Genomic DNA, 288,358 nt, shown 5'->3' on the forward strand with positions numbered 1-288,358 from the left:
CATTCTCACACTACCAGAGTAGATCACACAACACCCCGTCTGTCAATGTAGATAAAAACGTGCTTAAACAAAACCTGTGCACGGCCGTAAGTTGAACAGTAAGAGTTCTGCAGAACATTCCTATGTGACGAGCTGGCATCTGAACTCCGGACATTGTCCCGAAACTTTGCCGAAGTGAGAACACAAACGAGTTATTCCTCCCAACTGTCGAGTAAAACATCTAGAAAATGTCCAACTGAGCCCATGTGATAATACAACAGGATAATGTCCGGATTATTCAGTAGGTGTGTTCACGACGATTCCCACACAAGGCTAATCTCTCAAGATGAAGAACAGACGCCAAACACTAGAAGACGAATATTTCAACTTAGAATGACGAGAGTTTTCGGTGATAAGGGCCAATGCTGTCGATGGGCTTTAACCAAAACATGTAATTTATATAAGAAATCCAATTTTATGTAGTTTAAATCTAAAATTCTCTTGTTAGTGTATTATTCCAACATTTTTCTTGATCTGGAAACCTAAGGGAAAATAATATCTTTTTCAGATTTCATCGTGCGAGTCCTGAATGTGAAATTAGCAACAGGAAGTCTTTCTTCCCCGCTGCCATATCTGATAGCAAAAGGAATGCATGTATCTCTGCTCGGCTCCCTTTTTTTCCCCGGTGCTGTCTCGAACTGAAAGAGGGTGAGAGACCAAGTAAAAAAGTTATAAGTGCGCCATGCAGGAAAAGAGAGCTGGGAGACGGAGTGACAGGCGCGCACAACGACAGAAACACAATAACACAAAGAAAAGTGGAGGGGAGTGAGAGTTTCCCATCTGGGTGAAACTTTTAACAGGGTCAAGTGTGAAAACAGCTCGGGATAATTCCTATTTCAAATGTGCCATTCACACACACACACAAACACACCGAGCTCCCGCAGGATCACAAGCCAACTACTCTTACCTCCGAGGACTGCGTGCAGCTCTTTTAGAGGGCCCGGCTTTAAAGGAAACTACCGCAGCATGCCAAAACATGGCAGATGGGAGCAGTTTTCCACTCATCAACTGACAAAGCCTCACATAACATGAGCAGATTTGGTGGATTGATATAAGTGTGATGTACTCCCGCCTCTCGGAGGTCAAAAAGAGTGCACTGCAACGTCCACGTCAGCGAGGGGCACTAAAAATATCGGTTCCCCGGCACTCCCTCGGAGAAAAGAGAAAGGTAACACAAATCCCTCGTGTAACGCAACGGCCCCAAATAAACTATGACTCATTCGTCACTCGGTGTCACGTTTGTGGGCTGAGCGACCTTCTTCTTCCCGAGCGCCGCCGCCAAAACTTCTTCGATTACTCCACCCGGTAATCCGTTTACGGCGGCGTTCTCTCCAAGTCCCGTAAATCTGCCCCGCTCCTCTAATCTTCCATTCATCACACGTTTCTTAATCACGCTCCCAAAATAACAAACCTGGAATTTACTTGCTCTCTTCTTCCTCACAGCAAAGAGCGGAGCCAAATGCAAGCTATCAAATGTTTATGGTGTGCGTATGAATCACTAAAGACTAACAAACTACCCGGTTTGTCTTGTTATATTGTAAAATAGAAGAAAAAAAACGGCACCTTAGTCCTAATTTGAGCTCCAAATAATTTGAAATGGATCTGCAATAATGTAATAGTGCTTTCTTGGCAAAGTCAGGCTTGTAAAACCAGATCTTAAATCTTCAAAAGGGACAAACCCGGATAAATAAAGGTTAAACCTATAAAACAGGCCGGGCATTCAGCATTAAACCTTGTCTCTCCTCCCAGCCGGCCGGCTTCCAGAGGCAGTGACAGCCGAGCTGTTGCTGCAGATGAGGTAAGACGCCATTTGCCACAACAGGGCCCTCTTCTCTCGCAGCGCCACCAAGAGAGCAGCCGAGCGAGGCGGGAGGTGCCAATGAATTAGTTCACTGTTTTCACTCATTACGCCGGACTGACTGCCTCACTTTTTCTCTGTCTTTATTTACACCCTTTTCTTCATCTCCGACTTCTCTGGCACCACACACATACACACACACACAAACACACACACACACACAGAGTCAACAAAGACCCCGCTCATAATGAGAGTTCGGTGGTGTCTGAGTGTGTGTTGTGTTTTGTGTAATTTGGGTGTGTATGTGTGTGTGTGTGTGTGTGTGGATGGAGGGGGATTATGGCAGTTCCTAAGCCGTGAATAGGGGCCAGGCTGGGCCTCGGCCCTGGCTGAATTAATTACTCTAATTAGCTTCTTAATTGCATATATTAAACCAGTGGTTAGCAGGGCTGGAGCCATGGTTGGGGCCCGGATCTAAAGCTGGAGCTGGGGGTGGGTACCGGCGGACAAAAGGCCATTGCACACAAACATGCAAGCACACACACACACACACACACACACGCACACACACACACACACACAGAGACACACACACAGAGGTGGCAAACCCGCTTCACCTCCCCCCGCCCACTTGAGGTGGTCTGAAGTGGAGAAACGAGACCGAGCACTCCCCTCCACGAGGTGGGTTTTCAATTATATACCAAACCCCAGCCCCCCCCACCCCATCAATATATAATCAGCGTGTACAGCGGCAGCCCGATGTGTGGTACTAATGTGGACGATAAGCCCCCCCAGAGGGAAAAGAGAGGATTAATATTTGAACTACGGGGACTACTCGAAGCCGTCTTCAGCCGAAACTCTTCACTGTATCACTCACTCAATGCGCCGCTCCCCGTGACATTCAACACGCTAAACCCTGCCGCCGGATCGAGACCGCCAGGCCTCGCCCCCCCGTCTGGCCCCGGAGCGCCTCCACACAGACTTACTGGGACCGTGACAACATCAGGATCATTAGTTCCACCCGCTCGTTCCACTTCCCAGCTTTTTTGGCCTGAGCGTCCGCCGCATTCTAAATGATTATCAAACCCTTGGTCTCTCCCGAGTGGACAACATGCATCAGATTAAGCTTTTTTGGCCCCGAGTTGAGCCGAGAGCTAAAATAAGCCAGGGTAAGAGAGTGTAGGTAGGGTGGGGTGTGCGTGTGTGTGTGGAAGGGAAGGATTATGGCTCTGACAGCGAGAGGCGGGGGGGTGAAAAACTGTGTTGTATTTGTGAAATGCACCCAAAGTATCTCCCAACAGTGACGATTAGTCGAGAACAAGTAAACAGCCAGTCCGCTAATGAATCACTCTTCAATAAACAAGTGGAGCGCACGTGCACGCGCGGACACAACAGGCACGTGCACGAGCGCCGAGTGATAATGACGTTCTTTGTGCAGTTTTTTTGCGGTAATTAGGGCTGCTTAAATGGTGGTTAGAAAGGATTTGCAGCCGATTGTTTGTCCTTGTATCTTTGAGCCGTGGGCCCTCGCGCTCCGCCGAGTGTCAACACTGTCTTCTTCTGCTGTCTCCCCACAGCTCGGCACCGCCAACCCTTCCTCCTCCGTTTCTCTCCTGCGTGCTCAAGTTATTCTAGCTCATCTCTTTCCTTGTAATTTACTTCATCCGCTCGCCCGCTTCATTTCCATATCCTGCTGCAAAGCCACATCATCGTCTTGTGAGAAATAGAGAACCTCACTTGGACAAGTTTCAGAAAATGCCAGGAGGAACCGACTCAGACATTTACCTCCCCAATTTACCTCCCCAACTTTCCCTTTGGGAAAGTTGCATGAAAATGTCCGGAGTTCAGTGCATGATTGAAAGCGAGCTGCTAGTCCCTGCTTCCAGTCTCCAATCATCTCACTTTCTGGAAGATGCATTGTGTAAAAGAAAAGTTTAGGCCGGAACCTTTTTTTCAGTTTGCCTTCGTTTACAGTCTTTACACTAAGCTAGGCTAACCGTGTTTTTAAAATTCTAGTCCCACAAGGAATACGCGTATATAACCTAAATCGTTGAAACATTCAATTAACTGAAAAAGGGCAGAACAGATGGAAAACTTTCAACAAAAAGTTAGTGTGTGTATACAAACACACACACATGCCTGTGTAGGGCTACGCAGATGTGACCACGTTGGCTCTGTTGATCAGGGGTCATGTTTGCTTGAACCCGGGCACTAAATCAAGGCTATATTAGCAGGCTAATGCGTTCTACTGATGGCAGAGGTCAGCTGAGAGGTGCGCTTGTTTTGAACTCCCCCCATGTCTGACTGTCAGGGAGACACATCCCTCTGCAGAAGGTTCCTCGGCAGAGGCACAATGACGCTTTTGTGTGTCAAGCTGCGATGGGGGGCGGACGAGAAAAGTTGTGTATCCGTGTGTGCCAGTGTGTGAGACAGACAGACAGTGTAGGAAGGTTAAATGAATCATACAATGTTAACCAGGCCCAATCCAATTAGGGAGGGATTCTTCTTGTCTGACCTTTAACAGGAGAGACGTATTCACACTGGCTCACGCAACCAACCCCCACCCTGCAAACACAACTACAAACACAAACTCTCGCAGACTAGGCGGCCCGCCTTCCAAACAGACCCACACACCCACACACACACACACACACAAACGTGACACGCAATGGCACACAAACACCCACAAATGCACCGACCGCCCACACACAAACACACAGTGTGCATAAGCAGTCAACCAAAATCACGCACATATCAAAAGACACACACACACACAAACACAGACACACACAACCAATCTCGCAGACAGTAGTGCGGCTGATTGCTGACCTAAATCGGCCGGGCGATCTGTCACTTTCTCTTACTCACACCCAGCACACATCTTTTTTTTTCACTGTACCCTCCTCTTTCTCTTCTCTCTCTCCTGTTTTTTTCCCCTTGCCAAAATATCCCTCGCTCTCTCCCAGTGTCACTTTATATCAGCTCACTCTCGTCCCTCTCCTCTCCCCTATTATCTTTGCCAGAAATGCCTTGACCTCATTTGTATCCCACAATAAAGATGTTCAATATACAGCATGTTGCACGTTTGTTCCGGCGTCTACGGTATGTAAGTCCGGGTGTTTAATGAAGATACATACGGTGGACGGCAAAGCTCAGGGGGGGGGATCTCAGGCTTAATCATTTCAAAAAACACTTCAGTTGAGTTCTATTCTTTTAAATAGAGTCATCTTCCCCACTGTTCTCATTGAGAGTCACAGATGTGCTTTATCTCCAGTGGGGAAATTAGTTGGATCCATTGCACCAAACCCCTGCTGACCTATTCTATTCCATTTTTCCACTTTTGCACTTTATTTGAGGCTGTTTTCACGCATGAGGGTTTAACTGAGGCCGTTTGCCCAAGGAATGTGATGTGTTTGGTGGAGTGTGAAAAATGTGTTGTGGGAAGAAGAAGCAGTCTCAGGTCCGGCTCAAAATAGTTGTCAGGGGTTGGCTTGGGGCGAACTCGAGGCACGTCCCGTGAGGGCCACAACAGATGTGAAAAGCCTTTGGAAGTTGAGAGATGTGTAACAACTTCTCTTGTGCGTTGATGCTTACAGGCAGGGTGATAAAGAGGGAGCAGCTCTGTGTAGAGAGACGTTTGCATTCTCACATTCAGCCCCTCTGGAGAGGGTCTGGAGGTTTTCGGGAGTTCAGTCCAAGACTGAAACCGAATCATTGTGGTCAGGATAAGCGGGAGCTGGTCTATAGCTGTTTTGAAATTAGTAATGGAGAATATCAGCAGTTTAAAAAGCTCATCAGTTCTTAGAGGTAGGTGGGTAGAGACCAAATTCCCAAAACCTCTCTTCATGCAGTAGCAGTGTTTCATATCCTTCAACTTTTGGACGTTTGTTCCTCTTGTCCACAAGCAAACAGCGTTTAAGTCACCCAAAGACATTTTCACGAATTCCTTCCAAAGCACAGATTTTCAAAATCTCTGTTTCTGTGCATCTATGCGTACATGGAGTTAACAATGACATCACCGCTTAATTCGCACATGCCAACACAGCCACAACTACGCCAAAGGAGAATAAGCTCACTGAGCAAGCTCACAATGCTTCTTTGGTGTTTGACAGAACATTGATGTCGACTTTATCACCACCTACTGGCCCGGCGTGCTGGTTTGAGTGTTTGTAGTGGTTCTTGTGTTCTCGATATTTTGTGAAACGAATGTGGTGCTGACAGATTGTTTTTTAAACAAAGGGATAAAATATCGATTCAAAAAACATCTCAACGCCTCAGGTTTTGGCTGTTTAGTTTTTTCAGCATGCCTTGGAATAAGTTTGACTTATTTAACTCTCACGTGACCATTTATATACCACTAAAGAAACAGAAATTATTGTGTTTTTGTTTATGTTTGTTTGGGTTAGGGTTTTAACGCAAAAACTGTTGAAAACTCCCCCTGTTTGCTCGAGCACTTTCCCTACAGGTATTCAAGGTTATCTCTTTATCTATGCCCAAAGTAAGGAGGAGATATATAGTGCCACACAAGCATTTCCATTTCAGAGGGATTATTCTGTGGAAAACAAACCACGGGCCTAGCCTTAATCCCCTCACTGTGGTCATCTTGTTTCTCCCTCTCTTCCATCCCCTTCCTGCGGCTCTTCCTCTTCTCTCCTCTCCCCTGTGCCTGTGGTTTCTTCAGAGCCTGGCAGGAGGCTCAAATCAGAGGGCTTAAACTTGATCAAATATTCAGCAGATATAGATTTCTCTGAGTCCCTGGATTCCCCCCATCTCTTCCACCCAGCTGCTTTCTATTCCTCCATCCCTTCCTCGAGTCTCACACTTTGGCACAAACAAAGTTGTGTGCCGCGCGCCGTGCACGTATGTACACGAGGATTCGGGGGTGGGGGGGTGGGGGGGGAATCACAGACTAACGCAGAGTGGCGGAGAGGTGCAGCTCATTTAGGCTGCAGTGCAGTGCTTCTCTCCGCTTCCTCTCCTTCATTGTCTCTTCTCTCTCCTCTATTTCAGTCTGCATTTCACTTTTGTTCCCCATCCTTCTCTCTCTTCTTCTCCCCCCCCCTCTCCTCCCCTTCTTCTGTCCTTCCCTCCGCCCTCAACTGGATTCTGTGCCATTTATTTCAGCTTAACCCTGATAAATAAACCAGTGAGTACCCCTGCATTATTGAACACATTGATGTCTGCACGCGCTGCACAGGCCCCCCCCCGTGATGTCCGACAATTAGACCAAAGGGTGATACACAATAATCAAATAAACATACATCTAAATACATTCACACAAAACGACACACAGTGCAACGACACACCATCAACATTTCCGCACAACCCGATAACCTTACCCAAAGACACAAACATGCAAGCACGTGCAGGCACACAGAGTTATTTTTCTAGGTGTGCAGACTCCACTCAGCTCGTCTATTATTCATTTTAGTGAGGGCTCGGCAGGGGCGGGGGGGCGGTTGTTTATCTCTGTCATTGTGCGACGGCGAGCGCCGGGCTCTCCGCAAAGCCCCCGGGGGCCTGCTGCTCCCTAAACACACCACTGGGAGCCATTCATCCGCACTCGCAAACACGGCCCCCCCTTCGTGTCCTTCCTACATATCCATGCACGCCGGGGCCGCACACAAAATAACTGCACACTTTCCTGTACCTGTATCCGCCCCACAGGTACTCGCACACAAACAACACCGCCATCTGTCTCAGGGAGCGACAACAACAACGCTGCAGTCCCACGGCGACCGACCCGCTCACCGCTACAGAACTGACCAATCTTTGTGTGAGCGGATTTTTGGGCCAATGTGTGCGTCTGCTATTTTGAGACAATTTTGTGCATGTTTACAACCACAGGCTGCTTTGAACGCCAGTGTCTGTGTGAGTGCATATTTTATGAGAAAGCCCCAGCGTATGGCGATGTGAGCACGCATATGTTAGTGTGAGCACCAGGGAGGGTTACCGCCATGTGAATGTCCGTGTGTGCAAGTGTGTGTGTCTGTGTGTGTGTGTGTGTGTGTGTGTGTGTTAGAAAGAGGGAGGGGAAGGAATCACTCATGTATGAGGTCATATGTGTGTTGACTGTGAGCATGCAATCATTCGCTTCCGCAAGGTGGTGTGTGTTCAAACATGTGGGTCTAGGTATGTGCATGCATTCATTCGTGTGTGTGTGTGTGTGTGTGTGTGTGTGTGTGTGTGTGTGTGTGTGTGTGTGTGTGTCCTCCTCCCCTGACAGCGGCCGCCTTGATTGAAAGTGACCGCGTTGTTTCAGTGTCACCCTTCAGATGAGATGTTGTGTCTGTGTCTCAACTGACACACACATCCCATTCACATGAGTACACACAACCTGCCGCTGTCCCCGTTGTCATCCTCCTTTATTCTGTCTCTTTCCGTATCCCTCCATCTCCTTCCTTCCATAACTATACATGCTTTTTTTCCCTTTTCTCTCTCCACACACCCCACCCTCCCCCCTCCCCCCGCTGTGACTCAGCTTCACTGCAGATTTCACTTCCATTATTCAATCTCCAAAGAAAGAGTCACATGTTTGACTGCAAGCCATTACTTGATATGTATTTTATCCCATTTTTGCACAATGTGTTTGTGTGCTTTCAACTTCGGGCAATAAAGTAAACAGGATTAGTATTTCAGAATGAACAGGACAGCATTAAATGCCCTGTAATGACACTTTGATGCTACCTTCATGTGAAATGTTTCCGCTCTCTACATTTTGTGATTCTCAGTCTCCCTCGTCCTGCTCTGCACGTGTAGTTTTACATAGTGTTGCTTTGTAAACAAATAGGAAAAAACATGACTGCCCCTTGTGCATGAGAATTAATCTCCGAAACGCCGCAGGGACATGTTCACAAAAATTACATAAATATAATAACTAGATAATCCGCACTACATGTTTTCATCAGATCTTACATGGACGAATTCATGGGTGTATTGTCTGAAATAGCTGGAGACAAATCTGAAAAACCAAAGTAAAACCATCTACACAGCTGGATCGCTCCGGGATCGAGTGAGAAATTATGATTTTTTTGTTATGTCAGTGAACTCACCCTTTACGAGCAACTTATCCAGGGGCCGGTTTTAACAGCAGCTCCTCTGTTCTCCTCATGTGTGCGCTGTCTTTTAAGCTGCAGGCCCAATCAGCTGCAAGGAGACAGTTTCCTCCTGCAGTTCTCATTAATAAGAGACACGCCATCAAGACCGCACTCCGATTGGGAACGTGAGTGTGTGTGTGTGTGTGTGTATGAGTAAGTGTTCTTATACATGCATGCAAAGAGTGTGTGTTACACAAGGCCCTGGCGCCTGCTTTCAAAGGATTCATTAAGAGCAGTGAAAGGCTTGATCTGCGGTTTGGGTTGATGTACTGAGCATGTCTCTCTCTCTCTCTCTCTGAGTGTGCGAGTGTGTGAGTGTGTGGCAGTGGAATTTGAGTGGTACAAGAGATGAGGAGAAAATAAAAAGGAGCGAGAGAGACTTGGGGAGAGAGACATAGACCAAACCGAGGGGGAGAGAGAGCGAGAGAGAGCGAGTGTGTGACAGAGAAATGGGTTTACACGAACTCTGACCTCATGTTATGAATGAAAACATCAATCAATGAGTGTAACTAATCAATCCTCCCCACCCTGTCTCTCCTCTCCCCAGGACGCGGAAACTTTGAATTACATTTAACGGGATTCGAGTAATCAGATTACCAAACAGTGGCATCTGTGGCGCATTAGCCGGGCCCAGGAAAAAAAAAGGGAAACTTGGAGGTTTTTGTTTGGATTACTTGATTTTCCCAAGAAACAAAGATTATTTCCTCTCGCAGTGATCTACGATACCACTTGTTGATCACAAACGTGAAAATCAAATTATAAAAGATTTTGTGTGGCGGAAACTGATTACGTGGTGGACTTAAAGCGAGTTACTGGCGATCTGTAATGGGTTTAATATCGAAATTAACCTCTGCTGCTTTGTTTCCTGCTGCTCTGCCCTCCGACCACTCCACACCGCCACCCCCCCACTCCCCGCATGTTGCCCGGCCTGCGCTGTGTGCAAATTGAATCCCACTATGCTATAGTTTAATTAAACCAAGATTTCCCTGAGGCTTCTGCATACATCGCTGCCCTCAACGCACGCAGGCAGGATGATACATATACAGGGATTGCATTCTGGGACACACTATAGGCCACAGTGTTAAGTGCGGAAGATATCCTGCCTGCAGGGGCCAGTGGAGCTCACACAAGCTGCAGCAGATATGTGGCTTTGAATGAGCGGCAGGATTAACAGGTATTAATTATCTCCAGGCCTCATTAAGTACACACAAGACTCAATGCAGTTCTTCATTAAGGACACACGATCAGAGACACGCTGCCTCACTATAGACAAAGCTATCTGGTGTCTTTATCGATAAGTTATCAGCACCTGATGCTCTCGGCGATCGGCTACTCTGCATCCTCCTCACCTCTGCACCCATCCCTTTCATCAAATGTGTGAGTAAACCTGTGTGTGTGTGTGTGTGTGCGTGTTTGTGTGTTTGTGTGACCTTGCCGCTGTCATTGATTGGGCTGGAGCTGTCAATCGATCAGTCTGGCCTGTGTGTGGAGATAAAGGTGTTTCTATCTCTGGCCGCTGTTTGCCAAGTGGGAGTAGGGAGAGAGAGAGAGAGAGAGATGGGCAGAACAGAGGCTTTGGACGGCGTCTGGCTCCGCTCCCTGTTTTCGGTCCTGCGAGTGTTTTCGAGAGCGTATTTACTTTTCTGCAAGGCAGCAAAGTCCAGATGTTGAAAACAGACTTGTTAACTGACGGACATTCTACAATGAGCACTGGCCGTGCGCATGATAAGCAGTCGTAATGATCCACTGGGCGTGTGATCACTATGTGCGAGATTAGAACTTTGAACCCTGGTCACTTGGGGGATGCCTGAGTAGAAAGCAAACAGGGTCGGCCCCATGACACTACAGAGTCGGGACCTGAATATACCTGAATATGCCCATCTCAGTCCATGACTGCCAATAAGAACATCTCTGGATGATATAACCAGCTTCAAACCTGCTGTGTTATTACTAATGTATGGGTGCCCAGTAGTCTTTTTTTTTTTTTTTTTTGTGAATTCTTAATATGGACAACATGAAACATCTGGCAACCTTGCGAACTTTAAAAGTCCATGTGGTGGAGAGTGGTGCTGAACTCTATAAAAGGGGGAGATTCAGGAATTGTGCATATTGGGCATTTTATGAACTTCAGTGTACGGTAGATAGATGCAAGTTAATGTTCTCCAGTGATCCATAATGTGCCAAACAAGCATTAGAGTGGGATAATCTCACAGCATTGACAAATACTCACAGAAATCCAAACTGTCAGCATATGTGCATGCCATAAAATGGATTTCAAACCATGAAATGGTTTAATTTAGCTATCGGGCGTCTGTTTTAAAGCGTCCCACAGGTGTCGGAGTCTCGTGGACGTATTTGATGGCTCCTCTCGTTCTGCTGCTCAACATCTGTCAGTCACCGAATCGGGTATCAGCAGGTATCAGGTGGCATGAAGTTTTCCTTGCGGCTTATCGGGCCGAAATTCCTGTCTCAGTGGGTCGCTGGGTGCACGGTCAATACACGCGCACACACACACGCAAAGACACACACCAGGCAAAGTATAGTAAATGGCTCTCTCACCTCCTCATATCTAATCGGAGAGAAATACTTGTGCGCTGATAATGATAGAGGAGAAATATGCCCAGCGCCTCACCTCTCTTCACAAACACGCAGGGTATGAGAGGACTGATACTGGGAAAAAACAAGCGCACCTGAAAAGGGGCGAACAAATATAGACAACAAACAGGCACGGGGGACTTCACAAACTTCCAGAGATCTCATATTCTCTTTGTCTCTTTTCTGTCTGTCTGTCTCCCCATCTTTGTCCCGGCTTCCTCCTCCTCCTCCTCTTCCTCCTCCTGGCTCTACCCGTTCCCTCGTTTTTAGATTTTTGTTTTTTTTCCCACTCGCAGATGAAAAGAAATGAAAAGAGCATTTGCACACCTGAGTGAATACAGCTCGCAGGTGCGTGGGAGGAGAGCTGTGGGAATCAAACAGGGTCTCTCTCTCTCTCTCTTTGTCTATCCTGCTCATTCTCTCACTCCTGAGGTGTTTTTTAAGCTGCTCGTGTTTGCACTGGAAACTTGTGTGCATGTGAGTGTGTGAGTCTCTGTGTGTGTGTGTGTGTGTGTGCTTTCCTCCAGTTGTGCATGCTGAACGCTGTCGGCTCTCCGTCTGAATTTAAAAACAGCCCGCAGGTTTCGGTTGACGCGACCTTTCCTCGCAGATTGCTCCGTCCGATACCAACGCTTTGGCCCGGCCCGCTTTGATGACCTCATCGGGTCTTGACACAGCCCAACTCCAAACAAACCCCCTGAATAAACCACAACAAACTCTGCCGAGCTATTTGCGGTCACTGCGAGGATGGCGGTAACAATAAACAGGCCCCGGGGCCGGCGCGGCAGCCGAGCGGGACAGGGCAACAGCGATAACATGCACATGCAACCATGTTTCTAGACAAAAGGAGCAAAGGACATATAGTGGTACACTTCAACAAATGAAAATAAAGTCCAGTGGTATTATCTTTGGTTTACCAGGGGATTTCATTTAAGTGTGTTTTTCAAATAATACCCTCAAACGTTGTGAAAAGTCCAAGTCGATGTCATTGCAATCAACATTTTGTCGCAGTCCATGTCCCATACTGTATCCACCCATGGACCGGATCACACACACACACACACACAATCCTCAAACCTAATTATTCTGAACACACCCGCCCAATCATCACCGCCATCAGTGAAATAAACAAACACACTCAGGCACAATCAGAAATCAGTCATGCAATCATAACAACCCCCTCATCACCTCCCACACACTGCAATAAAGCACAGTTCACGCTCATAAACACACACACACACACACACACACGTCATCCCACGACAAATAATCTCCAGTGCTCTGCTTCTGCTTCCCCAAACTCACCGATGATGAAGTAGTCGTGCAAGGTCTTGAACTCGTGGCCCCAGAGGTTGGGCGAGAACTCCTGGAACTTGATGGTGAAGCGGCGCTCGCGGGTGGGCTCGTCGCACGTGAGCACGATGTTGGGGGGGCCCATGACCTCGCAGCGGTCCGCCTGCTCCCGCTTCGCCACCAGGTAGAGCTTGTAGAACTCGTACTCCGGCGTGGACCGGGCGGTGTCCAGCGGCGGGCAGATGAGGTCCAGCCGATCCCCGATCTGAGGGTACAGGATGTAGCCCTTGTCGTCCCTGAACCTGGAGGGAGGCAGGAAAGAAAAGGAGGCAGGTTAATAAAGAGAAAGAAAGAAAGGAATCGGGGGAGAAGGAAAGACAAGAGAATCATTCATCAAAGTCGTGTGCTGCCTTCAACAAGCAGTATAAACCAGTTCAGAGCCACATGCTGCTGAATGAGCAGCAGATGGATACTGTACCGCTCCTATTTCTACTACTTCATTATTATTTTCTCTCCTTCGTGGGAAACAGGTGCTTTACAGAGGAACTGCGCAAATAAATGTTCACCTCACAAGCTCATGCAATCCCCTGTTGACCCCATGAAGTGGAAAGAGGGGGGAAAAAAGGGAAGGGAACATAACCACCAGTTGACGATCCGCATGAGGAAAATAACCACCAGTCTGAAGCCAAAAGGAAAAGCATTAAATCGTGTTTTTCCTGTGAGCCGGCCCACAAAAAGCTCCCTCTGTGAGTGATCCTGTACATTTCGAGACTAACGTCTACTTTATATGAATGCAAAGTGAAAATAAAAGCCTGGGGTTCATTTGAGGCGACGCAGAATCCAAAACAAGACAATAAAAACCCCGAAAACAAACGGGAAGTGATTAAGTCAACGGAACGACCGTGTAATGAATGTGAAAATGTGAACGTATGCATGGAAAAATGAGAGTGAAATATCGGCAAACAACAACAGAGCTACTTTTTCCCCTTTGCAATACAGATTTTCTCGCTGAAAAGTCAGAAGCTGAGAAGTGAGGCACGTCCACAGAGGAGAGCGCAGACGGCTATCGCTGCCGATCAGCCGAACCAAGCTGCCAATGCACATCTCAGGTAGACGCACGGTTAATTACTTTGCTAATTAGCTGCCTTGATATCAGCGTGTCATCCTCTTCCGATATGAGGGAGGTGCCGCTCGATCGTCTGGAGCCCGACTCATGATGCGACGCCTGTCATCTGTGACAGAGCTGCAGCCGCCAGTGATTCTAATGCAACGGTTTTATTCAATTTAACTGTGCTCGAGTACGGTTGATTTTTTGCCATCATAATATATTACAACGCCCGGCTTTGAGTGAACAGCTTTGATGCTACAAGGTCTCAATCTCGTTAAATTGCTTCCAGAGAAGTAAACACATTGAAGGTTTTACTGGAAATACATGATTTTCCAAGATCGGACGAACCCCCGGCAGCTGGAGGCGTACATGGAGTCGGGTCGCTGGGCTCACCGTGGCCCACGCCGCTTCCAGAGGTCTCTCCGGACCAGGGAACATGAAGTATGGCCGTCAGAGCGGCATCAACTCGACAAATGACTCCCACACCCTGTCAGTCCCCTCACAGCACAGGGCCGTCTCTTGCTGATAAGGCCAAATGCTCTGAGTTATCAACTTGCCTGCCGAGACTGACGATGACTTTAACTTTGACCTGCTGTTAGCATGCTTGGCTAACAGTGGGGAAACAGAAAGCAGCCCATGCACACAGTTGGAATAAAGTAGTGCAGGGCCCAGTGTTTGGGATGGGCTGTTTTCTTGCCCTGTGTTAAAGGATGTTTAACTTTCGTGTTCTTAACTTTTTATAAACAGTCTATGGTGCACGGTGAAGTTACAATAATAATGTTCATCCTACCTGGTTTATCTGCATTGCAGCCTTTATAATGTTTGTCAATGTTTTTTCATGAAATGGTGTGGCTTACTCTAATTTTATATATTCAAATTTTATCGATAATGAACGAATCGAGTGTCCAAGTCGAACCAAATTCCTCACTTCACTTCCATTGGCCCTTACCAACACACAGGCAAAGGCTGAAATAAGGTGTTTAAAGCAGTAAAAGATCAAATGCTCTGATGTGAAAGGGAGACAAAGTGAATGCCTGTGATGTGGAGAAACCCGTTTTCTGTTACGTCTGACTCAAAACGCTGTTTCTGTGAACATCAAATCCACACGAACACCCGAGAGTCGCCACGCTCAAACCTGATTAATTATTCCCTGTGTTCTGCTGTCAGGCAACTGATTGACCATTAAAAAATAAACGACACAGGAGCACAAAGCACGAGCAGACTGGGAGTTTTGTTGCCTAATTGTACAGTTTAAAAAATAAAAAAAGACAAACCCTACTCATGCATCAATTTCATTTGTCCCTTAAATAATTCTGTCCACTTTTCAGCTTCAAATAGATTTCAGGCCTCCCCTGAAAGAAAGAATTCAAATGAATCTTTCTTTCTCTTAATCTTCCTTCTAAAACATTAGAAAACAAAAACAGGCAAAGAAAACTGTTTTTGTTTGTTATAGGATTTGCTAAAAATTAATATTGTATTTCAATAAAGCTGTGAACTTGCAAGAAACAGATATAAAAGATAAGTTACGATTGAAAGACAAAGAGATTGACGTTGAGGCCCCAGTGTGGGTATAGCTCTAAAAACACCCCATCCTACAATACCTATAATGCAGCCGTGCAGTATTTTTGTTAGACCCTCGCGGACAGTTAAAGGTAACTGCCCACAGCCATAAAACTCCACTCCCTCAGTTTTCTAACACAGACGTTCCACTAACTCAAACTCTTAGCTGAGATAACCCTGATGACATCACAGGGACGTTTTCTCAGATGCGTGGCTCTAGAGATAAACGAGCTGTGACGTACAAAACGTGCATCACGTGTCTCATGTTGAACGTTGGACAGCTGTCCCATTCTTTACCCATAGGCCTCCTGTGGCCTCTTCTCGGAAGGAGGATTTGTGGTTATCAATAACTTCAGGATTAACTCCGGGACTTAATTCATGGTTCTAACGGGCTCGATCATAATTAACGACTTCGACTCTTCTAGATGAATGCTCTCGTATGGCTGGATGAGCAAAACCAGGATTAACTGAGACGGCTGATGAGCTGGGTGGTACAGGCCCACAAGGTGGGTCGATGTTTGGTTTAGTCAAGTCGGATAACGCAAAGATATCCTCCTGGGTATGTTGGATTCCCTTTGCGGTACAGGTCCCGGAGCTGCAAGCACCACTGAGACCACGGGATCAATGGCGTTGGCTCTATGGCACCAATTTGAGGCATAGCATCTCAATCATCTTGACCAAGTTCACTGTCATACACCTCTTTTACACAAAAGTGAGTGGTATACGCGGGAAAAACTGCAAACTGCCCGGTCTCTGGTTCGTCTCTGGTTCGTCTCCACGGAGAAACAACAAAAAGACGAACCTGGATTGATCTGTCCAAAAATCCAAGAGGATTCTCCCTATCCTGTCTAGTGCCCCTGAGCAAGGCACCTTACTCCCCCAACATCTGCTCCCCGTGAGCCGTACATGGCTGCTGACTGCTCTGTGTGTCCTGCACTAGATGGGTTTAAAGCAGAGGTTAAATTTCCCTACCTGCATGAGTGTGCCTGTGCATGTCTGTGCATGCGTTTGGGACAAATAAATGCATCCTAATCTTCTACAGACCAAGTCATTATGGATCCACAAAGGTTAGTAGAGCGGTAAATTATGTTCAAGATAAAAGAGACTTCAGTGCAGTAATACAAAGAGGGTGAGGGATTTTGTGAGTCTCTTGTTGGACCTGCATCTTCTGACCACATCCTTTGCCTCCATGCAGGCTCCATCTACCTCCTAGCCCTGTGTGCGCTAACTGCCTCACAGCTGCAGTAAACTGAGATGTGAGCTTTATCTTGTTGGCGTGTTTGGCCGGCGGCGCACACCGATGGGAACCGGAGAACGCAGACTGAGCGGTGGAAGAGCGTCGGCTGAGGCGGGCCCAGAGGCCTGCTGGGAAGCCACTGTTCCACTTCTCATTACCTAGGTCACCCGGGGTTATCAGACCGTACTCAGACTGGAGAGGTAGGCACTCAGCGTCACTCAACACACACACACACACACACACATTTCACCTTCCTGTCTGCCTCACACAGGCGAGCACTCACACCATTTATAGAGTATGAACTGTAAACATGCTGTGCGGTGGTTCCTGCGGCAAAGCCTAAACAGAAAGATCTTTTCAAAACACACACACACACAGACACACAGGCATACTCACACACGGTCCCATACAAAATGGTCTCCTGCTAAACACAAAAGGTTTGCCCAAACACATCCACCCACATCCAAACAGACAGGTTTAGCTTTTCCCTAAACATGAACACTGAAACCCCGGCGCACACACACAGACACACAAACACACACACACACACACACACACACACAGACACTTACAAAAACAAGCACCTTTTCCTTCCTGCATGACGCATTCTGTGAGTGGTATCTGATGGTACCCTGAGTCACAGTCGAGCTGCATTGCAGAATGGCAGAGCAAACACAAGCACAGACAGAAGGAGAGAGAGAGAGAGAGAGAGAGGGGCGATGGTGTGAGTGTTTAGGTAAAGTGCCACTGGGCAGGTGCACCGCTCGAAAGAGACAGACAGAAAGAAAGAGAGGGAGGTGGGAGAGAGGGAGGAGGGGTGAGAGTGTGTGTGGAAAAAAAAAGGTATTGAACATGTCAGGCGAGGTATGTGGCGACCACAAAAGAAAAGTGGTGAACAAGCAGAAAGGAAACACCACGGCAAAGAGAGGGCTCCACGGAAAGGATTAAAATGTAACAGGGAGGATGAGGAGGCGAGGAGTGAAAACAAATTAGAGAAAGGAAGAAGAGAAAGTGAGAGTGAATTTCAGCACATTCCTGCGACAGAACTCAATTTGCTGATAGGTCCCATGCTCGGGGTGTCAGCTTTGTGGCGTTAACCCGGGTTAACCTACGGAGTGAAGGATGGTGTGTGTGTGTGTGTGATCTGAGAATAGGATCACATGGTAGGGGCAAGAAAAATAGTGTTTATTTATCTCGGAATGGACAGTCTCCCTCTCCTCTGTGTCAGCAAACCTCATTCAGACACACGCTCTGTATCTGATGCATTAAACGCACCTTCAGAGTTTGGTCCGAAAGTGAATCCAACTCCCCTGGCAGACGGGTGCAGACGGGAGGAGGGAGAGAGGGAGAGAGGGACGAGGGAAGTGAAGTGAACTCACAACTTTATGTAGAGTTCATCTGTGACCACATTTAAATAAATCATCCCATTCAGACACAGCCCTGAGCCACATTACGTTTTTTGCCTCGGCTCCGCATTTCGCTCCAAGAGACATTCACTCTGTTTTGTTTTTTTCTTTCTTTCTCCTCCTCTCCCTCACCCATGTAGCTGTCCACTCTCTCTCTCGCTCTCTCCTTTTTCTTTTTCTCAGCCGTTAACAATAGGGCCATTCATGTGGCCACACTTTGAAACATGGCGAGGGGGGTTTGAGGGGGCCAGAGGTGACACCGAGGGGGGAGAGGAGAGAGGGCAGGAGGAGGAAGAGAGGGAGATGAGGGGGGGGGGGGGGGGGGTACTCTCTCTTCTTTCTCCGCAGCTCTTTTATGAAAGCAGAAACATCATTTTCTCAACCCGAGCAGCGCCCCGGCGTGACCCCCGAGCCGCGCTGAGAAGACTCGAGTGTCACTCTCCGTGACCTCCCCCGCAGACCTTTCACACCCCCTGCTTCTCTGCCCCCCCCGCCCCCTTCACTCATCCCCCGTGTACCCTTCCGCTCCTCTCAACTGCACTCTTTCAATGTGGCGTATAATGGATTTTACATTTAAAACGCTGTAAAATAGTTTGTTTTCAAGATCCAAATCCCAATAATATTTAAGTTTAAAGTATTAAATTTGAGATCATGCACACAAGCATAGGCTCAGACTGCGTGCGCTCCTGTGTGACCTGCATGTGTGTCTCCTTTCTCCTGTCCATCTGCGTGTTGTCTAGCGCTGTACCTGCTCTGGGCGGCGTACCGGACAGGCTCTAACATTTCCCAGATTCCACAGGGGCAACCCGAGCCGTGTCCGGACCAATGGCGGGCACACAGGTGCAGCAACGGGGCGGGTTGGGTGGGGGGGGGCAGACAAGGGAGGGTGTTTGTGTGCAAGTGTGCACGTCTGCGCGAGCATGAGAATACTGAGCGGAGGGAGGGCAGACGAGTGCGGGCGCCGAGTCCGCGAGAGGCAAAATCGAAAAAAGGTGGAGAGAGAGCGAAGGCGAGAGACGGAAGGGAAACAAAAAAGGCGGGGGAAGAGGTGGGATTCCGAGATATGGAGCATCTAAAAAAGAAAAGGTAGGGCAAGAACTCGGACAGGAGAGAGAATGAACAGGAAGGACACTGGAAGCTGGCTCAGAGTACAAACTAAACTACACCGAAATCAGTGTGAAAGATTTCGCACTCCCAACTGTGCTAAGCTTTGACCTCCTCCCTCCTCTAAGGGGGGGGGGGGGGGTCCTTGAGCTAACCACGACCTGGTGTGAGCGGGAAGGCCAGGAGAGAGACGCCACAGCACCGATCTATTAGGGAATAATAAACGACGGTGATATTCGACTCGGTGGCGGGGGGGAGATTTATCGCGGGCCTTGTGCATAAAGCTGTCTGCACTAATCTCATGGTATACACAGCGTAATCACACAGACAGGGGCCCGACCCCCCCCCCCCCCCCCCCCCTCCAACCCGGCCCTGCCCCACCCGCCTCTTTTTTAATGTACACACACTGTCAGACGCACGGCAGGGGAGCACGCACACTAAACAGTGTGCAAACCAATCGGCTACGGGAGCAATACACACTCCGTATGGTACAAGCGTGCACACACACTCAGACAGACACACACACACACACACACACACACACACACACACACCCGCTGAGCTGCAACACCTGCAGGCCATCTAGTAGCTGTCTAAAGTAAATCCGCTGGGTCTCATTTGCTGGAGAGGTGCTTTCCAAAGAATGCCACAATGAGCAAAGACACACACACACGTGTACTTGGCGGAAAAACCTTGATTCATTCAAGCCCACATGGAATCTTTAAACAAAAAGCAACAAATATAAATTCCAGCTAAATCTCTTCACCATAAATATCTTTGTTCCGAATGCATTTTGTGCGATTAAGTCTCCAAAGAATAAAAAAAAGAAGGAAAAAGCTTCTTTATTGTGAAGAAAATCTAAAGATTTGGAAAATGTAGAATTATCTCATCCCGCCCGCTGACAGACTGTTTTACCTACTTTAAGGAAAATGTTATTTCAAGCTGCGGTGCTGGATTAAATCACTTGCTATGATGAATGGTTTTGTTTTTTTTCTTCTTCTGTGGAGCAATCAGCACCCCTGTATGCTGCGTGGCCCAGAAACACCCAACTGGATGTAATGGGAAACACATGTTCAGAAGTTTATAAAACATCAAGTCCACCCCCGGCTCGAAGCATTCGACAGAGCAGCGGCTTCATCCCGTTGACCTGTTGCGCTTTGCAAGTCTCTCTCACATCTTCATAGGGCCGCTCCATCTGACTGAATTTAAGAATAAAAGATTCAGGAGCTTTTAAATTTGACTCCCGCTGTGTTCTTCTCATCTTGACCCTATCTTTGATCAGCTCTGTAATCGAATAGGACTTCTTCAATGCTGCTACAAGCCTGTCTGAAGCTCATTTAGCAGGTTAAACTTGAGGTCCTGAGAGAAATAAAAACCTTTTACTATGAAATATTACTGAATCAATACTTTATTCCCCTTTTTGGGTTTAATATTTTAATTTCCATCACTTTATATCCGTGAGACAGTCACGTTTCAGGGAAATTATGTAATTCCTGTACTATCTTTGGCAGAATAATTGTCATCTTAAACTGTACTAGGAATTAATAACCAATGATCATTAGTTAATAGAATCCCAGCATTATCTTTGCATGCTCCCGTCACTGCAAAGGGCAGACAGACCGTTTTAAAATACCCATAACCATTATTAGTCTTCATTAAAGAACCATACACCCTGGAGAAGAGCTGCAGAAAGTGGTCTTTGACAGGGTCCATAGAGCCGGAGAGAGAGAGGTACATTTGTGTGGGACGGAGGGAGAGCGAGAATGGTGAGGAGGAGACGGAGAGGGAGCATATGGACGGAGCCGTAATGTGAATTGATGAGAGTTTGAGTCTCTCTGGAAGGCGCGGATACCCAGATACGGCCGAACATCTTTATTATGGATGGAATGGTGAGATGGATGAGAGTTTGATGAGGACATGGAAGAAGAGGAGAGAGGGAGAAAGCTGGAAAACCTTTGTTTGGTAAATTAGCGTTAGTTAGGCAGAACAGAACACCAGCTGACATCTGGCTTCTGTCTGTAATGGTAATGGATTGCCCAAACACTCCCATGTCAAAAGACTCTGCAGAATGTTCCTTTAACAGAAACGGGAAAACCGGTGCGCTCCTGAAAAAACTGAAATCCTCCGCTGCCAATGGAAAAGGAGTTAATCACCTTTTTTCTAGCAGGTTAACTGACACTAAAAAAAAACTGCATAAATCCAATACCTTGTGAGAAAGAGGTACTTTGTTCTATGGTACCATGCAAATAAGTTTAACATCCTCAACTCCTCTGATTCATTTGGTTTAAGGCTAAAACGCACTATTGTTTCAGTGAAGAGATATTTTACGATACCGTCATAAAAGTTTATCGATTTCTTTTATTCTTATCCAAAACTTAAGTGCACAAATCAATACTTTTTGGTGTTTTTGAGGCTTGTGCTTCACTGAAGACTGTGTCGGCACGTTCAGCTGAGCAGCCGCTCACAGGAAACAAGAGAGAGGCTCCGTCTCTGTCTGGATTTGGAGATTCAATTATTTTTCCAGCAGCAGCCGCTGCCATTCATCAAACACTTGTCCACACTGTGCATTCACCTGTTGAAAGGCAACAAGGGTCGGCTCGCTGCTAGATTTCTTTATTCAGCTTTAGTTTTTTTTTAAGTCTGTTGTTAATCTGATCTTTTTGTGTCCTGGAGCCTCTCAATTGGACTTTTTGTGTTCTCACGTTGAGCCCCTCCAGAGAGCGTCAGGAGATTATCCGGTGTCTGAAAGCGGCAGCCCCATCCTGAAAACCTTCATGCTATGGAAATGAGGGCGGGGGTGAACAGCTTCTCAGCAGTCAGGTGGAAACCTCCTCGCTTTAGAACGGAACTGAATTGAGCAGATTCAGCTTCGGGCCCGACTTTGGCCAGAGGACCGAACAGGACTTCAGATCGATGCTAATGTGGCTCCGTCTTGGCTGAATAAGGTAATTTGCAACTCACGGACATAACAATCAGGTGATGATACTGTATGTCAGGGTTTTCAAATAGTTTTGTTGGCACCGAGGAGCCAGAGATCAATTAGTCCGCTTTAAAGCTACATATGTGAAATTGAATGGGGGGGGGGGGGGGGTAAGCCAACTATGAAGAGCGGCGTGAACAAGGAGAGAGGAGCAGAAGGTTGATGTAAAGTCAGTGAAACACTGGAAAGCCCTCAGGAATGTCGGCGGTGGGAAACGACAACAGCGGGTAATGGTTTCCATATGATGAGAGAGGGAGGGAGGGAGGGAGGGAGGGAGGGAGGGAGAGGTGGGGATGAGAGACAAAGGAGGTGTCGGGGAGGATGGTGGAGAGACACTTGTGAGACTGAGGAGGCAGAATAAGAGAGAGAGAGAGAGAGACGGGAGGGGAGGGGAGGGGGGAGTCAGCAGGTAGGGATGCTGCAGAGCCCTGTTTGAATAGTTAGTTGGCATCATGGGACTTTGAAGGTAACTCTGTCCTTGTCATCACACACGCACACACACACAGAGACAGACACACACAGACACACAGACACACACAGACACACACTCCTGTCCGGAGGCGGTCCAGAATGCTGCAGCGTCAGTGTCACATCCTGTAGATATCACACCCGGCGTAACCACAGAGACACGGGATGGAGGCACGCTACATTGGCATTGACAAAGAGCGCACAGACACACACACACACACACACACACACATAGAAAGATCGTACACGCTCCTGCTGTGCTCAATACATTCCATACGATACAATGCAGCGGAGGAGCGTATCGCATCGAGCTGAAACTTGTAGCTGCGCCGTGAAGAGGAACGAGAGCTAACTCACCAGCTCCACTCCTCTTTGAACCAAGCTGAATGACGCAGCCACATTCAGGTCAACAGAAACTTTTCTCACGCAAACATCTCCCTCTCTCTCTCTCTCTCTTTCTCTCTCTCTTTCCTCCCCGCCATCTTTCTCATTTGCATCCTTGTTCCTGTTTTTTTTTATGTGTGTGTGTGTGTCATGTCTCTTCTCCTGCATCTCCAGCTCAGTACTTTTGTTTGCACGTTCTTTCGACTCCTCCAAACATTCGCTGTGTTGAAGCGACTTCTCCGTTTCTCCGTTCTGCACCTCTTCCTGCCTTCCGTTGTTATCATCCTTGTTTTCTCTCCAGCAGAGCAAATGTCAGCTCCTCAAAAGCACTTCAGGTGCACAAAAATCGAATAACGCACAAACAAGCAGATAAAACTACTCGCCATGAAAAATTTTATATAATCCATTTTAAAATGAACTTCCTGTCGTACTTTTAGAAACGTTATTTATATAAAATTATGATTTATATTAAATGTTTTTCCCACTATACCATGTTTTGTATTATAGTTACATATATCCATGTGTGAATAAAAGCACAGCCCTGTTTGCAGTTTAGTTCATTTTATTATCTCACATTTATATATTCACGTCGAATCCAAACCTCACATTTGTGGTTTTAAGACTAATCACAAAATCAAAACCTTTTTCGATGTCCGCAGCTATTAGTGATTTTCATTATTGATTAAATCATTGATCATTTTAGTCTTGTAAGTCAATAACGTGCCAGACAGTAGTAACCAGCGCCATCCAAACAGCTTTGTATGATTAACAGGTCAAAGTCCAAAGACAAAGGATTTCACAATGATGTCCAGGAGGAAAAAACCTCACATTTAACACATAAGCTTCAAGAAGCAAATGTGAGCGAACATAGGAAACAATCGCTGACATTGTTGTCTGGATTGTTTCCCTTGTCTGAGACCGTCTGAAGGCTGAATCGTGAAACTCTGGAAATGAACTTGATGACCTGCACTGAGCAGCAGCCGTAAAGCCACAGAGGAGACCTTTTCTGGATGAGTTGTTCCACAGAGCAACCCAAGCCATTCCTCTGGGTGATCATATGAAGCCAGAATCATACATTTGACTTCCTCCCTTGTGGCTAGTCCCTAGTTCTTTCCCTGTCCTCGCTCCTAAGCCGTCTAGAACCATTATTTCTTCTTGCTCCTGTGTCTCTTTTCCTCTCACCTGACCCCCCCCCCCCCCCCCCGCCTCCACTCCCCGTCTTCCCCTGTTTTCAGCGTGTACTCTGGATGATTTGCAGCGCTCTAGATTGGTCCCATTACGGTGGCCTGGTGGAGGTGTGTGGTGATAGAGCACCACGGGCCCTGACAGCTCTCTCTCTGCCTCTGTGTGTGTGTGTGTGTGTGTGTGTGTGTGTGTGTGTGTGTGTGTGTGTATGTTTGTGTGTGTAAGAGAGCGGGAGAGGAGATGAGAGCCCCCTGCCCCAGGTCCAAAAACCCTTGACACACACACTAACATACACACATGTTAAAACTCCCCCTTTAACTCCCAGTAAGGTCTACATGTATTTTAGATAGAAGTAGCTTCCAATGGCACACACACACACACACACACACACATACATATAAACACACATATACATGTAAATAATGGCAGCTGGTGTTTATGCAGGAAAACTATTTGAGCTTCAACTTCACTCCAACTTCCTCACTTATTTAATTAGGTCACCCAGAACTCTGGAGGAATGAAGGTTATAATGCATGCAGTCTCATTCTTTATGCCACACACACACACACACAGAGAACCATCCAAGAGCTGTCCCTCTGGGAGTGAAGGTGTGAGGTGAGACACTGACCTGCCACAGTGTGGGTCACCTATTTCCAAAGCTCCCTTTATGTGTGTGTGTGTGTTTGACTGCATCCACATGCGTTCATGCATGTAGACGCACTCCCGAGGGTCTGCCCTCCCCATCTGTGACCTGTGAGGGCCTGTGCCTGTGTGTGTGTGTGTGTGTGTGTGTGTGTGTGTGTGTGTGTGTGTGTGTGTGTGTGTGTGTGTGTGTTCGGGCTTTGCTCTGGAGGGGCCACAGGGTGCAGGGAGTCTGAAACTCTAGCTAAAGGTGACTCAACTTAAGCTCAGTCAGGCCACGGTGTCAGGAGAGCAGTGTAATCCATAGGGGGCCCCTAGGGGCCACCAGGTATGCAGCACTCCAGGGACATAGATGCTTTTACCAAACTGCTGAGTGGGTGAGAACAAGAGCTTTGAAGTAATTCTAACATGTTTATAAGTGTGTTCGATCCACTTTAAACTTAAACGAATAAGACTCTTAGAAGAAACTGTTCTCTTTGCCTAGGTGCTAAGATAAAGCTCCTTTTCCATTGGTCGAAAATCCAAAGGTCTGGCTATTGTCTGCAATGGGATTGGATACAATCAGTATTCACTCCCGGGTCAAATGATGCAGCCGTAGACACTGTACGGTATTTATCGTCTTTAGTTCCAATCGACAGTGATGGAAACATGACGCTCGACGAACACACTCACTTCTCTTTATTTTGGCAGCCTGGACGCTGATGCTGCACCTTTTTTTCTGACGAGACGCTAGGACGGGAATTGAACTTCCAGGCGTCGGGACGTAAACAGCCATGAATGTTTGTGTACTTATTGTTTTTTTACATATTGAGAATGATGTGCAACACAATTTTGCAACACTGTCAAGACGGTGAGGTGAGCGGGTCCCGTTTGTCACGTGAAACATGAGTGGGTTTACTCGAGTTGAAAAAAAAGCTGCGACATTCGTACCACCAATGTTTAATTCTCTTATCCAACTCTCAGCCAGAAAAGGAAATAATTTTTCCAAAAATATTCCACGAGTTGAGGTTGTTTACGTTGTTATTCCAGTGCAGTGCTAGTTTTTTACATTGTTCATGCTTAGGTCATTCTGAAGAAATTGCTACAGTATTTGTTTAAGTTAATGTTGAGGTTCATTTATGTTAAAGGAAATATTATACCCTAAAGAAGGTCTTCATCTGGATGTCAGTCCAACAATGTGTGTGTGTGTGAGTGTGTGTTGATGTGTGTGTGTCGATGTGTGTGTGTGTATCCCAATAGGGGCCTTGTGTATCCGTAGCAGTGCTTAATCCACCGTTGGAAATGGGAACCTGGCTTCCATTCGGTTTCCCCACAGGCTCTGAGCGGCGCTACCCGACTCCCAGACTCTCGGCTACTCCGGCTCCAGTGGAACGCATCTTGAAGCGATTTGGGGGCTCAAACCCTTTGCTGCTCCCTCTCAACCCCCCCCCCCCCCCACTCCCCCCTTTGGCTCCCTAACCCACCCACCCCCACCCATCCCGTTTTCAGCTGAGGGAAGCTTTAAGGGCTTAGGGGAAAGCGCTGGAGCGGCAGTCCCGGCTCGACCCAGGGGTTGTGCAGCCCAGCGGTAAAATCAACAGTTAGCCGCCAGAGGAGGTAAGTCCGACCAGCCGGAGGGGGGGTCTGCGTCCATGAAAGTAGGACAGACTGGGTGTTGGGCGAGCTGATGTCTGCCTCAATTGCAAATAGACACACATAAATGCAATCACACACACACACACACACACACACACACACACACACACACACACACACACACACACACACACACACACACACACACACACACACACACACACACACACACACACACACACACACACACACACACACACACACACACACAAGCCCCCCCAGGTCATCAAAAATCCTATTTACTCCCGTCAGGATATTGAAGTGTGTCATGCCAATATTTCAGTGCTGATAGCTTTGCCAGCATGTGTGTGTGTGTGTGTGTGTGTGTGTGTGTGTGTGTGTGTGAGCGGGCGAAGAGAGAATGTGAGAGTGCGTGGCGGCGCGTGGGTGTGTGCTTGAGCACGGCCGCGCGTGTGCACCTCGCCACTTCTCTCCCACTTTATTTTCTAAAGAGCGGCTTTTTCAAAAGTCACCCGGGTGCTGTCGAGGGGCCCGTCTAATTCATGCAGGTGAAGTGTTCTAAAGTTCCATTCCTCCGTTTTACATGCGGGGCCTGGGGGACACACAGCAGAGGTGTTGAAATAACACCTGCCCACCCTCCCTCCTCCCCCCCTTCACTTTTAACACAACTTCTATCCTTTTGTCCTTCACTTTCCTCCTGTCCCCCCCCACACCTGTCTCCTCCTGCTGCTGCTGCTGCTGCACTCCTCTTTCTTATCCCTCGTTCCCTCCCCGCCTCCCTCCTGCTCTCTTTTGACTTCATCCATCCCTCATCCTCCCTCTCTGTCTCTCTCTCTGTCTCTCATACTGTTTGAAGCAGAGTGTTTGTCTCTAGGGCTGGATGATTGACAGCTGAGAGAGAGCCAGGCAGCTCTCTGGTGACAGATAAGGACTTTGGCTCTATTACTCACTGGGTCCCACACACACACGCATACAAATACACACAAACACACACACACAAATATATATATATAAACTTCCACACATCCTCCCACATGCACACGGATTCACTAGCTCACTTGCAGACACACACACACACACACACAGAGAAACACACGCTCGGGGTCCCATGCTGCTCCCACAGTTCAGCGGGGAGCAGACAAACCTATTTGCATTAGGAAGCAGCGTGTGAAATAAATAAAGAATTGTATGAATCGAGGAATAAATAGACAGGAGGCACGGCTGGGGATGAGTATGACTGATTTGCAAAGAGTGTGTGTGTGTGTGTGTGTGCGTGTGTGTGTGTGTGTGTGCATGCTCTCTTTTTCAACCTCTGGGCCCCCGAGTGGGGAGAGCGGCAGTGCAGCAAAAGTAACACCCTGCACACCCTGTTGAACACACACAAACACACTCAAATATACATGAAAAGAGCTACAAAGACCGAATTATTATGGTAATGAAAAATGAAAGGAATCTAAAAATACTGCTTTATTCCTCCCTTTGTTTCGGAACTCCGGAGAGACAGCTGGCTGACAATAAGAGAGGGAAAGAGAGAGAGACGGAGGAAAGAAAAATTGCTTTTCACGGCCGTCTGCTTCACCGTGAGCATCCCCCTCTTTAGCCACCCAAATCTGTGGGTTGTGTCCCGCTCTCCTTTAAAGACAGAAGCTGGACTCAGTGCAACTGGTTCAAATTGGGTGTATGTTTATGTTCAGGTGCAACGTCAAAAAAACGAAAAGAGAAAGAGCGGAGCAAGAACGGGAAGAGAGAGAAAACACGGATTTAGAGTTAGGTCCTCATGCAAGTTTGCGCAAAGGTGAAAACAATGCCGCAAAAACAGGAGAAAAGTTAAATGCATAGCTGGTCATAAAAGAGAAGGAGCCATGGATGAAAGAGGGCAAGATGTCTAGCGGTGTTACAGGTGTGTGTCAGGGAGACACGGGGAGAAGAAACGGTGGGAGGGACAGAGCAAAGATCCGTGAGGAATAATTAGGCCGCAGAGGAGTGTGGCGGGTGAGAGGACGAACGGAGGAAAAGCAAAAGAGAAAGATGGATGGATGGACGGCGAGGTGAGCCGAGGCAAGGGGAGATGAAGGAGGGCAGGAGCGGAGGCAAGGACGTGGTGACATAGCGAGGGGGAAAGGGAAAAAGAGAGAGAAGGCCAAGGCATCGCTAAAGCGATGGCAGGCTCAGCGTGAGGGAAGGAAGGAAGAAAGGAGCGGAGGGCATCCTGGAGGACAGAGGAGAGAAAGAGGGGGTGGTGGAGGAGGAGGAGGAGGAGGTGACAGAGATAGACGCAGAGCATGAAAATGGCCTTTGTCATCCCTTCTCAAACACAGTGCCGGCAGACAAAGGGAGCGTGAGCGCGAGCTGCTTTTTCCAGCATCTCTTAGATGACAATAGCCATTTGTCTCCTCATCAGAGAGAGAGAGAGGAGAGAAGAAAGTACAGAACACATTGTTCTCCACCTCTCTTCTCTGCTTCTCAGACTCACTTTTGTCCCTAGACTCCTCCTCTCTCCATCCATACAGTATATGTATATATATGTGGGTTAGGGTTAGGGTTAACCCCTAACCATATACACACAGCTTCTCTCCCTCTGCAAGCCATGCACCCAATCACCTCTCACTCTCCGGCTGGACATGGGGGTGGGACCTCTGTACCCTGTATTTGAGGTCAGAGGTTAAGGGTCACGCTTGATTGCTGACGCTGCATCCAGCCAGACAAAGCAGATTAGCACGAACGCACACACTGGGTGAGCGGTGGTATGTCACCCCCCTCTCACCCTCCCTCCCAGCGTGCTCCACAAGCCTCCGACTCATTGGGCGAGATGGTATCATATGTTGCGGCTTGGACCAATGGGAGGTCAAGGCCTCGGTTGTGCGTGCGGTCAATGGTCAAACCGCCTCTTGCCACGGGCGGGGATGTCACCAGCGAGTTGGTATTCATTGGGGACTAATTGAAGATAAACATGGCCGTCGTTTACGGTTGTGGCTCGAGTCTCGTTTTGTTCTGGACATTCTTCTTCACCTCAGACTATTACGTATAACTCTATAGTCTGTGTTTTTATACAATATGCAACCAGATATTTTTATATTAAAAACAATGTTATAATTTAAATATTTTCTTTAAAAAGTTGACTATCTGTCTATATCTCTATAGTTATCTATATCTCTCTATGTATCTATCCATACAACGTAGTGCAGCTGGAGCTGACCCCTGGCTGGTGCCGTGCTCCACTCACTGATCTTCAGTTCAATCTCTAAACTGGAGAAATGTGTTCTCTAGTCAGGGTTTAACTCTCACTTTATATCATTTGCTCATCTAATATGAACAAACTGTGAAAGTAAATACATAAATAAGACTAAACAATGCTTAATAGGCAAACTCAGTTTATGCGAACAGCTTCAATCATTTAATATCTTATATCTCCTTAGTGGGAAATGATTCGATGGAGTTGCAGCCCTGGGACCACAGGGACTCACTGCTGTTAAAGACATTTCAAAGTATTATATACAGTTGCCATGGAGGTTAATTTACAGTACACTGCTGAATAACCCTTCTGTTGCTTTTCTGATTTACTATTTATATATACTATAAATTACACATTCTCATCAAATTTCCTCAGAGCAGCGAGGATATGTCCACATATTTTATCGTTCTGTCCCTGAAAACCTTACAAAATATTACATTTAAAATGTCAAATCAACACAAGAGTCAGATACGGTGAGCAGAGCTTTTTGCTAAACCTCCATCAGACCAATGCTACAATCTCATTGGACAGAAACGTCTCACCAAAGGTCCATTTAGTAGTCTTCAGCATATTGTGATTACCCGAGCATTACATTTTAAGGACTTAAACTGAATTTGACATTTTTTTTAGACTGCAAAAATGTTTAATTCAATATAAGTATTTTTTAAATATATATATAATTTTCTATCAATTAGTTAGAGTGTCTTAGATCTTATCCTTGAGTCAAAAAAAGCTACTTCATTTTGGAAAATAAGTTTAACAGTGAATTGCTGCACTGGCAGATTGTATCTGACTGTGTGGCCTTGATTAAGATAACAGAAATCTCTTCATAAGGACATTTCAAACCCAGAGAAATGCGTCTTGTGAAAGAATGCAGAACAATGACAGACCAACTCTGACGTCCGTCATTACACTGTTGATCGGTGTGTGAGGTCCTCCTTCTGATCTGGCATCAGTGGGCCGCTCTGCCAGTGTGTTTAGAAGTGTTAAATGCCCCCCTGACCTGCTGCAGTCTGTTATTAGGCCTACTGAATGCCAGGTCTGCTAACTCACACTGCTGTCACCGCCCACGCCTGGCAACACACACGCACAACGGTTAGATACACATGCCCACATGTGCAAACACTTACAGGCAAACACGCTGTACACACACACACACACACACACACACACACACACACACACACACACACACACACACACACACACACGCACCCGACGGGCACTCAGCAGAGGGTGAATAGCCAGTGATCCTTCTCATCCTTCCGCCTTATCAGAGAGACGCGTTCCGCCTTAGCCGTGCGTACTGTATAGTCATTAATCATGATTCTCATTAATTATCTATGCACCCGGCTGGCTAATTAACACATCAGCTCAAGCAGAACTAATGCTGCATGCTAGTTCACCTCCCACTCACGCCCAACACTGGCCAACCCACACACACCCATGCGAACCAATCGGAAACCAAACCTCCGCTCCAGTCGGCGACGAGGAGGAAACTGATTTTCTGAGGCAAGGACAATTTGATTGGAGGAGAGCCTCAAGACCAACCGCCGGCTGCAGATTAAATGGAAGCTCTGCCGTGAGGTATCTGTGATGTGTTAATGTCTCGTGCTGCAGCGGTACATGTTTGGTGAACCCATTTTCCGGCTCCTTGTCGTGTCAACACGAGTCAGTGCTTTGTTCCAGTCCATCTCCCGGAATGTATTTTCAACTGCCACTAATGAACGGCCATAAAACAGGATGTATGCGCAGGTGGGGTTCGCAGCAGTGTCGGTATTACAGAGCTGAATGCATAGGGTTTAGGTCTTTGTCATGCAAATATGTGAGGAGTTTTGTACATATTCATATTTGCCTATCTAAATAAAGTTTACTGTAAACTGTTAACAGTTAGAAAGCTGTTCTTATCATTTGTCTCTTTTTTCTTTTTAAGTAAAGTATCATTTCAGAGACCTGGTTCTGTTGTGAAAGTATCGATTGAGCACTTGTACCATTTTAAAACTAGCTTCTTAGGACCTGTATTGTTCCAAAATATAGATTCTCCACTGCTATCCGGAGAGAAAACAGAGCCCTACCCAGCCCTGGCTGTTAGCTACTTTGCAAGAATGCACTTTGCCTTTTCGACTCCAGTGAGGCAAGGGGCAGAGAAAAATAAATATCTCATTGTGACTGCTGCTAGGAGTTATTTTCAGTACTGATCGACTCATCAATTATTGAGATGAATCTTTTAGCTTACAAAATGCAGGTGATGTCTTTCTCTTTCCTATCTTTATTTAAGAGTTAGGTCTTTAAGTTTGAGAGCAGAAGTTATTGATTTCCCATTCAGATTGTGTAATGCACGCTCTCTCAAAAGCCCTCTGCTGAAAAAAACCCTAGAACACTTTAATACACGATGCTACCCTTACATCATTCGGGTGTTTTCTTTACCCTTCTGCAAAATCTAAAACCGCTCTATATTTTTGGCCCTTTTACATACGTTGACTTATTCTCACATCTGATCATAATTGGATGAGATATTCACGCCACATGTACACTAACATACCAAGAGCGGTCCGCTTGTGATTGGATCATCCCGGGCGGACGTCAAGGCCAGGTTTGACCCGGACGACGAGCAGCGAGATGGATTCAAACCGACTCCGTGGCCACATCCTGCTGGGATATCTGGCCACTCCACCTACTTTATATGCTGGTCCAGCTTCCGCAGTATTTATTCCCCTTAATCTCCCATAAAGGCCTTGGGCAAGAGTGAGATATGTGCCTGGGGGTAAAACGGAGGGTAATTCACACCCAGACATGGAATTATAATGTTTCCAAGCATGAAGCATCTGAATAATTTACTGCATTCAATGGCTTAACATCACTCATCCTGCGAATCCACACATACACACACACACACACACACACGGGTCTGGAACAGCCCAGGCTGTGGTGCAGATTTAGTCATCACCTTCACCTCACCAATCTCTCAGTGGTGCATCTCTAAATACAACCACCCTCATCTCACTCTTTCTGACAGGCGGTGCGGCATATAATTATGTCCCCCCTGAAACCGGGGCAGTAATCTCACACACTTGTCTGGCCATTATTACGGCGGCTCTGGCTTCTCTCTTCCCACACCCTCTCTGCCTTCCCCTCGACCTCTCTCGCCCGCCACTTGTCCTCTCAGCCGAGCTCTGACTTCTCTACCTCGGCTTCTTTATCTCGCTCTCTTTCTCCCTGTGTTGGCCAAAATCCTGAATGAGGGAGAGAATGAGAGAGAGAAAGAGCGGCGCTGACATTAACGAGATTGCTCGTTAAGAAAGGAGCGAGGGGGAGGGAAGGAGAGCGGGGAAGGTAGGTGGAAAATGGAGTAGCTTTAATTGGGAGGTTTTTGAAAAGGAGCGGAAGAAGAGACAGAATTAGGTTTCCATCTAGGGCCTGTCTGAAAGTGTGTGCGTGTGTGTGTGTGTGTAGCAGACACAGAAGGGACTAAATATAAGGTGAGAAAATGACTTTGTTGGATTACTCATTAGGTGCAAAGGGTCAAACACACCTATCACCTATTGCTGATTGGGTCTTTAGAATCCCGATGTAGCCTTTCGCTAATTCGTCAGGATCCCAAGACATGACCCCGGCATTGGCTTCAGCTCCCAGAACGCAACATGAATGATCAACTATCAAGCGTTGCTGACCTTGTGGTCTTTGCTTACTTTTTCGCGATTGCCGAAATAGCCGTGTGGACAGAGATTGTTCAGAGATTCGTTCAAACGAAAAAACTTAGCAGTATGAACGGAGCCCGAAACAAAGGGCTGGGTCTGACTACCTCCACCTTCCTCCCCTCTGCTCTTCCAGCTCCCTGCACCTCTCCTCTGAGACAAAGAAACACTTTACGGTAACAGGCTTCAGGAGACCGTTTCCTCCCGGCTGCTTGGAGCTGCTGCACTGTCAGCAGGCCCATTATAGAAATGCATTTCATTGGCATTTCACTTCTGGTTGGGCGGGGAGGCTCGAATGCTGCTTCAGAAACCCACCAGACACATCCTGCTGAGACAGCTCGGTTTATAGCAACGTAAAGAGGAGTCGACTTCTTTCTGCGTGCGGACAGAAACATATTTACCCTTTCTCCAACATATTAAGCCTCGAGCGGAGAGACGGGGTGTGCGTTTCCAAGCGTTTATTTTCTGTGTGAGTGACTGGGCCCTCTCTCGAAACTTTTTCAGCTCATAATACTTGTTAATAAATTGAGAGAAAACTGATATCCTGGTGTCTGAATGAGCGAGCCACCCCAAATAAGCCCGTGTGTGGCTGGAAAGCATGGGGCTTTGCATTTCTTAATGTGCAACTATGTGCCAATAAATGTGTGTGTGTGTGTGTGTGTGTGTGTGTGTAAATCGGTGTAATCCCTCGCTATGGGACGCCCTTCCTTCTTCCTGTGCCAGATGAGTAGATATTCTGCCAAATTTGACGGGCAAGTGAGCTGCCAACCACTAACATACACTCTCAACCACGCACCCAAGTCACACGCTGGCACTGCGATGCATACATATAGGACACCAAAAAGCTGTGTGTGTGTGTGTGCAGGAACACATATACACACACACACATACACGCACACACGCACACACACACTTGGCCGCATGTGATGTGGGCAGGTTTATTCTAGTCTATAGGTCTGGAAAAAATGTTGGGGGGATTAGGGAGAGAGCCCACAGAGAGGTAGATGGAGGAGCTACGGGAGGGATGGGAGGATGGAGATGAAGACGGCGGTAGGAGGGCTGGAAGAAGAAAAAAAAAGATGGAGTAAATGAAAGCGAGGGATGGAGGGAAATTAGATCAAGAGGCAGGATGACGGAGGAATAAAAGCAGGCCAGGCCGATATGAAACAGTTAACTCCACGGTTTATACAGCAGGATGGATTATCTCTACCTCTCTGTTTCCCCCCCCTCCTCCTGCGCCAATCTCTCCATTGTGTGCCACTATAGAACACTGTGGAAGCAGCGGTGTGGGGGGGTGGGTTTGAAAGACATTCCTTCTTTTTCTTTTTCTCCGGCTAAATTAATAATATGAAGCTCTCTATCCCTCTCAGTCTGCTTTATCCTTTTATTCCCCCACTTCTCCGCTTTATCTCAGAGTATTCCTTGATTCTATTATTCCCTTGGCTGTATGCTGGAGTTATAGCTGTATATGCTGGTGTGTGTGTGTGTGTGTGTGTGTGTGTGTGTGTGTGTGTGTGTGTGTGTGTGTGTGTGTGTGTGTGTGTGTATTCAAAGATAGCTTGACAGGCTGCACACCAAACTGAGAATGAGAAGTTTTTTTTTGCTGGTGAGAGACTGCAGGGTATGATGGAGAGAATGAGTGAGAAAGAAACAGAGAGGTAGATACAAGTGCGACAGAGGGAAGCGGATGGTGAGAGGGAGAGAATTGGAGAGAGTGGGAGAGAGAGTAGCAGGGAGGAAACAGGGGAGGGGGGGGGGGGGGGGGTAGGGAAAGAAAGGTGCGTTCTCTGGCAGAGGTGTGAGATGAGACCAAACAGATCAGAGTCACAGTTTCTAATAAGCGCTATGACACGTTTTCATCTCCCTCCTTATTTTTTTAATATTTGTAACCCTCTCTCCTCCCTCCTCCTTTGTTCGCTCCCTCTCTTTCCCCCACCAGCACTTGAGATGGAGTTACAAAGCTGCCGCTACTCGTATCACGGAGCTTTCGTGGCAACAAAACATGCACAAGACTTGAGAGCAGGAATCTAGCCTCTCTTTATCAACTAAAAACCTTTATCACTTAAATGGCACATTTATGCGTTTAACGCGCAGTAGTTGTGACGATCTTTGTGCGTCCTGCGAAATCCTGTCCTTTCCCTGTAATATAAAAATGATTCAATTAAAAAAAAAAAAAATTATGCAATTTATTTTGGCGACAAGTACTACACTGCTTCTTCCCCAAAGCTGCTTCACAATAAAAGCCTCCTGTCGGTTTGCTGGGGGAATAGGTTTCACGTGGAGTGGCAGCAGAAGGAAACGCTCAGTTTGAATAAGCAAGGCAGCTCTGATCATCAATAAACTGTAAAGGAAGCTAAACCCCAAACCACAGAGATTCAATAAGAAGCTATGTAAGTAACACGTGCTATTCTCTCCAGTTACCAGCTCAGCCACTTGTGTTTTGAGGCAGCAGTTTAGTGCCACACAGGTCGGTGCTAATCTTTCGATAAAAACAGGTCTACATACCAACATGGGGACTACTTAGTTGCCAGATTCTTTCGAGGAAGTGTCGCTATCGACCAACAGGTTCTACAGCACCTTCTGTCAACCAGCACAGCTCCTGTCCTCCAGGTGAACTCTCTCGTCCTTTGTTATTCCGTGAAGGGGAGAAATATTCAAACGGTGGCAGCGTGGCCTGACTTTCCACACCCATAAACAAAACACATTAGAATAACTGCAGTGACTAAACCCATCCATTGCGATGTTTTCAGACACTCTGGGTTGGACGCGTTCACAGCAACAGGAAAATGTCCGGAACATCCAGATTAGGGGTAGCGCCTGGGTAGAGCCTTCAGGAGGCAGGACGTGACCTATATATTCCTATGCGTCTTTCCAAGTTGGCAAATTTGATGGCGTCATCATCATCATAGTGAGATGTTCGTTTTGTTTTTAGTTTTGTCACTGACTCTGACATTTGCGTCCTCACGTACTGCCCCTTTTAAAGCTTTGGGGAACATAGTACTTCAGTGGATATCGGAACGCATCTTTTTACCGAACTCTCTAAAAGTGGGTGACAGCTCCCCACTACCCTACTTCTTCCCTTCTCTCCCTGCCCCCTCGTCCCTGCATCTCTGCCAGTGGATGTTCTCCAATCAGAGCGTCAATCAGAGTGCGACGCATGCAAGAGAATGACTCTTAATCCAATACGAGATACACAAGATAATGCAGCTGTTAAAACCATCAGCCGCCTGGGAGATAACAGCCCTGTCACCCACGTTACGTCTCTCTCTTCCCCCTCTCCCTCACTTTCACTCGGCGTCTAATCTCGTTCGCTTAATGGTGAAATGAGTGGTTGTTAAAACTCTGCATCTCTCTAACTCTCTGCTTTGTTTTGTTTTTCTTTCAAGTTGAAGTATCGTTGCATCATAGCCTCCTTCAGGGTTATATTGTTAACAAGGAGTCTACATCCAGTCATGAAAAACACTTGTGGATAGAATCAAATGAGAATAATGATTGGAATAAAAGTGACTGAAATCTGCCTGTAACAAAATTCAATAAACCAAATAAAATCTCTATTTTCTTAGCAGAATAGAGAAAACACTCAAATTATTTATCTTAAAAAGGTGCTCAGGTCTGTGGACTTTTTTTTTTTACATAAAGAAAGGAACAGAAAAACTGATCTAAAAATGTCAAACACTCAATCACAAACTGCAATAAAGCAGAACTTTGATTAAAAGTGGTGTGGATCTGCAAAAACCTTGACCCTTAAATCTCCCCATCACAACCAACAAAGACAAATCATTATTTATTTCGTCCTCCTTCTAAAGCACTTTGATTATTCAAAGGATTGAGGCAGATTAACCAGTTGACGTCCTGCAACGTACCGTGACCTGCCGGCCAAACTGGTCGGACTATCGGGGGGCGGAGAGAGTGTGGCGCATGCAAAGTGGAGAGAGCGAGAGCGAGAGAATTATAAAAACAAAAGGAGACAGCGATAGATAAGACGGGACCACAGGTGGGCCAACCTGTTAGGCGGAGGTGGAGAGTGAAAGCTCGTCCGAGCGCTGACAGACGTTTAAGCTAAACAGACGTTTAACAGACAGATAGATGGAGAGATTGTCGGCGGGGGAAAAACGGGAAATTAATGGAGGGTGACGGCGGGAGGAGGTGTTGCTGTCACCACCTGCGAGAGCCGACGGAAGCAGCGGTTGGGTTTAAGGACGCAGAGATAAGATAGGACTTCAGGCTGTGCATCACATTTAGAGGAGAGGTGACATTTAGCCGGTCGGCAGCTTGGTGTGTTTTGAGAGTGCAAAGGTCACAATGGAGAGAATTGTTTGGGGGTGCAATTTAAGATCTTTTGGATTTGCCTTATAGTTTGAGGACACCTGTCACCACGCACAGAGACATCGAGATACACACAGAAACACCTGTGCCTTGTCTAGGTGAGAAATAACACACGGGTGGGATGGAGAGATAGAGAAAGAGCAAGACTGGCTTTAGAGAGAGGGAGAGAGAGAGACGGAGGGAGAGAAACAGGGCTTACAGAGGACAGAGGGAGGACGGATGGAAAGCTGAAGATAAACTAAGCCTCATACAGCAAAGCGAGGAAGAAAAAGTGTCGGGAGACAGACGCACTTTGTCGTGAGTGGACAGCAGGAGTGACGGGCAGGTTCTGAAGGGGGAAGAACTAGGGACGGGACAAGAGAGATGGCCTGGGAGAAAGAGAGGGACGGCTGAATGGGGAAAAGGACGAGAGACAGAGGGAGAGAGAGAAGGGGAAAAGGCATTCGGAGGAGAAAAGGAGAGGGGTGAGGCGGCGGAGGGAGGGTCCACGGGTTCATAATCCCCTTACAGACAGCTTTGTTGAGTGATTGACAGCCCAGCGCGCCACGTTAGAGCCCGAGCAAAGGGAGGAGGGGAGGGGGGCAGCCACGACTGGAGGGATTATCTCTCCCCTGGCTTATAACCCCCCCCACACACACACACACACCTCAACACACTGCCTCATCATCACCAACGCCAACCCCCCCGCCCACTCGACAGGGTCAAGAGGTACGGGCCAGCTTTGCGTTGTTTTCGCCGCTCTCTTTTCATGCTCGCACAGGAACCTGGCTTTGTCTCCAGCATGATTGTGTTGTTTTGCAAATAATGTTTAATGCGGCGGTGGAGGGGTGGTGGTGGTGGTGAGCAGCAGGGTGGAGGGCTGTGGTGGGGTGGGGGGTGTATACAAACCCACGCAGGGCATGGACACAAGCGCATGCACCCACGCATGACGCATGCCTGACATCCACACAATCACACTTGCACGCAAAGAGGCGCACACACACACAAAACTCACTCTACTCAGCGTGCAAGGGCATCGGGGGGGGGGTACAGGAGCACTTAAACGAGACCTTGAGTGAATTCTTTTGTCCTAGCTAAGTACCGCCATAATAGAGTTAGCTCGCCCATCACAAGAGCGATTAAATTTAAGAGGAAACATAAGGAGAAAAGCAAAAAGAGATAACTTCTAAAAAAAATACAGCTGATTTGCGGCGCCCGGGCGTGAAGATAGCGCCGTTACTTGGCGGCCGCATCGAGGCGTTTGAGAAATCAGATAATTGTGCATGATTTTTCCAAGTGCCAGAGTAAACACACCTTAGAAACTGGACATGTTGCAACGCTCAGCTGTGTACACACACGCAACACACACACACACACACACACCGGCCACCCAGGACTCAGGCTCCAGATGGGCTAGGCCTGAGTGGGACCGGTGGCTTTGCCGAAGCACACAAAATAGGGAAGTAAACACAAACACCAACGCTGCTGTGTGTGTGTGTGTGTGTGTGTGTGTGTGTGTGTGTGTTAGAGCTTGGGACAGACACACACTGTCTTCAAAACCCAAAGACCACACAGCCAGAGGGGGATATCAGCGCCACGTAACGGAAGTAAGCATCACACACAAATATGCATTCTCGCATATCCAACAACAAGGTGCGCGGCACAGTGACCCACAGCCGTGCCACCCATCCATCAACTGAAAACCAAAGAACACAAGAGGGGGACTGTCTACAAAGGGAGGCTTTTGTCCCCCGCCAGCACCCACCCCCACCGCCTGCCTCCCTGCACACCAGCATTCTTCTGGGCTTGATTTTCTTTGTGGGGAAGGAGAGGGAGAGAGGGCGAGAGAGAGAGAGAGAGAGAGAGAGAGAGAGAGAGAGAGAGAGAGAGAGAGAGAGGAAAGAAAGGAAGGATGTAAGAAAGGAAGGATGAAAGAAAGGAAGAAAGAAAGGAGGGCGCTCCATCTGTTTTTCCCCCTCCTGTGGCTGGGGACCTGCAATACAGCTGCACTCCATTGGAGAGCAAGACTGATAAAGAAAAGAAAGACAGAGAGAAAGAGATTTCTGGAAGGGAGGATAGAAGACGGGGCAGCTAATGAGGAAAGACTTCTCGATTTGCAGGGAATTTAGAGGGAGTGGTACATCTGCTAATGCAAACCTGTGTGTGTGTGTGTGTGTGTGTGTGTGTGTGTGTTAGTGTGTGCTCTGGTTCACAGGCACTCCCAAATTACTTTGACACGGCAGTGATAGGCAATCATGATTATTCATCCTGTCGTCACTACAGAGGACCTATTTACTGCAGGACGCTGATGAGTGAACGAGGAGAAACCAGAGACACTGCACATCAAAAACCACCCACAACGCAGAGGAGAGACAAAAGAGGCTGTTGATGAGAAAGAGAAGAGTAAAAAGAGGAGAGCAATTTAAAAAAAAAGAAGAAGAAGAGGGAATCATTTTTACTGCCTGCCAACTAGCTGTAACATGATAACAGCTCGGATATGTAGGGAAGGAAATTTACACTGGTGGTAAGCCAGGCAAAGAGGGAGTGAGTGAAAGAAAAGACAAATGAAATGAAGGGGGGGATTAGAGCGGAGAAGTGGACTGGTTTTTTTGCAGACGACGAGAGGGGTAAGAGTGCGTGTGGGAGAGCGCGAAGCCAGCGAGCCGAGTGAGTGCGAGGGCTTTCAGTGGCAGCGCTGGGAAGGTGTTGTGGGGGGGCGGGGGGGGGGGGGGGGGGGGCTTTTGTTCGCAGGGAGCAGAGGGAGGAGGACGAAGTTACGGGAGGGAGGGCGAGGAAGGAGGGGAAGGGCAAGGAGCGAGGGATACGCTACCGACGGGGAGTGAGAACGAGAGGGAGTGGGGAGGGAAGAGAAACTCTACCCCTCCGCTTGGACTTGTTCCAGCACTGGGAGCAATAACATTTTTCATCTGTGCATGCATGTGTATGTGTGTGTGTATATACAAGCTCTCCACTGTGTCCATGCAGGCCTGGATGTGTGTGTCTGCCAGTGTATGGGAGCGCTGGTGTGTGTTAGTGTTGACTGCAAGACACGAGCACAAAAGGCAAGGGCGACAGTGGAAAGCCAGAAAGCCGCGGAGTGTTGTTGTGTAGTGTGTAGTGTTTAGTGTGTAGTGTGTAGTGTGTAGAGTCCTACGGCCAGCATGGGGTATCAGACGGTGGCATGTGGAGAGGGCAACAACAGTCCACTTCAGCCGCTCTACACAAGATTGATCTCGTTTGAGTCACTTGTCCTAGACAACAAAGCACCGCGCCGAAATCCATAAGCTGCACCAAAAAAAAAAAGAGTTTAATTTGTCGTCGTTCCTCGAGGTTGGTAAGTTGTTTCTGAAACACGTCTGATCTTAAGCCCCTTTACCACGGATACTAAACTAACACCGGCTAACGTGTGGTGCTTTGTCTGCAGTCGGAATGGGTTCCATTGGTTTTCACCCCCAAATTAAATGAACGTTTATTTAAATGCTATATTTTATATTAAGCTATATTATAGGGTTATGTTTGCAAGATATTGCACATAGGGGAAAGAAGGCGGGGGTCTCTGAGTGATAGAAAAGCGACCCTGGGCTCAAGCATCGATCGGTATTGATGGAAACGTGGTTTACGAGCCAATTTGGCAAGACAGCGAGGAGAGAGAGGGCCTCAGGTGTCGGTGCGTCTGTGACGTAGGACATGACGCAGCGGGGGGGGGAAAGAAAGGCAAGGTCCTCAGGGCTTACACGGCTGAAGCCACGAGCTAGTAAGCGATTCTCAGAAAAGTTGGCTTCTAGAAGCTGTCAGGCAGGAGGTAGTAGACTCCCGGCAGAAGGGGTTGGCTGTATTGGTTCTATTTTTTCAAAGCCTGCTCTTGCTTGCTTTTCCAAAAGCTTCCAATCATCACTTCAGGTTCAAAATCTTTTATCGGTTGGAGCTGCGTTTTTTAGGAAAGTGGAATAAACAGCCTTGTTTCAGTTTGACAACCAGGCATTTTTTTAGCCTAACCACTGAACCTTTGAAAGCTTCATGAACCCGGGAGGCTGCATACTTTCCTCCGTCCAAGAGGAGAATGCAACTCTTCAGCTGAAGTCAAAGTGACATGTTGAAACTTTGAAAAGAAAGAGACATTTTTCTCGACAAGCAATAATATGAGCCCTGCGCTACACTCCTGGCTTTTGTTGCAACAGCCTGTCTTGATTTGCTATGACCATTAGTTAGCCAATGTAAGCCAACTTAAATACATATAACTGGCCCAGTTGGCTGACTTTATGATGCTAACTTTCAACTTTATGTCGCTGCTCTGCTTCTGTTACTTACACTTACGATTATCCTTTAATTGCCACTTGTGGGCACAGTAAATGCTAAGTGGACCGCATTTACATTGTGCCTTTCTTGTCTTTAACGACCATTCAGAGAGCTTGACACTACCAGTCGCATTCATACAGAGCCTCTATATATATATGTATAGATGCATTCCTAAAACACACATAGGGCACAGCCATCAGGGGGTTCCACGTCTTGACTAAGGGCATTTTGAAATGGGTACTGGAATCAAACCATTATCGTCCGATTAACAGATGACCTGCTTGACGCACTGCTGGGTGGTGTTGAGGAGGAGATGTGAAAATCATCAGTGTAGTGGCAATAATTACGTAGCCAAGCAGCCTAGTTGTTTGTCCTAGTTGTTGATATTTCCGTTTAGGTGCAGGATGTGTGTTAACTGTCTTTTCAGGGCGATTTTTGATCTTTGCAGAGAGCCAGGCTATCAGTTTCCCTTTGATTCCAGTCTTCATGCTAAGCTCAGAGATGATCACCTGCTGGCTCCATTTCCACTGCAGAAATCACATGTCTTTTTCATAGCGCGTGGACACTGGCGTCGGCCGATAATGTCAAAAGCCCTTGAATTGAATTGTCTTTGCAAGTTGACATATTTCTACATGTATGGCTGCTCTAAGTGTTTTCTTTTGGGGGGGGGGGGGGGGGGGGGGGGGGGGGTTCTTTTCAGTTTTGTATCCGTCACGTGGTAGAAACATTTTCCCGCTGTGTTCTCACATGGGCTCATTTGGATATTTTACTCTGACATTTGCGTCTTTTCATATTTTCAGGAAATGTCAGCTTTGATTAGAGAGTGAAGGTGTTGGTTCAAAATGTTGAACTTTGCCTCTGAGGGTGAACGAATAAATTAATAACTAATTATCTGTATGCACCCAATTATAAACATAAACGTCCTTTGATGGACGGACAGACTGACTCGGGGGGGGGGGGGGGGGGGCACACTCTGAGGCTGAGCAATTGTACTTGAGGCTATAACCTATGAACAATTTACTTCAGTTTATCAGTATTCCGTCTATTTTTCCCCCATGTTAATCTTGCATGTCGATCCTGCTTAAATTATATTTAATGCAGGACCCAGGAAATGGAGCATGATTTTTCCCCCGCGCCGTTAGCCAAGGTCAGTTTCCCCATAGACCGAAACAACGACGGCTAATGCCAAAGCCAGATGGACTGTTTTTCGCTGTACAGTCTTTTAACTCCTAATTAGAACGATGCATACGTGCGAGCCCACGCACGCACACACATCTGAGGAGACGAAAGCGAGAAGCCTGGAAAAAGAATCAAGGTGGCGAGAGCTGGGCACCGAGAATATTACAAAGGATCTGAGGTAGAGACGCGGGCCCGTGTGCTCAGATGGGGTAATAAGTGTGTTCGTTTATTAATAAGCCAAGTTTGGAGATGACTGGCTGTTACTGCAGCGTGGGCAGGGCAGGGACAGGGTTCCCCGCCAAAGCCTCTTAGCATAAGGATCATCTCTGACCAATTGTAAGTCAACGGGTAAAGATTATCTTAGAGCTAAGATGCTTTGGAGTAACAGGTCTCCCTATCTCCCACACAAGAGACCAAACATCCACGGCAACAGCCAGAGGATCCGCCCCCCCCCCCGCCCCCCCTCCCGCAACTCCCACCGCACAAATAAAAGTCATGTATCTCCTTTGTAGCCGAGCAGTGAATAGTTGGCTCCGCTTTGTTGCCAGGCTCCTTGCAGGCAGGGTGATTCATGTATGCTTACTTTAGCGGCTCTGAGTGTTTCTGCAAATCTCTGGATAAAAGCTTCTCATGCCAAAAATATAAATGTAATATGAGATATTTAAAGAAAACTCAGAGACAACTCAAACGCTTATTGCTTGCAGATGCAGCTACGGGGCTGTGGGTCTCGTATTTACGAGTCCATTTTTGTTGTTTGACGATGTATTTTGGTTATTTCTGCCGTGACGTAGCGAGACTAAATTCCTCCTCGGCTACGATGGCACAGGAGAGAAGCAGCACACTGGGATTTGGAGTGTGTGTCACAGGGCAGATGACATTTGAGCTCAAAACACCGAATCGCAAGCAGACCCTTAAAAAACAAGAAAAGACACAAAAAACACTATCCTCACTCTTTTCATATTCTTTTTTTGGAAACAAATCCGTCCTTTCATTCTTCCAGGCCCAACCTGCCTCAGGATTCATTGTGCTTCAGTATTATTATTATTATTATTATAAGTTTGCATGATTTGGGCCGCCGTAAGGCCTCCATCCTTGTGTCCCAGGTTTAATCACTCTGTGTTTGCAGCATCTCATCTTATTATAGTGAGTGCAGCAAGCAGGGAGAGGGGAAACAGCTGCCAGTCTCCTAACTACTCTGCGCTAAGTTGATCAAAGAGCTCACTCTGCCCAAAGAGTCTATGCATTCCTTTAAAGCTTACCAGGTTTCACGCTGGACTTCACAGGGATAAATATTATGGGACGTGTCAGTAATGAGGAATGAGGGGCCGGCCCGGTTGTGTGTGAGCAGGAAGCAGCTAGTCACGGCGGTGACCTACAGGTCATCAGTCACTCTCTCTGACTGGGCCGCGTCACATCGGCCAGTGCCACTGTCAAGCCCGGCCGTGCTCCTGAAAACCATCCATCTCTCTTTTAGCTCGCCATTCTTCCTGCTTTTTGTTTCCCTCTCTCGCCGGCCTCCTGCTCATATCTGGGGAAGATGTTTGCCAAAAACGTCAGCTTTGACGAGGCACAGCTGTCCGTCAGCGAAGCCTCTCATTTGTCTCTCTTGTGAAGACACACACTCTCTCCCCCCCTCACTCTAACATCAAGTCAGGCCTGTGTCCCATCAAAGCAGTCTGTTGACGTCCAGTGGCATGGACAGGGATTCAACGCTGATCAAAGTGTCAGGACTTACAGGCTGAACACTGATGATTTCTGGCTACCGGGGGATGTTACTGGGAGATAAGAAGACACAATATTTGACTTTTGTTTTGCATGTGACAAGTTCTGCATAACCGTGCGAGTGTGCTATGCAAACGAGGACTCCACCTTGACGTTGCTTGAGGTAAATTGAGGTGTGAACTCGACACACACACTGCTTCAAATTCTATTTTCATCCTTTTCTGTACCCGGAATCCTTATTTTTGTACAAAACGTGAACAATTTTGAATTTTTGTAACTTGTTCCCACTTGAAATCTGGTGGCATATATTGTGGCCCATTTGTTTTGAGAAACTAAGACTTTAGGACTTAATTACACCCAAAAAACTGTTTGGTTTGACGGATTTGTTTTTCACTTGACATACTCAGAGCGGCTTAGAGCTGGGAGATCCTGACACACCGTTTAGTATTCAAGGCACAGACACACACATACCAGCGCATCCTCTGTCACAAACCAGAATCCACACACTCGCATACACACCCGGGAAATGACAGCGGCGTCAACTCCCTCCTACTGCTATCCCAGTATGCAGTATGAGCCCAACCCAACGTTGTGAAGATGTGCCGAGCGGTGGTGGTGGTGGAGCGGGGAGTCTCTTGATGCAGGGCAAAGAGACTGGAGGGCGAGTAAAAGAAAGGATGGAGGAGGTGATGAACAGCGTGGCAGAGGTTGCTCCTCCATTGCACACTCCTAAGGCCAAAAGAGTCCACATCCACTTTTACACTACGCCAGTCTGCCTCTCTGTGTCACCCGGGGGAGGAGGATTGACCTGGCCCAGTCCAAATGCTGCCAGGAGGATTGGATGATCCTGCTTAGGCAGGGTGTGCTGTGAAGCAAGCTAATGAGAGGCCTGTGTGTGTGTATGTGTGTGTATGTGTGTGTCTGTGTGTGTGTGTGTTGGCTGGCTTTGCTAAGGGGCTCTGGGTTCAGCCACCTAGGGCAATCTGCCCAGTGATGCTGGGACACATGTGACCCCCTTCAGCCCCACGGCCTGGATTACTGTTACCACCACTACCACTGTGGATTGTGTGTGTGTGTGTGTGTGTGTGTGTGTGTGTGTGTGTGTGTGTGTGTGTCTGCGTTGGCTGTTTCCAGGGAAGAGAGTTGCTTGTTGCTGCATGTGTTCCAACACTCGGAAACCAGCCGCACACTTTTTAATCTCCTTCATCCTAATCATCTGCACTTTTAACCATTACCAAAATCCCAAAGTCACTTCTAAAGCCCAGGGGACTAGGGAAGCAAATTAGTTCTTTAGCCAACCCCAGCATATTTACAACACCGCTTTATAGCTGTTATGATGCTGATGAATGTGCACTGCCCCTGCCAAATAAACTTATAATCGAGTGATAAAATAATGAATGAATTCCGAGTGGAACAACAGTCCGTGACGCCTGCCAATTTCCTCACCTCTCCCGTGTGTGTCAATTTGTGTGTGTAGCGCACACATCTGCCCTCCCCTGTTTACTGTCTCGTGGTAGCAGTGTGCGTTTAACGCTCACTTGCACATGCGACGCAGGAGATACATTAGGGCCCACACACTCACACACACATGTCAGACAGAGATGGGAGGGCAGGTCAAGCCCCTCGAGGCCCATTCATGTGCGCAGACATCTGTTGAGAACGTGCGGCTGCTGGAATAGACCTGTCTGTTCGCATGTCTGTATTTTCACAGTCCAGCTGCATACCTGTGTCCATGTGCAGGAAAGAAAGGAAGAGAAAGGAAGACAAAAGAAAAGAGAAGAATGCAGCCGCTAGCCGGCTTGGATCCCCTCTCCTTCCACTGGCCTTTGTATTCTGCCACGTCAGCTGGAACCTCTTTTTCACAGCTCCTGTTGCTCTCAGCTCATAAACTTACACACACAGGCGAGGGGAGGAAGAAAAAGAGGGGGAGACAGACGGGTGGGAGTGAGGGTGGGTGAGGGGCCCCTTGCTTTAACAGGCGGCCCAAACAAGCAATATATGGTTCATATTCATCCCTTCTCTTCCTCCTCCTCTTGTTCCTGCACGCCCCTCGTCCCTAAAAATACACATTTAAAATAAAACTACCCGGTGGATGTTCTCTAATCATTTGCCCGGGGGATGCATGAAGAGCTTAGCAGGTTCCCGCTCTCTTGTCCACACGGCCCGGAAAAGGCTTCGCGTGCACTATTCGTGTAGGTGGCGGGGCCGGGCTGGACGGAGGATACCTACGTGAAACTGGTGAAACCGGCCGTGGAGTTTCAAACAGACAAACAACCAATAAACGGGTTGTAAAATGCTGCTCCTTTGGTATATGGCACCCCGTTTGACCTACTAACACTCACTCCACTCTCCAGGCCCAGAATGCCCTCACCAAGAACATTTTCAATGATTTCTCTTTTTTTTGTAGTCGAAACACTTAGCCTAGTTAGCTAGTCTTTTATCCGGCGCCAATTAGCCGGGCGATTAATGAATTATTGAGAAACGGGAAGGGGGGGGATTAAATTTTAATGTGGATCTTAGGGGGAATAGTTGTATTACAAGTCACCGCGAGCGCCGAGCGCGGAGACGCCCACCCTCGGCAGCCGTTTACAATAATCTACAGCCGTTTACTGAAGTATGGAAAAGAGAGGAAGAGCGGAAGAGCAGAGGAGAGGAGGAGAGGAAGAGAGGGGGCGGGGGGGGGGGGGTGAATGGGAGGCTTTGGCCTTAAGAACAGACGCTGCAATCGAGCTTGCAAAAGGGCCAAAACCTACAAAACTCCATATGCTGCGATCCGAAAAAAGTGACCCGGGGCCAACGTTCACTGAATCCACTCTCTGTGCGTGGGAGTGCGTGTTTGTGCACCGGTGCGACTCGCAGTGTGAACCCAGGTGTGTGGGTCACCTGCCACCCCCCTCCACCCCCACCTTCACCCCCCCACAGACTCTTGAGCGGTAATGCAAGATTCGATCTTTCATTAGGGCGGCCATGTAAGGCCAATAATAGCAGATGCTGAGATAAGGATAATGTAATTCTTCTGGGAGGATGGGGGGGGGGGGCTGGGTGTCGCTCTCCCCAAGGTGACTGTTCTGGTTCAGGTCTCTCTTCCTCAAGCAGAACCTGTATTGGCACTTGAGTCTTAACTGATATTGATTTACGTAGGGTTAGGACAGCCTCCCACCCCCTCCTCCCCAATCCTGTTTCTCTTTCACCTCCTGCCACCTCTCTTTGTTTATGTTCCCTTTCTTTAGGGGCCACAGTGATTTCAGCTGATGGAGCAGTCAATAAAAGGGTGGGGGCAGCCTTTGGAAAGGCTCTTAAAAATAGAATTTTTACTGTAACTTACATCAGCCGGATCATTTTATCTGGGAGAGGTCGGCGTTCTCCACTACACCCATGGGTGCCTGCTATTCCTCCTCACCTCTGCACATCTCCGGGTGCACCAGTGGCTGCTGTAGTGCCATAATTAGTGGCTGGATGTGACACATGTTTCCAATTTGCTACGTCTGTTCACCGCACGGGTGGGGGGGCGGGTGCGGGGAGACGGACCGAGGCGGAGATGGAGGCAGACGGAAGGTGACGCGAGGGATGAGAGGGATGGGAGTGGAGGGGGAGGAGAGAGCAGAAAGGGGGAGGGGGAGGTGAGAGGAAGGTGCGAAGGGGTGAAGAGTTGAGGGAGCGGGGAGATTGCTCACGGAGGCGGAGGGAGCGATGGGAGGAGGAGGTGGAGGGGCGGCTGCAGGTGGACGGTCTGCACTTCAAAGCAGCCCATGCAGCGGGAGGTCTGGAGGTTAACAACGTGACAGTCCATTCGCTACACAGACGAAACATGCGCTCGGCCCCTGATTGATTCAGACAAGCGCTTCTGCAAACTTTTCACCTCATTTCAGAAGAACAAACCAGATGTGGGTGGGCTCTGGACAGCGTCCATGGAGGACGTGCAGGATTTGAAACAAGCGTGGGGTCGTATTTCAGCCTGGGGCCCAAACCTACTTTGCCCTGAGGCCGCTTAGGCTCTAATTTTGTAGAGAGCAAGCGAAAACGAGGACATGGAAGTGTGTAAAAAGGGCCAAGAAAATGAACTGGAGGAATGACTAAGCTGATTAACTATGAATAAGCCTGGTAGTATACAATAAGGCTTTGTATTCTCTAGATACGAGTGAGGGAATCTGAGAAAATGACGACAGGCCCTGGCGTCAAAGCCACCACCCCTCTAATTGCCAGCCAGGCCCATTCACTAAGCCCCGACACCCACCTAACACCAAACTCCATTAGGAGACAATGGCGTGGATTCACCTGTAAGGCCTCAAAAGCCCCGGCTGTTAGCTTCTCAGTGAAAATTACCCTCCCGTGTCCTGCTCCCTGTTGGGTGAATCCACCCACTGCTGACAATAAGCCCTCATTAAGGGCTCCATGCCTGGCTCCACAGCGGGGGGGCCAGGCGCAGTCACATCTGTGGAGAGGGGAGCAACCGGGCCGGCCGTAGCCTCCAGCCGCACACGGACACATTAACAACCTGTTGGTCTCTGGTTAGGCTGGTGGGGTGGGTGTGACCCCGGTGCGGGAGGTGCAACAAGTGACTTTACTCTATTTTTTTTTTGTTTTAAATCAACAAAGAGTGTGAAAGGAACGGTGTAAGCCCTTTGACAAGAAAGCTGAAAAGATCTCTATTCGCCACAAACTGCATTCAGGGTTTGTCACTTTAATATTCCCTTTCTCTGGCACACAAGCCCCCTGCTCTTCTCCCACTGCCACCAGCAGGCCATTCAGACACAGGGGGAAAAAAGAAGAAAAAAAATTGGCAGAGGTGTGAGAAAAGTGGTGAACGGCCGAGAGGTGTTTAAAATGACATTTCCTCGGCTAATGCCTGACACCTTCTCCAGAGGACAGAGGGAGGGAGATGCTAATGAGTCGTGGCCAAGTGGGCGCACAGGGTGTTGGGAGAGGCCTGCAGGGGGGGGGGGGGGGGGATTTCAATCAAGGTCATCCAGCTAAGGCAAATTTAGAGCATCACACACGTCTTTATTACCACACGCACACACGCGCACATTTTGGCCTGCAAGGCAGTTTGACGGGACTTTACCATTAAGAAGAGGTGAGGCTGGACTATCCACAGTGATCGATGCGAGTGGGGCGAACTCACAGCAGCAGTGTAGCACATCAAGGTGTGTGTGTGTGTTTGTGTGTGTGTGTGTGTGTTTTTTTGTGTGTGTGTGTGTGTGTGTGTAAGCCAGGTGTGTGTGTGTGTGTGTGTGTGAAGCAGATCACACTGGCTTTAATTTATATACTTAATAATGGTGGGGAGGAGAAATTGTCCAACTAGAAACATTGATCCTAATAATAAATGATTCCGGGGCTGCGTGTCTTGCAGGCCTCTCGAACTTTGTTGTGTTCTCCATTTCACGTTGCATCGCTAAAAGTCCCTCAGAGTAACGCGCGCGCATCTAAACCCCATCCTCTGCTGCACAAGTTGCGTGTCTCACCGTGCACGTGCACTTAACCCCAATTATTCCGGCTCCCTTCCCTCGCCTCGAGTTCAAACCTGCAGATGAGGCAACCAGGGGAAAAAAATAAGAAAAAAAAATAAAAAAAAGATAGAGGCTGCTCTTACCTTTCGTTCAGGGAATTCCAGTAGATGGGCTCCATGTTGCTGGCCGCCGACCCAAGTAAATCCAGTAAGAAAACCAGCAGGATCCCAAAACCATTCCCTCGATTTGCCATCTCACCCCCGAAGCCCAGCTTGTGTAGCCGCATTTAAAAAGGAAACAACCGGGAGGGACCAGATGCGGAGGGTTCTGTTTCTGTTCTCTGCTGCGGGGAGACTCTGAGACGCAGCGGGCACAGCCGAGCGAGGCTTGTCGGTCGAGTCAGTCAGAGAGCGGAGGCTGCCGTGCATCCACGATTCATCGAAATGCACAAAAACACGCTCGGAAATGTGCAGAAGAAACTTCGTCCAATCCGTGCGTCCGCGTCTCCGGAAAAACAACTATTTCAGTGCCATGACTTTCCCAGCAATCAATAGTCCCTTTTGTTGTTGTTGTTTTTTATATGTTCAAATATATCTCCACTGGACTGGATTCTTTTCCGAGAGGTACCGCCACCCAGCAGGCGCTATTCCTGCTGCCTCTCCGTGCGCCCTGATTGTCTCCCTCCGAACAATGTTCCCTTGTTCTCTGCGCCGACTCTGCGCGATTTCTCTCCCATTACCTTGTTCACTCGCAAGATGATCCACGTCTCGGCATAAGCGGAGTGGAGGTTTATTGTCCCGTGTGTGTCACGATCGGCGCAGAAACCCCCCCAGCCAAAAAAAACCAACCAAACAGCGGAGGTGAACAGGTTTTTAAAAAGGAAAGGATGTCACTCGTGTCCACAGCTCCATCCTCCAATACGTGTTGATGCTCGGTGGGGCTTCAGTACGTGCGCATTTTTATCCTTCTTCGCTCGGGGGGTAGGTAAATCCTGCAAATCCCTCTTGTTGAGAATTAAACCAAAAACAAAAAGCGAACAAATAAAGGTCCGAATTCAAACCGACGATACATCCAAGGGATCGTTGCGCGCAAAAAGGGAGAACTGAGAGAGAGAGAGAGGAGCGAACCAAAGCGCTAGAGAAGCATCTCCACTCCGACGGTGCCGCACAAAGGCCGACGGGAAACTTGGAAAGAAACCCAAAGATTGTGCGCATCGGTCTGTGGTTGTGGTGGTGGTGGTGGTGGTGGTTGGTGTCGCGCGACGTCCGGAGAGCTGGAATGGTGTTCGCAGTAACGAGAAGGAAAGAAGAAGAAAAAAAAAAGCAAGCGCGTTATCTCATCCGTGTGCGCGCCTCGCACAGTCCCGCAGGTCTGACTGGTCCTGACGCTCGCAGCGCGTTGACACAGCGACTGGCTCGTTGGAGAGAGGGAGGAGGCGGAGGAGGAGGAGGGGGAAAGGGGGGACGTGGATGAATGGAGAGAGGGGAGGGGAGGGGGGGCTCCATCCTCAGACTGGCAGGCAACGGAGCGCAGTTCTTCCTTTTTTTTTTTATTGTGCATGTGTGTATGTGTCTGTGTGGGGGGGGGGGGGGGGGCAGTGTGTGGAGCCCCTCCATGCACCTCCTCTCTCCTCCTCCTCCTCCTCCTCTCCGGGGTTCACAGACTCGGACCTCTGGACTCCCCGGAGGTCTGTTCTGCCTCCTTTTAAAACGGCGAAGAAGAAGCACACACGCACGCGCTCGACTCCACGACGGAAGAGCAAGAGCGCCCCCAATGGATATACTGGGTATTACACGTGACACTGGAAAAGTATTGGATAGATGGATAGATGGACAGACAGACAGACAGACAGACAGACAGACAGACAGACAGACAGACAGACAATACAAGAAATACAGTATATAATACACACAATACAACAGTGCAATGGACAGGTATAAATAGCTCACTAACACCAGAGAGCAGATCGAACCCTACACTAAATGTCCCTGATGCATTATTCTTTGTCCAGTTTGGCACTGGGAATAAGAGACGTTCCTGCTGGGCCGTGACGTGGGACCCTGAACCAGACGACCCGACCAACTCAAACTCTGAGTGCATTGGCTCTGAGGTATCTGCACTTATCTGTTCAGCTTTTCCTGTTTACAGCACTGTCAAACTAAGAGGGACCTCTTGTTGGACTTTCAGAACACAAAATGTCACAGTGAAGTACCTTAAATACCTCCCTTAAGTACCTTAGCCCTATGAGGTTATTTAAGGTGTGGGTAGGAGTGTATGACATCACCTCTCAATGTAGAAACTTAAGGAATATTGTGGTTTTATTTATAAAGTGCAGTTACACAGTCATGGGAGTACCTGTAGCATATTTCAAGAACATGTTGGAAACCATAGTATGGAGGAAAAAAGACCAAGAGGAGAATCCTGGTGACACCCATGATCATTGGACTGGAGTCACCTCATACGTCTGAAGCCCAGTCTAAACAAAAAGATTCCCCTTTCTGGGTGAGTGTGTGTGTGTGTGTGTGTCTGTCTGTGTGTGTCTGTGTGTGTGTGTGTGTGTGTGTGTGTGTGGGAGAGTTCCAGCATCCAGCCCCAGCACTTCAAAGTGGGCCAATCCGCTTGATGATGTGCAGGAGGAGCCGGGTGACAGGCCCCTGCTGAGGGCCACACACACACACACCAGTGTTTACGCTGGGCCCCCGGGAACACTAACACTAATTTATCCACCCAACTAGTTTTCCCACACACACCCTCACACACACACACAGAAAAAGAGAGAGAATCATGTATGAAATTTGAGTTTAGAAGACTACAAATACTGTGGGTGTACTGCCCCCATGTGGTAGACAGTGTGCATGATCCAGACTACTATACATGTAGAAAAGCCTGATAGACCAGGTAGACTGTGAGACTCTTTCACACTTGAATAACAACTTTTCTAGCTCTGGAGGAAGGTTTCAAACTAAAATGAACTACAGAAAAACCCTTATCACGTCAGGCTAAGGAGAAGGGAATGATGGGAAATATGGGAGCTAGCATTATTGGAGCTTTACCCACAGTGGAGACTAAAAGTGTTTTCAGACAATAAGACTGGGAAATTCCAGTTCTGTCTAAGCAGAGCAGGCAGGCGTGTCGTATAAACTCTGCTCTGGAAAACACTGTTTTTGTTCCACTCTTTATTTTTCCATATCTGATTCTCGACAGCCGCCCAACCTTACGGAGGAGCAGTGCTAAATCATTACTGACATAAACTGACACCAGACATCCTATTCTATTGAATTTTGTGATTTAAATGTTCAAACAGTGTGACTCATTCTTGGCGAAGGCCTCTGTCCTTCCATGGCTTCCACCGCCACATGCAATAACCTTGGTGCAGCAATCTGCCACTTGCCCCAAAGTCTACACAGCTACGGCGGTGAACCGAGCGAGACAAACAAAGAGAGGAGGAGCACTGTAATATCTTTCATTGAAAATATTTCCCATAAAAACAACAGAGCGGAGGGGGAAAAAATACCTGATGCACCAAACACCTCCTGCTGTTCCTGCACAGCCAGGGAGGGAGGGGAAATAAATGAAAGTGAGGCAGGGGAAGCAGAGAGAGCTAGGACACTAAAACACATTACAGGAAAGTTGTGTCTACAAGAGGAGCAGAAGTGCAGCTGGCACGGACTCAGTGTCTTGCTGAAGGGCACCTCAGCAGCCCAGGTGAGTGAATTGACCAGGGCTAAACCCAGGGTCGTCGGGCTGGAGGATCTTCTGCAAGTATTACAACAAAAAGTTTACAGACGTTTCCTCTGCTTTTGCAAAATTACAGCATGCCTCTAACAAGAATCCTAATTGCAGGTTAGAAAATCCAAACGAGAAGCAAATATGGCGGAGAGATTTTATGGAGCTGGGCAGGGAGAGAGAAAGGAAGAAAGGCACAAAAAAAAAGGGAGACAGAGAGCAGAGATGGAGGTGGTTGTTGTACGCTGACCTCTGGAGACCTTGGCAGGGCACATGACAGAGCTAAATGTGGTGGAGGAAGGCAGACTGGTTCAGAGACAGCAGCGGTGCAGAGGTGGAGCTGGCACGAAAAAACTAAACCTCTCGCTCTGTCTGGGAATCTGTGTGTGTGTGTAAGTGTGTGTAAGTGTGTGTGTGTGTGTGTGTGTGGGACGGCTTGTGCTGGAGATGACTCAGTTTTGAAGTGCAGAGCTATAAGGTAACACCTACATCAGACAGATAGATAAATAGAAAGACAGACAGACAGATAAATAGACAGAAGAAACGATAGACAGATAGATAGATAGATAGATAGATAGATAGATAGATAGATAGATAATATACACCCTTGGCTGGTATGTCTGTGTTTATTAGTCCTCATTTATTCAGGCTGACCTCATTTACTGCGCCGACCTTCAACTCTTTTTCATAACTGCATCTTCTCCCTGGTGACTCCCACTGCAGTCTGCTCCAGCTGCCTGCCTGCCAGACACACACACACACACACACACACACACACACACACACACACACACACACACACACACACACACACACACACACACACACACACACACACACACACACACACACACACACACACACACACACAGTACTATAGATAGACACATACACTGACACAAAAAACAAACATGCACATCACTTTCACACTGAATGTACACAGTAGATGCAAACACAAGCAATTATAGTAAGTGCATAGTTGACATCATGTATGTAGCTTGAGGGTTAAGTGTACAATACACACACAGACGCACACACACAGACCAGCACAGGCACATGCAATTGAAAGACCTAAGAGAAGAAAAACATGCACCCTGATGGGAATGAAATTCACACCGAGGGTGGTACAGTGTGTGTGTGTGTGTGTGTGTGTGTGTGTGTGTGTGTGTGTGTGTGTGTGTGTGTGTGTGTGTGTGTGTGTGGGGGCTGGTGTCAGAGCATAACACCCTTGCCCGCCTCACAGGTGATAGATCTCAGCTGCACATCTTTATCCTAGCATCTGTCTGTCTGCCTGTCTGTCCTCCTCCTCCTCCTCACACACACACACACTCATATCTTCTGACGACATAGACAGGCGCGGGGGTGGGTTAAATGAGGAGAGGTGCAGATCACACGTATGGAGCATTCAGTGACGGCGAATGAGGAAATCATTTGTACCTGACAGTTGATCTCTGTCACACGTCGACTCGCGATTTGCATTTTCGTGTTCATGCCCCTTCAGCTGCGCTCATGAGGACTTCTCTCGATGCCAGCACGTCTCCTATCTAACCTCAATCTAGTTTAAATTTCATCCCTAAAACTTAACCTGAGAATAACTTTAACCGTCAGGCTGCACAACACGTGAAGGGTGTTTCCCGTGGTTTGACGTTGAGTATTCTGGATTTCTCCTTGAGAAGTTAAATCTTTCTAAAATCGTGTTCCGAGAGAATGATATGGTACCTTTGCACTTTTTGGGGAATATAAATGAGAATCTATTTGGCGCTCAGACCCCTTGTGATGTCATCAAGCCTGAAAGGGGGCGTGGTTGAATAGTACAGGAAACAGGAAGGGGTTGTTGATAGGGTCAAGAGAATGTTGAGGACCTGAATGAGATGAGTGGACACTGGAGGGGATTGGGGAGGAGGAGGGTCTCAGCTGACTCTGAGAGGGTGGAGACAATCCTAAACTTGACAGAAGAAATGTGATTGGCTGATTGAGATCATGGCAAAATCTGATTGGGTTGGCATTAAAACCCAACGGTCTGGATTGGAAGAGCCGGGGAGTCCTCCAAACGTCTTGGTTTGTGTGGGAGGCCCGAAGAACAAAAGTAAAACAGAGAAAATAAGACAGATAAGATATATATTTTTACCATCCAACTGATCATTTCCCCACCTGTCATTTATCTTCTTGGGGGGGGTCCCAACGCCCCTGGCTAATAAGCGTTACCATATTCTTTTTGAACATGGAATGAAATAAGGACAGTGCACTGATTCGCTTTGTACAAAACCTCTATAGGAATACATGATTTAAAGTGATTTTCTATATTTCTATTATAGTCAAAAAGTAATCCCAGATAGTATTACCCTCATCTCAAAAGTCTGATATGTTATTGCTTTTTCAAGTTATAAGATTTACTGTATTTTCTGGTCCCAAAAAACTTTAAACATGCAAAAGTGCCAGGCTGTTGCAGTGGGTGAGATGTTCCTTCATGACCGTGTGGTAAATCAATCCCACTGTCCTGCTGCCTAAAATACTCAGGACTGCACCAGATGTGAAGAAGTCTGTCACCGACAGTCCAAAGCAAAGTACAGTACTCGGATGTTGGCTTTTATCCCCTCCATGTGTCTCTGTGTCCTCCTGCTCTGCCTCCCCTCTCATTTTATCACCGGGGCGCCTCCTCGCTCCGGCTAATCTCCTCCTCCATCTGTCTCCTCGTCGCCCGCCGCTCCACCTGCTCCCCCTGACACACCTCGCCCTCCGGCCTTCCCCGCAACTGCCGACTCCTCCGTAAGCCTCCCCTGCAGCCACGGCAGAGGCGAGTGAGGGAGGGAGGCGGGGGAAAGGTGTAGAGAGTGGACAGATGCTGGGGGGGGAGGAGAGGGGGCCATGCAGCCAGAGGGCAGGTGGGAGGATGAATTTAGGCCTTGCTGCTCCACCTTTCCCCGAGAGAGCAATTACACAGGCAATTACTCTCCCTGGGCATCGGTTACCCTGCTAAACCGCCAAAATCAAACCCAATCTGTCGGGGGCCGGCTGGGATACTGGATGCTTAATGTACATCAGTGGGTTCACCCTCATGGTAACTCGCTGTGGAAATCGCCAGAGGGGAAAAGTGTGTGGAGAACAGGAAGAGGAGGGAGGGGGTGAGATGAGATGACGAAGAGTAGAATGATGGTAGGGTCACAGATTCTGGCATGTGTCGTCTATGCTACGTTGATATTCTATTCGGGACGTGGGGTTTTTGCATCAGTGGGAGAAATATCAGTGCACCGCTACGTGTCACTGGCAGCAGAATATGATGATGTGACGTATCTTTACCGCGTGTTAATCTTCCCGGCTATTCTTGATAGATATCCGTGTGCGTGTGTGCCCTCCCCATCTGGAGCGAATGAGCCGGGATCAGACTCCCGAGTGAAACGAAACCTCCGCCGCTGTGCTGCTGCTCCCTGGTTTCAGAACACGTGCAGGGATACAGGTGCCAATTATTTCCACATCTAATGTAAACCAGAGAACAAGGACGCGTCAATCACCCCCGCTGCCCTTTTTGGAATGGGAATGGAAATGGGAGGTGGGGGGGGGGTATTCATAGGAACGCGGCTATTTTGGCAGCTGATGAAATGGTTTGGTCGGGGCCTACAGAAATATTCCTGCAGATTCTGGCTCTGAGAGGAAAAACCTCAAGTCATCGGAGCTGCAGACTCGGTGGATAATGAGTCGAAAATGTGGTGATGGGAAAATGACATTCCCCTAGCGCCTGTGAACGTTTTCGATGCATGCTCACGAAGACGTATTATTAGGGGATTTCGCTCCTATACACTAATGTTACCAGGAGAAGCCATTGATCATCGGCAAACAGTTACGTGACACTGAAGAAGTCCAAAGAACAACATGGTATTAAAACAAGACGGTCTGTAGCCATGCTGGTACCTCAGCGAGCTAAATGTCGTGAACGCCAACATGCTGGTGTTGAGAACGATCTTCTTTGTTCACCATGGTTTAGCATTTTAGCAAAATCATTTGCTAATCGAACACAAGGAACGTCACTCATTTTTCAGGTCATAAGAAAAAAGACATGGGACAAACGGAAATTCAGACTTCATCAGAGCTTCTGATGAAAAGTTAAAGGGATGCCAAGTTATTATAATAAATTATTCATATTGCAAATTTTGTGCCAAAGATACATTTGACTCAAAATCAGAATCCAACAGTCCCTAAAGATGGACGACATGAGAGGGATGGGACACGGACCAAAATAAAAAGTACATATTCAATACATTTTCTCAAAGATGAGAGATTTCTGTCATTTGGGGTTTAGGGGCTCATTTTTCTAATAAGTTTGGTTTGAATTAGTTTGGAGCGAGTGTGTGGGCGGGGCCTGGCCGCCACAGCTTCATCCCCTGATATTTTGGCTTCATTTCTGTACACTGGGAGGAAGAGGATACGCATCGTCCATCTTTATTTACGGTTTGTGGTGTGAGATGATATCACTGACAGATGAATGCGTACATCCGCCAGTTTTATTACCTGGGGCTCCACATGGGGCAGCAGGTATTTGTCACTAGTACAATCCAATCTGGGACGAATAGATTCACCAAGATCACATCGCACAGAAAGCCTCACGTTTTTCTAAAGCCTGAGCTGTAAGCCGAGACACGAGCCATCACAGTGGCTGCTGTGCATATGCAGCAGATCATCTATTAGCTCTAACAACTCTACGACAGCGGGGGTGTCAGAGCCCGGGGGTCAGAGAGGGGCCCTGTGCCACGCGGCTGACAAACCCATTAAAAGTCTCCGGGAGATAAAGGAGGCCTCCCTTTTGACATTTTCAGAAATGCCACGTATGACGAGCTCTAGAAGCTTCGGGAAATCTGTTCCCTCTGCCCCGTGTTGTAAAAAGCCTCTTTTGTGTTTCAAAGGCGGAATGAGAGCGACAAACCAGAGTGCGGGCGACAAATCCCCCCCCCCCCCCTCCCCCTTTCCATGCTAATGCAGGGGGGTCACAGCACCGAGTGTTTGCTTGAGTGCTTCACCGTGAGTTTAGAAGATCCAACAGGCAGACGGCCATTTGAATAATTGTTTTCAAATGTCTTCCTTAATATCAAGATCCCATCACTTACCATTCTGCACACTTTCCTGCCACAAGTGCCGGGGCCTGATAAGTGTGTGTGAGTGTAAGTTGAAGAGAAGGTACTTATGCACGGCCATGGCGGACGCAGCATCAATGGAAAGCACAGGAACACTTGATGTGGAATCGGCTCATTAGCTGCACAAGTGGGAAGACGCCACCGCGGCCACCTTGGGATGAAGATAATGGCTCAGCTGTCATCTGTGTGACGGCACTGTGGGTTTCCACAACATGGTTTTAGGGAGGCAGCACAGACATAACGTTGTCTGTACGCAACACTTCACTTTGCAGCCTCTATTAAATAAAAAGGGGCGGATGTTAAATATTGAAATCAATATCCATCCTCGCAATTTGTGGTTTTGGGCCCGGGGGTGGAATGGTTTTGACAAGGGAAACACAAGCTTAATTTAACATTTAGGAATAGTTGTACATCTCAGCGGCGCACGGTAATGGATTTACCGAGCGTTGCCTGGTGTGGAAATAACTGGACTGTAAAATAGTTGTTAGCCTTCAGGCGAAGAATTGGATGGGAACAAATGCTGTGCCGTGATGTTACAGCTGAGCAGCACTGGTTCACCGAGTGGCCGGAGGACAACAGACACATTCTGGTATCAATCTCCATCCTGCATCCCAGAATATGACAAAACTGTTTTTCACTTCAGAGCAAAACTCTCTCCCATTCTGCAGGTAACTGACTCCAGAGCTGATACTATTCTATCTACTACGAATCTACTATTAACTTCTGCTGCTGTCCTAATAACATCATTGACTCTTTAAGAATCACTCTTATTTTCTAGCAAATGAGCTGCAGGATCTTACACTACTTAATAAGTATCAACATGACTGGTGCTGAATTGAAAACCATCCTTAGAACAACGTCCACTAAACAAGGCACTGTTTCATAATGACACGTCCAAAAAGAGGTGAGTTTCACTGGCTCTTCTTCCAGCTCTGGTATGGAGGGATATACACTGCAGAGCTTTTTACATACAAGTGTGATAAACTACCATGAAGTTGGCTAACCAAAAGATGCACATGATGTGTGGGGCTGAGGGGGAAAGGTGACCCCCAAAAATCCAGTGACATCCTATTTCGTGCATTTCCTCTGACACATTTCCCTCCAAGTTCTACTTCATAGATATGAGGAGAATCTCATGTGCGTCTGTAAAATGTCTCATTTTACATGAATGAACATAAATTGTCACGCCCAAGTCATTACCACACCCCGTCCCTAATGGCCAATAGCAGGCACCCGAGATATTAACAGCCGGCATATCCGCTCATCACCCCCCCCCCCCCCCCCACACACACACACACACACAGACACACAACTCTGGGAGGGCTGTGATTTCAATGAGTCCAGAGCATCAGACAAACAAGTAGCAATCACTACACTGCTGGATTATTTATTGCGCTGGTTTGGCCTCCTCCTCCTCCTCCCCCCCCCCCCCCCCCCCCCCCCGTCTCTGGCCCCAATCTTCCTCCTCCTCGTCTTCCACCTATACTTTCCTCTCCCGAGGCGGACGCGGTCGCTAGGCAACCCGCACATCACAACAGCTCTCCAGCTCTGTGCTCAGGGCGCCCCTGTGGTTCGCAGACAATCAAATACACGAGTGTGCGTGCATTCACACGGCGCGTGTGTGAGGGAAAAGGTGAAAGCAATGAATAGTTTCCAAGTGACAGCCAATAGTCCCTTCAGATTTTTTGAAGAGCCGCCTCTTGACTGGAGCCGAACAGCACTTTGCATTCGTCGAGGATTTATTACAGGGCGTCCAACTCTGAACTGTCTTCTACATAAGGGGACAAAAACATATATATAAAAAAAAAAAAAAAAAAAAAGAGCATGAATCTGGGATTAGATATGCTCTTAATTCACTGCTGCTTGAATAAAACCACCTGTTGCAGACACAGCCATCTATCTAGAGACGTGTGGCATCATCCAGGCATAATACCCACTGGTAGAGCATACGTGAAACCTGAATCAGCAGGGGCATCAGAGTTAATCGATTTATTTAAAAAATATCAGGCTTTGGTTGGAGCGTGCCGAGCCTCTGACCAGCCTGCAGAGAAACCCCACAGCAAGTCACACCCCCACTGATGGCAACATAAGCGTGCAGCAAATCATTGTCGTACATTAATACAATTTGTTCTGAGCTGCCGCATCCCCACTCACACACAGGTACAAATACAATCTGAGAAGAACATCCTGTGGAGAAAAAGAAGTAGAAGTAACGACGCTCATTTTCCACGTGACGGCATCTTCACCGATTGTGATGAGGTCTCGTGATCACGCCAGCTGCTTACGGAGTTTGACATCGGAAATCATAATCAACATCAAGGCTTTACAAAAATATACATTTTGTGACGAGTGAAGAGTTAAAAAAAAAGAAAAGAGGGGCAACCCATCGGTTTACAAAAGCAAAGCTCAAGGACAAATGGCACTTACTGTGAGTATAAAGCATTTAAGAATCTTCGTGGCAGCGTTAGAGCCACAAACACACAAATACTAATGAAAATCAGAGGTGTGACCAGTATGTCGACAGACTCGACTCTGTCTGAACAATTCAAAAAGTATAAAAAAACACAGGTAACCATCCTCTTAAAAATTCTCACAAATTCAATAACTAATTAGAGAAATATCAATCTGCAGTCCACTTCTTATGCAACCCACTTCTTGTCATTGACCATCGTCGATGCACATAGCTCCAATTCATATTTACCAAACTGGAATTGGAGCAAAGAAAATCTCAAAACACAGAGATCTGAAAATCTGTTATGTCTCATAATCATTTAATTTAAATTCTACGATGTTACTGCTTGTGAACTTGCAAGATTTAATTTCAATGCTGTATTTGAACTGCGAGGGGGGAGACCCAGTCAATGTGGCCCACGTCAGGCCTCCATGTTGCTTATAGAGAAAAGGATTTAACTGACCCATAATTCCTTTTGTCCAGATCAAAAATCCCCAAAATAAACTTCACATTAGCAGGTGTAACTCAGTTTGTGTCTTTTGGCTGAACTCAAGAGATCCTCAGGTCTCTGCTGCCGTGTTCGGCTCCTGGTCCCCCTCTGCGGCGGGGCCGAGTGGGCCGGCCCACCACAGAGACAGGGTGTTGTCTTGTCGGATCTCCTGCGGGGGGGTCATCACAGCTTCAGCTCCCTCGCCGCCAGATTCACCATCGCTGTCGCTGGGCGACGGGAACTGCCGCTGGCCACTGGAGGTCGCCAACAACGGCATGAACGGATGAATACTGTGGGTCAGGAAGAAAATACGGGATGGGGGAAAGTTAATGCAGAAAATTAAAGATGACAATTTGGATATTTTGCCCTGCAGCAGTTAATTTGATCATTGCACAACTTTTAAAAAATCTGAATCAATCGTCACTAAAAACTTAAGATTGGATGCATCAATGTCGGTCATAATGTATCTTCATACTCTTGAATGAGATAAAAGTGTGACCAGTCAATGTGATGGTTTAATCCTTTTGATAATCATACCTGACGCCATTGGTGCAATCCCAGTGGGCCTGGAACCTCAGCTGGGATTGCAGTAGCTCCTCATTACCATCAGGAGGAGCTGTTTGGGTGTCCCACACTGACACGACTCCCTCTGTGTCACCACTCAGCAGGTACCTGCCTGACCTATTTACACAAACACACACAGACACAAACACTAACATGGTCAGGCCCCATCACCAACCAGGTAGCAAACTGCACTGGATAAATGTCCCTTATCTCAGACTGTATTTACTGTAATATGTGGATTTAGGGCAGCATCACTACTTTATCACAATCCAAGCTCACACACACATCCGAGTATACAGCTCTAATTATTCTGCTTTCAGACATGCACTGAACTCCTGAAATAATACTTCGGGCGGTATGCACCAGGGCAACTGTGTGAAATCAGTTGCTCCAGACAATATCTGGAGTTTGTCCGAAAAGAGCAGGAAAATATCAGGAAAATGCACGGCGGGCGAGTTGCTGATGCTTCTTACATGCAACAGATTAAAGACTAACAAAAAAACGATCACACAAAGACAGTAGAAACATCTCAGGGTGAACATGAGAGCTTTTGATAAAGGTCGAGGAGGTGTTTTACATCACTTCCTGCCTCCTGAATGCTCTACCCACATTATAATCTCCTGCTGCATTGTTATTAGGTGAAAGGAAAAGTCTGCACATTTTCCACACATTTTCCAGAGTGACTGAAGACAACTTTCGTGAAGTAAACTTACTGGTCCAGGTCAAAGTAGATGCGCTGGTTAGTGGCGACGTTCCTCTTCAGTGAAAACACAACGTTTCCAGGCTCTCTTATATCCCAGCACAGGATTTCTGGATCCTACAGAGACACACACAGGCACATTCATTGTTTGTCAGAATAAGTAACGAATGCAATACACAATGATTCCAAAAATGACAAATATAGGCATATAGCTTACATGCTGAATAAAATAGATATGGTTACAGTCCTGTGACGGCCACAGACATCAGCATCCAACCGTTTTTTCCTTGTTATCAGACAACTATATTTATTGATGCTATCGAGATGTGAGGAGGATTTCAACAAATAAGATAAAAAGTGTTTTCAAAAAGACCTCACTGTAAGTTTTCAAATTTTATTTAGCTTATGTGAGTTAGTACAGGGTCAACAGTACAATGGAAGTGAAGGACAGGTCAGCTCTTACCAATAAGCTTTGCCTGTGTAAACCACTTCATGAAAAACAACTGACAAAAGCTACCTACTTGACACACACAACCTAATGATGGTGTTTGTGTGTGCTCATTGAAACAAGTACTTGCTGGCATTTGCAGGTGCATGCATGTGCGTGTGTGTGTGTGTGTGTGTGTGTGTGTGTGTGTGTGTGTGTCTTAACCTTGCGCCCGCCGGTGTACAGGTAGTTGCCGTCAGGGGAGAAGAGCAGATGGGTGATGCCTCCGTGGTGGCGGGTCGGCAGCAGAGCCAGCAGGGTGCCGTCCTGGCAGGAGTAGAGGCCGGCGCAGCGGGAGTAAGAGCCACAGGCGTAAACAGACTGGCAGGGGCTGAAGCCAAAGCAGGAGATGATGCCACATTGGCCCTGCTTCTTCACTGCAGTGATGACAAGAGAGCGACAGTTTGCATAGCTGTCAGAATAATACAAAAAATTAAATAAAAACAGGGTTCACTAGACACAACTCCCAAACACTTTTAATCCCGAGATCAAGTTGATGTTTTTTTGGCGACTCCTGCGTACATCTGTCAAAGCAAAAAGGTTCAACGGTCACATCTTGGATCATCTGTTTCTTTTTACGGTTCACTCCTTTCCAAATAATCCTCTTTCTTACTTTTCGGAGGAGACACATTTTTGGCCCGTAGAAGCAGAGGCAATGGTCTGGCAGGGCCCTCATGTGTATCACATAACCTGCTTTTGAGACTCAACATACATTTCTGCATAATTTGCAGTTATTAGTTATCAAGCGGAGACGAAGGAGCCAAACACACAAGAAACCAAAGACTAAGAATCCACCAGAGCAGTGTTGAGTTGCCAGCGCATCGGGGCTGGAGATTACTCATGACCTAAAAATAAAGACAACTATTTCATGCATGTGTTACCATATTTGTTTCTTGCCACCTGAAGTCTCCTTTCTTCGCCTTTATCTAAATACATCAGCCCATTAACTACAAGAAACTGGTGAAATGAAACCTGTTACAGAGAAAAATAATTCTTCACAGTTTGGACAGAAGTGCATAATAAAAACCTGAGTGATGTTATATTATCCTTTTCACAATGTCTAATTTTAATTATAATTTCTCTTGTGCGCTGGATTTTCCAAAAACACAGCCTGTGAAAGCAATTCTTTTTGTAAATTCTTTTTGACTCTAGGAGTTGTAGCATCCTGGAACAGGGAGAAATCACAGATCCCATCTCACTATATCCACAAACGTCTGCCTGTCAGGGGAATACTTATCTCAAGAGCTATTTGTCTTAATGGCTTGGCATGTTGTTAATGACCCAGGGAAGTGGGGTATGTTCAATATAAACTGTTGTGCAATAGTAGGGGGACTCGACGTTGGCTAATTATCAATAATCATGGAATATGATTATTGAAACAATAAAGATTATTTATTAAACAAAATAATTAGATTATTAATTGAAGATGATCAGTAATCAAATAACAATAAAACCATTAATGAGTAAATAAGGAAGTTCAACAATTAAGAATTATTAAATCACTAATTTGAGAATGATAAAGTTTATTGATTAAGAATAATTAAATAATTAATGTAAACTTTAAGAATAATCAATCAATGAATAACAACTACTAATGAAAAACAAGTAATTATCAATTTAGAAAGTACAAGCTATCAATTAATAATGATAAGGTTATCAACCAAGAATAATGAAATAATTAGTCACAACAATAAAATCGTCAATTTAAGAATGCTACTATCTATATTAATACTCGAGAAGGGGCACCACCCTGGTTACAGGGACCAACGAATAAGTCTATAAGTATCAGTCTCATCTGATAAAGTTAAATTAATAATCTCAATAGTTAATATTAGGGATTATATAATAAACGATGAAGGGTTTGAGTTCAAGCACTGGCTATCGTTATCCAACTGTGTTCACATAAATATGCACCAATAATCACAAGATTCGAATACTTTAAGTATAAAAGGGGTTTATTAAAAAGATATAAAAGTCAAAGTTGTTCCAAATGATTCTTCATTTAACACAATCCGCTATATCCAATACAGTCGCAGCACATTTAGCACAATTGATCACACTGCCATCCTTCTGATAGGGCTGTGTGTGTGTTCGTGTGTGTGTGTGTGTGAGTCGGGGGAAGTGTATGTGTGTGTGAGAGAGAGAGGGAAAAAGGGGGGTCGATGACTCACGAAGTTTAAGAGGGCCGGCTTAACCCTGGGGGTTTGACTACAAAATTGGTGATGTAATATACACCAGGACTACAACTCAAAATGGCGGAGTCGCCTAAGGAATTTAGAGTCCGAATGGAGGGCGGGCCTCGATGTGTATTGCAATCAATGGTCGAAGGACCACGTAACTTAGAGTCAAGATGGTCAAAGATGGCCGACTTAAACACACGTGGGACAAAGGTCGAGGGAGGACAAAGGGATTCTTTGTCTTAGCTTAGCTTTAGCGCCGAATGGCGTCGAGGTGCGTTCAGGCCCTCCTTGATATCAGAATGACTATATGTAATGCGACTATGTGTGGGTGCGTGGGCGAGGATGTGTATGTCGGCGGATGTGAGAGAATACAATAGAGAGAAAGAGAGAAACATATAGTAACACAGATCGGAGATGATCTTAAAAACGCCGTCAGAGGCGATCACACAGTGAGGCCGGCAATCCAGCTACGTAAGAGGTGTCTTTTAACAGATGCACGTCTTCTGTGAGATCGGCCTGACGGAAACACGAATCAAACAGGAAGCGCCAGATCGTCACCGCGCGCTTTTCACAATAAGATCGACACGGCGGTCTTTCTATAAAAGTACAATCATATACAAAAACACGCTAATTATTAAACTAGACTCTGCCCAGACATATGTCTCTTACTTCGTGTTGCTTCGCGGGGTTTCGTGCACGACCGGAGTAGCGCGAATCCCGGAAGGAGGAAGTGGATGATGTCCTGGCCTCGGGCCGCTGATCGCGGAGCCGCTGGGGGCGACGGCGAGATTGCGCTGGGCCGAATCGGAGAGGATTCTTCTCGTTCTCCTTGGCAAGGTCTTTGCCCGTCTCGGAGAGAATGCTTCTCGTTCTCCTTGGCAAGGTCTTTGCCCGTCTGCAGGAAGGAACAACCGTCGCCGGATTGTCCGTGGATAGCGGGGAAAGTGTCTCTGTTCTCGGCCAGCGAGTGAGGGGGAGTTTCTGCCGCGCGCTATTCAGATTAAAAGCTTTAAGTAAAAATAGGAAAAATAAGCTTACGATGTACTAAAAAAGGATAAGTTAAGCTTAAACTGGATTAGAAAAAGTAGCTTTAAACTAAAAGTGAAACTACGAAAAGATAAGTTTAAAATAAACTTATGAAAAATCAAACAGCTGTTAAGTTTGTTTCCTTTGTGTCCTGTGAATCACTGAGAACTAAACTGGAGATGCTAGCTCTAATGTGAGTGGAACTGGAAAGAACTATTTTCGGTGTGTTTGTCCTTAAATAGCACCTTAGAGGTAACTCCCGCCTTCTAGCAGGGTTAAGGGTCTTAGGCCAATAGGAGGGTCAGAGTTCAAAATCTGAGGCGCGGCTAGAGACACAGCAGGGGTCATTGACAGTTCCAACTGTAGCCTGCTCCCCCCCCGTACTTTAGGCTGGAGTGGAATCTTCCACCAGTCCTCATTTTATGGTTCTCTGTGGCTGTAGGTCCCAACATCCCCCCTTTGGTCTGGAGAGTGGGACGTTAGTCGCGGTTTTCAGAGAAAACAAGGGTCAACAGTCCAATTATAATCCATGGGATAATCCTTGAGTGAAGTGGGAAGAGTGAAAAGTCAGTTCATTTTACATGAGGTGTGTGTCCTCGGCAGAGAGAGAGCATATATGTCTGGGCAGACGGAGGCATAATCTTGACAGAGTGAGACATTTATGTCTGGGCAGACAGAGGCAAAATCTAGGCAGAGAGACGATCTACTATTCCTAAAAACACAGCACACGATTTCAGTTTCACACACTCTTCTCGGCAGTAATTGTAACATACCTATGAATTGATACGAAAGGTGAAATGAAAAGAAAGGAAAGGAAAAACGGCGCAAGAGAGACAGACAGAAATTTCTTAAATTAGTGGGATGTCTTGGGTAGCCCGGGGAGCTATCTTAGCCTTTCTTTTGGGAATGAAAAGGAGTGAGTCCAATTTCGCTTGGAGTTTCTGAATGTATCTGTGCAGAAAGAAATTTGAAACAAATAAACCCTAGTTAATACTGAAAATGGAATGAAGATTTATATTAATGCATGCTGGTGGGTTGAATTTTACGCATGCGACTATTGATGCTGTGAGTGGTTCAGTGGTTTCCATCTAGGAGTTGGGCTGCCTCCCCCCTTTCTGACGTGGGGTAGGCCTCTGCTCCTGAGATTGGGGAAGGATGGTATGGCTTAATCTGGTTTGAATGGACCCATTTGTACGTGGGGGGTCTTCTCTGTTTCGGGATCCTGATTCGGTATGCTACCGGTGAGAGTTTCCCCACGATCTCAAAGGGACCTATCCAGCTGGGGAGGAATTTCTTGGAGACCCCCACTGGTCTTATGAACTTGAAATAGAAAACCTTGTCACCCACTTCGTATTCATGGTGGGAGGTTTTCTTGTCATAGTAGGCTTTTGAAGCTTTCACACTGGCCTCCAGAGTTTCTTGTGCCAGTGCAAAGGTCGTCTTCAGATGGTCACGTAGCTCTGCCACGTACTGATGTGCAGTGTATGCGGTCACAACGCTGAGGTCTTCCGCATGGTACAACAGATGCAGGGGGAGAGTCATTTGTCTTCCTGTCATCATCTCAAAGGGGGTGACACCTGTGGAGCGGTGCGGGGTGGACCTGATTGCCATCAGCACCAGGGGAAGTTTTACGTCCCAGTCCTTTCCATTGCTTCCTACGTACTTCTTCAGCATGTGGATAATGGTCCGGTTGGCACGTTCTACTTGGCCTGACGATTGGGGGTGATGGGAGATGTGGAATCTGACTTCAACTCCAAGTATGTCGCAGAGGGAGGTCATGACGTGAGATGTGAAATGGGTTCCCCGGTCCGAATCAATTGAAAGTGGTAGGCCCCAGCGACTGAACACATGATTTAGCAGTAGGACTGCTGTGATGACGGCTGTGTCATTGGACGCTGGGAGGCATTCCACCCATTTGGTGAAGGCACAAGTAACGGTGAGCAGGTACTTGTTGCCTCGTGATGACTTTGGGACCGGTCCAATCCAATCGATCTGAAGGTGGGACCATGGAAATGAGACCCCCCTTCCTTGAAGTGGGGCGCGACTCAGTGGTGATGACGGTTGGAACTGGCAACAGGTAAGGCACCCTCGGACGTATGATTGGGTGTCATGGGCCATTGATGGCCAGTACCCGACTTGCTGCAGGGTGCTTAGAGTAGCCTTGTAACCTCTATGGCCACCGACAAGGGAATCGTGAGCGTGGGACAACATTACCCCCCGGTGGTTGGTCGGAACGACCCACCGGTTTGGTCCTTGGCCATTACGGGTGTAGATGAGCAGATCCTTTTCCATCTTCAGGTGGGGTAGTGCCGTTTGATATGCCCGTACCTCCTTGGGTTGGTCAGTGAATGGTTGGGAGTCTTGCGGGGGAGGTGTCGCGACTATCTGGCGGATGGCACTGATGACGGGATCCTGTTCCTGCATTGCAACCAAGTCTGTATCTTCAGGTTTACGACCCAGATGCAGGATCTGGTCGCAGGCTTGGGGGTTCTCTTGTCGCTCCCTTGCCTGTCGTCGGGTGATCGCGTTCACTACGCAGTTTTGGGGACTTTGAAGTCCATCGCCCTGTAGTTCCCAGTGCACGCCTTCGTCTGCTCCTAGCTTGGCTAGTCGGTCTGCTTCGTCGTTGCCGTCTTTGTCTGGTCCAGCTAGTTGGGAGTGACCTTTGACTTTCTTCCAGTAAACTATCAGCCCTTGGTCTGTTACCAACTGATCACAGGTCAGGAAGAGTTCTGAGTGCTTGACTTCCTTGTTCCTGGCATTTTTCATTCCTTTTTCCTTCCATAAGGGAAAATGGGAGATGAAACTGTGACGGGCATAGTTTGAATCTGAACAGATCACCAACTGCGTTATAGCCAGCTTGACTGCTTGTTGAAGGACGATGAGTATAGCAGCGATCTCTGCGTACTGGCTGGTCTTGGGCCCTAGCTTGTAGTGAGTTGGTTCGCTGCTGCTGTAGTTGGCCCAGGCAATGCCAGCTCCTGCCCGGAGCTGGCTCTCGTGGTGGAACGAGCAGCCATCAACATAGACCTTGGGAAGATCTTCGCAGACGTTTTCTTCATAATAACGGTGGTTGGAAGGCAGTGATGGAGTGGTTGTTGGGAGAGAGATGGGGTCTGATTGTTCATTTTCATCACAATGGTGGCACTCCGCCAAGCCTTTACCCAGGGCCATCTTGTTGTTTTGGGCGTATTTCACTTCGATGTCGTAGCCTTGCAGTGCCATCATCCATGTGGCTATGCGGCTGTTTGTGACCCGTCCTTCTCTCAGTCTTTGGCTGTTCAGGAAGGCTACGGGTTGGTGGCACGTCTCTATGATGACCTTCTGTCCTCCGATGTAGCTGCGGAAGTGTTCTACAGCCCAGACTGTGGACAGGAGTGCTTTCTCACAGTCTGAAAATTTGATTTCCACACCGCTAAGGGGTCGACTGGCGTAGTCCACAACACGCTTGTCGGTGTCGTACTTCTGTGCCAGGGCCGCACTGAGACAGTGGGAGGAGAAGCTCGCCTCGAGGTGGAACTCTTTGTCTTTGTCTGGGTAGGCCAGACAGGGTGCCGAACAGAGTTTTTCTTTCATCTGATGGAAAGATTGTTCTTGGGATTCTTCCCACTCGAAGGGCTTGTCTTTGCGCAGGAGTTCGGTGAGAGGTCTGGCTATCTCTGCGTAGTCTTCAATGAACTGGCGGGAGTAGTTACAGACCCCGAGGAAACTTCTGAGTTCTGTTAGGCGACTGGGGGCCTTGATGTCTTTGATGGCTTGTATCCGCCCTGCTTGGGGTTCGATGCCATCAGCGCCGACTATCAGGCCAACATATTTCACCTTGGTGCGACACCACTGGCCTTTGGTGAGAGCCAGCTTGGCTCCTGCATTGGACAGTTGCTTGAGGACATGTCGGATCTCAGTTATGTGTTCCTCAAAGGTTTGGCTCCTCATGAGGATGTCATCCACATAAATGAGATTTCCACGTGTTGCGGCGTCACTCATGGCTTTGTGGAGAAAGATGTTGAACTCGGATGGAGAGTTTGAATATCCGAAAGGACACCGGTTCCAGGTGTACTGGCTACCTCCGAAAGAGAAAGCTAGTTTATACTGGTCGGCTTGGTCTACCTTCATAGTCCAGAATCCATTTGCCACGTCTACGGTGGAGAAGAACGTGGCTCCTTTTACTTTGGCTAGCTCTTGATCAAGGTGAATCATGGGCCAGCGGGACAGGGGGACTTGTTTGTTCAGAGGACGGTAATCGATGGTGAGACGCCATTTTCCGGTTGGTTTTAGCACTGGCCAAATGGGTGAATTGTAAGTTGAATTACATTCCCTGATTATACGTTTCTCTAACAGGGTGTCGAGGATGTCTTGAATGGACTCGTAGGCTGCCAATGGGATTTTGTACTGACGTACGAAGGTCGGAGGTGCGTTTGGATCCGTGGGGATACGCACCATGTGGAGGTCAGTGACTCCACAATCGGTAGAGTCTTTGGAGAAAATTGACTGGAAGTCAAGGAACAGATCCCGGAGCACTTTCCTCTGTGCGTCTGTTGTCAGGGCATCTGCTTTCTCTAGTTGTTGTCTGATCTCAGCCTCGAACCCGGGATATAGTTCTGCAGCCTGTGCATCCCCTGGGCTGTCCTGCCCTGGTTGAGTTGCTAGAGCATACACCATCATGTCCCCTTCTGTCGTCAGGGAGGCTCCACAAATGGCTTCATCTTGCAGTGACTCATGACGCATAACCGTGATCATGTTGGTTGGGAATGTGTGAAGGACTTGATCCACGGCGTCGTCTTTGGCTAGAGAAGGGGGAAGTTCCCCAATGACCGGTATCGTCAGCTCGAAATCGTGGAATGAGCTGTCAATCAACATTCCTATCACTTGGTGTGCTTTCAATTGAACGGGGCAGTGCGTGAGGTTTTTCACAAGCACATACGTCGTTCGGTGGTTCACTTCCAGCAGTGGCGTGCCACAGACTGCCAGGTTGAGTTCCTGGAAGGAGGGCAGCGGTTGGAAGAAGGCCTGCGGACCCGGTAACCTTTGTCCCTTGAGGATTTCAAGTCGGATCGGGGCCCCGGCGGTTCGTGGAGGAATGACCATGTCAACCTCACTGGCGACCTGGCAGGCTTGGGGAATCGTTTGTCCAGAGAGCATCTGGACTGGGTCGTTGGACAGGCAGTATCTCTCGGCGTTGACTTGTGACCACAAAACTTGGTTTATGGTGTCCACTTGTGTTCCGAGTCTGATGAGGAGATCTGCTCCTACCAAGAATGAGAAGGGAAGTTGGGCTACTACGCTCACGAAGTGCCAGATCTGTCGTTTTCCGATTCGCACGGAGATAGCGCACACTCCAGTCGCTTTGATAGGGGTCTGTGGTATCTCTGCTGAGAGAAGTCGGTGGCAGCGTCGCACAAAAAGAGGTGGGGGTTCCAGTCTGCACAGATCAGTGTACGTTTCCATACTGATTGCGGATTTCTCGGACCAGAGTGCTACTAGGGTTTTGGAGGTCAGGATGCCGTTTAGGAAAACGTCTTCTTTGATGCGGGGAACGTATAATGACGGGTTCTCATTGTTTAAGGAACATAGGAATGAATCATGGGTTCTGAAAGTGTTTCCTGAATCATGTGGTGGCCCGGGCCCACTTGCCGTGGTCCTGATGGGATTCGGGCTGGAGTCCGTTTCTGGAAGGGGCAGGTACATCGGGGAGATTCTGCTGGGTGTCTGGATGGCAGTGACTTGAATAGGAGGACTGGCGTTAGGCTCGAGAGGTTTTGGGTTATCGACTTGAGCCCAAATGCGTCCCTGATGACAGTCGATGAGCGGGGCCAATCGATCCAGCAGGTCCTGACCGATGAGCAGTGGTTCTGTGTCGATGGAACAGATGTAGATGGGATGTGCCAGACTCATCTCTTGGAAGGTGATATCGATCCAGGCACGTTTTGTGATGGGTGACTGGTCCTGAGTGTAGCTGGTGATATTAATGTTGCAGGTTTCAATTTGCAGGGGTTTTCCAAGGGATAACATGGTTGTTTCGACTTGGGAGAAAGTGTTAGCACACATCAGGCTGATTTCCGAGCCTGAATCAAGTAGGGCCAGGGAGCTGAAGCAGCCTCCTATTACCACTGAGGTATATATGCGCTGTGCGTTGCCTTTCCGGACAAGGTCGCCCAAGAAAGTTAAGAAGGGAGCAGTGTCTGTAGTGAAGATTTCAGGGTGTGGTCTAGTGGTGCTTGAGTTTCCCCAACCGACAGAGAAGTACACTCTGGAGGTGGGGATGGCGGACACCTGTTCTAGTCACATTGATGGGGGACCACCGTCTGGATTCTTTGGGGGACCCGGCGGTGCAGTGGGGATCTTAGAGGCATCTTGTTTCCCTACTGCCTCTGACACCCATCGGCGTATCAGATCTTCCATTTGTGGATGCATCTGTTGATGCCTTTGTGGAGGGAGCTCCTGTTGATTCCAGCGTTCCTGTTGATTCATGGGTCCCTGTCTCCTCCCATGTTCTTGTTTCTTCCAATTATCCTGCGGATTCCATGGGTCCTGTTTCTTCCAATTATCCTGCGGATTCCATGGGTCCTGTTTCTTCCCATGTTCTTGTGACCTCCCTTGTTTGGGATATTTGTTGTCATACTTCTCGTGGCGTCCTCGCTCAGCCCAATCCCTGCCTCTCTGTTGAGAGGTTGTTAGGTGCTGTGACCTCTGGTTGCGGGGCTGGGTTGACCCCTCCCTTTCTTGGTTCCTTCTAGGATCCTGTTGGACGGGTCGACGTTCACGATCCTCTCTCCTGTGGTGTGTTTTGGCCAGAGGTATCTCGTTACCCTCCAGCGCCAGATCCATGTGGGGTTGAGCTTGGATCCCCAGAACCCTGACGTCCTGTTCTTGTCCTTTGTTTTGGCGTGTTCGCGTCTCCCAGGCTAGTTGAGAGTACCTTCTCATCTCTTGCATCGAGTGGTCACCAGCTCTGCAGTGCATGGTAACATCATATCGCACACTATCGTGGAGATTGTGCAGGAACAAGGATTTGAAAGCTGTGTCGTTTTCCAGCCCGGGGGCGTTACGCCCTTGGAAGTACGCCGTTCTCAGACGTCTGTAATATTCCCTCGGAGATTCATTCTTCCTCTGCAGGACAGCGAAGGCACCGAGGGTTGCGGAGGCCTGGTCGGTGAAGAGTGAGTACTCTTCGCGCAGGGCCTGACATAGGTCGAAATAATTGTCTCTGACCTTATGTGACAGAGTTTCCATGAAGGCGTGGACGTTTCTGGCTGTCGTCTTCCAGACTAGCTTCAGCTTTTCTCTGGATGAGGGGTTGGTTATGTCCAAGAGGCAGCGTTCTACCTCACGAAGATAATCGTCTACGTTGGACCCTCGGACGTCGGGATCGAACCGATCGATGTCTTTAGACAGGGACTCGATCTGTCGGGTGCGAATTCCCTGTACCACTGGTGCTTCATGGTGCTCAGAGTCATCCGAATCCGGTTCTTCCTGGTGCTGGTCATAGAAACCATCTTCTTGGCGTGCCTTCGGATTGGTGGACCAGTTCGGATGTGACCCAGAACCAGATCGTGCAGCCGCCTGCGTGGTAGGTGGAGGATGGTTGTTAGACGGGTTCCTCCCTGATTGTGAATATCCTTCAGCCATCCAGGGCGGCGTTCTTCCGTCGTCCTGATATGGAGCAGGTAAGTTTCGTACAGGGGGAGCCCTTTCTAAGGTGAGTTGATTTCCAACGTCAGCTGGACGGGCGTTCGGTGTTGCCTGATGGTCAAGAGTCACTGTGCTCCTAGGGGTTTCTGCTGGCTCCGTCCTCGCGTTGGCCGGGGTGGATCTCTGATCGACGTTATTGATAAGCCAGGGTGAATCAGTTTCGGCCACCTGACGTTGGCGTGGCCGTGCTTGCAGTTGCTCTTCTGGTGTCTCTACTTCACTGGCTTCTCCGGATAAGGTGTCAATTCTTGACCTTGTTTCCATTCCAGAGGGCCACAGACCGTTTCCTATATATCTTGCCTCTCTTTCACTCTGACGTTTGACCTGCTCGCGCAGGTTTTCGCACTCCTGCAGTGTCTGGTCCCATTCTTCACGGGACCTATCAACTTCCTGTTGTAAAGAGGAATTCCTCCCTTGCAAATGGGACTTTTCATTAAGCTCTGCCTGATGTACTGCTTCCATGGCACTGATCTCGTCAGAGTGTTGTTTGGCTTTCATCTGGGATCGGCGGTCGTACAGGATGGCCAGTTGGCCCAGAAGTTTGGTTACTGAGCGTTGGGGGCCAAAAGGGTCTTCCATGTACGTGACTATTTCCTTTATCTTGTCATCGCAGGCACTGACATCGTAACCACTGAACTCACTCACCTCATCAACCGACAGCTTCACCAGATCTGCGACCAAATGTGGCATGTCGTCTGGCCTTGAAGAGGCCTGCGCCCCACTTTGGTCAGAGTTACTCATTGTCTAAGTATTATAAGACAATCAGTGGATTACTTAAGCTCGCTGGGATACCAGCGGGTAACAATCTTAAATTGCACTATACGATCAGAAACACGGGTGAGCTCTACCCTGTGTCTATCACGTAACTTTAGGCAGGATAGCTCGGCGGCTCAATCCTCTAGACCTAGTAAGCAACAATTAATCTCAAAATCAAAACTAACATGCAGAAAATCTCCAATCAAAGTTACTAACAACTGAAAATGCGGTCAGCAACCAACCACGGTTACGCAAAGCCCTAATATACCTGCTTGGCAAAGGTTTAAGGGAATCAAAAATAAAATTTTGAAAAGAAAAATAAATCTCTTGAATATTTTTTTTTTTAACAATCAATTATGATCAATTTTGAAATTTCGGAGAAAGAAGAAAAAATAAAAATTATTAATTTTGGAAGAAGAAAAAAAATTAATAAAATTTAAATTTAATAAAAAAAAATTAAGTTTATCGAAAAATAAATCTATCGAAAATTAAATTTATTGAAAAATTTAACTATTGAAAAATTAATTTATTGAAAAATTAATTTATTAAAAAAAATCAACTTATTGAAAAATCAATTTATCGAAAAACTAAATTTATTGAAAAAAAATAATTTATTGAAAAAAAAATCAATTTATCGAAAATTAAATTTATTAAAAAATTTAACTATTGAAAAATTAATTTATTGAAAAATTAATTTATTGAAAAATTAACTTATTGAAAAATCAATTTATTGAAAAATTAAATTTATTGAAAAATTAATTTATTGAAAAATCAATTTATCGAAAAAATTAAATTCATTGAAAGGTTAATTTATTGAAAAATCAATTTATCGAAAAATTAAACTTATTGAAAAGTTAATTTATTGAAAAATCTATTTATTGAAACAAATTACTCTATTGAAAATCAACTTATTGAAAAATCAATTTATTGAAAACTAAGTTGGATTATTGTACATAGATATTATGACACAGTTGGAATAAGATCAATTAATATCAATTAATAATGATAAGGTTATCAACCAAGAATAATGAAATAATTAGTCACAACAATAAAATCGTCAATTTAAGAATGCTACTATCTATATTAATACTCGAGAAGGGGCACCACCCTGGTTACAGGGACCAACGAATAAGTCTATAAGTATCAGTCTCATCTGATAAAGTTAAATTAATAATCTCAATAGTTAATATTAGGGATTATATAATAAACGATGAAGGGTTTGAGTTCAAGCACTGGCTATCGTTATCCAACTGTGTTCACATAAATATGCACCAATAATCACAAGATTCGAATACTTTAAGTATAAAAGGGGTTTATTAAAAAGATATAAAAGTCAAAGTTGTTCCAAATGATTCTTCATTTAACACAATCCGCTATATCCAATACAGTCGCAGCACATTTAGCACAATTGATCACACTGCCATCCTTCTGATAGGGCTGTGTGTGTGTTCGTGTGTGTGTGTGTGTGAGTCGGGGGAAGTGTATGTGTGTGTGAGAGAGAGAGGGAAAAAGGGGGGTCGATGACTCACGAAGTTTAAGAGGGCCGGCTTAACCCTGGGGGTTTGACTACAAAATTGGTGATGTAATATACACCAGGACTACAACTCAAAATGGCGGAGTCGCCTAAGGAATTTAGAGTCCGAATGGAGGGCGGGCCTCGATGTGTATTGCAATCAATGGTCGAAGGACCACGTAACTTAGAGTCAAGATGGTCAAAGATGGCCGACTTAAACACACGTGGGACAAAGGTCGAGGGAGGACAAAGGGATTCTTTGTCTTAGCTTAGCTTTAGCGCCGAATGGCGTCGAGGTGCGTTCAGGCCCTCCTTGATATCAGAATGACTATATGTAATGCGACTATGTGTGGGTGCGTGGGCGAGGATGTGTATGTCGGCGGATGTGAGAGAATACAATAGAGAGAAAGAGAGAAACATATAGTAACACAGATCGGAGATGATCTTAAAAACGCCGTCAGAGGCGATCACACAGTGAGGCCGGCAATCCAGCTACGTAAGAGGTGTCTTTTAACAGATGCACGTCTTCTGTGAGATCGGCCTGACGGAAACACGAATCAAACAGGAAGCGCCGGATCGTCACCGCGCGCTTTTCACAATAAGATCGACACGGCGGTCTTTCTATAAAAGTACAATCATATACAAAAACACGCTAATTATTAAACTAGACTCTGCCCAGACATATGTCTCTTACTTCGTGTTGCTTCGCGGGGTTTCGTGCACGACCGGAGTAGCGCGAATCCCGGAAGGAGGAAGTGGATGATGTCCTGGCCTCGGGCCGCTGATCGCGGAGCCGCTGGGGGCGACGGCGAGATTGCGCTGGGCCGAATCGGAGAGGATTCTTCTCGTTCTCCTTGGCAAGGTCTTTGCCCGTCTCGGAGAGAATGCTTCTCGTTCTCCTTGGCAAGGTCTTTGCCCGTCTGCAGGAAGGAACAACCGTCGCCGGATTGTCCGTGGATAGCGGGGAAAGTGTCTCTGTTCTCGGCCAGCGAGTGAGGGGGAGTTTCTGCCGCGCGCTATTCAGATTAAAAGCTTTAAGTAAAAATAGGAAAAATAAGCTTACGATGTACTAAAAAAGGATAAGTTAAGCTTAAACTGGATTAGAAAAAGTAGCTTTAAACTAAAAGTGAAACTACGAAAAGATAAGTTTAAAATAAACTTATGAAAAATCAAACAGCTGTTAAGTTTGTTTCCTTTGTGTCCTGTGAATCACTGAGAACTAAACTGGAGATGCTAGCTCTAATGTGAGTGGAACTGGAAAGAACTATTTTCGGTGTGTTTGTCCTTAAATAGCACCTTAGAGGTAACTCCCGCCTTCTAGCAGGGTTAAGGGTCTTAGGCCAATAGGAGGGTCAGAGTTCAAAATCTGAGGCGCGGCTAGAGACACAGCAGGGGTCATTGACAGTTCCAACTGTAGCCTGCTCCCCCCCCCGTACTTTAGGCTGGAGTGGAATCTTCCACCAGTCCTCATTTTATGGTTCTCTGTGGCTGTAGGTCCCAACAAAACTATAGTTGAATGAACAAGCGACCAGCTCTTTAAGACACAGTCTGCGGATCGCGATAAAAATGTCTTCTTCTATGTCCTCAAACTCCAGCAGTGTCGACAACCGGGTCGAACCACAGGTCAAAAACTTCATGTCAACAGCATTCATTGAATCACTTCCTGTTTGGCAATAGGTCTACGAACTAAAAGCACAGCGGCTGTTTCAATGCAGTAAAGCTTTACATCGAGGTGAATTACAAAGCTTTTATTTTGATAAAGTTGAAGTTCTAGGAGTTCTGAACTTAGGTCTGACGACTATTTTGATAGTTTAACAGACCTCTGAAATGGCCAACATGAAAACACCATTATGTTGCTTTATATGGAAACTTTGGAGGAGGAGTTGATGACTGACCATTGGTGGGCCGCTCCTCACAGTCTCTGCCTGGACGATCGGTGTAGAAGACCCGGACGGTTTTGTCGAAGCCGCAGTAGAGCTGCGTGCCGTCCGGCGTGAAGCAGAGGGAGTGAGCCGCCGTCAGCTCATCCAGGTGATTGTAGGGTCGGAAACTGGCTCGCACATCCCCGTGAAAAGCATCCCATATGTGGACTGGGTTGTCACGGCTGCTGCTTGCTAGGCTGCGGAAGATGGGTGACGAGAAGAAAAGAAGGGCAAACGTGAGCTATGGGGAAAGCACAGAGACAACAGGGAATAGAGTGAATGAGGCATGTTATGCAAAAAGGCTGAATAAAAGCTGAGAAAACCTAATTGGGTTACTCTTTATTGGCTCTGGGATTGTTTGGCCTTTACAATGATAAACAGATGACTCATTTTAGAGTTTCAAACCCAAGGAACATATTTAGTGTACTAAAAACTGTGTTTGTACACAAAGTCACTAGTGAAATAAAACTGTTATAACTGTAAAATGACATCTCAGAGGATAAGAAACAGATTCAAATGAGATAGGCTGCTGAGATTCTTTTGAGATATACATTATGTATGACCAAACGCATCTTGATTCATTCTCCAGTTCCATCCTCTGCTGCACCGCCTCCACCTCGGTGTATCAATACATCAAAACAAATACACACTATTGTGCGATGCCTCATTATGGAGACAAGACCACAGCACGCCCTTATTGATTCAAATCAGGAGCAAAGACTGCACCGCTCCTTTTAAACTCTAATTATTGGGCACTGAAAAAAGGCCCAAACATCACTGCTCAATTAGACAAAGGAAATTAGCCCCTACCGACGCTGCCGTGTTTCGTTATAGCCCCTCTGCGCCGCAGCTTTATTCCAGAGCAGGGAAATGCCCAATTATAATGCTAGACTGCTGCTACCTTGGAGCAAAGCCTAGAACTCAGTGCAACTTAACCGAGTCATAACAGGGGCCCTTATTCCCTCTCTACAGGAGGGGCATCCACAACAAATGGCTTCTGGCAGACGGAGAGTTCAAGGAGTGCTCGGGGGGGCAAGAGGAGGAGGGGGAGGAGGGAGGGAGAGAGACAGAAAAGGTACAAGCAAGACAAGCTTGCTGTAGATGTGTTAAAGCATCACAGGTCTAACCTTTCATCTGTCTGCCTCAGCCTTTAACAACCCAATCGGAGCTTGTCCGACCACACGGCGGTGCTCTGCAGGAGCTCCTATCTGATACGTGGCGCTGATCTAAAGAAGATGAAGAGTATCTGCTGTCAGCTCCTCCTGGCATCCTCCTGACAGGCAGCTCTTTGTTCGGCTCTGGCAGATACACACAGGGCCCCTGAAGTGGTTCACTGTCCACACTAACCATTTGTTGATGTTTTTGCGGTTTACACAACTCTCTTCTCGGGACATTCGGATCCTGACCCCCCCCGCCACCCCTCCTCTTACTCTGTAAAGACCGTCTGATGTTGGCCGTGGAGCGCTGCCAACACTGGGTCTCGATGAAAGGGAGGAGGCTACAACTGGCCCTACCTCTCTCGCCACGGTGACGGCGGGGAGTCACAGCGCACGCACAAACACACAAGGATGTGATAATTGCCAATGTAAAAGTCTGCTGTGGCGCGCGCCTGCACACACTTGAAGAACAACACAAATGAGAATTCCCGGAGTCAGGGGATCACGAGGCCCCTTAGGTGTTGTCTGGGCTCTGGAGTGCTGTTAGTGGGCTGAATCCTGCTGCAATGCACCGTGGGTCTCAAACGGCCCGCGCTGCTTGCGACCGAGGCAGACAAGACAAAGGCCTGCTCTCTACTCCTAATGAGAGACATCAGAAAGCTTTTACAGCTTCTCCCCACGCTGGCAGCCGGCTCCCACAACGAGTGCATATACCACAGGGATCAAAGAATGAGTCGCAAGCGGACAAAAATATCTTCAGTATTCAGGTAGCCTATTAGACATGGTCACGCTTCAAGAAATTCTTACTCTCACACATGAGAGCACAGTGTCCTGAACTAACTATCCATGATCTAGATTAAAAACAATTAAACCAAGACAATATAGCACGTTTTCTGTGCATATAGTCTTAACCTTATCTGGCAAGTTGACCTTTAAAGTCTTTAATGTCTCATCCATCTGTTAAATGCAATGTGGAACGTATTGATTTCAGGCTCAGTTTTTGTAATGATCTCACTCAAGACCCTGTTTGCACTCAAATATACCCTGCTTGTGCTTTGATTTCCTGCGCTCCAGCTTCAGCTCCTCTCCATGTGTTCACGCTTCTGTGTGAAACGTCTACTCTCTGATTTCTCTTCTGCTCTTGGACTCATTGTGCAACAAGTCATCAAAACTCCCCAACCAATCGAATGCCAGGTGTTGTGATGACGAATGAAAGTGTCCCGTCCTGGAATTAAGTAACGGCCCATGTGGAGACAATTTCATTCGTCATCACTACACCGTGTTACAGAATCGGCTCGCGACTAGCAGGACTCTTTGATTTCCCGTTAATCAAGACACTGAAGAGTAGTTCAGCAAAGATCAGGTTCAACTCACAAGCACGTGTCTGCATCCAGCGAGCTCATCTTGGGGTACCAGCAGTAGTCGTAGATGGTGTCTCCCTCTGCCATCCTCAGCACCGGACTCTGCCACAGAATGATGGGCAGAGAAGACCACAGTCAGCTGACCACTGGGATCTATTAGTGCTGATGTTGGCTACAATACTAAGTCACACGTTTTTTTCTTGGTGGTAAGATTTATTTTCAAAAGTCATTGGTGGGATTTCTCCGCTGGCCTCTCCCTCAGCCTTTTAACGTTCTCTTGCGGAGAAAGCCTCTAGAATATCCGGAGTTCAGAGCATGTCTGAGAGCGTCTATGGAGGGTGATCTGTGTGCTCACCATCTCTGGAAGCAAGTCCCAATTGTAGCTGTAGATCTCTGGAGGGACGTTGTACACACGGAGCACATTGTCTGCACTGTTGGTCATGATACAGGAACCATCAGGGGCCCTTGGTTAGGAGAGGAGAGAATATTTTAAATGGCATGAAATTTAGCCTTTTATTACTATGCACCATGTATCCAGCAGAACATCTCGGGCGAATCTCACACGCTGCTTCTCTGGAGATTCAAGGTTCACTCAGCTTCTGTTTTGTTTACGAGCTTGGTTCACAGTAAAACTCAGTGAAAGTTATGACAAATCTAGCAACAGTACAACTTTGACATGAGTTGCATGTCTATATTTATGTCACAGAGAAGTTAAAACATCAGCTGAAGAGCAGTTTTTTCTAGGGAGCAATCTCTTCCTGTGTGTGTGTGTGTGTGTGGGGGGGGAGCACTTGTCTGTGTTGGAGCTGTTGCTATTTATTTCAAGTCGAAACCTTCGACTACCTTGTGAGGGAACATTTTTGCTCGACCTGTAATGACCCGTTCGTTTTCAAAATATACAGTCTAGTCTGGAAATAGCACTGACTGCTTACTTTGCTCAAAATAGGTCTTTTATCATATAAACAGGCACAGGCGGACATGTTAATATACTAAAAAACAACAGAGCGGGGGACTTGAAGAAATTCTCTCAAGGCTTGACAGAGAGAATAGATGATACATGCAGACAAACAGAAAACTAAATGCCCCCGATCACGGCTTTTGCAAGCGCAGAGGTATAAAAACAAAAAAACAAAAAACAGGAACAAATACATTTCTCACTCACAATGACACCACTGGGGCCATGTAGAGACAATGCAGTGGACTTGCATTAAAGCTAATATTTATAGCAAGTATAAATACTGTGGTGTACACACAAGATACTGATCTATCTTAACAACCAGATCACGATACCTGGAGGCCACGGGATACAGTCTTACTCTATAACTGCTGCAGTGTTAGTGTTCCCACTCTCAACTGACTAAGAAAGATAAACATCGTGGAAGTGCTGCCTTCACTTCATTTGGACAAGATGTTTAACAAAACAAATCACTAGCAGACCTTGATATCTTCCACAGGGTAAACATGTAAAATACATGTGTCTTTGTCTTATTTATTATGGTAATCCAAAAACCTTTTATACTTCACACATTTAAAACCTCATCTGTGGTGTATTTTGTGTGGTGTTTATATGAGAGGAGATTACCATTTACAGCCTTTGAGGTAATTCTCTGGGATGCTCGAGTACTCAGTCCAGGAACCAGTCAGCATCTGGGGGCTCTGGGTAAATTCTAAGCCAAGTCTGGAAGCAGGACAGAGAGAAGGACAGGTCCTTGGTCAAATAATTTCAAAGTTAGAGCAAATGAATCAAACAACAAAAGCATCCATTATATTGTGTTGGTGTCGAGGATTAGATGTTTTTTTTAATAAATTCAACATAAAACATATTGTGGTTTAAGAAACGTTCACCACCTGGAACAAAGCTGCTGCTACAGTGCCAACTTGCACAAAACCCAAAAGAAAATCATATTGGTTCTGAGCTGGAAGGGAGGGGATGTTAATTACATTTCACTCTCCTACAGGTTAATCTATCTCGCACAACTTACACTCATGAGTCGTTTACACATGTGCAAATAGCTGCAAATATGAACATATTCAGGACTGTAATTCTGAAGTTTCAGGGGTATTCTTATTCCCACTGTCAGTCAAAGATCGCTTTGAATTTGTACTGAGGGAGAATTGTAAATAGAGGGACAAGTATTATGTTGAACAAATGAGAAGAAATAACAGGGATGATTCCTACTGTGTATTGTGGTGACCTCAAACTTAGGGCACATAGAACGCATATGATCAAGGAGCACTGGTATGAGTACTGCATTTTGGTCAGCAGTTCATCAACTACTCTATCAACTTGCCTTTATTGAAAACCTTTTGCTCTGCAGTGCTCACAATTTTTTTTTTTTCTCCGTTCCACACACGCCTGTAACTCATCCTCAGTCACTGCATAACGTCACCACCTGCCACAAGGTCCCGCTCCAAATAGATCACTTGATGGTCTCTCTCTTTACTCAAAGTTATGTAGAGCCTGAGGTTAAAAATAAACAGGACTTCTTCCTCCACTTACTGCTGTACTTCACTGGGGCTGTCTGCAGATCCATGAGCGTCGCACTCCTCCCCTGCTTTTGTCTCTTCTTCTAAGGCAGCATCATGCCCTCCATCTCCATTCTGGTGGCTATCTTCTTCTTCACCTCCCAGACTGACAGGCACCTCTATCACTCCTTGACCTTTTTCCTCACATTGTGGTAGTTCTCCTGTGTCTAGCATCAAAGAGTACATTTGAAAAGTTATTCCTGAATCATTATCTCAGACAGACATCCAAAAGTCAGCGCTTGAATTAATTCATTTTCTTCTTGCATTTGATTTCATACCTGCAGTTTCACTATAACAAGCACCTTGTGCTGGTGGGGCTGGGTGTTCCAGCAGCAAGCCAGCCTGTGCTGATGTTTCTCCATGGATCTCGACGGGCTCTGCAACCTGTTCTGGAGACTGGCTCATCCTGAGCCGCTTGGCATCTTGAGTGGGTCCTTCCTCTGAGGTCTCCCCGACCTCCAAATCATCACCTTCAAGTAGAGGTGGGGCCTGTTGGGGGGGCTCATTGTCCGCCTCTGCATCCTGCCCTGTGCCTACCACACCGCTGTCCCCACCTCCGGCCGTGTCGGACATCTCTCTGTGTCTTTCAATCTCTTCTGTCAAGTCCTTAACCGAGGGTCGGAGTACCTTGTGCTGGTGGTCACACGTGGGTGAGATAGGTGCTACTGGGATAGTGCTTCTTCCTGCAGTGTGGGTGTTTGAGTCGGTTGAGGGTCGCGGACATCACAGCACCCACTAGCCTGGAAGAGTAGTGATGAAGATGGAAGACAGACGTCAGAACAATGTTACAGTATGGGCTTGTGTCTGACTTAATGTGATGCATGCTGGGCAGAACAGTTCCTCTTACAGTTTGGTATAGTTTAATTCCTTTCTTTCTATTAGTTAAGACTATTCTCAAGTATACGATTCTCAAAGGAACAGAAATAACTATGTTCTTACTCTATGTTCCTCTAGCAGACATTACATGCATGTCTTTTTCCCAGATTTACCCGAACCCATCATCATGCATGTTTCCATGAGACAGTACTTGTATTTAACTGAGATGTAGAAAAGACTTGAGATCGATCATTAGCAGAAGTAGATGTTAATGTTTTTTATACATCAACCTTGCAGATCTTATTTAACTCCAAGGTCTCTTGTCGGTAAAACCAAACAACATCAGTGAGCTGATGTTCGGATGTGGAGGAAATAAAGTCTACAAACACAAATGTCCCCTTGTGACCTGGCTGAAGACTGATGCTGCTGTGAAGTGAGGGTTCGATGTGGGGGAGTTGGATCAGGACGGACCACTTTCTGAGCAGCACTTTTCTCCACACTGGTCATCTCCATCAACAACACACACTTCCTGCTTCTCACTCTCACGTGTCTCAACTAACCAATAAGAAGCCAGAGAGCCCTCAAAATCAGGTTAATGTAAAGGAATTACAGAGGCAGATTCAACACGTTTCTCTTGTTTCCATGACGCTAATGTAAAGATTTAAATATGTAAATAATCAATGTGTAGACGATAACTTGACTCTAAACATTATAAACACTTTTATAGTAAACAAACACACAAATGACAATATGGCTCTTTCTGCAACACTGAACAAAGCCACAATGAAACCTCTGTCTCGCAGGTTCTCATGAATAACTGACAGGAGGTTCATGGCAGATTGAACAGAAAGTACAAACAGCCATTGTTTAAATAAAGGAGGTAAACGTGACGTCTCTTGTTTAAAGGGGAGAAAATAACAGACACCTGTAGCTAGAGACGTGCCAACCACTCCAAACTGGCGCTAATGTTGCCCCTGCCCAGTTCAAGCGAGCCAGCTCGTCCTACCATCACCACACCTCACGTCTCCCTCCATGCGTGTCCTGCTCCCGCTGTAAAAGAAACAACAGACGACCCAACAGACGAAGGAACCGCGCTTCAGCTCCTTAAACCCGTCCGTCAGCGACAGACACCGCCAATAGCTGCATTAGCCGGAGCTAGCCGCCCGATGCTACATGCCTGTGTTGTGGCTGGTTGCTCGTCCCTTTGCTTCCGCTCGCAGTTCGGCCCACGCACACGCTTCTCCTCCTCGCCGCGGTCGAAGCTTCAGCTGCAGCCGGAGAGTGCGAGGGGGGGTGAAGGGAACCACGCGACGTCCTTCCACTTCACGACTTGGTTTCCCCGCAGCGGCTCGTTGCGAGTTGTAAACACCGTGAGCGGCCATGCGACTTGGAGTATCGCGAGAATTGGGCTGATGACGTCTGCGGGCACATGGCTGGTTTGTGTTCAGCTCAGCCGTGGACGTGTGAAAGAATACACATCATTTGAGGGAAATAAGAAACACAAGAGTCAGTCGCTGCTAAATGCTATTTATTCAGGATTCAGGATTTATTTTGTTCTTCAAACAAACAAAAGCCAAACTATTTACACATCTTTCAATTGTTCTTTTCCAAAACGGTTTCATTAAATGTATGCTGTTATTTTACATTCAAAAATACTTATTAAGCGGGAGGAGCTGAGGCGGACTGGGACACAACTTCCACGAGGTCTTCTAGGCCGATATTGCTGGGGCTACAGTCTCCAGAGCTACGGTGAACCAGAGGATCAACTTCAGAGGACGGGATCTTTTCTAAAGACAACAATCAAACATCCAGGGCTCCTCGACGACAATTCTGCAGTTTCCCTAATCATAAAAGCCTTTGTAGTTTAGTAAAATAAACTGCAGACAAATACAGTTTACTCCTTTAAGACAGACCCACACAGTAGTGGCTTTTAAAATGGTCCAACATTTGGTATTTAATTCAGTATCAATTCAACAGTTTTGACAAACTGGAGCCGACTATGGCAGCTAACAATCTACCAGAACCTCAGCTAATCAAAATCTACAAGTCTGAGCGGATAGTATTTGGTGAATATCTGTAGCCATGTCGATTTAAAAACTGCATATTTTTTAGTAATCAAAGACACTAAAAGGGAAAACTACTCGTCGACTAAAAGCGCTTTTCGTCCCGCACCTCCAATCTGATATACATGCACAAGACACCATCCACATTTACGTGAAGTTGCGCTCAGATAACACACAAGCGACCGGCCGAGTCCTTCTCTATTCAGTGTCAGCCGAGGTGGACCCAGGCACGACCAGGGCGACCCGAGGCCGCCTGGACCATGAAGCCACCCACTTCAAGGTTTAGTGTCAAAACCAACAAATAGTTTTTTCTTATACAAGCCTGAATCGCCATCTCCAAACTGTAAAAAAAAAGTACCTCATCGTCTAAATGATTCAAGTCCTTGGAGTGTAGACAAATAAACAACCAAAAAGCGCCAACTTGTTATCGGATGACCTGCCACTCTGGTTCAGTTTAGCCTAGAGCAGTGTCCCCGACAATAGTCACCGGACAGCCACACGTTAGTGCATCCCACCCAGTCAGCTCAGCTCCTCACAGTACAGATTTCAGCCTGCACTTTTAGCAATAACCTACAAAGAAAATCGAAACAAACCAACTCTTAATTTTTTAAGGAAACCAAAAGGGCAACTTAAGCCAACCACCAGCAAAATCAGATTAATCAAAGATCACGTTGCTGCATGTTACTGTAGCGAACTCGGAACTTTCATGGTGATCAGATGTACATTTTATCAATACAATACAGAATAGACAGTTCTGTTAGCCGAAAGAAAACAGTGTCGACGAAAGCTCTTCTTTCTTTAACTCTAGAGGAGAGCTGACATGGTGGTTTCCAACTCAAACTCATCTTTTCGAGAACATTTCAGTTTGCTGTTCTGGACTGAACTATACAATTTAAGGCATGTTGAACAGAGAAATAAAGCAAAACCTATCGAGGAAAATCAAAAACACAAACGTTTACATTATTTACAAAGCTCAGCGTTTATAGTGATGAGCGTCGATGCTTGTGAGTCTGCATTTGTCTTGTGTGATTTGCTATCCGTGTAGCCCTGTCATGTGTGCAGACGTGCTTCCAGAGGAGAACCAATGTAACTGAGTGTACGTTGCTTTCGCTCCAAGTGTGCGTGTAGTGTCTGCCACTCCTTTGGACTCTTGAATCTATGTGACATGTAGCTACGTGTTTGTTTTGTCATGTTTCAAAGTCATTATTTTTTTTTTTTGTACAATTCATTCAGTTCATCCAGTTCCACAGCTGCAGGGATTTACAGTGGCTTAGATGTAATCCAGCCACAGCAGCCGAACCCCGACCCAGCTCTCCCGTCTGTGACGTCTTGGCAGGAGGGCAGCTCCTCTGGCCGCTCTGGTTAAAAGACCTCCACCAATCCGCCTGAGAGTTTCACGCCGAGGTGGATGATGACATCTGGGCAACTTGTGTTTCATTTATACTCTTGCCAAAGAGCGCTTGATCAAATGCCCATCCTAACTTCCAACACAGATGAAATCCATGGTTGATAAACTTCATCTGGCTGCTGTCAAACTGATAATGCCAATGGCCTGCCCAGTCCAAGGTCAAGACAGAGAAGTTTCTTAGGGTTTAAGTTCAAAGGCCAGGTTTAGGGTTGACTGGTTTCTTGGCTTGGCTGTAGATCAGATCCTCCTTGTAGAGGGCAGCAAACAAAGCACAGCCAGAAGCCTGCGAGGAGACAAACAGAAGAGCACACAACCGTCATACCCCACAACAATCCTGTTAGAAGCAAAGTTCCAAAAGCTTATCTGGATCACATGAAGTCCTGAAAACATGGCACACGACAAGCAAAGAAGAAATAAGGCAAACGTATCTCACCAATGTCAAGAATTGTTCCTCCTGCAGTCATGCTACAGCTCTCAAGGCAGTCACCGGGTCAGGAGATGAAGTGGAAGCATCCTCATCCAAAGCTCTTCGGGGTGCCTCGGCGAACACTCGTTGGGAGCTTTGCAACCACAGCAACATCAACTTCCAAAAGCAACCACCAGTGAGTCTTGGAGACACTGCAGCATGTCCAGCACCTCAGTCCGTGCGGTTTTCCCTTCCATCCCTGGTTATTTCAGGGTTACTGGCAAACTATGGGAAATTCACAGCAAAGACTCAGTCTTTCTTAAACCATTTTCAAAGAAAAAAAAATATATAAAAGATTGGTTTTCTTGAAGAACATTCACTCCATGTAATCAAATGTCTCATGAATTTTCCTTCATCCATTTGTAAATTCTTTCTACTCTGAAAGGTAATACAAAAATATGACTATGTACAGGAGGTGAGAGAAGAGGAGCTTCTCTAGTCTCTTATTTCAGTTTGGGAATATCTTTTCAGTGACTCTGTCAAAGTCGCAGCAATCCTCCTGTTGTAATTGTGCTCCCATCCCCGAAATGGTACCTCACAGCTTGAATGAACAAAAGTGCATAGGTGAGTTGTTGAGGGCAGGGTCTGAGTGCTTGAGGGTTGAGGTGAAGACAAGTGCACAAACCAGGTGTACTCATGTCGCCCTCGCAGTTCCCTCTAGGGTTACGCGGCCCTGCACTCCGTTCGCCACATAACAGAGGCAATCCTTGATTTGTCCACCTCTGCTCCGCGGTTGATCATCGAGTTTCAGGGTCCACGACCACACGCTACGGTCCGGTTTGAGGATCGTGTCCGTGTTGTTGCTGTGATGCCTGCTACTCTTCCTCAAAAAAATCCAAAGCCACTCAATGTCCATATGGCAGAAGCGCACTTGCAAACCCCACCCGTCTCATTTTAACCAAAAAAAAACAACAAACAAACATTGAAACAAAAAACAAACTGCACCCACAGATATCCATGTGGTTTGTAAACAACCAAAGCTCCAGTATGGAATAGAAAGGGTCCTTTCTTTGAATTCTTAGTCACTATTTGTACGACCAGGATTGTAGAGGCAGTGTGTTCAACTGTTTCCATCCCAAGTTTTTTTTTCTTCTCTACTATGAAAATAATAAAAAAAGACCTCGCTGAACTCTGAAGCTTTTTTGTTATTGTTTCCATTTTTGAAATCTTCTGAGGAAAAACAATAATATCTGGTATCAGCACGGGTTTCTTGTCATTTTTTTGGAATACATTCAATATTTTCTTAAGAAAGAAATAATACACACTTCACATGGCAATAATGAAACAAAAAAAATTAAGGAAAAAAAAAATTTAAAACAACAAAAATAGCAGCCCCAAGTGCTCATTATCTTAGTCCAAATACTTTTTAAACTTTGTATATAATGTATATATTCATATATATTTTTCGTTAAAAAAAGAAAACTCGTTATCAAATTGCAACAACGAATAAGTAACACAATATGCTAACATTTCATGCACCGTTCTGTGCACTTGCACATTAAGATGCTTTTTTCAGAGTCAGAAACTCAACACCTTTCATTCACAAGTTCGAGAGCTGACGAAAGGCAATGTGATCACACCCCAGGAAAACAGACTGGACTAACCTTCCGATGGATCACCCCTAGACTGAACTAGAATTATTTACGATACAAACTTTCATACTTTACATACACTGTGCTGAGCACTGACACACGTCACACCTGCTCTCAAAAAAGAGTTAATGTCTCAATGGCCATGCACCCTATCCAAGTTCTTAGGCACAAATGTGCATTCATACACATACAAAAAAAGCACATGTATTCAAAATGAGTACCTGTAGTCTCAACTCATTTCTATGAACAATAAATGAACATGCACTCTCTCTCTCACACGCACGTCTCATTAAGATGCACACACAGTAATGTCCCTCATGATTCGCCCTGTCTACCAGTCCTCACAGGTCCAGAGACAGCTCCCAATGGGGAGACGCTAAGGGAAATAAACTAGTGGTGGTCATCAGGTTATGAGCGCGAAAGCTGACATTTACAAATGTATGCGTTTTTCGAATTTCGTCTAACTGGGGAAGAAGAGCTGGTGAGAGAAAGGATGTGTTGTGCAATTGCCCTCTCTCTGTCTCTCTCTCGCATTCATACTCACTCAAAACATGGAGATCAAGTCCCTGTTTGGAGAAGGGACACGCACGCACGCACATACATACATGCTCTTAACATGAGAATACAAAATTACCATTTAAACAAAACAAAACAAAAAAAAAGACAAAAAATGGCCTCTTATGTTTCATACATCTTGGTAAGCAACAAAAGAAAAAGAAACATTGTGCAGACTGGTATATTACTGACACAAACCAACCATCTCACATCACTCACTCACTCTGTCATTCATACACATTCATAAAAAAATATTCACTTCTATAACTAACCCCATTTGTTTGATTTTTTTTGTTGTTTTGTTATTTCTTTTTTAGGCAAGTGCAAATCTTCAAGTTTTTTTATAATCCATTTTTCAATAGCTTTACTTTTTATATAAACGTAAAAAAATGCTAAACAAGAGAAATATCAACAGTGTTTGTCTTTTGAGAAAGGATTTGCTCTCTGATAAGGTTTCAACTAAAGGTCCCCCTGACTTTGAAAACCTAACAGCCCGACCATTCACCCCACCGACTGTTTCACCGCCCCCTTCCAGTTCTGATGCACATGCACACAGATGTTGTGTATGAACACACATCCCGTATGCGCACTGATTCCAAACGCTCTCACATTCACACACATGAAAAAAAAAAATAACTATTCAAATCCCATCTCAATAAAGTGCATTAGTTCAGTATAAGGTGCTTAATCTTTTGAGTGCCAGAGGATACCCATCTTCCTTTTAACCTCACCCCCCTTCTCCCCTGCTCAAGTGATCAACTGGTGCAGCAGGGAGCCCTTTGCGTCTTTTCCAGAGAGAAGGAACGAGTGGGAGGCGCAGATCCAGGCACCTCCACCCTACACCTCCCCTCACGCTCGCTCCCTCCCTACCCCCACCCCTTGTTTCCCCCAGCAGTGCACATTCGTCATCAGGTTTGTCTGATTAAAAGACAGAAGGCCTCAGGTAGCTATTGCTGCGTCACATCAGTAATCCTCCACCATCTCCATCTCATTCAGGCTCAGACACTCGCCCGCGTTGTGGTAAGAGTACCCTGCAGAGAGAGCAGAGTGAGGTCAGAGGCAGGCGGGATATGGGGGAGTTTGAAGCACTGGCTGATACAGTGTAGGCAGGATGGGATCATCTCCATTTAAAATTCTGTAGTAAGCCATGAAGACGTAAATTGGCTCTAAAAGTGAGATGCATGCAAACGTCCCAGCCAGTCTTAATTTAACATCTAAAACAAGAACAACATCACAAATTAAAAATAAGCCCCTATAAAAAAGAATCTGGATTGTTAAATTTAAGTGAGGTCACATACCTAAGATGCTGGGGTCAGAGTGCAGCATCATGGGCTGTTTCTTTTTCATCTTCCCCCCCTGGTTGTCGTAGAGACCAGCCTTGCCCATGTGGTTGGTTTGAAACATTGACTGCAGGGTGCTTGGGTTCATTCCTCGCATTGAGTCCTAAAAGAAAAGAGCACAGGGAACGACAAATTAACCCAACAATGCTAAAGATAATTGTGAAATTAAAACTAACTTAGTTCCCTTCCCTGATTACAATTTAATAGTTTATGCTATCAAGATGAGACTTGTTAAAAATTATGGGTAATGCAACTGCGAATAATAAAAAAAAAAAAAAAAAAACGGACTTGTATATCTGAGTAAAGTGCAAGCGGAAACAATAATTTCTTTATCGGCAGGACACCAAACGTCAAATAATAATATGCAAAATTCATTATGTCATGAGTTGGAGACAACAAACCCGACGACATCACTTCCTCCTACAAACAACTCCCAACCCATCAGTTTGTGTGTACAGTCGTGTTTTGTTTACCTGCAGAGGGAAGTTCATGTTCAATCCAGCCACTTCCTTTGATAACTGGGATTGTAAAGAAGAGGAGAGGATGAATTTATTAAGGTCACACTCAGAAGGTTTCTATCAGTCATTTGCAGCTCATCGCTAGTTTCTTCAGTCACATTTCGGCCATGTCAATATTCACAAATACCTAAACTTCTTTTGCACACATTAAAAACCGCATCCAGTCTTAATGTGTAAATCAAAACACACAGGTACAAAGAACTTCAGCCAGTCTGTTATATAAAAGGTTTTAACCCTCTGAAAACAGACGTCCCCTTGGCCACGGGAGATTGTTGTTTAAATCATTCTCAAGTAAAATCTTCAATAGCTAGAACATTCATTATTTTTGTCTCATCGTGACATTTCGTTGTGTGGTGCAGAATGTGAGTTAGTGGCGGGAGAGGAGCAGAGAAAAAGAGCGCGTCTCAAAAATGTTTTGCGGCTGTTACTTCTGTGGTAGATCTCAATCTGTGCAGCACATTGTGTTTACACCTGGAATGAAATGTGCTAATTTATGGTAAAGCATGTCTGCTTAATGTATTTTTCAAGTATTTTTTTCTGTTTTATTATAGTTTATTAACTTACATAACCTTTTATCTTAGGTTGCACTGATTGTAGAGATACGAGTTAATTGATGATAACCCCACAAATGACATCACAGTAAGCAAAAATGCCCATTCAGCCCTGGCAGATCATTTCTATAGCGGAGTTCAAAAGTTGAAGTGCATGTTTCAGGAAAACAGCTGCTTAATGAATACCTTGTGTGTTTGGGGCAGTGAATGGGTAAATTGAAAGTCTGAAGCTACAGCGAATACAGGCACAGGCTCAAATGTAGAGAGTAACCTGGTTTGCTGCGTTCGTTTCCTCCTGAAAATGTGTAATTTGTAAATCTACAGTTTGGGCATTTTTTAACACTTTCCCCTGTAGCAAGTCAAATTTGTCATGAAAATTCTGAAAAACGAATTCAGCGCAAGACTTGCAGATAGAGCGATGGCCATTTGATCACTCTATACTGGGGGGATAATAACTTTATAAGGTGAGGCCTACCTGCTGCTGCTGCTGTCTCTGTTGGTTGGCTTTCTGTTTGGCACGTCGCTCCAGAAACTGTTTGGCGAACTCTTTGGCTTCCACTGTGTCCCCTAGGTAGGACCGGATGAAGTCCAGCACTGCATAGGGTGACTCCACCTCCTTCAGGTACGCCACAATTGTGGCAACTAGATGGAGACAAACAATTTAAATCTTTATTGATGCTGAAACTAAGGGGACAGAGGTTGAAGTCAATTCCCTCTCGACTTATACACTCATACATATAGTAATCTATGTATGTAAATAAAATTCAACCATCTATGATGAGGATGAGCTTTCCTCACCCGTTGCCACTGCTAAAGATATAAAAGCTGAGCAGCCTACCATCCAAAGAGGAGGTGGAGTTGTTGGCAGAGGTGTTGAGAGCATGCAGCATCTGCTCACACCAGGTGGTGAAGCCATCCTGGGGCTTCATGCCCTGCAGCAGCTTCAGCAGCTTATCCTCCTCCTCTGTCCGCTTACGGCGCATCATGTACTGATCACTGCAGAGGACATAAAAGCAACAACAATAGTGAGCAACTGAAAGACATTAACAATATAGATACAAGCATAGATTCATTCTGCAATGCCATTTGCATTGGTTGGTGTATGGCAAATGGGATCTTTGGCCAAAGTTGCATAGCCGTCAGATTGCTGTGTAGTTTTCAAACTCCAATCTTTCACCAGGAGAAACCTGACAAGTATGTCTGGTCCCCAAACTACATTCCATCACGAAAAGACACTGCAAGACCTCCTCCTGTTCTTCTGTGTCATCATGCTCAGAATATCAAACTGGAGGAAAGGCTTCTTTGGAAATCACATTTGTAAAGAAAAGAGAGCAGCTTGGGCCACATTTTTTTTGTCTGAACCTTTGCAAGAGAGTGTCTCATCAAGAGGATTAGGGTTAAATCAAGCTAAAAATGATGTAGTAAGAACTAGGCTTCAGTTAGTTTAATCTGATGGTACATACCTGAGTGATGGGCTGCTGCGGCTGTTCTTCAAGCCCATGTTGTTGTTACTGTTGCCACGCAGGCTGGCCTGGTTCTTCACAGCCTCGTCCCACATGCCCATGCTGCCTGAAGAGCTTCCACTGCTGCTTTTACCCTCCATACCTCCAGGCCCACCCCACATGCCAACACCATCAGCCCACTGACCTCCCATGGAGGAGCTCCCCATTGACATGCCGGAGTGCTGGAAATGGAGAGATACACAAGGCTGATTATGGCGACTAAAATGTTTTGACTTTCTGTTTCCAATTCCTCAAACATAATGACATTTATATATGAAACCTCAGAAAAGGGAAACTCACGCGCTCTCTCTGCTGCTGGGCTCTCTGCTGCTGCTGCTGCTTCAGAAGCCTCTCTGCCTCCTGCTGCATTTCCATCAGAGCCATAGTTGGGGTTTTAACTGCTTTGGTGAGGCCCGAGGAGGGACCCCCACTCCAGCCCGAGCTGCTTGCCCCTGGACCCTGCTGCTGGGGCGTCTGCTGCAGCAACTTCATGATCAGTTCCTGCTGCTGACGACACTACAGGAAGAAACGATAGATGTCAACGCTGAGTAGCTGTAGTCCTTTAATAAATCGGAGATGAACATGAATGAGGATTCAAAGCCATCTGACAAATTTACAGGCCAGGCAATAGCTCAGTACTCATGTTAATCTCTAAATCAACAACAAAGGATGTTCAGATATGGTGTTATTATCTGTCCTGAGAGAGCCAATAATAAGTGGTCATTACTAAGTACATGTGTTCACACCTGGCATTAAAAGGAATGTCTCATGTGACCATTTCTGATCGGAACTCACTTTCCAGCTCAATATGTAACTATTAAAGACTGCCATTTGTGTTCCAGAAGACAACATATAATTGTTTTTACCCAGTTTGACTTTACTGATGTGTCTGATGACAAGGTATGTGTGTGTCTGCGCGAGTGAGTCCAAGAGTGAAGTCAGGAGGGACTGAATGAACGAATGCTTGCAGCCAGGAAGAAACATTTGACCAATTTAAGCAAACCATGATGATCGAATGGTTACCAAGAAAAAATCCGTTAATTTGAAATTGTAAAAGGTCTGTAGAAAACAGCAGAGTAGGTCCTTCATATGTAGCCCGGGGCCACATCGTTGTTCACACAGCAATAATAATGTGGCCTAACAAGGAATGGTGGATGTTAATACCAGGTCGGACAGAGTCTACACAAACTCAACAACAGATTAGCATTTAATATAGCTAAGCTTTCTAACTTCTTGATATTCATTTTCAATGATTTACCAATTTTGGTAAAGTAACTGGACACACTGAGTTTTTAGGGTATTATTTTCTGCAATATAAAAATCAATGGGATAAAGATAATTTTCCTTCATCTCACCTGCTTGCGTCTGAATAGCTCCTCTTCCTCCCTCCTCTTCTGTTCCTCTTGTAGCCTCCTCTTCTCTTCTCTCCTCTTACGCTGCTCCTCCTCCTCACGCTTCACCCTGAGTTCAGCGTCTCGCCTCTCTTGCTGGAGCTTAAATCAAAACAAAAAGTCAAGCAACAGACATAAAAGCAACAACAATAGTGAGCAACTAAAAGACATTAACAATATAGATACAAGCGTAGATTCATTCTGCAATGCCAATTACCCAATTCTTTACAATTTTTAAGAAAAATATGGTAAGTGCTATATTGATTGGGCAGCACACACAATTTCATCATTTTGTCTAGCCAGCTTTTCCAGCTATAATGTTTCTGCTGAGGGTTAAATCCAATGAAACTGACACGAACAACGGTGTGAAATGTAACTAACGCACACAATAAATACATAGAGGACGTATATGTGGGAAGTTTCCAAACGTACATGTAGAACTAGTGTTCAAAGTTTTAAATGCCCATGACTTTACCCACCTTTTGAAGCTGTTCGAGAGTTGGACCCTGAGTAGTAGGATTCATTGTTATGTCCCAAAGACTGGCTTCACCGCCTGCAGGGAAATGAAATTGGATCATATTAGTCACACATCACCATCTGAGTTTTTACTCCATATGTAGGCAGGTGCTTGTGTATGAGTATCAAGCTGTAGTCGAAAAAGTACCGGATGGCTGTGAAGCTGAGGTATGCATGTCCCACATGGACCCTGTATCTGGCACTGACATCGATCTGTTCATCGAAGGCATCATACCCTGCTCACTGCACCTAGAGAAAACGCAGGCATGCACCCACAGAATTAAAGTTAAAAAAAGTCGCAACTTCCTCTGATGCAAATGACAGAAACTAGGGCACAAAGCTGAAACCGCCACACTCCCCTATGAACACACCTGTTAATGAGCTGGAATAGCTGCTGCTGTTGGAGCTGCTGATATAGAGCTGCTGCCGCCAGCTCCTGTTGCTTCTTCAGGCGCTCCTGGTCTCCCTGAAAAGGGAGGGAGAGAGAGGGAGAGAGAGAGATCTCCAGTAAGTATACTGGATCGGATAGTACTGAGGACATGCATCTATACATAATCCTCCTGGTTCCAACTTTTTCCACTGGCATCCATGCATACCATTCAACTGGGAATACAGGCTAATGTTGAAAACTTACAATCAAATGATGTACACCATGCTGTCATAGCTGCACAATCAATTACAACTTTTTCCACTAACATTACAGCCAGAGACTATTACCGGATGATATTAACACTTTTCATTTTAATAAATGATGTTTAATTATTGAATGTTTCTTTCTTCTGCTTTCCAGCTCACAGACTATAGATACAGATGGGAATCAATTACGTGTAAGAGTTACAATGACAGCAGTGGTGTAATGGGGGGATTAAAAAAACAAAGCCCCTCACGTTGTCTATATTTGAACTATTTTGTATATATCTACTAACATAACATGTCTATTAATCTTCCGTCCCCTCCACATCCCGCCCTCCCCACACTTTATGTTTGCTGAGTTGTGACTCACAGTCCCAGCGGTCCCCCGGGTGGTCTGCGAGCGCTGCGTTGGTGGTGGCTGTCTCACCAACAGGGGCGGCGGGGAGGGCCCTGGGGCGAAGGGTACACGGCCCCACATTTTGATCACGTCCCCCAGGGGCTGAAAGCCCTCATCACAGCCCCGCTTCACCAGCAGGGTCATGGTGAAGTAGCCAGCCTGGAACCACTCACACATCTCCACCGTGGTGAAAGGACCTGGTAGAGGGTGGAAGGGACAGATGAGTTTACAGTGCAAACCCTGTAATTACAATAAATTGCTGTAATCCACCGAAGCCATAATTATGAACTAATATGCAATGCTACCATATATGATTCGATACAAGATAATACATTTCAAAGTTTGAGGGTACCCTGGATTTCTCCCTGTGGGTCCTTGTAGAACCACTTCATAGCGGCTTCATGAGATAGTGGTAGTGCGGCTGCAGTGTTCCTGCTCTCGTGCTGCTGCAGAGCCTGGGTGAAACACTCCTCCTCCAAAGAGGTGTCCTGTAGTGATGCCACCATCTTCTCTGCCTCCTACACAAACAATCCACAGCTTCATTGTACATTCAACATAATGACCTGAGAATATACTGGGGGAAAATAATCACTAGCTGTAAAAACGATTGTTCAACAGTGTAAAATTCAGTTTTCTTTATGGGACAGTAGGTTGAAACATGCCTCCCGTTGTTCTTACCTGCTGCAGGTGCTTCATGCCCTCATCATCCTCATTGTCTCCTCCAGATGGAGGGTGGAGAGGAGCAGCAGAGGAAGGGGGTGGGGGAGGCAGAATGTGGGAGGTGGTGCTGGAGCTCATCCGGGCCTTGGAAAATCCTACCGGAGCAAAGTCTGACAAAAAAAACAGAGAGAACAAACATAAGGAAAACAATTTTTAATATGGCTATTAATGAGATGGGGATGATGTCGGATGTGGAGGGGTAGAGCCACCTACTGGTTCTCTATCGGATAGAGCAGGAACAGCCAATTCAGTAAACAAGATATTAAATGACTGGGGCTAAACATATTGTATATCAAAACTAAAATATCAACATGACTGAATATCCAGTCTATTGCGCTTACACACACACACACAGTCCCTGTGCAGAGTCTAACGGTTTGTGTAGTTTGCAACAGTCAATGAAGACATAGGCCCCTATTTTTTGGACCAAGGTGCACCGTGCAAGGTGCAGTTTAATGTCCAGTGCATGGGGAGCGTGACTATGCATTGACACGATTCCCCTGGCACATCAGAAATCGGTGAGAGATTGAGATGTACTGGGTGTCTTAGCAGCGGGAAAACCAGACATCAATTATAACATCCAATACTTCCCCTTAAATAGGTTTATCCAATGAAATTAAAAAAATTGTAACAGGAGATAGATAGTTTACAGCTTTACCTTGTGACAACAAACTAAAGCCTATTATAGAGGCTACATCATGTGATTAAGTGAAACGTTTCATCGGCCATCCAAGAGGCTTCTTCGGTTCTTCAGGCTTGCACCTCACGCGCGTATTGGTTCAGATTACACAGGGTTGTGGTCCAAGGGTTGTGATTGGATTGGAGTGTGATTGAACATATACGCACACATGCAACAGGCTTCACCTGCTGCTTTGGCAGTGGGAGGGATTAGGCAGAGAGAAGTGTTGTGGTTCTGTCTTTGTGCATCATGAACTGAACCCGTGGACGTCTGGACCACATATTTGGTTTGAGAATCGTTACAGCCCGTATACATATTAATTCAGCATTTCTTATCTAAAGACCAACTCTAAGTGTGAGTGATTAGAAAAGAGCAGAGGAGCATAATCTCTTGTTTACCAAGCGTAGAAATGCACCTGATGGCAAGGGGGGCCACCCTAATACAGTAAAGGCTGAAGATGTAGCACACAAGTCTAATCAATGTGGAAGGCACTGACCATTGTCAAAGACTGACTTTTGTAGTCAAAACATTACTTTGTAAATTGCAGCACACTGACAGTAACAGTCTGAAATACTTTTTTAGAACTCAAATCGCGAGGCTTGTGAAGACGAACACTCCTTTAGTCACGAAGTGATAAAACAATTCATGTATTGAAATAAAATTATTTTAAGAATCAATAATCATTTATAATAAAATCATAGCCTTGTGAGTCAGAATAGAACAGTGAGGTGCCTAGAGATTCCCATCCCTAACAGGAAGATTGAGAATTTGATGTACCTTCACGATGCGTCCTGTTGGTCTTGACAGGGTGGCTGTTGCTCAGCTGAGTGTTATCCACAACTGTGCATGCGTTGCTGGGCTGAGGCTCAAGGGATGGAGGGGTACAGTGTGTTGGAGGAGAAGAGGAGGGTGATGCTGGTTTTGCCTCACCATCAACCACAGCAGAGCCAGTTTCTTTACTCTCTGTGGGGTTACAGTGGAGGATAGGAATGAAATATAAAATGAAATAAAAGGCCAATGTTATAATTAATTCTGGGCCAATTATCAACACACTATCTCGATGAAACAGGGTGCAAACACATTCTGGTATCAGAGAAATATTTCCTCACCGTTTTGTCCTTCAGGGCTGTTCCTCTCGGTTTCAGTGAAACGCTCCTCCTCCTCTTCTTCCTCTTCCTCTTCCTCTTCCTCTATCCCCTTAAAGTCAAACTCATCGTCCAGGAATATGTCCTTGCCACCCTTCTGAAAATGAAGTAAGACAAATGCTTATATACATTGATGAGGGCAAGCAATAAAATAATATATGTTACTGATCAAAATACAAGATAAACCTGTTTTTTTTTAAACAAATAAATAAACAGTATACACACCTTCAAAGGCATGAAGGCTCCAGAGGAGTCAAACGTGCCCATCTCCCCATCTTCCTCATCTGTGCACCACTCTGGCAGGCCGTCCCTGTCGTCCTCTAGTCCCTCACTGCCCGCACGCCGGCGACCACCACCACCACCACGACCGTCAGATTCCCGGAAGTCGAAATCAAACTTCCGACGACGACTCTCGCCTGGCCCGGGGTGTTCCCGCCAGCCTGCTGAGCGAGGACAGCCATCTGACAGAACAGATACTGATGATACTATGAAATAAGAAGTGACAGAACTCATCAATATATAGATAAAACAGAGTAGGTGCAAACTGACAAGAAATGTACAAAACCAGGTTAACCAAGGAATGACCATTAGTCAGGCAGACGCGTGGTTAAGTCTTGGGATTTGTTTGATCTCATTTACCAAGCTATGGTAAATAAGTTAGATCATGATGTTTGAAGAAGGTCGTGTAGTCCCTAAAACTAATATATCAAACCTTTCAGATGTTTGATGTTTCAAGAGCAACTCTAACTTTTGTATGATGCAAATGCAGTTACACTAATTTCAGTGGTCACATCTGGATTTAAACTTCCTGAAAGCCACAGTATTGCTGATCACATGGAGAAACAAAAAGGACAGTGTACAGGCTATTCAATTCCTGGTCAAATGTAGGATTGTGGTTTACAATAAAAGCAATTTGTGGTTCTCAAATTTAGTTTTTCATGTTTCCATCTGCTTCTGAGGCCGAAAACGTAAAATTTTTGTGACCGGCGTTTTTTACCTCTGGATCACAGAGATATTGGCTCTTCCTCTTCAAAATCCTCATCATTCAATTCCCATCTAAAATCAACTAAGAATATATCCATATGGATGTAACCTCAGTCAATGCCGTTGATGTTTCATAATCATGAATGCTTTACTGGTCCCCCCTCACACAGATTGTAACCTATTATCGATATTCCACCTCCCATAACATGTTTCACCTTGCAAACATTATTTTCCGCAACTCACTATGCATTTATTAGTCTTAAAAAACATCACATATAATGTGTGCCCATCTCCTTCTGGTCTTTAAATGGAGATATGCAGCCTACGCTGCATCCAGTTTTAATGGGTTTCACCAAAATGAATCATCAGGCCCTTGTTGTGTGCATAGTTTTGGTTTTCCACACAAACAAGAGTCTGAAGCAGTACAACACTAAATAAATATTTGTATTTATCATACCATCTCTGCGGGATAGCGCAAGTCTCCAGTTGGTGCCTGGCTCCGCCCCTGCCACCGCCCCTTCCTCCTCCTCCTGCTCCTCCCGGAGGGTGCGCCAGTTATCGCTGTCAGCCCTTGTGAAGTCCTTCCTCCCTGGAACCACGGGGACTACGACCTCTTCAAAGCCAGGACGCCCCACTTCCCGCCGTAGCGGCTTCTCAAAACGACGCTCACCCCTGGGGAAAGAGGGAAATGGCAGGAAGTTGTATAAGTTCAGTGATAAACAGAGGAAAACAACACCAAAACATGAACTACTTTTTTTGCGAGACAGACATCCACTTAAAACTTGAATCTTGACGAATAAGATACCAAATCCAAAGTTCAGTCCATGCTGATTGTATGAGAAGATTAGTTATTACATGGGACCAAGAACCAACTATAACACCAGAGCGGATTATCAAGTTTATTACACTAGATGACAGCTCATTTTACTAATGGAGATATACACCTTTCACTATCTAGTTATTGGATGCATCATTTGTCTAAAAATTCTAAGGAGACTTCTTAAAGTTCTGTTGTGTTTGCAGGAGCATTTTCTTACCTGTCATCCCAGCTCTGGCTGCGGTGTATCTCTCGCCCAGGGTGGCCAAAACCCACCTCCACTTCCTCAATACTTCTTTGGTAGAATGCACCTTCACCACGACCTCGTCCTGATCACACACACAAACCCAGAGTGCGTGTTCATATACAATCATCATCTGAATGAAAGAATTCCTAATTGACTCTCTTCAGTATAATCCGTTCAAGTTCTCTATTCATCTGATTTAAAATAATACAAACAACACTTCACATCCTCCCTTACATCCCCTTCAAGCTGCAGACAACCACACACACCAACACAGTTGTTTCCTTGGCTGTCCAGAACCGGACAGGCTCGTGTTTATGTTGGCTTTTGACATATGTGGAGCAATAATCATGCACAAGGTGGGTTCATAAGCTCAGAGGTTTTAGACAGGTGTGGCTGGATAAAAAGGAGGACTATTTAGACAGGCCGAGAGGAAGTGTGCTGCATCAAGATGGTGGAGGAAAGGGGGGAAATAAACCCTTGAGTGGTTGGCTTGAATAAACAGTTTTAGTTTCCCTGGATTAGAGCCATTGTAGTTTCAGGGTTTTAGGGTTTGGACAGCATCTCTGTTGCTGTTGGACTCATTTTAGTTTCAATGCAAGTGGTGGTGGAATTATGAGTACACTCAGGCTGAATCTATGTACTTGTTTCTTCGCTATCCCCCCCCAAATTCTAATGGTTGTGCGAGATTCATTTGTCTTTTTTACCTCGACCGCCTCGTGCGGTCCCTCGTCCTCGGACCACTCCAGCTGGGGCAGCTGCGCTGACCCCTTTTCCCATGAGCCTCAGCACTGCCACACTGTTCACAGACATGGAGAAGTTCCTCTGCGACGAGAGAATGGAAAGAGCAAAAGGGAGGAATGTGAGGCATGTGAGCTAACAGCCACATTTGTCAAGCAACAGCAGCTCGGAAGCGGAGGTTGTATTGTAAATACCATGCAAGGGACTAAAAACATTCTACATTAGCAGGTATCAGTGCAGTTGTGAGAGTTGTTTGTGGCAGACCTGCTCCTCCTCAGTGAGAGGCACCAGTGCCAGTGGCTGCATGGGTTCATCCTGCAGAATAGCAGCAAACTCCTTATCCTGCAAGTCCTCTGGGACCTAAGATGAGCAACAACAAAAGTTGTTGGGCATCAAAATTATCCAGAAATCAGATCATCCTTATAGCTTTTAGTATTGCATAAAACAAACAACCATCCTCGGTAGAGGTCATCAATTATGGAGACAGGGAAGTAAATGGAAGAGATGTAAAGCCCTTATTGCCACTGGTCAAAAACCCCACTAACACCCACTAACATCTGGTCTTTGCCTGCGATGAGTATGGCTACAATCAGCATTCACTCCCTGGTTAAATGACTTTTACAGCTCCCATGTAAACAGCAGTGATGGAAGAGTGTATAACAACATTTGAGAAAACCTGTGTATTCTTGCTAAATTTGCTTTAAAAGAGATAGAACAAGAAGAGTATGTATATTTCTTATGTGATCAATGGGGTCCTAAGGGAAGCCCACTTACCTTGTTGTCTTTGATATAAAGTGCTAACATCTCCTCTCGGCCGTAGCGGTAATCGGCCAGCTTGTACTTTGGCATGGCGGGGGAAGGAGGGGGGGACGTCACACTCCCCCCACTGGACAGTGCACGGAGCCTGTGTGAGGAAGAGCGAAAAGGAATTAGGGTAATGCATTTTTCACATCAACGTTTCTTGAATGGATCTCAAACAGACAGAAGTTATGACTTAGGTGGACTGGTTTGAGTCCAATGTAGAAAATGCTAGTGTGTATAAATAATAAACAGTATCAACGCTTGAGGAATTTAATAGGTGCAACTGAAGGTTTAAACTTGAAAGCCACATGTTTGCAGCACTTCTCCCTGACGACTGACTTCACATATACAGGAGAAATATCACTTATTAATAACTTTCTGCAAATTCCCTGTTAGCACGTAGAACCAAAAAAAAGTGAGAGCACTATTGTGTAATAATAAAGCAATTTTCATCTGAACTGGAGAAAAAACATTTTATATAAATAAAACAGCACACATCTTGCAGCTGGGGAAAAAAAGGAATTTACTAAATGTCCTGTAACAAATCACCTATCCTCCTACGCAGGTGCCCCTGAATAGACTTGGCTGAACAAAGCTTTCCAATCTCCAGAATTCATTTAAAAAAGCTATTACTAGCAGGCCGGATTCCAAACCCCTGCTGTTTAACAATGGCTCCATTCACATGCCTCTACAAAGTGTGTCATTGACTCACAGTCCCACATCAAAACCATATGCAAGTCAGAGATGTGGAGGTGGGTGTAAGCTGTAAAAGGTAAAGGAAAGCATCACCAAAGACTAGTTGGTGGCATGTGCCATATCAAAGAGGATAAAATAAGTGGAGCAGCAACTCAAATTCATAATATGAGGTAAGATGCCAGTAATAGAAAATAAATATTTTTGCATATTGGTATCGACTTCACTTGCTCTACCTGGGCTATATTTAGCTTCTATACCAAATTAAACAATCATTAAATCTAGGATTATCTGTAAGTTCATGGCCCTCATCTTAATGAGTGGCAGATTCTTTTCACTTTGAATTTGATCACGATCACCAACTATACTCGCAGACTCTAGTGCCAACAAAACCTCTTATGGTGGACACAACTTTGAAACGCCCACAGGCTTTAGAAGATGTGTAAACATGCTGGCCAGAGGGCTGTATGTGCTGTGCTCTGTAGCTATGTTACAAGGGCATGAGGATAACCGTGAGCTGGAAGGACCGTCAGCTGCAGATGTGTAAAGAGAGAAATATTCTGGCTGGCACTGCACCAAGAATGCACACAGCAGTCACAGGCCGTTAGAGATGGAGAGCTACCAACTCCCTCCGCCCACCGAATTAAGCGCTACACAAACATTGACTGAGGAAGAGGAGAAACAACAGGGGGACAGAAAGCAGGGAACAGGAAGTGGCTGTGACCAAACCTACATTCTGACTTCAGAAGCCTGTACTATGAAGTATCCATACAAATGTTTTCTTTATCCTAACATCCCTATAACCTACACCACCATGTTGGGTTACCAGGTTTTCTTAAATTGCTTTCAGACATGCACTGAACTGTGGATAATCTGCAGATTTTCTCAGAGTCTTCGGGCCAGGCAAACTCTGAGAATATAATTTTGGTCAGTTAATAGTTGAAAGGTGTAAACAAAAAAAGAAGTCCTCAAATAGCTAATGCCGGTAGTTTTCATCTGGAGGGGAGGTTCATGTGAAAGAGTCTGATGAGTCGTCATGACCAAAAAGACCAAATCAGCAAGCGGTGGAGAATGTCTCCATTATCTTTTCAAAACAATACAATAGGATCAGCAGCGTTTCCAAACTTCTCTGTTTTAGCTGCTTTAATACTGAGTCATATTGTGGACACCAGACTTATTTGTAGCAGGGTTGAATTGTTTTCAAACCAATTAGTAGTACGGTGGATGTAGCCTAAGAATGAACAGAATAATGGAAACTGTGAAACTTGTTTACTATTAACTTCTTAAACTGTTCTTCAGGAAATACTTCTCCGTGTGCTCAGTTGAACTTTTCAAACCGTGTCAAAATAATGCAAAGAAATTAGATAAATTACCATTCTGGGCCGAAGTTAAGAGTCTCAGCAGTCATATTCCTCACGTCGACACAGAACTGAGTATCTGAGGAGAAACCAATGATTAGTTAGTTTTAGGGTTAATAATAAAAAAAGGAAACACTTGTGAAATAAATGCGCCTCTGACTGCCTTACCCTGTCCAAGTGATCGGAGCAGGCTGGACTGGGCTGGACCAGGCTAGAGCTGGCTGGCTTTAGTTAGGCTTAGGTGACAAGAAGGCTGAGTGGTGCTTAAGCTGTGGTCACAGAGCTCCCCAAACACACAGACACAAAGAGAATAGCTGCCAGTTTCAGGTGCTTGAGGAATACCAGGTTATCAGGTCCTAACTAAGTAAGGAAGGGGTTTCGACTATAGTTTGGAGAATGGAAGCTCCTGCTACTCACAGCCGAAAAGGGTTGTTAAACATAAAAAAAGAAACAAAAAAGAACCTCGGAAAACAATGATGGAACAAAATAAAAACACTTGCTATTAATAATATTTTCCGTCTTCCTTTTTTGTTTTACTACAGCAGTTATATCTCACATTAAAGTTAAAAATATGAACTGATTCATCGAAAATGAAATATCAGCCGAAAGGATGAAACAGGCTGCTGGAACAGCTGCCAAGAGCAGACGCGACACGCACTCCTCTTCTGCTTTCTCTCTCTCCCGCCGTGCCCTTTTCTCTCACTCCAACTGAAATGTGGATTAACGGACACCCTCCAGGTAACTCCGTTATTTGCTGTCCTCCTCCCTTTGCACCACTGGGGGAGAAAAAGAGAGGAAAAATGGGATCAGAGAAATCAGACAATTAAAACAAACATGGGCAATTAACTGAAAATGCATCGAAAACCAACATTTATAACCTCTGACCGACCAAGTTTTGCTCATGTCGGTTAAAACTTTTCCAAATGTGTGCATTCCCAAACTGTCGGGTTTCCTTTACGTTCTGTGCTGTATACCCCCATGTCCTCCCTCCTCCGTTCACACTCTGCACGCTGCAAGGTATATCATAATATATATCATTAATCGTTACCGAGGTAAAAGTTTGAAATAATTGTGATATTGATTTGAAGTCATATTGGCCATTAGAGGTGTACACTTAATAAATTAGCCGATGGTAAGATACATTTTCACAGCTTGGCAGTGGGCCTCTCTTGTTATAGGAAAGGAAATGTAATTTGATTTTGTGTTGTGTGGCCTTGACATACTATATTCGAGCCAGCGTACCTTGGAATCACTGAATGGCACCGGACAGATTTGATCAATCCGTTACAGCACACTGAGCTGGGAGAGAAAACACAGCGGTTTTCCCTCACTGAATAAATGAAACGGCAAACTAATTTGAGTTTAGTGTTCCACCATGGGCGAGTGTTCCTGTCGCTCACAGGAGATTTTCCATCCAGAAATGTAAGGAGTCCATTTCAGTGATGTTGTGAAGCAGCTGCTTGTAAATGCATGCAGCTGGTTGGGGATGGTTATCGAAAATGTCATGGCAACTAAACCAATAACCTGGGAACTGCATTTCAACAGATAATTGTGACTCATGCAAGCAGTGCTACTGTGATATTGAAAAAAAAAAAAAAATATTCCATCCTTATGTTCATACTGAAAAACACAGTAGGTTTTGTTTGATGGAAAATTGTGGCCATAGCTTATTTTAACCATCATGTAAATCACTTCTCAACTAGCTGAGTACAAGATGGGACTTTTCAGGGATCGGGGAAATGTCATCATATGCAGTGGCATTAATATTATTCCCAGGAATTGCTAGTATTATCTTCATTTTTTTGCCATTTTTCAGAAGCTCTGGTGAATTGCCCATTTTGTAATGCTGACGGAAGTTTAGTTACACTTTTTATACCCTATATAGTGGACTCGTTGTACCCCACAGTGCATTGTGAGAACTAGTGTGCAACCGATGCTCACTAACCGAGCAATATATACCATCATGCATTGCGCTCAGATTTGACAGGAAGAAAAATGGCATAGGGACGAGACGAGAGATTGCAGCACGTGTCAGAGTTCTCTCTCTAGCAATTCTACTCCTGCTTATTCCAATCAAACAATCTGAATCATCATGATAAAGACAGACGGGTTTATATTAGCAGTCAGCTTTGGCGTATATCCCAATACCATGCATATAACATGCTTTTACCTTAAAGTTTTAATAATAAAGGGTAAAATAACTGAGGTTAATTACAGGATCTTCCATTGGCCGATATGTGTTGCTCGTCGTGATCCTACAACAATGACACAATTACCGGTGCAGGAAAAATGTACTGAGTAATCCGAAGCAGTTTTTTTCCTTTCTCCTGGCTCACTATATCGTGCTCTACACCCTAAATAGTGAGTAGTGGTTAAAAAAATGATTGGGTGATTTTTTTTCTTCTAAAAAAAGTCTCAATTATTATTGTATCACAGAACTAGCAGACATGTATTTGAACTTTAATGTTTAAATGATTACAGTATCAGGGGATTTAGGTAGATTAACAAACACATTTCTAACTAATTAAAGCAATTACAAACACTTTTGTTATTTCCCCGGCTCTGTGCAATCTTATAATGTAGCGGGACTCTGTTGATATGCTGAACGAAACTTTGATACAGGCGAGTCAGAAAACAATCATCACTCAATGATGGCATTCATATCAACTACTTCTTTCACAAGTCTTAGCCATTGGCACAGTCAACTTTTTTACAAATTTGGATGAAATAACTACCACAGTCTGCTGAAAGAAATCCTTAAGGAACCGAGGCTAGTTAAGAGAGAGGTGCAGGATTTAAGGGGATTGTCACAAAGGATTTCATACAGTCAAAATGAACAACTTCTATTTTAAGACGAGAATATTTCAGCTTTTAGTAGATTTTAATCAGGATGTTCTGTTTTAAAGGGTTCGATAACTTTCCTGCCTCCAACCTCAGCAGTGGCGTAATAGAAGATCCAAACACTTGCATGTCAGTACCATGTTTAATTCGATTCAGCTTTCTAATCATAAATACCTGTCACATTTATGCAACTGGTGACTGGCAGAAAAGTTCAACCTTGGCCAGTGTAAAGCAAGAATTCAGAAGTTCTTTCAGATGTAAATACACTTTATAAATCCAAGTGCTAAAAGCTGGAGTTGGTTGAGTTTCTTGAAGACGTTTCAACTTCTTCAGTTCTAACTGACTGCAGAGTGCCAAGTATTAAGATGAGGTGAAACCGTCTTCAAGGAACTCCACTCGTTTTTTAGCACTTGGATATACATAAACATAAATCAAACTATTGTATTTCAGAAATGTCTTGGAAACTTATGTCAGTCTTAGTAACTTTGACTGATAAAACATGGTTTTCTAGGTGGTTTTCGGCGAGCACTGAAACTCACGTGACTAATTATATCCTCCCTTCAACTGTCAAGACTTCAATTTAAGAAACTGGAGATGGTGTTGTTTGTGTGAGTTTTTTCATTGTGGTGTACAACTGGGGAAATGAGGCCACAGGGTTTGAAAAGTGAGATCACACACCTCCTCAGACCTGCTTAACACAATTAAGTCCTCTAGGCTACTGGTGGAGTTGTCTCATGCACATATGGGAATTATGTTGATATTGGCAATCAAAAATGGCAAGCAATGATAATTCGGTGACAACAGCGACTTTAAAGTAAGGACACATTTGACACTATATTTCAATTACAGCACAGATTATTGTTCACACACGCTTTAGCAAAAATCACAATAATGGGGGAACCAGATTTGATGATTTGACAGAGGGGAGGGAGAATTCGGAACATACAACTTTAACCGAGACGTTTTCAGGCCGCTGTATTAGTTTGTAAGTTGACTCCAGAATTGTGGCCACAAGTGAACACGAATTTGCGTATTGAGTTGTGTAGTGACCACTTGGCACTGAGCTAACTGAGGAATGAACCTGTGTTGTGTGTGTGGATGTTTGTGCATTTCAAAACGTGGCGGGACGGCGTGATCACGGGCTGGGGGGGTAGCAGATTGAGAAGCTATGCTAACGCTAACTCTTCACGCAAATCCCTGTCTAACTTCCAACAAACTGGTAGCAGCTAATGGTTTGGTTGTGCGATCTTAAAGAGAAAACAGCCCGAGTTGATGTTAGTGGATGTTAGCCACATTAGCTCAAGCACTCTAACATCTTTAGAGCCAATTAGCATATATCTGTGTATAGGGGCAAAGGGAGGTAAAAACTGTTTCTACCGTGTAGCATTTGGCTAAAAAATATAGTAGTCACGATGTGCAACACAGATGGAGCGTACTAGTTTGCTACATAACCTAACACAAGGTATGCGCTACTCGTCAAGGCCTTGGCTTGCAGGTTCAAATGACACCAGATATGATGGCGGAGGGGGGCGGAGTGTTGGGCTCGGACTCCCCGGCCTGCAACGCCAGTGTTCGGGCGAACACCTCCGCTGCGCTGTCGGGGCTCAGCCAAGGCACCGACAGCGACGCGAGCGAACAAACACAACGACGGAAAGACAACAGGGCGTCGGTTTGTTTCTCGCCGAGACACAACACGGCGGAGACGTCCTCCTCGCAAGCCCGTGACGCGAGGTTAGCACGTTAGCTCGCGTTAGCCTGCTAGCTAAAAGACAAGCTGCAGAGAGGCTTACCTTCACTGTGTGTAGCTACCAGACTGCTGGTCTGCGCGGCGCGGCTACAGCCAATATGTCGCCTGCATTGGTCTCTTTAAACACTGTAAACGTATTCATTCGACAGAATCGCACTTCCACAAAGTCGTGCTCCGCGTTGTGTTCACTATTTCCCCCCGCTCCTCCGACGGTCGCTGCTGCGTATCAGTGTGTGTCTGCTGGCTCCCAGTCGCTGCTCCTCTTGTTGTTTGTGTTTCGGAAACATGGCCGTCCGTGTGACACCACGTGACTGGACACTGACAAGCGGCTAGCCCAATGCCAGAGCGGGGCGAGCGCACACCGACCCGAGCAGCCCGGACACCGATCGCGTCTACTTTGCACTTTGCAGCGACATTTTCTGTCTTACACGGAGGGCGGTGGATACCAAGGGAGCTGCGGGAGCGAGCCAACTCCAGCATGGGGCTATAGAGGAGGCAGACATCGGCCAAAACAGCGTGTTCTGTTCACACACACAGAAACTTTACCTCCTGCAAAGTTGTTTACTGAAAGTGTGCAGGCGGGGTGCTTGGTGTATTTTCGAGCGAATACTTTCGGAGGAGAAGTGATTGATGAGCAGGGCATGTCATGGGTTTGTGGGAGGCTGTAGCAGGGTTCGATCGGCAGCGGGCGCTGTTGAACTACAGTGGAACTGAATGCACAGAGGAGTGTTGTCCCAATCGGGGACATAACTGCAAGCACGAAATTATAATAGTTTAAAATAGGGGTTTTCAACCAGGGGTCCGCGGCCCCCTGGTGGTCCGCGACGGCATTGCAGGGGGTCCGCGAAAATTCGCTTTGATATTTCAACACATTTCCAGATTACTCTTGACTATCGTGAAAAATATTTCAAACTAGAAAATGATGTCTAAAATAATATAAAGGTGATTAGGGGAACCTTAAAACCGGCTTGGGGCTAGAAACTGCCAATAGTTTTCCCCTGTGCATGTGTGTTAAAGGTAGATGTAGAAGAGCGGTTGAGCTAGGTAGAAAAACTCTCAGGAGGTCTTGGAGATGTAATTTGTATGATGGGAATTTGTATTCTCCCAAAAAGAAGGCCCAAAAGGGCAGAATTAGTAATGAAAATATTAAATAAAACAAAAGAGCGGAAAAAAATAGTTTGTAAAAAGAAAAATAAATTGGCATAATAGCCAAAACAATTAATTGCAATAACAGTCGACTTTACCACGTTCGCTGGTTGAGAAACAATTTCTTAGGAGAGCTCTAGACACACACACACACAGCAGTACTACTCGCGCAGTAGGTGGGATTTGCTGCTGGTGCTCATGAGGTTAAACTTAAGTAGGCCTCAATTGCTTCTGTGATATTGTATGATTATCATTTGTGACAAATCATTACTTTGTCATCTTCAGTTATAGCCCCAGTTTATGTTGATTGTTATTGATCACCGTTACTTAAACGTTCTCTCAACATGTCAGCTACATGTCTGTACATTTAATTCATGAACGTTATATATTGACGTACATATGGTTCTGAGAGGCCGTACAACTACAAACTGCATTTTAATTTTGTTTTCAATTCTTAAGCACTGAAAATCAACCTTTTTTGTTGTTTTTTACACATCTTTGTAGATTTGTTTGAGGTTTTTAAATAAAACCGACATAGAAAGCCAAATGTTAAAACTTCCTTCTATCCACATGCACGCGCGCGCTTAGGGACATCAGTGGGCCGCGGATTACTTTCTAGTCAGAATGGTGGTCCCTGGGACAAAACCGGTCGAAAACCCCTGGTTTAGAACATCCTGGATTATAAACAACACAACCAGAACAACGTCAGTAAAGGCAGTCATATTTTATCAAGTTGCAGAGTCACAAGTGAAATACTGCGAGATGAACCTTGAACTTGTGATCTGATCAAATGTGTCATTACTTACAACCTTAAAGCTTTCGATTATATTTGGGAATCTTTCATCCACTTCATGGAAGATAAGATATAGCTCTATTTCTATTATATGTCTGCTTATATATTTCCGGTTTTGTTTCCTACTGTTTAAAACCAATAAACAAACTGCAAAAAATAAAGATTAAAGCATTAAAGCCTTTGGATTCAACATTACTGCTCCCATCTGCAATTTCAACTGCTTTCATTGAATAACATGTAACATGTCCGTCAACCAGGGAGTGATCACTAATGAGGAAATGAAAGAAGGGTTTTAATTTGTGTAGATATTTAAAGTTAGTTTGATAGGACATGCATTCTGAAAATTGGTCAATTATGATGGTTAAAAAGATGGTATGATCACCTGCAGGTTCAAATGTGACCTGCAGGTGATCAAACCAGTAAAGGGACCCAACTGGGCACCACACTGTCCATGCAAAGCTATGACAATGAACTAAAAATCTGTTTAATTTATAATTGCACTGGTGCACAGGATCACCCAACTGAACTGAGAACCTTAAGCTGCAAAGGGATCCTGTGTCAAAATGCACCCTGTCATTTTATTTTATAACGTTCCATACTGTGTTTAAAATGACTTTTCTTATATAATTGACACAGCCCTTATAATGTGCAGTGTCAGTGGCCAATTCAGCCCTGGATGTGCTTCTAACATATGTTTCAAAAATAGTCTTAAATAAGTAAATTACAGTGGAGGCAGTGACTTTATGTGATAAGTGAGAACGTGGACACAGCTTGTGCAGATATGCAAGGCCACACCAACATTGTAGAACCAGATAAGTCCATGATCCAGCCAATGGTTTCGCTCTGAGCTGCTGCTGCTGCTTTGCATTCTCATCCTCTGTCCAACAGCCCTTAGAACGAATATGAAGGCAGCACCAATGCAAGACGATACCTGAAACGGAAAATGTAGAATTTCCTCCTTCATACAGCTGTGTGGCAGCACATGTCCAACCCAGACATGCAGGTGATATAACTTGTTTCTCCATCCACTCCCATTGAGTGAGGATGCGTCTGTTCCCCACCTGGGCCCTGTCCTTCTCCCTGCTGACGGCCTTCCACCCGGCGAGTGCCACCGTGTCAAACAGCTTCAGAGACTGCAGCCATTTTTTCTACATGGAGACTCCACCTGCAGGGGTCGGAGGGCACAGCCTGAGGAGGATCTGCCAGATGTACGCAGACAAAGCGCGCTATGCCACATTGTACGACAGCAGCCGCCGTCTACCCCTCTACTCGGCCTACATCTTTCAGAAGTCCGATGGGAAGAGCAGGATGGACACACCCTGGATGTTTGAGCCTCAGGTACAGAGAGTGAATTAATCCATAGCATTTCATTTGTATAGCCCATATTCACAAATCACAAATTGGCTGGTAGGGCTTAACAAGGTGGAACATTCTCTGCCCTCAACCTTCAGAAACTACCCCCAAAAAAACATTTAGCAAGAAAATAAATTCAGAAACCTCAGAGAGAGTCACTGTCCAGGCAGACAGAAGTGTAATAGATGCAACAGAGCACATCAACAAAAAAATAACAATATTCAAAACATTAAAGATAACAGACATAAATGAGTTGTGCATTACTGTGTATAAACAAAATAAGTTTATATTCCCTTAAATATTCCCCCAAACACTCTAATTATACAGGGATGGAAATAAGCTACTGAGATCATAACTAGTGCAAAAATGCAGGTGCATATTTCACCTGTGGTACTGCATACCAGAGTTGTTCCATGCTACAGCCATTTCCAAAAATAGACAATGCCTCATTTTGTATTACTTCCCTACAGCTGCTCTCTGCAGATGAAAGTGCACAAATGAGAGCCCTCCCCCTCACTGACGACTCCCCCCCTCTGATTGAGGGCAGCCAGGCCGTGCTGGAGGACTACACAGACGCCGTCGGGTACAGACGTGGCCCGCTGAATCCTGACTTGCACCAAGCAGAGCCAGATGACAAATCCTCCACCTACACCCTGACCAACGTAGCGCCATTAATCACAGACTTCCTGGATACCTCCTGGAATCCATACTTGGACACCGTCCGCCGGCGCCTCAATAACTTCTGCCAAGGCAAGTCTTTCATGGTGGCAGGGGTGACGGTTTCAGGGGCGACTATCCAGCGAGATAACAGGGACCGCCTAGCGATCCCGAAACACTTGTGGCTGGCGTACTGCTGCCCCTGGTTCGACCGCAACTCCCCATATGAGGTGAGGTTTATGTTCCCCAGTTACGGGGGCTATGCACTGAATGGACAGACTGGCCACAGTGTGGTGGAGGTGCCTGTGAAGTCTCTGGAGGACTTCCTGAGGAGCCAGACAGACATCTTTAGGGACATGACTATTTTCTATAAAGGCTGTGTGTCAGAAAATCCCCTCGAGGCGAATAGAGACATGGCCTGAGGAAACAGAACCTAACTAAGACTATAAACTTCGATAGAGACCTTGTTGCATATTGTTCTGGCGTAATGTGTTTTGAAACCTAGCTACTAATTCCACAAACATCTGTCTGCCTGTACGTGCAATACGTTAACTATTAATAAAATATGAGTATGGCTGAACTGCAGCAGTGGTCCGCAACTGTGTCACACCGTCTTCAGAACATTTTGATTATCAGATTATTTCAGTTTGACCTATAACCATTGCCTATAAATTCTTCATTGCAGATAATCCAGGTAGGATGAACACAAAGTTTTCTAACTTCAATCTGCAAATAAAAAATATACAAAGCTCTGCACATCAACACAAAGAATAAAAAAGTGAATTGTAGATCTGTGTGAGGAGGACCCACTAATGACAAAGGACAACATTCTGAAGTGGCTCTGGAGTATTTACACAAGACAAGAAAACAGCCCGTTCAAAACAGGCAGGTTTAGAGTGAACATTGTAGCTCTAAATTTCAACAGATTATCCATCAGTATCAGTGAGGATGAGTGGGCCGTAGAAGAGTTTGCCAACACATCCTGCCATTATGTTCCCTGCTGGGATCTTAGCTAATGAACTGTACATTTGTCATTCTATGGTTTTTCTTGTTTTATCTTTTGCATGTCATGATTTGTATAAGAAACATTTTCACTAAACCATCACAAAATAGTGAAACGGGTTAGAGTGCTTGATTCTGAATGGATTATGCACTTTTTAGTTTGGCTTTTTTTAAGCTAATTGTACTAACATGATTCTTGCTGGTCTGGGTTTGTACCTTCATGGTTAAATAATAAGTAATGTCATGTAATGTACTGTAATAGATTATGACCGTAAAGTTAAATCCCTATTTAATATAGTTTCTATTGCAAGTTGCCACCGATGTATTTGCACCAACCCTGGACACTCACTTTTTGTCCTGTTAATAGTCTTAAAGAATGTTCTGACTTTTTATACAAACACGTCTTGCTAAACTCAAACAGAAAATGCTACTATATAATTCTTTAAATTCCTCTAAGAGATGCTGCTATTTAAACCAATCGAAACGACTTGGAATTCAGCAAGGCACAGGCTACAGGTAAACTTTGAAATCTCTATGACTGTGTCCTATAACTGTCCCTCTGGCTGTGGGTGGATCGGAGGTGTAAGAGGTGCAGTGTTTTGCATACTGAGCTCAGATAAGAGAACAGTGTGAAACCTGTGTCACTCCGCTCCACTGGCAGATACTTAATTCAAAGAAGGATACCTGACATCGGTCGCCTCCTGGCCATGGCATTTTGGGCGCAGAAGGGCGTCCTGCTCGTCTCCTTGTTGACATCAGCGGTGAGTGGGAGAGTGGAGAAAGAGCTGTCTCCAGAGTGCAGGGAATTCCTCTACATGGGGACACCACCGACAGGTCTGGGGCACCACGCCCTGCAGTTCATTTGTCAACGTTACAACAAGAGGGCACGCTACGTGACGCTGTACAACACCGTGGACCGTATACCTGTCTACTCGGCCTACACCTTCAAACGCTCCGAGGGCGAGAGGTGCCTTGATGTGCCTTGGATGTATGAACCTCAGGTAAAGAAAAATAAAAGGTTGGACACAAGGTGGGAAGAAGGTCTTGTCTTTGCCGAGATCACGTGAGCACTGTTGTCTGTTGTAATATGCTCATCAAGGGCGGCTGTGGCTGAGGGGTAGAGTGGCCGTCCTCCAACCTGAAGGTAGGCAGTTCGATCCCCAGTCTGACCCATCTGCATTCCGAAGCGTCCTTGGGCGAGATGCTGAACCTTGAATGCCCCCCCCGTAGAAAAACAAAGTGCTGCGAATAGATGCACTGTATGAATGTGTGTGTGAATGGGTGAATGACAAACTGTACTGTAAAGCGGTTTGAGTGGTCAGCTAGACTAGAAAAGCGCAATATAAATACAAAACCATTTACCAAAACCATTTCATCCCGGCCCTGTCTTCACAGCTATCCACATCCTCTGACACCGATGAGATGCAGCCCTTCCCGCGTGGTTACATCCACAAGAATTTTGAAGATGCCCAAGCCGTCCTGGACGACTACTCGAACGCCGTCCTCTACGAACGTGGCAGCCTCAACCCCGACGAGCATCAGGGCGAGCCCGACGACAAGGCCTCCACCTACACCCTGACCAACGTGGTACCCATGGTGCCCGACTTCCACAAAACAGTCTGGAGCAAACGGGAGCATGTCGTCCGCAAACGGCTAAACAACTACTGCCGTGGCCGAGCTTACGTCGTCACGGGGGTCACCACGTCGGGGAAAATGATCCGCCGGGAAAACATCAACCGCATCGCAGTGCCAACGTACCTGTGGTCGGCTTACTGCTGTGTTGACTTCGACCACAACGCTCCTTATGCGGAGCGCTACAAGTTCCCGTCTTTTGCCCACTACGGCCTGAACGAGGAGAACAACGAGGTGGTGGAAATGTCCGTCCAGAAGCTGAAGGAGTTCCTCCAGAGGACCACCTTCGTAGACCAGAACTTTCAGATCTTTGTCGGTGACTGTGACCCGTCTGCACAGGTTAAGCTGTAAGGCTGGTGTTTGGCCTAATTATCTTTATTAACCCAATGTTGACCAGAACCTTCTTTGTCTGATTATCAATAATAAACCTTAGCAAAGTCTCACTGAACAGTGTGTGAAGCATTTATGTGATGTCACTCACCTTTAGTTGTGTTTTCATGGAACAGTCACATTCCTTTACAGCACCAGCAGTTGTACAGTAATTGCATTAACGCTAACAAAGCTTTTCATAAGCTTTTTTACCTGAGACATATAAACTCTTGAGCATTGGTATCTATACTGGGGAGAGCGCACTGGGAATGGTAGTTAGAAAAACTTGACGCAAAACCTAACGACATCTCCAAGTGCACACGTCTCAATTATTATTTCTTCCCTCTGCGGTTTCACACAGTGATAAAAATGCTCTCGCTGATAGATTTCGTTCTGGGCTCGTGAATTGCTGACAATCGTGGCACTTTGAATACATGCAAAAGACTTCACAATGGGAGGCCTGTTGGCTCGAGGCACAGATGAGGTGAGAAGGGAAATGCTGGGTCTGATAGAGCCGGAACAGAGGCTGCATTTATTCGACAATAGCAGAGTACCAGTGGTGCATTACAGGTGAGAGAGAGACACATCGGAAGAGGGAGAAGAGACGTCTAAAAGGACCTAAAAGGTGAGAGATGGAGGGAAATGCCATGATTATGCGTCCACCTGCAGCCATGATTATGCGTCCACCTGCAAACGGTGCGATCATGGCCGTGCTGGCCTGTGTGCTGCTCCAGGGGGCTCGAGCCGGGGTGGTGGAGGACTTCAACCATGTGGAACGCTGTAAGGAATCACTCTACATGGGCACTCCACCCCGGGGCTACCTGGGCAACTCCTTTAAGAAGATCTGCCAGAGGTACGAGGACATACCGCGCTACGTCACCCTGTACGACCCCCGCAAACACATTCCCATCTATTCTGCCTACACGTTCAAGAAGTCGGATGGGGAGAAGAAGGTGGACTTCCCTTGGATGTTTGAGCCCCAGGTGAGAGCTATTTCTAAGTCTATCTGCGTTGATATGATTAGTTTGAATATTTTAGGCACATTTTCATCTAAATTCAAGGTAGACTTTGCTTTTCCTGTTTTTTTTTTACAATTATATTCACTTAAAATGCAGTTGGACAGCTGGCGCAACAACACCACTGTGGCTACAAGTTAGTTATGAACTGTTTTCCCCCAATGCTCCACTGTGTAGGACAAATGCTGGTAACATGGTAAAATGTCTGATTATGATTAATGATGTAAATTATCATTTTCTAAAGTAGTAAAACTGTCAACTGCATTTCAAGCAATACTGCACTGGTTCTCCTCTGTCTCCCCCTACAGTTGGCCTCAGAGAAAAGCAGCAGCAACATGGAGCCCTTCCCACAATCCGCAAGCATGCATATGAACTTTGAGGACACCCAAGCCGTCCTCGAGGATTACGCCGATGTTGTTAAATACGAGCGAGGCCAACTGAACCCCGACGAGCATCAGGCGGACCCCCTGGACAAAGCCTCCACCTACAGCTTGACGAACGTGGTACCTCAGACCCGGGAGTTCAACCTGGGCCCCTGGGCAGAGCACGAGGAGGTGATTCGCAAGCGCCTCAACAACTACTGCCGCGGCAAGGCCTTCGTGGTCACCGGGGTGACGACCTCCGGGCACACGATCCGCCGCAACAACCTGGACCGGGTGATGGTGCCAGAATACATGTGGTCGGCCTACTGCTGCACCGAGTTTGACCAAAATGCACCGTACTTTGTGCGCTACAAGTTCCCCGCGTTCGGAGCTTACGGGCTGAACGACCACGTCAACAACCACCTGGTGGAGGTTCCTCTCAAGAACCTGGAGAAGTTCCTCAAAGGGAGGATGGATGTGGACCGGAACTTCCAGATTTTCTACAAGGACTGTGTGCCGGATAATTAAAATCAAATGGCTGCCATGTCTCTTGAAATGGAAGATTAGAGAATGTTAGAAATTTAGAATTTTGGGATTAGAGAAAGGTTTGTTGTTCTTGAGGGTCAATAACACATTGTGAGCAATAAATAAGGATTGGTTAAATCTGTCTCCTTAAGTCTCAATTTCTATGATTTTTTTCATTACTGATTACTGAAAATAATTCAGTAGATTTTGATTTTTGGGGTTTGTAAAATATTTTATTATAAAATCACATCCATTGCAATGTCCCGGAAAGCAAAGGTGATGTATACAAAATGTGGATTTTAATTTATTTATGAAAAGGCCTAAAATCCTCATATTTGTGAAGCTGGAACAATTGAATCTTTAGTACTTTTTGCAATTAACTGATGGTCAAAAGTTAAATTAAATGTACAATAAAAGCCAGTGTTTCGAATATAGCACAAGATGATGAATGTCCCACAACGTACAAGGGACATCCACCATCGTGTCCTATATTTTAAATCAGTCTATAATAATAAATACAGTCACAAAAGATTTTTTTCCTACGTTTACAATGACTGAAGTAAATACTGATGGCATCTAGTCCATTTTTAATCATCTGGCTCCTCAACTTCAAACTTACAAAATGGAAAGAATTTGAAGTAATGAAAATCAACCCAGAAATGTATTTAGTTTTGATACAAAAGGAAAAACCAGTGAGGGAGACACTGTATATGTATCGAAGAAGATCTGGGATTCAACGTGATATTATATTTTGAAAAATAAATTGATCACCACACCAAAACATGCTCAAACTTTATCCACAGGGTGGCGCTGCAGCTCCTTGTCAACATACATACTGACAACACATAAACTGTCTTGACACTTTCTATGGCACCTAGATGATAAAATCCCCGGATTTGTTGTCGTTCATCCACACAAATAACAACTACTTTGTTTGTGTCATAGGTCTGCCATCCAGTTTACGTTAGTTTTCTGGCAGTCTGAGGCAAGCACAGATTATAAAAAGAATTCTGGTCCAAAGAGGACACCCTTCTCCACACCACCCACCCTCGTCTCTGCAGCTCTGTCTTCTCCAGCTGACGTCCATAGTAGTGAGGGTCAACGACTAGCAAGTGACTCCCCGTGTCCCCGGTGCACACCCCCACTACACATTTAGAGGAATTGTCCCTGTCCCCGCCCATCATGACCGGAGACCCATGCTTCTCAAAGTGCTGATGGAGCTCCTCCGTTGCGACATGCTCCAGCTGTGCCTCTCCACCCCTGATGTGCACCAACTTACAGGGGACGTCATAGAAATAGTCCAGAACCAGGGAGGCCTCGAAAGTTCCGATCCACTCCCTGGAGCCCGAGAAGGAGCCCGGCTTGTCCCCCATGGTCACCAAGGCCTGCTGGACCTCTGGGAGGCTGGGTGGGGGTCTGCTCTGGTGCTTCGGTGGAGACAAGTTGTGGCAGATCCAGGAGGCCATCGTCTGGACGGTGCGGTAGCCACATCCCCAGCCTCTGTCATCTTGTCCATCGCAGCCATAATGGAAGTAGAGATAGTCCCCTTTGATCAGTGTGCATTTCACAGGACAGGAGAGGGGCAGAGGAAGATCAGTGTGGACACTCTTTGATAAGGGTTTGTCCCGATCAGACATGTCCTCTTCAGCTCCACTCCCTCCCCAGTCAATCCCCTGCGCGGCCGCGACCCTCTCATCCATCTTCGACCTTTATATCACGGTGCACACCCACCCACTGCTAACACGTGCATAAACCGGTATAAACAGTGGCGCCATGTTGTTGTCATACCCGTGCGCGTTCAGGTGTTCCTCGGAGGATCCCATTTCCCCGAGTTATTGAGGCGGTGTGTGGACAAAAAAAACAACAACAAAAATAAACATCGACAAACTGTGTAGTATTTTATGTGTTTAGTGAATTTAAACAACACATTGAAAGCTCATTGTAGTGTTGCATGATATTGAAGAGCAAAGAAAAAGAATGTGTGACATGTCCGTACAAATATAGATTTGATGTAATTTTGCAAGACAAGAGACAAGATATTGTCTTACCAATAACAAGAAACAATAGTAATAGACACCGATAATAATGCATATTATGGTAAAAACATGTATTAATTCTGGGTGTAACCATTATGGAAAAAACATATTCATTCGTGTTTAAGTGACTCCGCCAACAAACGCCACAAGAAAAAGAAGAAGAAGAACCGTTTTTCCGATTATTTCGATACCACGTGAACTCATCGTAAACTTCCGGCGCACGGAGGCGACAAACATCCGCTCGGCAAAAGCAGCAGCTAAAGCAGCAGCTAGGTGGAAGGCACGCACCACCCTGAACTGTGCGAGGACAGAGAAGGCAGCTCGGTCCCCGGACTCCTTCCTCCTGAAGGTGAGCGACCTCTGCACATACACGAACCAGCCCCAGCGCTGACGCTTCATCGGAATAAAACAAAAACAAAACACACACGGCTAGTTGGCTTAGCCACTGCTAGCGCTAGCTAACGTCAGAATGCTAGCCCGTCTGTCCACAGGCAAAGCGTCTGTATCAGTCTCCTCATATTTTTTAATCTTAAACTCCCATATTTTATGCATTTCTTCCATATTCTGTCAACTGGGGGGGGGGGCAATGACTGCAGGCTCACCAGGATTAAAAGGTGCATCTCAAAAGTTATCCTCAGTTATATACACATACAAACAAATGTTTCAAGCTTTTATCTAATCTCATTAAAATAGTGCTGACTTTGAAACTTCGACTTTTTTAATTAGATTATGAAAAAACCCCACAATATTTTAATTTATGAGATGCAGCTGTGGAACTGAGAACATTTGTTGATTTGATTTAAATATAAAGTGAAATTGTAGCTATTTATAATTATAATTTCTCTGTTCCCCCAGCTTCATCAATAGGCGGCAGCCGCTGCCGTAACTGACGCAAACAAACATGGCGGATCCACGCAATCCAGGGACGTCCTCCATCCCGCAGGCGGCCCCAGCACACACAGACTCCACTTCGCCGGCTGTGGACATGGACCCTGTGGAGTATACCCTTAGGAAGCGCCTCCCCCGCAAACTCCCGAAGAGACGCAACGACGTCTATGTCAACATGAAGACGGATTTCCGTGCTCAGCTGGCTCGCTGTCAGAAGCTTCTGGAAGGCGGGGGTCACAGGGAGATCTGTGTCCACGGCCTGGGCCTCGCCATCAACCGGGCCATCAATATTGCCCTTCAGCTGCAGGCCACCAGCCAGGGGGCGCTGCAGCTGGCGGCCAACACCTCTACGGTGGAGCTGGTGGATGACCTGGAACCTGAGGATCCCGACGAGGCTGGGGAGCCCATGACGCGTACACGCAACAACTCGGCTATTCATATCAAGGTTTTCTACCCGGACCCTCAGTGACATGAATGAGGTTGGCCCAGCGTGTGGCAGAGTGGCAGCGTTCCTCAGGAGACCAGCTATCATGGTTGGTCGGTGGGGGCTGTTATTCTGGTGACATTTAATGGCAGAGCACTGCAGAATGGAGCAGACAAGCTTACAGTGTGTGATTGTATCACTCAACCATGTGGGCACGGACAGTCATACTTGTGTGAATATATAGTGCTGTTACTTTTGTCATGTGTTGTGTCCTGCCCTTTTAAGTTGGCATGTGTTGAAGCAGCAGCAGTGGTGTTGTTAAGGTGAAACCTCAATGTCATTTAATTGTGTTCAGTTCATGCACTTTTACATGTGAAATGTAAACGTAAGAGTTTCTTTAATTTTAACACCCAAAGGTCTGCGCAAGGATTTAGTTTCTTGTTTTGACAAATACAAATCAGTGAAAAACTGAGAAACCATAAGTTAATGTTTCCAGCAGGTGTTGTCAGTATCCACTAGATGTCAGTAGTGAGGCTCGCAGGATGTTATCCCTCTGCAAACTAATATCACAGTCTTTTCCTTAACCTGGTTAATAACATGGGTTCAGCTGAGGGTCAAGGAATCTGATTCCTATATTTGGCTTTGTGTCGTTGAACTGCTGTTGTTCCCTTTGGTTAGAATGGATGTCGTTGACCGTTATCTAGAACACGATGAAATAAAATCAAATTTGCTTGTGAGTTATGTTTCTCTATCACTATCACTTCTTTATAAAAGGCAGGAAAATCAGAGCAGGATGTGTTGAAGAGCAGCGAGGTCTGAGAAAGCAGCTTGTATTTAGCTTATTGCCTCCACTGACCTGAAAAGACAAACGTAAATAATGAAATGGAGAGACTTCCCCTCGTTGTTTTTCCGTCTATCCTCTCTTTATCCAAGAATATTATTTTTTTATTTAAATAGCAAATTATACAGTTATGGGACAAACCAGCGGGGTGAAAAATAACAGGAAAGAAAACATGTACAAACATCCTTAAAAACATCTTGCACTTGCACAACATGATATAACAATACGGAAGAAAACAAGGAAGACCACTTAACTAGTCTGAAACAGTTGAGCTTCCATTTGATAGAAAACCCCCAAGTTCCCAGGACTAACTGATTGCCTGTCTGCCGTTTGATGACGAACAACGGAGGCTCTAGCGTCACGTTCTGGGAAACTATTTGCAATTAGAGCCTCACAGGATGTTAAATGTAAGAGCTGGAACCTTTTTTTTTTTTTCCAGACTCCGACTGTCTCGCCATCAGTGTGTTGATTGGGAAACGGCGTCGCGGCTCTCATGTGACCCTCCTCCTCACTGAAGCTCACTGCCTCCGAGTGTCAATGTTCTAGTCTTTGGCTGTGACTTTTGAAGGAAGAAACTGTAACAGCAAGCGGGGTCCACCGCGTCTATAAAAAGGAAGATGGCAGCGTGCCAGTGCAAACGGTGTCAAAGCCCTTTGTGAATGTATTCAGTGTCACACAAGTGAACAAGGCAAGGAGAGCCCGACACCAACAATACGTCTTGAGCTTTAAAAGTAGAAAATCTGTATAAATAGTTATTACACAACCGTTAAAAAATATATTAAAATATTCTGTGAACAAACAAGAATCTCAGAAGACGAGTGTTTCTGTGGGGTGAAGTTAAAGGGCTGTGGGGGGAGGCCTTGTGAATATTTGGGACTTTTTGCAGTGCTACTGGGTATGGATGCTCTGTGGTGACCTCAGGGTCTGACAATTATATTTGCGGGGGGTTTCACTCTGAAGAGAAGAGTGCGAGGGGTCAATCTCACTGGAAACAAACCGATTCAACCTCCACAAGTACATCCACACACACATAAGTGCAAGAGAGTGCCAGTAGAACAGCTTTTGGAGCAGTGCTTCCCAAAGGCCTCTTTTTTTCTTTTTGGTCATTTGGTTCTTCACCGTGTTCCTGGGTCACATCTACATTCCAAGGTGCTATCGTCTCCCCGTTCATCCGCAGCCTGGATCGGACTGTCCTTTCCCCTCTTCCGCTCACGTGAGGACGGCCGGGTCCACCGTCCAAGGGTGCATGTCAACAGTGTCAAGTCCCTCCTCTTTTGCCTTTGGAAACACAAATTGGCTTCGCCCGGAGTAGGGAGGGCAGCCGATCAGCTGCCATCCGGCCGACAAGCCTGTGTGCCCGAAAGGAGGAGTTGCACTTTGCCCCGCAAGAAAATGATATAGTTTTGTAGCACATCCGCTGCCGAGGACACCGTCCATGTATCCTTGAGCTCGGCTGTACTTGCTGGTGTGGTATATTCCTAAAAGGGAAGACAAAGAAGCATGTTGGTCTTGTATTCATTTGAAAAACCTTTTTATTCTGAGGGTTTCCTCCACTTTATGATGAAATCTCAAAACCTTTCTTCATCAAGTGACATCTAATCTAATCTAGAAAACACCTATAACACCCTGACATTGATCATCTTGTTAGTGACACAATAAGTAGCCCTGCCAGGTTTGTTTCATTTTATTCAACATTCCTCTTAGTTTTCCCTGATGTGCCCGTTACCAGCTTGAAAATAACTTTCTTAAAAAATTATTTCCAAGAACCCTGAGCCTGGACACAGACGGCTCATTGATATTTAATTTGTCTGTTCACAAGGCCTCGGCCTGGACTAGCACATCATTTCAAAGGCTGTGTTGTCATAACTGCAGCAAACTAAGAAGCTCGCGCAGCAGCTCCAGTGCCCACAGCCTCGTCCTGAAAGGCTGTGAGAATGTCCCATGACACCCCTCAGTTTCCCTATCACCAGAGATACCACTATTATTTCAGTTCAAGAAACTCAACTGGAGTTCAAGTATGACTCCTGTGTCTTAAATAGAACGGGGAAAAAATATTCAGAGCTTTATATTCGGAAGCAACCAAACGAAAAATCTGTATTTCCTTCACCAAACTTCCTGTGCACAAATCCATCCGCTTGCATCATTCACGAGCTAAACAAGATTTTATTTAAGCTGAGAGAGATGAAGCACCTGACTGAAAAGAGTATACATATCTCAAGAGAAGCACGAGTCATATATATACGTGCAGTGGTTAGCATTGTTGCCACTGAAGGTTCCCGGTTTGAATCCCGTTTTGGCCGGGTTCTTTCTTCAGCTTCTCCTGTTCCTCCCAGGGTCCAAAGACATGTATGAGTGGGGTTAGGTCAGATACCCACTAATGTCTGTGAAAGGCTCATATCGGCCAGTCTAATCTAAAGAATTGGAAAGAGCGTGAGCTTGACAAACTTCCCTCTCTCAAAGTGATTTCAATTTTTTTTTCACTATTCCTTCAAAACAAAGTGCATTTTAGAGCCAGCGTATTAAATTGATACTGTTTGGCTCTTTTCACACTTTGGGGCTGACGGTGCTGGACTCACCTGGATGTTGTGACGGCGCAGCAGATTTTTGATGCTGAGCAGGTTGCTGAGGGAGTTGTCTATGTGGCCGTGCAGCGCCGTGTTGGTGACAGAGGTTCTTAGGAAGCTGAAGGCCTGTTGTAGAAGCCACAGGCCGGACTGCACCTCCTCGATTTGCTCCAGTGCCTTGTCGAAAAAATGAATACAGGACAACAGTTGAAAAGTCTCATCGTGGGAGAGAGGGGGAGCAAGATGATAAGACAGATGTGGCCCTCTTGGCAAGGTGTTAGCTGGATGTGATGCTAAAGCGGCTCAGGTGGCAAGATGATAAATATGGACCAAATAGGACCAAACAAATTTTGGCCACTTTGGCACTTGACATGTGGTACTGCAACGGCTTACTTGTGGTCAAGATCTGGCAAACAGTTTAATCGGCTCTCCCACAGAGTTGTGAAGAACTAACCCCCCCAAAAAACACCAAATCTCGCAGAAACTTGCAAATAGCAAATCTATATCTGTTGTACTGTTTACTTACACTTTTCTTCTCCCAGTCATCGAAGTTGACTTTGGTTTGGGGAACCGTGACATCGGTGGACAGGCCACAACCTTCTCTACATGACCTCTAAAAAGAAACAAGACAGGTATAACATTGATGAAAGCGTCCAGTGTGGGTAACTCAAGGGACTTTCAGTGCAGGCATACGTTTTCCTCTCACCATGGCAGCATGTGCGTCCTGCGCCTCCGTAATGAAAGGGTTCAGGACCCTCCCGTCACAGATGGGTCTCAGAGGGGACGGTCGGCCTGGCCGGGTCAACTCCAGCACCACCAAGAGCAAGGCAAGCAGTCCTGCACATCCCAGACACATAGATGCAGTGGTTTAAGGTCAAAGTCGAAAATGAGGGCAAACGAGCTCAGTAAGCAGCGGCTGAGAGGACAACATGTGAGACAACAACAGACTGACATTCCCAATCGGACATGAGGAAGCAAGACCCAAGTTCCTGCTCTGAACATGCAATGTCCTAATTTAAACTTCTGTCTCCTTTGTCCATTTAGTGCCATCAGTAGCGTCACATTTATTTTTGTATATCCAATTTCACGCATTCAGCTCTTACTTAATAACGCTATAATTGTTTACATTTGAAATGCCCGTAAGCCTCATGACCTTAAGAACAACCGATTCTCTCATCTCATGTATGGAATTCCTTCTGGTGATGCTTCCTTTGGTCTTAAGCACAGTCTGCCAAGAACTTAACTCGTCTTCTGTCTTCGAATGCATTTGTCGATGAATACTTAATTCCCCGAAATGCTTCCCTATACTGTTTACAACCAGTTTGTACAATAACGTTAAATTTATTATGAGAGCAAAAGCTGATTATTGATCTTCTTAACAAAGCTACATTTCATTGAATTTATAACAATATTAATGCCGAACCTCCAGACTGACAGATGGCATTTAAGGCTGTGTGATGTAGTAGCATGATTCAGCAGTATCTGATTCAATTTCTCTCAACCACGCAGCCACACACATGACATGGCCAGAATTAGCGTATCTGTGTGCGACCATGATTTACATTCCGGCTTTTCCATAACTGAAGGGTGAGTTGGCTGATTTGGAAATCTTGATGTTAAAAGTTAGCACACCCTGAACTCCGGGGTATTCTTGAGAATCAGAGTGGCTCTACTGTTCACGTGATGTCATGTGGGCATCTGGCCTTGTTCCTCCGTGCCACAAGCTGAATGCAGCCTTTCACAGCCGCCTGGATGTGTGACGCAAAAGGACGAAGGAAAATACAGACGGCATTCCGAGGCAGACCGGTCAGACCAAGGCTAGATTAAACCCAGAGACTCCCAGTAACTAGCACAAATCGAGCGCAAATAAAACACAACCAAAACCCTAATATAATATAGGAATTATATCACAGGTTTGATAAGAAGAGATTCTTTCAAGAATTATAACACCGCTACTAGTAGTACATTACAAGTGATGCTTTAAGAGGTCAACAGTTGAATCGATTTAAACTCCAAGTCCCCTCTTCTGCAATATAGAGCTGTAAACACGGCAGGTAATGAATACTGAATGGGACTAATAACAACGCCTTTCACACAGAGACTCCTCTGCACTGCACTGCGCCTGCTTCCATCCTGATGACTGTTAAGTGGCTGCCACACTTAAGTTTGTCACCGGTAAACATTTACTGGCCGACTTCAGCGCGTGTCCACGGCAGAGCAAATCACAAACTCCCTTTCAGACCTCCTATGACACCGTAAGTTTACGCAAAGCCTCGGAGGTCTGTCCTCATTATCGCTCAAGAGCAGGGCAAAACTGTGGTCTTGTGTACGCTCGTCAACCTCGCTCACTTAAATCGACTCCCTGACATAGGTTAAATGTCCATGGAGGCTTCACAGGCAGAGTGACCCTTGCGCAGACGGAACCTAATGACATTTGTCACTTTGCTCAATGAGCGTGTGACTCAGCTTGAGGATTATCAGTGACCTTTTCACCTCCGCCATTGCCTACGTGAGAATGCATCTATCTAAACTGCGTGTGCACACACACACACAAAAACACACTTTACCCCCCCCCCCCCCCATCCCTCTCTACATTCTCACCCCATGGTGGTGGAATTTGCAGTCCAGGACTGTGGCCAAACTGAAAAGTTAACAGCTTTATCTGCTAACCTTAGCTGCCGCAACCATGTTGCCATTGGAAGCAGTCGCTCCCAAGGGCTAGTGCTTCAAATGTTGGCAAGCGCGAATCCAGACATGTGACGGATGCTTTGGAAAGGTGAGCGGATGCTAACGTGAGAGGATGCCTTTTGACATGTGCCATTTTTAACGGACACGTGTCCAGCAGGTGCAACGGTAGAAGAATCTAGCTGGTGTGGTTCCATAGTGGCTCAATGGCACAAGGGGCTGATGAGGTGACAGCTGAGTTCTTGAGCAGGTCTTCCCCATGACAAAGTACAAGGCTGGAAATAAGCAGCTCTCAGATGACACCGGTGGGACATAATTTCCCTCATCACCTCTGCCGGAATCCCTTATAGCCGTCAGCCTTCAATAACCTTGTCCACTTTTTCAGCTGACACGAGTATGTGACGGCCGTGCCAAAAACTGCACATTCAGCATTCGCCTTCCTGCCTTGCCGCTCTGCTGTGTCATGCTACAGGAGAACGACTAGAGACCTAGTTTCCCAGGGAGCGAGACAGTAAAACAAACTCATCAATTCTCAGGGACCATTTTATCTTCAGCGGTTTACAGGAAATACTACATCTGAGTGTGTGTGTGTGTGTGTGTGTGTGTGTGTGTGTGTGTGTGTGTGTGTGTGTGTGTGAGGGAATTACCGCTCTGCTGTGTCATGCTACAGGAGAACGGCCAGAGACCTAGTTTCCCAGGGAGCGAGACAGTAAAACAAACTCATCAATTCTCAGGGACCATTTTATCTTCAGTGGTTTACAGGAAATACTACATCTGAGTGTGTGTGTGTTTGTGTGTGTGTGTGTCTGTGTGAGGGAATATCCCCTGCAACTCCAAAAGATTTAGTGCCTTGCTCTGCACAACATGGCACCTTGCATCAATCTCTGTAGCAGCTTTAAAATAAGTATTTTTGAGACTGAAGTTCATCCATGACTAAATTGGTTCAAAGTCTTCATTTATAGGGACTTGAATGATTAATGCATACAGAGGAGATTACAGATTAGCAGTGTAACCCTCTGTACAGCAGTTTTCTAGGAACCAGCGTTACGCACACTATTTCCATTATCTGTGTGAAACAAACACAACGCGGTGGTGCGCAGAGAACAGCTCTCACAACAAGAGGAGCGTGGAGTCTGGCAAACAAACCAGGGGACCACAATCCCAAGGAGCTCCAGAGACGCCTCCAGGGAGGTCGAGATCGGGTGCTCACCCGCACACATACGAACATACTGACAATCCACCTAAACATCCTCTGAAACGCTGAACACCCAGACGGACGCAGCCACACAACTTTACGCACGACACTGGATGATGTGACGAGCGCTCTTACCTCGAGCCGTGTTCTGCAACATCTACAAACAGCTTGCGCATCTTTTAGACACATCGTGAGAGAATTAAACGCAAAGCGGTCGAACCCGGAGAGTCCAGCGTGCGAAGCCAAGTGCGCGGGACCCGGCGCCGCAGTCCGACCGGCGTGGAGGTCCGCGTCAGTGGGAGCAGTCACCCACCAGACTGTGCATCCCTCCTGCGCTTTTGGCAAAAGCCTTTTATTTAACCTCCCCTCAGGATAGAGCGATAACGTGATGGTAGCTCGCCAAGGAAGAGGGCGCACCGCAGGGAGAGATTAAACATCAACCCACGCGTGCAGTCGACCTTTTGCCCAGAGCCTGAAAATATTGAATCTGAAAAAAAAAAGTCATGAAGGCATGTCCATAACTCACTGGGAAACTCCATAGCGTCTCCGCATAGCCCGTCACAGGCTCCTCGTGGTTTGGCCCATAGGTCCGTCTATTGCCCGTTAATTGGAAACGAAGCTCTTTTGTGGATCTCTTGCACTTATCCGGTAGGTGTTTCTAAATGCTGATCCCGTTTGATTTCTTCATTTGATGACTTTGAAAATAATGTCGCATTGTTTCTGTGATGACAATCTAAACTACCTCCCCCCCCTTAAGGCAAACAAAAAGTTTTCTTTCATTGTTATCCAAATAATAGGCCATCCCTGTTTACAAAACATTTGGCCTAAAAAGTAAATAATGTCTGGAAAAAGGAGACTTCCCTTCCATTGTTCGGATGCTTTCCAGAGACAGTCATTACGGTGGTATATTTAAAAAAAGGAAAACAACTGAATATGATCAAATGACTAATTTAGTCTTGATTGTCAAAATCACCATTTCTATTCAGCACTGTGACTGGAATATGTCACGTGCTGCGTTCAGGGAGTTCAGTAGTCAGGCATTTTCTATGAGCTGAGATTTCTTTATTTACAGATGCTGTGCAGATCATTGTGGATGTTAAGTTGTAGTCTTGAACTGATGACGTGCCACCTTGCCAATCCGGACACTACAGTATACCACAGGATTAAAGATCCCCTCCACCCCTTTTCACAAGGTGACACACAACCTCAAACAGGATGGGCAGCTGTGTCAAGGTCAATAAGGCACTGCAAGGGCAAGAGGGTACATTTTTTTTTGTTAAACGTCAAAAATAACGACAAAATTAGGATAAGGAAATCTGAGTGCCACTCAACTAGTTTTAAGAATGAACAACAATATCAAATTTTCTTTGTATTGCCGAAATTACACAACAATATTCACAACATTTATGAGGAAATGTGGCCAGGCAAAGTGTATATCTGAAATAATGTAGTTGTAATCGTAATCCACAATCCACGATGTGGCCGCATCTCCAATAAAATAGATCTCAGGTGGTTTATGGCAGCAGATAAACAAACATAGTAGTTCCACAAGAGAAAAGAGGCATGCCAGAGGAGAAGTGCATTCCTAAAGGCATCGTCCACCATGCTGGACCACAGTGTTGCTATTAACTGTTGACAGTGGGATGAGAAGATGTTGGTGACATCATGTGCAACATTAATAATCGTTCATTCTGTCATCAGGAGGCCTCCTGTATGTGCGAGGCTCTGATTATGCTACTTGGAATTCCGGAAGTAAATTTCCCATTCATTTGCTCCACTGACATTCCAGAAAATCCAGATGAAAATAGTTTTAAGCCCTGGAACCAGGCCAACCAGCTACGAGATGACTTGAGACCATAAACCATTTGATTGCAGAAACATTGCACGTTCAGCATCAAACTTAATTTACTCAACAACGATATCACAACACCACCTCCACCCACATGATCCCACGTGATCCCACATTCTGCGGCACAGAAAACATACAGCACCTTCAAAGTAGTTTCTTTTCCCCTTTTAATCCATCACCTGTCTTTATACTTCTCATATAAATGTGCTTCTTCTGTACTCTGCGCTGTGTCCTTTCTTTTTTCTAGATGGAGGCTGATGGAGATGGAGGAGATGTGTTCCCATCCTGACCTTTGATGCCAGCACGAAGGCAATGTATTGAAATTTCCTGGAAGTCTAGGCGTGTGTGTCATGGTGGGGGTAGGGGCATATGGGGATGGGAGGGGGTCTTCCAGGAGCTACAGGAGGCTTTTCCAATCGGACAGGAAGTACAAATATGTTTGCATATGCATTATCAGGGGCCTACATGGTAAACACTCCTATGACACACATATTTGGAAATGCTGATAAAAGCTTACACATTACCACTCTTACTAAGTAATACGCCTGCGTGAAGTGCACGTGCAGGGCGCATGTACACATGCATGTGCTTAAACAAGTGCACACACGAACCAAAGGAGATCATTGAAAACATCTGAAATGCTGACATTAACATTATAGTGTGACTAATGTCCTATATATATAATATTACCTTTTAACTAAAGGAGTCTCTTATGGATGTGAAAAATGTGATACTATAAGTCAAGGACTAATGAGCTTTTAAAAGGCACTGTCATATTCTTCTTGTAAGTAAGGGTCATTTGTTATACTTTCTTTTTCAAGTCTTCATATCTATTCTTCTTCTGATATGAGTCAGCTTTAACACCATATTGTTACCGCTGTTCTATGCGTAGGACAATGTTGACAGATTGTTGCACTGTTGGCTCAAAGGGCTGTTTGCTTATGTCTGAGCCAACATGAGCGAGAGAGAGACAGGAGAGAGGGAGACAAGGTACGTGCTGCGAGCCATGCTCCGTGACCAGGGCAGGGGTTTGGGGGAGGTCAGGGATGTGTGGGGAGTGCGGGGGCAGGGGAGTCCAGTCTCAGTGACTCCTTGGTTGGACTGGGACACAGTTATTGAGGTGATTTAAAAGCGGACGGGTGATGTAAAGTCGGGGATGAACCCAAATGCTCTCTGTGTGTACCGCACTAGTACAAAACCCCAAAACCCACGGGTGATGCAGAGAACCTACTGAGGAAGAGGCTTTAATTTACTATAGAAGGCAGCGAAAGTGCCCTGCTGTTTACACCAGAGTGTGTGTTCTCCTGTGTGTGCTTTCCTTTCTCTCAAGGATTTGGGCCGGCTGCCAGCGCGGTCTACCTCTCTGGCGCGACCATAGACTGTATATAAAAAGGGCGCGACACGAGACAGGAAGCTGACATAAAAGAATGAGGGACCGACTGTAAGAGACACAGGAGCCGACGCAGGAGCCAAGACAGTAGCCACTGACGACGTCGGAAGTGTTTGTTTCAGCCTGCAGGCATCCACGGTGACGAGAGTCTTATCACTCTGTTGAACTTACGGTGATCCCATAGTGATGGCCACGAGTGCGGAGAGCATTCCAGGACAGTGGAGTTGATAGTTGAATTGTGTAACTGTAAAGAACACTCCTCTTATAGGCCAATGTAAGGACATACAGTTTCAACTTTTCTGGCTACAATTGGATTAACACGACTTAAGGAAGAGTTTATCCCAGTGTTTAAACTGGGCTTGACCCGTCGTGAGTTAGTCTCAGCCGTCAAACATGACATTACACCTCGTTCTTTATTGCATCAATAACTTATTAGGAAACTTAGCACTTAAACAAACATCAGATCAGTGTGATAAGAGCTGCCTAAAATGAAACAGTCTATGGTTTTGCCACAATACGCCCATGCAAACAATGAAAATGCCAACACATTGGTTTTGAGTGGATATATTAGCCACCATAGTAATGATATTAGCTTAGTATTACCATGATGGCAATAATTAGTATAAGTACACAAAGGGTCATGGGTATGTTGTTCATTTTGCAGGCAAAAACTATAGAACCTGTGGCGCAGGAGGAAATGTTAAGGGATGACAAATCCACCCAAATAGGATTTTCACTCACGACCCTATATGTTAACCTGCAGGCAGTACCAGAGTCAAAGTCAAGGCAATCTCTGAATTCACTTCATAACAAGGTCTAAGGCCAAAACGTCATATGGAACATCATATTAGGAATCATTTCCTGGGCACGAATGATAGCTGCAATCCACGCAATAGTCAACACATACACATTTTAGAAGACAACAGAGGCGACCTCCTCTACTGGTGATGAGAAAGGAGCAAATGGCCTTTTGGTTAGTGGGTTTACCTACATTTTAGACTCTGCGTACACCCGCTCATTCTGGTGAAAAAGAGGTATAACTGACATCGACACCAATAGAGCCACAGCAGGAGAGGCACAAAACGTATAAAATCATTTCCCCGCTCAGTAGGTGTCTTACACTGTCTTGCAAGACCTACAAGTAATCTCTTTTTATCGAGGGTACAACCCTTACACACATTTCTGGCTCATTTACAAGGCATTGCTGTTGAAAAGGACCGAATCATACCTGCCTTAAAAACGGACATTTAGCCCTCTACACATTATCTTTACCCAGCTATATGTTCCACCCTTTTTCCCTCTTTGCCACCCAACTAGGGCGGCTGTGGCTCAGGGGTTAGAGTGGTTGTCCTCTAAGCAGAAAGTTGGCAATGCAATCCCAGTCTTCCCATTTCTGCTTGCCCAAGTGTCCTTGGGCAAGATACAGAAACACCCAAATTGTCCCTTCACATAGAGAAAAGTGCTGTGGTGAATGGAAGACTGTACTGTAAAGAGTGTTGAGTGGTCATAAGGACGAGAAAAGCTCTAAATGAATACAGACCATTTACTTATGTCTTCTCTCTTCATGTGATTCTCTTCAGTTCTTTTTCCTGTGGCCAAGCTGCCTTGTGTGGTTATATTTTCCTGCCTTGTCTCACACCTTCTGTCATCACTTGTCATTTCCACTTGACCCCCACCTCTCACTCACTCACTCACACACACACAAACACACACTGCAGGTTTTATAATCCAACTCAGCCTTTCAACTCCATTTGTATTCCAGCAGAAATGTTAAATTGACAGCCTCTCTCCTCAAATGTGCAAGCGTTAACTTTCTAAGTTCTAAATTGGGTTATTTACACTTTCATGTTCCAGTAAAACAAATACAGAAGCCCACTGGACCACATGTCGCCTGCCAGACAGTTTGATCTGGCCCCAAATCTGAGAAATACAAAATCAATAAAACTCCTAACAGAAATAAAATAAAATAGTAAAACAGTCCCTTCAGCATATATAGCAGTGATTTGAAAAAGGCAAATCTTAATTTCCAATGCAGTTGAAAATATGCAGCTAAACTGAATCAGTAGCAGATCAGTGATCATTGTGAAAACACAAGATGTCCATGAAACAGACATGTCCAATCCGGCCCAACTTGCCTTTTGGGTGCGACTAACACAAAGGACCCCTCTGCAGTCTCTCTCTGCATGTCCTGAGAATTGAAGTGACCCTTGAAGGAAAAAAGGTTCACCACCCCTGTTCCAACGTGACCTCAGCGTGTGGACTACCCCCTGTGTCTTGTTTTGCATCCAACGAAAACTCCTGTCACTTTCTTATCTAATCCACCTTGGGGATTTTTTTGTCTCCTTCACAGCATAATCTTCTCACAACTTCCTGGCTGCGCTGAAAAAGCACATACACTACACTGGGTATGTTATCAACAAAACCGTTTGGGACTCCTGCCCAGAATGGGGGGGGGGGGGGGGGGGGGGGAGAACACACAAACACACTACCTTTAAAATAAGACAGGCCAAGTTAGTCATTAGAATCACACAAGGCAACGTGGGAATGGGTCCTAACCTTTCTGAGAACCACCATCAGAATATCAGAACCGCATTATAAGATGGCATAACCAGGTGGACCGACAATACATGAGTGGGGGACTCCCATGTTGCAACAATTGCAGTGTCTTGTACATTGACTGTACTTAAATGGACGGCATCTCTACTTCCTCCCACTATCCAGAAACGAAGTCAGGCTTCACTTCACTTCACCTTATTTGGTTTTTGTCTCGGTTATGGAGGGACGTATATATATTTACTGCACAGTAGTAGTAGGTTTATGGCGAGGTGGATTTGCAACTGTGGGACTTTGACATCGGAGAAAGGGGTTCACATCCTCAGTGTAGCATGCTGTTGGATTTAGACAACAAAACTAATTTGGTAAAAGCTATAGGCAAATATCCTGCTACTGTTAAATGATCATAAACACTGGTCTCATGCTTCAAGTCACATTTGACTGATTATGGTTTTCCCCAAAGCATATCCATGAAAATATTAAATCACATTTGCGCCACTATGTGCAAATATTCTATCACAGAGAGGATATTGTAGGGGGAAATGATTTAAATAGGTTTTCGATGGTACAGAGATTTATTCAACATTTTGGCATGAACCAGCTATGATGAACTGTGTTAAAAATTACATAAATAAATAAACATGATCCAGATGATATCCTATTGGCAGCGGAGGGGTTGAGCTCATAAAGATTGCCCACTGGAAGTGGTTACTGATAAATATTTAAAAAAAATAACCTCAATAATCTAAGCAGGCTTTGGTTTTAATTCATCTCTCTGTCTACATTGAAAAGAGACAACTAAGGAAGTCATCATATCACAAATAAACCATTTTCTGATGGGTCATGCATCACACGCTCCAGTGGAATACATTAGCACATTTGATGCAACAGCACAGTAAAAACATTAACCACACTAACACAATGGAGGTTAGGGAAAAGCATGCTTAATGTGATAAGGGTTCTGTGTGTAGAATTATATTGACATCTAGTGGCGAAGATTCATGTTGCAGCTGAATAACCCTGAGCTCACCCTCCCCTTCCAAACATGAGAGAGAACCTGTGGTAGTTGTCATAACAATTCAAAAGGTGTTCAGTTTGTCCAGTTTGGACTACTGTAAAAAAAAAGTAAATATTTTGTATTCAGTTTCTGTCAAAAGATCCCTTTCACCGTGCTTGTGCCACGTCAAATACTTAAGAGTAACTCCGACTTAAATATTAAAACAGAACCATCCGATATCTCTCCATTGCACAGATAGGAATTCTCCTGACAGGTGAAACCACAAAGCCAAACACCAAAGGCCTAAATGTAACTGCTCAGTTTCCACTCTTCCATTCACAAAATTTCTGACCAACAAGTGATGAGGGAAAGGTCAGCATGTTCCAGAACCAGTAAGATCCTCTATGAAATACAACTGCTAATTACACCAATACAGTGGATTGTTCTCAGAGATAAAGATCAAGAATAACTGACATCTTGATGTCATGGAATAAGACACTGCGCCATTAAAATCCACCAGGTTTCCCATTTGGTCTGTCACATTTCCTCTCACGGGACTAGATAAGGGTTTCTACTGCAGACAGTGAAGTGGGGGGTGAGGAGCAAAGTTTGATGCTCAAACACTGAACCCTTAGGACCTTTTTAAGTGTGATTTTTTATTCATCATGTTGACATGTTCCCTTTGTGCCTATTTATTCAATAAATCAGACATTAGGAGTGAAACAAGCCGTCAACCTGATTCTTTCCACCTTTACAGAGCAGTAAACAGATGTTTGTCTGAAAAAAAACACTGATTCAAACAGCTGAGTGTTGAGATGTTGCAAACCTAAGAACTCAGTCCTGTTAACGTGTGAGTGGGGCTTAGCAGCTGCAATCCAAAATTACACAAGACACTTTCACAAAATCGATGAAGTAGAGAATTGACTTTCTTAGTCTATATTTGTGTATAACATTGTGTGATTCCTGCTTGGTCTACATTGATTTCCTCACAAATTAATTCTGAAACACAGGGAACAGAAACACCCTAAGACAGCTGAGGTTTTATCAACTACCATATTTTTCATTTCCTGGAAACTTCTCTTTTTCTTATTCTGGGAAATCACATGATCAAACCAAAAGTGAAAGTGTTTTGAGCAACAGAATAAAAGGAGGGTGTCTGCTAGCACAGGTCTGTATTGGCATATGCAGCAAAGTGTGATGTTATATCTACAGCAACAGGACAACTACGAATCCTGGATGAAAGCCTGTGGCATATCTCTACAAAGGTGAGTTATTTTGTCAGAGAACAACCATTATTATTAGGACAAGCGAAGCATTGTGTCCTGTTACTGCCGATACAAACTTGGCATGTGGCAAATTGAGTCTTCAAGCAGGAAATGTGTATCTGTTTAACAAGTTAAGTGGATGTTATTATCGTCCTACAATATTACACCACCGATTAAAGGGTGTCTCTTTCGAACTGTCGAACTTCAGTACAGTCAACCTTTATTAAGCCCTTGACTAACAAGCTATTCTGAATTCCCATGCTAAGCTCTCAAAACTCAAGCACCTAACTCCTGTGCATGGACAACAAATATCATAGTCGTCCCAGATGTATCATGTTATTCATTTCTGAAGCTCTAATTTTGAAACTTCCAAACTAACTCACGTCTCGTTTTCTCTCATTTTAAATCAGTTGTCTACATTATGTGATGTATTATCTAGTGTAACTGGAATTAACCGCAAAATAAAGGACATTTAACATTTATTCAATTTGTTGACAATTTATTTTGTCCTTCCCAGTTAAAGTGCAATATAATACAGTTAATTATTTACTTTATTATCAATTGGTTAAGCATTAAAGGGACCACACCTAGCATTTTGTTATACAACTCTATGTTGCCTAATGATGAATAAATGAACCTTGTACTATAGAAGTTAATGCACTCTCACAGCGGTGAATTGCACCCATTGGCAGTTTTTGGTTAGCAGCGCCCCCTGGTGTTTGCAGTGTTACCTTTAGATTTCCCTCATGAATGAACCAATGTTGGCAGAACTGGTTCCACGGAACAGGTTCCACTTAAAATGGAGTTGACAGCAAATTGCCCTCGAACTTGAATCCCACATTTCCCTTGGAGATTCAAAGCTTTGTGATAGGGTTTTATTTTGATTCATGTTTTTGTCTTCTCCCTGTTTCTTCATTTTTTTGTTTTGTTTGACTGTTCTTGTGATATATTTGTGTTATTTCGTTTCAACTAGATATCCTAAAGGTTAAGTAATTAAATAACCAGATAAATATTTACATTCAAGGTAGAAAAAAGAACTAAAGAATAATGACTTCCCTTAAGTTCCTTGTGTTTTACTGTTAAAGCTGGACTCTTTACTCAACTTCATTTGCAGGACAGCTCTCGCTATTATTTTACTGTTGTAGATTTGACATTCAAACCATGATTGGCTTATAAAATATGATGCATTGTAATAGATTTTAAGGATAAAACTTTTCAATGAAATTAACTCCAGCTCCAACCAACTATAGCAGTATCACGTCTCTTATACATCACTACTTCAATCAATTCAATCATTTTAATATGTAAAATACTTTAAATATGATAATAGTGTAAATTCATGAAGCAACAGGCCAATGAATTAAGGACTTGAACTTGCAACATAGTATTTTGCTTTGTTGTATTATGAAAAACTGGATTAATTTGTCCATCATGTTTCAGGGCCTCTACCCATCAGGCACTCTGCTCAGAGATTTGCTCTTTGACTTTTCTTGGCCTTTAACTAAACATGCAACTTGTTTCTGATTACTTTAATAGAGAAGCAGATTTAATAATCTGGACCGAGTGAGACACGACTGACACTGGACCCAGAATGGATAGCTCAGGGGAGGAAGAGGTAAACAGCTGCTTTTTATAGTTACAATTTTACCATTAGCGATTGTGAACAGGATTATGAGTCGATTAATTACATTTTAAACTGCTTTTTGTTTTTTTCTCAATTATCAAGGAGTTCTTTGACACCAACGATACGTTCCCTGAGCCTGACAGTGAGGAGACGTATCCCTCAACAACACAGTCTAACTGTAAGTGTGTCAGTCCAGTGAACAGAAGAACATGGTGTGATCTGGAGGTACTGAGAGGTATTTCTTTCTCTTCTCTTATGACAGATGTTTCTCCACCAGAAGAAGAAACACCTCTCAGTTCAGACACGAGGACTGTTTCAGATCCCTGCAGTGACCCACTCAGAGGCAGTGGGACCATGGAGGACTCCAGCACTGTAGATGTTCAGGGCAGGAGTGGAACAGGAAGCCCTTCAATTGGAACATCTGCCAATACACGTAAGTGAAAATTTGATCTCAAAACAAAAAATGCATTCAATGCAATGCTTCACCAATGCATGATGCAGTCTTAAATACTCAATATGTGCAACATTTCTTTTTTTTCATGCTACTCGTTCATGAAATTAATATAACTTTACAGCATGCCAATGTAAATTTAAACTGTAAGACCCACCACCATTTATTTATAATTCTGGTTATATGTGTGATGTATCTATTAATATCAAAACTACAGTAGAGCATATTTAAGGATGTAGCTTTTGATTGATCACAAAGATAAATACAGATCTATGATATTTCTTGAATAATTTTTTTAGATTACCAATTTGACACCAAAGCAAGTCAAATAACAAACAAACAGTACAGGAAACACAAGCCTCCTCTCTTAAAAGGTCCAGTGTTTAAGATTCAGGTGAAAGGGATATATTGGCAGAAATTAATCATCCTTCATGTTTTCAATACTGTGTATAAATTATTGTTTTCTTTACCATAGAAATGGCCATTTATATTTACGGAGGCCACCATGTTTTTACAGTAGCCCAGACAGGACAAACTAAACACCGTTTGAGTTTTTTATAACAACTGAATCTACCACAGGTTCTCTTTTATGTTTGGAAAGTGAGGGTGAGAGGTGTTCAGTTACAGCATGGAACTGCACCATTAGATATCACTAAAGCTTACACGCTGAAACTTTAAGTTAACATGAATGCACCAAAGGTCAACTTCTAACAAAGACGTTGGTTACATATTAACTCCATCCAGTGGCCAGAGAGCCCATCAACAAATCAGGTAGCAGGAGATCCTCTGCTTTGACAAGTTCACAACATCACAGAAATCTCCGGAGCGTTCAGATGAAGGGTGGTGCAGCAGGCAGAGGCAGGATGCAACATAAACTCTGCTGTGGAGATCTATAGTTTTTCTTTACATTACATCAACACCTGCGTCGACTCTCACCACTGAAAGCTCTCTTGACACCTTTTTTGATGTCTTCTATACGTGTAAGGCAAGGCCTTTTCATCAGGAGATATTTTTTTATTCCATTTATGAGTCTGTTGCTCGAGGAGAGTTGGACAGGAAGGGCATCAACCCAGCAGCAGGACCAGTATCTGCTCCTTTATGCGAGGAGGAATTCAATTGGCTTCAGGGTTTCAAGGAGACAGTTGGGCCTTGTCGGGCAAATGCACTCTCTGGAGTGACATTCTAGTTTTGAAATGTTAATTATTCAGACAGCTTTATTAGAGAGTCAAATATGACTTTATTACTCTAGTCTGCAGTTGGAGGAATTCATTTTAAAGTCCACTACTACAATGACAAAGTCGCTACCAAAAAAAGACCAACTGCACCTAAACATTAACAAGCACCAACAAAAACATAACAGAAACAAATAATTCAGCTGCTTTTTATGAGTAGTCAAGTTAGACAGCGTAAAATAAGAGTCATATTTATTTAATGAATGTGAACAGGGATTGTAGATTTGACCATCTTAGAATCTTATTCACACATAAACGCACAGTGAAAAAAAGGAGACGTAGCTACAGGGGACACTAATATGATATGATCAAACAGCAACTAAGATATATGGCCTAAATATATGTTTGTTTCTTTATTAGTTTGCAGGATTACACAAAAAATACTGCATGAATTACAACAAAGCTGAAACTATTGGTAGGATGCTGTGTGGGTCAGAAAAGAACTCATTACATTGGGATGGATATGGATGAGGCGGCGGATGCAGGATTTTAACATTGCGCTATAAGCAGTTTATTTGACTTTTTCACTGGTTTCCCAGGAAATAATCCACGTATCTTGTTGGAAAAGATCAGACAAAAAAGAGAACTGATATCTTTAAGTGTGTGAAATTAATTCTAGCTTGAAATGTAAGAGGATCATTTGGCCTTAGTTGGAGTTTAACCTCTATACTGAAAGACATCAAGTTTGTTTGTCTGTTGGTTTGCACCAATTCACAAACACTACTGATCATATTAGAAGGAGACTTGGTGGAAGAATGGGACATGGAACAGGGAGGAACCCATTCAATTTAAGTGCAGGTATATGGCATCAGGGGAAGGTTTTCACTCTCTCTTTAACATGCTGAGATAGACCTTGGATCTTGGCAGATGTATGCCTAATTAATAATCATTGTTTTCATGCCCACAGAGACACAACTGCAGACCTTGTTGGAGGATCTGGGCTTGAAGCAGCACTACACAGAGAAGCTGACACTGAGCGAAATACTTCAGATTGACCTGAAGGCCATCACTGATGAACCTGTCAAGTCCCACTCAGATCTTCCATGGTATTTCTTAAAGAAACTCATGATGGTTAATGTGACAGCAAGAAATTTACAATCAGAAGGTGAATCATCCAAAGACGAAGCAACAGAAACAACTGAATCTGACTTTGATAATTTGTGCGACATTACAGATTCAGGTGACATGGTAAACCCCCTTGATGTAATCACTGCTCTCTTCCTGTGTTCTGATGGGTTTGTGCAACAGGAAATGGCCCTCAAAATGTCCATGTGTCAGTTCTCTGTGCCTCTCCTGCTTCCAGATTGTGACACAGATCAGTGCAAACTCATGCTTTGGGCCATGAGAGACATTGTTAAAACCTACAGACCTCGGTCACTTTTACAATCCAAGGGTTTTACTGAAGAAAGAATTGTTCTCTCTGAAATTCCAATGATATCATTTGTGAGACTGGGGGAATGTTCCATGTCCAAGTCAGAGATTCTCAATAAGCTTTTGAGCAATTCTGAAGAGTACCATGACTTTTTTGTGCACCATGATATGGAGTGTGGTGACTCCCCAAGAAGAATATCCAATGGACTGACTGAAATAACTTGGTATCTTCCTTCTGGCAAAGAAAACATTGATATTTTCAGTGAGCCATTAGCTGTAGCTAACCTTCGTGGGGACATTGCTTCATTTGAAACTCAGTTTTCTTTCTTGTGTCAGACATCTGCAGCAGTGTTTGTGTTCTTTGACAGTTTGGACCCTGAGTGCAAGCTGCTAACCAACCTCCACCACAAGGCACAGATGTTTTTGGTGGGTAACCAACAAAGCAAATGCTTCAGTATGGATGCTCTCAAAACAGTAGCAACAAAGCTGGGCTTGAGTAAAGACAACATCATTATAAAGACCAAGCACAAAAATTATGCTGACTTTGTCAAAGGTTTGCGGAAAAAAGTCAACGATGTTATTGAGAACACAAAGGAGAAGATGTGTATTGAGAAGATGGCTGACATTGCCCATGAATTGGGAATCTTGGTTGATGAAGACTGTCCAAAGTGTCAGACTGCCAAGGAAAATGCGGATGCCATTACATCAAAAATTCAAAACAACTGTGAATACAAAGCCACTCAGCTTCCCTTGCATGGAGAAATATGGAAGAAGTTGACAATTTTAGAGAAGGAAGAATTTCGACTGAAAAATCTTGGATCTGAAGACATAGAAACGTACAAAGCAGGGCTTCAGGATAAAAAAGAAAAACTTCGGAATAAACAGAGCTCTAAAGACATGTCAGATGCCATGACGTGCTTCATCAGTGCAATATCAAGCCCAGGCATAGAGAGACATTATTTCCTGAAATGGATGCGAATGAACCTTGATAACCTGTCTCGAGAAAAACTGTCTGGTCTCAGGAAGCAGTACAAAGAAAAATGCAAAGATGCAGAGAACAAAGAGGCCATCAAAGACATTGATAAAGAGCTTTCCAACAGCTCACTGGGAACTGAACACTTCTTCCGTGAAATGGGTCAGATTTATGAAGCTTCAGTTTCCCTTCCGGAAAAGCATCCATCACGTGAACAACTACAGGATCTGCCCCAAATCTGTGCAGGATTGTTGCTTGATGGATTTCCCCTGGAGCTTGTAGATGGAGATGCATCCAACATACCTCTCACATGGGTGAATGATGTTCTCTCCCAGCTCAATGTACTGGTGTCTCCAAAGAACAAGATACTGGTCGTCACGGTTCTTGGAGTTCAGAGCACAGGAAAGTCCACTCTTCTTAACACCATGTTTGGAGTGCAGTTTGCAGTCAGCAGTGGCCGATGCACTCGAGGTGCTTTTATGTTGCTCATCAGAATCAATGAAGATGTCAAAAAAGTCCTTGACTGTGACTTCATGGTCATCATTGACACTGAGGGCTTAAGGTCAGCAGAGCTTGCACAACTGGATGATAGCTATGAGCACGACAATGAGCTTGCAACACTTGTTGTGGGGCTGAGTGACATCACCATTATCAATATTGCAATGGAGAATTCCACACAAATGAAGGACATCCTACAAATAGTTGTGCATGCGTTTCTCAGAATGAAAGAGGTGGGCAAAAAGCCTAAATGTCAGTTTGTTCACCAGAATGTGTCAGATGTTTCAGCCAATGAGAACACCCTAAGAGAGAGGAAACTGCTCTTGGATCAGTTAAACGAGATGACACAGGCAGCAGCCAAAATGGAGAAGAAAGAAAAGAACAAGTGCTTCACTGATGTCATGGAGTACAATCCAGAAACTGGGAGCTGGTACATTCCTGGACTCTGGAATGGAAACCCACCAATGGCACCAGTCAATGCAGGGTACAGTGAAGCTGTATATCAGTTCAAGAAAAACATCACACAGATACTAGGAAACTGTGAGTCCTCTGCTAATGACATCTTGAAGTTTAAAGTGTGGATGTCAAGCCTGTGGAAGGCAGTGAAGCATGAAAACTTCATCTTCAGCTTCAGAAACAGTCTAGTGGCTGAAGCATACATGAAGCTATGCACAGAATCTAACAATTGGGAATGGGACTTCAAAGAATCCATATACAAGTGGATAACATATGCAGAAACAACCATCTCAAATTTAGGAACACCTGCTTCCAAATCTGAAATAGTTGACCTGAAAGATCTCATCTTTAGTTTGAAAAGTGAAGTCTCCACAAAGCTGACGAAATTGGAGGAAGACCTTCTTGAAAAACTTAAAAACTATTTCGAGCAAAAAGACGGCCATGTCCATCTCGTAGAAAGATACAAAGAGGATTTTACAAACAGTGCAAAGAGTCTTCGACGAGACATGCAGAACTCTGTGTATAGTCAACTCACAGCAGCGGCTGAAATCAAACAGGGACAGACAGAAGTTCAAAAAATCAAGGGAAATCACACAAAAGAAATTGAAGAAGCAGTGTGTGCACTGATCGATGAATGTCAAAAGAAAAACATGCAGATGGGAGATAAAGAACTGAACCAAGAATTTGATGAGATGTGGAAAGAAATAGTAAAGAAACTGTCTTTTCCCAAACAAAAGCAAAAAAATGTCTTCAACAGTGTCTCCCTCTACTTAAGAATAAATCTCAAAGACAAAGGGAGTCATGCATGTGAATTGCTGAGTCAAAGAAACCTGCAAGAATGTGGCAAAACACCTTTCAAATATAAAGCCAAAGGAAAGATAGAAAAATGTAAAAAGCTTTTTAGAAATGTTCTATACATGCAAGATCCCACAATCAGGCTACAGAATATTGCTTACAGCATCATAGATGAATGCATTCAGTATGTGAAGGAAAAAGTCAAAACAGAACAGCATGAAGCACATGTACCTGGAGCACATGCACCTGAACCAGATGCACCTGAAGCAGATGCACCTGAAGCAGATGCACCTGAAGCAGATGCACCTGAATCACATGCACCTGAAGCACATGCACCTGAAGCAGATGCACCTGAAGCAGATGCACCTGAAGCAGATGCACCTGAAGCAGATGCACCTGAAGCAGATGCACCTGAAGCAGATGCACCTGAACCAGATGCACCTGAACCATATGCACCTGAAGCAGATGCACATGAATCAGATGCACCTGAAGCAGATGCACCTGAAGCAGATGCACCTGAACCAGATGCACCTGAAGCAGATGCACCTGAAGCACATGCACCTGAAGCAGATGCACCTGAACCAGATGCACCTGAACCATATGCACCTGAAGCAGATGCACATGAATCAGATGCACATGAAGCAGATGCACCTGAAGCAGATGCACCTGAAGCAGATGCACCTGAAGCAGATGCACATGAAGCAGATGAACCTGAAGCAGATGCACTTGAAGCAGAGGCACATGAAGCAGATGCACCTGAAGCAGATGCACATGAAGCAGATGCACCTAAAGCAGATGCACATGAAGCGGATACAAATGAAGCAGATGAACCTGAAGCAGATGCACTTGAAGCAGAGGCACATGAAGCAGATGCACCTGAAGCAGATGCACATGAAGCAGATGCACCTAAAGCAGACGCACATGAAGCTGATGCACCTGAAGCAGATGCACCTGAAGCAGATGCACATGAATCAGAAGAACCTGAAGCAGAGGCACATGAAGCAGATGCAATACAAACTAAAGACTACTCCGATGCTTACATCCAGGAGATCCTTCGCATAATTGATGAGAGGCTACAAAAGAATCAGGATATAACCGTAGGCACTGAGTTTGAAGTTTCTCTAAAACAGCACATCTGTGGCATTGCAGCCAGACACTTTCAGAAAATGCACGAGGATTTCCTGAAGGAGAATGACCCTCACTCATGCCTGAACAAAAACAAAGAAATGTTTTGTGATAGCTTTAAAGATGTGTTCAATCAACGAGACCAGAGCCAGAAGAAGGCAGAAGAATTCACCAAACAATGTTTGAAGCCTGCAGTTGAAAACTTTGTCTACAGTAAACTGGGTCCTGATATCATTCATGAAATGAGGAAACAATCACAGTTCATTGCAAGAGTCTACTCCCAGTATGAGATTTTACTGGATTTGCTCTCAAAGCACAGCTTTAGTGAGTACGCAAGGTACATTCGATCATATGAGGGATATGTAAAGGAGTGGATACTCGACCAAACAGTGAAACACTTATCAAAAGATTCTAAGATGTTTGAGCTAGTGGATCAGCATCTTGACTCAAGTATCAGCAGCATAAAGGCTGCAATTCACAAGGCCACAAAGAAAACAAGTGCTGACTTGAAGACATTCATTAACAACTTCTGTCAGGAACTTGGTGATACACTGGTCATTTCCCAGGATGCACTTGGAGCTTTCATGATCCTGAACAAAGCAAACCAGGAACAGTTTGCTCACTGGTTCACAGAGTTTGTGAATAAAATGGAAAACATTCTAAAGCAAAAGTTTAAAAGAAGAGACATCAAGAGTATACTTAAACATCTTGATGTCAATCCCCAGAATGAGCTTTTCACACAAGTGATTGGATGTGGTAAACAGTGTCCCTTCTGTGGAGTGGCCTGTGTGTGTGGAGGTGGTGACCATACTGTGCATGAGGCTTCACTGCATAGGCCAAAGGGTCTGAAAGGAGTCAAGTGGGAAAAAACACGAAAACTAACCACTGACATATGCTCGTCATCTGTGGTGAGTGACATCCGTTTTCGCAAAGATGCTACTAAAGGTGAATGGATCTCTTACAAAAATTACAAAGACATCTACCCAGATTGGAACATTCCTCCAGATGGAAGCTACGAGGCATCAGACTACTGGAAATATGTAATGGCAACGTTCAATGAGGAGGTTGCAAAAGAATATGGTGTAAAGCCTGCTGATATTCCTACAACTTGGAAAGATATCACACGTCTGCAGGCAGAAGAGAGTCTCAAAGTGTCATTTAACATGAACTGAGAGACAACAAGCTGTCTGATTAGAGAAGTGCACATCCTCCTCATTACACTGATTCATTATCCTGTTATGGATAATTTGATCCATTTATGTTTATCCTTTATCTGATAATTTTTTTATGATTTTAACAAAGTAATCTGCTTTAACTCTGTGTTGATGAGCTCGCTGAAATACAGTCTGATAGTTTGTGTACATTCTAGGAGCACATGTTAAGAAACATACCAAATGGGTTTAGGATTTTGTTTGACATAACATATCAATATCTTGCCTCTAAAAATATCGACGCAAATAATCAAAACAGATTTTTTTTTTTTTCATCGAATGTAATCTGATATGTTATGTTTTTGTTTCTATAACAATCCTTATGTCAAATATTTACATATATTGCCTCTTATTAAAATATGACCATGTCTTTGTTTGGTATCATCGTTTTCAAACAGAATTTAAAAACCTGTGACGTATCTCATGTGAAATACTTACACTTCTAATGTAGGAAAAGATTAAGTGTATATGTCAATATGTTGTTGAGGTTTTTTTCTTTTTAAATTTAGAGCAACCTTTTAATTTTCTCCCTCAGAATGAAGGGTTTCTTTCTTTTGAGTTTCATCTTTTTGTGACTATTTACACTTTGAAAGGAATTAAAAGATCATTCACTCCATTTGTGATGTTGTCAACATGTACGGATGAATTACTCAATTAAACAGATTCCATACAGAAACAATGGCAGTGCTCAGCATGTATTCTTCAATGTTCCCGGAGGCACAATCACAGCAAACAGACCACAACAGGAATACTATCACCTTTAACTTTTCTTTTTTTGAATTACTTTTTCACATCTACAGTCATAGGTTTTGTGTAGGTTTGCTACTGTGCAAAATCTGCATTTACTATCAAAGTAAGCTTTCGTTACAATTTTCAAGTTTCAGCAAATCAGTTCTGATTTTGTTGGTAGGTCTACAGGGTGGCTCTGTAAGACGTTAAACACCTCCAACATTCTCATTCATTCTCTCTCTCTCTCTCTCTCTCTCTCTCTCTCTCTCTCTCTCTCTCTCTCTCTCTCTCTCTCTCTCTCTCTCTCTCTCTCTCTCTCTCTCTCTCTCTCTCTCTCTCTCTCTCTCTCTCTCTCTCTCTCTCTCTCTCTGTGTGCGTGAGCGAGTGCGATTTTCGTTCTTATTTTCTCTTTGTTTGTTGTTAATATTACATTTTTTACTCACATATCACATTAGAGTCACAGTAGTTTATTTTCTGGTGGTTTGGGTCTATCTCCTTGGGTGTCTTTCCCCTCACCAGCGTCTTGCTGGTGGCGTGGTGGCCACCATGGCCACTGGGAATTTTAAATCACTGACACGCAAACACGGGGTTAAAATATGTGTAAGTTTCCCCTGCAGCGTGGAGAGCATCGGTCTCGCTGTGGGGGAGAAGGTCGGTCACAGCTGTGTGGTGTGAGCGGCCCGTATGAACAGCGCCGTGGTCGTGTTTTTGGACCGCGTGGAGAAGGTGAACTCCGTGGTCGAGACAGGTATTGTTGCGGGTGGAAATCAAAGGAGAGGAGTCGTCGTTCTCAAGTTGAAATTAAACAAGTTTATTCAGAGGTCAGAGGTCAGGAAAACGCGGTGTTCCGCAATTGAACATGCATGGGTCTCTAGTTCTATGCAGAAGGCTGCACAGGAAGAAAGATGCTTAAACAGAGTGCGCACATAGATTATATATTGATATATTGGGCGTGACAGGGGTTCTTCTTGGATTGGTCGAAACTAGATGGAGGCTGCTGCATCTAGACGGGACAGTGCCTCATCCTCTTGGAATGACGCGTGATGAAGATGTCGTACGTGCACTCCGTTGTCGTGGTTACCAGAGGTGATAATGTTGCTGTATCAGTGCAGCTGCGTTAGTGTGCTATCTGGGAGAGATTGTGGGCCAAGGTCTACTCACTGTCTCTGTGCTAACTGAATCAGGGAGTTGGGATGTGTGCTATAAAGTGTTGACTGTGCATCAACAGAATGTAATATCTAACACCACACACCCTCAACACTGACTTTAATGACTGCTACAGCTCTTTGTGTTTTTCTTTTGCTTTATGTTGACAGTGCTTTAAAGGAGGTTATTGTTTCTCACCCACCCAACAGCAAGGTGTGTCATAAGCTTGGCAGGAAAAGACCTGTTACAAAAGATGAACATTTAATGAGTTACACTAAATCAGAAAACCATCAAGCCAAACCATTTTCACAACTATATATTAGAGTCTGCATATTTCAAATGCAATTACCTAAAAACACTACATGAAATACAGTTATTGAATCTGGTAATCTTATTGTATTGTGTAGTGATAACATCTATGTAATTTTGTATGAAAACAAGCAGCTAGTTTTCACCGGTAAATGAAATGCTCTCTTTGCACAAAATGGGATATAATCCTCATATCTAAGTTATGTTAACTCTGTAGTGAGCCTAAAATAAAAACCGTAACAGAAAATACTTTAATAATAATAAGTAATAATCAATAAATGCACCACCGAAAAACCAAAGGAACAGCCCAGGCTTCATCTCAGAGGTGAAAGTGAAAGTTAAAGTGAGGCGTGGTGAAACAGGAAATGAGACAGAAATGAGAACAAACAACATTTTGTCTCCACGATGGAAAACTACTGAGAGACAAAGAGTTTCAGACGCTGAAGTCTCCAGTTTTCTGTTGAACAGGTAATTTACCACATCAACATGAATTCAATCTGTTGTTTGTTAGATTAGTTGTATTACTTTGCACCAGAAATACAGTGTAAGTGAACTTCCCACCACCTCAGGATGTGAGATTACATATTACAGGAGAAGACAACTGTGTCATGTATCACTTTTTTTCTTATGGTTCTTTTACAGATTTCTGACCCTGAAACATCAACTCCAATGAAAGAAAAACCTTTTCAGATCCAGCTTTGTTTAGCAAAGGAGTTTCCACTGGAATTAATATTGCAATGTTTATTCTCTGATGTTTTATTATCAACAAAAGTTTTTTTTCTTACATTCTTTGTTATTGTCTCTCCTTTCTGACTGCCGTTTCACCATATCTATTTAAAAAACGTTTTAAACGCTTCAGTAATGTCGTTGTTTCCACAGCTTGCATTTGAAATAAATCACTCACATCCACAGTCCATGTTCAAAGTTAACATGTATATCAGATATTGAATAGTTGAAAACCTGAATTTCCGCTTAACAAGACTACACAAATTTATTTTTTAATTAAAATATGCATTTTAAATAACTAACTTTTTTTGTTAGTTAGTTCAAGTTCAGCACACAATTAATCTAAACTATTATCAAAGCAGAAGTGATGAGAATAATCAGAAGCACGATAGCCCCATAAATCACAAGTTTCACACTTGCATTGACCTGAAACACTGTCGCTGCTTGTGCCACATCAAATACTTAAGAGTAACTCCCACTTTACAACAATATTTAAACAGAACCATCCGATATCTCTCCATTGCATAGATATGAATTCTCCTGACAGGTAAAACCACAAAGCCAAACACCTCAGGCCTAAATGTAACTGCTCAGTTTCCACTCTTCCATTCACAAACGCTCTGACCAACAAGTGATGAGCGAAAGGTCAGCATATTCCAGAACCAGTTAGATCCTCCGCGAAATACAACTGCTAATTACACCAATACAGTGGATTGTTCTCAGAGATAAAGATCAAGAATAACTGACGTCCTGATGTCATGGAATAAGACACTGCGCCATTAGAATCCACCAGGTTTCCCATTTGGTCCGTCACATTTCCTCTCACGGGACTAGATAAGGGTTTCTACTGCAGACAGTGGAAGCAGAGGACAGAGTGCACGGCTGCAGAGCTGTCCCATTCTTACCCTGATGTCTGTTTATTCTACTTCGCTTGTCGCCTCCGAGATATTTTAAGTTCCATTGTGGTGCTTCGGCCTCTTTGTGGAAATTCCTCACGGGTTTGTTTTCATGGCTATTCATTTTAATGGCTGAATGAAAAACTACTCATTCTTCAGTCAGGCTGAAGCTACTACATGTCAGTCTGATGAGCACTAGCGCACTCTGCTGGCATACACATGGAAGTGTTTCACTACATGTAGACAGTTAAATTTAGTTTACAGAAACCAATTTGGGTTGAATCTTTTAGCTGACAACCAGAAAATAAACATATCACTTGCCAAATCTTGCCTTTTCATTTCCTCCGCCAGCATATGTTGTTAGCAGTGGTGTATGGCTGCGTTGAATCACTGCTGTAAACGGCCTCAGAGTAATCAAAAAATAAATCCTCACATCAAGGGACTTTAAATGTGTTCAGGAGGCTCAATGCATAAATATGTAGAACCAATGCTGTAGCAGGGTATTCATGTCTTTGAGTTATGCGTTTTTCACTGAAGGATTAGAAACAAGAAAAACAATATGTGATAAATGCTTTATTGGTCAACTCCCCAGCTCTCAGCAGTCCCTGTACACACCTAATGGTCAAGTCCTGAAAATGCACTTCAGTGACTGACTGACAGATGACCTGTCCAATAGGAGGGGGGCAGGGTGTGAAGAGGCCCGACTGTTGTGTCCGCCTCATGCATCGTTTCTGTCACACACACACACACACACTAGTTCAGTGACCATGCGATTGCATAGGCTTCACATCCATAAACGTTGCTATGGCTATCATCTGCATTCAGCACAACTGGTAAAAATTTCAAAAAACCTGTAAACTTCATGGTAAAACCTTTATGGGATGGAGTCGTGTGGACAGTGTAGCCAATGTTCCCCACTCCAGTCTGTCTCGAGCAGTCGTCAGAGTCACAGCATTCGCACAGAGCCTGGTCCCCCTCTGTGGCACGCCACCTGAGGGACAGAGGGACATCCCAGTAATACCTAGATGCATTTATATCAGTGGATGTTAAGATAAGACTAGTGCTGCACAATTTGGTATAAAAAAGACTTATTGCGATTATTGTGGACGATCTTGCAATTGCAATATAAGTGCGCAGTTACTGATTATGTTTAACGCATATTTCTTGAAAACATTTCCATCATTACATGAATTTGCAAGTGTCTAAACGGAATGAACAGAAAAACCATGATGACAGTTCTTTACTTGTCTGGCGAGAGTGCACAATATAGTCCAATGAGTCCAATATAAGACAGGCTTTGACCAGATAATTGCAAGTTCACTCAACAATGGAGTGTACAAGTGTTGCATTATGGGTTGCAAGGCCGGTGAGTATTTAAGTATGTCTATAGTGACTGTTTCAGAGATAGTTAATTTCGGCTGCAGGAGTCTCTGCTTGCTGCTGTCACATGTTCAGCTGCTCCGGAGGAAATAAACCCATTAAGAGTGAGAACAAGTTTTTAGCGCAGAAATAAACCAGAAAGAGAAAATCGATCACACAGCCACTGCTACTGTCACGGACGATGAGCTCAGCAGGACTGGAGAGAGACGATTGTTTATATCTGCACAGAATTAAACATTCAATCACAGCTTTTTGTGCTAATATAACTGCACGGGCTATTGATGAATATTAGATTAATCCTGCAGCACTAGTTCAGACCAAAGCATGATGAACTGATTCAACACTGAACGTCACTAGATGCAGCCTAACCTGAATGTGGGCCTGTGGAAGAAGCAGGCTTTGTTCAGGCGGCTCTGGGAGTTTTGTTTCAGAATGGCCCTCAGGTGGCAGCTGATGAACATCTTGAAGAACAAAGCCAAATGAACAAGAGTACATTTGATCCAGTATTGATTTCAGCAATGTGATAAATACACTTGTGCGTGATTAATCATAACGCAACTGAAAAGTGCTTGGCTGACAATACACTGCTGAAGGATGAGTTAAAAAATAAGAAAGATGAATTCCCCAAATAGTATCTTTGTGCGAATAGGGTTATTCTAGTGTCAGTCGTCATTTGGAAAATAATAACGTGACAACTGCCCAATGAGGTGTTGTTACCTGTTCCCCAGAATCCGGCTTGAAGTGGAAGGCTTGCACACTGAAGCACAACCGGTTTTCTTGCTCCCGCTGGAGGAATTTAGATGAAGACCCTGGTAATACACTGTCTACAAGACATCTGGAATGATGGAGAAACATATCTCATTTAGACATGATGATTCCAAGCTGGTCTGAAACACTTAAAGATGATCATACTTCACTCATTAGATCCAATGTGACATTTTAATTCTTGGATTGAGCACTTTTGTTACCTCTGCCAAAGAGGATTATGTTTTCATCTACAATTGTGTGTTAATCTATTATTTAGCAGCATTACACAAACAAATACAAGACTAGCTGCTTCAAAACTTGGTGGAATGATGCAGAATAAAGTTATTCGTGGATCTTGATGAAAAAAAAAGCTGTTTGAGGGGATTGATGTGTGTGCTTGAGCAAATGTGTTTAGATCCAAATAAAATTCATGATCTGGTGAATATAAAAATGATTTGACTGTTGGGCTTAGTACTTTGAACCAGCCACAAATGCACAGAATTTTGTTGAGGTTTTTGGAGCCAGAAGGACCTACTGACCCATAATTGGTGATAAACCTGTAGCTTGGCGAGGAGAGAGGGTCAGGCTTCAGAGTAGCAACACAGTAGTCCACATATACAGTGAGTAGAGGATGCAGCGGCGCCTCCACACGGGCCTCCAAAAACACTGCTTCCCCCTGCTTGTACACTGAGGAACTACGTAGATAGTTGCAGTCATCTGTGTGAGGACATCACTTTTTTTTATTTTTAAGTCGGTTACAATTTCATATTATTTTGAAAGAAATATTGACAGTGAAATCCTCCACTGATACATTCAAACTTCAGTGAGATAGAGTTTTCACCTGCCATGGTACGAAGGGAGAAGTGCAGAAAGCCAAATCCACCGATAGTGGATGTCATGGGTTGCCAGGTTGGGGTTAATGCGTCTGCATTCACCGTCTGCTTTCTGTGCTTACAAAAAAAAGGCACGGGTCATACAATTAAAGTGCTGATGGCTGCTTATAACGTCACTTAACATTGCTCCAATCCAGTGGTTCCCAAATGGTGTGCACACTGGTGTGCTTTGAAGTAAGCCCGGATGGGATTTTGAGAGAAATGTACAATATCATTATTGCCTCATGGTTCCAGAGTTCAGTGGAAACAGAAAAGAGTGAATACAGAGTTTCCACTACGGACCAACGCTGTAAAATCATGGGCGCTGAAATATCCTTAACTAAAGTGATATTCAAACGATTCAAATGTTTCCAGTGTACATAAACAATACTGCAACAGCCTCACCTGTTATAACGGCACTCAACAGGTATGATGGTTGTTGCTGCTCTAACTATGACACTGCCCGAAGAGGTCGAAATTACAGCAGGAAATAGAAAGAGCTTGTTGGAATACACAAGCCACTCCCCATGAACCTGGAAAGTAGCAATAATATCGACATTAAAACATAAATGTATAATTCTATAAAAAAATTCACTGCATCATATTTTTATTTTATGTTTTTGTTAATTGAGTAATGAATTGCCTTTCTGTCAATCAATGCAATTATGAGCTTTCAATTTCCTTTTTATTGGTCCAATCGTCTGAATAAGATACTGTCATATAAACAGCACTGTCTAATTACCTTGACCCAAATAAGGTCATACTCAGAATAAGCAATAACTAAATTAACACATGGAACATTATGGCTTTAGTTGCATTATGTCGACATCATCCTCAGACTCCGCTGTAGCACGTAAACTGGAATATGAATGGAATATTCTATTAGCAACTCATGTAAACATTATAATGGAAATATTGTCTTATTCAGAATAAGGCCAATAGGCAGTGTCTCTGTCCATGAATCCAATACTGAGTGATCTGTTTCCCCAAATACAAAACAGACAAGCTAGTCCAACAGAACCCTGCATGTGAGACCTATGAGACCCCTTGGTCACGATGCAGCACCAACTGCCTGATGGTTCCTCTATAGCAATCTTCAGGAAAGGGCTAAACACATGGGTTAGTTCTGCCTAAAACAGAAAATGCACTCACTATCGACCCAGCAGTATGCAGACGGAGGGGTGGGTGAAGTGTTCGAGTCCACAAAATTCATTCATAATTTCACATTCGTCTCAAAACAGCATCATCTTCACCGTGTTTTTTAGTCTAGATGTCCACTGTAAACCATGGAAGGAGAGAAGTGAGTATCTGTGGACATTTGGCCCAAAACCTGGTGTAAATGAAGCTGTTTAGTCCAATTTGATTGTCGGCGCTTGGGGATACTGGAAGACACCACAGGACCAGTATGGAGACATTTTATTTTGGGTTGCTCACTGTTTTGTGGACTAAAACGCTTCAGCCTCATCTACATCGATATAGTGGTAAAGTAGATAATTGGTGGATTTTCATTTCTGGGTGAACTGTCCCTTTAAGGAAGCCATTTAGCAAGGTCATATCATTCTTGCATTTTATTCAATTTGAATATTTTCTCACTTCAGTGAGACTTTTTTCTGTTTCAAAATAATTGAAAATGTTTGTAATAATTGAAAGTTCTATCTCTTTTATTCTTATCTTTTATTTTGTTTGAAAATTATGGCAAACTTTGCTTTCAGATTTGAAATGTATATTTGGTCGGAGTTGTTTTTCCATGTGCCCTGATGTCGGTGAAGGAAACGGGCTTTATAACTTTTCCTCGAGTTTCTACCCGAGTGCTCAGACTTTGCCTCCGCGGCTCTCCCTCTTACTCTGGACTCGGCCCCACAGTCCCGCAGCCCCGCGGTGATGACCGCTGCCTCGCCGGTCATGAGGCCCCGCGGTCCGCACGCCGCCTCCGGGCCCCGCGTCGGCTTCGCCCCGAGTCGAAGGTGCTCGCGTCTGAACGGGACCCGTCTCTCCTCGAGGAGCCGCCGCTGCACGGTGACCCTCACCTCCGCCTCTCCGCAGCGGATCTCGAGTCCGCCGCTGTCCCGGGTTCCCGTGGCGAAAGAAGAGGCGCTCACCGACAGCGCGACCGCCAGAAAGTGGAGGTGGAGCCAGGTGAACTGCAGCAGGACGGCCATGTTCACACAGGCAACGTGGGTAGCGACCGACGGCTGGAGTCGCATTGTCCCAATCAGTTGCGCAGAGAACTGTGGGAAACACCGTCAGAAGAACTTCAGTCCCATTCATTCATCCATCCATCCATCCATCCATCCATCTATTCATTCATTCATTCATTCATTCAAATATCCATCCATCTATATCCATGATCTATCCATTCATTAATTAATTCATCCCTCCCTCCATTCATCCATTCATTCAAATATCCATCCCTCCATCCCTCCTTTCATTCCTCCCTCCATTCATTCATTAAACTATGCATCCATTCATTAATCCCTCCCTCCCTTCATCCATCCAGCCATGCATTCATCCATCCATCCATCCCTCAATTCATCCATTTATTCATCTCTGCATCTATTCATCCCTCCATTCATCCATTCATTCCCCCCTCCCTCCCTCCCTACATTCATTCATCCCCACATCCCTCCATCCATCCATCTATCCATTCATACATCCCTCCCTCCCTCCATTCATCCATTCATTCAGATATCCATCCATCTATTCATCCATTCATTCATTCATTCATACATCCCTCCCTCCCTTGTGAGCTGAGCTGGCTGTTGTTTCATGGCAGAAACAGCTACTATATTCTATTCTTTGACCTTATCATACATCATCTGAAAATGAATCATTGTATATCAGAGACAAGGCCCCATGTACTACCTGAGAGGAAGTTGCACTTTTTACACTTTCCATTGCATGTCCATACATAAGCAAAGCTGATATTCAACTTATCAATGAATCCAGTTTATCTGTATTATGTATTGATGCTAAAGATGAGTTGCATGATACTGCAACATGTAGCCTTTCTTCATTGTAAAAGTTGAATTTCATGAGAAGAAGTTTCATAGCTTGTTTATTTTCTGCAAATTCCACCACATCTTCATGTTTGTCCCAGTCTCAGTCTATTCATGACAACCTTACAGTTCATTTTGATCGTGTGGGAAACACGTAATAAATATTGTAAGCTTTGTTTCCATAGGCTTCACCATTGATTTCTAGAACAGGCAATGCACTAAGCTTCCTGTGTGTGGCATTATTTCAATCTACTGCAAACTATCCCTTTCTGGGAAACCATGTGACCGTGTCAAACTGAAAGTGAAAGTAACTTGCTGAGAACCATTAAAGGAGTCTTCAGCAGCACATTATTGCATTAGCTCTTGTGGTGGAGAGAAGTGTTTTGTCTAGGCATCAGCAGAAATACTTAACCTGCAAATCCAGCGGAACTGCGAAAGAAAAGTACAAAAATTTAAAATGCAAAGTGCTTTTTATAGTAGTCCTATACAGACACATAACAACCCCAAATTGTTCTCTTAAGGATTTATTTCAACTGACTGAAAAATTATAACAACAATATACATATAATTTTACAATTTTGGAACCCCAGATGCTGATGTTCAAATAGTAATGGACTAGTGCATCTGAACTTCAAGTGCCTCTTGTGTCTTCCTAAGAACAATAATAGACCACAGTATAACCACTAAATGATTCTGTAAATATCACTAAACAATGGACGTTTCATCAGTAGCAGGAATGATACACAATGCCCCTTATGGTAACTCAAACAAAGGGAAACAAGTTAATATGTCACAAAATAAGATTTCAAACTAAAAAGAGGACTCGCAGAAATGACTCAAGTGAGTACCTGTCGCAGGCCCAGCTTAAACGCTTTAAGTATATTTGGTTATGCCTCAAATGTGTTTGTCTTCTCCTGGATATCCTTGTCGTGCTCTGTAATACAAGCAGTGAGAATATATTTTTAACAATATCCTATTTGCACTTCTTTTTTATTTAGATTGGTTGCTTTGCAAATTGTTGCTTAAATGTGGATGTTATTGCACTGCGTTCATATACAAATATTTGTTCTATAAAATGTATAATATGTAAGAGTCTAGTCCTGTGTGTGGATCATATAGTTTTGATTAAAGGTGTGGGTGGGCGTACACATTTTTCAGTTTTCAAATCGTGCCGCGGCATTATTAAGTTTGGGAAATGCTGATCTAGAGGAAGCAAAACTCTTAACAAAGTTTCTGAAGGTGAACCTGCGGAGGGATCAATGCCAGAACAGCCTGCCCGACCCCGGTCGACCAAGGCAGCCCGACCAATATCTGGTCGGGTGCAAAGGCATAACAGGTAGGGCGCGACATGTACGGATGAATTACTCAATTAAACTGATTCCATACAGAAACAATGGCAGTGCTCAGCATGTATTCTTCAATGTTCCCAAAAGCACAATCACAGCATACAGACCACAACAGGAATAGTATCACCTTTAACTTTTCTTTTTTTGAATTACTTTTTCATATCTACAAAAAAAGGTTTTGTGTAGGTTTGCTACTGTGCAAAATCGGCATTTAATGTCATGGGTTTTTATTCACAGTAATGGAAACGTGACAACAGGTGAACCTTCTAAATTTACTAACCAGTCTGATACAGTCAATAGTTTTTTTCTCATAGGAGTAGAAAGTCAGCTTTAGTTACAATTTCCGCAAATCAGTTCTGATTTTGCTGGTAGGTCTACAGGGTGGCTCTTTTTAAAATCTCATCCCATGAATCACACTTATTTGAGATTGTGTAATACATGAAGGAATATCTGAGAAGTCAGAGTCTCTCTCTCTCTCTCTCTCTCTCTCTCTCTCTCTCTCTAACATCCTTTTCTAACACCACACACCCTCAACACTGACTTAGATGACTGTTACAGCTCTTTGTGTTTTTCATTTGCTTCATGTTGACAGTGCTTTAAAGGAGGTTATTGTCTCTCACCCAGCCAACCGCAAGGTGTGTCATAAGCTTGGCAGGAAAAGTCCATTTACAAAAGATGAACATTTAATGAGTTAAAATAAGTCAGAAAACCATCAAGCCAAATAATTTCACAACTATATATTGGAGTTTGCATAGTTCAAATGCATTTTCCTATAAACACTCTATTAAATAGTTATTGAATCTAGTAATCTTAGTGTATTGTGTAATGATAACATCTATGTACTTTTGTATGAAAAAAAGCAGCTGGTTTTCACCGGTAAATGAGCTGAGCAACATGATCTTTTATCTACTACAGGATTTCTGTAGGTTATGACGAGATCCATTTAAAGTAGCAGTGTGTAAGATGTCTAAGGATTTCTAATGCTCTCTTTACACAAAATGTGATGTAATCCTCATATCTAAGTTATGTTAACTCTGTAGTGAGCCTAAAATAAAAACTATAACGGAAAATACTTCAATAATAATAAGTAATAAACCATAAATGTACCCCCGAAAAACAAAAGGAATGGCCCAGGCTTCATCTCAGAAGTTAAAGTGAAAGTTAAGGTGAGGCGTGGTGAAACAGGAAATGAGACAGAAATGAGAACAAACAACATGTTGTCTCCACTATTGAAAACTACTGAGAGACAAAAAGTTTCTTACGCTGAAGTCTCCAGTTTTCTGTTGAACAAGTAATTTACCACATCAACATGAATTCAATCTGTTGTTTGTTAGATTAGTTTTATTACTATGCACCAGAAATACAATGTTAGTGAACTTCCCACCACCTCAGGATGTGAAATTACTTATTACAGGAGAAGATAATTGTGTCATGTTTTATACTTTTTTTCTTATGGTTCTTTTCAACTCCAATGAAAAAAAAACCTTTTTCAGATCCAGCTTTGTTTAGCAATGGAGTTTCCACTGGAATTAATATTGCAATGTTTATTCTGTAATGTGTTTTATTATCAACAAAAGTTTCTTCGTTCCATTCTTTGTTATTGTCTCTCCTTTCTGACTGCCATTTCACTATATCTATTTAAAAAAAGTTTTAAATGCCTTAGTATTATATTGTTGTTGTTTACACAGCTTGCATTAGAAATAGTTCACTCACATCCACGGTCAATGTTCAAAGTTGTTAACAGGTATATCAGATATTGAATGGTTGAAAACCTGAATTTCCGTTTCACAAGACTACACAAATATATTTTTCATTAAAATATGCATTTTTATATAAGTAATTTTTTTGTGACTCTTCTGGAATACAAACCCTGTAAGTCATTCTAATATAAACATTAATTTAGCCAAACTAGATATGAATGTATAATATGATATTAATAAGTATTGTAACTGTTTTCAACAGGACCACTAATCGTCTTCGAAAAGCAAAGCTGAATCATGCTGCTTTTCACTCACACCAACCATTGTAAACAAATCTGTGTATGTATATAATATAATTTTTTTTAATATAAATACCCCAAAAAAATAACTGGTTCAAAAAGTTGAGTTTTGAGATGTTGCAAACCTAAGAACTCAGTCCTGTCAATGTGTGAGTGGGGCTCTGCTGGAATCCAGAATTACTTAAACTTTCACAAAATCGATGGAGAGAATTTCATTTCATAGTGAATATTTGTGTATAACATTGTGTGATTCCTGCTTTGTCTACATTGATTTCCTCACAAATTAATTCTGCAGCACAGGGAACAGAAACACCCTAAGCCAGCAGCGGATTTATCAACTTCCATATTTTTAATTCCCTGGAAACTTCTCTTTGTCTTATTCTGGGAAATCACATGATCAAACCAAAAGTGAAAGTGTTGACCAACAGAATAAAAGGAGGGTGTCTGCAAGCACAGGTCTGTATTGGCATATGCAGCAAAGTGTGATATTATATCTACAGCAGCAGGACACCTACGAATCCTGGAGGAAAGACTGCGGCAGATCTCTACAAAGGTGAGTTCCTATAATATTTTATCTGTTATTTTGTCAGAGAACAACCATTATTATTTGAACAAGTGACAAGCATTGTGTCCTGATACTGCCGATACAAACTTGCCACGTGGCAACGTGCGGCTTCAAGGAAGTAATGTGTATCTGCTTGACTTGTTAAGTGGATGTTATTATCGTCCTACAATATTACACCACCGATTAAAGGGTGTCTCTTTCGAACGGTCAAACTTCCGTGCAGTCAACCTTTATTAAGCACTTGACTATGGAGACATTCTGAATTCCCATGCTTCACTCTCAAAACTCAAGCACCTAACTCCTGTGCATGGACAACAAATATCGTACTCGTCCCAGATAGATGTATCATGTTATTCATGTCTGAAGCTCTAATGTTGAAGCTTCCGAACTCACGTCTCTTTTTCTCTCATTTTAAATCTGTTGTCTACATTATGTGATCTATTAACTACTGGAACTGGAATAACCGTAAAATAAAGGACATTTAACATTTATTCCAATTTATTTACAATGTATTTTGTCCTTCACATTTTTACCCAGTTAAAGTGCAATATAATAAAGTTAATTATACTACGTTATTATCAATTGGTTAAGCATTAAAGGGACCACACCTAGCACTTTGTTATACAACTCTATGTTGCCTAATGATGAATAAATTAACCTTGTACTATGGAAGTCAATGCACTCTCAAAGCAGTGAATTGCACCCATTGGCAGTTTTTGGTTTGCAGCACCCCCCAGTGTTTGTAGTGTTAACCTTAGATGTCCCTCATGTATTCATAAATGTTGGCAGAACTGGTTGCACGGAGCAGGTTCCACTTAAAATGGAGTTGACAGCAAACTGCCCTCGAACTTGAGTCCCACATTTCACTTGGAGGTTCAAAGCTTTGTGATATAGTTGTATTTGTATTAATGTTTTTGTCTACTCCCTGTTTCTTCATTTTTTAATGTGTAGCTGTTTTTTGTTTTGTTGTTCTTGTGATATATTTGTGTTATTTCGTGTCCACTAAACTTCCCAATGGTTAGATAATTGAATAAACAGATAAATAAATACATTTAAAAATAAACATAGAATAATGAATTCTGTTAAGTTCCTTATATTTGACATTAAAAGCTGGACTCTTTACTCAACTTCATTTGCAGGACAGCTCTCGCTATTATTAACTATTGTTGATTTGATATTCAAACCATGATTGGCTTATAAAATATGATGCATTGTAATCGATTGTAAGGATAATACTTTTCAATTAAATTATCTCCAGCTCAAACCAACTATAGCAGTAACACGTACTTTATACATCACTTCTTCAATCAATTCAACAATTTAAATAAAATACTTTTAATCTGAAAATAGTGTAAATTCATGAAGCAATAGGCCAATGAGTTAAGGACTTAAACTTTCAACGTAGTGTTTTGCTTTGTTATATTGTGAAAACTGGATTAATTTATCCATCATGTTCCAGGGCCTCTTCCCATCAGGCACTCTGTTCAGAGTTTTGTTCTTTGACTTTACTTTGCCTTTAACTAAACATGCAGCATAAATTTGTTTCTGATTACTTTAAGAGAAAAGCAGATTTAATAATCTGGACCGAGTGAGACACGACTGACACTGGACCCAGAATGGATTGCTTAGAGGAGGAAGAGGTAAAAAGTTTGTTTTTATCGTTACATTTTCCCATTAGGGATTTTAAACGGGATTATGAGTCGATTAATTACACTACAATTAACTGCTTTTTGTTTTTTTTCAAAATTTTCAAGGAGTTCTTTGCGACCAACGATACGTTCCCTGAGCCTTACAGTGGGGAGAAGGATCCCTCAACAACACAGTCTAACTGTAAGTAGCCAGTCCAGTGAACAGAGAACATGGTGTGATCTGGAGGTACTGAGAGGTATTTCTTTCTCTTCTCTTATGACAGATGTTTCTCCACCAGAAGAAGAAACACCTCTCAGTTCAGGCACGAGGACTGTTTCAGATCCCTGCAGTGACCCACTCAGAGGCAGTGGGATCATGGAGGGCTCCAGCACTTTAGATGTTCAGGGCAGGAGTGGAACAGGAAGCCCTTCAATTGGAACATCTGCCAATACACGTAAGTGACAGAAAATAGTAGTTGCAATAAAAACTGTGAAGAATTTAATCTCAAAACAAGAAATTCATTCAATGAGATGCTTCACCAATGCATGATGCAGTCTTAAATACTCAATATGTGCAACATTTCTTTTTTAATCATGCCACTACTTCATGAAATTTTATAACTTTACAGCATGCCAGTGTAAATTTAATCTGTAAGACCCACCATAATCTATTCATAATTCTGGTTATATGTGTGATGTATCTATTCATATCAACAAGATAGTAGAACATATTCAAGGATGTAGCTTTTGACTGATTACCGGGCCATTTATATTTAAATACTTTATATTTACATCAGGAGCGGCTCCTCTCTACAGAGGCCACCATGTTTTTACAGTAGCCCAGACCGGACAAACTAAACACTGTTTTAGAGTTTTTTATAACAACTGAATTTACCACAGGTTCTCTTTTATGTTTGGAAAGTAGGGGTGAGGTGAGGGGTGTTCAGCTAAAGCATGGAACTGCACCATTAGATATCACTAAAGCTTACACGCTGAAACTTTAAGTTAACATGAATGCACCAAAGGTCAACTTCTAACAAAGACGTTAGTTGCATATTAACTCCATCCAGTGGCCAGAGAGCCCATCAACAAATCAGGTTGCAGGAGATGACACGTTCACAACATCACAGAAATCTCCGGAGCGTTCAGATGAAGGGTGGTGCAGCAGGCAGAGGCAGGAGGCAACATGAATTCTGCTGTGGAGATCTATAGTTTTTCTTTACATTACATCAACACCTGCGTCGACTCTTATCACCGAAAGCTCTCTTGACACCTTTGTTGGTGTCTTCTATACGTGTAAGGCAAGGCCTTTTCATCAGGAGATATTTTTTGATTCCATTTATGAGTCTGTTGCTCGAGGAGAGTTGGACAGGAAGGGCCTCAACCCAGCAGCAGGACCAGTATCTGCTCCTTTATGCAAGGAGGATTCCAATTGGCTTCAGGGTTTCAAGGAGACAGTTGGGCCTTGTCGGGCAAATGCACTCTACGGAGTGACATTCTAGTTTTGAAATGTTCATTATTCAGACAGCTTTATTAGAGAGTCAAATATGACTTCATTACTCTAGTCTGCGGTTGGAGGAATTCATTTTACAGTCCACTACTACAATGACAAAGTCGCTACCTTCTCAAAAAAAGACCAACTGCATCAAAACATTAACAAGCACCAACAAAAACATAACAGAAATAAATAACTCAGCTGCTTTTTACAGACAACTCCGCTGGCTTAACACACTTGTCACATTAATCATATAATCGTAGTTGTGTTTGGGTATTGTGATATAGGGAATGAAACAGGAAGCTTGAGGTCCTGCAATGTGAGATTCCAGAAATGATGTAGTTCAGAAATGCTGTCGTTAGCGGACCAATCACAGCCAAGGTCTATCCCTAGGCTCTCCAAACAAAACAAGAAATTCATTCAATGAGATGCTTCACCAATGCATGATGCAGTCTTAAATACTCAATATGTGCAACATTTCTTTTTTAATCATGCCACTACTTCATGAAATTTTATAACTTTACAGCATGCCAGTGTAAATTTAATCTGTAAGACCCACCATAATCTATTCATAATTCTGGTTATATGTGTGATGTATCTATTCATATCAACAAGATAGTAGAACATATTCAAGGATGTAGCTTTTGACTGATTACCGGGCCATTTATATTTAAATACTTTATATTTACATCAGGAGCGGCTCCTCTCTACAGAGGCCACCATGTTTTTACAGTAGCCCAGACCGGACAAACTAAACACTGTTTTAGAGTTTTTTATAACAACTGAATTTACCACAGGTTCTCTTTTATGTTTGGAAAGTAGGGGTGAGGTGAGGGGTGTTCAGCTAAAGCATGGAACTGCACCATTAGATATCACTAAAGCTTACACGCTGAAACTTTAAGTTAACATGAATGCACCAAAGGTCAACTTCTAACAAAGACGTTAGTTGCATATTAACTCCATCCAGTGGCCAGAGAGCCCATCAACAAATCAGGTTGCAGGAGATGACACGTTCACAACATCACAGAAATCTCCGGAGCGTTCAGATGAAGGGTGGTGCAGCAGGCAGAGGCAGGAGGCAACATGAATTCTGCTGTGGAGATCTATAGTTTTTCTTTACATTACATCAACACCTGCGTCGACTCTTATCACCGAAAGCTCTCTTGACACCTTTGTTGGTGTCTTCTATATGTGTAAGGCAAGGCCTTTTCATCAGGAGATATTTTTTGATTCCATTTATGAGTCTGTTGCTCGAGGAGAGTTGGACAGGAAGGGCCTCAACCCAGCAGCAGGACCAGTATCTGCTCCTTTATGCAAGGAGGATTCCAATTGGCTTCAGGGTTTCAAGGAGACAGTTGGGCCTTGTCGGGCAAATGCACTCTACGGAGTGACATTCTAGTTTTGAAATGTTCATTATTCAGACAGCTTTATTAGAGAGTCAAATATGACTTCATTACTCTAGTCTGCGGTTGGAGGAATTCATTTTACAGTCCACTACTACAATGACAAAGTCGCTACCTTCTCAAAAAAAGACCAACTGCATCAAAACATTAACAAGCACCAACAAAAACATAACAGAAATAAATAACTCAGCTGCTTTTTACAGACAACTCCGCTGGCTTAACACACTTGTCACATTAATCATATAATCGTAGTTGTGTTTGGGTATTGTGATATAGGGAATGAAACAGGAAGCTTGAGGTCCTGCAATGTGAGATTCCAGAAATGATGTAGTTCAGAAATGCTGTCGTTAGCGGACCAATCACAGCCAAGGTCTATCCCTAGGCTCTCCAAACAAAACAAGAAATTCATTCAATGAGATGCTTCACCAATGCATGATGCAGTCTTAAATACTCAATATGTGCAACATTTCTTTTTTAATCATGCCACTACTTCATGAAATTATTATAACTTTACAGCATGCCAGTGTACATTTAAACTGTAAGACCCACCATAATAAAGTTATAATTCTGGTTATATGTGTGATGTATCTATTACTATCAACACTAGAGTAGAACATATTCAACGATGTAGCTTTTGACTGATCACAATGATAAATACAGATCTATGATAATTTATGAGTAATTTTCTTAGATGACTAATTTCACACTAAAATAAGTCAAAGGACAAACAAACAGTACAGGAAACACATAGCTGCATAGCACGAGCTATCCATTTGTCTGTTTACCTTGCAATTACTAAAGGAAATTTATTTAATTTTCATTGTGCAATGCTCTGGCAGTCTCGTGTTTTTTGTGGTTATAAATAATGCACTTCACAGTGTTCACCATAAGTCCAAGTGACCTACGCCAGATGTAATGCAATTCCCTACACATTACCCATACCTATATATCACATTCACAAGAATGGGAAGTCACACATTGACATATTAAGCTAAAACAATTGGACGGATGGATGTACTGATGGATTCAAAACATAACGCCTCCGTAGCTATATACATTAATATAACAATCTTTAATTTGTTATTTTTAATGTAATAATATATCATTTATAGATACTTTAGTATTGACTTATAAGGTACTCTAGTACAGGGGTTCCCAAACCATTATTAAATTATAGAACGACAATAAAAAAAACTGTTGACATTTAACTGCTATTTTTACCTGTTACATAAAAGGAAAACACCAAACTCTCATGAAGAGGAGAACAAAATATATATGTAGGCCTACTTTGAAATAAATGAAACACAGAACTATGCTTTTTTTCTCATCTCCAGCGGGGTACTTTTCAGCAGATGCGTTGTGCTTGCTCTGGAAATGTCTTTCAACATTACATTTTTGTTTGTTTGCTAATTCCTCGCCATATATCAAGCATACAGGTAAACCTGCATCTTTGGAAGTGAAAGCAAATGAATGTCCACGCAGAAATAAACTCTCTATTTTCCTCCCAGACTTTTCTTTTTTTGGATTCATCCATGGTTAGTTTACCGAGGCCGGGGGTCGGACACTATCAATTAACAACCTGCAGGGAAGAGCGCCGGGCCATAATAGGATGTGACGCATATTTAGTTGACGAAATATTAAAACAAAAATCAAGGAGCTTCGGCTCTTAACAATCCTCCAAATATCTTATTCTTAAATAAAATAGCTTAAGATATTGGTATAATATGCATAGACAATCATGTTTATTTTTAGATAATGCCTAAATTCAGACTAATGTCAGGTCAGACTGGAGGCGGACACAGAAGCTGAAGCTCGGTTAAAACAAAATGTAGCTTCTGCTCTGATCAAGAAGCTGCGGCGCTGATCTCTGAGCAGCTGTGACCAGAGAAAGTCTGAACGTACGTTCACTCACGTTCATCATATGAAAACTGATTCGTTAAGTTCACCGTTCGCGAAAAATATGCGCAACATTCACAGCACTGTACAGGGAGCCATTGCAGAGGGGCTGAAGAGCCGCAGGTTGCTGACCCCTGGTCTATGCAAACACGGGCATTAATACAACACAAAAGAACAACAGCCTTACAGCCATGATATTATTTTATAGTAATTTAAGAAATAGAATATAACCAGAATACAGGGAAACTACCTGTATAAACAGCAGGGATGAGTGAGCATATACTGTAAGTATAAAAAAATGAGCAGGTGATGTCTGTGCACGTCTGTGTGCATAACGAGCAACACACACCTTATTGATACCATGTGCAAAAACTTTAGGGTTATTTATTTTAGCCTTAACATTACTTTCATTTATTAAACTCACTAATGAGATAGGTGGGCAATATGCATGGAGCAGAGCAAGACCTTTTTTCGGCTTTCTTTTGGAGACGGCGACTCAGAGATCATTCTCCACGTTTAGCTGCGCTCCTTATTTATTCCTTAGGTACGTCAGGGCTGAGAAAAGTCTTCTTTTAGTATTGTAAAATGTCCTCACCTGTGCACGTCCACTCTGGAGCGCGGAGCAAAACAGCATTACGTTTTCCGTCAAAACTGTATCTGATGAAAACAAGCAGCTGGGCAGACTTAAATATATCTGTGTATTCCTCTAACTGTAAAGCATTTTACCTTTCTTAACTCTATCTACCAGCTGGCACATTATGTCCTGGGCCATGTCGGTGGTGCACCGGGCAATAGTCCCGTTAGACAGCAGCACTGATTCCAGATCACAGGCTTATAATTTATCCCCATGCATGGCGAGATTTATAGCTACAGCAGCGGGTTTAATTAACGTTTCGCCGATTGTGTCTGGCTTTTTTGCCTGTGCAATTAAATATGCTACCTCATATGATGCCCTTAGAGCTGCGGCTGGGATTGTCTGTTTAGTAAGGACTTTCTTTTGGCCTGGCAACTCGTTCCGCTAATCCGTGTCGTAATAACTTCATGGGTCAACAAGGAAAAAGAAAAAAAACTGATGGAAATGTTTTAATTGATTGGTTTTATTCTAATTTCAACTCATATTTATGTATATATTGTCAATCATCTTTTTTACTTAAAATATATTTTAATAAAAAAAAAAACCTGCTCTAGTAAAAGGGTGTAAATCTTTTTTCAGATCAAGATATATACATACTCACTTATTTAACACATATCATCCAAACCTCCCTAATGCTAAGGGGAATGATCCGAATACCACTGGCCATGGTAATTATGGTTTAATAATCATTGTTTTCATGCCCACAGAGACACAACTGCAGATCCTGTTGGAGGATCTGGGCTTGAAGCAGCACTACACAGAGAAGCTGACACTGAGCGAAATACTTCAGATTGACCTGAAGGCCATCACTGATGAACCTGCCAAGTCCCACTCAGATCTTCCATGGTATTTCTTAAAGAAGCTAATGATGGTTAATGTGACGGCGAGAAATTTACAATCAGAATGTGAATCATCCAAAGACGGAGCAACAGAAACAACTGAATTTGACTTCAGTAATCTGTGCGACATTACAGATTCAGATGACATGGTAAACCCCCTTGACGTAATCACTGCTCTCTTCCTGTGTTCTGATGGGTTTGTGCAACAGGAAATGGCCCTCAAAATGTCCATGTGTCAGTTTTCTGTGCCTCTCCTGCTTCCAGGTTGTGACACAGATCAGTGCAAACTCATGCTTTGGGCCATGAGAGACATTGTTAAAACCTACAGACCTCAGTCACTTGTACAATCCAAGGGTTTTATTGAAGAAAGAATTGTTCTCTCTGAAATTCCAATGATATCTTTTGTGAGACTGGGGGAATGTTCCATGTCCAAGTCAGAGATTCTCAATAAGCTTTTGAGCAATGATTGTTTTGTTCACCATGATATGGAGTGTGCTGACTCCCAAAGAAGAATATCCAATGGACTGACTGAAATAACTTGGTACCTTCCTTCTGGCAAAGAAAACATTGATATTTTCAGTGAGCCATTAGCTGTAGCTAACCTTCGTGGGGACATTGCTTCATTTGAAACTCAGTTTTCTTTCTTGTGTCAGACATCTGCAGCAGTGTTTGTGTTCTTTGACAATTTGGACCCTGAGTGCAAGCTGCTAACCAACCTTCACCACAAGACACAGATGTTTTTGGTCGGCAACCAACAAAGCAAAAGCTTTAGTATGGATGCTCTCAAAACAGTAGCCACAAAGCTAGGCTTGAGTAAAGACAACATCATTATAAAGACCAAGCACAAAAATTATGCTGACTTTGTCAAAGGTTTTCGGAAAAAAGTCAACGATGTTATTGAGAACACAAAGAAAAACATGTGCATTGAAAAGATGGCTGACATTGCCCATGAATTGGGAATCTTGGTTGATGAAGACTGTCCAGAGTGTCAGACTGCCAAGGAAAATGCAGAAGCCATAACATCAAAAATTCAAAACATCCCTGACTACAAAGCCACTCAGCTTCCCTTGCATGGAGAAATATGGAAGGAATTGACAATATTAGAGAAGGAAGAATTTCGACTGAAAAATCTTGGATCTGAAGACATAGAAACGTACAAAGCAGGGCTTCAGAAAAAGAAAAGAAAACTTCGGAAGGAACAGAGCTCTAAAAACATGTCAGATGCCATGATGTGCTTCATCAGTGCAATATCAAGCCCAGGCATAGAGAGACGTTATTTCCTGAAATGGATGCGAATGAACCTTGATAACCTGTCTCGAGAAAAACTGTCTGGCCTCAGGAAGCAGTACAAAGAAAAATGCAAAGATGCAGAGAACAAAGAGGCCATCAAAGACATTGATAAAGAGCTTTCCAACAGCTCACTGGGAACTGAACACTTCTTCCGTGAAATGGGTCAGATTTATGAAGCTTCAGTTTCCCTTCCAGAACAAGATCTTTCACGTAAACAACTACAGCATCTGCCCCAAATCTGTGCAGGATTGTTGCTTGATGGATTTCCCCTGGAGCTTGTAGATGGAGATGCATCCAACATACCTCTCACATGGGTGAAAGATGTTCTCTCCCAGCTCAATGAACTGGTGTCTCCAAAGAACAAGATACTGGTCGTCACGGTTCTTGGAGTTCAGAGCACAGGAAAGTCCACTCTTCTTAACACCATGTTTGGAGTGCAGTTTGCAGTCAGCAGTGGCCGATGTACTCGAGGTGCTTTTATATTGCTCGTCAGAATCAATGAAGATGCCAAAGAAGTCCTCAACTGTGACTTCATGGTCATCATTGACACTGAGGGCTTAAAGTCAGCAGAGCTCGCACAACTTGATGATAGCCATGAGCATGACAATGAGCTTGCAACACTTGTTGTGGGGCTGAGTGACATCACCATTATCAATATTGCAATGGAGAATTCAACACAAATGAAGGACATCCTACAAATAGTTGTGCATGCGTTTCTCAGGATGAAAGAGGTGGGCAAAAAGCCTAAATGTCAGTTTGTTCACCAGAATGTGTCAGATGTTTCAGCCAATGAGAATACCCTTAGAGAGAGGCATCTGCTCTTGGATCAGTTAAACGAGATGACTGAGGCAGCAGCAAAAATGGAGAAGAAAGAAAAGAACAAGTGCTTCACTGATGTCATGGAGTACAACCCAGAAACTGGGAACTGGTACATTCCTGGACTCTGGAATGGTAACCCACCAATGGCACCAGTCAATGCAGGGTACAGTGAAGCTGTATATCAGTTCAAGAAAAACATCACACAGATACTAGGAAACTGTGAGTCCTCTGCTAATGACATCTTGAAGTTTAAAGAGTGGATGTCAAGCCTGTGGAAGGCAGTGAAGCATGAAAACTTCATCTTCAGCTTCAGAAACAGTCTAGTGGCTGATGCATACATGAAGCTATGCACAGAATCCAACAATTGGGAATGGGACTTCAAAGAATCCATATACAAGTGGATAACAAATGCCGAAACAACCATCTCAAATTTAGGAACGCCTGCTTCCAAATCTAAAATAGTTGACCTGAAAGAACTCATCTTGAGTTTGAAAAGTGAGGTCTCCACAAAGCTGACGAAATTGGAGGAAGAGCTTCTTGAAAAACTGAAAAACTATTTCGAGCAAAAAGACGGCCATGTCCATCTCGTAGAAAGATACAAAGAGGACTTTGCAAACAATGCAAAGAGTCTTCGAAGAGACATGCAGAACTCTGTGTATAGTCAACTCACAGCAGCAGCAGAAATCAAACAGGGACAGACAGAACTTCAAAAAATCAAGGAAAATCACACAAAAGAAATTGAAAGAGCAGTGTGTGCACTGATCGATGAATGTCGCAAGAAAAACATGCAGATGGGAGATGAAGAACTGAACCAAGAATTTGGCAAGATGTGGAAAGAAACAGTAAAGAAACTGTCTTTTTCCCAACAAAAGCCAAAAAATGTCTTCACCAGTGTCTCCCACTACTTAAGAATAAATCTCTCGCCCAAAGGAAGTCATGCATGTGAATTGCTGAGTAAAAGACGCCTGCAAGATTGTGGCAAAACGCCTTTCAAATATACAGCCAAAGGACTGGTTGAAAATTTAAAAAAGATAATAAGCAAAGTGACTCCCTTTCAAGATCCCACAATCAGGCTACAGAATATAGCTGACAACATCATAGATGAATGCATTCAATATATGAAGGAAAAAGACAAAACAGAAGAGGATGAAGCAGATGCACATGAAGCAGATGCAAAAAAAACAAAAGACTACTCTGAGGCTTACATCCAGGAGATCCTACGCATGATTGATGAGCGGCTGCAAAAGAAACAGGATGTAACTGTAGGCATTGATTTTGAAGTTTTTCTGAAACAGCACATCTGTGGCATTGCAGCCAGACACTTTCAGAAAATGCACGAAGATTTCCTAAAGGAGAATGACCCTCACTTATGTCTGAACAAAAACAAAGAAATGTTTTTTGATAGTTTTAAAGATGTGTTCAAGCAACGAGACCAGAGCCAGAAGAAGGCAGAAGAATTCACCAAACAATGTTTGAAGCCTGCAGTTGAAAACTTTGTCTACAGTAAACTGGGTCCTGATATCATTCATGAAATGAGGAAACAATCACAGTTCATTGCAAGAGTCTGCTCCCAGTATGAAATTTTACTGGATTTGCTCTCAAAGGACAGCTTTAGGGAGTACGCAAGGTACATTCGATCATATGAGGGATATGTAAAGAAGTGGATACTCGACCAAACAGTGAAACACTTATCAAAAGATTCTAAGATGTTTGAGCTAGTGGATCAGCATCTTGACTCAAGTATCAGCAGCATAAAGGCTGCAATCCACAAGGCCACAAAGAAAACAAGTACTGACTTGAAAACATTCATTAACAACTTCTGTCAGGAACTTGGTGATACACTGGTCATTTCCCAGGATGCACTTGGTGCTTTCATGATCCTGAACAAAGCAAACCAGGAACAGTTTGCTCATTGGTTCACAGAGTTTGTGAATAAAATGGAAAAAATTCTAAAGCAAAAGTTTAAAAAAAGAGGCATCCAGAGTATACTTAAACAGCTTGATGTCAAGCCCCAGAATGAGCTTTTCACACAAGTGATTGGATGTGGTAAACAGTGTCCCTTCTGTGGAGTGGCCTGTGTGTGCGGAGGTGGTAACCATTCTGTGCATGAGGCTTCACTGCATAGGCCAAAGGGTCTGAATGGATGCATGGGGCTACAAACAGAAGAACTAGTCACTGACATATGCTCGTCATCTGTAGTGAGTGACAACCTATTTCGTTGTGATGCTACTAAAGGTGAATATCACTTATTTAAAAATTACAGAGATATTTTCCCAGATTGGAACATTCCTCCAGATGGAAGCTACGAGGCATCAGACTACTGGAAATATGTAATGGCAACGTTCAATGAGGAGTTTGCGGAAGAACATAGTGCAAAGCCTGCTGATATTCCTACAACCTGGAAAGATATCACACGTCTGCAGGCAGAACAGAGTCTCAAAGGGTTATTTAACATCAAATGAGAGACAACAAGCTGTCTGATTAGAGAAGTTTACCTGATTAATACGCTTTGTTGTCACGTGTGACGCAACTTCCACTTGGGATTTCCTCCTGAAAACACCTGCAAATGGATTTTCCTTGGTATGTAACAGCTCAGGACAGCCCGAGGACATTAACAGTTCCCATGTGTCAACACGAATCAGCTTCTTTTTGTTTGTATCTCGACTGAGAAGGACGGGGGGCTTGTGTTGAGTTTAGCATGTTAGCCTGTTGTCTTTCGTAATAAAACACCAACAGGCAGAGTTTATGAGAATGGTGTCTATTGTTCCCAATGTGCTTCAGAGCTTTATATCAATGTATCAATGTTAATGCTAATGGATAAGGGATTTGCTTGCTTGGTTAGCAGTGCATTGTTTTGATTAATGTTTGATTAATGCACCATTTCCACACTTATTGACTTTATATGAACCTATTCATTTTTGTTTTGAGGCTTTTTTGTTTTGCAACACCAGTTGCTAGCCTGGTTCAAGCACCAGCTGAGAGTGTGTTTAAGTAGTAAAGGTGCGTCTGTTGATATTCACACCATTTAGTTTTAGTTCAAGTTAATTCACTCTAATATGTTGTTTGAAGCACTACTGTGTAACTGTACTGACTTTAGTAGTGATGATATGAACATCGAATACATCAAAATGGTGATTTAAAAACGATTGTTAACAGATGTGTTACAGTTAAAGAGTGATCATTCATTGACACTGCTAAAATGTCAATTAATTTTTTTATAACATACCGAAATGTCAAATGAATAAATAGTTAATATCACTGTGACTGCTGTATGTTGTTAGTCATATGGATGTACTGTACAGAATGAGATGTTCCCAAAGACGTCAGTGAGGTCTCATGTTGGAAACAGAGGGAGAATAGAATAACTTACTTAGATCCAGGATATCCCTCATAAAAGTGCACTAAGATTTCCTTCAGGAGAATGACACTTTCACATGTCTGTAAAAACCCTGTTCACTGGGTCCTGATGTCGTCAAATAATAATAAAAAATTAAAAAATTCAGGGTTCAGTGTGTAGAAGCTTGACATCTAGTGGTGAAGTTAAATGTTGTAGCTGAACACCCTCACATCACCGTCCCTTTCCAGACAGGAAAGAGAACCTGTCGAATTAAAAACTCAAAAGGTCTTTAGTTTGTCCAGTGTGGACTACAGTAAAAAAACATGGCGGCCTCCGTAGAGAGGACCTGCTCCTGACATAAATATAAAGTATTTAAATATAAAGGGCCCATTCTAGGGTAAAGAAAACTACAATTCTTAAAACTTGGAATAATTTGTAATAATAATCCAAACAATGGATGTTTGTTGTGTTGATGTGTTGCACTGAACAACACTTTTTTTGAACTTGAGTCTATGTGTTGCACTTGCAGAAATGTTAACAATAATGTTTTTGTGTGAATTCTGTTGCATTTGATACATATTTTTAAATGAATGTGAAAAATATAATGTTTTTTCTCTTGGTTTGTTAATAATCAGATTCATGATAACTTCTTAAATAGCATAGTATATTAATAATTAAGGAAATGCAATGGAATCTATTGAGTTTTTTTCAATAACCAATAACTGTCTGAATAAAGAAACCAAATCAGCAGTCTGGCTATGAATGTCTTTAATGTTTCCCAGATCAGAATCACAGCATACAGTGTATAATAACTTCTAAAGTAAACAGAAATATCATCACCTCATTTATTTATATAGTTTTACTGTACTTTTTTTAATAATCATCTTTTTTTCTTAAACTCCATTATTTAACATTTTCTTCATCTCAAGTCTTGGGTTTCTGAATTCAACAAAGAATTTAAAAAACAAGACAACAGGTGCAACTTGGCAAGCTGAGGATTTATGTGTTTGTGTTTGTGTCATTGTGAGTTGTTTACCATGTGCTTTCGTGCATCACAAGCTCTGGCGATGGGCGAGCCTCAGGGCCGCAGTGAGCTACTTAGGCCCAGCGTGTGTCCACATACATTATACCTTATCCACTATGAAACATCATCGTCTGTCCCTCAACCAATTGGAACACGGGACTCTTTTCTGCTACGTTGCGTCAGTGTAAGAGCAACACAACCTCCACAAACACATTGCAACACAGTGTGTGGAAGGGAGACGCTGGGCGGCAGGTGTGATGGCGTCGCTCGATGAGGATATGAGGCATCTAATGGTATCAAAGCCCTCATGTCTGTCCCACAAGTGATTGAGTGGCAACATGTAAACATTGCTACATGTGAAGTGAGCTGACATTTAACTGACCGCTTCTTTAAAAGTCCTGACCGTGACACTGGCCATTACATTAGTGAGCTGGCAAAAGGCAAAGCTGGCTTCCCTCAGTATTTTAGCCTCTGGATGTCACAGCAGTCACGCAGCACAGATTCATCAGGGGTGGGTGGGTCGTTGGGAAACAAAACGATGCAAAATTATGAGGGGGGGGGGGGGGGGGAGAAGATGAGTTGAGGCTTCGATGATCGCAAACCACATAATTTAGTTACATGTTTAGAATTCAGTAATAGTAATATTAATTGGAAACCAGCTAATGCTAACTAAAGCATCAGGGCCTCTGTCATGGGGTGGGTGGTGGTGGTGGTGGGGGGGGGGGGGGGGTCTGCTACAGTGTCTGATGATGCTACAGAATGCCCACGTCATGATGGGCAATGTGAGAACAAGATAGTGCAAAGAAAATATGACTAAATGAACAGTGATTGGTGGTAAGCAACTTCTAGTCACTAACTTTTATTTTTTATTTTTTGCAAACTGCACCTGTTGTCTTTTTTTGTCATCACAAAATAAGCATTTCATTCATTCACTCAAAAAGAAAAACGAAAAACAAACAAGAAACTTAATATTCACAAATATTTTGTCTGTTTGATTCTTACACTTAAAAATGTACAGTTTGGATCCTCCACCAGATGTTGTGTGTCTCTGTCCTGCCACCCGGTTTGGTTTCTTTTTTCTTTCAGTTTCCTGTTGGGCAGCCCTGTGGTGAATCTGCCGAAATAGCGCCCTCCAGTGTTGCTTTAGAAAATAGACAAAGGAATTGAAACAGACCAATCTGAACAACTGTTTTTTCACCTCCAGTCGTGTTGTTGAAGCCGTGCTGTGGAGAGGTTTTCTTCACAACGCCCCGGGGCGAGTACAAAAGGGTTCACGTGGATCTGATCCCACAGATCCTCCGTCAGACCGATGTGTAGAAAGATGACCATGCCTTTGAACTTCCTCACTTGCTTCCTTCCTCCTCTCCTTTCCTTCTTCCGATATTGATTAACTGATACATTTAAGGCTGAGAGTCTGTATCTCATCTCCTCCCAATGTCTCGTCCCCACGGTGTGCACCTTGCCTTGCGCCACTGTCCGGTCATCTGTTCAAGAGCACTGCCTGTGACACACCCGAGGCAGTTGTCTTGTTGTGCACATTGTGCACAACGAGACATGTGCACTTTATGTACATTTTTCCCATTTACAAAAACTTTTGACAAGAGCAGCCGGGCACTGTATACATCTCTCCCACACCACCCTGTTAGGCAGTAATACCATAGAAAACAAACAAACACAAGACAACACTGTGACTAACTTCTCTCATACTGGGTGGAAGCTATCATTCAGTCCATGTTCAAAGTTGTTAACATGTATATCAGATATTGAATGTTTGGAAACTGGAATTGCAACTTCAGAAGACTATACAAATATATTTTTTAAATAAAATATGCATTTTTATATCTTTCCACTCTTGTGGAATACAAACTCTGTAAGTCATTCTCGTATGAGCATTACTTTTGCCAAACTGGATATAAATGTAAAATATTATATTGTAACTGTTTTCAACAGGACCCCCTTTGTCCTTGAAAAGCAAAGCTGAATCATGGAGCATTTCACACACCTACCTGTGTAAAAAAATCTCTTTATTTATATAATAAAAAAGCAAATCTGTATAATGTCCCTTTTATTATTGCATTTCTCATTACAGTGTAAACCCAATCAAACAAGCATTTATAGTGAAAAATATGAATACAGCATGGTGCTCCTATATAGGGACACACCTTTCCGACAGCCAGAGGAGATGCTTTGGTCAGGGTCCTGAAAACTGTGTGAGTCCAGCACCCTAACATCCTCCTCGTACTGCATGCATCTGAATATTTAAAACCCTTCTAGGAAGTACAGTGGTAGACTCAACAGGAGCTACTGTCGTGTTCTTTTATCCCAAATATGAGAAGAGCCGGTCTCGGTTTGGTTCAACAAGTATTTATTAAGAAGCAATGACTCACACATTCTTTACCCCAAAAAACATTTGGAACCCTAATTTTCACTGTGGTGCAGTTGTCAGATGGTGGGAATTATTAGTGTGTGACACAGACAGCCAGTGTTAAGGAGAGCTAGGTAGATAACATGTGTTTCGCCTGACTCAGATTACAGGTGTGACTCGCTATTCTGGTTTGACCTTCTGTGTGCCTGGGGCGGAAAGAGTTGAAAACCACTGATCTAATCAAATGGCACAGCATGAGTTTGAATGAAAAAAAGTTCACTGTACATGAACAATATTGCTTCAGCCTCACCTGTTATAACGGCACTCGACAGATATGATGGTTGTTGCTGCTCCAACTATGACACTGCCCTAAGAGGTCGAAATAACTGCAGGAAATAGAAAGAGCTCCATACTGGTGCTATGGTGTCTTCCAAGTGTCCGCAAACACTGACAATCAAATTGAGCCCAACGGCTTCATTTACACCAGGTTTTTAGCCTCAACGTCCTCAGATATTCGCCTCTGGAGCTGCGTTCGTCCGTTGTTTACAGTGGACATCTCGGCTATTTGAAATTAAGAATGCATTTTGTGGACTCGAACACTTCACCCACCCCTCCGTCGACATAGTGGTGAGTCGATAATGACATTTTTGGCAGAACTAACCCATGTGTTTAGCCTTTTCCTGAAGATTGCACTGGAGGGACCATCAGGCAGTTGGTTCCAGCGCTGTGCTGCATCGTGACCAGGGGGTCTCAGAGGTCTCACATGCAGGGTTCTGTTGGACTAGCTTGTCTGTTTTGTATTTGGGGAAACAGATCACTCAGTATAGGATTCATGGACAGAGACACTGCCTATTGACCTTATTCTGAATAAGACATTATTTCCATTATAATGTTTACATGAGTTGCTATTAGAATATTCCATTCATATTCCAGTTTACGTGCTACAGCGGAGTCTGAGGATGATGTCGACTAAATGCAACTAAAGTCATAATGTTCCATGTGTTAATTTAGTTTTTGCTTATTCTGAGTATGACCTTATTTGGGTCAAGGTAATTAGACAGTGCTGTTTACATGACAGTGTCTTATTCAGATGATTGGATCAATAAAAAAAGAAAGTGAAAGCTCATAATTTCAGTGATTGACAGAAAAGCAATTCATTACTCAATTAAAAAAAACATAAAATAAAAATATGATGCAGTGATTTTTTTTAAAAACATATATATTTATGTTTTAATGTCGATATTATTGCTACTTTCCAGGTTCATGGTGAGTGGCTTGTGTATTCCAACCAGTTCTTTCTCTTTCTTGCAGTGATTTCGACCTCTTTGTTAGTGTCATAGTTGGAGCAGCAACAACCATCCTATCGGTTGAGTGCCATTATAACAGGTGAGGCTGATGCATTACTGTTTATGTACAGTGGAAACATTCCTTCATTCAAACTCATGCTGTCCCATTTGATTAGATCAGTGGTTTTCAAACTCTTTCCGCCCCAGGCACACAGAAGGTCAAACCAGAATAGCGAGGCACACCTGTTATCTGAGTCAGGCGAAACCCATCTTATCTCCTAGCTCTCCTTGTTTTTTTAGATCTCTTTTGTACTTCCCTTTCATTTTGCTTGAAAATGACGGCAAACTGTGCTTTCAGATTTGAAATGTATATCTGGTCTCATTTGTTTGTTCATGTGCCTGTGCAGCGCCCTGATTTCGGTGAAGGAAACGTGCTGTATAACTACATTTCCTTTCGTAGTTATCCGAGTGCTTAGACTTTGCCTGAGGCGCTCACCGACAGCGCGACCGCCAGAAAGTCGAGGTGGAGCCCGGTGAACTGTAGCAGGACGGCCATGTTCACACAGGCAGTGTGGTTAGCGACCGACGGCTGGAGTCGCATTGTCTCAATCAGTTGCGCAGAGAACTGTGGGAAACACAGTCAGAAGATCTTCAGTCCCATTCATTCATCCCTCCATCCCTCCATCCATCTATGCATCCATTCAGTCATCCCACCCTCAATTCATCGCTACATCCCTCCATCCATTCAGTCACTCATCTATGCATCCATTTATTCCTCCCTCCATTCATCCTCTGTTCTGCAGCACATTATTGCATTGGCTTGTGTGGGGAAGAATGGTGTTTTGTCTACAGCATCAGGAGAAATACTTCACCTATTAAAACTCATCGCGAATTTTGTCTGGAGCCATGATACGAAAAGAAAAAAGTACTTTTTAATTTATTATATCAGTTATTTGTATATATTAAGTTTATCAACACATTCTTTACCCCAAAAAAACTTTGGAACCCTAATTTTCACCATGGTGCAGTTGTCGGCTGGTGGGAATTATTAGTGTGTGACACATCTATGACCTAAAATGACAGCCAGTGTAAAGGAGAGCTAGGAGATAAGATGGGTTTCGCATGACTCAGATTACAGGTGTTACTCGCTATTCTGGTTTGACCTTTTGTGTGCCTTTGGCGGAAAAAGTTTGAAAACCACTGATCTAATCAAATGGGACAGCATGAGTTTGGATGAAGGAAAGTTTCCACTGTACATAAACAATAATGCATCAGCCTCACCTGTTATAATGGCACTCAACAGCTGTGATGGTTGTTGCTGCTCCAACTATGACACTGCCTGAAGAGGTCAAAATCACAGCAGGAAATAGAAAGAGCTGTTTGGAATACACAAGCCACTCACCATGAACCTGGAAAGTAGCAATAATATAGACATTAAAACATAAATATATATTTCTTTAAAAATATAACTGCATCATATTAAAATGTTATGTTTTTTATTTGAGTAATGAATTGTTTTTCTGTCAATCACTATAATTATGAGCTTTCTCTTTTTATTGATCCAATCGTCTGAATAAGACACTAATGTAAACAGCACTGTCTAATTACCTTGGCCCAAATAAGGTCATACTAAGAATAAATTATAACTTAATTAACACATGGAATATTACGACTTTAGTTGCATTATGTCGACATCATCCTCAGACTTCGCTGCAACACGTGAACTGGAATATGAATGGAATGTTCTATTAGCAACTCATGTAAACATTATAATGGGAATAATGTCTTATTCAGAATAAGGTCAATAGGCAGTGTCTCTGTCCATGAATCCAATACTGAGTGATCTGTTTCCCCAAATACAAAACAGACAAGTTAGTCCAACAGAACCCTGCATGTGAGACCTCTGAGACCCGTTGGTCACTATGCAGCACAGCGCTAGATCCAACTGCCTGATGGTCCCTCCATTGCAATCGTCAGGAAAGGGTTAAAAACATTAGTTAGTTCTCCCAAAAATGAAAATTCACTCACTATCGAATCAACACTGACAACGGAGGGGTGGGTGAAGTGTTCGAGTCCATAAAAATCATTCATATTTTCATATTTGTCTTAAAACGGCGCCATCTTCACCATGTTTTTAAACGAGATGTCCACTGTAAACCATGGAAGGAGAGAAGCGAATATCTGAGGACATTTGGGCTAAAAACCTGGTGTAAATGAAGCTGTTGAGTCCAATTTGATTGTCTGCGTTTGCGGATACTTGGAAGACACCACAGGACCTGTATGGAGGAATTTCTATTTCCTGCTGTGATTTTGACCTCTTCAGGCAGTGTAATAGTTAAAGCAGCAACAACCATCACACCTGTTGAGTGCCATTATAACAAGTGAGGCTGATGCAATATTGTTTATGTCAAGTGGAAACTTTCCTTCATTCAAACTCATGCTGTCCCATTTGATTAGATCAGTGGTTTTCAAACTCTTTCCGCCCCAGGCACACAGAAGGTCAAACCAGAATAGCGAGGCACACCTGTTATCTGAGTCAGGCGAAACCCATCTTATCTCCTAGCTCTCCTTGTTTTTTTAAATTTCTTTTGTACTTCCCTTTCATTTTGCTTGAAAATGACGGCAAACTGTGCTTTCAGATTTGAAACGTATATCTGGTCTCAGTTGTTGTTTTTTCCTGTGCCTGTGCAGCACCCTGATTTCGGTGAAGAAAACGTGCTGTATAACTACATTTCCTTTCGTAGTTACCCGAGTGCTTAGACTTTGCCTGAGGCGCTCACCGACAGCGCGACCGCCAGAAAGTGGAGGTGGAGCCCGGTGACCTGCAGCAGGGCGGCCATGTTCACACAGGCAGTGTGGTTAGCGACCGACGGCTGGAGTCGCATTGTCTCAATCAGTTGCGCAGAGAATCGTTGGAAACACAGTCAGAAGAACTTCTGTCCTATTCAGCCATCTATGTATCCATTCATTCATCCCTCCATCTCTCCATCCATTCATTTGTAGTGGTCAAAACGTTTAGGGTGACAGTTGAATGCCAATTCGGTTCACCACATAAATCCAGGATAAACGGGATCGGAGGGTGATGGTTCCAGAGATAGACAATTTGTTCAATTCGTACAAATGATTTAAAAAGACTGATCAAACATTGCAGGATCATGTGCAAAGAATGAGGTACTGGCCTGTACTTGATACAAATAACAGATTAAATAGAGAGAGGTAAAAGGCTCCAGACCCAATTTAACAAAGCAAAAATATCATGCATAAAACAAGCACAGCACACTTTAAGAATCCCAATACTGTAGTGATTGCAACAGGGCATTGTCACTGCAAGCAATATTATACAACGAAATGACAGAAGAGGGCCTCTAGTTTATGGAGCCAATAACTCAACAATATTCAAGTCCTTAAACCCCGATTGCACAGTACCAGTCAACCCTATTGAACATTACACATAGAACAAATAGCAAAATAAAAACAAGGAAACCAGTAATCACACCAATTAGTCAGAAAGAAACTAAATCTAAACAAAGCCAAATAATCTAAATTAAATCTAAATGTGGGAAAAACAGTGACCGTAAGTATTCTGTCTGAAGGCAGCCCTAAACCTACCGCAACAAACAATTTGCGTCCGCACCTGGTGCGCCCACGCTACACTTCCTCACACACACAGGACCGGCAGTGGGGAGAGAGAGAGGGAGAGAGCTACGGTGACCCTAAATAAACTTCGCCGACTCCCCGCAGCCTATAGGCATCGCCGTGCTGTCAGGTAAAGTAGAACATCAGCAGAACTGGGAAAAATAACACTGCTAAAACTATAAAACTTTATTAAGAATTGACCCCATTACACATTCATCTATGCATCCATTCATTCATCCCTCACTGCATTCATTCATCCCTACATCCATCCATTCATCACTCAATGCATTCATTCATTCTTCCCTCCTTCCATCCATCCATTCATTCATTCATTCATCCCTCCCTGCATTCATCCATTCATTCATCTATGCATCCATTCAGTCATCCCTCCTTTCATTCATTCAATTATCCCTCCATCCATTCAGTCACTCATCTATGCATCCATTCATACCACCCTCCATTCATCCTCTGTTCTGCAGCACATTATTGCATTGGCTTGTGTGGTGGAGAGTGACGTTTTTGTCTACGGCATCAGGAGAAATACTTCACCTATAAAAACTTATCTCAAATTTAGTCTGGAGCCTAGATACGAAAAGAAAACAGAGTTTTAAATTTATTATATCAGTTATTTGTATATATTTATTTTCTCAACACATTCTTTACCCCAAAAGACCTTTGGAACCCTAATTTTCACCATGGCGCAGTTGTCGGCTGGTGGGAATTATTAGCGTGTGACACACTTATGACCTTAAATGACAGCCAGTGTAAAGGAGAGCTAGGAGATAAGGTGGGTTTCGCATGACTCAGATTGCAGTAGTGACTCGCTATTCTGGTTTGACCTGTTGTGTGCCTGGGGTGGAAAAAGTTTGAAAACCACTGATCTAATCAAATGGGACAGCATGAGTTTGAATGAAGGAAAGTTTCCACTGTACATAAACAATAATGCATCAGCCTCACCTGTTATAACAGCACTCAACAGGCGTGATGGTTGTTGCTGCTCCAACTATCACACTGCCTGAAGAGGTCAAAATCACAGAAAGAAATAGAAAGAGCTGGTTGGAATACACAAGCCACTCACCATGAACCTGGAAAGTATCAATAATATAGACATTAAAACATAAATATATATTTCTTTAAAAATATAACTGCATCATATTTAAATTTTATGTTTTTTATTTGAGTAATGAATTGTTTTTCTGTCAATCACTATAATTATGAGCTTTCTCTTTTTATTGATCCAAACGTCTGAATAAGACACTAATGTAAACAGCACTGTCTAATTACCTTGGCCCAAATAAGGTCATACTAAGAATAAGCTATAACTAAATGAACACATGGAACATCATGACTTTAGTTGCATTATGTCGACATCATCCTCAGACTTCGCTGCAACACGTGAACTGGAATATGAATGGAATGTTCTATTAGCAACTCATGTCAACATTATATTGGGAATAATGTCTTATTCAGAATAAGGTCAATAGGCAGTATCACTGTCCATGAATCCAATACTGAGTGATCTGTTTCCCCAAATACAAAACAGACAAGTTAGTCCAACAGAACCCTGCATGTGAGACCTCTGAGACCCGTTGGTCACTATGCAGCACAGCGCTAGAACCAACTGCCTGATGGTCCCTCCAATGCAATCGTCAGGAAAGGGTTAAAAACATTAGTTAGTTCTCCCAAAAATGAAAATTCATCACTATCGAATCAACACTATGCCAAGGAGGGGTGGGTGAAGTGTCCAAGTCCATAACCATCATTCATATTTTCAAATTTGTCTAAAAACGGCGCCATCTTCACCATGTTTTTAGCCGAGATGTCCACTGTAATCCTGTAATCTGAGTCAAGCGAAACCCATATTATCTCCGAGCTCTCCTTGTTTTTTTAAATTTCTTTTGTACTTCCCTTTCATTTTGCTTGAAAATTATGGCAAACTGTGTTTTCGGATTTGAAATGTATATCTGGACTCAGTTTTAGTTTTTTCATGTGCCTGTGCAGCGCCCTGATTTCGGTGAAAGAAACGTGCTGTATAACTACATTTCCTTTCATAGTTATCCGAGTGCTTAGACTTTGCCTGAGGCGCTCACAGACAGCGCGACCGCCAGAAAGTCGAGGTGGAGCCCGGTGAACTGCAGCAGGACGGCCATGTTCACACAGGCAGCGTGGTTAGCGACAGGCGGCTGGAGTCGCATTGTCACAATCAGTTGCGCAGAGAACTGTGGGAAACACCGTCAGAAGTACAAATTCATCCCTCCCTCCCTTCCTCCATCCATCCATCCATCCAACGCCCCATGTACTACCTGAGAGGGAGTGCTTTACATTCCTAATCTTTCACATGCACTCACAATCAATGTCTTTGATCAAAGTGCTCTCCCAAGAGTTGCACTTTTTACCCCTTCCATTGCATGTCCATACATAAGCAAAGCTGACATTCAAACCTATTAATGAATCCAGTTAATAGGTTTGAATGTCTTAAATGTATTGATGGTAAAGATGAGTTGCATGATACTGCAACATGTAGCCTTTCTTCATTTTAACAGTTGAATTTCATGAGAAGAAGTTTCGTAGCTTGTTGTTTTCTTCAATTCCACCACATCTTCATGATTGTCCCAGTCTCAGTCTATTCATGACAACTTTACAGTTCATTTTGATTGTGTGGGAAACATGTAATAAATATAGTAAATATTGTTTCCAAGGGCTTCAACATAGATTAAAAAAAATAGGCAATTCACTCAGCTTCCTGTGTGTGGCAATATTTAAATTTACTGCAAACCGTCCCTTTCTAGGAAACCATGTGACGGTGTCAAACTCAAAGTGAAAGTGACATATTGCATAAAAGGAGTCTTCTGCAGCACATTATTGCATTGGCTCGTGTGGTGGAGAGAGGTGTTTTTTTTACGGCATCAGCAGAAATACTTCACCTGCAAATCCTGCGTAACGGCGAAAGAAAATCCTGGACAAAAGAATTCAGTCGTGCCATGGGTGAATATCCTTCAAAGGTAGGTTTCTTATGACACAGTTTGGTCTTTATATTGTTTAGTCAGTGATTTATCTAATATATGCCTGATGGGAGGACCTGCATAATTACACCAATAACATAACTTAGTTAGGAATTATTGAAAAAAACCTTAGTTTTATTTCTTTTTGAGAGAATCATTGATGTGATGTGAGAGGGGTACAAACACGTTTTTTTTTTTTTTAACTTCTTTTTATTTCCTTTATCAAAAACAGTCATACAGTACATCACATCCAGTCATTTTTAACGTGAAATTAGGTGCCACTAGTCTAAGCCTAGTGGGGTTAACTGTCCATGGCCCAAGCCTTCAGGATCCAGGTATATCAAGTTTACACATAAATATTGTCCACACACACAGAACATCTCACATGACATTGCATTAAGACAATATTCCAAATGAGAATGGCCTGCAGGTGTCCATTGCTTAAAGGAAAAAACTAAGGGAAAAGAAAAGAAATATGTCTTTATATTCTGCTCATATCAGATGGAAGTGTAGAGCAGTGGGGGACCAGTTGTTTTTGAATACCTCGGTTTTCAGTTCTAATAGAGCAGTAAAGTGTTCCATCCTGTACATATCTTGAATTCTGTTCCTCCATTGGGTGATTGTGGGGGGCTGAGGCTTCAGCCAGGAGGCTGTTATTCCTTTATTTGCTATTAAAAGAAGGGCTCTCAGAAGTTTTGTCTGGCTGTTTTCCTCAAGGTTATCAGGCAGTATCCCTAAAATAAAATGTATCGATTCTAGCGGTATGTCTATAAATAACCATGTTTTTATTTCCCTTTGTAATTTTTGCCAGTATTCTGATAATTTTGGACAGTCCCAGAATATATGTGTGTGATCTCCCACCTTGCCACAAGAATCTCATTTTAATCTTCCATCCAAATTCCCTCCAGTTAGGACTATTGATTACTCTGTGACCCTGCTCGCATGATTTTTCCCATTGTTCATCAGAAATTATTATGTTCATCTCTAGTTCCCATTTTTCTTTAATATCCAAATTATTCTCCTTTAGTTCTTCCTGCAGTATCCTGTATAAATGTGATATGAACTTTACTTTCACTGTTCCTTCAATTGCCAATATGAAGAAGTGTTCCATTTTGGATGGTGGTGAGCAGAGCTTTTCCCATTCTTGATGTGTATGTAAATAGTGTCTTATTTGTAAATATCTGTAGGAGTCTTGGTTTGATAACTCATATTTCTCTTTAAGCTGTTCAAATGACTTCAATAGACCTCCCTCGAACAACTGGTCCAGTACCACTAAACCCATCTCCCTCCATCTTTCAAAAGACCTGTCCAGTCTAGCAGGAATACATTCTGAGTTGCTTGCTATTCTCATAGCTCTGGATATAGTCTTGGGGAGTTTCAATTTTGTCCTCACAACTGACCATATTTTTAAAGTATTTTTAACCCATATATTAGTAATCTTATTCTTCCCAAGGTGGTCTAAATTCAGGAATGGGAATGAGTCTAGTGGTGTGTCTGGGCATTCACTTTGTTCCATTCCTACCCATATAGTGTCTGTTTCTTGGGATACCCAGGCAACCATTGCTCGTAATTGGGCTGCCCAATAGTATTTTTTCAGGTCAGGCATGTTCAGGCCTCCGTTGTCTTCAGGACATAGTAGTCTTCTAAGTTTAAGTCTGGGTGGTTTGCTTTGCCATATAAATTTGGAAAACATTTTGTCCAGTGCAGTAAAAGTGGTCGCAGGAACATATATAGGTAGTGATTGAAAAAGAAAGAGCAATCTTGGCAGAACGTTCAATCTTATCGCTTCTACTTAACTATCAAAGAGAGTGGTAGGATTTCCCATCTGCTTTCATGTGGCCCATCACTTTGCCATAGTTGACCTTGAACGGTTTTGATAGATCTGTTGTAATGATAATTCCCAGGTATCTAAATCCCTGTGACCAGTGAGCATTAAGCCTTCCTGTTAGTTGTATAGGCCATTGTCCAACTAACATCATTGCCTATGATTTTGATTGGTTGATCTGATAGCCAGAGAGCTCTCCATACTCTTTTAAAGTGTCCATCAACGCAGGAACAGATTTTACTGGATAACTTATGTCGGTCAGGATATAATCTGCATAAAGAGATATCTTTTGTTCTCTATTCCCCATGTCCTTTATACCATTTATTTCCTTATTCTGTCTTATTGCTGCTGCCAAGTGTTCAATATTTATTTGAAAGAGCAAGGGATTGAGGCAGCCTCCCTGTCTCACACCCCTCTGCAGATCGAAGAACTCAGAACAGCATCCGTTCACTCTAACACGTGACTTTGGGTTTTAGTATATGACCCTGACCCAGTTTACAAACTCTGGGTGAAATCCCATTGCAGATAGTGTTTTGTACAAGAATTCCAAGTTCACTGTATCAAATGCTTTCGGTGCGTCAAAACTTATGTTGTGCAATAGTAGTAGTAGATTTGACATTGGCTAATTATTAATAATCATGAAATGATTATTAAAATAAAAATTATTCATTAAAAATAATAAAAAATTATAAAGCTATTAATTAAGAATAGTAAAATAATGAATTCGAAAATGATACGGATCAATTAAGAATAGTTAAATAATTAGTGAAAACAATAAAATTATCAATTAAGGATAATACAATCTGTAATTAGTACTTATCGTCACGGGGCACCCCCCTGGTTACAGGGACCAACAAGTCAATTTTTAAAGATCAGTCTCAAGTGATAAAAGTTAAATTAATAATCTCAATATTTAATATTAAAGATTATATAATAAACAATGAAGGGTTTTAAGTTTGAGCACAGGCTATAGTAATCCAGCTGTATTCATATACATATGCACAAATAAACACAGAAATCAAATACTTTAATTACAAAAGGATTTATTAAAGGGAAATAAAGTTAATGTTATTCAATGATTCTTCATTTAACAAATTCCAATATTTCAAAGATGACAACAGCAGCAGCAGCACTTATCACAATTTAGAAACACATGTTATACTGATGGTATCTATGTGTGTGTGTGGTCGTGTGTGTCTGCGGTCGTGTGTGTCTGCCTGTCTGTGTCTTTGTCTATGTGTGTGTAACAAAGAAAAAGGGGAGTGGCAATGACGTAATGACGAGGTCACCACGTGACCTCGTCATTACGCCATAGTCAACCCTAACCCTGGCTGAATTCAAGATGATGTCAAGGCCGGCGCATGCTTCTGCGTTTTCACGGGCCGGCAAGAGCAAGAGCCCTTCCGGGCCCCTTACGTGCTTATGTATCTCTTCTTATGTGCTTACGTGCGTCGCCCAGTTTTTCTAACTAGACGGCAAAGCTACGCGAGCCTCACGCAGCCCGCAAGGGATGTGATTGGTCTGCTAACTATATCCCGTCCGGAGTCACATTTCCGGTTTCATGCCCCGTAATACCGGCAGAAACAACGGAAGATTTAGAAGAACGAATATGGACCAAATAGAACAGCGTTTGGCAGAAGAGATCCGAAGGTATGATCACTTGTATAACACGTCACTGACTGGCGGATTTGTCCGCCAGAAAAAGGCTACGAGGAGCCGCAGTGGCTATGTAAATAAACAATCGACAAAGAAGAAAGAAGGCGTCTCTAAGGTCGTCTTCGACAAAACACGTTACTCCACCTAGTGTTCTGGCGGGGAATTGCTTTTTGACATGCGCAACAGTTTGACAAGCATGAATGACAAACAGTCCTGCGACACAGCTGCGTGAAAAGCCGCCGACGCAATTGCAGAAGCATGCGCCGGCCTTTACGTTCAAGTGATTTCAAAATGGAGGTTTGCGATGCCATAAGGCCGAAGACAAGATGGCGGTCGTTCGCAAGTTACACAAAGGAAATTTTCAGACAGAGATTCTTATCTCGTGGTTCTGGCTCCAAAGGGCGTCGAGATGTATTCAGTCTCTTTTAGTCTAGATTTATCCAGGTAAAATGAAACGTGTGAATGGACATCGGAATGTGTGTAAAAGCAGGTCCAGTGAATAATCGTGGCCACTCAAGCTCGGTGGCGCTGGTTCCTTTGTTGCAGCGGCATCGGCTGGGCCGGAAATAGAGCGAATTCGTCTCGTGGAATTCGTCTCGTGGAATTCGTCTCGTGGAATTCGGCTCTTGGAACTGAATTAAACGTTGTTCGTATTCTTCGACGGAATTCTGCTTCGTCCTTCTTCGAAAGAATGATGCTTTGTCCTTCTGCAGGGATTAACCGCTGTTGCGCAGTTTTGGGGATCGTGGAAAAGAAAGTCTCTGTTCTCGCCCGGCGAGTGAGCTTCCTGTTGCGCGGCCTTTTCAAGTTAAAAACAAAAATAGTCTTTCAAAATAAGCTTCGACTTAAGATAAAAGAAAATGAAAATTAGAACAAACGAATGTTTGTAATGCCGCCTATCGGAGCTAGAACATCTGGAAGACCCGGAGGGGTCCTGGTTGAAGTCTTTAGCAGGGAAAATGGCAGCGATTTCTGATGACCTCAGAGGTTTTATTCTACCTGAGAGGTCCTCCTCCTTGAGGAGTTGGTCATGGGCTATCAGCCAACTGAATTGTCAGGAATCGATCTCAGTGGGCGGGGCTTGGAAAACAGCAGGGGTCCCCAGGACATTTTCACCACCAGGGTGAGACTCTTAGGCCTGCTGGAGAATGTTTTCCCTCCAAAAGTACTCTCAGGTTGGATTCAAATGTTCCACAACCCTTAGTGTTTAACCTCGGCTCCAGTGTCTGGTGGTCAGCCTCTGGGCTCTGGCCCAACACTTATGAGCATTGATGTCTGCTTATTTTTCTTAGCAAAGGTAATAATGTTTAGGGTTCTTCTTATATTATTAGCACCCTGTCTGCTGGGAATGAATCCTGTTTGATCCGGGTTAATCAGCGTTGTAATATGTTTTTGGATTTGGAGCGTATCTAAACACCCTGGTTAAGATCGGCACCACATCATTAATGAAGCATTTATAGAATTCTCCAGAGAATCCATCCACTCCTGGGGATTTATTATTTTTCAATCTTTTTATTGCATCCCTTATTTCTATTTCTGAAATCGGTGTAACCATGTTTAATGATACTTCTTCTGACAATTCGGGAAGGTTTAAGTTAGCTAGGAAGGTTTTGGAATTATCTGTTATTGTTTGTGATTTGGGTTCTTTATACAGATTTTGGTAAAATGGTGCAAATGCATCTACCACCTCTTTGGAATGAGATACTGTTCTTGCCAATGTTGGATGTATTACCTTAGAGACAGTTCGGTCGGCCTGAGCTTTGCAAAGTTGGAAAGCTAGGAGGCGGCTGGCTCTGTTGCCCATCTCATAATATTTCTGTCTGGAGAATCGTAGAGCTCCCTCCGCTTTGTATGATAAAAGCTTATCCAAGGATTTTCTTGCCTCCTTAAGTTTTGTGGCATTAATACATGATCTATTATTCTTGTGTTGTATTTCTAAGAGCTTTATTTTGTTTTCTAGGCTCAACTGTTCCTCTAGTCGCTTTCTCTTCAGTTGTGATGATATCTGTATGATGTTCCCTCTTATAACTGCTTTTGCTCCCTCCCATAAAATTGACGGGTTAACTTCTCCGTTATCATTTATCTCAAAGTATTCTTTTAATTGTTGTCTCAAATCCTCCACTATTTCTGTGTTGTTCAGTAGAGATAAATTCAACCTCCAGTATCTGAAGAAAGAGCACATGCCCAAATCTATTTTCAATATGATTGGGGCATGATCAATCAGGGTTATAGGTTCAATGTGACATTCTATTACTTTATACATGTATTGTTGAGGAAGACAGAAGAAGTCAATCCTTGAATAACTGTTGTGTACATTAGAGAAAAAACTGAAATCTTTCCCTTTGGGGTTTTTAGTTCTCCATGAGTCCACAAGTCCCAATTCAGAGATGAAATTATTCAATGTATGTGTTTTTGGACTTTGGGGTCCTTTTTCTATTGGATTCCGGTCCTTTTTCCCATCTTGAACTGCGTTGAAGTCCCCTCCAATTACTAGCATACCTTTTGAATTGTCTGAAATGATGTTCGCAATATCTTTGAAAAAACCTGGATCGTATTTGTTTGGAGCATATACATTCAAAATGGAGATCTCAGTTCCTCCAACACTTCCAACCACCATGACTTATCTTCCTGATTTATCCTGCACCACCTTCTCTACACTAAAGGCCAGAGTTTTACTAATTAAAATCGCCACCCCTCTTTTTTCCCCATTTGAGGCACTATACACTAAATTGATAGCCTGACGTTGTCAGACTCACAATTCTAGTCAGAATGTGAGTCTGAGACCGCTCCATTGGGCTGTGATTATGGGGCGTGTTTCAACTGACCAGGAAGTAAAATTCCTCTTCGCTCAATTGGATAGACCTACAACCAATCAGAGCAATGTAGTATGTGACGTATGCTAAGCAACGCATTGTGAGTTATTTACTAACCCGGGTTCAAACCGGACGCTTCAGCGCAGCGCCAAGCCTTAAATAACAGCTGGCTCCCATCCACTCCCATGTTAAAACTTTGTGCCGGTCACACCGGAGGCTGAAGCACCGCGAGGCAGCCTTGGCGCAGCGCGGTGCTTCAGCCTCCGGTGTGACAGGCACAAAGCCGTGCAGCGATCTACTGGATCAACGGGTGATATTATTAGCGCTGCCCGGCGGTTCAGCGTCGCTTCAGTGTCTGTTGTGAACAGCCAAGCGCCGGGGCGATAGGGATTAGCGCGGTGCTCTGGCGTCGCCTCCACGTTCTGTGTTCCTCTTTCCAAATGAATGCGCTGTCGATGTCTTCTAAAACAGACTCAATGGCAGCATCTACACATCTCAGCTCGCCAGCGGCAGGCATGTTTGTTGAAAACGAATTCAACCCAAGGGCACTTTGATGACGTGGTTGATTACGTTACCGTTGATCATCTGTCAATCATCGTATAAAGCCCGCCCTGACAATCTGATTGGCCCGGTCGGGCATAATTTTTCCTCAACGGAGCGACTCCAGACCGAACTGCCCGACCAAAAATGTTGTGGGCGGGGCTAAATTCGTCTGGCATCCAGGCTACTAAATTGACCCATTCCCTCTTTAATTTTTGTATTCTTCCTCGGATAAGTGGGTTTCTTGTAGCAGTGCAACTGAACATTGCATTTTCTTTAACTGATTGAATATTTTTTTCCTTTTTATAGGATAGTTTAGTCCATGGGAATTTTTTTAACTCACTGTGGTCAATTTATCTATGTGGATAGCAGTACCCTTTCATTTTGTCTTTAAAAATTATCATATATTTTCCAGAGTAATTTATTGATGTGATCAGCACCCAACCTTTTCCGGCAAACACTGAAGCCAAGTTGGCCATAGGCTGGGATATTTATAGTACATGGGGAATTGTTAGGGACCAAGCAGAAAAAACAAACAATTAAATCCTTACAATTTATAAAAGTAGAAAATAAACTACAAAATCAGGACCTGAACTTAAAGAGGTCAACTAAACAATAAGACAACTATATTTCCAACCTAACTAGCAGACCTCCTTTACAAATGACACACAGGGGGTATATACTGTATACACAGACTTGTCCAGGGACCCAGGGGAAACTGAATCAAACATATAAACCTATTAGAATAAGTAGATAGACAAACAAACAGGATTAACTTTAAACAAATAATTAAAAAGTTAAAAAGTGTTGGGGGGGAGCTCACTGCAAACAAGGGTCATTGTAAATTAAAGTGAAACAAAGAATAATTAAAGAAAAAGACTGACTATTGACCAACCTTTGTGTATCCAAATCAGAAGATTAACTGTCCGTTAAATAAAGAGGCTATGAACAAAGAACTATGTGTAATGTTTTTACTGAAATGAAATGTAACACTTAGCTGATGGTGTAAACATCACAGGAATGAAGCCTCACAGAATTGTCTTCTTTTTTACAGTGAGAAGCACAAGTGAGAGGATTGAGTACAGCCACAATGGAGGTAAACAGCTACTCAAGTTAATTTGTGTTGATAAAAACTAATTCTATGGAAACACTTCACCAAAAGTTAATGTGTATGGGATAATAAGTTGATTTGTCACGTTTGCAAATGTGTTTTTTTCATTTATCAAGGGAACGGGCGATGGAGATCCACCTGTTCATCATAACCTTGGCGGCAATAGAAACAAAGGTCAGTCTCATGCTCTATTGTTCAGATTGACAGGCACCATTTACTGGGCAGTTTGAAAGTAATTTAAAGCAGTTATTAATATTTCCATAACTGTTGGCTTTTTAACAGAGCAGAGCACTACTGTGAAGATGATAGGCAGCAATGAAATTCTTGAAAACGATATATATGGGTGGCTGCACAGAAAGTGACAAGTAGCACATACAAGGCAGGGCTGTTTAAATATCCTCACTTGCAAAGGTCATGGTAGTCTAACAACTAGTGGTAAAACAGGGAACATGCTCACCATTAGCATTCACAGTAAATACCAAACCTGGCTATCTCTGAAGTTACGTTCCCATCAGTTACTCAATGAAGTTTGACCTCAGTCCACAGACCTTCTCTAAGAAGAACCTGTGTTCAGGGCTAAATGCTGCTGCAGCCGTGCTTGATCAGGTCTTCTACTGAGGACATGATAGAAGATCACTATATTGAAGTGGCTGGTGGGATGACTGCACTTGGTCCTTTAATGCAGTCCACTTGAAATATTAGCCTAGATGCACAGGTAGCTAGCTCTGATGTGAGTGTGACTGACTGGGCCAAGTCCTGTGCAGACAAGAAATAGGCGAATTTGACTGAGCCAAGACATCCGGTAGTGTAGCTCCAATAGTAGGCAGTTTTCCTTACGATTCACAAAATATAAACTTGTCATTAGATTGCCCAATATTGCACTGAATGATAGTAATGCTTGTCAGTGGTTTTAAGAAGCGCATCAACCTCATTTTTTTAGTTTATTGTGCATTTGCAAAACTGCTAAATTAGCTTGAACCTCCATTTGCAGTCCAGTATGTTCCTAGTGTCCATTACATTACATTACATATCATTTAGCTCAGTGATTCTCAACTGGTGGGTCGCGGACCCGTTTTCAATGTGAATCGGATCAGTTTTGTTGGTTTTCATAGATTCAGTGAGTGAGTATTCTCAGCTAAAGCTACATAATTTGAGTCTTTTTGAAACTACTTCTCAGTAGTTGAACTTTTATTTCATGTTTATGCATGAAATCACTGTTGAGTATGTTAAAAAGCAGTGCAACTGAACATTGCATTTTCTTTAACTGATTGAATATTTTTTTCCTTTTTATAGGATAGTTTAGTCCATGGGAATTTTTTTAACTCACTGTGGTCAATTTATCTATGTGGATAGCAGTACCCTTTCATTTTGTCTTTAAAAATTATCATATATTTTCCAGAGTAATTTATTGATGTGATCAGCACCCAACCTTTTCCGGCAAACACTGAAGCCAAGTTGGCCATAGGCTGGGATATTTATAGTACATGGGGAATTGTTAGGGACCAAGCAGAAATAACAAACAATCAAATCCTTACAATTTATAAAAGTAGAAAATAAACTACAAAATCAGGGCCTGAACTTAAAGAGGTCAACTAAACAATAAGACAACTATATTTCCAACCTAACTAGCAGACCTTCTTTACAAATGACACACAGGGGGTATATACTGTATACACACAAAAAAGGATGACGTTACTGAATAATGATGTATGTTGTAAATTACAGCTAATTGAGTGTAAAAGGGAATATTTACCTTTCTAGAATCGCTACCTGCCGGTCGTTTTGGTTTATCATTAAACTTGTTTTTTTGTGTTGGCATACTGAGATATTCTGTACTATCTCAGGTTCAAACTGTATCTTTTCATTAAATAAATTTGAGAAATGGAGAGTTTTTCCTGGATTTGGGTTGCGGTTTGTCATTAAGGGGTGATGGTCGGTCCCGGAGCCAGACCAGTTGACAACCACTGATTTAGCCGATGCTGTTATCCAAAGTGACTTACAATAAGTGCAATCAACCAATGCACTCTGCAACGTTGTGGCGTGCAGCGTAATGGAAAAAAGGCTGCCATTGTACTTATGAGTTGCATAAGAGAATTTGTAATATAGGGAGATGGTCCACTCTCACAACTTCCTGGTTGTGGTGGGGGGCACTTGCAAGGTCACACAGAATGTGTCGCCCCAAATGTAAAAAAAATTATAATTAACAATTCTGTCAATTTGCTTGATGTAACCTTTCTGCAAGTGTTATTGACATCATGTAGCATGAGCGTCGCCAGTTTGGTTTCACCAGAGCCTGCGTTTTTTGGTAACATAATTATTTACACCAGAGTTAGAAGCTTCTACATTAGTTAATATTTAGCTGTCAAAAACGATAATCCTCCCTTTCCTCCTTTACATGGCCATTTGACTTCATTTGCAATGAGTCACAAATCCTTGATCGACCAAACAGTATGTGAACGAAGAATTTTTGCATGAAATGGGCAAAATCCCAGTAGGAAAAAGGAAAGGCTTTTTGAATTTGTTTCATTTCATTTTCAAGTCGTGTGTGGACCTTTTTGTCTCGAGGAAGGTGTAGATAATTATTTTAGCTATTAACCGTTATTCACTCCAACTGCCCTCAAGCTAGATTGCCGCCAATCAAGTCTACAGATATGTGTTTGGTATGGATCTACTTCTTCTACTCTTGGCAAGAAAGACATAAAAACCTATTCCCTAAAATGAAAACTCTATTAACAATTGTGTTAATATTGAGGTACTGTGCAGTTATATTATATTATGACAGTATCACTATTAAGATAAAGTTAAATACATTTTAACAAGGTTATCCAGCTCAGGTGAAATGTTCAACTTCACCTTTTTAAGATTTGTGTCTTAGTGGTAACTAGTTGGTTAAATTCCAGATCTGTTAAGCATTGTTTTATTAGAAAGTTGTGAAGTGCTCTGGCATTTTAATGTTGGTCTGATATGCATGTCTGTGCCTGTTGTTGACTACAGAGCATTGAGCTAGCCATATGTCTGCTTTACAGACAATTACCCCACCTAGCAACAGAAATCAGGTAACTATGACAATAGTCAGACTAATGTTAGCTTGTATCCGATGACAAGACTAGAGATAAAAAAAAATCTATTTGAAAGTTGTGATGTGATGGGGCCGTCGTAAATGTTTTGATCTTTGTCCTATTATTAACTAAAGTCTGTACTTGCACACCTAAGTGTTGCTATAGTGATTTACTGCAAAGCACGAGTTACCCATTTGTCTGTTTACCTTGCAATTACCACAGTCAGCTGCAGATCTCATGTTACTTTGATGCTGCACTTGGGCCAAAGTAAATTTATTTAATTGTCATTGTGCAATGCTCTGGCAGTCTCGTGTTTTTTTGTGGTTATAAATAATGCACTTCACAGTGTACACCATAAGTCCAAGTGACTTGTGCCAGATGTACTGAAATTCCCTATATTACCCATACCTATATATCACATTCACAAGAATGTGAAGTCACACATTGAAATATAAGGCAATTCAAAACATAACGCCTCTGTAGCTATATACATAAATGAAACAATCTCTATTTTTTATGTAATACTATATCATCAATAGCTATTTGATTTTTGACTTATAATGTACTGTAGTAAAGGGGTGTAAAAAAAAAATTCAGACCAAGATATATACATATTAACTTATTTAACACATATCATCCAAAACACCCTTACGATAAGGGGAATGATCTAAAAACCACTGGCCATTGTAATTATGGTTTAATAATCATTGTTTTCATGCCCACAGAGACACAACTGCAGACCTTGTTGGAGGATCTGGGCTTGGAGCAGCACTACCCAGAGAAGCTAACACTGAGCGAAATACTCCAGATTGACCTGAAGGCCATCACTGATGAACCTGTCAAGTCCCACTCAGATCTTCCATGGTATTTCTTAAAGAAACTGATGATGGTTAATGTGACAGCAAGAAATATAAAATCAGAATATGAATCATCCAAAGACGGAGCAACAGAAACGACTGAATTTGACTTCAGTAATCAGAGCGATATTACAGATTCAGGTGACATGGTAAACCCCCTTGACGTAATCACTGCTCTCTTCCTGTGTTCTGATGGGTTTCTGCAACAGGAAATGGCCCTCAAAATGTCCATGTGTCAGTTTTCTGTGCCTCTCCTGCTTCCAGGTTGTGACACAGATCAATGCAAACTCATGCTTTGGGCCATGAGAGACATTGTTAAAACGTACAGACCTCAGTCACTTGTACAATCCAAGGGTTTCACTGAAGAAAGAATTGTTCTCTCTGAAATTCCAATGATATCTTTTGTGAGACTGGGGAAATGTTCCATGTCCAAGTCTAAGATTCTCAATGAGCTTTTGAGCAATGACTGTTTTGTTCACCATGATATGAAGTGTGGTGACTCCCAAAGAACAATTTCCAATGGACTTACTGAAATAACTTGGTACCTTCCTTCTGGCGAAAAAAACATTGATATTTTCAGTGAGCCATTAGCTGTAGCTAACCTTCGTGGGGACATTGCTTCATTTGAAACTCAGTTTTCTTTCTTGTGTCAGACATCTGCAGCAGTGTTTGTGTTCTTTGACAATTTGGACCCTGAGTGCAAGCTGCTAACCAACCTCCACCACAAGACACAGATGTTTTTGGTCGGTAACCAACAAAAAAAATGCTTTAGTATGGATGCTCTCAAAACAGTAGCAACAAAGCTGGGCTTAACATCAAACATCATTACAAAGACCAAGCAGAAAAATTATGCAGACTTTGTCCAAGATTTGCGGGAAAAAGTCAACGATGTTATTCAGATCACAAAGAAGAAGATGTGCATTGAGAAGATGGCTGACATTGCCCATGAATTGCGAATCTTGGTTGATGAAGACTGTTCTGAGTGTCAGACTGCCAAGGAAAATGCAGATGCCATAACATCAAAAATTCAAAACATCCCTGACTACAAAGCCACTCAGCTTCCCTTGCATGGAGAAATATGGAAGGAATTGACAATTTTAGAGAAGGAACGATTTCGACTGAATAATCTTGGATCTGAAGACATAGAAACGTACAAAGCAGGGCTTCAGAGAAAGAAAGAAGAACTTCGGAAGAAACAGAGCTCTGAAAACATGTCAGATGCCATGAAGTGCTTCATCAGTGCAATATCAAGCCCAGGCATAGAGAGACGTTATTTCCTGAAATGGATGCGAATGAACCTTGATAACCTGTCTCGAGAAAAACTGTCTGGCCTCAGGAAGCAGTACAAAGAAATAAGCAAAGGTGCTGAGAACAAAGAGGCCATCAAAGTCATTGATAAAGAGATTTCCAACAGCTCACTGGGAATTGAACACTTCTTCCGTGAAATGGGTCAGATTTATGAAGCTTCAGTTTCCCTTCCAGAACAAGATCTGTCACGTAAAAAACTACAGTATCTGCCCCAAATCTGTGCAGGATTGTTGCTTGATGGATTTCCCCTGGAGCTCGTAGATGGGGATGAATCCAACATTCCTCTCACATGGGTGAGTGATGTTCTCTCCCAGCTCAATGAACTGGTGTCTCCAAAGAACAAGATACTGGTTGTCACGGTTCTTGGAGTTCAGAGCACAGGAAAGTCCACTCTTCTTAACACCATGTTTGGAGTGCAGTTTGCAGTCAGCAGTGGCCGATGCACTAGAGGTGCTTTTATGTTGCTCATCAGAATCAATGAAGATGTCAAAAAATTCCTCAACTGTGACTTCATGGTCATCATTGACACTGAGGGCTTAAAGTCAACAGAGCTTGCACAACTGGATGATAGCTATGAGCACGACAATGAGCTTGCAACACTTGTAGCGGGGCTGAGTGACATCACCATTATCAATATTGCAATGGAGAATTCCACACAAATGAAGGACATCCTACAAATAGTTGTCCATGCGTTTCTCAGAATGAAAGAGGTGGGCAAAAAGCCTAAATGTCAGTTTGTTCACCAGAATGTGTCAGATGTTTCAGCCAATGAGAACACCTTAAGAGAGAGGAAGCTGCTCTTGGATCAGTTAAACGAGATGACAAGGGCAGCAGCCAAAATGGAGAAGAAAGAAAAGAACAAGTGCTTCACTGATGTCATGGAGTACAACACAGAAACTGGGAACTGGTTCATTCCTGGACTCTGGAATGGAAACCCACCAATGGCACCAGTCAATGCAGGGTACAGCGAAGCTGTATATCAGTTCAAGAAAAACATCATCCAAATACTAGGAAACTGTGAGTCCTCTGCTAATGACATCTCAAAGTTTAAAGTGTGGATGTCAAGCCTGTGGAGAGCAGTGAAGCATGAAAACTTCATCTTCAGCTACAGAAACAGTCTAGTGGCTGAAGCATACATGAGACTATGCACAGAATTCAACAAGTGGGAATGGGACTTCAAAGAATCCATATACAAGTGGATAACATATGCCGAAACAACCATCTCAAATTTAGGAACACCTGCTTCCAAATCTGAAATAGTCGACATGGAAAAACTCACCTCGAGTTTGAAAAGTGAAGTCTCCACAAAGCTGACGAAATTGGAGGAAGAGCTTCATGAAAAACTGAAAAAATATTTCGAGCAAAAAGACGGGGATGTCCATCTCGTAGAAAGATACAAAGAGGAATTCACAAACAGTGCAAAGAGTCTTCGAAGAGACATGGAGAACTCTGTGTATAGTCAACTCACAGCAGCGGCTGAAATCAAACAGGGACAGACAGAAGTTCAAAAGATCAAAGAAAATCACACAAAAGAAATTGAAAAAGCAGTGTGTGCACTGATCGATGAATGTCAAACGATAAACGTCCAGATGGGAGATAAAGAACTGAACAAAGAATTTGATGAGATGTGGAAGGAAACAGTAAATAAACTGTCTTTTTCCAAACAAGAACCAACAAATGTCTTCACCAGTGTCTCCCACTACTTATTAACAAATCTCACACACAAAGGGAGTTATGCACGTGAATTGCTGAGTCAAAGAAACCTGCAAGACTGTGGGAAAACGCCTTTCATATATATAGCCAAAGAAAAGCTTGAAAGATTTAAAAAGATGATGAGCAATGTGAAACTCTTTCAAGATCCCACAATCAGGCTACAGAAGATAGCTGACAACATCATAGATGAATGCGATCAGTATGTGAAGGAAAAAGTGAAAACAGAAGAACCTGAAGCAGGTGCAAAAAAAACTAAAAACTACTCTGATGCTTACATCCAGGAGATCCTTCGCATAGTTGATGAGAGGCTGCAAAAGCATGAGGATGTTACCTTAGGCATTGAGTTTGAAGTTTCTCTAAAACAGCACATCTGTGGCATTGCAGCCAGACAATTTCAGAAAATGCAGGAAGATTTCCTAAAGGAGAATGACCCTTACTTATGTCTGAACAAAAACAAAGAGATGTTTTGTGATACTTTCAAAGATGTGTTCAAGCAACGAGACCAGAGCCAGAAGAAGGCAGAAGAATTCACAAAACAATGTTTGAGGCCTGCAGTTGAAAAGTTTGTCTACAGTAAACTGGGTCCGGCTATCATTAGTGAAATGTATACAAAATCACAGTTCAATGCAAAAGTCTACTACAAGTATAACATTTTACGGGATTTGCTCACAAAGCACAGCTTTAGTGAGTACGTAAGGTACATTGGCTCATATGAGGGATATGCAAAAGAGTGGATACTCGACCAAACAGTGAAACACTTATCAAAAGATTCTAAGATGTTTGAGCTAGTGGATCGGCCTCTTGACTCAAGTATCAGAAGCATAAATGCTGCAATCGACAAGGCCACAAAGAAAACAAGTACTGACTTGAAAACATTCATTAACAACTTCTGTCAGGAACTTGGTGATACACTGGTCATTTCCCAGGATGCACTTGGTGATTTCATGATCCTGAACAAAGCAAACCAGGAACAGTTTGCTCATTGGTTCAGAAAGTTGGTGGATAAAATGGAAGAAGCTCTAAAGCAAGAGTTTAAAAAAAGAGACATCAAGATGATACTGAAACGTGATGATGTCAAGTTCCAGAATGAGCTTTTCACACAAGTGATTGGATGTGGTAAACAGTGTCCCTTCTGTGGAATGGCCTGTGTGTGTGGAGGTGGTAAACATACTGAGCATGAGGCTAAACTGCATAGGCCAGAGGGTCTGAATAGATGCAGTTGGCACAAAACAGATAAACTAGTCACTGACATATGCTCGTCATTAGTGGTGAGTGACAACCGATTTCGCTGTGGTGCTACTAAAGGTGAATGGATCCCTCACAAAAATTACAGAGAAATCTTCCCAGATTGGAACATTCCTCCAGATGGAAGCTACGAGGCATCAGACTACTGGAAGTATGTAATGGCAACTTTCAATGAGGAGTTTGCAAAAGAATATAGTGTAAAGCCTGCTGATATTCCTACAACCTGGAAATATATCACACGTCTGCAGGCAGAACAGAGTCTCAAAGAGTCATATAGCATGAACTGAGAGACAACAAGCTGTCTGATTAGAGAAGTGCACATCCTCCTCATTACACTGATTCATTATCCTGTCATGGATAATTTGATCCATTTGTGCCTTTATCTGAGAATGTTTTTATGTCTTTAACAAAGTCATCTGCTTTAGCTCTGTGTTGATGAATCAGAATCAGAATCATAATTATTTTTATTGCCACGTATATTTGCATATATTGGAAATTGCCATGTTGTGGTTGGTGCACTGTACATAAAAACAAACGAACAATTTATACAGTAAGACAATATATACAGTAAGAAACGATAAAGTTTTGATAAATGATGTGAAAGGGGGGGGGGGGGGGGCAGAGTCATTGTGATGCAGGGGGCTTGTTTGTGAGCCCCACTGCCATGGGGAAAAAACTGTTCAAGTGGCGTGAGGTTTTAGTCCTGATAGCCCGGAATCTTTTCCTGAGCTCACTGAAATACAGTCTGATAGTCTGTGTACATTCTAGGAGCACATGTTAAGAAACATACCAAATAGATTTTAGGATTTTGTTTGACATAACATCCTTATCTTGCCTTGGAAAACATCCAAGCAAATAATCAAAAAAAGAAGTTGTTGGTTTTTCTTCTATCAAATTTAATGTGATGTGCTACTTTTTGGGTTTCTATGACAATCTTGATGTCAAATATTTACATATATTGACTCTTATTAAAACATGAACATGTCTGTGTGTGGTATCATTCTTATCGAACAGAATTTAAAAAATTTGAATTTAAAAATCTGTTCCTGTGATGTATCTAATGTGATATATTGACATTTCCAAAATAGGAAAAGATTAAGTGTATATGTCAATATGTTGTTGAGTTTTTTTTCTCTTTAAATTTAGCGCAACCTTTTTATTTTCTCCCTCAGACTAAAGGGCTTCTTTGTTTTGAGTTTGATCTTGTGGTAACTATTTACACTTTGAAAGGAAATTGAAAGATCATTCACTCCATTTGTGGTGTTGTCAACATGTACGGATGAATTACTCAATTAAACAGATTCCATAAAGAAACAATGGCAGTGCTCAACATGTATTCTTCAATGTTCCCCAAAGCACAATCACAGCATACAGACCACAACAGGAATACTATCATCTTTAACTTTTCTTTTTTTAAATTACTTATTCATATCTACAGTCATAGGTTTTATGTAGGTTTGCTACTGTGCTAAATCGTAATTTACTGTCATGGGTTTTTATTCACAGTAATGGAAACGTGACATCAGGTGAACCTTCTAAATTTACTAACCAGTCTGATACAGTCAATAGTTTTTTTCTCACGGGAGTAGAAAGTAAGCTTTAGTTACAAGTTTCAGCAAATCAGTTCTGATTTTGCTGTTAGGTCTACAGGGTGACTCTTTTTAAAATCTCATCACATGAATCAGACTTATTTGAGATTGTGTAATACATGAAGAAATTTCTGAGAAATGAGAGCACATCAACATGAATTCAATCTGTTGTTTGATAGATTAGTTTTATTTCTATACACCAGAAATACAATGTAAGTGAACTTGCCACCACCTCAGGATGTGAAATTACATATTACAGCAGAAGACAACTGTGTCATGTATCACTTTTTTTCTTACGGTTCTTTTACAGCTTTCTGACCCTGAAACATCAACTCAAATCAAAAAAAAACTTTTTCAGATCCAGCTTTGTTTAGCAATGGAGTTTCCACTGGAATTCATATTGCATTGTTTATTCTCTGATGTTTTATTATGTTCAAAAGTTTCTTTCTTTTTTCTTTTCTCTCCTTTCTGACTTCAATTTCACCATATCTATTTAAAAAAAGTTTTAAATGCATCATTATTATATTGTTGTTTCCACAGATTGCATTTGAAATAAATAACTCACATCCACAGTCCATGTTCAAAGTTAAAATGTATATCAGATATTGAATAGTTGAAAACCTGAATTTCCACTTCACAAGACTACACAAATATATATTTTTATTTTAAATATGCATTTTAAATAATTAACTTTTTTTTGTACCTCTTGTGGAATACAAACCCTGTAAGATATTCTCATATAAGCATTACTTTTGCCTAACTGGATATGAATGTAAACTATTATATTAATAAGTATTGTAACTGTTTTCAACAGGATCACTATTCGTCTTTGAAAAAAGCTGAATCATGCTGCCTTTCAAGCACACCAACCTGTGTAAAAAATCTGTTTATGTATATAATATGAATACAAAATAAATACAGCAAATCTGATTAAAGTCCCTTTTATTATTGCACTTTTCCTTACAGTGTAAACCCAATTGAACAAATATTTATGGTGGAAAATATGAATATATTCATGAAACAATTCACAATTTCAAAGCAAATGTGTGAAAATAGTAATAGAAAAACAAATAAATCGAAAAGATATAACATAAGTAATAATAATAACCCAAATCAGATCAGAATCAGGTTTATTGGCCAAGTAAGTTTGCACAAACAGGGAATTTGATATCCTTCTGCACTTATATGCAGTTGTGTGAATACCTTTGGTACTATATGAAGCTTCCAGAGCGGTCTGAAACCTTAACATCCTCCTGGTACTGCCTGTGAAAATATAAAACACTTCTAGGCAGAGAAGTACAGCTGTCGACTCACACACTTTTCAGGATCCTGACCACAGCATTTCCTCTGGCTGTCTGAAAGGTGTGTCCCTACAATTCATAGGAACACCATGGTACTCCAGCAGAAGGTGGGTCACCATGTCTGCAGCGGTCAGCCCCTGTGCTGCTCCACACTCATCTCTTCAGTAAGAGTCTGAAAACAAAGAAAGGAGAAACTCAGACGAGGATTCATATTAGATATATGTTATGTTGGTTATATGATAAAGTCAGTTATTAGGGATCACAATCTGTTATGTTTTTTATCCCACATATGTAACACAATGACAAAATATTTCTGTAACATACAGTATTCATATAATATTTATTCAGTGGTTTCTGAGACAGTTAATGTTACATTAACATTACTCAGTGAGATGTCAACACAGAGCTGTGTAAAAAAAAACTTTGTTGTATTGGTCTTGTTGACATCAAGACCATGTAGTAATATAATAAAAACATAAACCTTCAGTCAGGTCCCAGTGGTTCCTCCTCCTCCTCCTCCTCCTCAATATTTAAATAAAGAACCTCAATTATCTAAGCAGGCTTTGGTTTTAATTCATCTCTCCGTCTATGTTGTAAAGAGCCAACTAAGGAAGTCATCATACCAAAAATAAATCATTATTTGATGGGCCATGCATCAGATGCTCCAGTGGAATCCATTACCACATTTGATGCAACAGCACAGTAAAAACATTAACCACACTAACACAATGGAAGTTAGGGAAAAGCATGCTTAATGTCTTAAAGGTTCTGTATGTGGAATTATATTAATATCTAGTGGTGAATTTTCATGTTGCAGCTGAATACCCCTGAGCTCACCACCCCATCCCAAACATGAAAGAGAACCTGTGGTGGCCTTCAGTTAAAATTAAAAAGGTGTTCAGTTTGTCCAGTTTGGACTATTGTAAAAAACATGGCGGCCTCCGTAGAGAGGACCTACTCCGGATGTAAATATAAAGGATAAAAACATAAAAGGGTAAAGAAAACATTTTGTACAATTTAGATGAAACACACTAGTTAAAACATCACTAGGATTATTTTATATTCAGTTTCTGTCAATAGATCCCTTTCACAGTGATTGTGTCACATCAAATACTTAAGAGTAACTCCGACTTTACAACAATATTGAAACAGGAGCATCGAATATCTCTCTATTGCATAGATATGAATTCTCCTGACAGGTGAAACCACAAAGCCAAACCCCACAGGCCTAAATGTAACTGCTCAGTTTCAACTCTTCAATTCACAAAATTTCTAACCAACAAGTGATGAGGGAACAGTCAGCATATTCCAGAACCAGTAAGATCCTCTGCGAAATACAACTGCTAAATACATCAATGCAGTGGATTGTTCTCAGAGATAAAGATAAAGAATAACTGACGTCCTGATCTCATGGAATAAGACACTGCGCCGTTAGAATCCACCAGGTTTCCCATTTGGTCCGTCACATTTCCTCTCACGGGACTAGATAAGGGTTTCTACTGCAGACAGTGGAAGCAGAGCACATAGAGTGCACGGCTGCGGAGCTGTCCCATTCTTACCCTGATGTCTGTTTATTCTACTACACTTGTTGCCTCTGAGATATTTTAAGTTCCATTGTGGTGCTTCGGCCTCTTTGTGGAAATTCCTCACGGGTTTGTTTTCATGGCTATTCATTTAACGGCTGAATGAAAAATGACTCATTCTTCAGTCAGGCTGAAGCTGCTACTTGTCAGTCTGATGACACACATATTTACAAACAGGATTTCTATCAAGTCAGCTGACAGACACTTAAGAGTGCTGCACTGACTAAATAAAAACCATGACTGTGGCAGCTTGAAATAGTGTTTATAGTATTTTATAGACAAATGCAATCATGGTTGTGAAAATTGGTTTGTTTTGTTTATTTCTCTTTGGGCGAAATAAAGCTCTCAAAATATGCATCTTCCGCTCAGTCAGTAAGGAGCAGCACTAGCGCACTTTGCTGGAATACACATGGAAGTGTTTCACTACATGTAGACACAGTTACATTTAGTTTACAGAAACCAATTTGGGTTGAATCTTTTAGCTGACAACCAGTAAATTAACATTTTATTTGCCAAATCTTGCCTTTTCATTCCTTCTGCCAGCATATACTGTTAGCAGTGGTGTATGGCTGCGGTGAATCACTGCTGTAAACGGCCTCAGAGTAATCAAAAATAAATCCTCACATCAAGGGACTTTAAATGTGTTCAGGAGGCTCCATGAATAAATCTGTAGAGGCAATGCTGTAGCAGGCTATTCATGTCTTTGAGCTATGCATTTTTCACTGAAGGATTAGAAACAAGAAAAACAATACGTGATAAATGCTTTATTGGTCAACTCCCCAGCTCTCAGCAGTCCCTGTACACACCTAATGGTCAAGTCGTGAAAATGCACTTCAGTGACTGACTGACAGATGACCCGTCCAATGGGAGGGGGGCAGGGTGTAAAGAGGCCCGACTGTTGTGTCTGCCTCATGGATCGTTTCTGTCAAACACCGTAGACACAACTAGTTTAGTGACCATGCAGTTGCATAAGTTTCACATCCATAAACATGGCTATCATCTGCATTCAGCACAACTGATAAAAATTACACCAAAAACCTGTAAACTTCATGGTAAAACCTTTATGGGATGGAGTCGTGTGGACAGTGTAGCCAATGTTCCCCACTCCAGTCTGTCTCGAGCAGTCGTCAGAGTCACAGCATTCGCACAGAGCCTGGTCCCCCTCTGTGGCACGCCACCTGAGGGACAGAGGGACATCCCGGTAATACCTAGATGCATTTATATCAGTGGATCTTAAGATAAGACTGGTGCTGCACAATTTGGTGTAAAAAGACTTATTATGATTATTGTGGACGATCATGCAATTGCATTATAATAATACATTTTTTATCGGAGTGCGCGGTTACTGATTATGTTTAATACATATTTCTTGAACCATCATAACATGTATTAGGTCAAAGTATTTTTGCCAAGTGACTAAACAGAATGAACAGAAAAACCATGATGAAAGATCTTTACTGGTCCGGAGAGAGTGCACACCACAATGAGTCCAATATAAGACAGGCTTTGTACAGACAATTGCAAGTTCACTCAACAATGGAGCGTACAAGTGTTGCATTATGGGTTGCAAGGCCGGTGAGTATTTTCAAGTCTGTCTATAGTGACTGTTTCAGAGATAGTTAATTTTGGCTGCAGGAGTCTCTGCTTGCTGCTGTCACATGTTCAGCTGCTCCAGAGGAAATAAACCCATTAAGAGTGAAAACAAGTTTTTAGTGCAGAAATAAACCAGAAAGAGAAAATTGATCACACAGCCACTGCTACTGTCACGGACGATGAGCTGAGCAGGACCAGTACTATAACTGCACGGGCTATTGATGAATATTAGATTAATAGAGCAGCACTAGTTCAGACCAAAGCATGACGAACTGATTCAACACTGAACGTCACTAGATGCAGCCTAACCTGAATGTGGGCCTGTGGAAGAAGCAGGCTTTGTTCAGGCGGCTCTGGGAGTTTTGTTTCAGAATGGCCCTCAGGTGGCAGCTGATGAACATCTTGAAGAACAAAGCCAAATGAACAAGAGTACATTTGATCCAGTATTGATTTCAGCAATGTGATAAATACACTTGTGCTTGATTAATCATAATGCACTTGAAAGATACACTGCTGAAGGATGATTCCAAAAATAAGAGTGATGAATTCCACAAATAGTATCTTTGTGCGAATATGGTGACTCCAGTGTCAATTGTCATTTGGAAAATAATAACATGGCAACTGCCCAATGAGGTGTTGTTACCTGTTCCCCAGAATCCGGCTTGAAGTGGAATGCTCGAACACTGAAGCACAACCGGTTTTCTTGCTCCCGCAGGAGGAATTTTGAAGAAGACCCTGGTAACACACTGTCTACAAGACATCTGGAATGATGGAGAAACACATCTCATTTAGACATGATGATTCCAAGCTGGTCTGAAACACTGAAAGATGATCATACTTGGCTGAGGATTCCACTCATTAGATCCAATGTGACATTTTAATTCTTGGATTGAGCACTTTTGTTACCTCTGCCAAAGAGGGTTATGTTTTCATCTACAATTGTGTGTTAATCTATTATTTAGCAGCATTACACAAACAAATACAGGACTAGCTGCTTCAAAACTTGGTGGAAGGATGCAGAATAAAATTGTTATTCGTGGATCTTGATGAAAAAAAAAGCTGTTTTAGGGGATTGATGTGTCTGCTTGAGCAAATTTGTGCAGATCCAAATAAAATTCATGATCTGGTGAATATAAAAATGATTTGACTGTTGGGCTTAGTACTTTGAACCAGCCACAAATGCACAGAATTTTGTTGAGGTTTTTGGAGCCAGAAGGACCTACTGACCCATAATTGGTGATAAACCTGTAGCTTGGCGAGGAGAGAGGGTCAGGCTTCAGAGTAGCAACACAGTAGTCCACATACACAGTGACTAGAGGATGCAGCGGCGCCTCCACACGGGCCTCCAAAAACACTGCTTCCCCCTGCTGGTACACTGAGGAACTACGTAGAGAGTTGCAGTCATCTGTGTGAGGACATCACTTTTTTTTATTTTTAAGTCGGTTACAATTTCATATTATTTTGAAAGAAATATTGACAGTGAAATCCTCCACTGATACATTCAAACTTCAGTGAGATAGAGTTTTCACCTGCCATGGTACGAAGGGAGAAGTGCAGAAAGCCAAATCCAGATAGTGGATGTCATGGGTTGCCAGGTTGGGGTTAATGCGTCTGCATTCACCGTCTGCTTTCTGTGCTTACAAAAACAAGGCACGGGTCATATATTTAAAGTGCTGATGGCAATTATTACATCCCTTAACATTGCTCCAATCCAGTGGTTCCCAAATGGTGTGCACACTGGTGTGCTTTGAAGTAAGCCCTGAAGCACCGTGGGATTTTGCAAAATTATTGTACACTGAAATATCCTTAACTAAATTGATATTCAAACGATTCAAATGTTTCCACTGCACATAAACAGTATTGCATCAGCCTCACCTGTTATAATGGCACTCAACAGGTATGATGGTTGTTGCTGTTCTAACTATGACACTGCCCAAAGAGGTCGAAATCACATCAGGAAATAGAAAGAGCTGGTTGGAATACACAAGCCAGTCACCATGAACCTGGAAAGAAGCAATAATATAAACATTAAAATATAAATATATATATGTCAATAAAAAAAAATTTTATTTTATGTTTTTTTAATTGAGTAATGAATGCTTTTCTGTCAATCAATGAAATTATGAGCTCTCACTTTCTTTTTTAATTGATCCAATCGTCTGAATAAGACACTGTCATGTAAACTGCACTGTCTAATTACCTTGACCCAAATAAGGTCATACTAGGAATAAGCAATAACTAAATTAACACATGGAACATTACGACTTTAGTTACATTAAGTCGACATCATCCTCAGACTCCGCTGTAGCACGTAAACTGGAATATGAATGGAATATTCTATTGGCAACTCATGTCAACATTATAATGGAAATATTGTCTTATTCATAATAAGGCCAATAGGCAGTAACACTGTCCATGAATCCAATACTGAGTGATCTGTTTCCCCAAATACAAAAAAGACAAGTTAGTCCAACAGAACCCTGCATGTGAGACCTCTAGGACCCCTTGGTCACTATGCAACACAGCGCTGAAACCAACTGCCTGATGGTCCCTCCATTGCAATCTTCAGGAAAAGGCTAAACACTTGGGTTAGTTCTGGAAAAAATGAAAATTCACTGACTTTAGACTCACCACTATGCAGACGGAGGGGTGGGTGAAGTGTTCGAGTCCACAAAAATCATTCATAATTTCACATTCGTCTCAAAACAGCATCATCTTCACCATGTTTTTAGTTCTAGATGGTATTTGGGTCTGACTGAAACTATTTGCAACTAAAGGGGGGGGGGGGGGGGGGGGGCCATGAGCAGTTGGGCCATATATAAGGCCTTTATTCAAATGATTTATAAATAACCCTTGCTGCATATTGTTAATAATGAATCTTATAATTGTTCTGAATTCTAACTTTTGGTATTAAACCATTATTCCCTTAGAGTCATTCACAAATATATTTCAAGCAGCTGTCTGATAAAGTTCTGGAGGTCGGACAGAGTGACTTTGTTGACATTGTTTTGTTTCGTTGTTTTGGTTTCGAGGATCCTAATGTTTACATCAACAGGACATTGTTTGAATATAGCAGGAACATCATATTCCTTTCGCCAATGGCCCACATGGCATCAGCTGTGTCAAGGCCTTTCATGAAGAGAACATTTTGCTTAGCAACTATCAGAGTAGTAGTAGCGTCACAGAGAGCGGCTTCTTGTCACTTCCTGGATTTCTGTGCCAAGAGGCGTGGACATGCCTGTGCATCAACAACGGAGAACCAAATTGATTTGCGGCGACTCCCCTTCAATCTTTCATAACCAATCATATTAAATCTACTGTTATAACTATATCAAACCCCTTTTGTTCGGGGCCATTATTAACTACCTATTGCTAACTTAATTGGCCTAGGCTGTGATAATTGTCCATAGCTATGTTGTTCAACTTTCATTGCATCTCAATAAATATTTAAATTGGACCAGTCCGGCTCTTCTCTTATTTAGGATAAACCAACACGCCTGACAATGTCCACTGTAAACCATGGAAGGAGAGAAGCGAATATCTGTGGACATTTGGGCTAAAACCTGGTGTAAATGAAGCTGTTGAGTCCAATTTGATTGTCAGCGCTTGGGGATAATGGAAGACACCACAGGTTTTGTGGACTAAAACGCTTCAGCCACCTCTACAGCAGCATAGTGGTAAAGTAGATAATTAGTGGATTTTCATTTCTGGGTGAACTGTCCCTTTAAGGAAGCCGTTTTGCAAGGTCATATCATTCTTGCATTTTATTCAATTTGAATATTTTCTCACTTCAATGTAACCTTTTTTTTATTTCAAAATAATTGAACATGTTTGTAATAATTGATCCTTTTATTTCGTTGACCTCTCTAAATTGTTTTAACATTTTTTGTATCTCTTTTATACTTATCTTTTATTGTTTTTTGAAAATGATGGCAAACTGTGCTTTCAGATTTGAAATATATATTTGGTCTGAGTTGTTTTTCCATGTGCCTGCGCAGCGCCCTGATGTCGGTGAAGGAAACGGGCTTTATAACTTCATTTCCTCGAGTTTCTACCCGAGTGCTCAGACTTTGCCTCCGCGGCTCTCCCTCTTACTCTGGACTCGGCCCCACAGTCCCGCAGCCCCGCGGAGATGACCGCTGCCTCGCCGGTCATGAGGCCCCGCGGTCCGCACGCCTCCTCCGGGCCCCGCGTCGGCTTCGCCCCGAGTCGAAGGTGCTCGCGTCTGAACGGGACCTGTCTCTCCTCGAGGAGCCGCCGCTGCACGGTGACCCTCACCTCCGCCTCTCCGCAGCGGATCTCGAGTCCGCCGCTGTCCCGGGTTCCCGTGGCGAAAGAAGAGGCGCTCACCGACAGCGCGACCGCCAGAAAGTGGAGGTGGAGCCCGGTGAACTGGAGCAGGACGGCCATGTTCACACAGGCAGCGTGGTTAGCGACCGACAGCTGGAGTCGCATTGTCACAATCAGTTGCGCAGAGAACTGTGGGAAACACCGTCAGAAGAACTTCAGTCCCATTCATTCATCCCTACATCCTTCCATCCATCCATTCATTCATCCCTCCATCCATCCACTTAACCATTCATTCATCCCTCCCTCCCTCCATGCATCCATGCATTCATTCATTAATTAATTCACCCCTCCCTCCCTCCATTCATCCATTCATTCAAATATCCATCCATCCATCCATCCATTTATTCATCCCTCCCTCCATTCATTGAAATATCCATCCATCCATCCCTCCCTCCCTCCCTCCATCCATCCATCCATTCATCCATCCTTCCCTCCACCCCTCCTTTCATTCCTCCCTCCATTCATTCATTAAACTATAAATATATTCATTAATCCCTCCCTCCATCCATCCATGCATCCATCCCTCCCTCCCTCCCTCCCTCCCTCAATTCATCCATTTCTTCATGTCTGCATCCATTCATTCATCCATTCAACCCTCCTCCCTCCCTCCCTACATTAATTCATCCCCACATCCCTCCATCTATCCATTCATTCATCCCTCCATTCATTCAAATATCCATCCATCCATCCATCTATCCATTCATTCATTCATTTATTCATTCATTCATCCATTCATCCATCCCTCCCTCCATTCATGCATTTATTCAAATATCCATCCATTCATTCATTCATTCCTCCCTCCATTCATCAATTCATTCAAATATCCATCCATCCCTCCCTCCCTCCCTCCATTCATTCATTCATTCCTCCCTCCCTCCCTCCATTCATCCATCCATCCATCCATCCCTCCATCCCTCCTTTCATTTCTCCCTCCATTCATTCATTAAACTATGCATCCATTCATTAATCCCTCCCTCCCTCCCCCCATCCATCCATACATGCAGGCATCCATCCATCCCTCCCTCAATTCATTCATCCCTACATTCATCCATTCATTCCTCCCTCCCTCCCTCCATTCATTCATCCCCACATCCCTCCATCCATCCATCTATCCATTCATTCATCCCTCCCTCCCTCCATTCATCAATTCATTCAGATATCCATCCATCTATGCATCCATTCATTCATTCATACATCCCTCCCTCCCTCCCTTGTGAGCTGAGTTGGTTGTTATTTCATGGCAGAAACAGCTACTATGTTCTATTCTTGGACCTTATCATACATCATCTGTAAATTAATCATTGTATATGAGAGACAAGGCCCCATGTACTACCTGAGAGGGAGTGCTTTACATTCATAATCTTTCACATGCACTCACAATCAATGTCTTTGATCAAAGTGCTCTCACAAGAGTTGCACTTTTTACCCTTTCCATTGCATGTCCATACATAAGCAAAGCTGACATTACACTTATCAATGAATCCAGTTTATCTTAAATGTATTGATGCTAAAGATGAGTTGCATGATACTGCAACATGTAGCCTTTCTTCATTTTAACAGTTGAATTTCATGAGAGGAAGTTTCGTAGCTTGTTTTCTTCAATTCCACCACATCTTCATGTTTGTCCCAGTCAACATGTAATGTTGTCATGTTATTCATGACAACTTTACAGTTCATTGTGATTGTGTGGGAAACATGTAATAAATATTGTAAATTTGGTTTCCATGGGCTTCACCACTGATATAGAATAGGCAATGTACTCAGCTTCCTGTGTTTGGCATTATTTCAATTTACTGCAAACCGTCCATTTCTGGGAAATCATGTGACCGTGTCAAACTCAAAGTGACTTACTGAGAACCATAAAAGGAGTCTTCTGCAGCACATTATTGCATTGGCTCATGTGGTGGAGAGAAGTGTTTTGTCTACGGCATCAGCAGAAATACTTCAGCTGCAAATCCTGCATACTGTTGAGATATTTATGTTTCTCTGTATCTTGTGATTATATTTTACCTATATCCTATGAACATTTTTGGATGTATAATCCATATAATCAATAATGCTACAACTGTTTCTTATATTTGGAATGATGTATATCTTTTTGACTCAGACGCAGGGTCAGGCCCAGAGCACGACCACTGAAAGAGCAGGTATCAATCTGAGTGTCAATCTGACCCAAAATACAATTCGGAGAAAAGTGTGTGATGGAAATTCATTGTATGAGCCAGAACTAATACAATGAGGTGCTTCATGAAACGTGGTGAGAAAAAGATATGAAATCCTCCTGAAATGTTTAATCTGCTGGGTCTCTCCACTGTAGCAAGCTCCCTGTTTGCCAAGGCCACAGTAGTGGGACACCTGGTCAGTTGAAAGTGATGTGCTTGCAAAAAACTGCACTTTGAGGAAACAGTGTACATCTGGCCAATGGCTGAATTCCCTCAGGGAAAAAGAACCGCCTCTGTGCCCACCCTGTGTCTGATTATATATACTGTGGATTTAGGATTGAACTGGGCTTCTTCTCGACATGATCCAGTGAACCTGGTGACGTGTCCGGCAGAACCCCAGAGACTCTCTGTAAGTATTTCTTTATTTTACAATAAATGTTCAATTTCCAGAACTTCATGTATAAGTGTCTAATTATTCCTTCTCAAATCCTGGATCAACAAACACGCTTGTCAAATCGCCGGAGGCGAGTTCAAGTTTAAAAGCCTGGCGACGACAATACCTGCAAAAGAAAATCCTGGACAAAAGAAGGCAGTCGTGCCATGGGTGAATTTCCTTCAAAGGTAGGTTTCTTATGACACAGTTTGGTCGTTATATTGTTTAGTCAGTGATTTTTCTAATATGTGCCTGATGGGAGGACCCGCGTAACTACAAAAATGACATAGCTTTTGTTAGGGATTTCTGTCAGACAACTCACGTAATATATTTATTACAACAGATTTAGTGTTTGGCGCCTAGGCTCCAACTTAATCACTCCCCCATATGATTACACAGGAATGATGGGAGTGATGAGCAAATACTTGTAACCCCCCGTTGGAGCCTACAGGTGGATGCTGGGCCTACAGGTGGATGCTGGGTTGGTGGAGGGACTGAAGCAACAGGTAGCCACACTGCAGCAGCAGTGCGAGCAAGAGGGGTTGATGGGAAATGTCTCTCTGGTTAAATAGACCACCTGATAAGGTGGGTGTGTATTATAGATGGTTGTGGAGATTGAGGTATGTCACATGATGTATGTCACGTGATTGGCGCAGCGCAGCTCGAGTTGCCTGCCAGAACTAGCTCGCAGGCGTCGCCATATTTCTGTCAGACAACTCACGTTTGATCATGTAATATATTTATTACAACAGATTTAGTGTTTGGCGTCTAGGCTCCAACTTAATCACTCCCCCATATGATTACACAGGAATGATGGGAGTGATGAGCAAATACTTGTAACCCCCCAAAACTGCACATAGTCGGAGCCTGACGTACGGATCGGTATCTGCTATGTGTGCGCCATTCACCGCTGCGGTGTGGCCATTCTCCGTAGGGGCATTAGCCTGCAGGAGAATATGCTAACTAGTGAACCTGTTATGTGAGCCATTCTCCGCCGCGGTGTGGCCATTCTCCCTAGGCGCATTGCCTGCAGGAGAATATGCTACCTAGTGAACTGTAATGTGTGCCATTCACCGCCGCGGTGTGGTCATTCGCTGTAGCCAAATTGTCTGCGGGGGAATATACTACCTGGTGAGGTTCCCTATACGAGAATATAGTGAACTTGGCACATGGCAACATATGCACCGGAATTTCACCTTTAAGCCCAGCAAACCACCTGAAATGCAATAAAATAATCAGTCTGCAAAGCACATACAAATTATTCACTCACATGTTTTGTTTGTATCGCCAATATTCAAAACATTATTCGTTTCATCGGGCTTAACAAATGCGACCTCCTGTCCTTAACCCTCGACAAGAGTAAGGAAAAACTACCAAAAAACCCCCATAAACAGGGGAAAATGTAGAAACCTCAGAGAGAGCCACATGTGAGGGATCCCTCTCCCAGGATGGACAGGAACAGATGTATGCCACGGCAAGGGTGCAATGAATCCCTTGGCATCGTTCGCATTGTATCGTCACCATTTGAGGGGATGAAGGCGCGCCGAAACATGCCTGTGACTACCCCGGACGCAGAGACGTGATGGATCCCGAGATCTGACATGCAACAAAGGATTTATGCAGCGGAGATTACATATTAAAACATCAAGGCTGCAGATGATGTTTGAGAGTCAATATTCCTTCTTGTGGTGTCCAACATAGCATGAGTAGCATTGATGATGGAGTGTTGCAGTCATAGCGGTGCAACATCTTAGTGAGTGCAGGGACAGCATCCAGGTGTTAGGCTTCAGCTCTGGCAGGGATGGCGAAGCTTTGAGGAGATCTCGTCATGCATTTTCGACCATTGATTGGTTGAAGAGGGATGCAAGCGTTTGATCATAGAGGAGAAAGAACAGAAAGCAGTATTATTCTTAGCAATGATAATTCAGAAGTCTCGACAAGATCTATCAGACTTGTTGTGAACATGTGTTCTTCTAAGACTAGAGAGGATAAGGTCATGTAGAGGATTAAATAAGCGTCCTTGTCAGATTTCCTATTAGACTGCTTCCATTATCGTATACTCTGACTCACCTTGACAACAATTCAGTAATAAGGAAATATAAAGCCAAGGTAAATGTTAGGTAAGACTGTCATCATTGAGGATTCATAGCTTTTCTATTGTAGCAGCATTGACACATGATAAGGTTATTGGTTCTTGATCTATTCACTGCTCTGTAGGAATTGGATGAATACCATGGGGTCAAGACGCTCGGGTATGGTTGGACAGATGGGATTTCCCTCTGCTTAAACAGACCGCCTAATGCGGTGGATGAGTGCTGTGGCTGATTGTGGTAAGTGAAGTATGTCACCTGATATATGTCACATGATTTATGTCACCTGATGTATGGCACATGACTGAAGCAGCTCGCTGGCTTCGCTCCATTTCAGTCAGACAATTCACGTTTGATTATTTATCTTATTTATTATGATATTTATTATTCACAGTAGAACAGGTTTGTGTTTGGCGTCTAGGCTCCAACTTAATCACTCCCCATATGCTAACACAGGAATGATGGGAGTGATGAGCTAATACTGTAACCCCCCAACACTGCACAGATTTGGAGCCTGATGGATGAATCGGTATCTGTTATGTGTGCGCCATTCAACGCCGCGGTGTGGCCATTCTCCATACGCGCATACCTGCTGGAAAATATGCTACCCAGTGAGCCTGTTATGTGTTCCACGCCACTGCGGTGTGGCTATTCTCCATAGGCACATGCCTGCTGGAGAATATGCTACCTAGTGAGCCTGTTATGTGTTCCACGCCACTGCGGTGTAGCTATTCTCCATAGGCGCATGCCTGCAGGAGAATATGCTACCTTGTGAAACTGATTATGTGCGCCATTCACCGCCGCGGTGGGGCCATTCTCCATGGCGCATGCCTGCAGGAGAATTTGCTACCTGTGAAACTGTGATGCGCACCATGCACCCCCGTGGTGTGGTCATTCGCTGTAGGCACATTGTCGCGGGAGACTATATACTGCCGGGTGAGGCTCCCCCCAACTGCCCTGGCTGTAGGAGAATATATTGTGAACTTGGCACATGGCAACCTATACCCCAGAATTTAACACTCTAAGTCCAGCAAACCACCTGAAATGCAACAATTTATTTTTTCCCTCTGCTTCAACTTCTACAGACCTCAGAGTGACAATGGGAGCCACGACAACTAGGGCTGCACAATTAATCGAATTGCATGATCGTCAGCGATATTGACATTTAAAATGCGTGCTTTGCTACATATCCAATCAAGCGCTTTTTCGACTAACATTCGCTAACCACCAGAGGGAGAACAAGATGGGAGTTGTCACGCACGCACCCTGCAGCGGTAGCCAGAACAAACATTTTGTCTGCAGCCAGTTCCGGTATTTCTTAGAAGAGTAGAGACAGAGAGTAGCCAGTCACGGTGTCGTGTGAAAGGTAAATCAATTATCAGGAGCAGAAGTCGAGGAGCTAGTCCTTCGAAAAGGATCATCATCCGTTGTTTGGTAGTTTTGGAATTTAGGGCAAGTGATGATAACCAAGAACAAATCATGCCAGAGTACGTTTAGAGTTGTGTTTGCGCCGCATGGCAATACAACTACCTTGTTTAACCACCTGAAAAAAACAACCCACAAACCATAGTACAACAAGTGCATCAAGGCCAAAGCTAACATTACCTCCCTGAATCTCCGTCCATGTCCAACGTCAACAGAGAAAACCATAAACGACCATGCATGGTGCAACAGCGTATCCATCCCCTTCCCGAAGACACACTGGAATAACGGATGCGATCGCATTTCATTTGGCCAAAGACAGGTGTCCCATAAATACTGTGAGCAATGATCAAGCACAACAATGGAGCCGTACATGTCCCTGACAATTCACTGCATCGATTGTAATTTGCAATGAAGAGTCGATGCTTACAGACGTCATTTTTTCCCATAAGACCGACAGGAGAGTCGATTGCCCAGGGCCTAATGAAAGATGTGTACATTAGCTGGAATGTAGCACAACATGGAGCTAAAGCAGTGTTCTTGTGCATTTAAACATAAAAACGCTATAAAAAATATATTGTTCCTAAAATGTATGAATGATCATGATATTAATATTGATCTAAATAATCGTAATTATGATTTTGGCCATAATCATGCAGGCCTTACGACAACGCTGCGCACAGAAGTGTTGTGGTGTCTTGACACAACAGTAAACCACCACTCTCTCACATCCAATGAAGGATGTTCAGAAATTTTCAAAGAAGGTTTCCCGAGTCGGACATCGCCAAGACGTTCATCTGCGGAAAGGAAAAACCCGGGTACTGCTCAGTGTGTCTATGAACTGTTTCTCACACCACAAGTAGATTATGACCACCAACAGTAGATTCTGACATATTTACTTCCTCAAAGTGCACCAGATTGTAGTCGACAATCCGAAGACAAAATAGTTTCCCGCGAATTTAATATTCGATCATTCGTTAGTTACCTCATAGCGCGTGTTATTCGCGCAGCTGTAATGAACTTTGTTTTACCGGAGGTGCTGATGGAAGTAGCTGAGGAGTAAGCCATCTCGCTCCCTTCCTATCCCTGAAACTCGGGCATGTGCAATGCGACAAATATAGCACATGGCACATCCGTTGCGAAATCATCGCATCCCAGAAGTCATAAGAAAGTCATATATACAAGTTATTTACAATTATTGCATCCAACATCTATGAGGGCCCATTTGAGGGTTCAGTATCTTGCACAAGATTGAACCCCAACCTTTGGTTGGAGGAAGACCACTCTACCCACATATATATTATATTATATAATTGAATGTTTCCGGAATAACAAAACATATTACCTGCTAGCATTTGATTCCTTTGGGAAAGGTACTGTTGTCAGGAGACAGGAGCTTCAAACCCTTGGCTGGAGATTGGACTACAACTCCCACAATCCTGCTGGAGTGACGTACCAGGAAGTACTATAGCACGAGCCGGTACCGTAGTTTTGTTTACATCACGTGCAGGGAAGATGGCGTGTGATTCGAGACTGAATTGTTTCATTCATAACGTTCAGTGCAGACTTCATTCAGCAGAGGAGACAGGATGAAAGCCCCAGCGGATCCAGGTGCGCTTCCTCTGCCTCCGAGGGACAACATCCCGGTTGGAAGTTGGTAGAGCAGAGATGTCCCGGGAAGAATCCGTCAGCGAAGCTGCCGTCAGTGACGCTGCCACCAGCGTTTGTTCGGCCTCGCGGAGCCGCCTTCAGTCAAGAAGTAGTTGAAACTAAAGGCCAATGTATGCTTCTCCGTTTTCACGAACACGGACAGATAGGACCGCCATCTCCAACGTGGAACGCCCTCTGCGTGCCTCTCCGCGGCTCCTCGCAGAGCTTTTCGTGCAGCTCTCATTTTTCTAACTACACGTCGAAATGGCGGACAGCCAACGGATAGCCCTTGGCTGTGATTGGTCAGCTAACGCCAGCATTTCGGGACATCATTATTTCCGGACCTCTAACTTCCTGTTCCATTCCCTACATCACAATAAACCTAAATCACAACTACGACTCTATGATTAATGTGACAAGTGTGTTAAGCCAGCGGCGTTGTCCGGCTGACGGTGGCTGGTTAGAGCACTTACAGCATGTGTGTACGGTCACATACGGTTATAACGAACTTTGATAACGGGGATAGCGGGCTAGCCACCATGCTAACTGCGGTGGGAACAGCGCAAAAACCCGCTGACTTTAATCCCACGGCTCTCATGACACTGTTTCTCAAACACCGTCAGGTTAGAAGCAAACACTTGGTAGTAGCTAGTATCGGCTGTCCGTGCTGACTGTGTGTGGAAGCTGGGGGGAAGCTAGCTGCCTCCGTGTAGCTTCAAGCTGTTGCAGCTGTTGAATTAGCAACGCAGTTTGGAAACAAGACTGGGGAACCGCTGCGTTAAGACACGATAACATAAGCATCTTGACCCGCTGGGTGTCACTTTATTTCAGCAAAACTGTCGCGTTATCAACAGCCTTTTTCTGTTGTCATCGTTCACTGTGTGTGAGGAGCCGGGGGGACGTAAATAAACCAGCGTGGACTTCTTCTATATACCTCATGAGGTAGGCTTCTCTAAGCTCGACTTCCGTTGCGCCATCTACTGTTCTGGCGGTGAATTGTTTTCGGAACAAAAAGGCTCGTAGAACTATAAATCAAAAAGGGTCCGTCCGCTCCGTCCGTCCGTCCTTCCGCAACGGACTCGGAGAAGCATACTGAGGCCTTAACTCGTGGCTCAGACCGGATGAATTAAACGCTTCGGGTGCGCAGCTCCTCCAGGATGTGGTGCGCGCTGAGAGGCCCGCGGGAGTCGTGGCGCAGACGCTTGGCGTCCGATTCACACGTAGTGAATCTTGAAGGACCGAGACGAAATTTCGGAAATAAAGCGAACTTTTTCGGAGGAGGAATCAATCGGATTGAGAGAGACAACGACCCACGGAGGAACAACGGTCACTTGGTCAACGGCTGATACGCTGAAGCAACAGGTAGCCATACTGCAGCCGCAGTGCGAGCAAGAGGGGTTGATGGGAAATGTCTCTCTGGTTAAATAGACCACCTGATAAGGTGGGTGTGTATTATAGATGGTTGTGGAGATTGAGGTATGTCACATGATGTATGTCACGTGATTGGCGCAGCGCAGCTCGAGTTGCCTGCCAGAACTAGCTCGCAGGCGTCGCCATATTAATGAAAAAAACATATGTTTTATTTCTTTTTGAGAGAATCATTGATGTGATGTGAGAGGGGTACAAACACATTTTAAAGAATGGTTGATGTAAATTATTGATGTGATCAGCACCTAACCGTTTTCGGCAAATACTGGGGGGGGGGGGGGGGGTCAAGGTCAATTGCAGCCAATCGAGTATTGATATTGGTATTGATCTACTTCTTCAACTCTTGGAAAGAAAGACATAAAAACGTATTCCCTAAAATGACAACTCTATTAACTATTGTGTTAATATTGAGGTACTGTGCAGTTATGCCACATTATATTACGACAGTATCACTATTAAGATAAAGTTAAAAACATTTTAACAAGGTTATTCTACGGTGGCCCGTAGAGCGCAACATACAACAACTTAGGAAAACACATGCATGTGGACGAAACACAAGCAAAGTAAGAAAACATCTTCATCAATTTCATAACACAACACAAAACATCACAGAAACGGGCAGCAAATAGAGAAACCTGTCTGTGCCTGTTGTTGACTGCAGAGCATTGAGCTAGCCATATGTCTGCTTTACAGACAATTACCCCACCTAGCAACAGAAATCATATTACCCATACCTATATATCACATTCACAAGAATGTCAAGTCACACATTGAAATATTAAGTTAAAAAATTGGACAAATGGATGGACTGATGGATTCAAAACATAACGCCTCTGTAGCTAGATACATTAATATAACAATCTCTAATTTGATATTTTTAATGTGATAATATATGATTTATAGATATTTGATAATTGACCTATAAGTAAAGGTGTGAAAAAACACTGGCCATTGTAATTATGGGTTTAATAATCATTGTTTTCATGCCCACAGAGACACAACTACAGAGCTTGTTGGAGGATCTGGGCTTGAAGCAGCACTACACAAAGAAGCTAACACTGAGCGAAATACTTCAGATTGACCTGAAGGCCATCACTGATGAACCTGTCAAGTGCAACTCAGATCTTCCATGGTATTTCTTAAAGAAGCTCATGATGGTTAATGTGACAGCAAGAAATTTACAATCAGAATGTGAATCATCCAAAGACGGAGCAACAGAAACGACTGAATTTGACTTCAGTATCTGTGCGACATTACAGATTCAGGTGACATGGTAAACCCCCTTGACGTAATCACTGCTCTCTTACTGTGTTCTGATGGTTTTGTGCAACAGGAAATGGCCCTCAAAATGTCCATGTGTCAGTTTTCTGTGCCTCTCCTGCTTCCAGGTTGTGAAACAGATCAGTGCAAACTCATGCTTTGGGCCATGAGAGACATTGTTAAAACGTACAGACCTCAGTCACTTGTACAATCCAAGGGTTTTACTGAAGAAAGAATTGTTCTCTCTGAAATTCCAATGATATCTTTTGTGAGACTCGGGGAATGTTCCATGTCCAAGTCAGAGATTCTCAATAAGCTTTTGAGCAATTCTGAAGAGTACCATGACTATTTTGTTCACCATGATATGGAGTGTGGTGACACCCCAAGAAGAATATCCAATGGACTGACTGAAATAACTTGGTACCTTCCTTCTGGCAAAAAAGAAATTGATATTTTCAGTGAGCCATTAGCTGTAGCTAACCTTCGTGGGGACATTGCTTCATTTGAAACTCAGTTTTATTTCTTGTGTCACACATCTGCAGCAGTGTTCTTTGACAATTTGGACCCTGAGTGCAAGCTGCTAACCAACCTCCACCACAAGGCAGAGATGTTTTTGGTCGGTAACCAACAAAGCAAGTGCTTTAGTATGGATGCTCTCAAAACAGTAGCAACAAAGCTGGGCTTGAGTAAAGACAACATCATTAAAAAGACCAAACAGAAAATTATGCAGACTTTGTCAAAGGTTTGAGGAAAAAAGTCAACGATGTTATTCAGATTACAAAGAAGAAGATGTGCATTGAGAAGATGGCTGACATTGCCAATGAATTGGGAATCTTGGTTGATGAAGACTGTTCAGAGTGTCAGACTGCCAAGGAAATTGCGGATGCCATTACATCAAAAATTAAAAACATCCCTGACTACAAAGCCACTCAGCTTCCCTTGCATGGAGAAATATGGAAAGAATTGACAATTGTAGAGAAGGAAGAATGTCGACTGAAAAATCTTGGATCTGAAGACATAGAAACATACAAAGCAGGTCTTGAGACAACGAAAAAAATTTTTCGGAAGAAAGAGAGCTCTAAAAACATGTCAGATGCCATGACGTGCTTCATCAGTGCAATTTCAAGCCCAGGCATAGAGAGACATTATTTCCTGAAATGGATGCGAATGAACCTTGATAACCTGTCTCGAGAAAAACTGTCTGGCCTCAGGAAGCAGTACAAAGAAAAATGCAAAGAAGCTGAGAACAAAGAGGCCATCAAAGTCATTGATAAAGAGCTTTCCAACAGCTCACTGGGAACTGAACACTTCTTCCGTGAAATGGGTCAGATATATGAAGCTTCAGTTTCCCTTCCAGAACAAGATCAGTCACGTAAACAACTACAGCATCTGCCCCAAATCTGTGCAGGATTGTTGCTTGATGGATTTCCCCTGGAGCTTGTAGATGGAGATGCATCCAACATACCTCTCACATGGGTGAGTGATGTTCTCTCCCAGCTCAATGAACTGGTGTCTCCAAACAACAAGATACTGGTCGTCACGGTTCTTGGAGTTCAGAGCACAGGAAAGTCCACTCTTCTTAACACCATGTTTGGAGTGCAGTTTGCAGTCAGCAGTGGCCGATGCACTCGAGGTGCTTTTATGTTTCTCATCAGAATCAATGAAGATGTCAAAAAATACCTTGACTGTGACTTCATGGTCATCATTGACACTGAGGGCTTAAGGTCAGCAGAGCTTGCACAACTGGATGATAGCCATGAGCACGACAATGAGCTTGCAACACTTGTTGTGGGGCTGAGTGACATCACCATTATCAATATTGCAATGGAGAATTCATCACAAATGAAGGACATCCTACAAATAGTTGTGCATGCGTTTCTCAGGATGAAAGAGGTGGGCAAAAAGCCTAAATGTCAGTTTGTTCACCAGAATGTGTCAGATGTTTCAGCCAATGAGAACACCCTAAGAGAGAGGAAACTGCTCTTGGAACAGTTAAACGAGATGACACAGGCAGCAGCCAAAATGGAGAAGAAAGAAAAGAACAAGTTCTTCACTGATGTCATGGAGTACAATCCAGAAACTGGGAGCTGGTACATTCCTGGATTCTGGAATGGAAACCCACCAATGGCACCAGTCAATGCAGGGTACAACGAAGCAGTATGTCAGTTCAAGAAAAACATCACACAGATACTAGGAAACTGTGAGTCCTCTGCTAATGACATCTTGAAGTTTAAAGAGTGGATGTCAAGCCTGTGGAAGGCAGTGAAGCATGAAAACTTCATCTTCAGCTTCAGAAACAGTCTAGTGGCTGAAGCATACATGAGGATATGCACAGAATTCAACAACTGGGAATGGGACTTCAAAGAATCCATATACAAGTGGATAACAAATGCTGAAACAACCATCTCAAATTTAGGAACACCTGCTTCTAAATCTAAAATAGTTGACATGAAAGAACTCATCTTGAGTTTGAAAAGTGAAGTCTTCACAAAGCTGACGAAATTGGAGGAAGAGCATCTTGAAAAAATTAAAAACTATTTCGGGCAAAAAGACGGCCATGTCCATCTCGTAGAAGGATACAAAGAGGACTTTGCAAACAATGCAAGGAGTCTTCGAAGAGACATGCAGAACTCTGTGTATAGTCAACTCACAGCAGCGGCTGAAATCAAACAGGGACAGACAGAAGTTCAAAACATCAAGGAAAATCACACAAAAGAAATTGAAAAAGCAGTGTGGGCACTGATCGATGAATGTCGAAAGAAAAACGTCCAGATGGGAGATGAAGAACTGAACCAAGAATTTGATAAGATGTGGAAAGAAACAGTAAAGAAACTGTCTTTTTCCAAACAAGTGCCAACAAATGTCTTCACCAGTGTCTCCCTCTACTTAAGAATAAATCTCAAAGACAAAGGGAGTCATGCATGTGAATTGCTGAGTCAAAGAAACCTGCAAGACTGTGGGAAAACGCCTTTCATATATATAGCCAAAGAAAAGCTTAAAATATTAAAAAAGATGATGAGCAATGTGAAACTCTTTCAAGATCCCACAATCAGGCTACAGAAGATAGCTGACAACATCATAGATGAATGCATTCAGTATGTGAAGGAAAAAGGGAAAACAGAAGACCCCGAAGCAGATGCAAAAAAAAACTAAAAACTACTCTGATGCTTACATCCAGGAGATCCTTCGCATTATTGATGAGAGGCTGCAAAAGCATGAGGATATAACCGTAGACATTGAGTTTAAAGTTTCTCTAAAACAGCACATCTGTGTCATTGCAACCAGAAACTTTCAGAAAATGCACGAAGATTTCCTAAAGGAGAATGACCCTCACTTATGTCTGAACAAAAACAAAGAAATGTTTTGTGATAGTTTTAAAGATGTTTTCAATGAACGAGACCAGAGCCAGAAGAAAGCAGAAAAATTCACCAAACAATGTATGAAGCCTGCAGTTGAAAACTTTGTGTACGGTAAACTGGGTCCTGATATCATTCATGAAATGAGGAAACAATCACAGTTCAATACAAGACACTACTCCCAGTATAACATTTTACTGGATTTGCTCTCAAAGCACAGCATTAGTGAGTACAAATGGTACATTTACTCATATGAGGGATATGTAAAGGAGTGGATACTCGACCAAACAGTGAAACACATATCAAAAGATTCTAAGATGTTTGAGCTAGTGGATCAGCATCTTGACTCAAGTATCAGCAGCATAAAGGCTGCAATCCACAAGGCCACAAAGAAAACAAGTGCTGACTTGAAAACATTCATTAACAACTTCTGTCAGGAACTTGGTGATACACTGGTAATTTCCCAGGATGCACTTGGTGATTTCATGATCCTGAACAAAGCAAACCAGGAACAGTTTGCTCATTGGTTCACAGAGTTTGTGAAAAAAATGGAAGAAGCTCTAAAGCAAGAGTTTAAAAAAAGAGACATCCAGAGTATACTTAAACATCTTGATGTCAAGCCCCAGAATGAGCTTTTCACACAAGTGATTGGATGTGGTAAACAGTGTCCCTTCTGTGGAGTGGCCTGTGTGTGTGGAGGTGGTAAACATGCTGAGCATACGGCTCCACTGCATAGGCCACAGGGTCTGAATGGATACAGGTGGAACAAAACAGAAAAACTAGAAACTTGCATTTGCTCGTCATTAGTGGCGAGTAACGAATATTTTCGCTGTGATGCTACTAAAGGTCAATGGATCTCTTACAAAAAATACACTGACATTTACCCAGATTGGAAGATTCCTCCAGATGGAAGCTACGAGGCATCAGACTACTTGAAATATGTAATGGCAACGTTCAATGAGGACTTTGCGGAAGAACATAGTGCAAAGCCTGCTGATATTCCTACAACCTGGAAAGATATCACACGTCTGCAGGCAGAACAGGGTCTCAAAGAGTCATTTAACATGAACTGAGAGACAACAAGCTGTCTGATTAGAGAAGTGCACATGATTAATTCACTTTGTTGGCACGTGTCGTTGTGACGTAACTTCCACTTGGGTTTCCCCCCTGAAAATACCTGCAAATGGATTTCCCTTGGTTGGTAACAGCTCAGAACAGCCCGAGGACATTAGCAGTTCCCATGTGTCCACACGAATCAGCTGCTTTTTGTTAGTATCTCGACTGAGAAGGACGGGGGGGCTTGTGTTGAGTGTAGCCTGTTAGCCTGTTGTCTCTCGTAATAAAACACCAACAGGCAGAGCTCATGAGAATGGTGTGTATTGTTCCCAATGTGCTTCAGAGCTTTATATCAATGTATCAATGTAAATTCGAATGCTAATGCTAATATCTAAGGTAGTTGCTCACTTGGTTAGCAGTGCATTGTTTTGATGTAACACCAGTTGCTAGCCTGGTTCAAGGCCCAGCTGAGAGTGTGTTTAAATAGTAAAGGTGCGTCTGCTGATCATTTTAGTGAAGTTAATTCACTCTAATATGTTGTTTGCAGCAATATTGTGTAACTGTACTGAATTTATGATCACTTAAGTGAGGTGTAAAATCATATTCCTTCAAAATGAACATTGAATACATCAAAATGGCGATTTAAAAATGATTATTAACGGATGTGTTACAGTTAAAGAGTGATAATTCATTGATACTGCTAAAATGTCAATTTTATTTTGTAATATATCGCAATTAATTGGTTTATGTCAAATGTTCTAATGATAAATAGTTAATATCATTGTGACTGCTGTATGTTGTTTTACATATGGTTGTACTGTACAGAATGAGATGTTCCAAAGGACATCAGTGAGGTCTCATGTTGGAAACAGAGGGAGAATAGAATAACTTACCTAGATCCAGGACATCCCTCATAAAAGCAATGAGAAACAATGAGGATGTAAGGACATAGAGTTTGAAGTTTCTCTTGAGCAGCGCATCTGTGGAGTGACAGCCAGACAGAAAATGCACTAAGATTTCCTTCAGGAGAATGAAACTTTCACATGTCTGAAAAAAAACCTGTACACTGGGTTCTGGTGTTGTCTGTAAAATAAAAAATAAAAAAATGGTTCAGTGTGTAGAAGTTAGTGACATCTAGTGGTGAAGTTAAATGTTGTAGCTGACCACCCTCACATCACCAGCCCTTTCCAAACAGGAAAGAGAACCTGTGGAAGTAAAAACTCAAAAAGTCTTTAGTTTGTCCAGTGTGGACTACGTTAAAAAAACATGGCGGCCGCCGTACAGAGGACCTGCTCCTGATATAAATATAAAGTGTTTAAATATAAAGGGCCCATTCTAGGGTAAAGAAAACAATTCTTACAACTTTGAATAATTTGTAATAATAATCCAAACAATGGATGTTTGTTGTGTTGATGTGCACTTTTTGAAACTGTGTCTATGTGTTGCACTTGCAGAAATGTTAACAACAATGTTTTTGTGTGAATTATGTTGCATTTGATACATATTTTTAAAATGAATGAAAAAAAAATAATGTTTTTTCTCTTTGTGTGTTAATAATCAGATTCATGATAACTTGTTCAATAGTATAGTATAATAATAATGAAGAAAATGTAATGAATCTGTGGAGGTTTTTTTTTCCAATAACCAATAACTGTCTGAATAAAGAAACAAAATCAGTAGTCTGGCTATGAATGTCTTTAATGTTTCCCAGATCAGAATCACAGCATAGCGTGTATAATAACTTCTAAAGTAAACAGAAATATCATCACCTCATTTATTTATATAGTTTTACTGTACTTTTTTTAATAATCATCTTTTTTTAATAACTCCATTATTTAACATTTTCTTCATCTCAAGTCTTGTGTTGGGACATGGTTTTTGTGCAAACCACAGGCCTCCTTTCAGTCAAACTTGAAAAAAAACATGCCGCATGTGCTGGAGTGGACTCAATCCCCCAAGATGCCACAGGTTCCATTGATCTTAGAAAGTCAAGGAACTCAGTCTCCCAGAGGATGTAACAGGATGCTGCATGTCCTGGGGTCTGGGCAATGTCACAGAAAGGTGTCAAGAACCACCAGGGTCAACTCCTATTGGTCACTCTGGTCCAAGACCTGTGAGGTCACCGGGGCCAATATAAGGAGAGGTCTCCCCAAAATCTTGCTCTCTTCTCTCATCCCTCCAAGGACGGAAGGCTGCCACAGCCTCTCTCTCCTACATCGCCAAGGGGGGGGGGCCTGGCTGATCCAACTTCCTTCTCTTTTCCATCCACCCACCGAGGACAGCAGGGCTTTCCAGCTGTTTCTCCTGCATTGCTGAGGAGAGGGCCTGGCTGCCCCAGCCTAATCTTCTCTTCCTACCAACTACCGGAGGTCAAAGGTGCAGCTCCCAGCTCATCTTCTCAAGGAAATCTCCTCGCCCTTCAAGTTCTACAAACTCCTCGTAGCGACGCGATGTCCTGCAGGAGAACTTCAACAAGCAACGGAGCTTCACAGCTCAACAGAACCGCTAAGGCAGAACCCTTCCGACAAACCCAGGAGACGTCACAGAACTGCAACTGGACTGCAACTTCTTTTCCCCTTTCCCTCGGACTGTTAACATAATCTGGGTTTAATAATTATACTACGCTAGGCAAGACTGTTTATTTGATCGGTGTGTGTTTATAAGTTTGATATGTGTTGTGATATTGTGGCAACAAGTTATTTGAAAGTAATTGTTAGTTAGGCCCTTCACAGGCCTCCTTTGTAGGTCTCTCTGACTCTTGCATTATCTGATTAACATCTACACAGACACACGCATAGTCTCCACCTAGTTAAACCTACCCCCGTAAAGCAACCTCAGAAGAAGGGGGGGGGGGGGGGGATTTTGGGAGGCCCCTAATTTACATTCACACACACACTCATATTTAGTCAATTACTCATTAGTTTGTTTGTTTGTTTAGTAATTTGTGTTTTTATACTTTATTATGTTCATAATAAATGTTCTTCTTTCACAATTGTTATTTTATTAATATTGCATAAGTGAATTTTGCCAACCGTTACACTGTTGAGAACTCCATAACCTTCATTGTTCATTATATAATCTTTAATGGTAAAATATTGAGATTTCTAATTGAACTAGATCTAAATGAGACTGATCTTAATCAATAAATTGGCTATCTTTTCCCTTCTATGAAGGGTGGTGCCCCGCGAGAACTTTAACCAATTAAAGTTATGATTTAATATTAATATTTTAAATATTAATGTTTTATGTTTTATTTTGGTAACCAAATTTATTGAGTGCATAAAGGCACACCATTCTATGGTAACACTTTGTAAGCACTATTGCACAACACTTGGGTTTCTGAATTCAACAAAGAAGTTAAAAACAAGACAACAGGTGCAACTTGGCAAGCTGAGGATTTACGTGTTTGTGTTTGTCATTGTGAGTTGTTTACCATGTGCTTTCGTGCATCACAAGCTCTGACGATGGGCGAGCCTCAGGGCCGCAGTGAGCTACTTAGGCCGAGCGTGTGTCCACATACATACGACCAGATCCACTATGAAACATCATCGTCTAACTTCTCTCATACTGGGTGGAAGCTTTCATGGTTTCCCGGTGGCTCAAATATCTAAGTTATATTTCCTCTGTAGTATTACATATTTGTTGTTTCCACAGCTTGCATTTGAAATAAATCACTCACATCCACAGTCCATGATCACATTTTTTAACATGTATATCAGATATTGAATGGTTGAAAACTAGAATTGCAGCTTCAGAAGACTATACAAATATATTTTTTAAATAAAATATGCATTTTATATCTAACTTTTGTCTAACTCTTGTGGAATACAAACTCTGTAAGTCATTCTCGTATAAGCATTACTTTTGCCAAACTGGATATAAATGTCAAATATTATATTGTAACTGTGCATTGTTGAGCATTTCACACACCTACCTGAGTAAAAAAGTTTATTTATATAATAAAAATACAAAATAAATACAGCAAATCTGTTTAATGTCCCTTTTATTATTGCACTTCTCATTACAGTGTAAACCCAATTAAACAAATATTTATAGTGAAAAATATGAATACACCATGGTGTTCCTATGAACTATAGGGACACACCTTTCCGACAGCCAGAGGAGATGCTGTGGTCAGGGTCCTGAAAACTGTGTGAGTCCAGCACCATAACATCCTCCTCGAACTGCATCTGAATATTTAAAACACTTCTAGGAAGTACAGTGGTAGACTCACCAGGAGCTACTGTCGTGTTCTTTTATCCCAAATATGAGAAGAGCCGGTCTCGGTTTGGTTCAACAAGTATTTAAAAAGAAGCAATGACTCACACATTCTTTACCCCAAAAAACATTTGGAACCCCTCATTTTCACTGTGGTGCAGTTGTCAGATGGTGGGAATTATTAGTGTGTGACACATCTAAGACAGCCAGTGTAAAGGAGAGCTAGGAAATAACGTGTGTTTCGCATGACTCAGATTACAGGTGTGCCTCGCTATTCTGGTTTGACCTGTTGTGTGCCTGGGGTGGAAAAAGTTTGAAAACCACTGATCTAATCAAATGGCACAGCATGAGTTTGAATGAAAAAAAGTTCACTGTATGTGAACAATATTGCATCAGCCTCACCTGTTATAACGGCACTCGACAGATATGATGGTTGTTGCTGCTCCAACTATGACACTGCCCTAAGAGGTCGAAATAACTACAGGAAATAGAAAGAGCTCCATACTGGTGCTATGGTGTCTTCCAAGTGTCCGCAAACGCAGACAATCAAATTGAACCCAACGGCTTCATTTACACCAGGTTTTTAGCCTAAACGTCCTCAGATATTCGCCTCTGGAGCTGCGTTCGTCCGTTGTTTACAGTGGACATCTCGGCTATTTGAAATTAAGAATGCATTTTGTGGACTCGAACACTTCACCCACCCCTCCGTCGACATAGTGGTGAGTCGATAATGACATTTTTGGCAGAACTAACCCATGTGTTTAGCCTTTTCCTGAAGATTGCAATGGAGGGACCATCAGGCAGTTGGTTCCAGCGCTGTGCTACATAGTGACCAACGGGTCTCAGAGGTCTCACATGCAGGGTTCTGTTGGACTCACTTGTCTGTTTTGTATTTGGGGAAACAGATCACTCAGTACAGGATTCATGGACAGAGACACTGCCTATTGACCTTATTCTGAATAAGACATTATTTCCATTATAATGTTTACATGAGTTGCTATTAGAATATTCCATTCATATTCCAGTTTACGTGCTACAGCGGAGTCTCAGGATGATGTCGACTAAATGCAACTAAAGTCATAATGTTCCATGTGTTAATTTAGTTTTTGCTTATTCTGAGTATGACCTTATTTGGGTCAAGGTAATTAGACAGTGCTGTTTACATGACAGTGTCTTATTCAGATGATTGGATCAATAAAAAAAGAAAGTGAAAGCTCATAATTTCAGTGATTGACAGAAAAGCAATTCATTACTCAATTAAAAAAAACATAAAATAAAAATATGATGCAGTGATTTTTTTTAAAAACATATATATTTATGTTTTAATGTCGATATTATTGCTACTTTCCAGGTTCATGGTGAGTGGCTTGTGTATTCCAACCAGTTCTTTCTCTTTCTTGCAGTGATTTCGACCTCTTTGTTAGTGTCATAGTTGGAGCAGCAACAACCATCCTATCGGTTGAGTGCCATTATAACAGGTGAGGCTGATGCATTACTGTTTATGTACAGTGGAAACATTCCTTCATTCAAACTCATGCTGTCCCATTTGATTAGATCAGTGGTTTTCAAACTCTTTCCGCCCCAGGCACACAGAAGGTCAAACCAGAATAGCGAGGCACACCTGTAATCTGAGTCAGGCGAAACCCATGTTATCTCCTAGCTCTCCTTGTTTTTTTAGATCTCTTTTGTACTTCCCTTTCATTTTGCTTGAAAATGACGGCAAACTGTGCTTTCAGATTTGAAATGTATATCTGGTCTCATTTGTTTTTTCCTGTGCCTGTGCAGCGCCCTGATTTCGGTGAAAGAAACGTGCTGTATAACTACATTTCCTTTCGTAGTTATCCGAGTTCTTAGACTTTGCCTGAGGCGCTCACCGACAGCGCGACCGCCAGAAAGTGGAGGTGGAGCCCGGTGAACTGTAGCAGGACGGCCATGTTCACACAGGCAGTGTGGTTAGCGACCGACGGCTGGAGTCGCATTGTCACAATCAGTTGCGCAGAGAACTGTGGGAAACACAGTCAGAAGATCTTCAGTCCCATTCATTCATCCCTTCATCCCTCCATCCATTCAGTCACTCATCTATGCATCCATTTATTCCTCCCTCCATTCATCCTCTGTTCTGCAGCACATTATTGCATTGGCTTGTGTGGGGGAGAATGGTGTTTTGTCTACAGCATCAGGAGAAATACTTCACCTATTAAAACTTATCGCGAATTTTGTCTGGAGCCATGATACGAAAAGAAAAAAGTACTTCTTAATTTATTATATCAGTTATTTGTATATATTAAGTTTATCAACACATTCTTCACCCCAAAAGACCTTTGGAACCCTAATTTTCACCATGGCGCAGTTGTCGGCTGGTGGGAATTATTAGCGTGTGACACCCTTATGACCTTCACTGGCTGTCATTTAAGGTCATAAGTGTGTCACACGCTAAGTGTGTCACACGCTAATAATTATCTCCTAGCTCTCCTTAAGATGGGTTTCGCATGACTCAGATTACAGGTGTGCCTCGCTATTCTGGTTTGACCTGTTGTGTGCCTGGGGCGGAAAAAGTTTGAAAACCACTGATCTAATCAAATGGGACAGCATGAGTTTGGATGAAGAAAAGTTTCCACTGTACATAAACAATAATGCATCAGCCTCACCTGTTATAATGGCACTCAACAGGTGTGATGGTTGTTGCTGCTCCAACTATGACACTGCCTGAAGAGGTCAAAATCACAGCAGGAAATAGAAAGAGCTGTTTGGAATACACAAGCCACTCACCATGAACCTGGAAAGTAGCAATAATATAGACATTAAAACATAAATATATATTTCTTTAAAAATATAACTGCATCATATTCAAATTTTATGTTTTTTATTGGAGAAATGAATTGTTTTTCTGTCAATCACTACAATTGTGAGCTTTCTCTTTTTATTGATCCAATCGTCTGAATAAGACACTCATGTAAACAGCACTGTCTAATTACCTTGGCCCAAATAAGGTCATACTAAGAATAAATTATAACTTAATTAACACAAGGAATATTACGACTTTAGTTGCATTATGTCGACATCATCCTCAGACTTTGCTGCAACACGTGAACTGGAATATGAATGGAATGTTCTATTAGCAACTCATGTAAACATTATAATGGGAATAATGTCTTATTCAGAATAAGGTCAATAGGCAGTATCACTGTCCATGAATCCAATACTGAGTGATCTGTTTCCCCAAATAAAAAACAGACAAGTTAGTCCAACCCCCCCTGGTCACTATGCAGCACAGCGCTAGAACCAACTGCCTGATGGCCTGATGGTCCCTCCAATGCAATCTTCAGGAAAGGGTTAAAAACATTAGTTAGTTCTCCCAAAAATGAAAATTCACTCACTATCGAATCAACACTATGACAACGGAGGGGTGGGTGAAGTGTTCGAGTCCATAAAAATCATTCATATTTTCATATTTGTCTTAAAACGGCACCATCTTCCCCATGTTTTTAGACGAGATGTCCACTGAAAACCATGGAAGGAGAGAAGCGAATATCTGTGGACATTTGGGCTAAAACCTGGTGTAAATGAAGCTGTTGAGTCCAATTTGATTGTCTGCGTTTGCGGATACTTGGAAGACACCACAGGACCAGTATGGAGGAATTTCTATTTCCTGCTGTGATTTTGACCTCTTCAGGCAGTGTAATAGTTAGAGTAGCAACAACCATCACACCTGTTGAGTGCCATTATAACAGGTGAGGCTGATGCAATATTGTTTATTTCAAGTGGAAACTTTCATTCAAACTCATGCTGTCCCATTTGATTAGATCAGTGGTTTTCAAACTCTTTCCGCCCCAGGCACACATAAGGTCAAACCAGAATAGCGAGGCACACCTGTAATCTGAGTCAGGCGAAACCCATTTTATATCCTAGCTCTCCTTGTTTTTTTTTAATTTCTTTTGTACTTCCCTTTCATTTTGCTTGAAAATTATGGCAAACTGTGCTTTCAGATTTGAAACGTATATCTTGTTGTTTTTTCCTGTGCCTGTGCAGCACCCTGATTTCGGTGAAGGAAACGTGCTGTATAACTACATTTCCTTTTGTAGTTATCCAAGTGCTTAGACTTTGCCTGAGGCGCTCACCGACAGCGCGCCCGCCAGAAAGTGGAGGTGGAGCCCGGTGAACTGTAGCAGGACGGCCATGTTCACACAGGCAGCGTGGTTAGCGACCGACGGCTGGAGTCGCATTGTCACAATTAGTTGCGCAGAGAATCGTTGGAAACACAGTCAGAAGAACTTCTGTCCTATTCAGCCATCTATGTATCCATTCATTCATCCCTCCATCTCTCCATCCATTCATTTGTAGTGGTCAAAAAGTTTAGGGTGACAGTTGAATGCCAATTCGGTTCACCACATGAATCCAGAATAAACGGGACGGGAGGCTGATGATTCCAGAGATAGACAATTTGTTCAATTCGTACAAATGATTTAAAAAGACTGATAAAACATTGCAGGATCATGTGCAAAGAATGAGGTACTGGCCTGTACTTGATACAAATAACAGATTAAATAGAGAGAGGTTAAAGGCTCCAGACCCAATTTAACAAAGCAAAAATATCATGCATAAAACAAGCACAGCACACTTTAAGAATCCCAATACTGTAGTGATTGCAACAGGGCATTGTCACTGCAAGCAATATTATACAACGAAATGACAGAAGAGGGCCTCTAGTTTATGGAGCCAATAACTCAACAATATTCAAGTCCTAAAACCCCGATTGCACAGTACCAGTCAACCCTATTGAACATTGCACATAGAACAAATAGCAAAATAAAAACAAGGAAACCAGTAATCACACCAATTAGTCAGAAAGAAACTAAATCTAAACAAAGCCAAATAATCTAAATTAAATCTAAATGTGGGAAAAACAGTGACCGTAAGTATTCTGTCTGAAGGCAGCCCTAAACCTACCGCAACAAACAATTTGCGTCCGCACCTGGTGCGCCCACGCTACACTTCCTCACACACACAGGACCGGCAGTGGGGAGAGAGAGAGGGAGAGAGCTACGGTGACCCTAAATAAACTTCGCCGACTCCCCGCAGCCTATAGGCATCGCCGTGCTGTCAGGTAAAGTAGAACATCAGCAGAACTGGGAAAAATAACACTGCTAAAACTATAAAACTTTATTAAGAATTGACCCCATTACACATTCATCTATGCATCCATTCATTCATCCCTCACTGCATTCATTCATCCCTACATCCATCCATTCATCGCTCACTGCATTCGTTCATTCTTCCCTCCTTCCATCCATCCATTCAGTCATCTATGCATCCATTCAGTCATCCCTCCTTCCATTCATTCAATTATCCCTCCATCCATTCAGTCACTCATCTATGCATCCATTCATACCACCCTCCATTCATCCTCTGTTCTGCAGCACATTATTGCATTGGCTTGTGTGGTGGAGAGTGATGTTTTTGTCTACGGCATCAGGAGAAATACTTCACCTATAAAAACTTATCTCAAATTTAGTCTGGAGCCTAGATACGAAAAGAAAACAGAGTTTTTAATTTATTATATCAGTTATTTGTATATATTAAGTTTATCAACACATTCTTCACCCCAAAAGACCTTTGGAACCCTAATTTTTACCATGGCGCAGTTGTCGGCTGGTGGGAATTATTAGCGTGTGACACACTTATGACCTTAAATGACAGCCAGTGTAAAGGAGAGCTAGGAGATGAGATGGGTTTCGCATGACTCAGATTACAGGTGTGCCTCGCTATTCTGGTTTGACCTGTTGTGTGCCTGGGGCGGAAAAAGTTTGAAAACCACTGATCTAATCAAATGGGACAGCATGAGTTTGAATGAAGGAAAGTTTCCACTGTACATAAACAATAATGCATCAGCCTCACCTGTTATAATGGCACTCAACAGCTGTGATGGTTGTTGCTGCTCCAACTATTACACTGCCTGAAGAGGTCAAAATCACAGAAAGAAATAGAAAGAGCTGGTTGGAATACACAAGCCACTCACCATGAACCTGGAAAGTAGCAATAATATAGACATTAAAACATAAATATATATTTCTTTAAAAATATAACTGCATCATATTCAAATTTTATGTTTCTTATTGGAGAAATTAATTGTTTTTCTGTCAATCACTACAATTGTGAGCTTTCTCTTTTTATTGATCCAATCGTCTGAATAAGACACTCATGTAAACAGCACTGTCTAATTACCTTGGCCCAAATAAGGTCATACTAAGAATAAATTATAACTTAATTAACACAAGGAATATTACGACTTTAGTTGCATTATGTCGACATCATCCTCAGACTTCGCTGCAACACGTGAACTGGAATATGAATGGAATGTTCTATTAGCAACTCATGTAAACATTATAATGGGAATAATGTCTTATTCAGAATAAGGCCAATAGGCAGTATCACTGTCCATGAATCCAATACTGAGTGATCTGTTTCCCCAAATACAAAACAGACAAGTTAGTCCAACAGAACCCTGCATGTGAGACCTCTGAGACCCCTTGGTCACTATGCAGCACAGCGCTAGAACCAACTGCCTGATGGTCCCTCCAATGCAATCTTCAGGAAAGGGTTAAAAACATTAGTTAGTTCTCCCAAAAATGAAAATTCACTCACTATCGAATCAACACTATGACAACGGAGGGGTGGGTGAAGTGTTCGAGTCCATAAAAATCATTCATATTTTCATATTTGTCTTAAAACGGCGCCATCTTCCCCATGTTTTTAGACGAGATGTCCACTGAAAACCATGGAAGGAGAGAAGCGAATATCTGTGGACATTTGGGCTAAAACCTGGTGTAAATGAAGCTGTTGAGTTCAATTTGATTGTCTGCGTTTGCGGATACTTGGAAGACACCACAGGACCAGTATGGAGGAATTTCTATTTCCTGCTGTGATTTTGACCTCTTCAGGCAGTGTAATAGTTAGAGTAGCAACAACCATCACACCTGTTGAGTGCCATTATAACAGGTGAGGCTGATGCAATATTGTTTATGTCAAGTGGAAACTTTCATTCAAACTCATGCTGTCCCATTTGATTAGATCAGTGGTTTTCAAACTCTTTCCGCCCCAGGCACACATAAGGTCAAACCAGAATAGCGAGGCACACCTGTAATCTGAGTCAGGCGAAACCCATCTTATCTCCTAGCTCTCCTTGTTTTTTTTAATTTCTTTTGTACTTCCCTTTCATTTTGCTTGAAAATTATGGCAAACTGTGTTTTCGGATTTGAAATGTATATCTGGTCTCAGTTTTAGTTTTTTCATGTGCCTGTGCAGCGCCCTGATTTCGGTGAAAGAAACGTGCTGTATAACTACATTTCCTTTCATAGTTATCCGAGTTCTTAGACTTTGCCTGAGGCGCTCACCGACAGCGCGACCGCCAGAAAGTGGAGGTGGAGCCCGGTGAACTGTAGCAGGACGGCCATGTTCACACAGGCAGCGTAGTTAGCGACCGGCGGCTGGAGTCGCATTGTCACAATCAGTTGCGCAGAGAACTTTGGGAAACACAGTCAGGAGAACAAATTCATCCCTCCCTCCCTTCCTCCATCCATCCATCCATCCAACGCCCCATGTCCTACCTGAGAGGGAGTGCTTTACATTCCTAATCTTTCACAGTCACTCACAATCAATGTCTTTGATCAAAGTGCTCTCCCAAGAGTTGCACTTTTTACCCTTTCCATTTCATGTCCATTCATAAGCAAAGCTGACATTCAAACCTATCAATGAATCCAGTTTATCTTAAATGTATTGATGGTAAAGATGAGTTGCATGATACTGCAACATGTAGCCTTTCTTCATTGTATCTAAGCTTGTTTATTTTCTGCAAATTCCACCACATTTTCATGTTTGTCCCAGTCTCAGTCTATTCATGACAACTTTACAGTTTATTTTGATTGTGTGGGAAACATGTAATAAATATAGTAAATATTGTTTCCATGGGCTTCACCATTGATTTCTAGAATTGGCAATGCACTCAGCTTCCTGTGTGTGCAACCCAGTCTCATCAGAAAACGTTCAATGGCAACGTTGGTCCACTTGGGCCGACGTTACCATCTCACAATCTGGCCTCTCAGATTGTGAGATGGTAACATTTAGTCCTCCCATTGTTTTGCATTGGCGTGTTCTCACGTCACGTGACTCTCAAGCGGTTTGTGGAACGTGCACCGGGGGTCGCGGTGTTGGATCCAGTGTGGCGGATTCTGAGTCATGTGGGCTGATCGTGGTGCTGGTGGCGGACCCTGTGTCGCGTTGGCATTGGGCACGGGCGGTGGACCAGGACCGCGGTGGTGGCTTGTGATGGGTCCTGGTGGGCGGCGGTGGACGGTGACTGAGGACTGGAGTGGCGTCTGGTCTGGATGGTGGATCGTGGTCTAGATGGTTGCTGAGCATGGACTGTGCTTGCAGCGGGACTGCTTGGCATGTCATGTTGGGGTTGTCCTTCGGGATGTCTACCCTCATCAAATGCTGCTAGAGACTTTGATTATTGATGATGTTCTCCTGCACGTGGCATCTATTGCACTTCTGTCCGTCCTGGGAGAGGGATCCCTCACATGTGGCTCTCTCTGAGGTTTCTACATATTTTTACCCTGTTAAAAGGGTTTTTAGTAGTTTTTCCTTACTCTTGCTGAGGGTTAAGGACAGAGGATGTCACACCCTGTTAAAGCCCTATGAGATGAATTGTAATTTGTGAATATGGGCTATAGAAATAAAATTTGATTGATGATTATTCAGAATGAGGTCAATAGAAAGTATCACTGTCCATGAATCCAATACTGAGTGATCTGTTTCCCCAAATAAAAAACAGACAAGTTAGTCCAACCCCCCCTGGTCACTATGCAGCACAGCGCTAGAACCAACTGCCTGATGGCCTGATGGTCCCTCCAATGCAATCTTAAGGAAAGGGTTAAAAACATTAGTTAGTTCTCCCAAAAATGAAAATTCACTCACTATCGAATCAACACTATGACAACGGAGGGGTGGGTGAAGTGTTCGAGTCCATAAAAATCATTCATATTTTCATATTTGTCTTAAAACGGCGCCATCTTCCCCATGTTTTTAGACGAGATGTCCACTGTAAACCATGGAAGGAGAGAAGCGAATATCTGTGGACATTTGGGCTAAAACCTGGTGTAAATGAAGCTGTTGAGTCCAATTTGATTGTCTGCGTTTGCGGATACTTGGAAGACACCACAGGACCAGTATGGAGGAATTTCTATTTCCTGCTGTGATTTTGACCTCTTCAGGCAGTGTAATAGTTAGAGTAGCAACAACCATCACACCTGTTGAGTGCCATTATAATAGGTGAGGCTGATGCAATATTGTTTATGTCAAGTGGAAACTTTCATTCAAACTCATGCTGTCCCATTTGATTAGATCAGTGGTTTTCAAACTCTTTCCGCCCCAGGCAAACAGAAGGTCAAACCAGAATAGCGAGGCACACCTGTAATCTGAGTCAGGCGAAACCCATTTTATATCCTAGCTCTCCTTGTTTTTTTTAATTTCTTTTGTACTTCCCTTTCATTTTGCTTGAAAATTATGGCAAACTGTGCTTTCAGATTTGAAACGTATATCTGGTCTCAGTTGTTGTTTTTTCCTGTGCCTGTGCAGCACCCTGATTTCGGTGAAGGAAACGTGCTGTATAACTACATTTCCTTTTGTAGTTATCCAAGTGGTTAGACTTTGCCTGAGGCGCTCACCGACAGCGCGCCCGCCAGAAAGTGGAGGTGGAGCCCGGTGAACTGTAGCAGGACGGCCATGTTCACACAGGCAGTGTGGTTAGCAACCGGCGGCTGGAGTCGCATTGTCTCAATCAGTTGCGCAGAGAATCGTTGGAAACACAGTCAGAAGAACTTCTGTCCTATTCAGCCATCTATGTATCCATTCATTCATCCCTCCATCTCTCCATCCATTCATTTGTAGTGGTCAAAAAGTTTAGGGTGACAGTTGAATGCCAATTCGGTTCACCACATAAATCCAGAATAAACGGGACGGGAGGCTGATGATTCCAGAGATAGACAATTTGTTCAATTCGTACAGATGATTTAAAAAGACTGATCAAACATTACAGGATCATGTGCAAAGAATGAGGTACTGGCCTGTACTTGATACAAATAACAGATTAAATAGAGAGAGGTTAAAGGCTCCAGACCCAATTTAACAAAGCAAAAATATCATGCATAAAACAAGCACAGCACACTTTAAGAATCCCAATACTGTAGTGATTGCAACAGGGCATTGTCACTGCAAGCAATATTATACAACGAAATGACAGAAGAGGGCCTCTAGTTTATGGAGCCAATAACTCAACAATATTCAAGTCCTAAAACCCCGATTGCACAGTACCAGTCAACCCTATTGAACATTGCACATAGAACAAATAGCAAAATAAAAACAAGGAAACCAGTAATCACACCAATTAGTCAGAAAGAAACTAAATCTAAACAAAGCCAAATAATCTAAATTAAATCTAAATGTGGGAAAAACAGTGACCGTAAGTATTCTGTCTGAAGGCAGCCCTAAACCTACCGCAACAAACAATTTGCGTCCGCACCTGGTGCGCCCACGCTACACTTCCTCACACACACAGGACCGGCAGTGGGGAGAGAGAGAGGGAGAGAGCTACGGTGACCCTAAATAAACTTCGCCGACTCCCCGCAGCCTATAGGCATCGCCGTGCTGTCAGGTAAAGTAGAACATCAGCAGAACTGGGAAAAATAACACTGCTAAAACTATAAAACTTTATTAAGAATTGACCCCATTACACATTAATCTATGCATCCATTCATTCATCCCTCACTGCATTCATTCATACCTACATCCATCCATTCATCGCTCACTGCATTCGTTCATTCTTCCCTCCTTCCATCCATCCATTCAGTCATCTATGCATCCATTCAGTCATCCCTCCTTCCATTCATTCAATTATCCCTCCATCCATTCAGTCACTCATCTATGCATCCATTCATTCATCCCTCACTGCATTCATTCATCCCTATATCCATCCATTCATCCCTCAATGCATTCATTCATTCTTCCCTCCTTCCATCCATCCATTCATTCATTCATTCATCCCTCCTTGCATTCATCCATTCATTCATCTATGCATCCATTCAGTCATCCCTCCTTTCATTCATTCAATTATCCCTCCATCCATTCAGTCACTCATCTATGCATCCATTCATACCACCCTCCATTCATCCTCTGTTCTGCAGCACATTATTGCATTGGCTTGTGTGGTGGAGAGTGATGTTTTTGTCTACGGCATCAGGAGAAATACTTCACCTATAAAAACTTATCTCAAATTTAGTCTGGAGCCTAGATACGAAAAGAAAACAGAGTTTTTAATTTATTATATCAGTTATTTGTATATATTAAGTTTATCAACACATTCTTCACCCCAAAAGACCTTTGGAACCCTAATTTTCACCATGGAGCAGTTGTCGGCTGGTGGGAATTATTAGCGTGTGACACACTTATGACCTTAAATGACAGCCAGTGTAAAGGAGAGCTAGGAGATAAGATGGGTTTCGCATGACTCAGATTACAGGTGTGCCTCGCTATTCTGGTTTGACCTGTTGTGTGCCTGGGGCGGAAAGAGTTTGAAAAGCACTGATCTAATCAAATGGGACAGCATGAGTTTGGATGAAGGAAAGTTTCCACTGTACATAAACAATAATGCATCAGCCTCACCTGTTATAACTATCACACTGCCTGAAGAGGTCAAAATCACAGAAAGAAATAGAAAGAGCTGGTTGGAATACACAAGCCACTCACCATGAACCTGGAAAGTATCAATAATATAGACATTAAAACATAAATATATATTTCTTTAAAAATATAACTGCATCATATTTAAATTTTATGTTTTTTATTTGAGTAATGAATTGTTTTTCTGTCAATCACTACAATTGTGAGCTTTCTCTTTTTATTGATCCAAACGTCTGAATAAGACACTCATGTAAACAGCACTGTCTAATTACCTTGGCCCAAATAAGGTCATACTAAGAATAAATTATAACTTAATTAACACAAGGAATATTACGACTTTAGTTGCATTATGTCGACATCATCCTCAGACTCCGCTGCAACACGTGAACTGGAATATGAATGGAATGTTCTATTAGCAACTCATGTCAACATTATATTGGGAATAATGTCTTATTCAGAATAAGGCCAATAGGCAGTGTCTCTGTCCATGAATCCAATACTGAGTGATCTGTTTCCCCAAATACAAAACAGACAAGTTAGTCCAACAGAACCCTGCATGTGAGACCTCTGAGACCCCTTGGTCACTATGCAGCACAGCGCTAGCACCAACTGCCTGATGGTCCCTCCATTGCAATCGTCAGGAAAGGGTTAAAAACATTACTTAGTTCTCCCAAAAATGAAAATTCACTCACTATCGAATCAACACTATGACAACGGAGGGGTGGGTGAAGTGTTCGAGTCCATAAAAATCATTCATATTTTCATATTTGTCTTAAAACGGCGCCATCTTCCCCATGTTTTTAGACGAGATGTCCACTGAAAACCATGGAAGGAGAGAAGCGAATATCTGTGGACATTTGGGCTAAAACCTGGTGTAAATGAAGCTGTTGAGTCCAATTTGATTGTCTGCGTTTGCGGATACTTGGAAGACACCACAGGACCAGTATGGAGGAATTTCTATTTCCTGCTGTGATTCTGACCTCTTCAGGCAGTGTAATAGTTAGAGTAGCAACAACCATCACACCTGTTGAGTGCCATTATAACAGGTGAGGCTGATGCAATATTGTTTATGTCAAGTGGAAACTTTCATTCAAACTCATGCTGTCCCATTTGATTAGATCAGTGGTTTTCAAACTCTTTCCGCCCCAGGCACACATAAGGTCAAACCAGAATAGCGAGGCACACCTGTAATCTGAGTCAGGCGAAACCCATCTTATATCCTAGCTCTCCCTGTTTTTTTTAATTTCTTTTGTACTTCCCTTTCATTTTGCTTGAAAATTATGGCAAACTGTGTTTTCGGATTTGAAATGTATATCTGGTCTCAGTTTTAGTTTTTTCATGTGCCTGTGCAGCGCCCTGATTTCGGTGAAAGAAACGTGCTGTATAACTACATTTCCTTTCATAGTTATCCGAGTTCTTAGACTTTGCCTGAGGCGCTCACCGACAGCGCGACCGCCAGAAAGTGGAGGTGGAGCCCGGTGAACTGTAGCAGGACGGCCATGTTCACACAGGCAGCGTAGTTAGCGACCGGCGGCTGGAGTCGCATTGTCACAATCAGTTGCGCAGAGAACTTTGGGAAACACCGTCAGAAGTACAAATTCATCCCTCCCTCCCTTCCTCCATCCATCCATCCATCCAACGCCCCATGTCCTACCTGAGAGGGAGTGCTTTACATTCCTAATCTTTCACAGTCACTCACAATCAATGTCTTTGATCAAAGTGCTCTCCCAAGAGTTGCACTTTTTACCCTTTCCATTTCATGTCCATTCATAAGCAAAGCTGACATTCAAACCTATCAATGAATCCAGTTTATCTTAAATGTATTGATGGTAAAGATGAGTTGCATGATACTGCAACATGTAGCCTTTCTTCATTGTAACAGTTGAATTTCACGAGAAGAAGTTTCGTATCTTGTTTATTTTCTTCAATTCCACCACATTTTCATGTTTGTCCCAGTCTCAGTCTATTCATGACAACTTTACAGTTTATTTTGATTGTGTGGGAAACATGTAATAAATATAGTAAATATTGTTTCCATGGGCTTCACCATTGATTTCTAGAATTGGCAATGCACTCAGCTTCCTGTGTGTGCAACCCAGTCTCATCAGAAAACGTTCAATGGCAACGTTGGTCCACTTGGACCGACGTTACCATCTCACAATCTGGCCTCTCAGATTGTGAGATGGTAACATTTAGTCCTCCCATTGTTTTGCATTGGCGTGTTCTCACGTCACGTGACTCTCAAGCGGTTTGTGGAACGTGCACCGGGGGTCGCGGTGTTGGATCCAGTGTGGCGGATTCTGAGTCATGTGGGCTGATCGTGGTGCTGGTGGCGGACCCTGTGTCGCGTTGGCATTGGGCACGGGCGGTGGACCAGGACCGCGGTGGTGGCTTGTGATGGGTCCTGGTGGGCGGCGGTGGACGGTGACTGAGGACTGGAGTGGCGTCTGGTCTGGATGGTGGATCGTGGTCTAGATGGTTGCTGAGCATGGACTGTGCTTGCAGCGGGACTGCTTGGCATGTCATGTTGGGGTTGTCCTTCGGGATGTCTACCCTCATCAAATGCTGCTAGAGACTTTGATTATTGATGATGTTCTCCTGCACGTGGCATCTATTGCACTTCTGTCCGTCCTGGGAGAGGGATCCCTCACATGTGGCTCTCTCTGAGGTTTCTACATATTTTTACCCTGTTAAAAGGGTTTTTAGTAGTTTTTCCTTACTCTTGCTGAGGGTTAAGGACAGAGGATGTCACACCCTGTTAAAGCCCTATGAGATGAATTGTAATTTGTGAATATGGGCTATAGAAATAAAATTTGATTGATGATTATTCAGAATGAGGTCAATAGAAAGTATCACTGTCCATGAATCCAATACTGAGTGATCTGTTTCCCCAAATAAAAAACAGACAAGTTAGTCCAACGCCCCCTGGTCACTATGCAGCACAGCGCTAGAACCAACTGCCTGATGGTCCCTCCAATGCAATCTTCAGGAAAGGGTTAAAAACATTAGTTAGTTCTCCCAAAAATGAAAATTCACTCACTATCGAATCAACACTATGACAACGGAGGGGTGGGTGAAGTGTTCGAGTCCATAAAAATCATTCATATTTTCATATTTGTCTTAAAACGGCGCCATCTTCCCCATGTTTTTAGACGAGATGTCCACTGAAAACCATGGAAGGAGAGAAGCGAATATCTGTGGACATTTGGGGTAAAACCTGGTGTAAATGAAGCTGTTGAGTCCAATTTGATTGTCTGCGTTTGCGGATACTTGGAAGACACCACAGGACCAGTATGGAGGAATTTCTATTTCCTGCTGTGATTCTGACCTCTTCAGGCAGTGTAATAGTTAGAGTAGCAACAACCATCACACCTGTTGAGTGCCATTATAATAGGTGAGGCTGATGCAATATTGTTTATGTCAAGTGGAAACTTTCATTCAAACTCATGCTGTCCCATTTGATTAGATCAGTGGTTTTCAAACTCTTTCCGCCCCAGGCAAACAGAAGGTCAAACCAGAATAGCGAGGCACACCTGTAATCTGAGTCAGGCGAAACCCATTTTATATCCTAGCTCTCCTTGTTTTTTTTAATTTCTTTTGTACTTCCCTTTCATTTTGCTTGAAAATTATGGCAAACTGTGCTTTCAGATTTGAAACGTATATCTGGTCTCAGTTGTTGTTTTTTCCTGTGCCTGTGCAGCACCCTGATTTCGGTGAAGGAAACGTGCTGTATAACTACATTTCCTTTTGTAGTTATCCAAGTGCTTAGACTTTGCCTGAGGCGCTCACCGACAGCGCGCCCGCCAGAAAGTGGAGGTGGAGCCCGGTGAACTGTAGCAGGACGGCCATGTTCACACAGGCAGCGTGGTTAGCAACCGGCGGCTGGAGTCGCATTGTCTCAATCAGTTGCGCAGAGAATCGTTGGAAACACAGTCAGAAGAACTTCTGTCCTATTCAGCCATCTATGTATCCATTCATTCATCCCTCCATCTCTCCATCCATTCATTTGTAGTGGTCAAAAAGTTTAGGGTGACAGTTGAATGCCAATTCGGTTCACCACATAAATCCAGAATAAACGGGACGGGAGGCTGATGATTCCAGAGATAGACAATTTGTTCAATTCGTACAGATGATTTAAAAAGACTGATCAAACATTACAGGATCATGTGCAAAGAATGAGGTACTGGCCTGTACTTGATACAAATAACAGATTAAATAGAGAGAGGTTAAAGGCTCCAGACCCAATTTAACAAAGCAAAAATATCATGCATAAAACAAGCACAGCACACTTTAAGAATCCCAATACTGTAGTGATTGCAACAGGGCATTGTCACTGCAAGCAATATTATACAACGAAATGACAGAAGAGGGCCTCTAGTTTATGGAGCCAATAACTCAACAATATTCAAGTCCTAAAACCCCGATTGCACAGTACCAGTCAACCTTATTGAACATTGCACATAGAACAAATAGCAAAATAAAAACAAGGAAACCAGTAATCACACCAATTAGTCAGAAAGAAACTAAATCTAAACAAAGCCAAATAATCTAAATTAAATCTAAATGTGGGAAAAACAGTGACCGTAAGTATTCTGTCTGAAGGCAGCCCTAAACCTACCGCAACAAACAATTTGCGTCCGCACCTGGTGCGCCCAAGCTACACTTCCTCACACACACAGGACCGGCAGTGGGGAGAGAGAGAGGGAGAGAGCTACGGTGACCCTAAATAAACTTCGCAGACTCCCCGCAGCCTATAGGCATCGCCGTGCTGTCAGGTAAAGTAGAACATCAGCAGAACTGGGAAAAATAACACTGCTAAAACTATAAAACTTTATTAAGAATTGACCCCATTACATATTCATCTATGCATCCATTCATTCATCCCTCACTGCATTCATTCATCCCTACATCCATCCATTCATCCCTCAATGCATTCATTCATTCTTCCCTCCTTCCATCCATCCATTCATTCATTCATTCATCCCTCCCTGCATTCATCCATTCATTCATCTATGCATCCATTCATTCATCCCTCACTGCATTCATTCATCCCTACATCCATCCATTCATCCCTCAATGCATTCATTCATTCTTCCCTCCTTCCATCCATCCATTCATTCATTCATTCATCCCTCCCTGCATTCATCCATTCATTCATCTATGCATCCATTCATTCATCCCTCACTGCATTCATTCATCCCTACATCCATCCTTTCATCGCTCACTGCATTCGTTCATTCTTCCCTCCTTCCATCCATCCATTCAGTCATCTATGCATCCATTCATTCATCCCTCACTGCATTCATTCATCCCTACATCCATCCTTTCATCGCTCACTGCATTCATTCATTCTTCCCTCCTTCCATCCATCCATTCATTCATTCATTCATCCCTCCTTGCATTCATCCATTCATTCATCTATGCATCCATTCAGTCATCCCTCCTTTCATTCATTCAATTATCCCTCCATCCATTCAGTCACTCATCTATGCATCCATTCATACCACCCTCCATTCATCCTCTGTTCTGCAGCACATTATTGCATTGGCTTGTGTGGTGGAGAGTGATGTTTTTGTCTACGGCATCAGGAGAAATACTTCACCTATAAAAACTTATCTCAAATTTAGTCTGGAGCCTAGATACGAAAAGAAAACAGAGTTTTTAATTTATTATATCAGTTATTTGTATATATTAAGTTTATCAACACATTCTTCACCCCAAAAGACCTTTGGAACCCTAATTTTTACCATGGCGCAGTTGTCGGCTGGTGGGAATTATTAGCGTGTGACACACTTATGACCTTAAATGACAGCCAGTGTAAAGGAGAGCTAGGAGATGAGATGGGTTTCGCATGACTCAGATTACAGGTGTGCCTCGCTATTCCGGTTTGACCTGTTGTGTGCCTGGGGCGGAAAGAGTTTGAAAAGCACTGATCTAATCAAATGGGACAGCATGAGTTTGGATGAAGGAAAGTTTCCACTGTACATAAACAATAATGCATCAGCCTCACCTGTTATAACAGCACTCAACAGGCGTGATGGTTGTTGCTGCTCCAACTATCACACTGCCTGAAGAGGTCAAAATCACAGAAAGAAATAGAAAGAGCTGGTTGGAATACACAAGCCACTCACCATGAACCTGGAAAGTAGCAATAATATAGACATTAAAACATAAATATATATTTCTTTAAAAATATAACTGCATCATATTCAAATTTTATGTTTTTTATTGGAGAAATGAATTGTTTTTCTGTCAATCACTACAATTGTGAGCTTTCTCTTTTTATTGATCCAATCGTCTGAATAAGACACTCATGTAAACAGCACTGTCTAATTACCTTGGCCCAAATAAGGTCATACTAAGAATAAATTATAACTTAATTAACACAAGGAATATTACGACTTTAGTTGCATTATGTCGACATCATCCTCAGACTTCGCTGCAACACGTGAACTGGAATATGAATGGAATGTTCTATTAGCAACTCATGTAAACATTATAATGGGAATAATGTCTTATTCAGAATAAGGCCAATAGGCAGTATCACTGTCCATGAATCCAATACTGAGTGATCTGTTTCCCCAAATACAAAACAGACAAGTTAGTCCAACAGAACCCTGCATGTGAGACCTCTGAGACCCCTTGGTCACTATGCAGCACAGCGCTAGAACCAACTGCCTGATGGTCCCTCCAATGCAATCTTCAGGAAAGGGTTAAAAACATTAGTTAGTTCTCCCAAAAATGAAAATTCACTCACTATCGAATCAACACTATGACAACGGAGGGGTGGGTGAAGTGTTCGAGTCCATAAAAATCATTCATATTTTCATATTTGTCTTAAAACGGCGCCATCTTCCCCATGTTTTTAGACGAGATGTCCACTGAAAACCATGGAAGGAGAGAAGCGAATATCTTTGGACATTTGGGCTAAAACCTGGTGTAAATGAAGCTGTTGAGTCCAATTTGATTGTCTGCGTTTGCGGATACTTGGAAGACACCACAGGACCAGTATGGAGGAATTTCTATTTCCTGCTGTGATTTTGACCTCTTCAGGCAGTGTAATAGTTAGAGTAGCAACAACCATCACACCTGTTGAGTGCCATTATAACAGGTGAGGCTGATGCAATATTGTTTATGTCAAGTGGAAACTTTCATTCAAACTCATGCTGTCCCATTTGATTAGATCAGTGGTTTTCAAACTCTTTCCGCCCCAGGCACACATAAGGTCAAACCAGAATAGCGAGGCACACCTGTAATCTGAGTCAAGCGAAACCCATCTTATCTCCTAGCTCTCCTTGTTTTTTTTAATTTCTTTTGTACTTCCCTTTCATTTTGCTTGAAAATTATGGCAAACTGTGTTTTCGGATTTGAAATGTATATCTGGTCTCAGTTTTAGTTTTTTCATGTGCCTGTGCAGCGCCCTGATTTCGGTGAAAGAAACGTGCTGTATAACTACATTTCCTTTCATAGTTATCCGAGTTCTTAGACTTTGCCTGAGGCGCTCACCGACAGCGCGACCGCCAGAAAGTGGAGGTGGAGCCCGGTGAACTGTAGCAGGACGGCCATGTTCACACAGGCAGCGTAGTTAGCGACCGGCGGCTGGAGTCGCATTGTCACAATCAGTTGCGCAGAGAACTTTGGGAAACACAGTCAGGAGAACAAATTCATCCCTCCCTCCCTTCCTCCATCCATCCATCCATCCAACGCCCCATGTCCTACCTGAGAGGGAGTGCTTTACATTCCTAATCTTTCACAGTCACTCACAATCAATGTCTTTGATCAAAGTGCTCTCCCAAGAGTTGCACTTTTTACCCTTTCCATTTCATGTCCATTCATAAGCAAAGCTGACATTCAAACCTATCAATGAATCCAGTTTATCTTAAATGTATTGATGGTAAAGATGAGTTGCATGATACTGCAACATGTAGCCTTTCTTCATTGTAACAGTTGAATTTCACGAGAAGAAGTTTCGTATCTTGTTTATTTTCTTCAATTCCACCACATTTTCATGTTTGTCCCAGTCTCAGTCTATTCATGACAACTTTACAGTTTATTTTGATTGTGTGGGAAACATGTAATAAATATAGTAAATATTGTTTCCATGGGCTTCACCATTGATTTCTAGAATTGGCAATGCACTCAGCTTCCTGTGTGTGCAACCCAGTCTCATCAGAAAACGTTCAATGGCAACGTTGGTCCACTTGGACCGACGTTACCATCTCACAATCTGGCCTCTCAGATTGTGAGATGGTAACATTTAGTCCTCCCATTGTTTTGCATTGGCGTGTTCTCACGTCACGTGACTCTCAAGCGGTTTGTGGATCGTGCACCGGGGGTCGCGGTGTTGGATCCAGTGTGGCGGATTCTGAGTCATGTGGGCTGATCGTGGTGCTGGTGGCGGACCCTGTGTCGCGTTGGCATTGGGCACGGGCGGTGGACCAGGACCGCGGTGGTGGCTTGTGATGGGTCCTGGTGGGCGGCGGTGGACGGTGACTGAGGACTGGAGTGGCGTCTGGTCTGGATGGTGGATCGTGGTCTAGATGGTTGCTGAGCATGGACTGTGCTTGCAGCGGGACTGCTTGGCATGTCATGTTGGGGTTGTCCTTCGGGATGTCTACCCTCATCAAATGCTGCTAGAGACTTTGATTATTGATGATGTTCTCCTGCACGTGGCATCTATTGCACTTCTGTCCGTCCTGGGAGAGGGATCCCTCACATGTGGCTCTCTCTGAGGTTTCTACATATTTTTACCCTGTTAAAAGGGTTTTTAGTAGTTTTTCCTTACTCTTGCTGAGGGTTAAGGACAGAGGATGTCACACCCTGTTAAAGCCCTATGAGATGAATTGTAATTTGTGAATATGGGCTATAGAAATAAAATTTGATTGATGATTATTCAGAATGAGGTCAATAGAAAGTATCACTGTCCATGAATCCAATACTGAGTGATCTGTTTCCCCAAATAAAAAACAGACAAGTTAGTCCAACCCCCCCTGGTCACTATGCAGCACAGCGCTAGAACCAACTGCCTGATGGTCCCTCCATTGCAATCGTCAGGAAAGGGTTAAAAACATTAGTTAGTTCTCCCAAAAATGAAAATTCACTCACTATCGAATCAACACTATGACAACGGAGGGGTGGGTGAAGTGTTCGAGTCCATAAAAATCATTCATATTTTCATATTTGTCTTAAAACGGCGCCATCTTCCCCATGTTTTTAGACGAGATGTCCACTGAAAACCATGGAAGGAGAGAAGCGAATATCTGTGGACATTTGGGCTAAAACCTGGTGTAAATGAAGCTGTTGAGTCCAATTTGATTGTCTGCGTTTGCGGATACTTGGAAGACACCACAGGACCAGTATGGAGGAATTTCTATTTCCTGCTGTGATTTTGACCTCTTCAGGCAGTGTAATAGTTAGAGTAGCAACAACCATCACACCTGTTGAGTGCCATTATAACAGGTGAGGCTGATGCAATATTGTTTATGTCAAGTGGAAACTTTCATTCAAACTCATGCTGTCCCATTTGATTAGATCAGTGGTTTTCAAACTCTTTCCGCCCCAGGCACACAGAAGGTCAAACCAGAATAGCGAGGCACACCTGTAATCTGAGTCAGGCGAAACCCATTTTATATCCTAGCTCTCCTTGTTTTTTTTAATTTCTTTTGTACTTCCCTTTCATTTTGCTTGAAAATTATGGCAAACTGTGCTTTCAGATTTGAAACGTATATCTTGTTGTTTTTTCCTGTGCCTGTGCAGCGCCCTGATTTCGGTGAAGGAAACGTGCTGTATAACTACATTTCCTTTTGTAGTTATCCGAGTGCTTAGACTTTGCCTGAGGCGCTCACCGACAGCGCGCCCGCCAGAAAGTGGAGGTGGAGCCCGGTGACCTGCAGCAGGGCGGCCATGTTCACACAGGCAGCGTGGTTAGCGACCGACGGCTGGAGTCGCATTGTCACAATCAGTTGCGCAGAGAATCGTTGGAAACACAGTCAGAAGAACTTCTGTCCTATTCAGCCATCTATGTATCCATTCATTCATCCCTCCATCTCTCCATCCATTCATTTGTAGTGGTCAAAAAGTTTAGGGTGACAGTTGAATGCCAATTCGGTTCACCACATGAATCCAGAAAAAACGGGATCGGAGGCTGATGATTCCAGAGGTAGCCAATTTGTTCAATTCATACAAATGATTTAAAAAGACTGATCAAACATTACAGGATCATGTGCAAAGAATGAGGTACTGGCCTGTACTTGATACAAATAACAGATTAAATAGAGAGAGGTTAAAGGCTCCAGACCCAATTTAACAAAGCAAAAATATCATGCATAAAACAAGCACAGCACACTTTAAGAATCCCAATACTGTAGTGATTGCAACAGGGCATTGTCACTGCAAGCAATATTATACAACGAAATGACAGAAGAGGGCCTCTAGTTTATGGAGCCAATAACTCAACAATATTCAAGTCCTAAAACCCCGATTGCACAGTACCAGTCAACCCTATTGAACATTGCACATAGAACAAATAGCAAAATAAAAACAAGGAAACCAGTAATCACACCAATTAGTCAGAAAGAAACTAAATCTAAACAAAGCCAAATAATCTAAATTAAATCTAAATGTGGGAAAAACAGTGACCGTAAGTATTCTGTCTGAAGGCAGCCCTAAACCTACCGCAACAAACAATTTGCGTCCGCACCTGGTGCGCCCACGCTACACTTCCTCACACACACAGGACCGGCAGTGGGGAGAGAGAGAGGGAGAGAGCTACGGTGACCCTAAATAAACTTCGCCGACTCCCCGCAGCCTATAGGCATCGCCGTGCTGTCAGGTAAAGTAGAACATCAGCAGAACTGGGAAAAATAACACTGCTAAAACTATAAAACTTTATTAAGAATTGACCCCATTACACATTCATCTATGCATCCATTCATTCATCCCTCCCTGCATTCATTCATCCCTACATCCATCCATTCATCCCTCAATGCATTCGTTCATTCTTCCCTCCTTCCATCCATCCATTCAGTCATCTATGCATCCATTCAGTCATCCCTCCTTCCATTCATTCAATTATCCCTCCATCCATTCAGTCACTCATCTATGCATCCATTCATACCACCCTCCATTCATCCTCTGTTCTGCAGCACATTATTGCATTGGCTTGTGTGGTGGAGAGTGATGTTTTTGTCTACGGCATCAGGAGAAATACTTCACCTATAAAAACTTATCTCAAATTTAGTCTGGAGCCTAGATACGAAAAGAAAACAGAGTTTTTAATTTATTATATCAGTTATTTGTATATATTAAGTTTATCAACACATTCTTCACCCCAAAAGACCTTTGGAACCCTAATTTTTACCATGGCGCAGTTGTCGGCTGGTGGGAATTATTAGCGTGTGACACACTTATGACCTTAAATGACAGCCAGTGTAAAGGAGAGCTAGGAGATAAGATGGGTTTCGCATGACTCAGATTACAGGTGTGCCTCGCTATTCTGGTTTGACCTGTTGTGTGCCTGGGGCGGAAAAAGTTTGAAAACCACTGATCTAATCAAATGGGACAGCATGAGTTTGAATGAAGGAAAGTTTCCACTGTACATAAACAATAATGCATCAGCCTCACCTGTTATAACAGCACTCAACAGGCGTGATGGTTGTTGCTGCTCCAACTATCACACTGCCTGAAGAGGTCAAAATCACAGAAAGAAATAGAAAGAGCTGGTTGGAATACACAAGCCACTCACCATGAACCTGGAAAGTATCAATAATATAGACATTAAAACATAAATATATATTTCTTTAAAAATATAACTGCATCATATTCAAATTTTATGTTTTTTATTTGAGAAATTAATTGTTTTTCTGTCAATCACTACAATTGTGAGCTTTCTCTTTTTATTGATCCAATCGTCTGAATAAGACACTCATGTAAACAGCACTGTCTAATTACCTTGGCCCAAATAAGGTCATACTAAGAATAAATTATAACTTAATTAACACAAGGAATATTACGACTTTAGTTGCATTATGTCGACATCATCCTCAGACTCCGCTGCAACACGTGAACTGGAATATGAATGGAATGTTCTATTAGCAACTCATGTCAACATTATATTGGGAATAATGTCTTATTCAGAATAAGGTCAATAGGCAGTATCACTGTCCATGAATCCAATACTGAGTGATCTGTTTCCCCAAATACAAAACAGACAAGTTAGTCCAACAGAACCCTGCATGTGAGACCTCTGAGACCCCTTGGTCACTATGCAGCACAGCGCTAGAACCAACTGCCTGATGGTCCCTCCATTGCAATCGTCAGGAAAGGGTTAAACACATGGGTTAGTTCTCCCAAAAATGAAAATTCATCACTATCGAATCAACACTATGCCAAGGAGGGGTGGGTGAAGTGTCCAAGTCCATAACCATCATTCATATTTTCAAATTTGTCTAAAAACGGCGCCATCTTCCCCATGTTTTTAGTCGAGATGTCCACTGTAAACCACGGACGAACGCAGCTCCAGAGTCTAATATCATTAAACGTTTAGGCTAAAAACCTGGTGTAAATGAAGCTGTTGAGTTCAATTTGATTGATTGCGTTTGCGGATACTTGGAAGACACGATAGCACCAGTATGGAGCTCTTTCTATTTCCTGCTGTGATTTTGATCTCTTCAGGCAGTGTAATAGTTAGAGTAGCAACAACCATCACACCTGTTGAGTGCCATTATAACAGGTGAGGCTGATGCAATATTGTTTATTTGAAGTGGAAACTTTCCTTCATTCAAACTCATGCTGTCCCATTTGATTAGATCAGTGGTTTTCAAACTCTTTCCGCCCCAGGCACACATAAGGTCAAACCAAAATAGCGAGGCACACCTGTAATCTGAGTCAAGCGAAACCCATCTTATCTCCTAGCTCTCCTTTACTTTTTTAAATCTCTTTTGTACTTCCCTTTCATTTTGCTTGAAAATGACGGCAAACTGTGCTTTCAGATTTGAAATGTATATCTGGTCTCAGTGGTTTTTTCATGTGCCCGTGCAGCACCCTGATTTCGGTGGAGGAAACGCGCTGTATAACTACATTTCCTTTCGTAGTTATCCAAGTGCTCAGACTTTGCCTGAGGCGCTCACCGACAGCGCGCCCGCCAGAAAGTGGAGGTGGAGCCCGGTGAACTGGAGCAGGACGGCCATGTTCACACAGGCAGTGTGGTTAGCAACCGACGGTTGGAGTCGCATTGTCACAATCAGTTGCACAGAGAATCGTGGGTAACACAGTCAGGAGAACTTCAGTCCCATCCATCCATCCAACGCCCCATGGACTACCTGAGAGGGAGTGCTTTACATTCATGATCTTTCACATGCACTCACAATCAATGTCTTTGATCAAAGTGCTCTCACAAGAGTTGGACTTTTTACTCTTTTCATTGCATGTCCATACATAAGCAAAGCTGACATTCAACTTATCTATGAATCCAGGTTATAATAAATGTATTGATGGTAAAGATGAGTTGTATGATACTGCAACATGTAGCTTTTCTACATTGTATCTAAGCTTGTTTATTTTCTGCAAATTCCACCACATCTTCATGTTTGTCCCAGTCTCAGTCCATTCATGACAACTTTAAAGTTCATTTTGATTGTGTGGGAAACATGTAATAAATGTTGTAAATTTTGTTTCCATGGGCTTCACCATTGATTTCTAGAATAGTAGTCTACGCAAAGTAGCGTTTTACGACTGACGAATTGTAAAATAATTTTTCCAGCATAGATAATTTCTATGAGGTGTCCAGAACACTATACCGGCGGGGGTTATACCCCTGGCAGGTACTACCTAGCCAGTCAGTTTTCAGGTTAGAGGCCAGTCTAAAAGCAGCCATGCCATCACCCATTGGCAGTAGGATGATCGGATGAAGATTGGGCCAATGTATTAGTCATACATATGAATGGTGTTTCTACCTATGCAAATTAGGACATATTCAATCTGTGTGGAGCTCTTGTGCATATTCAAATAAATTTCAAAAGAAACTTGTAATACAAATATAGTTACTTTTCATATATACTTTTACCATGTAAAGTTTTATTATGGTAGGAGTAAAGGAAAAAATGAAGCCTATTTGGGTGTATTTTGGGCATATTCGATTAGTGTATAGCTCATTTGCATATTAACTTCATTTTCAAAGTAACTTGTAATACAACATGTTTTACTTTTCATGGGTACTGTCATTGTGTAAAGTTTCATTTTGATAGGAGTAAAGGAAAAAAATAGCCCCATTGGGATGTATTGTTGCCTGGCCTTATTGGCACACATTGATGAGAATTACACATATTTCCTCAATTAGGATTTCTTAGACTTCTAGTATGTTGCTCTGGACACCTCATAGAAATGATCTATGCTGGAAAAAAATATTTTACAATTAGTTCGATTTTTGGCTCCAAAATTAGTTACTTTGCCTGGACTATAGGCAATGCACTAAGCTTCCTGTGTGTGGCACTAATTCAATTTACTGCAAACCCTCTCTTCTGGAAAACCATGTGACCATGTCAAACTGAAAGTGAAAGTGACTTGCTGAGGACCATAAAAGGAGTGCTCTGCAGCACATTATTGCATTGGCTCGTCTGGTGGAGAGAGTTGATTTGTCTATAGCATCAACAGAAATACTTCACCTGCAAATCCTGCGTAACTGCAAAAGAAAATCCTGGACAAAAGAAGGCAGTCGTGCCATGGGTGAATTTCCTTCAAAGGTAGGTTTCTTATGACCGAGTTTGGTCGTTATATTGTTTAGTCAGTGATTTTTCTAATATGTGCCTGATGGGAGGACCCGCATAACTACACCGATAACATAGCTTTGTTAGGAATAAATGAAAATTACTTTTTTTATGTTTTTTTTCTTTTTGTGAGAATCATTGATTTGATGTGAGAGGGGTCATTTTAAAGACTGGTTGATGTAAATTATTGATGTGATCTGCACCCAACCATTTTGGCAAATACTGCCGCCAAGTTGGACTGTAGGCTGGGATATTTATAGCACATGGGGAATTGTTAGGGACCAAGCAGAAATAACAAACAACAAAATCCATACAATTTACAAAAATAGAAAATAAATTACTAAATCAGGGCCTGAACTTAAAGAGGTCAACTTAAAAATAAGACAACTATGTTTTCAACCTAACTAACAGAGCTCCTTTACAAATGACACACATACTGTACAGACAGACTTTTCCAGGGACACAGGGGAAACCGAATCAAAAATATAAACATAAATAACCTTTTAGTATAAGTAGATACACAAACAACAGAATTAACTTTAAACAAATAATTACAAAGTCAAACAGAAAAAGACAGAATACTACACCCAACTCACAAAATGAACTGTCCGTTAAATAAAGATGCTGTGAACAAATAACTATGTGTAATGTTTTTACTGAAATAAAATGTAACAAAACTATACTAACACTGAGCTGATGGTGTAACCATCTCAAGAATGAAGCCTCACAGAATTGTCTTCTATTGTACAGTGAGAAGAACAAGTGAGAGGATTGAGAATACAGCCACAATGGAGGTAAACAGCTACTCTAATTATTTTGTGTTGATAAAAACAAATTCTATGTAAACACTTCACTATAAGCTAATGTGTATGGGACAAAAAGTTGATTCGTCACGTTTGCAAATGTGTTATTTTCATTTATCAAGGGAATTGGCGATGGAGATCCACCTGTTCATCATAACCTTGGCGGTAATAGAAACAAAGGTCAGTCTCATGCATTGTTCAGATTGACAGGCACCATTTACTGTGCAGTTTGTAAGTAGATTAAAGCAGTTATTATTATTTCCATTGTCAAAACTGTTGGCTTTTAACAGAGCCGAGCACTACTATGAAGACAACAGGCAGCCATGAAATTCTTGAAAACTATATGACTACTACTAAAACTACAGGGTTTATAGTTATGGGTGGCTAATGGGGCGCGCGACCGGGAGGGGGAAATGTGAGGCGGAACTAATGTGTTGACGTCCGCATCTCTCTAACAGTGGAACGGTAAACCGGCTCTGCAGCGGCTCTCTATACAGTGTTGTGCATGTCGCGCAAATTTTTCGCTAACAGTGAACTCACGTTAATACCAGGAGCAGGCGTTTGTGTGTGTGTGTGTGTGTGTGTGTGTGTGTGTGTGTGAATGTATGTGCCACCAGACAGCCCACACACACACATGCCCCGGGGCTCCGCCCTCACTCATTGGCTCAGAGAGACACACAGTGAGATCACAGCTCGTTCCCATGAGCAGCCGGTCAGTGACAAACAAGACACAGTTTTCCAAAAACCAAGTTGAAAAGAAAGTACGATGAAGCCTGTCTTGCTCCTGGATTCAGAGTGAATGAAGGAGGACATGAGGAGACACCAGTGTGTATTTTAGGTCTGAAAACTCTGGCAGCTAACAGTATGATACCCAACAAATTAAGAAGACACTATAGAAACATTAAACCCCTGTCACATGCATGTGTTCTTTTTGGTTGAGCTTTATCATCATTGTAACAAAGTGATTATAATTTTTTTTTCCCTCTATTTTCGAAAAGGTAAAGACTGATTGAGGAATGTAGTGATAAATGTCACCAAAAGTACTTCAATTAAGTTGAATTTAAGCAAAGTTATTGCACTATTCTTTGAAAAAAATAGCAAATGTCACAAAAGTTTGTTTGAAAAAGGTTTTTTATTTGTACTTCAGAAATTCCAGAAAGTAATGTGAATTTAATGTTCATGTGTAATTTATGTAAATACACATGTTAAACTTGGCCCATTTTTTCATATTGTGTTGGGGCAGGGGAGCGGGTGGGGCATGAAAAATATTCTAGCTCCAAAGTGGGGCAGGACAGAAAAAGTTTGGGAACCACTGTGGTAGTCTAACAACTAGTGGACAAAGAGGGAACATGCTCCTCATTAGCATGTACACTAAATGCCAAACCTGGCCATCTCTGATGTTATGTTCCCATCAGTTACTCAATAAAGTTGGACCTCAGTCCACAGACGGTCCTTTTCTAAGAAGAACCTGTGTTCAGGGCTAAATGCTGATGCAGCAGTGCTTGCTCAGGTCTTCTACTGACGACATGATAGAAGATCACTATATTAAAGCGAGTGGTGGGATGACTGCACTTGGTCCTTTAATGCAGTCCACTTGAAATATTAGCCTAGATGCACAGGTAGCTAGCTCTGATGTGAGTGCGACTGACTGGGCAAAGTCCTGTGCAGACACAAAATAGACTACACTGAATAAATCTTCAAATAAGGCTGTTTGTTCAGTCTATTTACAGCTTGGCCTCAGTTTTCTGAAGTGCATTTGACTGAGCCAAGACATTTGGTAGTGTAGCTCCAATAGAAGGCAGTTACATTTCACAAAATATAAACTCGTCATTAGATGGCCCAATATTGCACTGACTGATAGTCATGCTTTTCAGTGTTTTCAAGAGGCGCATCTACCTCAAAACCTTCTGCTGGTTACCTTAGCCACCTCAGCATGTTCAAACACCCACCCCCCTCAACCATTGTTCTTACTTCATCATGATAGTAAAAAGGTTCAGCTTACAGCTTAAATACGCTTATTTAACTTCTCTCCCTTAAACAGCCATTATAGCCAGGATTTCATTTTTATTAGTTTATTTTGCATTTGCAAAGCTGTTAAAATCAACTATCAATGTATGATCTTGCAAACCTGCCATATAAGCTTGAACAACTTGAAATAGTTTCCTCCATATCCAGTCCAGTATGTTCCTAGTGTCTATTACATTACATTACATATCATTTAGCCGATGCATTTATCGAAAGCGACTTACAATAAGTGCATTCTACCAATGCACTCTGCAACGTTTTTGTCTCGAGCAAGTTGTAGATAATTATTTTAGCTAATAACCGTTATTCACTCCAACTGCCTCACAACTGCCCTCAAGGTCAATTACAGCCAATCAAGTCTACAGATATGTGTTTGGTATTGATCTACTTCAACTCTTTGCAAGAAAGACATGAAAACATATTTCCTAAAATGACAACTCTATTAATTATTGTGTTAATATTGAGGTACTGTACAGTTATGCCACATTATATTACGATAGTACCACTATTAAGATAAAGTTAAATACATTTTAACAAGGTTATTCTACGGTGGCCCGTAAAGCGCAACACACAACAACTTAGGAAAACACATGCAAGTGGACAAAACACAAGCAAAGTAAGAAAACATCTTCATCAATTTCATAACACAACACAACACATCACAGAAACGGGCAGCAAATAGAGAAACCTGTCTGTGCCTATTGTTGACTGCAGAGCATCGAGCTAGCCATATGTCTGCTTTACAGACAATTACCCCACCTAGCAACAGAAATCAGGTAACTGTGACAATAGTCAGGCTAATGTTAGCTTATATCCGATGACAAGACTAGAGGTAAAAAAAATATATATTTGAAAGTTGTGATGTGCCGGGGCAGTCGTAAATTGTTTTGATCTTTGTCCTATTATTAACAAAAGTCTGTGCTTGCACACCTAAGTGTTGCTATAGTGGTTTACTGCATAACACGAGTTACTCATTTGTCTGTTTGCCTTGCAATTACCACAGTCAGCTGCAGATCTCATGTTACTTTGATGATGCACTTGGACCAAAGTACATTTTTTTAATTATCATTGTGCAATGCTCTGGCAATCTCGTGTTTTTTGTGGTTATAAATAATGAACTTCACAGTGTTCACCATAAGTCAAAGAGAATTGTGCCAGACCCATTACCCATACTATTATATCACATTCACAAGAATGTGAAGTCACACATTGACAAATTAAGCTAAAAAATGGGACGGATGGATGGACTGATGGATTCAAAACATTTAATTTAACAATCTCTATTTTTAATGTAATAATGTATCATTTATAGATATTTGATTATCGACTCATAATTTAGTCTAGTAAAGGGGTGTAAAAAAAAATTCAGACCAAGATATATACATATTAACTTATTTAACACATATCATCCAAACCTCCCTTATGCTAATGGGAATGATCTGAATACCACTGGCCATGGTAACTATGGGTTTAATAATCATTGTTTTCATGCCCACAGAGACACAACTGCAGACCCTGTTGGAGGATCTGGGCTTGAAGCAGCACTACACAAAGAAGCTTACACTGAGCGAAGTACTTCAGATTGACCTGAAGGCCATCACTGATGAACCTGTCAAGTCCCACTCAGATCTTCCATGGTATTTCTTAAAGAAGCTAATGATGGTTAATGTGACAGCAAGAAATATAAAATCAGAACGTGAATCATCCAAAGACGGAGCAACAGAAACGATTGAATTTGACTTCAGTAATCTGAGTGACATTACAGATTCAGGTGACATGGTAAACCCCCTTGACGTAATCACTGCTCTCTTCTTGTGTTCTGATGGGTTTGTGCAACAGGAAATGGCCCTCAAAATGTCCATGTGCCAGTTTTCTGTGCCTCTCCTGCTTCCAGGTTGTGACACAGATCAGTGCAAACTCATGCTTTGGGCCATGAGAGACATTGTTAAAACGTACAGACCTCGGTCACTTGTACAATCCAAGGGTTTTACTGAAGAAAGAATTGTTCTCTCTGAAATTCCAATGATATCTTTTGTGAGACTGGGGGAATGTTCCATGTCCAAGTCAGAGATTCTCAATAAGCTTTTGAGCAATGATTGTTTTGTTCACCATGATATGGAGTGTGGTGACTCCCAAAGAAGAATATCCAATGGACTGACTGAAATAACTTGGTACCTTCCTTCTGGCAAAGAAAACATTGATATTTTCAGTGAGCCATTAGCTGTAGCTAACCTTCGTGGGGACATTGCTTCATTTGAAACTCAGTTTTCTTTCTTGTGTCAGACATCTGCAGCAGTGTTTGTGTTCTTTGACAATTTGGACCCTGAGTGCAAACTGCTAACCAACCTCCACCACAAGACACAGATGTTTTTGGTCGGTAACCAACAAAGCAAATGCTTTAGTATGGATGCTCTCAAAACAGTTGCAACAAAGCTGGGCCTAACTTCAAACATCATTACAAAGACAAAGCAGAAAAATTATGCTGACTTTGTCAAAGATTTGCGAAAAAAAGTCAACGATGTTATTGAGAACACAAAGAAGAAGATGTGCCTTGAGAAGATGGCTGACATTGCCCATGACTTAGGAATCTTGGTTGATGAAGACTGTTCAGAGTGTCAGACTGCCAAACGAAATGCAGATGCCATCACATCAAAAATTCAAAACATCCCTGACTACAAATCCACTCAGCTTCCCTTGCATGGAGAAATATGGAAGGAGTTGACAATTTTAGAGAAGGAAGAATTTCGACTAAAAAATCTTGGATCTGAAGACATAGAAATGTACAAAGCAGGGCTTCAGGAAAAAAAAGAAAAACTTCGGAATAAACAGAGCTCTGAAAACATGTCAGATGCCATGACGTGCTTCATCAGTGCAATATCAAGCCCAGGCTTAGAGAGACGTTATTTCCTGAAATGGATGCGAATGAACCTTGATAACCTGTCTCGAGAAAAACTGTCTGGTCTCAGGAAGCAGTACAAAGAAAAATGCAAAGATGCAGAGAACAAAGAGGCCATCAAAGTCATTGATAAAGAGCTTTCCAACAGCTCACTGGGAACTGAACACTTCTTCCGTGAAATGGGTCAGATTTATGAAGCTTCAGTTTCCCTTCCAGAACAAGATAAGTCACGTAAACAACTAAAGCATCTGCCCAAAATCTGTGCAGGATTGTTGCTTGATGGATTTCCCCTGGAGCTTGTAGATGGAGATGCATCCAACATACCTCTCACATGGGTGAGTGATGTTCTCTCCCAGCTCAATGAACTGGTGTCTCCAAAGAACAAGATACTGGTCGTCACGGTTCTTGGAGTTCAGAGCACAGGAAAGTCCACTCTTCTTAACACCATGTTTGGAGTGCAGTTTGCAGTCAGCAGTGGCCGATGCACTCGAGGTGCTTTTATGTTGCTCATCAGAATCAATGAAGATGTCAAAAAAGTCCTTGACTGTGACTTCATGGTCATCATTGACACTGAGGGCTTAAGGTCAGCAGAGCTTGCACAACTGGATGATAGCTATGAGCACGACAATGAGCTTGCAACACTTGTTGTGGGGCTGAGTGACATCACCATCATCAATATTGCAATGGAGAATTCCACACAAATGAAGGACATCCTACAAATAGTTGTGCATGCGTTTCTCAGGATGAAAGAGGTGGGCAAAAAGCCTAAATGTCAGTTTGTTCACCAGAATGTGTCAGATGTTTCAGCCAATGAGAACACCCTAAGAGAGAGGAAACTGCTCTTGGATCAGTTAAACGAGATGACACAGGCAGCAGCCAAAATGGAGAAGAAAGAAAAGAACAAGTGCTTCACTGATGTCATGGAGTACAATCCAGAAACTGGGAGCTGGTACATTCCTGGACTCTGGAATGGAAACCCACCAATGGCACCAGTCAATGCAGGGTACAGTGAAGCTGTATATCAGTTCAAGAAAAACATCACACAGATACTAGGAAACTGTGAGTCCTCTGCTAATGACATCTTGAAGTTTAAAGTGTGGATGTCAAGCCTGTGGAAGGCAGTGAAGCATGAAAACTTCATCTTCAGCTTCAGAAACAGTGTAGTGGCTGAAGCATACATGAAGCTATGCACAGAATTCAACAAGTGGGAATGGGACTTCAAAGAATCCATATACAAGTGGATAACATATGCAGAAACAATCATCTCAAATTTAGGAACACCTGCTTCCAAATCTAAAATAGTTGACATGAAAGATCTCATCTTTAGTTTGAAAAGTGAAGTCTCCACAAAGCTGACGAAATTGGAGGAAGAGCTTCTTGAAAAACTGAAAAACTATTTCAAGCAAAAAGACGGCCATGTCCATCTCGTAGAACAATACAAACAGGACTTTACAAACAGTGCAAAGAGTCTTCGACGAGACATGCAGAACTCTGTGTATAGTCAACTCACAGCAGCGGCTGAAATCAAACAGGGACAGACAGAAGTTCAAAAAATCAAGGAAAATCACACAAAAGAAATTGAAGAAGCAGTGTGTGCACTGATCGATGAATGTCGAAAGAAAAACATCCAGATGAGAGATGAAGAACTGAGCCAAGAATTTGATAAGATGTGGAAAGAAACAGTAAAGAAACTGTCTTTTTCCAAACAAGAGCCAACAAATGTCTTTGGCAGTGTCTCCCACTATCTATTAGAAAATCTACAAAAAAAAGGGAGTCTAGCATGTCAACTGCTGAGTCAAAGAAACCTGCGAGATTGTGCGGAAACGCCTTTCAAATATAAAGCCAGAGGATGGCTTGAAAAAGTTAAAAAGAAGGCGAGCGATTGGCATCTCATTCAAGATCCCACAATCAGGCTACAGAATATAGCTGACAACATCATAGCTGAATGCATTCAGTATGTGAAGGAAAAAGGGAAAACAGAAGAACCTGAAGCAGATGCAAAAAAAACTAAAAACTACTCTGATGCTTACATCCAGGAGATCCTTCGCATAGTTGATGAGAGGCTGCAAAACCATGAGGATGGAACCATAGACATTGAGTTTGAAGTTTCTCTAAAACAGCACATCTGTGGCATTGCAGCCAGACGCTTCAAGAAAATGCACGAAGATTTCCTAAAGGAGAATGACCCTCACTTATGTCTGAACAAAAACAAAGAAATGTTTTGTGATACTTTCAAAGATGTGTTCAATCAACGAGACCAGAGCCAGAAGAAGGCAGAAGAATTCACCAAACAATGTTTGAAGCCTGCAGTGGAAAACTTTGTCTACAGTAAACTGGGTCCTGATATCATTCATGAAATGAGGAAACAATCACAGTTCATTACAAGAGATACCTTCCAGTATGACATTTTACTGGATTTGCTCTCAAAGCACAGCTTTAGTGAGTACGTAAGGTACATTCGATCATATGAGGTTTATGTAAAGAAGTGGATACTCGACCAAACAGTGAAACACTTATCAAAAGATTCTAAGATGTTTAAGCTAGTGAATCAGCATCTTGACTCAAGTATCAGCAGCATAAAGGATGCAATCCACAAGGCCACAAAGAAAACAAGTGCTGACTTGAAAACATTCATTAACAACTTCTGTCAGGAACTTGGTGATACACTGGTCATTTCCCAGGATGCACTTGGTGATGTAATGATGCTGAACAAAGCAAACCACGAACAGTTTGCTCACTGGTTCACAGGGTTTGTGAATAAAATGGAGGAAACTCTAAAGGAAGAGTTTAAAAAAAGACACATCCAGATTACACTTAAACATCTTGATGTCAAGCCCCAGAATGAGCTTTTCACACAAGTGATTGGATGTGGTAAACAGTGTCCCTTCTGTGGAGTGGCCTGTGTGGCCGGAGGTGGTAACCATACTGAGCATACAGCTCCACTGCATAGGCCAGAGGGTCTGAATGGATACAAGTGGGACAAAACAAAAAAACTAGTCACCGACATATGCTCTTCGTTAGTGGTGAGTGACAATCGATTTCGCTGTGGTGCTACTAAAGGTGAATGGACCCCTTACAAAAAATACAAAGACATCTACCCAGATTGGAAAATTCCTCCAGATGGAAGCTATGAGGCATCAGACTACTGGAAATATGTAATGGCAAAGTTCAATGAGGAGTTTGCAAAAGAATATGGTTTAAAGCCTGCTGATATTCCTACAGCCTGGAAAAAGATCACACGTCTGCAGGCACAACAGAGTCTCAAAGGGTCATATAACATCAACTGAGAGACAACAAGCTGTCTGATTAGAGAAGTGCACTGATTAATACACTTCGTTGTGACGCAACTTCCTCTTGGGATTTCCTCCTGAAAAGACCTGAGAATGGATTTCCTTGGTACGTAACAGCTCAGGACAGCCCGACTACATTAGCAGTTTCCATGTGTCAACACGAATCAGCTTATTTTTGTTAGTATCTCGACTGAGAAGGACGGGGGGCTTGTGTTGAGTTTAGCATGTTAGCTTGTTGTCTCTCGTAATAAAACACCAACAGGCAGAGTTTATGAGAATGGTGTCTATTGTTCCCAATGTGCTTCAGAGCTTTATATCAATGTATCAATGTTAATGCTAATGGCTAAGGGATTTGCTTGCTTGGTTAGCAGTGCATTGTTTTGTTGTTGATATTCACACCATTAAGTTTAGTCAAGTTAATTCACTCTAATATGTTATTTGAAACACTTCTGTGTAACTGTACTGACTTTTAGTTTAGTAGTGATGTATAAAATCATATTCCTTCGATATGAACATCGAATACATCAACATGGCGATTTAAAAAATGATTGTATATGGATTTGTTACAGTTAAAGAGTGATTCTTCATTTATACTGTTAAAATGTCAATTACATTTTTTGTAATATATCGCGATTAATTGGTTAATGTCAAATGTTGTCATGAGACTTTTGGGACTTGCTTTAATATTACTGTGACTGCAGTATGTTGTTAATCATATGGTTGCACTGAACAGAATGAGAAGTTCCAAAAGAAGTCAGTAAGGTTTCATGTTGGAAACAGAGGGAGAAAAGAATAACTTAACTAGATCCAGGACATCCCTCATAAAAGCAATGAGAAACAATGAGGATGTAAGGACATAGAGTTTGAAATTTCTCTAGGACAGCACATCCGTTGCAGCCAGACAGAAAATGCTCTAAGATTTCCTTCAGGAGAATGACACTTTCACATGTCTGAAAAAAAACCTGTACACTGGGGTCTGATGTCGTCTGGAAAATAAAAAAATAAAAAAGGGTTCAGTGTGTAGAAGTTATTGACATCTAGTGGTGAAGTTAAATGTTGTAGCTGAACACCCTCACAGCACCCTCCCCTTCCAAACAGGAAAGAGAACCTGTGGAAGTAAAAACAATTCTTACAACTTTGAACAAATTGTAATAATAATCCAAACAATGGATGTTTGTTGTGTTGATGTGTTGCACTAGCAGAACTTTTAACAATAATGTTTTGGTGTGAATTCTGTTGCATTTGATACCTATTTTTAAAATGAATGTGAAAAAAATAATATTTTTTCTCTTGTTGTGTTAATAATCAGTTTCATGATAACTTGTTACATAGCATAGTATAATAATAATAAAGGAAATGTAATGGATATGTGGAGTTTTTTTCAATAACCAATAACTGTCTGAATAAAGAAACCAAATCAGCAGTCTGGCTATGAATGTCTTTAATGTTTCCCAGATCAGAATCACAGCATACAGTGTATTATAACTTCTAAAGTAAACAGAAATATCATCACCTCATTTATTTATATAGTTTTACTGTACTTTTTTTAATAATCATCTTTTTTTCTTAAACTCCATTATTTAACATTTTCTTCATCTCAAGTCTTGGGTTTCTGAATTCAACAAAGAATTTAAAAAACAAGACAACAGGTGCAACTTGGCAAGCTGAGGATTTACGTGTTTGTGTTTGTGTCATTGTGAATTGTTTACCATGTGCTTTCGTGCATCACAAGCTCTGGCGATGGGCGAGCCTCAGGGCCGCAGTGAGCTACTTAGGCCCAGCGTGTGTCCACATACATACGACCAGATCCACTATGAAACATCATCGTCTGTCCCTCAACCAATTGGAACACGGGACTCTTTTCTGCTACATCGCGTCAGTGTAAGAGCAACACAACCTCCACAAACACATCGCAACACAGTGTGTGGAAGGGAGACGCTGGGCGGCAGGTGTGATGGCGTCGCTCGATGAGGATATGAGGCATCTAATGGTATCAAAGCCCTCATGTCTGTCCCACAAGTGATTGAGTGGCAACATGTAAACATTGCTACATGTGAAGTGAGCTGACATTTAACTGACCGCTTCTTTAAAAGTCCTGACCGTGACACTGGCCATTACATTAGTGAGCTGGCAAAAGGCAAAGCTGGCTTCCCTCAGTATTTCAGCCTCTGGATGTCACAGCAGTCACGCAGCACAGATTCATCAGGGGTGGGTGGGTCGTGGGGAAATAAAACGATGCAAAATCATGGGGGGGGGGATGAGTTGAGGCTTCGATGATCGCAAACCACATAATATAGTAACATGTTTCGAATTTAGTAATAGTAATATTAATTGGTAAACAGCTAATGCTAACGAAAAGCATCAGGCCATCTTTTATGTGGTGGGTGGGGAGGGGGGGAAATCTGCTACAGTGTCTGATGATGCTACAGAATGCCCACGTCATGATGGGCAATGTGAGAATAAGATAGCGTAAAGAAAATATGACTAAATGAACAGTGATTGGGGGTAAGCAACTTCTACTCACCAATTTTTCTTTTTAGTTTTTTTGCAAACTGCACCTGTTGTCTTTTTGTCGTCACAAAATAAGCATTTCATTCATTCACTCAAAAAGAAAAAAGAAAAACAAACAAGAAACTTAATATTTACAAATATTTTGTCTGTTTGATTCTTACACTTAAAAATGTACAGTTTGGATCCTCCACCAGATGTCGTGTGTCTCTGTCCTGCCACCCGGTTTGGTTTATTTTTTCTTCCTGTTTCCTGGGCAGCCCTGTGGTGAATCTGCCGAAATAGCGCCCTCGAGTGTTGCTTTAGAAAATAGACAAAGAAATTGAAACGTACCAAACTGAACACCTGGTTTTTCACCTCCAGCCGTGTTGTTGCAGCCGTGCTGTGACGAGGTTTTCTTCACAATGCCCCCGGGGCGAGTACAAAAGGGTTCACATGGATCTGATCCCACAGATCCTCCGTCAGACTGAGTAGCGATGTGACAAACTTTGCGGGTAGAAAGATGACCATGCCTTTGAACTTCCTCACTTGCTTCCTTCCTCCTCTCCTTTCCTTCTTCCGATACTGATTAACTGATATATTTAAGGCTGAGAGTCTGTTTCCAATCTCCTCCCAATGTCTCATCCCCACGGCGTGCACCTTGCCTTGCGCCGCTGTCCGGTCTGTGACACGCCCGAGGCAGTTGTCTTGTGTTGAACATTGTGCACATTTTTCCCTTTTACAAAAACTCTTGACAAGAGCAACCGGGCACTGTATACATCTCTCCCACACCACCCTGTTAGGCAGTAATATCATAGAAAACAAACAAACACAAGACAACACTGGTGACTAACTTCTCTCATACTGGGTGGAGGCTATCGTTGGTTTCCTGTGGGCTCAAGTACCAGCACATCAGTTCAGATAACATATTGTAATAATCACCCATTTTCCAGTATTATTTAAAATCCTTACCCCCCTCCCCCACAAAAAAAAGAGAGGAATCAGAAACATTGGTTATCATGTGGTTTGCTTTTACCCTGTGTCGGAGACCTGAGCCCCGTTGTCATCCTGCAGCGGCCATGAAGGCTCACCGGTTCCCCTCAGTGTGCTTAGGAGTTCTCATTTACAACCGGTGAGCTCACGAAACCTCAACTCGCCCCCCGTTCGCCAACACAATGGAGTGTGGCGCGGCGCTGAAACAGTGAAGACAGGTTACTTGGAGTTTCGTGGTCACAGTGGGGTAGTTGCGGGCGGTCACGTGGTCGTGGAGCGTCAGTCGTGATGTACAGAGCTGGAGTCCTGATGGGGGGAGGGGAGGGAGGGAGGAAGCGATGGAGGGAGAGAGGGGAGGCAGCGGGAAGGGGCTCATTCTGGAGTCGAAGGTTTTTACTGTGGGGATCATCTTCCAGCCTGTCTGCCTTTCTATCTCCTCACTGTCTAATTAGGTTGCACCTATGCCAATGTGAAGGAGCTCCGATACCACACACATAAACGCACACACACACACATTAAAGAGAATATACATGTGTTGGAATCAGGGGCGCAGACAGGAGAAGGAAGGTGCATGTAAAAGCGCAGGGGGGGGGGGGGGGGCTGTCGGTCTCCTCTGTGTTTCTCACGCTCGCTGAAATACAAAAATAATGTCGATCACGCCGGCTTCAACAACAGATCTGCTAACTCGAGTAGAAAAGAAAAAAGCAGATGGACAGAGGAAGGAGCTACAGTTGCATGATGGGATGGCTGTCGGTGCGTTGCTCAACCGGTCTAGAGAAATTCCCCTCCATGAGATTATGAAGGAAAGGAGGAAACGGAAGAATGTGTTCACAGTTGTTGCTTTGACTCTAACATCTTCTGAGATTTGCAGGAATGACTCTTTCTTTAAGAAGACATGATTGCTGGGAGGTGAGGAGGTGGATTTTCTTCTTTCTATTTTTTGGGACTTGCTTCAGGATTTCCTGTGATGCTCTCATTCTGTGAGGTTAAACAGACTGATATCCAAAGAGGACCGGTGTGATTTTTGAGTAGATTTGGGAAACGTGCATTGACAGATACAGTGTCCTATCCCCCGCCGTTATCTTTAAAAATAATTCATGCATAGATCCCCGCTGAGAAAACCCCTTTTATATACTTTCTCCTTTGTACACATTTATATATAACTATATATAATATCATTTCTCTATATCTATATTTTCAGAAAAAATTCGTTCCACAAGAAACAACGATTAAACAAATGATTGAAAAAAATAAAAATAAAATAAAAACACAATCGAGGGCCAGTTTGGCACTTTGTCATGAGAACACACAGCATCTGTTAGTTGACATTAAATGGGAATAGTCAAGAATTTTCTTTAGGTTAGTTTTTTTTTCCCCTCCCTTGATGAGAATGCAAACACAGAAGTACATACTTGGCACCAAGAATGCTGGTAGAACAAAATATCGGATATCTGTCTTTTCATAGCTTTATGCCAACTGTATGCACTCAATGTCCCCTCCTGCAGCTCAGTACAGTAGAGCAAAGGGGGGGAAGAGAGAATCGCATGTTGAATGAGAGGAACAAAAGCAGGGATAAGACACAGATGTAGAAAAAGAGAACGATATATGCACGTAATACACCAGTGAGAGAAAAAAAGAGATGACACTAAAGTAAAAGCACATGTCCCCTTTGACAAATGTCAGAGGGCTTCAGTCTGGAAACAGCCAACTTTCTTTGAAAACAGTATCTGTAAAAGCGCCCCCAACTGGCCGTCTGCTGCCGTGCAGTTCAGTTGCTTCTCCCCGCGGCGCCAGTGGAGGGAGCTGCTAAGTTTGACAGCGCATGAGGAGTAAGAGCATAAGAGAGCAGAGAGGCCCACATGTAGAGGCCTCCCTCCTGGATCAGTAGCACAGCCAGTCTTCCTGGTCCTCCGGTGGTGCTGTGTCAGGGCAGTCCCTACTATACCCTGGTTGTGGAGTGGGGGTGGGGCAGGGTGTTGTTGTGGCCCGTGGAGGGGAAGGTGTTGAAGGCATGAAGAGGCTGCATGCTGGTGATGGTGCTGGGGATCATGGTGATGGTGTTGGGCGTCATCAGTGGCACGTCATCCGGGGCGCGGCGTAGTGCCAGCGTGTAGTCGGGCGGGCAGGCGGGTCGCAGGATGTCGTGGGGCCGGAGAGGCTCCATGTCGTGGTGCGAGTCGTGCTCCGAGTGCTTCATCTGTAGGGACATGATCTCCTCCTCCTGACTGTGGGCGAGGTCATTGGCCGGGCCGCCCCGCTGGGGGGACAGCCGGTGGCGCCGCATCTCGTGTCGCTTGTCGCGCTTGTAGTAAAGGGCGGCGAAGGCCAAGATGTTGAGGAAGAGGAGCGATGCACCCACGGCGACTGTCACGCTAAGCTCAGTGGAATAGTCCCTCATGTCTCCAGGGAAGAGGTCCTGGTGTGGACGCTCAGACCCCTCGGGCTCCATTTCAGAGGGGAATGTAGGGTATGGGTGACGGGTGGTGGTGCGAGGGCCCGGTGTCCTGGACCAGGGTCCGTTATTGCCCTGGCGAGGGCCTGCCGGTGAGCGGGTAGTGGTGGGGAAGAGCACCTCATGTAGACTGTGGAGGTGGGGAACTAACTCCAGCCAGAAGGCCACCTTGTTGGCCCTGTAGTTGTCTCTAACACGAGGTTTTAAGCCTATGTGGAGGTATTGCTTGTCCTTTGAGTTGAACTTGGTCCAGATGACCTCCTCAAAGCGGTTGGGCTTGGTGTGAATGAACTTGGTGTCCTGCGGGACTGGCAGGTTGGGATCCCTAGTGGACGACAAAGGCAGAATCGCAGTTATAGATTTCAAGTCAAGATCTTAATCAATCTGGTTGAAGGATTTCTTCACTGTGTAGATTTAAACAAGACTGTCCGATTTAAACTTTTAACGACTCGACTAGAGAAATCAGCCCCCCCATCAGAATCTGCTTTCAGACATGCACTGAACTCCGGACTCTGTATTTGAGAACGCAAATGTCCGAGTGAGAGGCTGTCATCTTTCCGTCCTCTCTCAGCCGTGCCCACAGAGGATTTTCCCCAGTTTCCCAGCCCCCAAATAAAAAAGAAAGAATTTCTGTGATAAAACAGCAGGAAATTCTCAGAAGGGATTCACCGAAAGCTACAAGTTGATGACTTTTCGATTGACTTTTCGATTGCAAAACTGAAAAAATAAAAGAGGTGCGTAGAAGACGCAGACAAAGATGTCACCTTTAAACTACTGAGAGATTTCTGAGCTTTTGTAGATAAAAGCTGAAACTATGTTGATGTGTTGTAAACAAAAACACATGATCTATGAAGGGGAATTTCTACTTTGCATCCTACGCCTACTGCACCTCCCCTTTGCCTGAATGCGGAGTTCTCCCGGAGTTCATGTCTGAAAACAGCTTTAGCTTGCATCTTTATTAACATACACGTTAACTCTACTGTTCAATTTTAAATAAAAAGTTGAGCAAGGCCTACCCAGTCTTGGCAAAGTTGGTCCAGTAAGTCATGACCACGGCACTCAGCATGACGTCATTCTTCGAGAAGTTGCACGGGAACAGATCCGTGGCACCGATCATGGGCACACCGAACACGTACGGTATCTCATCTCCATGGGCGGCGTCGGCCCACTCGGGTCGCGTCTCCGTCTGGCAGTGGTGGTAGAAGGTGTAAAAGTAAACCGGGGACTGAAACTCAGCGTGGAGCTTGGCGGTGGCTACTGCCGGCGCCACCCACTGGTGGTCTGTAAACAGAGCGAGGAGGGTCTTCCTCCGCATGTCGCCGTTGTCCCTGTCCGCCCAGTCGGTGTACATGAACTTGATGGTCTCCCTCAGGATGTCTTTGCCTGGAGGATAAGATGTGGGAGAGGAAAAGAGAGACCATGTTTAAAAAGTGACGGGGCACTTGAGATGGAGCTTGACTGCGTTATCCAAATGTGCCTGTATTTTGACTGTGGCCTCGCTGTGAGGGGTCTGCAGGTTGATCTGTGAGGAACAACAGCACTGTGATTGGGAGCTGGCTGCCTGGGGGATAATGAGAGACAGCAGTAATTCCCACAGAGCCTGAAAGGCCACAGCGCAGACCCACCACGGTGACAGATAATCTCAATGTGTGTGCCGACTTCAGTATGCTTGTCTGCGTTGATTCGTTCTCCGGGCTCACGTTTGTATCTCGTCGTATTCTTGGCCAACACAATGTTTTCAAGACCTTCTAATCCACGGGGAGCTGCTGTAGATGTCTATTTGTTGAGAGCATATATTAATATAAACTATATTTATATGTTCTTTGCTTGAGTGGATTTATTTATGGGTGGTTCTCACTTTTACTCCACTGCAAATATCTCTACTTTTTAGTGCATGACATTTTTTTACGGTGCATTGCGTTACATGTGGACATTTATCTTTTCTAAAACTAAAGGGGAAAGGATCCACTGATCAAGCTGATCCACCGATCCACCAATCAGAGTGATCAGGTACTAGTAGACCCCGCCTCCTTCAACGAGATTCAGCCGTAATGATGCAGTAGACTATTGCTTTAGGGAATAGCTTACACTCTGCACATACTTTTAAGTATATTTAAAAGCAAGTACTTACTTACTGTTACTCAGGTATTAAAGTTAATGCTCTACTTTTACTAGAGTACATTCTATATATTTGGCTATTTATTTTCACTTTTACTCAGGTAACCCCAGGACTTAGCAAACATATGTATTAAACTAAAATTTGTGAGTAACCAACACAGTTCACCTGTATAGCTAATCATAAAAAATAAACAAAAACAGTTGGCGTTCCACACCTTCAGGGTATCCGTAGAGGTTATCGACGAAGTTCGAGATGGTGTAGTCGAACGCCGCGGCTGAGATGCCATCGCTGTCCTCGCTGTCATCCACGAACTTCAGCCCCTCACCTTGGTTCACTCCTATGAGGATGTCGTAGTTGAGGAACTCCCCCTGGTGGTGCAATAAGGGGGAAAAGTGCTGAAATTGCTTTCCCAGGTGATATCAGCTTTTTTTTAGATAATCGAAATTCTAACTTCCCTACAGCCACAGATGATGCTGAGCTTTAGGTGATAGTCATGCCGGCAAATGTAAACCTGCATCGTCTCATCTCTTTGCATGAATAAGACATGGGTTTACTTTTTAATACTAGCCTCCATCATCACACAAGGATAAGTACCTCAAAGAGAAGCTCTAAACAACTTTCTTCAGGTTGTTGGCTAGTCAAATTATTTCTCACAGATCCTCAACTGTCTTGGGGAGCCACTGAGTTTGGTCCTTTGAAAACACAATGTAATAAAGTATCATAAAGTCTCTGACATTGAGGATTGAAACCTGGAGGTCAGAAGATGATGTCGAAAATAAGGAAAATAAAATCAAATGAAATTCTCCTTTACAAAATAGGTATCTTTTTTCCATTATTTGAAAAAAACGTCTACCCATCCAGACATCTTCAAGTTATTCACTCTCTGATAGAACTGCTCCAAGTATTGTGCACTTGCACCCCCTGGTGACGATATAGTTGTATTGAAGGATCCCAAGCAAAAAGGTTGTGCATCACCGGCCTGTGTGCATGACCACAGTCATTTTTCACTCTGTTTTTGCAGGGGATCACAGCAGCTGGTAAATGTCACCACCAGAGCATAACTCATGCTCACACTCTGTATGGGAGTTTCTCTTCTCTTTATTTAAGAGCGTGGTCTTTCAGCTTGAGAGCAGAACTTATTTATTTCAATACCTTGACTCTGATTTATGCTGCTTTTGCTCGGAATTCCTCCTGCTCCAGCTCTTCTCCTTGAGGCACGGTAAAAAAGCCGTCAAAAATTCCCAATTTCCCACAATTGGGTTGTTGTGTTGTTGAGCTGCTGGTAAATGAGTGTAACCATCAAAGCCATACAGAGTGAAGCCCTGTCTCTTCAGAGCATACACCACCTCCCCTTGGCGGGCTCGGTGTAGGTGACAGCCTCACAGATCACATTCTCCAGGAAACCGCTCAACTCAAGCAAGGCGGCAGATGTTGGGCTTTGTGATTCCCTGGATGTTATCACGAAGAACTTCAAGGTGACGCTTGGTGCCTCCTTTACGGAGTCTTTTTCCCTCCCTTCCTTTTTTAGAAATCTGACTTTATTGAATTTCTTCGACAAATATAAAAGGTTACAAGAATAAATCGTACAATAAAAGGTGTACGTACGTAGGGGAAATCCGAGGGCAGACGTTTCACTCAAGCTAAGATTCAGAGTAAGCTCGAGGAAAAGAGCTGAAGCGGCAGCACAGGAAATCTAAACTCAAATTGGGTGTATTGGAATGCGAACTCAGGGTTTTGAGCGAGAGCGTTACAAAATCTGAAGGCAAAAATCAATAAGGGCCTGCTCTCCAACTGAAAAACCACGTCTTGAATACAGAGAGGAAAAGAAACAACATAACCCTGCAGTAATATTGTCATGTTCCCTCACCTGCTGCATGAGGATCTCAGGATCGTCGGGCACCACGTCGCCATCCACCACAGGGCCAAAGGCAATGTGGTAGCGGGCTGGCTGGATGTCCTGGTCCACCAGCTCCCTGAAGTTCTTGCGTCTCAGGCAGTCGACCAGGTCGGCCGTCTCCGTGTAGGTGCAGCCCACCTTCCGGGCCAGGATCTTGGTGTACTTGAGAGGCTGGTAGTTGACAGACCAGCTGGAGATGGCCGTTCCACTCTGGGCTATGGCCCTGTGAAACAGACCTACAAAGGACAGATGGAAAAGAAGCTAAATTATTCTAATGTCGCAATAATTTAGGAACAAAATGATTGCGATATCAACCTCTTTGCCTTTTTGCCGGCAGGATGTAAGGTCATGTAACACTGTTTGACTGAACGTCTGTGAGAAAGGATGCAACGAGATGATTTGATGTGTCTCTTTGTCTATTTATAATCATTTCATCACTGTCACTGGAGCAAATCTGGCAGATCAGGAATGGAACTACAGAAAACATCACAGATAAGAGCCTGCTGTGGTGCTGTAACTCAGTCAAATGGAGGCAGGGAGTAAGCTTATAGCTGAGATTTTGAAAGACCGCTTTTCCTCTTTCTTTCCTCAGCGCTCGCTCAGCTGTTAGTCACTCTTGGTGTCTCCTTTTCTCTGTCTCCTTAGTTCTGCATGTCCTGAGCTGTTTGAACCGCCAAGGGGCCGGCTGCCTGGCTCGTTTCTGCATGCGCTCCTTTTTTCTTTCTCTACCCTCTCCTGGGCTCAAGATTGGTCAGTTAATTATTAAGCAGAGCCGCAGAGCCCCCCCTCTCCCTGGGAAAATCAATCACAGCAAGAAGTAGCTCGGAAACAGCTATACCTACATATCTGCACTGAGACAGACACAGAGAAGGGGGAGCTGGGTAGTATTTCATTCAAAATAAGTTTCTTTGTCCAAGTGCCTCTTGCCTTCCCTGCTCATTACCTTCCTCTGCTTGGCTACTTCTCGGCTCGGATAAACCAGGCCAGAGAGTTTTCTTTTCTCTTTCCCAAGCGTTACATCAGCAAACCTCAACCTTTCCCTTCCTCCCTCCTCTCCTCGTGTTTCCCTAAACATTAGATACCCCGGATACCGACGTTCCCCTCTCTTATCCCCAACCCTCCATCTTATCAGTATCATTTTACAGTCCCTCACTCCATCCCGTCTGCCATTTCCATCCCGCTATCCATCCTGCACATGCCTGCTGTCGGGCTTGATTTGTGATGCTGTGTTGTTGACATGATCGGTGTCCCTGGCGGGTGCAGACGACAGGCTCCTTACCTGATGGGGGAGAGGGGTGGGGGGGTGGGGTGGTGGGGGGGTTGCATGACAGACAGGCGACGTCTAGTGGGCTGATGTTACACCGTTAGATGATGACGAAGATGATGATGATGGGGTGATGACAAAGCAGAGGCATTTGAGTGGACCGGCAGCAGAGGGGGGTGGGTGTCAGTGACAGAAGACAAGGGGGTTAATACAAGGTTTCTGTTATGGTTCCTTTTTTTAAAAGAAATATTTGGTTTTGTAAAAATGTTCAGTTTTTTATTTGCAATTCATGGCCAATCTCATATTAACTATATAACCAGATGGGTCCTAGGGGGGATTTAATGTTGGGTGGGCTTAGGTTATAAAGAAGTGTTAACAGACATCAGTTTAATTATAGAGGTTGTATTATATGGACACTGTGAGATGGCAGTGGACTCAAGCTTTGACAACACAAATTTGTTTTCATGGCACATCTATGCGGACAGAACGAGTAAAAATTAGAGACGTGTCAGACGTCTGCTTGGTTCTTCAGACACACACACACACACACACGCACAGACCGAGCAGTGATCGAAATAGATGTGCGGTTCTGTGAACATACTCCCTCTAATCTCTCTTTCTTTTCACCAGCCATTTCTTCCCTGTTGCTGTCCGTTGCGGTTTGTGCGTGTGTGAGATGGAAGATGAAAAGAGGAGAGCGATGGTGAGTGGGAGTCGTCGAGCGTCGCGGAGAACAGAGAAGATGCGATCAGGAGGAGGACGGCTTCGAGAACAGCGTGATCAAAGGCGGCGAGTGCGCGGCCATTTGGCTGCGGGTCGTCAGCCTCACTGATCTCAATTCAGATCAAAGTCGACTGGACCACAGGCCTCTTCTCCTTTGGTGGTGCAATGTTAACACTTAGCCCCTCGGGGTGTGTTGTTGATAATGGAGAGCATTAGGTCAGATAGATGTGGGATAAAACCTCTCTGCTGCAGAGCAGTGGACCGTTAACAGGGCCAGGAGCGCTTGTCAGGTCAGGTAATGTGCGGTAATGTGGGAGCTCTAGTGTCATTTATCCTCCATAGACATCAAACTGGATGAAATCCGGACAAACTCATTGGCCATGCCACAGATCAACGGATGAGCAGTGTTTTACCTTGAGCATACAAGTGTCAGGACCTAATGAATTCTAAACTGGATGCTGCTAGCTGAGTTTCCATCTGACCATGGATCCCACCACGGCCAAAGGAGAAGAACAAAAGTAATCAGCAAGTACATGATCGACGTTGAATAAGTCAAGTATCACCATCAGTTTCCAGCAAATATAAAGAACAAATAATGCTCTGTAGGTAGAGATTAGTAAAACATTGAGGCTACACCCACATTACTACCTTTAAGTTTGAAAAAGCATCAACGCTTTTTAGAGCCACTTAAATGGAGAAGTCTGGAAATCCTCTACTGCTGTAGGAGATGATCAATTAATAGAGCAATCTGCAACCAACAACCAAAGGCCTCCTGTGTACATCGACACGCGCATGTCAAGTGTACGTGGGTGGTCAGGTGTTACACATTTCCAGGCATGTTAGTAAAGACGGGGATTAGATCTGATATAGAGCCGAAACGCTTGTTTGCTTTGGTTTGAAAAACGGCGTATGGAGTTTTTGTGTTAACATATCTTCATATTGTAAAGATACAGAAAGGACAAAAATGCAAATAGATGGTTGAGGAGACGGATGAACATGAATGGATGCTGTACCAGAACAAGCAAATAACAGAGGGAGCTCCAATTACCCTCAGAGTGGTGCGAGAGGATGAGGAGGTTGACGCAGGACGCCCCCGCTCCGGAGCCGAAGATGGTTATCCTCTCCGGGTCGCCGCCGAAGTGGCCGATGTTCTCATTGAGCCAGCGCAGCGCCTGGATCTGGTCCAGCAGGCCGTAGTTTCCCTTTGCAGACTGGTCACCAGTGCTGAGGAAGCCTGGGTATAAAGAGACAAGAGAGAGAGACAAGAAGACATTAGTATTATGGGGTAATAACTGGAGGTGGGTACAAAATATCTGCGAGACTAGGCTCTGGCGCTCATGGAGACAGATAGAGAGGGCAAAGTTTATCTTTATTTGTGCAATAGATTAGCTCCACATAAAATCTAATGGTACGGGACCACCTTAAGAAGTTGAAAGTTTATAATACGCCTTTTTGGAAAGACAGCACAGATTTGGGAGTGGCAATATAAGTTGTTACTGTCTGTACAGCTCATCTGCCCCAGTCTCTCCGATGCATCTGGTATCCAGAGTCCATCCATCCATCTACTTTCTATACATTTTAAAGGGCCATGGGGGAGCAGGAGTCAGTCCATCGCAGGGCCAAACACACACACACAGCCTTTCATGCCCACTTGATAATCACAATTCTCATCTGAAGCTTCAGTACCTGTTCTTCTAACTTTCTGTATTTGTGTCTGACTGTGTGTGTGCTGGATGAATCCATTCTCATTGCAGACAAAAGCCGGATATTAGCTGGTGTTAGTGGTTTTCTTCACCAGTGGGAAAGGGGCTTTGCAGAAATGTACGCTGTCTAATGCCGCTGAGCCGGGAATGTTTCAGAGAAGCACTCCCAGTTACAGCGGCATGCACATAGGTGACCCTAATCTGAATCAAATGTTCCTTCATAACCATGAGCAGGGACACTGTAGGTTAGCCGACATCTGCCTCTCATGATCACTGCTGAGTGTCTTCGATTGTTCCACCAAAGACCCTAAATCTTTTTCTCTTTAAGTGCCCATTAACTGGAAGGCTCTCGGATCCTAATGGGACTCCTAATTAGAGCTTTATTAAAGGCAGGTACACTGGTAAGGGCATCAATTAAACCGCTACAGTCGAGGTTACACACTTGAGTACAGTGAGCTCCCAGCATCTGCTGTAACACAAATATCCAGTGTGTTGACTGCCATGGGAACCTTAAGAAGGAGCTGGTTATTTCCAGTGGGACCCAAGATAAAGTCACGCAGCAATAGTGGATGGAAATTCACCTTTGTTCATATTACGTTGCCAAGATATGGAAATGTGTAGGGTACAATGTGTGGGGCCAATATTGTAGCAATATTATTTGAGTGTGTGTGTGTAGAGTGTCGTGTAACTGTATTTCAATCCTTGTGGGTAAAATAGGATTTGCAAATGTGTAAAATAATCCTCAGATGTGTATTCTGTATGAATGCTCTTCTACATCATTGGCCTAATAAAAAAGTTGGACATTAATTTGTAGTGACAGAGCAACATTGTATTGACAACACAAAACAATTACACAAATACAGAATACAGAATAATGAGACTGGCCACACTTCACCAGACATAATGCCAACACTTTGTAGTAAGAGCCAATCTTTGGATAAGACGCCACCTTGTGGCAGAATCTCCCTCCCCCAACATTGAACACTATGTCTATAACTATAATACAGAACAATAAAATAAACAATGGCTGATGCGTGAAAAAAATGACATGAATATGTAAAGACTGTCACTGTGGCTCTGACAACGATCTATATACTTTAAACACATACATATATACTTATGATGACGATTTCAATATATCCTTATATATAATGCACAAATACAGAATATATCCTTGTGCAATCATCCTGTGCCACTGCACTTTACCCAAGTACACTTCTCTACAAGTAATATTTCCATCTGTAGTGAAAGGTGTACATATGTAGAAATTCTATGAATTTTATCTTTTTTATTCTATTTTTATACTGTATACCATCTTATCTTATCTGAAAGTGGTCCATAGAATGTAAAGGAATATGTTGATTTGGGCCGCTGACATTTCAAATGATTTAGTTTCTTTTGTTCAAAAAGGATTGTGATGCCTTATATGCTGCATTTATGCTTAAGGGCTTAAATCACATGGAGTCCACAGCATAAGGGAACAATTACTCTTCATCCTGCAGCCAATGGCCACTGATAGTCATCATCGCAAATGATCCATACAAACAAAGGGGATCGAAGCACATGCTGTGAGGCCACCGTGCATTTCCTGACAGGACAATTACACACAAATAAGGCTGCATGTGTGAGTGCATCAATTAAGGCAAAGACAAGAAAGAAGCTAATAAGCTGCCAAATGCCCCCAATGCAATCACCATGATATATCATTATGCTAATAGGGCCAGGAAATTAGATAATTAATGCAAAGCATAGCAATACTTCCATGTCAGCGTTGTTTCTAGCTTTAGATATAAGAGCAGTGGTTAATGTAAAGTCCAGAGATTATGAAAAACTGTTTTTGTCATTATTTCAAATCAGAATCACACCTTGATCACTGCATCAGCCTTTTCTCTGGTGGAAATCAGAAAACCCGGAAGTCTGTACACACAATTCAGCAGCTCGGCTTTTAACTAGAGATATGATCACATCACAATTTACATTTGTTATAGGATGGATTTTCAATTTTTTTATTGATTACTTTAAAGGATCTTCGCGGCCTGGCCCCAGGCTATATCTCCGATCTTTTTATTCACTGTGTACCTCTGCACAGCTTTGGATCTTTGGGTGAGGGTCTGCTGTCACTTCTTAGGAGGCTCTGAGCACTAGTAAAAATATAAAATATCTAAAAACATACTTTTTCCCCGAAGAATATTCCTGAATCTACTTGGGGGGCCAGGTGATTATTGTTCTTTAATCTCAATTCTAATTTTTACCCTTATCATTTCTGTACTCTCTCCTGTATTTTAACATTTGCCTTCTTGTTGTGCAGCACTTTGCACTTTGTGTTGAAAACTAAGTGCTCTATGAATAAAGTTATTATCCCTGCAGGAAAAGGTGCCGTGCTGGTGGGACATCAAACTACTGAAGCGACTGAACCGGGCTACACAGACCCAGCAGCCATGCAGGATCCTGACGTTCTCTTGTCTTTCCTGCGCCTTCCCGCTGCGACCGTCCGACTGTGAGTCAGTGTACAGCAGCAGGCCACTTCACCCGTTCCCCTGTAATCTGATAAAAGGCTTCAGAAAACAGGGGAGCCGGTTAAAATGCGGCAAAGCGAGATGAAAGCGCGGCGCTGCTTGAATTGCCTTTAAAATGGCCGTGGTGAGGAGAGGTGGTTGATAGGGGTGAGGGGGGAGAGAGAGGCGGAGAGAGAGAGAGAGAGAGTGAAGGAGAAGGAGAGAAGGATAGTGGGTGTTCTGTGAGTCCCGGATAGAGGCACAGTGTTTCATCTGCTTCCAAGACACCAGGGGTTGGTGCGCACACGCACACACGCAGGCACGCACGCGCACACACACACACACAGATCAAAGGCCGACACTACATAGAAGACTGCCTCCTTTTCTCTCCATCTCCCTCTCTTTTCCACACACGCAGAAACAGGCGAAGATGGGAGATAACGCAAGTGCACACTTGCACATGTAAACAGGACGTACACAAAGAGGCCGCGTACTATCATACAAACACGCCGGCGCCTACACAGACCCCCGATACGTGCCCATTTTCTATTCTATGTCTATTTCGAGCGAGCACACACTTTTGGGCGCCTTTCCCACATTCACAACGAAGCAGCAATGAGCCTTTCATGTGTCATCAGAGGGCCTCGAGATAACATAGGACCAATGTGCATGTACAGGTTCGTTGTGAGCGTGGAGTCGTTGTGTGTGTGCATGCGGAGGAGCGTGTACGTTGGGCTTTGATTAGGATTTGTGTGTGGCTGCTGGATGACAAACGGCGGTTCTAAAGCCCAATTAATGCTTCTGCGTCAAAGCTACGCCGTAGGTACGCATGGAGGTGCACGTGAGTCACCCTGCAAATACACCACCGAAATGCTAGTGGAGGTTGTGCTTATTTAAAAATTCTCTGGCTTCTCTGTTTACTTTAGAGCAGAGGTCTTCAACGGGGGGTCCGCGGAAGCTCTGCAGGTGGGGCGCAAAATCTTTGGTTGATTAGACAATTTCTTTAATGTTTTATTTATTTTCAAACCCATTTTTTCCCCACAAATTTAAATGTCTTTAAATACACCGTACCATGCATCCAACCTATTGTGAGGCTGATTTGACCCTCTGCCTGACAACATCCATCCGTCCAAGATTAGATAAGTTGTGTGCTACCCATCAGGGTCCGACATCTCACTGATGTGGGCGTATGTGTGCCATCCACAGATAGCTTGAGGAGTCAATTTCTCTTCTTCATGCATGTTTAAAATAAAAACATGAATCTGTGAATTACTTTAATAGCTCAGAGTTGTATTCAAGATGCATGTGTATAAAAGTCAGTGGTACCTTGCACATGTTTAAATTAAAAACATGAATAAATGAACCCGTGTATCATTTGAATAGCTTAGTATTGAATGCACAATAACAGGTTAGCTATGTTTTTACATGGCACTAGGCCCAGTTTAATATAAAACACAATTTTATACAATATATATAGTAGGAGGTCCCTGCTCCATCTCTCCACCAGCTTGGGGGTCCTTGGCATGAAAAGCATTGAAGAACAATGGCGAGTGTTCCTGAGCAGATCGAGTTGGAGTTGGAGCCTTTAGATGTCGAAGAGCAATGACTTTTTCTTGAAGAACATGTCTACATGTCTACGCATTGGCTCCGGCATAGCTTCTACACAGGAGCAGGAATTGGGCTTGACGCACCGCACCCCAAGTGGATTCATTGTTGGAGAACCACATGGGTGCCAGAGCTCTGTGTGTGAGCGTGCTCCTGGCAACACAGTGATTATTGTCTATCAGAGGAGTGTGTGCATCGTCCAGAGAATTGAACAGCTGTGAGTGGCTCAAAGCATCTGAATAATGAATGGGACACACACGTTTCCAGTACGACACACACCTTAGCCTGTGCCTCCTTTGTTCTGCCTGTTTGATCAACCGCAAGTTCCCAATTGTCTGTGCGGTGAACCGTCAACCACAGTTCATCAATTCGGATCATATCAGTTTGTATTTCAACGGGACCTTCCTGGTTAAAGGAAGGGAGAATAAGATAGAGATTCTATTTGAGACATCCAATCACTAAAGCCCATGTCTACTGTGGTCAAATTCTACACTTGTGCATCAGAACAGAAAATACACAGAATGTACAAAAATTAAATCAAATGTTATTGAACTCTATGTTCTCCAATGTTTTATTTTTTTTGTAAAATGTTTTGCCTGCAGTGACAGCCTCTTGCCACAAGGGGAAGCTGCAGCTCCTTCCAGTGTCCCTTGAAGTGGAATTGTGTGTTGTGAAGGGCCCAGGAAAGTAAAGTGTTGAATTTGAACACGAGATATGTTCAATATTTATGAACTTTAAACAAACAGGCGACCTGTGCTCTGTAAGTCACGACGTTGATCACGACATCTGATTCTCCAGTTCGGGGGTCGAGCCTCACTGAACTCTGAGTAAACAGGTGAGCAGCTCTGTGTGCAGCAGTGGTGGGGCAGCTTCAGGCGTCTTGCCATGGCTCAATTACTTTTACAGTTTCAGAAAAAAAACATCGCCACAGACCAGGCAAACAGCCCAGACCAGCCACTGCACTTCTTATTACCATTAGAGCAGCGTATCTATCTGTTTAGAGCACCGAAGCCAAACTGCACAACTAAACATTTTATTGTCCAGAGGGTCACAGCAGACGACTCTCAGGAGGAGAGGGACGGAGAAGTCGGAGAAAACGGGGAAATGAGAAACATCCCTCTTTTCTTAATTGAGCTTAAGAAAAGAGACAAACACAGCTCTGGCTCAGACCCAGCGATTGGCCGCGGGTGATTTGCTCCGCTCCCCTCCCTCCTCCTCTTTGTGCTCTTTCTCCCTCGAAAGTTGTTCTTACAATTGCAGCGCCGTGACAAGCAAATTATCTGTGAAATGATTCAGATTTTATGCCCCCGTACACCGAGCAGAACCCCTCTCCCAGTGTGTCTGTGTGTGTATATCCGTGTGAAGCGATCCATTTCCCTGAGCGGAAGAACTGTGACATTTTGAGATGTGGACAATTAGCTGAATGAAGACATATACCTGGAAGCCCTGATCTCTTTCAATCTCATCTTTAAATCCCCGTCTTTCTCCTTTTGTCCCCCCGCCTTCTTTCACATCTTCTCATCGACAGCTCATCTGAAATCTCTCACCCCTCACTCTCTAGTAAATTTGCCATTTTTTCGTGCTGTCCGAATGTTAAGTGAAATTTTGATACGCTATGTAATGGTCTCATTGTTTCCAAAAATGCATCGTGAAAGGTAGCGTACAACTAACTGCCACTAACCAACAACATATATACCATCATGCATTGCACTTGATGCATGACAAGACATCTGGCTATTGTACTCCTTCTTATTCTGATAAAAAATAACTGAATTATCGTGGGGATTAAAACAAGACAGGTTTGTATTTGACAGCATTTTCACAGACCGATTCTAAAACACAGGTTTAGAATCCTGTAGATGGAGCAGCGCAGCACAATCTGCAGGAAACAAGTTTATTTCTTCATTGGTCATTCAACCTGCTCTTTACCTAAATGCTCTTTATTTCAATACTAAAGTATGGAATTAACATTTAAAACACGCGATTTTCCACCGGCCATTGTTGTTGTGAGTCCTAATCCTGCAACAATGATGTAATAACCGGAGAGAGAAACTGGGCAGACTGGTGTCTGGAAGTTACCTATATAGTGAGTAAGGGTAGTGAATGAGTGAGATGTCGGACCCTTTCTGGAACAGATCAATAAACAGCAGTTTATCAATGATAGAGAAACAAAGTGTCTTCTCTGTTTAAAGGCAACATCTTGAAGAAGAAGTCGAAACCCATTTTTTAAAATATTTATTGTGTTTTAGCAATGTTCACTGGACGGTTTTCATCGTTGTGCATGGTGAGCTTACCATGGAACCACATGGTGCCGCCAAATCATGAGTTACTGTACAATTCCCTCTCTCTTTCTTTCACTAGTTTATCTTTTCACGGATGCTCCTCCGTTTATTCTCTCATCTCCCTGGTCTCCCATTGTTCAATCCCTCCATCTTTCAGGATTTAGTCTGGGGCTTTGGCTACTAGCCACCGTGGTCCTCTCCTGTGTGTGTGTGTGTGTGTGTGTGTATTTGGAGCGTAGTGGGTGCACTGTCACTGGACAGTCTTTCCAGCCTTGTCACTCAGCCTTTAATGAAGTTGCAGAGCCAATACTGTGTGTGTGTGTGTGTGTGTGTGTGTGTGTTTGTGTGTGTGCCTGCATCAGTATGTTTTGATGTTGTCTCTTTGTATTGTCATTCTGTATGCCCTATGTTTGGGTGGTACAACAACACAGAGATACCACAACAGCAAGAGAGGAAGTGTGGAAAGTGTGTGTATGTGTGTGTGTGTGTGAGAGGATGCTTGTGAGAGCGAAACCAGGCCAGCTCCCAGCAGACTACACGTGAGTCTTTCTCAATGCCTCAGCCCGCACACGCATGTTTATGTGCAATGTTAAGAACAGAGGAGTGTGATTGCTGTTGGTTTTGTCACAGGCCGGTCCAAGAGTGTCAGAGGGACGAACATGCACACGCACACGCACACACACACACACACGCACACATGCACACACACACGTGGTGGTGAGGGAGAGCGGCTGACAGAGACAGAATGAGCCACAAAGGGACAAACACGGCGAGAGGAAGTGAGATGATCGATTGTCGGGTGTGTGCGTGTCCATCGGGACGAGAAGAAGAGGCACCGGTTTCTATTTCACTCTCCTACTTTAACTAGAGCCTCTACAGAGCAGTGGTGTGTGTCTATCGATCAGGTTGTGTTACCGTGTGAACACTTTCACAGCCCCAAGGAGCAATAGCTCACTAGTCCGATCACACACTCCCGTCACGAGCCCTTTACATGTAAGTGCGTGTGCGCT

General features: G+C 43.3%; 13 protein-coding genes, 1 long non-coding RNA gene and 3 pseudogenes across 27 annotated transcripts in view; 9 read left to right on the forward strand and 8 right to left on the reverse strand.

Annotated features, from left to right (window-relative positions):
- Positions 1-12,255: 12,255 nt before the first annotated feature.
- On the reverse strand, positions 12,256-51,746 carry efnb3b (ephrin-B3b). Its single transcript, XM_053416725.1, has 3 exons — positions 50,512-51,746; positions 12,835-13,124; positions 12,256-12,365 (listed from the first exon to the last, which is right to left on the reverse strand). The coding sequence occupies exons 1-3, from the start codon at positions 50,652-50,654 to the stop codon at positions 12,256-12,258; spliced, it is 543 nt and encodes a 180-aa protein (XP_053272700.1). The 5' UTR covers positions 50,655-51,746.
- A 9,445-nt stretch (positions 51,747-61,191) lies between these two features.
- wrap53 (WD repeat containing, antisense to TP53) lies at positions 61,192-86,023 on the reverse strand. Its single transcript, XM_053416466.1, has 11 exons — positions 85,782-86,023; positions 84,319-84,780; positions 84,015-84,207; positions 83,097-83,192; positions 81,870-81,978; positions 81,528-81,616; positions 78,970-79,193; positions 64,076-64,287; positions 63,437-63,540; positions 62,697-62,840; positions 61,192-62,449 (listed from the first exon to the last, which is right to left on the reverse strand). Exons 2-11 carry the CDS (start codon positions 84,611-84,613, stop codon positions 62,230-62,232), a joined length of 1,686 nt encoding a protein of 561 aa, XP_053272441.1. The 5' UTR covers positions 84,614-84,780; positions 85,782-86,023; the 3' UTR covers positions 61,192-62,229.
- A 344-nt stretch (positions 86,024-86,367) lies between these two features.
- Positions 86,368-110,867, reverse strand: gigyf1a (GRB10 interacting GYF protein 1a). Of its 4 annotated transcripts, none has more exons than XM_053415548.1 (26): positions 110,602-110,867; positions 106,139-106,746; positions 105,986-106,049; positions 103,893-104,022; positions 103,383-103,478; positions 103,085-103,202; positions 102,354-102,462; positions 101,774-101,988; positions 100,558-100,793; positions 100,297-100,429; positions 99,965-100,150; positions 98,467-98,618; positions 98,141-98,306; positions 97,762-97,985; positions 97,130-97,224; positions 96,907-97,007; positions 96,722-96,795; positions 96,207-96,344; positions 95,152-95,367; positions 94,813-95,033; positions 94,188-94,345; positions 93,825-93,991; positions 92,754-92,798; positions 92,239-92,383; positions 88,761-91,971; positions 86,368-88,610 (listed from the first exon to the last, which is right to left on the reverse strand). In XM_053415548.1, the coding sequence occupies exons 3-25, from the start codon at positions 106,018-106,020 to the stop codon at positions 91,904-91,906; spliced, it is 3,228 nt and encodes a 1,075-aa protein (XP_053271523.1). In that variant the 5' UTR covers positions 106,021-106,049; positions 106,139-106,746; positions 110,602-110,867; the 3' UTR covers positions 86,368-88,610; positions 88,761-91,903. The 4 variants fall into 4 exon arrangements, with proteins under 4 accessions (XP_053271523.1, XP_053271522.1, XP_053271521.1 ...); XM_053415547.1 differs by having other exon boundaries at positions 100,558-100,808; XM_053415546.1 differs by having other exon boundaries at positions 96,907-97,001; positions 100,558-100,817.
- Positions 110,868-113,426: 2,559 nt separating this feature from the next.
- On the forward strand, positions 113,427-113,853 carry LOC128430619 (endonuclease domain-containing 1 protein-like). Its single transcript, XM_053416726.1, has one exon. It carries the CDS (start codon positions 113,542-113,544, stop codon positions 113,851-113,853), a length of 312 nt encoding a protein of 103 aa, XP_053272701.1. The 5' UTR covers positions 113,427-113,541.
- A 494-nt stretch (positions 113,854-114,347) lies between these two features.
- Positions 114,348-114,929, forward strand: LOC128430620 (endonuclease domain-containing 1 protein). The gene has a single exon (XM_053416727.1). The coding sequence runs from the start codon at positions 114,348-114,350 to the stop codon at positions 114,927-114,929; it is 582 nt and encodes a 193-aa protein (XP_053272702.1).
- A 1,213-nt stretch (positions 114,930-116,142) lies between these two features.
- On the forward strand, positions 116,143-117,584 carry LOC128430386 (endonuclease domain-containing 1 protein). The gene is made up of 2 exons (XM_053416429.1): positions 116,143-116,510; positions 116,905-117,584. Exons 1-2 carry the CDS (start codon positions 116,217-116,219, stop codon positions 117,490-117,492), a joined length of 882 nt encoding a protein of 293 aa, XP_053272404.1. The 5' UTR covers positions 116,143-116,216; the 3' UTR covers positions 117,493-117,584.
- Positions 117,585-118,068: 484 nt separating this feature from the next.
- si:dkey-85k7.10 (endonuclease domain-containing 1 protein) lies at positions 118,069-119,551 on the forward strand. The gene is made up of 2 exons (XM_053416486.1): positions 118,069-118,493; positions 118,835-119,551. Exons 1-2 carry the CDS (start codon positions 118,143-118,145, stop codon positions 119,414-119,416), a joined length of 933 nt encoding a protein of 310 aa, XP_053272461.1. The 5' UTR covers positions 118,069-118,142; the 3' UTR covers positions 119,417-119,551.
- Positions 119,552-119,644: 93 nt separating this feature from the next.
- Positions 119,645-121,198, reverse strand: ufsp1 (UFM1-specific peptidase 1 (non-functional)). Its single transcript, XM_053416343.1, has one exon. It carries the CDS (start codon positions 121,111-121,113, stop codon positions 120,373-120,375), a length of 741 nt encoding a protein of 246 aa, XP_053272318.1. The 5' UTR covers positions 121,114-121,198; the 3' UTR covers positions 119,645-120,372.
- A 469-nt stretch (positions 121,199-121,667) lies between these two features.
- pop7 (POP7 homolog, ribonuclease P/MRP subunit) lies at positions 121,668-123,498 on the forward strand. Its single transcript, XM_053415632.1, has 2 exons — positions 121,668-121,798; positions 122,305-123,498. The coding sequence occupies exon 2, from the start codon at positions 122,351-122,353 to the stop codon at positions 122,804-122,806; it is 456 nt and encodes a 151-aa protein (XP_053271607.1). The 5' UTR covers positions 121,668-121,798; positions 122,305-122,350; the 3' UTR covers positions 122,807-123,498.
- Positions 123,499-123,661: 163 nt separating this feature from the next.
- Positions 123,662-130,783, reverse strand: epoa (erythropoietin a). Of its 2 annotated transcripts, none has more exons than XM_053415630.1 (5): positions 130,573-130,783; positions 126,873-127,003; positions 126,693-126,779; positions 126,179-126,343; positions 123,662-125,080 (listed from the first exon to the last, which is right to left on the reverse strand). In XM_053415630.1, exons 1-5 carry the CDS (start codon positions 130,583-130,585, stop codon positions 124,928-124,930), a joined length of 549 nt encoding a protein of 182 aa, XP_053271605.1. In that variant the 5' UTR covers positions 130,586-130,783; the 3' UTR covers positions 123,662-124,927. The 2 variants fall into 2 exon arrangements, with proteins under 2 accessions (XP_053271605.1, XP_053271604.1); XM_053415629.1 differs by lacking the exon at positions 130,573-130,783 and adding an exon at positions 130,182-130,349.
- On the forward strand, positions 130,505-132,928 carry LOC128429815 (uncharacterized). 2 transcript variants are annotated; one of them, XR_008333909.1, is made up of 3 exons: positions 130,505-130,694; positions 131,119-131,307; positions 132,143-132,928. It is a non-coding gene; the product is annotated as an uncharacterized LOC128429815 (long non-coding RNA). The 2 variants fall into 2 exon arrangements; XR_008333908.1 differs by having other exon boundaries at positions 130,513-130,694; positions 131,119-131,239.
- A 4,900-nt stretch (positions 132,929-137,828) lies between these two features.
- On the forward strand, positions 137,829-175,638 carry LOC128429816 (interferon-induced very large GTPase 1). Of its 3 annotated transcripts, XM_053415633.1 has the most exons (6): positions 137,911-138,100; positions 139,637-139,715; positions 139,827-139,902; positions 139,987-140,157; positions 163,460-163,630; positions 169,311-175,638. In XM_053415633.1, exons 2-6 carry the CDS (start codon positions 139,692-139,694, stop codon positions 174,011-174,013), a joined length of 5,145 nt encoding a protein of 1,714 aa, XP_053271608.1. In that variant the 5' UTR covers positions 137,911-138,100; positions 139,637-139,691; the 3' UTR covers positions 174,014-175,638. The 3 variants fall into 3 exon arrangements, with proteins under 3 accessions (XP_053271610.1, XP_053271608.1, XP_053271609.1); XM_053415635.1 differs by lacking the exons at positions 139,637-139,715; positions 139,827-139,902; positions 139,987-140,157 and adding exons at positions 163,107-163,187; positions 163,302-163,377 and having other exon boundaries at positions 137,829-138,100; XM_053415634.1 differs by lacking the exons at positions 137,911-138,100; positions 139,637-139,715; positions 139,827-139,902; positions 139,987-140,157 and adding exons at positions 161,377-161,535; positions 163,107-163,187; positions 163,302-163,377.
- A 31,913-nt stretch (positions 175,639-207,551) lies between these two features.
- LOC128430622 (zona pellucida sperm-binding protein 3-like) lies at positions 207,552-212,849 on the reverse strand (annotated as a pseudogene).
- A 10,045-nt stretch (positions 212,850-222,894) lies between these two features.
- On the forward strand, positions 222,895-226,421 carry LOC128429817 (up-regulator of cell proliferation-like; annotated as a pseudogene).
- A 31,709-nt stretch (positions 226,422-258,130) lies between these two features.
- On the forward strand, positions 258,131-268,751 carry LOC128429818 (up-regulator of cell proliferation). The gene is made up of 4 exons (XM_053415636.1): positions 258,131-258,290; positions 259,065-259,108; positions 259,240-259,297; positions 262,641-268,751. The coding sequence occupies exons 2-4, from the start codon at positions 259,103-259,105 to the stop codon at positions 267,323-267,325; spliced, it is 4,749 nt and encodes a 1,582-aa protein (XP_053271611.1). The 5' UTR covers positions 258,131-258,290; positions 259,065-259,102; the 3' UTR covers positions 267,326-268,751.
- A 3,893-nt stretch (positions 268,752-272,644) lies between these two features.
- nlgn2a (neuroligin 2a) overlaps positions 272,645-288,358 on the reverse strand; it is a 100,111-nt gene continuing 84,397 nt past the window's right edge. For all 7 annotated transcript variants that reach the window (XM_053415638.1, XM_053415637.1, XM_053415641.1 and 4 more), the window contains 5 exons: positions 280,312-280,497; positions 277,247-277,512; positions 275,594-275,747; positions 274,277-274,643; positions 272,645-273,585 (listed from right to left, as the gene is read on the reverse strand). In XM_053415638.1, the coding sequence (XP_053271613.1) occupies positions 272,748-273,585; positions 274,277-274,643; positions 275,594-275,747; positions 277,247-277,512; positions 280,312-280,497 (1,811 nt within the window). In that variant the 3' untranslated portion in view covers positions 272,645-272,747. The remainder of the gene's footprint in view (positions 273,586-274,276; positions 274,644-275,593; positions 275,748-277,246; positions 277,513-280,311; positions 280,498-288,358) is intronic.
- LOC128430544 (histone H4-like) lies at positions 276,544-277,236 on the reverse strand (annotated as a pseudogene).

Source organism: Pleuronectes platessa, chromosome 23 (genome assembly GCF_947347685.1).
Source record: "Pleuronectes platessa chromosome 23, fPlePla1.1, whole genome shotgun sequence".
NCBI lineage: Eukaryota > Metazoa > Chordata > Actinopteri > Pleuronectiformes > Pleuronectidae > Pleuronectes > Pleuronectes platessa.

Bases quoted from the DNA above. Each gene is read 5' to 3' on its own strand.
- efnb3b (XM_053416725.1), bottom strand. From the start codon at position 50,654: ATGCGGCTACACAAGCTGGGCTTCGGGGGTGAGATGGCAAATCGAGGG. The intron at 13,125-50,511 runs GTAAGAGCAGCC...GCCTCCCTCCAG, and splicing joins TGGAATTCCCTGAACGAAAG to GTTCAGGGACGACAAGGGCT. The intron at 12,366-12,834 runs GTGAGTTTGGGG...CCTTTTGTCTAG, and splicing joins GCACGACTACTTCATCATCG to AAACATGGTTGCATGTGCAT.
- wrap53 (XM_053416466.1), bottom strand. From the start codon at position 84,613: ATGTCCGACACGGCCGGAGGTGGGGACAGCGGTGTGGTAGGCACAGGG. The intron at 83,193-84,014 runs GTAAGTGGAGGA...TCCTGCTTCCAG, and splicing joins AGCCCCAGTGAAGTACAGCA to ACTTGGCTTAGAATTTACCC. The intron at 79,194-81,527 runs GTGAGTTGAACC...CATCTTCCGCAG, and splicing joins CTGGATGCAGACACGTGCTT to CCTAGCAAGCAGCAGCCGTG.
- gigyf1a (XM_053415545.1), bottom strand. From the start codon at position 106,020: ATGACTGCTGAGACTCTTAACTTCGGCCCAGAATG. The intron at 100,430-100,557 runs GTGTGTATACTG...CTTCATTTTCAG, and splicing joins GAGCCTTCATGCCTTTGAAG to AAGGGTGGCAAGGACATATT. The intron at 96,345-96,721 runs GTGGGTAAAGTC...TTTTGATTTAAG, and splicing joins CTCTCGAACAGCTTCAAAAG to CTCCAGCAAGAGAGGCGAGA.
- LOC128430619 (XM_053416726.1), top strand. From the start codon at position 113,542: ATGCGTCTGTTCCCCACCTGGGCCCTGTCCTTCTCCCTGCTGACGGCC.
- LOC128430620 (XM_053416727.1), top strand. From the start codon at position 114,348: ATGAGAGCCCTCCCCCTCACTGACGACTCCCCCCCTCTGATTGAGGGC.
- LOC128430386 (XM_053416429.1), top strand. From the start codon at position 116,217: ATGGCATTTTGGGCGCAGAAGGGCGTCCTGCTCGTCTCCTTGTTGACA. The intron at 116,511-116,904 runs GTAAAGAAAAAT...CTGTCTTCACAG, and splicing joins CTTGGATGTATGAACCTCAG to CTATCCACATCCTCTGACAC.
- si:dkey-85k7.10 (XM_053416486.1), top strand. From the start codon at position 118,143: ATGGAGGGAAATGCCATGATTATGCGTCCACCTGCAGCCATGATTATG. The intron at 118,494-118,834 runs GTGAGAGCTATT...CTCCCCCTACAG, and splicing joins CTTGGATGTTTGAGCCCCAG to TTGGCCTCAGAGAAAAGCAG.
- ufsp1 (XM_053416343.1), bottom strand. From the start codon at position 121,113: ATGGATGAGAGGGTCGCGGCCGCGCAGGGGATTGACTGGGGAGGGAGT.
- pop7 (XM_053415632.1), top strand. From the start codon at position 122,351: ATGGCGGATCCACGCAATCCAGGGACGTCCTCCATCCCGCAGGCGGCC.
- epoa (XM_053415629.1), bottom strand. From the start codon at position 130,203: ATGTTGCAGAACACGGCTCGAG. The intron at 126,780-126,872 runs GTGAGAGGAAAA...GTTTCTTTTTAG, and splicing joins AGGACGCACATGCTGCCATG to AGGTCATGTAGAGAAGGTTG. The intron at 125,081-126,178 runs GTGAGTCCAGCA...CTTCCCTTTTAG, and splicing joins TGCGCCGTCACAACATCCAG to GAATATACCACACCAGCAAG.
- LOC128429816 (XM_053415633.1), top strand. From the start codon at position 139,692: ATGGATAGCTCAGGGGAGGAAGAG. The intron at 139,716-139,826 runs GTAAACAGCTGC...TCAATTATCAAG, and splicing joins ATAGCTCAGGGGAGGAAGAG to GAGTTCTTTGACACCAACGA. The intron at 140,158-163,459 runs GTAAGTGAAAAT...CTCTTATGACAG, and splicing joins TGGAACATCTGCCAATACAC to ATGTTTCTCCACCAGAAGAA.
- LOC128429818 (XM_053415636.1), top strand. The intron at 259,298-262,640 runs GTCAGTCTCATG...TCATGCCCACAG, and splicing joins TGGCGGTAATAGAAACAAAG to AGACACAACTGCAGACCCTG.